The 288358-nt window shown below is 40.7% G+C and overlaps 5 protein-coding genes across 14 annotated transcripts in view; 3 read left to right on the forward strand and 2 right to left on the reverse strand.

Annotated features, from left to right (window-relative positions):
• The first annotated feature begins 446 nt into the window (after window positions 1–446).
• On the forward strand, window positions 447–52179 carry LOC125462437 (uncharacterized). The gene is made up of 19 exons (XM_048552489.2): window positions 447–610; window positions 748–1145; window positions 3544–3706; window positions 5115–5264; window positions 5996–6156; window positions 7030–7203; window positions 7920–8061; window positions 8218–8405; window positions 9018–9159; window positions 10234–10400; window positions 25950–26156; window positions 31339–31501; window positions 34546–34695; window positions 37347–37507; window positions 39812–39985; window positions 41433–41574; window positions 46806–46993; window positions 48161–48302; window positions 49372–52179. Exons 2-19 carry the CDS (start codon window positions 945–947, stop codon window positions 49545–49547), a joined length of 2991 nt encoding a protein of 996 aa, XP_048408446.2. The 5' UTR covers window positions 447–610; window positions 748–944; the 3' UTR covers window positions 49548–52179.
• On the reverse strand, window positions 50708–65899 carry tekt4 (tektin 4). The gene is made up of 6 exons (XM_048552111.2): window positions 65167–65899; window positions 60978–61048; window positions 57125–57268; window positions 53931–54153; window positions 52574–52728; window positions 50708–52441 (listed from the first exon to the last, which is right to left on the reverse strand). Exons 1-6 carry the CDS (start codon window positions 65698–65700, stop codon window positions 52225–52227), a joined length of 1344 nt encoding a protein of 447 aa, XP_048408068.1. The 5' UTR covers window positions 65701–65899; the 3' UTR covers window positions 50708–52224.
• A 17845-nt stretch (window positions 65900–83744) lies between these two features.
• On the forward strand, window positions 83745–201476 carry LOC125462269 (Na(+)/H(+) exchange regulatory cofactor NHE-RF2). Its single transcript, XM_048552109.2, has 6 exons — window positions 83745–84491; window positions 87512–87739; window positions 192553–192732; window positions 192865–193018; window positions 194198–194241; window positions 198755–201476. The coding sequence occupies exons 1-6, from the start codon at window positions 84282–84284 to the stop codon at window positions 198911–198913; spliced, it is 975 nt and encodes a 324-aa protein (XP_048408066.1). The 5' UTR covers window positions 83745–84281; the 3' UTR covers window positions 198914–201476.
• Window positions 201477–210030: 8554 nt separating this feature from the next.
• On the reverse strand, window positions 210031–222398 carry nthl1 (nth-like DNA glycosylase 1). Of its 2 annotated transcripts, XM_048552357.1 has the most exons (5): window positions 221905–222398; window positions 220841–221011; window positions 218565–218724; window positions 212248–212353; window positions 210031–210241 (listed from the first exon to the last, which is right to left on the reverse strand). In XM_048552357.1, the coding sequence occupies exons 1-5, from the start codon at window positions 222382–222384 to the stop codon at window positions 210055–210057; spliced, it is 1104 nt and encodes a 367-aa protein (XP_048408314.1). In that variant the 5' UTR covers window positions 222385–222398; the 3' UTR covers window positions 210031–210054. The 2 variants fall into 2 exon arrangements, with proteins under 2 accessions (XP_048408314.1, XP_048408315.1); XM_048552358.1 differs by lacking the exon at window positions 220841–221011.
• Window positions 222399–227013: 4615 nt separating this feature from the next.
• The window catches only part of tsc2 (TSC complex subunit 2), a 77477-nt gene continuing 16132 nt past the window's right edge, over window positions 227014–288358 (forward strand). For 2 of the 9 annotated variants that reach the window (XM_048551752.2, XM_048551760.2), the window contains exons 1-36: window positions 227014–227098; window positions 233593–233751; window positions 233862–233948; window positions 234439–234546; window positions 236468–236612; window positions 237832–237949; window positions 238699–238747; window positions 241330–241455; window positions 242663–242736; window positions 242909–243035; window positions 245610–245753; window positions 246893–247030; window positions 247741–247844; window positions 248202–248283; window positions 248765–248920; window positions 249214–249333; window positions 251335–251457; window positions 252488–252594; window positions 253146–253296; window positions 258097–258219; window positions 259135–259269; window positions 260475–260664; window positions 262983–263076; window positions 263338–263440; window positions 264483–264580; window positions 266874–266999; window positions 270157–270321; window positions 271103–271258; window positions 271564–271676; window positions 272097–272336; window positions 273167–273376; window positions 274593–274661; window positions 279196–279359; window positions 282330–282823; window positions 284940–285018; window positions 286780–286866. In XM_048551752.2, coding sequence (XP_048407709.1) covers window positions 233617–233751; window positions 233862–233948; window positions 234439–234546; window positions 236468–236612; window positions 237832–237949; window positions 238699–238747; window positions 241330–241455; window positions 242663–242736; window positions 242909–243035; window positions 245610–245753; window positions 246893–247030; window positions 247741–247844; window positions 248202–248283; window positions 248765–248920; window positions 249214–249333; window positions 251335–251457; window positions 252488–252594; window positions 253146–253296; window positions 258097–258219; window positions 259135–259269; window positions 260475–260664; window positions 262983–263076; window positions 263338–263440; window positions 264483–264580; window positions 266874–266999; window positions 270157–270321; window positions 271103–271258; window positions 271564–271676; window positions 272097–272336; window positions 273167–273376; window positions 274593–274661; window positions 279196–279359; window positions 282330–282823; window positions 284940–285018; window positions 286780–286866 — 4740 coding nt within the window. In that variant the 5' untranslated portion in view covers window positions 227014–227098; window positions 233593–233616. Of the gene's footprint in view, window positions 227099–233592; window positions 233752–233861; window positions 233949–234438; window positions 234547–236467; window positions 236613–237831; window positions 237950–238698; window positions 238748–241329; window positions 241456–242662; window positions 242737–242908; window positions 243036–245609; window positions 245754–246892; window positions 247031–247740; window positions 247845–248201; window positions 248284–248764; window positions 248921–249213; window positions 249334–251334; window positions 251458–252487; window positions 252595–253145; window positions 253297–258096; window positions 258220–259134; window positions 259270–260474; window positions 260665–262982; window positions 263077–263337; window positions 263441–264482; window positions 264581–266873; window positions 267000–270156; window positions 270322–271102; window positions 271259–271563; window positions 271677–272096; window positions 272337–273166; window positions 273377–274592; window positions 274662–279195; window positions 279360–282329; window positions 282824–284939; window positions 285019–286779; window positions 286867–288358 lie in introns of those variants that run through there. The other 7 variants (XM_048551753.2, XM_048551755.2, XM_059654075.1 and 4 more) reach the window with 7 other exon arrangements.

Below are 288358 nucleotides of genomic sequence, written 5' to 3' on the forward strand. Positions count from 1 at the left end.
ATTAGAACAGCTCAGAGTCTAGGCATACTGCTGGAAGTAACTCATCTCCTGACTCGCCGAAGCCTATCCACCTTTAGGAGGCACAAGTCAGGAGTGTGATGTAAGATACTTCACTTGTCTGGATGAATACAGCTCCAACGATGCTGAAGAAGCTTGACACTATTCTAGAAAAAGCAGCCTGCAATCTGCAATCAGCCAGTCTCTACACCACCAACGCTCAGCAGCAGCAGTGTGTCCCGTCTGCAGGATGCACTGCAGAAATTCACCAAAGATCCTCAAACAGCACCTTCCAAACCCACGGTTCCATTTAAGAGGACAAGGGCAGCTGGTACATGAGAACACCACCACCTGCCAGTTCCACTCCAAGCCAATCACTTGGAAATACGTCGCTGCTCCTTCACTGTGGCTGAGTTAAAATCCTGAATCTGTTTATCATTTATTCACAGGATGAGGCGTAACGAGCTAGGCAGCACTGAGCGTTTCTGGCAACTTCTGGCATACAGCAACTTCTGGATTTACAGCATCTGCAGTTCTTTCAGTTGTTAATTTTGTTTTTGCTGATTTTGCATCATTTTCCCAACAGATTCAGCAACGACAATATCATTTACAGGTGAGTAGATTCTATCCTTTAACTTTTTATGCTTTTTTACCCCATTTGTTTTGTAACTAGATGAAAGGTGAGTGTTGCATACAGTTGAGAAATCTGATATTGTAGGAGGGTCTAAAATTTTTTTTCCTGCCTTGTAGTTGGTTGAAAAGCCCTTGCCACCGACTGCAGTGAAGTACATGACAAAGCTTCGACAGGGGACACTTCAGATCATCAGAGAGCAACAATTTAACACCATCCCGACCAGTGTGAGATTTTCCTTTTTGCAGCTGTTCAGTGCAGGAGCTGAGTTTGAATAGAAACTGCAGCCTGTCTTGTTGCTAGTTTCGAATTCAGGATGTCGGTTGCAAATGTTTTCCCTGTCGATGCTGTCACCCTGGTGCTGCTGGGCGTTCTGACCATTATCATCCTGCTGTATTTCAACAACGGCTTAAAAACTCCCGGAGTCAGTAACTTCCCCCCAGGACCCCCTCCTCTCCCATTGATCGGGAACCTGCACATGTTGGATCTGAAGAGGCTGAACAAATCTTTGATGAAGGTAAGATGGAGTTAGACTCGAACAGTAAATCAGAGACCTCGTTTGCTCTTTGCCATTTCTGTTCAGCGCTTGGGGATGTGAATTTCTGCACTGAATGTGGAATATCAATGCATGTTATTGTCACTGTTCCGAACCAACCAGAATCCAACTGATATTACCTGGAAATTGACACCAGGTTGGGCAAATAAAGGAGTCCCGTCTCCCGCATTTCCCGCAACACATGCCTCACACCCCGCCCCCGCCACAACAGCCCAAAGAGGATCCCCCTCGTTCTCACACACCACCCCACCAACCTCCGGATACAACGCATCATCCTCCGACACTTCCGCCATTTACAATCCGACCCCACCACCCAAGACATTTTTCCATCCCCTCCCCTGTCTGCTTTCCGGAGAGACCACTCTCTCCGTGACTCCCTTGTTCGCTCCCTACTACCCTCCAACCCCACCACACCCGGCACCTTCCCCTGAAACCGCAGGAAGTACTACACTTGCCCCCACACCTCCTCCCTACCCCTATCCCAGGCCCCAAGATGACATTCCACATTAAGCAGAGGTTCACCTGCACATCTGCCAATGTGGTATACTGCATCCACTGTACCCGGTGCGGCTTCCTCTACATTGGGGAAACCAAGCGGAGGCTTGGGGACCGCTTTGCAGAACACCTCCGCTCAGTTCGCAACAAACAACTGCACCTCCCAGTCGCAAACCATTTCCACTCCCCCTCCCATTCCTCAGACGACATGTCCATCATGGGCCTCCTGCAGTGCCACAATGATGCCACCCGAAGGTTGCAGGAACTGCAACTCATATTTCGCCTGGGAACCCTGCAGCCTAATGGTATCAATGTGGACTTCACCAGTTTCAAAATCTCCCCTTCCCCAACTGCATCCCTAAACCAGCCCAGTTCGTCCCCTTCCCCCACTGCACCACACAACCAGCCCAGCTCTTCTCCTCCACCCACTGCATCCCAAAACCAGTCCAACCTGTCTCTGCCTCCCTAACCTGTTCTTCCTCTCACCCATCCCTTCCTCCCACCCCAAGCCGCACCTCCATCTCCTACCTACTAACCTCATCCCACCTCCTTGACCTGTCCGTCTTCCCTGGACTGACCTATCCCCTCCCTACCTCCCCACCTATACTCTCTCCACCTATCTTCTTTTCTCTCCATCTTCGGTCCGCCTCCCCCTCTCTCCCTATTTATTCCAGAACCCTCACCCCATCCCCCTCTCTGATGAAGGGTCTAGGCCCGAAACGTCAGCTTTTGTGCTCCTGAGATGCTGCTTGGCCTGCTGTGTTCATCCAGCCTCACATTTTATTATCTTGGAATTCTCCAGCATCTGCAGTTCCCATTATCTCTCACATTTTTTTATCCTGGGCAGATAAAGGAACTGGGTGTAATGTTGCCCTGGACCCTGACCACTGATATCAGTGGGTGTGTCTGAGTATTTAATATTAGGGAGGGCCGAAAAGGCTCCACAAATGAACTGGGACAAAAACGGAAGTAAGAAACAACTTCAATGAAAATGTGGAGCCAACACAGTGTGGAGCTGGAGGAACACAGTAGGCCAGAGGAGAAGGAAAGTTGATGTTTCCAGTTGAAAAATGCCCTTTGGAAGGAGGAGACCATATTCTTCTGCCTGTCTAGTATCCACCAGTTGCTGAATTCCCTAAGGTACCAGTAGGCGTGACATTTTCCATCTCCAGGGATAGTGGTGTGCAGCCTGGGTTTGTGGTCCATTGACAGTCTGAAAGGTCACTGGTGTGGTGAAACGGAGATTTCAGCTGAAGAAACTTTCGCTGCCATTAGAGCAGTAGACATCTTCCAGAACTGAAGCCAGGTCATATGCCAGACTGTAACCTCCTGCACTCTTACCCTTTAGATTTGCATCTCTCCCTCACAGTGAATTGATAAACTAAAAGGTAACAGATTTATTGGGATTCAATCTCAAAACATCCTTTCCATTACAGGGGTGCAAATGGTTTCTGAAACCAGTACCAGAAGCACAAGACTAATGTAGTCGGAGATGGTTCAGGTTGCTGGCCTAACTGATAGTGATTGAGTCAAGAGCTAGCATAAGGTATATAGATGGAGTAGTAGAGAGACGGAGCAGGATGTTAGTGAGAGTGTTACATTGTATTCGAGTGATGTACTGACAGAGCTGTAAACAGCTAAAGATATGCTGAAGTTGTGAGAAATGGATTTGAAGCTGATGCTTTTGGAAGTTGTATGAGGCTGAGCTGGAGCTGATGTGAATGCCAGCTGGATATGCTGCTGAATGAGAGATGAGTGTGTGGCTTCACTGAACAGTCTGAAAGGTCGCTGGTGTAATGAACAGCAAAAGGAACTGCCGTGCAAAAACTTGTAATAATTGATCATGTAAACCTTTTTCTTGAAGCTATCTGAGAAATATGGCAAAGTATTTAGCATCAAGCTAGGACCCACAACTACAGTGGTGCTGACTGGGTACGAAGCAGTGAACGATGCCCTTGTGAACAATGCAGATGCATTTGGAGAAAGAGCACACATCCCAATATTTGAGGCAGCTTTGAAAGGACGTGGTAATATGCATCTTTATCTACATTGTTGTAAAATTGATGTTAAAATCAGGCTGTATTGTGTCCCTGTATGAATAATGAATATTTTTCACTGTTTGGGAAAGGTTTGTTTTGAAGTATTATCTTTTAAAGAGCTTTGAAAGATTAAAAAAATCTACAAATATGGTTGTAACTAATTCCCTGTAATTTCTAAAACATACACAATAATTATAGCCATTATGTGACAGTTGGTAATGTTAGCATGAGGATGTTTAGCACCTTAATATTTAAAGTGATACTAATAACATATTTAGTAATACACAAGGGTTATACTGTTAGGGTTCAGAACATAACATATTCTTGCTCTGAGTGACACCTTGGCTCATGTGTGAAATAGCTCACTTTTACCTCAAGTTTCTGAATATCTTTGGTTAATAGAAGCCAAGTGAACTCCAATCTAAAATTAATATTTGACCATATAGTGGTGTTGTTAAATGAAACATTCTCCTGTTCAACCATTAATCCCATGTTGAGTGTAAGCGCCATGAAGTAGAGAGTCCACTGCCTTGTCATACAATCTACTCTCCGCTATGACGCAATCGATCGCAATCTTGTGTTTGAGTCAAATAGTGTGGACTCAAATTTTACCTCCGATTTGAACATATAATCCAGGTTAACAATCCGAGGCAGTAGAGGAATGCTGTATTGTCAGAGGTACATTTCTTGGAATTCCCATATTGTGTCTCCGTTGGAAATAAAATGTCTCATGATATTATTTAAAATAAGTTGGAAAACTCCATTTCCTGATGTTCCAGCTATTATTAAGTTATGAGGAGAGATCATATAAATTAGCTCTGTTTGCTCTTGAATTTAGAAGATTAAGTGATGATCTGCTTGAAGCCTTTTGAGGTTTAACAGGAAATTATAAACAAGAAAAGGAACAGGAAAAGAAACAGGCTATAAACAGGAAAACAATAGGTACAAATACACTGTTTCCATTGGCTGGGGATTCTAGAACGAGCGGCATAGTCTGACAAGTAGGGCCAGGATCTCATTGAAGAGTGGAATAGGCTTCAGGGGCTGATTGGCCTCCTCCCCTTCCTATATCACTATGTCCCTATTTGTCCCTCCATCAACACCTCCAAAATAAATAGTTTGTGGAAACACACTGTGTGTCAATCTGTTAGTCCATTTACTATAGTCTAACAGTGACAATGTCTGAAAAGTATCTTGGGGACTGAAGCATTTGGAATGCCCAGAGGCTGCCTCTAGAAGTATTCTGAGTAGAAATATTCCACTACAGAAATGCTCACTTCACTGTGTGCCATTTCTCTCATTTGTCATGCCCTCGATTCTACGAGGAAAGTTGTCAATTAAAATGAGGATTGCAAGTGTCACAATGTTTTCTTTTTTCTGATGGATTTAATTTAAGGTGTTATTTTTGGTCATGGGGAATCATGGAGGCAAATGCGAAGATTTGCTCTCACCACTTTACGAGATTTTGGAATGGGAAAAAAAACCATTGAAGACAAAATAATCGAGGAATCAGATTTTCTGGTAGAAGTGATTGATTCTCATAAAGGTGCGTTTGTGTAAGGTGAATGAACAGAATTACCATTGTTTCTTTTGTCTGTGTGTGTTATTTATGAATGCACATTTACATTAAAGAATCACAGAAATTCATAACACAGAAAGGGACCATTCAGGCCACAGCATTTCTGCTAGCTCTTTGTAAGAACAATCCAAAACTTATCACAATTTTTGTGGTATCGCAACCCCCACCCCACTGTGTATTTTCAAATAGATCACATCTGATTGAATAGACCAAATAGTTGATAGATTTCTAGTTCATCAACCTCTCAGTTCATGAACTGTTCTGCAGTTGCCTAGCTCAATTTGGAGATTGAAGGAGTCTTGAAAAATTCTGGTGAGAGTGTCTGCTATCCCCTGTCTACGTACCTTTAGCAGCCCAGGGAATAAGCTTCAGGGCCTTGTGTGAAGAGTAATACAATTATGATTTCATGTAAAGTGAAATAACTTCATAGAGATTGGTATTCTTTCACCAAGTCACCCTTTATATACATGTGCATTGTCCTTGACTCTTGTCCGGCTCCCTCAGAGCCAGGCCACGGCGTGTACAGAATTTCTGACACCCCTGTTTATATCTCTCAGCTAGGGCTCCCTGATTGGGCCAGGTTAACAGCCCAAATTAGGGAACTCATATTCTGTGAGGTCCACCTGGCAACCTCGTTACAATCACCACATAAGGGGTCAATACTCGACTGAGTGTGATCTTTAAAATTTCTTTTGCAGGCCAACCGTTTAATCCAACTGTCCAAATGAACTCTGCTGTGGCCAATATAATATGCTCTATAGTTTTTGGTGACAGATTTGATTATGAGGATGCAAAGTTTGTTAGTTTAATAAAGACAGTGAATGAAAACATTCAACTTGCTGGTTCACCCATGGTCCACGTAAGTCTCATCTTTCATTTGAATTACATATCAGAAGAAATCATTTCCACCTTGAGGTAATTGGAAGGGGTTTGTTCATGAAGTCTCAGTAAATCTGTGGTGCAATATAATTGGCCATTAATTGCCCAGTTAACGGCCTTAATTGAGGTGTGGGCAGGCAGGCTGCCCTAGGCCTGCCCTTCCAAAACATAATATGGTGAACGTGGTTTGGGACAGACAGGTGAATGGCAGGGTAATCCACAAAAGTTTACAGTCTTCTGTGACTGCAAACCTTCTCATGGAACTGTACCCTACAAGTCAGCTTTGAATAGATTCAATGTATGTTCTCTTCAGAGAACAAATCAGGACCCAAATCTGCCTATTTCAAACAAAGTCTTATTTTCAAATTTATAGTCTTGATTCTAAATACTTTGACAAAGTGAAAATAACCTCTCAACTGCCCAGTCAAGCTGCCTCAAAATCTTGAGTTTCTGGAAGATGCCGACTATTCATTGAAACTGGCCTATCTAACAGTGAAGGTGATCATTTGGTCCAGTGTTCCTACTCTAGCTCTTTTGAAGGAATTATGCAATGGTCTAAGACCCTTTCTCATTCCCATAAATTAGCAGATTGATTGTTTGAAATATTTATCCAATTCCCTTTTGAAAAGTATTGAATTTGTTTAAAAGCTCTTTCAGGCATTGCATTATAACTATAGTAAAAAAAACTATAATTGTTCACAATGTTTAAAAACCGCTGTATTTACCAAAGATTCACAATGTATAAAAGATTTATCTGTCACTTTTTCTGAAATTGCAATTACTTAGATGTGAGCAAATAATTGGCTTGGTTTGGTATATATCTTAATAACATGATGTTATTTTGATTCTGCAGCTGTACAATGCATTTCCAATCCTGAAATTCTTTCCAGGAGCTCACAATAAATTTTTTATTAATATTCAAGAGATAAACAACTTCCTCAAAGGCTTCATCATAGAAAATCATCAGACACTAAATGAAAATGACCTGAGGAGTTTTATTGATATATTCATGCTTAGACAACAGAAGGTAAAAGCTCCACTTCTTTAGAATTTTTCACCTTCTCAAAGTTACACTTAAGTATCTCAGAAACAGTAAGTCAACTTTGTTCCGTTTAGTATTGGCAATGATAAGCTGAATAGACTCCTATATGCTGCAAATGGAAATGATTTGAGGTAAAAGTTGTGACAAGAGTCATTCTTTTTATAAAGAACGAACTGGCATTTGCACAGTGACTTCCATAACCCCAAGCTGTCCCAAAGCACCTTACAGCTGATGAAGTAAATTTGAAGTATAGTCACTTTTCTGATATAGATTTGTCCAACATCAATAAAATCTGGCTAGAGCCACATTTCTGTTTGTGGGAGTTTGCTCTGCTAAAATTGGTTATGCACATCCAGCAATGTAATATTGGGGGCACTGCAAAGAACACTTGTTGACTTTAAGGTGCTTAGCAACATCTTAAGGTCTTGAAAGGCTCAGTGGATTAGATTCCTTTGCTATACATTGATGTGAAAGCCGGACAGTGCCTCAGAATAACATCTGATTGGGAAGACTACACTTCTGACAGTTCAACCTTCCTCAATACTGTGCATGATTAAACACATGGATTCCTTATGTCCCTAGCCCCTATCCTGTGCTGCAATACCCAGTACTCAACGTTTTAGGCTAATTATGCATCATGGATCCTACGGTACAGGTGCCAATCCAGTTCTGAGCTACCACACTCTTAATTTTGCTTTTAGGAATCAGATGACCCTAATTCATACTTCTGTCAAGACAACTTAATCTACACGACGTCTAACCTGTTTGCAGCAGGGATGGAGACCACCTCAACCACACTTCGTTGGGGAATGCTTCTGATGATGAAATATCCGGAGATCCAGAGTAAGAAGCACTCTTATTAATTCCACTCTGGACCTGACCTTGTTGTACGATTTTTGATGTCTCATATTCTCCATTTACCACTGTTGAGATTTTGAACTTGTTTGTACATATCATGACAATACTTACAATGACATTAAAAACATGTTTGGTTTGCAGAAAAGGTTCATGAGGAAATTACCAGAGTTATTGGATCGGAACGACCTCCCAGAGTTGAAGATCGGAAAGATTTGCCTTACACTGATGCAGTGATCCATGAAATCCAGAGGTTTGGTGACATTGTACCACTGGGCATAACACATGAAACAACAGTGGATGTAAACTTCAAAGGATTCTTCATTCCAAAGGTACCCTCTAGAAAGGACAGCTACATTCAGGGCTGAATATAGGGAGGAAGAAAGGGAACTTTGAAAACTGGTTGCACTGTGCAGCATTAGTACCTGAATGACTCAATCTCATCAACTTACACATACCAATGTCTGACTATATTTGGGTATATTATTAATGTTGCAATATCTGCAGGTAATCGAGGAAAAATAGGAGTGGAGAACTAAATTGAAAAGATGTCCTTGACCACAACATTTGTATTTGTGAAGCCCCTCTTAATGTAGTAAAGCATCTTAAGAACCTTCACAGGAGAGTTGTTGAAGAATAGTTAATACCAGAAGCCACAAACCGAGATACATGGACATATAGCCAAAAGCTTAGTTGAAAGGCAGGTTTTAAGAACTTGTTAAAGGAAGAGAAAGAGATAGTCGGTCAGGATTCTACTGCAGGCACTGTCATTAATCCTGGAGCAATTAAAATCAGGGATGCTCAATGAGCTACAGGTAGTATGTAAATACTATTTCTAAATTTCCAGTACATTTATCAATGAGCAACTGTGCAATTATTTTCAACAGTGCCTTGGATTATAATAATAAAAACACAATACAGAAATGATGTTTTAATATTTTTAGGGAACCCATGTAATTCCATTGCTGACCTCTGTGCTATACGATAAAACCCAATGGGAAAAACCAAATGAATTCAACCCATCTCACTTTCTGAATGCTGAGGGCAAGTTTGTGAAGAGAGATGCCTTCATGCCTTTCTCTGCAGGTAACAGAACTTATTAATTTTTGCATGATATGTGAGTGAAATATTCCCTCCCTGGCTGGGGAGAATAAGATGTAGGAGATGCATCATTGAGAGAATTTTAGTTCTGTTGGGATAGCACAACAGCTCACAGCCCCACTGACCCTCCCCGTGTGTGCATGGGTTTCCTCTGGGTGCGCTGGTTTCCATCCACCGTCCACAGATGTGCAGTTAGGCGGACTGGCCATGCTAAATTGCTCATAGTGTCCAGGCATGGGAACTAGCTATGGGAAATGAAAGGTTACAGGGACAGGGGAGGTGGGGGTTTTGGGAGTGGGTGGGATGCTCTCCAGAGGTGAGGAGTTGATGGCGGAATGGACTGCTTCCACACTGTAGAGATTCTATGATTCTGTGCTGGAGTTGGGGAGAAAGGCATTTGTGGTTACTGTCGAAGCAAAAACCATTTCAAAGTCTGTGCACATAGTTTTTAACTGGGAGATTGTGTAGTAATCAGGAATGGGAATCAGGGGTAATGTGTCTTTCCCATAAGCCTGAAAAAAACATATTTATCTCCAAAAAGGTGAGATAATTGTTGGCACAATGGAATTAATGAGCTTTACTTGACTAAAGATGCACCTTTCGCAACTGCAAGGCATTTTAAAGTTCTGCTCATCAGTATTCTAGAATATATGATCATTGTTGAAATGTAGGGAACCTCTGCAGCCATCAATACACAACAGCAGACACGGCTACAATTTGAAGTGTTAACCGGAAACTAGACCCTCTGACAATGCAGCTCTTGCTTAATACCGCAGTGAGAGCACCAGCCTCGGTTTAGTGTCCCAGGTTCTAGAGTGGGGCTTGAATTTACAGCCTTCAAGATGAGTGTGCCACTCACAGAGCTGTGGTTGGCAGCTTGTGTCATTGTTAAATTTCACCCAAACCTATAAACATTGGCAAGTAGGCGGTTAAGAGGTATTGTTAAAAAAAGGCAGTATAAAACAGCAAGATCCTGTTTATTATAAAGAAAGGTACTGTGAATAACATTGTGTGATAAAGAGTAGCTTTGTGATTTTATTTGTAATTGTGGTTTTGCAGGTCGAAGGATTTGTGCTGGTGAGTCCCTGGCTAAAGTGGAGCTGTTCTTGTTCTTTACCACTCTGATACAAAAATTTAAGTTTCAAGTTCCACCAGATGTCAGTGAACTGGAGCTCGAGTCTGGTGTGGGTTTTACTTCATTCCCAAAGTACCCATATGTATGTGCTGTGCGTCGCTGATGTAACCACCTCACTCATGATTTACCTGATTTTCATGCATCTAAACTTTTATTCATTTCAATATATGTGTTTTCTTGTTTCTTCACCCAATGTCTATTAGACCATCATAGTTGCCACTGGGCTGAGTTATCATTCTTTTGGTGTTTTTGATGCTATGTTCACGACACAAACTAGTTCGGTCACTTATACACAAAGGAGTCGGAAGGTTCAATGAGTTGAGAAGTATGCCATGTGATCTGAACTTCCTGACTGATTTTTGCTACCACCCCAAGAATCCCTATAACGTGGAAACAGGCCATTTGACCCACCTGGCCCTCACCAACCCTCTGAAGAGCATCCCCACCCTATCCCTGCGTTTTCCATGACTAGCCCTACCTCTGCTGCACATCCTCAAACACTACAGGCAATTTTCCATGGCCAATCCACGTAACCTGCACATCTTTGGACTGTGGGTGGACACCAGAACGCCCAGTGAAACCCATGCAGACACAGGGAGAATGTGCAAACTCTACACAGACAGATGGTGGATTCGAACTCAGGTCCCTGGCGCTGTTAGGCAGCAGTGCTAACTACTGGGCCAAAGTGCTGCCCAGTTAATCTTGCAGCTATTTTTAATACTTTGTTAGATTCCCTGATTAATTGGCAATCAAATATATGGCATAAAATATCTCTCTCACCCTCACCTAGATAGTGGTTTGTGTTGAAGAGCTGGGTATTTCACATTAAGTAATGGGAGGGGAATGAAATCTATTGCATTAATGTTGAGTGTCTAATGCGCAACGTCATTTCCTTGATCTTTATAAACATAGCTTTCATTACACTTGAACATTTTGCAGATATCATCCTTAAATTATATGTCTCAACTAGATGAGCAGCCTCCTCTGCCAATATTCCTGTTGGTTTAGTACACAACATTGAACAGATATTTGTACAGTCAATAAATTAACCTTGTGAGTGATCATTAAGGTTGCCAACTCCGGTCATGGTCCTGGAGGTTTAATTATTTGACCTCTAGCCTGTACCTTCCGTAACCTCCAGCTCTGCCAACCTCACTCAGGTGTCTTGCCCAGCCAATTATTAAACACACTCTTTGTTACACAATTGGATCATCTTTCACTGTCAGCCTTTTATTCCTCCATTATCTTTTTCTTACATAAGTAGTAATTGCGCAGAACAAAATTTGTGTCCCTATGAAATTTTAGTTGAGCCGCACCTGCCATTGTTCTGGAGATTAATCTTTTATTCCTGGAGACTCTGAGACAGTTGGAGGTTTGGCAACTGTACGCTGGCCAGCACAATTTTAAATTAATTTGCAAGGTTAGTCTCTGGCAGGGGAAATGGATGCTGAAGGTTCATGTAAGAGCTTAATCCATGTGGTTAGGCTGCACTTAGAGTATTGTGTTCAGTTCCGATCACCACACTACAAAGAGGACGTGAGGCTTTGGAGAAGGTGCAGAAGAGGTCTACCAGGATGCTGCCTGGATTAGAGTGTATGAGCTATAAGGAGAAGCAGGAAAGACATGGGTTGTTTTCTCTGGAGCGGCAGAGGCTGACAGGGGGCCCTGATAGATGTTTATAAAGCTGTGAGAGGTACAGAGACAGTTGACAGAATCTTTTTCCCAGAGTTGAAATTTCCAATACTAGAAGGCATGCATTTCGGGTAAGAGGGAGAGAGCTCAAAGGAGATGTGAGGGGTCAGGTTTTTACACAGAGGATGGTAGGTGCCTGGAATGTGCTGCTAGGGGTAGTGCTGGAAGCATAAATGATAGGGGTGTTTAAGGAGCTTTTTGTTAAATACATGACTAAGCGAGGAATGGAGAGATATGGACCATCGGCAAGCAGAAGGGATTAGTTTAATCGTGTCGTGTGTGGCACATCATCACGTGCTGAAGGATCTGTTCCGATGCTGTACTGTTCTGTGTTCTATAATTATGGACAGTATTTTTCACAAACTCCTTTTAGCAACTGCTTGGAAACTGGAATTTTGCTGTTCATTTTGAAACTTTTTCAGGAGCAAGGTAGAAATTCTCAAAAGCTTTTTACAGATGCCTGCAAAAATCACCAACCAATGTCAGCCAAGTGCTGGCTATTCCATCAGCTTTTTAAAGTAGAACATGTCACTGGATCTCAGGGAGCCAGAACAGAGCTTTGCAAAGACACTGTCATTGATGTATCTTTCCATGTGGACTAGCTTTGCATGCATTGTCAAAATGTAGCAGATCACTTTCATCTGTGTTGCTCTTCGCCATGTAAATATATATCAGGAATACATATCAGGACCTCAATCCTGTTCTCTCAATGCAGGCATATGTGATTTTCTTTTCTTGATTAAGGTGTGGAATATTTTGCTGTCCCTCTATGATTTCTCTGCAACATCTCTATGCACTTTTTAATGTTGCTTACGCATAATTGAACAGACTCGGCCAAATCTGATCTATATAGAGCCAGGGAAATGTGTTGCTGATTAAAAGTAAAGGCTATAAGTCTGCTTTTCAGATTTATCCTAGGGCAGGTTTAAGTCATTGAATGATAAAGTACAGAGGGAGGTCTATTGTGCTTTATGCTAATTCGTTGATACAGTTATCTATGTTCTTTGCACCATTATCCCTTGGAATTCTTCCCAATTGAGTATTTATACTTTTGAAAGTTCTGATTAAATCTGTTTCTACTACCTTTAAGGCAGCAAAATCCAAGTCTTAACAACTTGCTGTGTAATTTCTTTTCTCAGATGGCCTTGTACAATTTGTTAATTAAATTGATGAACGTTATGCCATTGGATGCAGACTTTCCTTATTTGTTATTATAATATTTCAAGGTTTTGTAACCTATCAAATCTCTTCCATACAAAGTAACTTTGTTGCCCCAAAATATGTTTAAACAATTGCTGAAATCTTACTGCAGTGCTCTTAATAAATTACATGTTAACTGTTCTTTGTGAATTATTAACTTTCTTTATCACCCAAGACTTGATTTACAGTTTAATCCTTGAATTCACTGTCACCTCCCAGAAAGTTCAGTGTTAGTGTTGAAATCTTTTGGCTATCTTAATTTGGTGCACAGAGGTTGGTTAATTTTAAAAATGAGCAAATGCTGAGAAACTGGAAATGCTGCATTATAGCTGAGGTCTACCATAAAACATTGGCTGGAGGCCTGCTTTAAACAAGGATATTTTTGCAGTGCTGTTGTGATACGGTTGACTCATGCAGTAGTGGTTACAATGCCATCATGGACCTTCACACCCATTTTGTAGTCTGTTGGACTATATGACTTTGTGGTGAAGGACAGTGGTGATAGAGATGTCAAAGCTTTCTCCATGACATACGTGACCAGAAATCTCTCAGAGTGGGAGACCAGCTGTCTGCATGTTGAAAAGATTTGCAGGCTGATGCTGAAACTATTTGGCCACATTATGAACAATTCTTCCTCACTCATTAAGTTGTGCCATCAGGACCTCAGATGCAAACATTCTTCTTAAGACAATCCCTTCATTTTCAGGAATCAGCCTAGTGAGCCTTCACTGAACTTTTTTCAATGCAAATGTACCTCTCCCAAAGCAAGATTTCAAAACAGAATATTCCATGTGTGTTCTAACCGGTGCCTGAACAGGTTTGAGTGGGTGTTGTGTTGCCAGCATCTACCTTGTTCAGTACAGCTGCTGGATGACCAATGACTGGAAGCTAAAGGCAGGTAGGGCTTGAGGAATCCCTGGAAAAGACTAACCATTGCCCAGTTAAGTGTTTGACTTAATACAGTTAAAAGAGACAACAGGTGACTCTTTAACCAGTGGCCAAGACTCACAACATCTCCCATACCATCTGATGGGTCTGCTGAGGCAGTCCTGTTCATGGATCTTGGCACAACAATACCACACAGTACAGTACCCTAGCAGCTTTTCTCAATTTTCTGTGAACTATGTGTTAATAGTCCTCAGAATGTATTTCTGCAGAGCTACATTCAAGATTCCACTGTGACTGAACAATAATTTCTATGAGATCACAATTTCTATTTGACTTCAAGTGAAATACCTTTGGTACTGTATTGCACTTTGTTCTTCATGACCTCAGTGACTCTTTTGCAAGTGGTAACTAATGAACATTAAATTTGTTTCTATAGAAATTCTCCCATTAAGGTTGTTAGGAAGGGAAGTTAGTGAGTTTTCAGTGGCTGAAGAATTACTAACAAGGGAGTGCGGATTTTAGATGATTGATAAAAGTAGCAGTGGCACTTTAAGGTAGAACCTTTGCCTAAGCAATGAATGATTATGATTTGAAATGCACTGCCTGATCAAGTGGTGGTTACGGGTTCCACAGTAAACACAAAAGAGAATCAAAGTGCAAAGATCTGGGGAAAAGGGCAGAGGAACTGAATAGATTTGGAAAGAGCTGAATCATAATGATCTCCTTCCAGCCATTCCCATGATTCAATGAACTGAAAGAATGAAAAAAAGATCCAACATCAACCTCGGCATCAGAACCAACAAAAGCACGGTCTGTCCTATTGCTGACATTTAGGACTTGAGCCAAATTTAGGAAAGAGCTATACCACAGACTTAGTCACCACGCTCCAAATCTTATACATAGCAGTCTATGTCCCAGGCTTTTCCATCACCTCTCTGGATATGTCCTGAACCATTAGCAGCATAAACATACTGGCATTGTCTTACAATCAGGAGGGAGTTGCTCTGAGGCATGGCATTCAGTCAAAAATGGACAAGGAAACCTCCTGCTGATTACTGCTATTGCATCCCAAAACCCTCGACTGATTAATCAGTCCCCTTCCATCTCATGGTAAGAGGATATAAAGAGAATCATAAAACCAGAAAATGTTACAACACAGAAAAAGGGCATTCAACCCATCATATTTGCACCAGCTGAATAAACCAGACACCTTTCTAATCCCATTTATCAGCATCTGGTTTGTAGTCTTACAGCTTAGAGAGCTTCAGGAACAGATACATGATCCTGTTAAGTTAGTTGAAGGTTTCTGCCTCAATTACCAAACTTGGCAGAGTTCCAGATGCTTCTGGGTGACAGTAAGGACTGCAGATGCTGGAAGTCCGAGTCAATAAATGTGGAACTAGAAAAGCACAGCCGATCAGACGGCATCAAGGAGCAGGAAAATCAACATTTCAGGTTGAAACATTGACTTGCCTGCTCCTCGGATACTGTCTGACAGGTTGTGCTTTTCCAGCTCCATATTTATTGCCTCTGAGTGAAAATGTTTTCCTCATGCCCACTCTAATGTTTCTACCAGTCATTTTAACTCTATGCCCCCGATAATTGATTTCTCCATGAGGGAAAACAGGTCTTCATTGACCACTCCATCCAAGCCTGTCATTATTTTGTCCCCTCAATTAAGTCACCTCTAAAGAAAATAAACTTCGACCTTCCAATCCAATCCAATCCAATTCAGCCCCGAAGTCTGTTCTGCCTCTTAATATGATCATGGCTGATCTGACATTTTCATATCCACTTTCCTGCCCTCTCCCTGTAACCCTTGATTCCCCTACTGATGAGGACTCTACCTCAGCCTTAAATATGCACAAGGACTCTGCCCCCACAGCTGTCTGTGGCGAGGTATTCCAAACCCTCTGAAAGAAGGATATCCCCCTCATCTCAGCATTAAATTGGTGCGCCCTTATTCTCAAATTGCCTTCTGATCCTAGACACTCCCATCACAGGAAACACTCCCATCATGGGAACCATGGGGAGGTGATGGCCATGTGACATTGTCAGTGGACTCTTAATCCACAGACTCTCATAATGTTCAAGGAACCAGGATTTGAATCCCACCAAGATAGCTGGTGGAATTTGAATTCAACAAAATATCTGGAATTAAGAATCTTATTAATGACTATGAATCCATTGTAAAAAAAAACTCATCTGGTTCACTAAGGTCATTTAGGGAGGAAACTGCCATCCTTAACTGGCCTGGCATACACATGACTCCAGACCCATGGTAATGTGGTTGACTTTTCTGGGCAATTAGGGAAGGGCAATAAATGCTGCCAACCAGCGATGCCCTCATCCCATCAATGAATTCTTTAAAAAACTTCTTCATAGCATTTGCCCAACTGAGCCCTATAAGAATCCTATACGTTTCAAAGAGGTCACCTCTCATTCTTCTAGGAGTCCCAACCTGCTTAGTCTTTGCTCATAACACAATCGTCCCATACCCGGGATCAACCTAGATAACATTCTCTGAACTGATATGAACTGAACTCCAATGAAATGATATCATTTCTTAAATAGGGGGACCAAAACAACTCACAATGCTCCAGATGTGGTCTCATCAGCACCTTGTACAGTTTGTATTAAGATTTCCCGACTCTTATATTCCAACACCTTTGAAATAAGAGCCAGTAATGCATGAGCCTTCCTGATTAACTGCTGCATCTGTGTGCTAGCTTTCTGTGTTTCACATACAAGTATCCTCAAGTCCCTTTCTGTTTCAGTTATCTGCTATTTTTCCCCATTAAAATAATATTCTGTTCTTTTGTTTTCCCTTTCAAAACAAATATCTTTGAATTTTCCTACATTATAGTCAATTTGCCAACTTTTTGTCAATTTACATAACCTATCAATATCTCTCTGTAAACTGTTTGTATCCCTCTTACAATCTTCCACTTGTGTCATCTTCAAACTTGGCTATAGTACATTCACTTCCTTCCTCCAGGTCTCACATGAGTCTCTGTGAAACCCCACTGACCATCGGTCACCAACCAGAAAAAAAAACCCCTTTATTCCCATTTGATGTTTCCTATCCATTTATGGGGTTGACTATTACATGGATACTACTTTTGAGGGGCTGAAATTCATATTACAGTCCAAAATGCTGTATCATTTGCAGAAGCTCAATAGATCTCTAAACGAATAAAAAAAACATGATTTATGGCAATTACTGGATAAAGACAATAAAAACAAAAATGAATTAGTAAGCTTTCATTTATACATGCAAAAAGTTAAGTAGAAATACAATATGACTTTAAATTACACGATACATCTTAAACTAAACATGACAAATACAAAAGGTCAATAAAAGCAAAATCACACTGTTCAACATCTTTAGCACCGCCATAAGTATGTTATTCAACCTAACATGCATTTCATACATGTTTCCAATGCATGATAGGTTGTAACCTTCCTCCGCCAATTTATGACTACATACTGGTGAAACTGTATCTTTCTGTCGAGTTCAGCAGGCAGTTTTTGTTCTCTGCCAAAGTACTGAGTACTGCTTTCTCATGAACCGTGTGCACCATCCACCACTGGCCTTAACATCTGAAATTCTATCCTTCTTTGAGACATTTCTTACATGGATTCAGATGGCTTCATGACGAACACATTTTCCAGTCTGACAATTTTCAAGTACCCACTCAGCAACTTTTTCCTTCACTTGCTAGGTTTACCTCTGTTGGCACACTTTCGTTTTGGCATTGTCTGAAGTTGGTTCAATATTGTTCTCCAGTCTCTCATAAGTTTCTCTGAAACTCAAAATTATCTTGCTGCTACACAGTTATTTGTCTTCTTTGCAACTTCAGTAATGTTCAGTTTAAACGCTGTTGTATATTTTTTGTTTTCTCTGGAGGGCATTTTTGTACAAAATGAAGAAATTTCAAAACCTCAACTAGGTAGTTGACTGTATTCCAGACTGCCTGACTCTGACCTGATGTGTCTTAAACTTTCAGACAAAATTCTTCCATTTCCTTTCATTTTCTCTCATCTACTGTTGTTTTAGTTTTTCAAACTAACATATTAAGCTTTTATTTCTGATTAATAATGTTATCAGATACATAATGTTATCAGACTCTCATACAGCCTCACCAACCATTTCAGCATTGTAACATTTATGCACAGGATGATACCTTGACTCAGAAATGTTGATCTGTTATCTGTGAAGGACTAGAGTTGACCCATACACAAGATACGTGGAAAACTCAAGATTTTTTGGCCAAAAATAGGGGATCAGCTTTTACATGAGATCGACTTTTACTCGAGTATATATGGTACATTGCACACCTAATCCAATTCTGACTGGAAAAAAACCTGCACAGCATAACACCATCGGGTGCAGCTGAGCAATGAAAATATTGTTGGACACTGAATTCTAGGAATTTGTAACTCTCATAAACTGATTATTTACTACCTCTGCAACTGCCAAAACCTTGCCATTTATAACTTTTCTCTCTCCTGCCCTGTCTTCCTTACTTTCCTGAATGCTTATTTTTTTTGTGGGGTCATGAAGCAATTCCCTTCCCTTTTAATGTTTTGTTAATATACCTTATATGTGCTTTACTTCTAAAGGATTTTGCCATGTGCTTTTTTCAGAAACAGGAATCTGAAAAACAAGCTTAGGAGTAACCTCAGATCTACCTCAGTAAGACACCTGGGTAAATGATAAAGGAGTGAATAAAAAAAATTGTTAACTCGGGCTTAAGATGGGAAGAAAATTCATAATTTAAATTCATTCCCATTCCTCCTTTGTCCATGATATTCATGATGGATACCACTTGGAAGAAGCAATGAGTGTAACAAGGGAATAGAATATACTTTGGTTGGGGAACTTCATTGTCAATTATCAAGGGAAGCATGGTAGCATCAATCCTGATCAAGCAGTTTGAAGCCAGGAGGGAATTTCTGCCACACTGGACCTGTGGTAATTGGTAACGGAACTAAAAGGAGAGAAAAGTTGACTTGACTTCATCTTCACTCTCACAGATAAATATGTCAGTGACAGTATTGATAGGTCTAACCATTACACAGGCTTAGCAGAGACAAAGTCATTATAAAACAACTTCTCTTTCACACTGAGAATACTCTTCATCATGGTCCTCCATCACCACGCTAAAGGGAATGGCTTCAGGCTAGAGCTGATAAATGGTAAGTAACATTCATGCTACACACATCAGGCGTTGGCACTCTTCAACAAATAAAAGTGTAACTTCTGTCCTTGACATTCAATCGCATCACCATCAGTGAATCCCGCCAACAACACTTGAGAGGTTGCAATGTCCTCAAAACTTATTTGGTACTGTAGCTTCAAGTATAAGTCAGGGGCTGGGGATTTGGTTGCAAGTAACTCACCTCCTGACTCCTCAAATCCTGTTCATCATCTATAAAGCACAAGTCAGGAATGTGACAGAATATGTTCTACTTCCCTGCATGGGATCAGGGTATGACAGAGTGAATGTAAATATCTCCCCTGGATGGTGAGTGTAAAAATTGGGGACGTAACCTCATAATAAGGGGAACTGAAATAAAGACGTATTTTCACTAGGCAGGTGGTGAATCTTTGAAATTTTCTATTCCAGATGTACATGGAAGTACAATCTTTGAGCATATTCAAGTCAGAATTGATATATTTCTGGAGACCAAAGACATCAAGGGATGTGATAGTGCAGGAAACTGTTATTGAATTAGATAATTAGTCATGATCTAATTGAATGGTGAAGTGGGCTGGACAGGCTGAATTATTTACTTCTATTCCTCTGCTCCAAAGTTTCAACAATTGAAGAAACTCAACATTATCCAGGTCAAATGAGCCTACTTGATCAAATGGCATGCTCCTGTGCAATTTTCATGGATCGGGACCAACACCTCCAATGTTTCAAGAACCATAGTCCGGCTGAGTTTGAAAGTTAAATTCCACATGTACTCCATGCCAAGCTATGCCCCTTCACCCACTCCCCATTATTCTTCATTTTTTCCATATCAAGCTATAGCACTTCCATGCCTATTCACCCACTATGCCATCCACATAAACCCAATGAAGTCTGTAGCAACAATAGGCTGTGTTAAGCTTTAAAATGGTCAAAGTTTATTAGATTCCCTATGGTGTGGAAACAGGCCCTTTGGCCCAACAAGTCCACACTGCCCGTTGGACCATCTCACCCACACCCATCCCCCTATAACCCATACACCCCTGAACACTACGGGCAATTTAGCATGGCTGACCCACCTAGCCTGCACATCTTTGGACTGCGGGAGGAAACCAGAGCACCCGGAGGAAATCCACGCAGATACGGGGAGAATGTGCAAACTCCACACAGGCTGTCACCCGAGGCTGGAATTGAACGCGGGTCCCTGGCGCTGTGACGCTGTAGTGCTAACCACTGGGCCACCGTGCTGCCCCCAAAGTTATTAATTCATAGAAATTGTTTTCAATAAAGTTGCCTCTCACCCAGGCCTTTTAAAATATCAATAGCTGAAACTGTAAACACTTTAAAACATTATATCTTGTGTGAGTAAACATTGTGAAATTGACTAAATATATCAGATAACCAGAACTATCAAGCAAGTGATGTTTTATCTGGGTTGCAGCTGTTTCAATATGCTAATAAATCTCCAGACTCTCAGCCAATGTGAGTTTGTGAATGGTTGAGGGCTACAGAGTCATACTGTTTTAATCAAAACAGATTCCAAATCATTGGGACATCCCTCTTAAGCATCCCTTCTGCAATGAGCTATCTCTGAACTCCTTCCAGAGTGGCAATCTTAACTCAAGCACAGACCCACCTCCACCACATGCCCAGAAATTTCCCCTCTCCCGCTGCCCACTTTAAGGATGAACATCCAGCACTACGTCACCATCCATTCAATGTTACTAGGTCAAAGTCCTTGATTTGCCTTCCTATCAACATTGTGGTTGTATCCACAGTGCATGGACTGCAGCAGTTCAAGAAACTGACTCAGCATCATGTTTTCAAAGACAATTGGATGGACAATAACCGTGGCAGTCTTGTTATAGCACTGATGTCACAGAAAATGATTTTAAAAATGCTATTCTAATAGTAGGAGCTGCAGATGCTGGACAATCTGAGATAACAAGGAGTAGAGCTGGATGAACACAGCAGGCCGGGTCTAGACCCGAAATGTCAGCCTTTCTGCTCCTCTGCTGCTGCTTGGCCTGCTGTGTTCATCCAGCTGTACACCGTGTTATCTCTATTCGAAACATCCCACTTTAACTCTTTCTCAAAGATATCCTATATATAATTATGAACAGCAAGAGATACCATTGTTCAAAATGGCATCTCTTAGAAGTAGTCTTAGTTAGTCTAATTAGTCTTAGTTAGCTCATCTCAGAAGCCATCTAAGATAATTCCCACTTTCCAGCGTAAGAAGGTATACCTCGATGATGATTTGGATTGATAAAACTAAAATATAGAAATGAGAAGTTATTTGGCCCCTTCTGTGCCATTCAGTAAAATCATGGAAAATTTTCACTATGGCTATGCATTCCTGCCGCATTCCTTGATTCCTTCATTGTTATTGTGATAGCCATTTATTTTAAGGCAAACCTACTGTGTCTTATGAATGGATGTACGAAGGTGAGTGCAAGATAGGCTTCCATAAGTGCAAGGCTTCCTTCATCAACCTTGGCTCCTGATACTTGTGTGGGAAGCTCATTTTAACTTTTATAACAGTATAGGTTTCCTCTTATTTCGGACAAAAACATGATCAACCATAAGTAAATAGCTTTCCCAAACTTTCAGCACTTTCACTGAAAATTGTCCAGGCAGTATGACTTACATTCAACGTTGGTTGCCGAGGAGATTAATACGTAATCTAAACACAATGGGTGGTGCCAATTAACTTTGACTTATTTTTCAATAATTGTGAATTATTGCCCCATACGTACTTAATACTTTTATTATGCTGCCAAGTGTTGGAAAATGTCTGGAAGGCAAATATTGACAGAGATTTGGAAGCACAATGAATTTAGTCATTTTCTTTCGTGGGGCTATAAATGAACTTTATTCCACATTTCTTTTTCATACCTTTTATTTTAGGCATAACTCTACCCCCATATACGAAACAAAATAGACAAGGATGAGAAAGACAATTCAACCCAAGTTAGTCCAACTATCTGAGAATTACAGATCATAAATTTATGCAGATGGGGTTTACATTTTTCCCAGGTTTTCATATGCACTGCTTATCAGGAAGGTATTGACGACATCTTGATTTCCATGTAATCCCCTTCCTGAGCAGTTTAGAATCATAGAATCCCAACAGTCCAGAAGCAGGTCATTCAGCCCATCGAGTTCACATCAACTCTCTGAACAGCATCCTATCCAGACCTACTGTCCTGTCCTATCCCCATAACCCTATATTCCCCATAACTAATCCACCTAGTCTGCACATCCTGCACACTATGGGATAATTTGGCATGGCCAAACCACCTAAAGCGCACATCTATGGACTGATTTGACAGAAGAAAAGATGATACATTACACCAAAGACAATTTTGCTCTGGCAGGCTAGGGGACCTAGAGCTGCACTTTGACAGCAACAACCCTCCAGTTATGTGTAGGGCCCCCTCAAGAGCTGTTGGCCAATCAGAGATCTGGCAGCTTAGCAGCACCACAATTAGTGTTGGTCATGGCTGGGGTAGCACTTGAAAGATGATGCTGCATTGATGCATCCTTAAAGTGAGTATAATCTGGGGATAGGCAGACAGGCCGTTGTGAATTGATCCCTGCGTGAGGAATGGAGTGACCAAAAAGGAGGACACATCTCTGCAGCTCACAAGAAAGCAGCCAGCAATAATCTGGTGTTTTGCCCATGTGACATTGATCCTCTGTCCACTCACAAATTACCAGTGAAGGTTATCGATTTAGGGGGTTCATAATCACAGTTATCTAATATAGGCCGTCAACAATTTTTCGCAATTTTCTGATAATTTATCGAGGAGCAGCAGCTTAGATATAGTACATTAGTTAATTAGGTAAAGTGAACATACCGCTGTGACATTTGGGGAGTGACTCACTGATAATAGGCTGGTGGTATAGAATGTTTTAGTCTCATTGAAACTCTGGGGACAGGATTCTGCTGTCTAGCCAAGATATTAGAGAACTCTTCCCTAGGCTGGATCTGATTATTCAGGAGCGTGTGATGTTTCAAAAGTGCAGGTACAAAGGAGGTTATGGGGTATTTTTGTTTTTATGAAACAGAAACAAACCAATCTTGAATTGATTCCAGTAAGAAATAACAAGGGGAAAAAGACCCTTCTGGGAGTGGTGTATAGGTCCCTAACAGTGGTACAGATAATAAATAGACCACGAGAAACTACAGAAACTTATATGCGCAGTCCAGACCATCACAAAAGCCAACCTCCCATCCATGGACTCCATTTACACATCTCATTGATGCAGATAGGCTGCCTACATCATCAAAAGACCTCCCCACCCCGGTAATGCTCTCCTACAACCTCTTTCATCAGGCAGAAGATACTGAAGTTTGAACACATGCAACAACTGGTTCAAGAACAACTTCTTCCCTGCTTTTATTAGACTGCTGAATGGATGTCTCTAATTTCAAATAATGTCAATTTTGCTAATGTGGATCTTGCTTTGTGCACCTCCTGTGCAGTCATAACGTTATACACCTCAGTTTGTCTAAGTGTCCTTTGATCTGCATGTACTGCTTGCCAAACAAAACTTTATACTGTACTTAGGTACGTGAGACAACAATAAATCAAATCAATGAGAGAATGCAAAAAAGGCAGCACATGAATCATTTATCATTTTAATCTTCATGGATGTTCAGAAAATCAACTTGACCAAGGTTACCATGAGGAAGAATTTATAACGAATTTGGAGTGGTATCCAGGAACAATATGTTGTAAATCAAACCAATGATTAGGTTATTTTAGATCTGATAATGTGCAATGAAGCAGGTTTAGTAATGATCTTATAGTAAAAGACCTTGTAGGGAACGATATTCATAATATGGTGGAATTTAGCATTCAGATTTACAGTGAGAAACCTGGGTCTGAAACAACTGTGCTAAACTTAAGTAAGAGCAACTACCAAAGGAATGTGAGCAGAATTGGCTGGATTTGATTGGGAAGACCTTAGCAGAAATTATGGTTGATGAACAATAGCAGGAATTTAAGAAAATAATTCATGAATCACATTAAAGGCATATTCCAGTAAGGAATAAGGATCGACGAAAAGGTATAAACTGATCATAGTTAACCAAGGCCATTAAAAATTGTAGTAAGTTAAAAGAAAAAAAGCATACAACATGGCAAAGATTAATGGTAACCCAGAGAATTAGGGAAATTTTAAAATCCAAGAAAAGATAACAAAAAGTAATAAAGAAACAGAAAATAAGCTATGAGGTCGAACTAGCAAAGTTATATAATAACATACAATGAGAACCTCTTTAAACATATGCAAAAATATATGTTTGGACCTGTGAACTGTGAGCTGATTGCTGAAGGTGACTTGAGATGTATATGGCACCTTCCATGTATATGGCACCTTCCATGTTTCTGGCACATTTCCATGTATAAGCAGCAGCTTAGACCTGAAGGCCATATGATTAAGGACAGAATTAGGCCATTCAGCCCATTGACTCTGTTACACCATTTAATCATGGCTGATATATTTCTCAATCCCATTCTCCTGCCTTCTTCATGTACTAATCAAAAACTTATATATCTCTGACTTAAACACGTTCAATGACTTGGCCTCCACAGGCTTTTATGCCAATGAGTTCCACAGACTAACCACCTTCTGGCTGAAGAAATTCCTCCTCATTTCAGTTCAAAAGGGCATCCCTTCATTCTGAGTCTGTGCCCTCAGGCCCTAGTCTCTCCTACTAGTGGAAACATTTCCTCCATGTTCACTTTATCCAGCCCTCTCGTTCTGTAAGTTTCAATCAGATACCCCCTCATCCTTCTAAACTCAATTGAGTACAGACTCCTGCTCCTAGGCTCACAATCCAGGCCTGCCCTCACTACTGCACTCCTACCTCTACTCTTGGCGCATGTCTGTATCCCATTGCAACTGGGGCCTTAGCCTCTGCCCTGCCTCTTTAACACCCCCAAGAGCAGCACGCGTGCTGACAATGATATCACCATGCATGGAATGCAGTCATGCTGCATTTTTCAAAAAGAAAATTCATTCCAATGTTTATGGCACCTTCCCATGTATATAATACTTTTCCATGTATGTGGCACCTTCCATGTTTGTGGCACATTTCCATGTATATGGCGCCTTCCATGTTTCTGGCACATTTCCAAGTATATGGCACCTTCCATGTTTCTGGCACATTTCCATGTATTTAGCACCTTCCCATATGTACAGCAGCTTGCATTGACCTCACAATATCCCAAACAGGTTGCAGCCAATGAAAGACTTTTTGAAGAGTAGCTAACTGTCGCAATGCAGCAAACACAACAGACAAATTGTGCACAGTCAGCTCCCACAAAAGATAATATTTCAATATAACCCATTGAAGGTGTTGGGAATAACCCCAGACTTTTGCATTCTATATAACTGGCATCAACAAAAAACAGTACAATACAAACAGCAAAACATCACTGGTGAATAAATGGAGAGTATCACTGATCTGCAAAACTGGTTTCCAAAGTTGAGAGTCAGTACTTTTGGACTGGCTGTTAAATATTTACTTAGATATATTAATATTTTATCTAAGTGTATTATTTTTAACTTTTGAAGATTCTTTACAGCCAAAGACCCTACTTGACTTTACTCATTTGTTTCTTGCTCTTGGAATGAATGTTTAGTACATCATGTCTTTCCTCAATGTGTTTGTTGGTGACACAATCACCTCAGTCCTTCTTTCGCTTTTGATTGGAATTGGTCTGTTATATTTATATAGAGGGTCCAAACCCTCAGCTGCTTTCCACCTTCCCCCATGTCCAACTCCTTTACCATTGATCGGGAACCTGTATATGCTGGATCTGAAAATGCTCTACAAAAGCCTGATGGAGGTCAGATTGTTAAATTCTATTGTGTCAATGTACTTCAGATGATTGTAGAGAAAAATAAGGCTGTAAAAGGAACACACCTGCTTGCTTATCCTGAATCGTGTCGTCTGGTTAGAGCTGTATACAATAGAATCACTATGATGATATTAAGGTTTATCATCCTCAATGTTTGGATTGAATTGTTGCGTATCTTGTTCAGGTAAAGCAGAGTTAGATCTGAATTCAGTTTATTTACATGATTTAAAATATCTTAGAAATTTGCAACACTTTCAATATACAAGTAATTACAGATAGGGGCAATACATCTAACTTTTCTTTCGAATTTTCTCCTTCAGTCTTGAGTCAGTCACTTGACTCACACCACCCAAACGCTAAAGTACTCAATCACTATACAAGGATCTGTGTTCAGACAAGCTAAATCAACCACTGCAGTGGGAATTAGAGGAGAATTATGGAGAATTTGTAGAGAAATCTGAATAAAGAAAAATCAGACTCTGTTACTAATACTTAATTATCTGTTAGTCAAAAGCATATTAAGTTTGGTAAAGTCTGTTAGTCAACTTGTAAATTCAATGAATACATGGAAATTGAGGATTGCTGGAGCAAAGTTCAGATTCTCTGATAGCATTCAGCACAAACATTGGAGAAGTCTCTGACTTGGGTGTCTTGGGAGGTTAGTACGTAAAAGCAAACTTTTGTAGATGACTTCTTACAGGAACAGGATTAAGGAATTCTGCCCCTTGAATCTGTCTTACTATAGGATCTTTTACATTTACCTGAAAAGACAGAAAGGCAGAGCTGTGATTTAAAAATACATCCTAATTATGGCACCTACAACACTGTAGCTCTTTCTTAGTACTGTACTGCTCATGATATGTGGTCATCTATTTTTCTTAGTGCTGTTAGAGGTCATTTTTTCGGCTGTCAACCAATGCCTTTCTGACTCTACCTTAATGAACCTTGTAAGAGAAGGCTGAGCAGGGGAGCTAATGAAAAGGTTTTAACAGAGTAGACACAGAGAGAATATTAAATAAAAATCAAAAGAAATGTGGATGCTGTAAACCAGAAATAAAGTCAGAAATTGCTGGAAAAGTTCAGCAGGTTTGGTAGCATCTGTGAAGAGAAATCAGAGATAACGTTTTGGGCCCAATGTCCTTTCCTCAAAACCAATGGTAGGTAGGAAATGTGGGTTTTTATGCAGAAGATAGGGTGGAGGGAGTGGGTAAGGAGTAAACAATATGTGGAGATAGAGCCTAAAGGCAGAGAAAATCAGTCGGACCGACAAAACAATGGATAATGATCTGGCTAGAAGGGTGAATAGTTGTTAATGGAGACTGTTAGTGGCTAACAATGGGCTGTGTGTAGTAGCAGACTATATGATTACAAGGCTTGGAGTGTGGCTGGGCTGCTGGGGGCTGGAGGGGACAGAGTTAGAACACAGTGGTGTACAAACTGTAAAGCTATTGAAATAGATGTTAATCCAGAGGGCTGCAGGGCACCCAAATGGAAAAAGAGGTGTTGTTCTTCCAGTTTACACTTTTGTAGTCTGGTGGACTGACCTCTACATTGATATCCCAATCCCACGCAGCTCACTTTTACTTCCTTCTGAAAATCCATGAATAGGACTGTGTAGGTAGACCTGTTGTTTCAGCCTGCACCTGCCCCACAGCGCTCATCTCTTCCTACCTTGACTTGGTCTTTTCTCCCCTGGTCTAGTCCCTGCCCATATGCATCCACAATTCCTTTGATGCTTTATGGCAGTTTCAGAATTTCCAGCCACCTCCTCTTCACCAGGGATGTGCAATCCCTCTACACCTCTATCCCCCATCTGTATGGTCTGAGCACTCTGCATTTCTTCCTGGAACAAAGGCCTAAACTGTCCCCACCCACCACCACCCTCCTCCGCTTGGCTGAGCTTGTCCTCATCCTCAACATCTCTTTTAACTCCTCTCATTTTCTTCTGGTCAGGGAGGTTATGCTGTCTCTTTGTGGGGCAGGTGGAACATTCCTTGTTTGAGTCTTATTCTGGCCACCAACCACAACTCTTTCTCCGATATATTGATGATTTTATCAGTGCTGCCTCCAGAATTGGAAAAGTTCATCAATTTCATGTTCAATTTCCACCCCACCCTCACTTTCACCTTGGCACATCTCTGGCTCTTCCCTTCCCTTCCTTGACATCTCTGTTTCTATTTCTGGGTATAGACTGGCCACTAAAATCCATTATAAATCCACCGACTCCAACAGTTACCTGGATTATATGTCCTGGCATCCTGCTTCCTGTAAAGAGTCTATGCCATTCTCCCAGTTCTTTTGTCTCCATCTGATGATGCCAGCTTCAAAAAAGGAGCCTCTGGAATATCTACCTTCTTCCTCAACCTAGGATTCCCCAGCATCATTGTTGAAAGGGCCCTCAACCATTTGACTTGTCTCCTGCACTTGCGCCCTCACTCCCTCTCTTCCCTCTGACAATAGCAATGGGATTCCCCTTGTCCTTACCTACAATCCCACCAACGTCCATATCCAAAACATCATTAGCTACCATTTCTGCCACCTCCCGGCGAGATGCCACCACTAGGCACACATTCCCCTCCTCTCCCTTGTTTGTCTTCCACTGACACCATTCTGTCTTGGATACCCTGGTCCGCTCTTTCTTCACTCCCAACACCTCACCACAGCAGCATGGCACCTTCTCCTGCAATCGCTAAAAGTGTTACACTTGCCCATTTACCTCATCCCTCCTCAGTTTCCAAGGGCCAAAACATACTTTCCAGGTGAAGTAGTGTTTTACTTGCACTTCACACAATCTAAAAACCGAAAGAACTGCGGACGCTGTAAATCAGGAACAAAAACAAAGTTGCTGGAAAAGCTCAGGAGGTCTGGCAGCATCTGTGGAGGAGAAAAACAGAGTTAACATTTCAGGTCTGGTGACCCTTCCTCAGAACCCTCTGAGGAAATGTCAGGTCTAATTTCTCTTCACAGGTGCTGCCGGACCAGCTTTTTCAGCAACTTCTGTTTGTGTTTCTTTACACAATCTAGTCTACTGCATTTGCTGCTCACAACATGGTCTCCTCTACATTGGGGAAACTAAGAGTAGACTGGGTAACCACTTCACAGAACACCTACATTCTGCCTGCACAAATGACCCTGATTTTCCAGTTGCCTGCCACTTCAATACATCACCCTCTTCCCTGGTCAGCATCTCTGTCTCAGGCTTGAAGCAGTCCTCCAGCAAAGCTCTGCGTAAGCTGGAAGAACAATATGTCATTTTCCACTTGGGGCGCCAGCAGCCTTCTGGGCATAATATTGATTTCAGTAACTTTGGATTTGAACTCTCCTATGTTCTAGCTTCGCCCCACCCCACACACCAGGCCTTGTAAAAATAGAAGTTGCTGGAAAAGCTCAGCAGGTCTGGCAGTATCTGTGAACAGAAATAGGAGTTAACACTTCAGGTTCAGTGACCCTTTCACAGAACTGTCTTAAAGAGCCGAAGGTTGACGTGGAACTGCAGAGTGGTGCAAGCCTGAGCCAGTGAGAAGTGGTATTGTTGGAGAGAGAAGTCGAGAGTGTGCATATGATGCTGTATGACACCGAGTGCGGATCTCAGGATGTGATGAGAAAAGATGACTGTGGAAGTTTGGACATTGCGAAGACACCTGTGATCCCAGGTTAATTCAAAGGACAAGGGATAAAACTTGAGTTGAAATCCGTGTGGGCGTTAGTCTAATCTGGAGGCAGTCATTGAGGGATGTGATGTGGCAGTGGAAACAAGTCTCAGCAAATATGTTGTTAAACAGCAGGAGTGGCAGTGAAATTAATGTTGGTGGAAAAGAAAAATGATTGGAATGGAAATCCCGTTGGAGAAAACAACAGAACATCTTCAAGGCAGGGATGCCTGGAAGGGTTGCGGTAGCAAGTTAAAACTAAATAAAAACTGAGAGAACTGCAGATGCGTTAAATCAGAAACACAAACAGAAGTTGCTGGAAAAGCTCAGCTTGTGTGGCAGCATCTGTGGAGAAAAATCAGAATTAATATTTCCTCAGAACTGTGTAATCACATACTCTGCTATTGCACACAACCCATGTTAGCCACTAAAGGTCTCCATTAACAGCTATTCACTCTCCTGGCCAGAACATTATCTGCTGCTTTGTCTGTCCAACTATTTTCCCCTCTCTTTCGGCTCTATCCCCACCTATCATTTACTCCTTACCCCCTCCACCCACCCTATCTTCTACATAAAATCCCACATTTTCCTAGCTACCATCAGTTCTGAGGAAGGGTCACTGGAACTAAAACGTTATCTCTGATTTCTGTTCAGAGATGCTGCCAGACCTGCTGAGACTTTCCAGCAATTTCTGTTTTTGTGTACAGGGAGAATATTTCCACTTGTGGGAAGCAGAGCAAATCCAAAGGCCATCAATATTAAGATGGCCACCAAGTAGTGTAAATAGACAATTCTGACAAACCTTCTTTGCCCAGAGAGTGGTGAGAATATGGAACTTACTACCACAGGGACCGGCTGCAGCAAACAGCATTTTTGCATTTAAGGAGAAGCTTGATAAACCTACAGAGTAGAAAGGAATAGGGGGTGTGCTGATAAAGAATTAGAGCAGAAAAATGCTTGAGTGAAGCATAAACACTGTTATGCATTACTTTGGGCTTAATTGCCTGTTTGTGCACTGAATATCCTATAAAGTCCTGTGTAATGTAAAATTAACTCAATTTACACAGTCACTGTATTGTTTGTTTTTGAGACTTAAACTAGTAATTGACAGCTATAATATATTTTACATGCACTCAATTCAGTAAAACATTTCTTCATGATGGAGCATGTAATGTTATCGCCTTCTGTTGGTAGATAACTCGTTGAAAAGTTCTTCATGACTTCAGTGTAACTGCCAGTCCTTTTAGAAATCTTACTAGCATATTGTGGGAAACTTTGAACCACCCAGAATTCTTGAGGCAAATCAGGCAGTAGTATTAGATACAAAACAAGAAATGTCATACTTACTGACTGGTATCTGAATCTACATTCACGTCTACTCAAATCAGACCTTAATGGGGGTAATTGATCCAATACCATTCTTTCAGTCCACACCTGAATCCACTTTCACCCCTTCCCCCCTCCTCCTCCACATTCACCTGCTTTATGATATTGATACGCTTATTTTGGTTTAATTTCAGTTATCGGAGAAATATGGATCTGTGTTTACCGTTCAGCTGGGACTGGAAAAGGTAGTGGTGCTCACAGGGTACAAAACAGTGAAAGAAGCTCTCGTGGATCATGCAGACACATTTGCAGAGAGAGCAAAAATCCCAGTACTGGAAATGCAGGCAAAAGGCTATGGTAATTGGCAACTCTTCCCTTTCCTACTGCAAGCCAACACATCCAAAAGTTCTGCGAGCCAATGTATTATTTGCTCCTGAATCTTATTTATCATTTTGAGTCATGTAACCATGCTTTAATTTCTTTCTTCTTAATGAATGTAAATTGGTTGGGGTGATGTACTGCTAGGTTTGCTTCATGATGATGGGCTGGGCAACAAGGAGAAAAATCAGTGCCTGGCTCATGAACTGCATAAAGGTTTGAGGTTAAGAAGGCAGGACAAGAAGATATCGGTCAAGGCAGATTTTTGCTAAAATTCTGAAACTGCATTGGAACTGTGAGCATATTGTGACGCACTGTCTCTGTGACCATAAAGATAAGGGAGTCAAGCTCCAGTCAACCCTTTCTCCCCACTCTCCTCCCCAGCCCTGTGCTTATTCAAAGATATCCTTGAAGAGACAGATAGAGACGAGAGGAAATATATTTGGCAAGGAACTTGAATAGAACAGTGATACAATTATAACCCAGCGACATGATCTGAAGCCAGATATTGCCTATTATGGCAAAGTCAGAACAAGAAGAGAGATATAAAGAAAAGGCTTTGTGAACAACTCATTACTGAAGTCGGGTACAGCAGTTTGGTCATGTGCTCCAGAGATGCTTCAGGAGCTCTGATCTGTTTATGGATTTGCCATGTGAAGCTGACCCAAATTCATAAGATCTCTAACAACCAGCATCACAGTGACAATGTACCACTGCTTAGTAGTTAAAAAAAGGTGCAGTGGAACCATACCCACATTGTTGTGTGCCATTGGTAGCTGATTGATAACATTTGACCCCAGTAATGGATCCTGCATTATGAATCATTGATACTACATATACATTTATTAACATAGCAAAAACAAAAAGATCACAGGTTCAGGAAACCATTTACAAAGGTGGATTTAGGTTCCATTGAAAAATGCTGGGTCAGTGAACTGGTTGTTGCATTCTTGGCAGCATTGTGAGAAGTCTTATTCATTGAAAGGGATATTTCCATTTGTGATGGAATCCAGAACATCTTAATATACAAACAAGAAGCATGAGCAGACCATTTTTACCTTGGTAACTGTTCTACACTCTTGAAGATCATGGGTGATCTGATTGTAATCTCAAATCCACATTCCTATTGCTTCCACATTTGATTAGCTTTCCCAATTCTTTGCTGCATCTGTAAACTAATGTTTTGCACTTTATGCATTTGGACACCCAGTTCCCTTCATATCTCAGAGCAATGCAATCTGACACAATTCGGATAATGCATTTTTTATGCATCCTGTTAAAATAGACAATTTGCATTTTCCCACATTAAATATCCATTAGCCAGACCTTCACCTACTCATTTAATATATCTATATCTTTTGGTAGCCTTCGCATGTCCTCTTCAAAACTTTGTGGTATTAGGAAACTTGGCAACATTATCTTTCGTGCCTTTTTCCAAAATTATTTACATTCATTTCCAAACAGTAGAGGTCCCATTGACTCATATGCGCCTACTGTTTGTTTCCTGATATCCAGCCAATGTCTTCTTGAATGCCTCAATTAAACCTCCCTCCACCACATTTCCTGAAAGCACATTCCATACTCCAGCCAATGTACTATCCATGCCAATATGCTACCTCTACATCTTGATCTTTTAGTTTTGCCAATAATCTTGGATGGTACATTTTTTTCGAATGCCATCTAGAATTAAGGATCATAAATGTGTAATAGTCACTGTTAAATCAATAGGGAATTCAGAGAAAATACCTGCCCAGAAATTAGTGAGGCTGTGAAAGTTGCGAGTGGTTCAGATGACTATAGACGCAGTTAGGAGTTAGCTGGATAAAACATAAAGAAGAAAGGATTAGAAAGATAATCTGATTGGTTTAGGCAAAAAATGACATTAGTACTGTACAGATTGGGTAGCTTATTGACTTGCTTTTGTGCTGTGCATTCTGTGTAATTCTGAGTAACTTACTACACTGGAGCAACTACAAATGTAGGGGTCAATTTAGCACAACGCTTGGTGATGGAAGATAATAAAATGTGAGGCTGGATGAACACAGCAGGCCAAGCAGCATCTCAGGAGCACAAAAGCTGACGTTTCGGGCCTAGACCCTTCATCAGAGAGCTTGGTGATGGAACTTGTCTTGTCAACAGTTTCAGTTGGTGCAGAACTGGTTGGAAAGTTAATCAGTACTGTGGAGCTTCCTGGAAAGTTTAAAGAAAGCTCAAGTTAGAACAGTGGAGGAACATTTACGAAACAGTGCTTCACATGTTCAGGATGGTGGTAGAGTATGGCATGCAACAATCCAAAGTAAGAAAACTGAATTGATGCAGAATTAACTTCAATGGGGCAAGAACTGAGTTCAGCAAGATTGACTGGAACATGGGATTGGTGGAAAAGACCAATGGGCTACTTTCAAAGAACAGATGGTTCGAGGTATATTGCCTCAAATGAGAAAGGGAGGACAAACAAATCTAGAGTTCCCTGGATGACAAAGGTGGTAGAAATTAATGTAAGAAAGAAAACATGCCTATGACAAGTAGAGGGCAGAAAATATATTGAGAACAAACAGGAATACCAAAGGCTAAGAGGGGATTTACACATGAAGGTAGGAGGTATGGCTGAGGGCTAAAGGAATAAGAAAGTGGGGGCATAGATTGAAAGCAATGTGCAAATAAAGAAAGGGTGCAGGGAGAAAACAACATTTTCACACAGTGTGCAGTTAGAGTATGGAATGCACCGCCAGGAAATGTAGTGGTGGCAAAATTAATTGGGGCATTCAAGCGGGCATTGGCTAAGTGTTTGGACAGAAATAGTGTATGGAGGTATGGGGAAAAAGAGGGAGATTGTGAGCAGGCAACAATGTGGGCTTGAAGAGCTGGTGCAGGCACATGGCCAGAATGGTTGCCTTCTGCACTGTAACAATTCTGTGATTCTATGATGGCATAAAATCCTGACATTTATTTCACTTTGATCCTGAATGTACTGGAAACAAAGTAAACAAAGTAAGTTATCTTCCATTTGATGTGCATTCCAGGTATTTCTTTTGGACATGGGGAGTCCTGGAAACAGATGCGGCGATTTGCTTTAATGACCCTACGTAATTTTGGAATGGGAAAGAAAACGATTGAAGATAAAGTTACAGAGGAAGCTAGGTTTCTAGTGCAAGAAATCCAATCTCACGAAGGTTAGAGTTTAGTTCCATAATTATATTTTAGCGATCTGCTGGTGTGCAATCTGCTTATATTACTCTTGAAGAAATATTCAATGTTACTTTACATTTCAATTTTACTTCAGGTTGTTAACATTCTGGCACACTGGAAGGTTTGCCTGGTGTATTACATGGTCAAACATTACTTGGCTATTGGACTGAAATATATCAATGGCTCATCACTGTGTCTGAACCTAATTCTCTTCACCTCATACCTATCAAAGCACACTTTCCAGTGAGAAGTCATATTAATTATAAAAAGCTGTTTCCAATCTCAGCAGGGACAAGAATTGGGACCAGAAATATTAGGTACTCACAAATAAATCCATTGGGAAATTCCGGTGAAGTCTTGACACAGTGATAGGTGAGAGTGTGAAATTTGCTAGCGTAAGGACTGGTTGATGTTAGAACACAGATGCTCAAGGGCTGGTTCACATGACTAACACAGCTGCCATTGAAAGGAAGGTACATGAATGCAAGAGGGAGAAATGAATTAGGTTATGCAAAAATCCAGAAGAACAAGGGCATCAACACGGCACAAATCAATTGGCTCAATATAGTTTCTGTGCTGTATGTGTTTTGTGCAGTTCAGGAAAGTGATCAGGAACAGGAACCCTGGCTGATTATTTACATAAATTGCAAACAATTTAAGTCCCAGAACCAATTGCCAAATCATTACCTACATTACATCTTACCAGGAAAAGAATGCCTACTCTGTTTCCTGAAAGCCAGACAATCTTCTAACTACGCCAATGCACTACCTGAGGAACTTTTATTTTTCGCAATAACGTTTGATGGGATACTTTATCAAATGCCATCTGGTATTAGGGTTCATAAATATAAAATAGTCACTGTTAAATCCAGCAGGGAATTCAGAAGAAAATACCTCCTCAGAAATTAGTGAGACTGTGAAAGTTGCAAGTAGTTAAGATGACTATAGATGCAGTTAGGAGTTAGCTAGATAAAAACATAAAGAAGAGAGGAATAGAAAGATAATCTGATATGTTTAGACAAATAAAAAGACATAATCACTGTACAGATCGTATGGCTGAATGGCTTGCTTTTGTGCTGTGCATTCTATGTAATTCTAACTACTGCATTAGGACAACTACAAATAATGGGTTCAATTAGTGTGCGCTCTGTTCAAAGCACACTTCATAGATGGAACTTGTCCTGTTAACAGTTTTAGTTGGTGCAGAACTGGTTGGAAAGTTATTCAGTACCGTGGAACTTCCAGGAGTGTTTAAAGAAAGCTCAGATTAAAACAGTAGGGGAGCATTTAGGAGACAGTGATCATTGTTTCATAAAGTGGTGGTGGAGAATGATATCCAACAATCCAGAGTAAGAAAATTCAATTGATGGAGAGCTGTCTTCAATGAGACAAAAATAGAGATCACCAAGATTGATTGGAGCAAGAAATTAGCAGGAAAGTCAGTATCAGAATAGTGGGTTACCTTCAAAGAACAGATGGTTCAAGGTATATTCCCTCAAATGGGAAAGGTAGAACTAACAAATCTAGTGTTCCTAGATGTCAAAGGAGGTAGAAATTAACTTCAGAAAGAAAAAGCATGCTTACGACAGTCATAAGGCAGACAATACATTAACAACGAAGAGGAATACTGAAGACTAAAGAGGGGATTTCCCCTGCCTTACTTAGGATTGCTGTCATGAAGTTTATCGCCTATAATTCTATATCAAGGAAGATTAGGGGAGCTTTTCCCAGTGTTGCTGTCTAATGTTAGAACAGATTCTGTGATGATGATTTCATGGCTGCTTTTAGATGATGAGAAATTTGTCAGACACGATTTCCCCTTCATGAAGACATAATGACTCTGCTTGGCTATATTTTGTAGCTATCAGTGCTCTGCTACTATATCCCTCATAGATTTTAACGCTTTCCAATAACAGATGTTAAATAAACAGCTCTACTCTTTTTTAACCTATTCTTTTTCAATCTCTGTCTTATTTTGAATAAGGGTGGTGATATGGCAATTTCCCAATCCTCTGGGACATTTCCAGAATCTAAGGATCCTTTGAAGACGACCACCAATGCATTCATTATCCAACATCCACTTCTGGACGCTGGCTGTTAAGAATTTAGCTGCAATGTTTCCTACAATACAACATGGCAGTCCAAAATGTGCAGGTGGTCCCTGAGTTATGAATGGGTTTGATTTTTGAGTCCATTCTCAAGTAAATTTGTATGCAAGTCAGAACACCATGCAGGATCAAGATAAAAGAGCCATTCATAAGTACAGAACGTGTTTGTATGTCAGATATATAAAATTAAACTTCTTTACAAACTTCCTGTAAACACAATCATTCATGAATTGGACGTCTTTAATAGGGACCTCCTGTACCTGCATTGCCGTAAAGTGCTCAGGAATGTGTTGAGTTGTGAAGGTTGTGATCTATATCCAGTTCTTCCCTTCATTTTTCACTCTGTTCTGGAAAATACCATCAAAACCCCGAGAAATGGGACCTTCCTGGCCCATGCGACTTAGAAACTGAGCCATCAGATGAATGGAATATGGGACAACTTTAAAGTATCAGAGGGAATTGAAAAAATCACATTTTTAATTTCTAATTAACCTTTAATTTCACGTTGATCTACTTTTTGCTGGCAGGCCGACCCTTTGATACATCTGTGCCTGTCACCTCTGCCATGGCCAACGTCATCTGCTCGATAGTTTTCGGTGAACGGTTTGATTACAAGGACAAAACATTTTGTACCATAACAAAGCTGATACGTGAAAATTTTAATCTACTTGGAACTCCTGGAGTCCAGGTACATGATCAACCTTACATAAATAGTGAAGTGATACATTTTAGTACGAAGAATGAGGAAAAGCAATATACAATAATGTATACAACTCTAAAGAGGGTTCAGGAGCAGAGACGTGAGATATGCAAGGGCAAATTGTCGCAGGTGTCAGGCAGAATGAAAAAAATAGTCAATGCGATATATAGAATCTCGGGCTTTAAAGATAAATGTGTAGAGTATAAAAGCAGAGAACTTATGGATTTTTTTTTGTTCAGCCTCAATTGTGTCTGATTTCTTGCATCACACATTAGGGAGGAACTGAAGGCCTGAGAGAGGATACAGAAAAAGTTTTATAAGAATAGTTCTGAGAGTGATGGCCCTTAGTTTTGAGGGTACATTTCTAAACTGAGGCTGTTCGCTTTAAAGAAATGAAGTTTTAGAAGAGATTTCAAATAAATCATAAAGGGCCTAAATAGAGGAGATAGGGTTAAAACTGTTTCCATTGATAGAAGAGACAAGCACAGCAAAAGCTCACCAAGACTCCTCAGAAAGCTCCTTCTAAATCTGTAAGCTCTACCACTTGAAGGACAAGGGCAATAGAGACATGGGAACATTACAATCACTATTGTCCCATTACAGGAAGGATGTGGAAGCATTGGAAAAGGTGCAGAGGAGATTTACCAGGATGTTGCCTGGTCTGGAGCGCAGGCCCTATGAAGAAAGGCTGAGGGACTTGGGTCTGTTGTCATTGGAGAAAAGGAGGCTAAGAGGGGATTTAATAGAGACATACAAGACGATAGGATTAGATAGGGTGGACAGTGATAGGCTTTCTCCGAGGATGATGACTTCAGCTTGTACAAGGGGGCATAGCTACAAATTGAGGGGTGATAGATTTAAGACAGATGTCAGAGGCAGGTTCTTTACTCAGAGAGTGGTAAGGGCATGGAACGCCCTGCCTGCCAATGTAGTTAACTCAGCCACATTAGGGGCATTTAAACAGTCCTTGGATAAGCATATGGATAATGATGGGATAGTGTAGGGGGATGGGCTTAGATTAGTTCACAGCTCGGTGCAACGCCAAAGGCCGAAGGGCCTGTGCTGCGCTGTATTGATCTATGTTCTATGTTCTAATTCCCTCTCCAAATTTTTCACCAACGTGACTTGGAAATCTATTGCTATTCCTTCTGTGTCTCTGGGTCAAAATCCCGAACAGTACTAAAACAGAAGTTGTTGGAAAAACTCAGTAGGTCTTGGCACATTTGTGAGGAAAAAATCAGAGTTAATGTTTTGGGTCTGGTGACCCTTCCTCAGAACTCCCTACCAAAACTGTGGGTTTACCTACAGTATGTGGCCCATAGCAGTTCAATAAATACAAGCCTAGCTGCGATGCCCACATCTGATGAACAAATAAAAAGAAATTCCAGGTGATTGGCCAAAGAACCAGTGGCAGCCAGAGGGAAAATCTTTTGCCACAGCAAATGCTTAGGATCTGGAATATTTGCTTGAGATTGTGGTGGAGGCTGCTTCAATTTTGACCTTCCAAAGGGAATTAGATAAATGGCTAAAGTGAAAGATGTCCATGATTATAGGGAAAAGACAGGGAGTGGGATCAGCAGAGTTGCTCTTGCAAAGACCTGGCATGGATACAATGGGCCAAATGGCCTCCTTCTATGCTGTGCCTGTTTCATGGTTCTATTTTATGATTCTACAATAGAATTTGGATTTGTATTTGGCTAAAACAATCCTTATACAGTTCTAATCTTTTGGGGCAGCCATTTCTTAAGTTTTTTCAGTTCATAAGCAAAGAATGAAATGGCATGTTGGAACTTCAAGTGTGAGCTCCAGTTTGCTGTTCTACAAGGATATCACAATTACTTTAATAAGACACCAAAATCAAATGCTACACTAGAATTCTACCAAGTCAGCATAGTTTTACTGGTTAGTTTAACCACCACACAAGTCATGTAGCAACATAATATTTAAACTCTTTTGTTTAGCTTTGAATTGACATTCAACACAAGCCTTCTACAGCTGTCATCTCCAGACACTGTCTCACCTCTGCTGTTGAAATACTGATACCCAACAAACCCTTTACGTTGTCTCACTCTTGTTGTTATCTCAGGGACCTCATTCTTCAACCTAAGCAGCATTTTATGATTCTCTGCCAGTTTTCCATATTAATTTGCTTTAAATGAACAGTTAATTTAAAACAATTATTGGGAAAACCTCCCGTTTTAAACAAAAATTGCCTGGACTGTTCAGTTTCTGTTGCATGAAAACCTTGGTTGGACGATTTGTGAAATGATAATCATCCTCTATATTCCCCAGATGTACAATGCTTTCCCTTTCCTGGGCTTTCTGCCTGGAACCCACAAGAAGATATTTGAAAACAGAACACAGATGGTTCAGCTCATCACGACTTTTTACAAAGAACATGAGAAAACATTGAATGAGAATGATATAGGGAGCCTGATTGATGCTTTCTTGGTAAAACGGAAAGAGGTATTTCAATGATTTTGCTTGTGTTATTTTTGAAAATCTATTCTTAATATAAGGTGTATGAGCAACTGAGTAATATACATCACATCACTATAACTAAACAACACCATTAGGCTAAGTATGAGAAATTGCACAGCAACTGCTGGATAGTCCAGATTTTGTAATAGGATGTGGACTGTGCTGACCAGATGGATCAACTGCATTAAAACAAGGAAGAGATGTTTTTCAAGCAGGAAATGGGTAGGTGATGTTGTACCTTTCCTGGGGTATACATCATGCCTTATGGTCAGACATAGTAGGGTTCAGACCCAAAATGTCAGCTTTCCTGCTCCTCTGATGGTGCCTGACCTGCTGTGTTCATCCAGCTCCACACTTTGTTATCTCTATGCCTTATGGTCAGTTCTATTGAACTGAACCGAGATGCAAAACCAAGAAGCCGTCTATCTTCTCCAGTGCATGCAAAGAATCACAAATCTCTATTTAAAGTAAGAACGTTGAAGTTCTGAATGTTACCCTGGCCAATGTTTAACCTTCAAGAAATACCTACAAACTGATGATTTGGACATTTAAGAAACATTCAGACAAGTACATGGATGGGATAAGTATGGAAGGATATGACTAAACGCAGGAACATGGGATTAGTTTAATTGTGAAAACTGGGCAGTATGGGCAAGTCGGGCTGACTCTGTAACTCTATGGTCACATTGCTACTTATGGGATCTGGCTGTGTACAAATTCTCTACTACACTTACTATTTGCAACAGTGACCATACTTCAAAAAAGTACTTTATTGACTGCAATGCACTTTGGCACGTACAGAAGTTACGAAAGCTACTGTATAAATGGCAAGACTTTCTTCTCTTCTAATGAAACTGGACACCAGATGAGATTCACAGCAGGGAGCAGATGTGAGCCTTTCATTGTGTCCAGGCCCAAACTGAATTTCTGTTTGAAGATAGTTGACATGCAGCCTATTAATGCCTGTGATAGAATGTCTGCCTCTTCTTCAATTCAAAAGCTGGGATTACGATTCTGGTAATGAATCAAATACTTGAGCCAAAAGTACAATTACAGCACTTACCGAGCAAATGCAGTCCAACTGATAGAGGTAAATTCACCTTCCAAATTGGTCCTAGTATAAAATTAAACCACCAGGAGATTTTGGACTATTTCTGCAAAAGGCCATTTGCATGCATCAAATGCTTGTCACAGTATTTTTACTTGATGAATGTTAATTGAACAAGACAAATATTTGTACATGTGTGGAACAGAAATTGTTTAGGACAATCAAAGAGTACATCGGGATATTTATACCAACCTCTTGTGTTACTTGCTGACTAATCTAAATGACTCTGATGACATTTCCTCATTCATGTTTTCCTTTACACAAGGCTGACTTCAATGATTCCAAAAGAATCTAATTTTAGTTTGCTTTATTTTTATCTTCAAGGAATTAAAGAACTCAGATTCCTATTTCCATGACAACAACTTGGTGACTTCGGTGACAAATTTATTTGCGGCTGGGACAGATACTTCCTCTTCCACGTTGCGCTGGGCCATTCTCCTGATGATAAAGTACCCAGAGATTCAAAGTATGAGTCTATTTTAATTTATTCATCAAAAACATTTGCTTGAGTAAAGCATAACATTGTCAACATCAACAGTTGTGGACTGTGCTGGCTGATGGGGACCCTACCCCTTTTCTACCTTCATCATGATTATTTTCCAGGCTGGAAGGTGTACAAATAATCTTCCCACCTTGTTGGGGAGGTGAAAGAAAGATTGGCCTCGCCTTTCCTGATACCAAATCCCTTAATCAGGTGCTTACTCTTTTATAGGTCAGGTCATGTCATGTCCTGTGTTATCTACACCCCACTGGGTTAATATCAGTGTTGGCCGCAAGAAGGCCTTAAATGAGCATTAATTGCACACTTAAAGGCTACAAGTGGGCCACCAATGTCAACTCTGTACTTTTTATTTGTGACACCCTCAGTTGATTGAATATTGTCCCAAAAGAATGAATATTCACATAGCATTCTATGACAATTTTTCTTTCCAGATTGTCTTTGGCAAGATTTACTTTAGAATATTTGACAAATACACCCCCAATCTATTCATTCTGCTGGTGCAATGATTTAGAGCCAAGGTGTTTTTAATGATTGTAATGATTAAGTGAGGAGAGCAAATTGACTCCCCTCTTTTAACCCCCTTGTTTTCTATAACAAAGATTTTAAATTATTTTAGCATGCAAACTATAGCACTTCAAATTAAAGTGTGGTTCACTGGTTCAAAGGTAAAGTCACCATTGTCCCAGAGGATCATGAGGCTGCTCTCTCATTAGAGAGAGAAAGGGATGGCTGGTTGTGATTAAGCTGAGAATCAGGCAAAGGGAGATGTTGAGAAGTCATAACATTCATGGTGACCTCAGCCAGTATAGGAATTGAAACATACTGTTACTGTCACTCTGCATTATAATCCAGTTGTCCAACCAACTGAGCCAACAAGACCTGCTTTTTCGAATAACAGATACTACTTATTGGGAAACAAGAAAAGTTGCATTAAGATTGTTGATCCAAGGTCACTCCCGAATTGCTGTGCTCGATATCTAATTGTAAATATTTAAATGCCTCTGAATTTCAAGGACCAGTCTGAAGTTCACTTTTATTTTATCTATGAAGCATTGCTTCAATCCTGCAGAACCTCCACTACAGCATCATCAATGTACATCATATGCTTGCCAGTTTGTCTTTGTGATGGCAAGAAAACATCACCGGGTTTACTTTTAACTGAATGTAATTCTCTTTTAACAGGATGGATCTAGTTGAAAAGTATCACATTGTTGGTATGCCATTCAACATATAAACACACATGTATTTAATTTCCCTTCTATATCATCAGGAGTAGTTTCAAGAATTTGAGAACTTTTCCTCTTGCAAAATCACAGCATTTATATCAATAGATTTACATTCCCAGGAGTACATTATTAAAAAATCTAAAAATCATCAAGCTCATTTTTCATGCTGTCGGGGAATTGAATCTAATACCTTGATCGCCAAGTCTCTCTTAGAAATCCCAAGCCACTGGTCTGGCTTATACATACCGTTAGGGAGCACCTTTTCTATGTATATCCATCTGTGTGATAAGGCTAGATCTCCCCATTTTGGAACCTTAGAGTATAACCAAATTCTTTTTAGCATTTCAAGATAACAAAGTATGAAGCTGGATGAACACAGCAGGCCAAGCAGCATCTTTGTGTTCCTGAGATGCTGCTTGGCCTGCTGTGTTCATCCAGCTTCACACTTTGTTATCTTGGGTTCTCCACAGCATCTGCAGTTCCCATTATCTCTTTTTAGCATTTCAACTGTTTTTGTTTTCCACCCTTATTCAACTTGCCGAATTTGTTACTAGCCACCAAAACACCTCAATCATAGGGACTTTGACATTCTATGGTATCTCTGACCTGTTTTATGGTTCTTATTCCCATTATCCAATGACTGCTACTTGCTGTCTTATCTTAAAAGATTTCTCTTCCTGTGATCAGAGTTCCTTTTGCTAGTCCATGTTCTCTTGCTATGGTCATGCTCATTTCCAGATTCAGATTTACAGAACTGACATTGTGTTTTTCCATCTTCCAAATCTTTACCTCATTTTGTCAATGTGTGCACCTTATCTCCTGTCCCCCATCTTGCACATTTAGCCAATGTTTGCATTTGCTGTTGGCTTTCTTTTATCCCCCTATAATGGCGGCATTTTCAATTCACCAGTCCCTTTTGACGTATATGTGACTCTAGGGCCAAGGTTTGGTAATTATCCTTGGGACAAATAGTCATACCCCATTCTTCAGTATCACCAGTTTCCAAGCAAACCTTTATCTGCCATCATCACTTCTTGTAATTTTCCAGCAGACGTAATGTAAAGTGCATGATGCCTCATCACTTTTTAAAATTTCAGATAAATGTTTAATCAGTGTCAATTAACCCTGAGGAATGTATTCTAACAGTTTAATTGCCATGTTGTAAAATTACGGTTTTTCCAACATTACTTATAAGTTTACATGGGTGTTTATACTTTGTCAACCTTCTCTTTTGCAATATACATGCCTCGGATTAAAACTAATCTCCAATAGTCACACAGAAAACTGCAATGCTTGAAATCTCTGAAACATCAGCCTTAACAAATGCTCTTCTTCCTGAATGTGCAGGACTCACATTGGATGAGTATTGGGCTAGGTTGGACAAAGTCAGAAGTCACACAACATCAGGATACAGTCCAACATGTCTATTTGGAATCACACAAGCTTTCGGTGCACCTGACGAAGGGGCTGTGTTCCGAAAGCTTGTGATTCCAAATAAACCTGTTGGACTATAACCTGGTGTCAAGTGACTTCTGACTTCTTCCTGAATGCAGGGAATTCAGGTGGTGTCAGAGAACCATTGAGCTAATTGCATTTCCTTTCTCGGCCAAAGGATGATCACTCATTATCGAAGGAATTTTTGGATTTCTCGTTTTAAAACCAATTGATACAGATTGCACTCCCAAGCCCTTTGCCATGAGCTCAGTGCATGGACACTGAAGTCAGGAGTTAATTTACAACTTTGTAGGTCTGCTAGGATTTCTTGAACATCTAATCTATTTGTGTGCTACTACCTCACTAGCTGCATTACTGAAAGGAACTTTCCACCGTGGAGTTCATTATGACACTGTTCATATCTCCCCTACTGTCCATTAGGAACTTAGCTGGTATCTTCATTTCAGTCTCTATTCATTTTTCCACTATGTTGTCCATAGTATTTTTTTCTTTATTATGTTTTATTGGCATTAGCTAAATCCAGTTGCCACATCTACAAAGAGCAAGATGAAAATTATTTGCTTTCTCCCCCTTCAAGTCCATTTCCACAATTGAAAGTCTACTGCTCATGGAACATGAATTAAGGGCCATGATTATATCCTTTTCTTCCTCCATGAATCACATTTGTCTTTGATCTCCTCCATACAGTTAGTGTACTCATTGTCCCTTACTCCTTCATCCTTCAGTTGCATTTATAAGATGGATAGGCAAACTGCTAATGCAAATTTAAAACAATCAGCCTGTTTTCCTTCATACTCGTATTCACTGATGCCATTATCACCTGCTTGATAGTTTGATTGGAGAAGTTAGATTTTGTTAAAGGTCTAATGTACAGACTACACAAACTGAACATTCTGTAACTTCCCAAAAGCAATTGTCTCATCTCTTTCAAATCTCGTTTCACTTGAACTTTTTTTCATAGACAGCATGCCTGACAGTAAGGTATTTCACTTGGAACTACAACTGTGCTGACAAAGTGGTTTATCTCAGTTATGTTATTTTATAGGGAGTCATCATTGTTTTTCATGATTTCAGCACTTTGTCAAACCTAAAGCCGAAGCAGATTCAATTCTCAAATTCTTTCACTATACTTTGGTTTGCATTATTTAGAGAACTTGGCCACATCTTAACCAATCCACATCATTAACTGTGGACATGCATTCAATTGTGCTGTGTTGGACAGTGATCCATCTGTGACGAGAACATTTGTTACTGACTGAAGCTTCTTCTTTCTTTTCTGAAAGATCTTTGCTGTCCATCATTTCAAAAACTTTGCTATTCCATTTAGGAAAATTAATTGATTAGAGTCACATCTGCTGACTAGTCCCTGGACATTCCTGGGGTTCACTCTTCCAATTTAGTGCCAAAATTCCTGTCATTTATTATAACTGCCAAAGGTGTCTCTTATCATTGCTAATGGCTGTGATCCCTCTTTCATATTGAAATGCTTGCATCCATATCTCGACAGCCTTGAAATGTCGCGACTACTGAAGCCCCCATTCTGTGTTATTGCTGAACACTCAATTTATGCCATGAAAGCAGCTGGAAATTATTGTTTCCCCAGGACTTTTATAGTCTTCCAATCTTTGTTCCAAAACTGTACATCCTTCTGCAAGTCTAACTCCGGCTAATGCTGGGTGGGTATCCATGATTGAAATCTTAACACCATCCATGAAAACAAAACACTGAACGAAGAAGATCTAAGTAAAATTTTTACAATACTGCAAATAGTCTGTTGAATTTCATTACACAAATCCTTCCAACGATTGTCCATTTTGCTTTCTAAATTATCAAACTCTAACCATGCCTCATATGCCTTAATAGTTATACCTAATACTTAATATCACACTTAATAGTTTCTTATAAATATAATCCATAAATTTCAATAAATTTTCCAAACCTTCCTCAATGTTCAATTGTTGAACCTCTGGCGTTGAGAATACTTTACACTTGATCTTGTTTCTATTAGAAAGTGACAGTACCAAAACCATATATTGCTTTTTTTCTCCTAGTGACAATGTAACCTGGTAATTTCATATTAATTTGCTTTTCCATTGATTCAACTTCACAAAACATCAATGGAGCATCATATTCTGGCACTTTGCTCTCTAAGGTAACTCCAATTATAATCTTCTATCTGAAGGAAATTTCAATTTCTACCTTTTGGTAACCATTCGCTGCTAATACTAATGAAAAAATCGAAGCCAGTTGGAGAGACTGAATTCAAGGTGCACACATCATTTCTTTTGTGGAGAGAGTTTATTGACCTTTTCAGCCTTTACCCATTCATTTCACACCCAATGTCACAAATGCTACCTTTTTAAATTCATATGCTCACTATATAGGTGCTCAGACTATTAACAGGCTATTATTTAAACCTCTCTTAACAGATTAGCCAATATACAAATGGTTTGAAATTGATTTATTCTTTCATGATTGGGAATATAACTGAAGTTGAACTGTTTCTCCATTAAGGAAGTGTTCAGGGAGAAATTGAAAGAGTTATTGGAACTGAGAGAGTGCCCAGGATGGAAGATCGGAAGAGAATGCCATATACTGATGCGGTCTTGCATGAGGTCCAAAGGTTTGCTAATATAATTCCAATGAATATTCCACATGCAACAACCAAGGATACACACTTCAGAGGATTTTTTATACCAAAGGTAAAACCTTTAAATAATACATTAAAGACATTAATGATATGAATCATTAGTTAAAAAGCATGGTATTAAAAAAGTGCATAATGCATGTAAGAAATAGATCAAACACACTTTTGCGTGACTGGAGTTTAACAGCTGACACATATTTTGCTTATTTGAGATGTTCAAATTTAGCCATTTTGAATCATCTCTGCAGGGCTGAGATATCAATGGAGTTGATAAAGTAGGGTCTTTAATAGATAAACATTGATAAACATGTTTGACAACTGCAATGATGAAATTCAGTGAAATATTTAATGAAAGCCAATAGAGTATAAGTTAAAGGAGTTCACGATTAACAGTTTTGGCTAGACCTTGACTACTACGTCTGTTTGCTAAGAAGCAAGAAGGTGGTATGCAGAGGCAAGTGTGCAGAGTCAACATGGGATACTAAACTCTGGTTTAACAGTTCAATGTTATGAGAAAGGCTGGAGAAAGTTGAACGTTAAGCATTGAAAGCAGATGCTCAGAAGGTGATGATACAAAGACACCAAAAATGGTTAAAGGACCAGAAATGACAAATCTTAAACAATATTAGTAGGCAGGGTATAGGTACACAGGTTCAACAAGTAAAATATTAAATTTAGGACTCTAGCCAATCAGTTATTCTCCACTGAAATGTGGAAGAGACTCCTAGATAAACAAACATGGGCAAAATGCTTATAATCATTTGAAGTATAGGAGGATTTGACCATTTAGGGTGTACTTTGATGAATGAAGTAAGATAGATAGAATGCTCTTCCTTCTCTTTAGTTAGCTTGTGAATCAAAAGACATTTCTATCGACTGGGTTCTGTCAGATATGTAAATATCTTTCTGCTAGACCAGACCATGAGGAAGAACACTTTCATCAATTAAGCGTCACCCTTGCAATCTTTGTGCAACTGTCTATGGTTTTCTACAACTCTTATGGCACCAATTCCCAGAAGGAAACAAAACAGTGAAACTGGCAATGAAATATACTAAGCTGACTCATCTTCTATACTTAACTCCAGTATGACCAGTTCATTCACTTCCCACAATTACTGATTTCTTTTTTACTGTTTTTCTTCCTCTCTGAATTGTTTTCAACAGAAATTAGCCTAAAAGTTGTGGATGAGATGTTTACATTTGGGAATATTTTGTTTTAAAGGGAATGCAGGTGATTCCATTGCTGTCCTCTGTGCTGTATGATAAAACACAGTGGGAAAAACCAAATGAGTTCAACCCATCTCACTTTCTGGATGCTGAGGGGAGATTTGTGAAGAAAGAAGCCTTCATGCCTTTCTCTGCAGGTATCAAATAATTGGCCTATTTTTAGTAAACCCCTTTATCATATAATCATTCTTTGTCTATATCTGGATACACTTTCATTTACATCTATTTCTAGATTACCTAGCATCTATTATTTTCTTAGGTTTGTATTCTTACATGAAAATAATTAAATAGAGAAAGATGATGTTTCAGAAGTCAAGTTTCATCAGCAATCTCTCAAAATAACTTTGAATCTACACATAATTTTAAAAAATTTTCTATGTGACTGTTTAAGTGTGTCAACACAGTCTTTCAACTTGCTTTCTGATTTGTTCTGAATTAAACATACAGTCCTAACAACTATGTGGTTAGTTAGCTGGAGACACATCTCACAAAAATCAGATGTGCAGATGTATTTTGGATAGACAGGTATATCATTATGCTTACCCATATTTTTTCTCAGCCTCCCACACAGACAAATTGCCAGCCTTCATTGCATTTCTCAGGCCTTCAGCCTACGTTTCCTATTTAACACTCAAGTAGAAGTTAAAGTTGAGAATAGCTAAACTTAATATTTGTAGCTGAAAATCTAACAAAACAAAAGGAACACCTTTCCTAATATTAACCTCAGTACTTCTGAGGTGCGGTCAGTATTATCATGCAGGAAACATGGTCGCCAGTTTGTATATAGCAAGATCACTCAGACATAAATGTAATCATGAACAAATGATCTGTAATTTTGTATGAAGAATAAATATTGACCGGACAACTTACTTTATCATATCAAAGAAAATAGCACCTTCAACAGTGTGGCATTTGCTTGGTGTTGCACTCTAAGTGTAAGCCTCCATTTAGGGGGTAATCTCTGAGGCAGGTCTTGGACACACAACCTTCTGCTTCATGAGGTAAAGCAACTGTTTTCAAGTTTTCATCAAACTTTTAAAGGCATGAGTTGATAGATCCTGAATAAACTCTCTGCGTAGCCCCTGTGTCAGTGGATTTTATTGATCACCAAATAAGGTAAAATGCTATTTTAAAAAGACTGTAGCAGTTTACTCACCATGGGTTTGGTACATTTTCTGAACATATTTTCTTCTCTGTGTTTCAAAGGGCGCCGGATTTGCTTAGGGGAAAGCCTCGCCAAAATGGAGCTTTTTCTCTTCTTTACAACTTTGATGCAGAGATTCTCCTTCCGTGCCCTGCCTACGGCCCCCTTGGATCTCACACCATGTGTTGGTCTCACTTTATGCCCAAAACCTCACCAAGTGTGCGCCATAGTCCACTAACAGATACAGCTCACGGCATTACCAATCCTTCAGGAAGACCCTAGGCTCTCCAGAAATTGAAAATTAATCCCTTTTCCGTACCTGCAAAATGCTGGAGGAATCTCACTGGGGACAGCATTAAAAAAATAATATTCTTTGAATGCATTGGTTTATGAAATGCAGAAATATAGGATACTGGGAAAAAAGAAACTCTCTATGACTGGGCAGGTCTTTTGGAGGCAGAAGATTATGTGATGAAACCTCAGATGATATTTCTAACCAAATTTGTCAATTTTGTAAGCAGTGTTGATGGGAAATGTTTGTCTCAAAAAAATCAGAAATAGCTGGAAAAACTTAGCAGGTCTTGCTGCATCTGTAGAGAGAAAATGGAGTTAATATTTCATGTTCAGTGACCCTTGTTCTGAAGATTCTGTTTCTGATTTCCAGCATCCATATTTCTTTGGGTTTTTTTGTTTAATAGATATTTCAATGTAATTACATCATCTCACCAGGGATGGCACTGTGATGCCTCAGTTTGGTATCCCATTTGAAGGTCACAGAGTTGGGGAATAGGGAATGCTATCAATAAAATCACATTAATCTCCTATATCTTCATATTTTCTTGTAGTTATTCTTTTTCTTCCAAAATCTCTGGGTGGATGTCCCCTCGTATAATATTCCATGAATTGTTGCTAAAAACCTCACAGGGATATTAGCAATGCACTGTCCAATTAAAGAAAATGTAAAGAAGTAATGTGAGGTTCTTTTTTGATTTTAACCCCTCATGCATCTTTTCTCTACTCTCCATATGACATAATAATAGAATTTACTTATTTGTCTCTCTGGATGTGAGTTTGCTCTCTGAGCTGGAAGGTTAGTTTTCAGACGTTTCGAAGCTTCGTCGGAGGCTCACTGATGATGTTACCTAGAATGGTGACGAAACGTCTGAAAACTAACCTTCCAGCTCAGTGAGCAAACTCACATCCTGAAACTCAACCTGAGCTACAAATCTTCTCAAAATTTGTCTCTCTTGTTTGCATACTGTCAATCCTGAAGTTAGGACTGCTTCAACGTCTCTGCTAGAAAGGAAAATACATAAATAAGAGACTAAAAAAATTGAGATTACATTCAGCAATCCTGCCTGAAAGTATGCTTTACAGAGGGATACTGTGGTAACTCCTTCCACAGCTTGATGATCTATTAATACTGACCAATCAATTTTACACAAACCTTGCAGTTGTGAAAGGCACCAGAAATTTGTAATTTAGTGTAAGTAATAGTTTAAAAAGAAGTTAACATTCTTTATTGAAACAAAACAAGAATCAAGAAAATCATGAATCCTAATCATTTGAATCAATACCAGATGAGACCCAAAGAGCCAAAAGATGGCAGTTTGACCTTTCAACTAAATTACCTTATAAAATCTAAATACTACACTAAACAAGGACAGAATTTATATCCTTAAAATTGGGGCCTGCATTATGTCTGCATGGCCTTGTCCAATTACCTACTGCTTTCTAATCCCATTTCATATAACACTTTGCTTGCACATATAATTAAAGGAGATTGACCAGTGTATTCGTATAGCCATTGGAATGTCCATTGATAAATCTTATGTTGACATCTCCCAATGGGTTTTATTCATTAAACATATCCATTTCCATCCATAATGTTTTTATGTAACCATTTTATCTGTGATGTGAGAACTTCTTGTGGAAACAGCTTTCCCAATGTTGATTGCAGCCATAAAATGTAACACTAAGACTTGACTTGGAGAAAAAAAACTTCAGCATGTACATTACATGGTGTTGCAATCAAATACTTGACCTTAGAAAGTGGCTGGGCTACATTTGTCTGAATATCACCTTAACTCCTGCTTTACCTGAAGACTACATTGGAATTTGACTCCAAGGGGGCACTGAATAATTGGGGGTTACAAGTGTAAAATGGTGTCTTGTTTAGTGTTTTAGGATGATGTATTTAAGCCTTAAATTAGTAATTCTTTAGTTTAGTTATGTTACACATGAACTATAATCTTTTCTATTCCTGTGGTTTAACATAGAAACATCAAAATTAGGAGCACAAGTAGGCCATTTGGACCTTTGAGCCTGCTCTATCATTCAATATGATCATCCAACCCAGCACCCTACTCCCACTTTCTCCCAAACCTTTTGATCCCATTAGTCCTAAGAACTATATCTAACTCATTCTAGAAAACAAGACCACTTTCTGTGGCAGAGAATTCTACTGGATCACCACTCTCTGAGTAAAGAAATTTCTCCACATTTCTGTCCTAAGTGGCTTTCCCCATATCCTGAGACAGTGAGCCCCAGTTCTGAACACCCTGCTCAGTGTTCCTGCATTTGTACTGGCTACTCCTGTTAGAATTTTATAGGTTTCTATGAGACTCCCTCTGCCATCTTCCAAACTCTGTTTATGAAAATAGGATTTGAAAAAATGCAAGGTAGATTGTGATAACATCAAAAAAATTCTGTTGCTGATAATTCATCTTGACAGTCAAGATATTGGATGTGGCCATCAAGTTCATGATAATTTAGTGATGATTTCACTTCATTTGTTCATATGGAATCAGATTGCTTTTACCTATATGTACAGCATCTTGGTGCAGCTTTCAGATTATAAATCCCTGGAAAATCAAAATATTATTGCTCATATGAAGTGTGTGGTTTTATATTGTTTATTGATAACCTGAAAGTCTAATGACAGTTGGGTATCGTTCACGGTGTTTCAGGCACTTTTCACTGTCAATGAATATGCTATTTACTTTTACTGCGATTTCCTTCTCGAGAGTCATTCGAGTGTTTTCTAAGTTCTCCAGGGATGCCTGGGCTTCTCGGAGTTTCTCTTGCAAGAGAGCGATGGACTCCTGGATTTCACCAACCTCACAGACCAAGCTGTCAATGATAGGAGACAAAATAGTCAGTGAGAACTGAGATAATAATTCATGATAGAATGGCAAGAGCAACCATTTGAATTAATATCACCAGAGCATAGATCTCCTTCTCCCAAACATTCTGCTGGCTTACTTAAATTGAGCGGGGTCTCTGGTGAGCTCCACATTCGGCCTGTAGGTCCTCTCATAAAGTCTAGTTTGAGCGACTTTCAATGGAGCCTCTTTGTCCTTTATGGCCTGTTTTAGATGGGCAATGTTTTTCTCCTGCTCTGCAATCTGTTCAAGTGTCTGTTCAGAGAGAAAAATAACATGAGGATGTCACTTACAGTCTCAAAAATGTCCACACCCACCTCAATCCATTTAGTTATTAAGAGAATGTAATTTTTCCTTTGGAGCAAACCGGAAGACTATTAAATTGACATTTCCCACCGATGCCCACCACGGATCTCATTTTAAGAGATAAGGCTCCCAAAGTGGAACGTTGTCACCATGAGCATGTGAAAGAGAGGATTTAAATGACAATAAAATGTGCGCCACTGCCAATGTATTTAATATTAACTGAATTGTTGCCAGTAACAATTTACACAGATGCAAGTGACTTATTATTTCTAAGTTGCTCTTATTGAGGTAAATCAACATTCCAAGGTGCTTCACAGAAATCTTAACAAACAACATTTGACACCAAGCCTCATAGGAAGATACCAGGGCAGGTCAGCACAATTCTTGACAAAAGGCTGGTTTTAAGGAGTATCATAAAGGAGGTGAGAGAGCTAAACAGGCAGAGAGATTTAGGAAGGGATTTCCAAAGCTTGATGGCAACCGAAGGCACACCCTTCAATACTGCAGCATTTAAAATAAATGTTCAAGACTCCAGAACTGAAGCAGAGAAAACACCATTGAACGGGAACAAAAACCCCCAGCACTCCAAGGCACCAACTATTGCATAAATGCCGCCCCTTCCACACCACGTCATCTCTGATGAGGAGTCACTGAGACCCGACACGTTAACTTGCTTTCTCTCCTAGGAAGCTGCCTGATCTGCTGTGACCTCCAGCACTTTTTGTTTTCAGTATTTATTCCGCATTTGCAGTAATTTGCTCCTTTATTCCTGGATCTAACTTGTGCAGTAGGAACATCAGTTGGGAACGTAACATAAACACCAGAAGTGTAATAAACATCTGTTAAATTTTTCAGTATTACATGACCCACATTTAGATCTAATGTTATGGGAGCCAACATATGTATTGCCTCATTAGGTGCCTCAGTATGTGCTTCCCATAGTGCTGGCAGATCAGAGTTATTTCTAATTCAAAATTTATCAATTCAATTAGTACATAATTCAGGTTAAAGCAGTTAAAAAAAAGCCTGTATGAATATCCTTCCACAGTAGCAATGAACATTTCTAATTAAGTTATCTCCACTTTTACGGTAAGATATTTGGTGCAGTTTGGGAGTAGAACTGAATCAGAATCAGGTGACCAGAAATTTACCCTTCTCAGATGATACTCCAACTTAGCTTTTGCATCACTGAGTTCTTCCAGACGCTGGTGAAAGGCAGCATTGACACGGTCATACTGGCAACGCAGATCTTGCGAGGTCTCACGTAGCACATTGTCAACCAGAGCGCGTAGGTTAATGGATGCCATTCGCTCCTGTTCAGCTTTATAAATGTTACAATGGGTGAATTCAGCCCAAGTCTGTGGAGTTGAAGAACTGCGAGGTCAAAAATAAAACAAAGAAGCATCAAGACTCAGTGGTTATTTTGTCCAGAGCCGCATTCTTTCCTCTTCAGAAAAATCAGCACACATTTAATGGGTTGAATGGCCTCAATCTACATTGTACAATTCCACAAATATCAAATGATACGCATTAATAACACAGGCTGTCATGTTAGTGGCCTGGCTCTGTGTTCATATTCTTCGATACAAGTCAGAAAGTTACTGGACTGAATGGACACTTTCAGTTCTTGTCAGGTCCATTTGGTTTAACAAATTCTTCAATACGCAAAAATTTATCTTTTTAAGCCTTGCCAGCTAAGTAGTGATCAATTGTATTTTTCCTCAATCATTGTTGCCTCTTGTTTACAACCATCCTTTGTTCCTCAGTGATCATTATTACAGTGATTGGGAGGGGTAAGGAAATGGATGGGTTTGGAACAAGGATGATAATTTTAATATTGAGGTGTTGCCTGCCTGCCTACAGTGGAGGTCAGTGAGCTTGGGAGTTCTTGATGTTTAGTGTCCAAATATGTCTGACAGATCAGTGCATTAGCAGGAGTGCTATACTTTTCCAGTAAGTTGTTAAACTGTTATTTTCTTGTTTCATCATACAGCATGTATTTTCATTATCTGTGTTAATACTACTTTGCTGGAATCACAAGAAGTCTTAACACACCCTCTAGTGGCCCAGTACCATTTTACACCATGTCAACATCCTACATGTTTAATTATACAACAAACAGTCTACAATATATTATGGTGTGTAGGATTAAATACCGCAAACATGAATCATTACAAAAAGTGGAGGGCAGGAAGAGCTGAAGTAATTGTACTACAGCTGGAAGAAGGGTCAAAGCTGTTCAATCTGACTCAAGAGCACAATGCTGGATAGACCAACCGTGCTGGGGATTATAAGTGTACCAGCCAAGTTGTAACGATCTTGTCTGGCAGAGTCTGCAGTCATGAAGGAGGCTCAGAAGCAGTCAAACTGGCTCCTGGACCTACAGTTCTCCTGAAATGACCATAGTATGTAGGAGCAGAAGTAGACCATTCAGCCCTTCAAGTCTACTCTGCCCGACCATGACATTGACTGTGAGTTATCAGCCAAATCCAAGCAATACTAGGGCTCAGAGATAAAGGCAACTAAGGATAACAACCAAATCCAGAGGGTTTGGGTTTTAAGTAAATAAGGTTTGGACAGAAATTCGAAATTTTGCTGGTTTTGTGATCAAAGTTTTTCCACGAATACGTTGTGGTGGGTTTGTGTGTTTTGGGATGGGCGCCAAGCTTAAATTGTGGAGAGATTTAAATTGTACAAACTGGTCAGGTGTTGAGTAATTTAGGACTTGTTTAGGACGTTAAGAGGTTTAATTTAAAAAAACAAGTTTGTGATTGAACCAAAGGACTGTGTCGGCATCATTTTGCTCCTTTATAAAATCCTAAAATCCAATAATCAGTCTAAGGAGGGAATGGGAACTGGACCTGCTTACCTGGTTTGGTCTCTCGGGTACTACAACATGTCGGGGGGGGGGTTAAGGACCCTTTGGTGGGATTTGCCAATTGCTTGTGGTTAGCAGTTAACAAGACTAAGAGCATATAGCCTGTGCTGAAGATAGACCATGCTGAAATCTCCATGATTCTTTAGGAAAATATTTTGCTAGCATCCCAAGAGGGAACATCACTCAACCATTAGGTAAAGTGTTTTATTTCATTTCTTTCAAACTCTTTGAAGAAACATTTTTGATTTGTTAAAAATTTGGGAAAAAAAAGACTAATATTCAAGGATCATCCAATCAGATGACGAAGAGCTTGACAACTCTCTAACTGGTGCAGAACAATGGTACACTGTGAGGATTGGCTTGTCCAACATCCAATGGCAGGATAGGAGGGGCAGCTAGGGACACAAGATCATGTGATGAAACTCCAGAATGATGTACACCATTGGCAAGTCTAGATCTGGGGGAAGGGTCACTGTGCTACTATCAAAGTGGTATTTGGCTTGATCCAGTTTGATGTAGTTTTGGCTTGCTGTAGGCTTATTTTACCAAAGACATCTTGCTCAAGAGGCACAACCAAGAGGTAGAAAAGCTTGTGACTCCAATGGTCTGTTGTTACCAAAGTATACCGGGCAGCAGATGATCGGTGCTCAGGAGTCCCCAAATTGCTGTGGAAAATTCATTCACAACGATAATCAATAGGTGAGAAGTCTCAGCTCCCCAACCCCAACACATAGAATGGAAAGAAATACAGAGAGGCTGCTCCACCATCCACAGGCTGCATCCTAACCATATTTGATTGGTTCACTAGCAAAAGCAGTTTGAGCACTAGCAAAAGCAAGGTCAGTGCAGTTGTAAGGGAGTCAGCAGAGGAATCCTATTTGCCAGTAGCTACAAAGTGAAGTTTAGGGAAACAAGCGGTAAGGCGATGTAGGGATGGGATAAGAGCTGGGATCAGGCGACTGAAAGCTGTTTGGATGGGGCAAGGTCTGGTGACAGTCAGGGTGGGGATGGTTATATTCACTCCCAGCCACCAGTGCCCAGGATGCAGGACCTGGAAGATCCATCTGCTGAGTTCACGGTGGGGCATCACAGTCAGAGTAGAGTAGAGTAGAGTCGGGCAGGATTTGGGAAGGGATTAAAGGATTCTACAAGTGTGGAGGGGAGGGTGGATGCAAATTGGTCCTGAAGGAACACGCGGTTGGAAAAGTATGACAGAGGCTGCAAGAAGTATAATGGGGTAAGAGGAAAGTACAAAAGATGTAAGAGTGGAGAAGGAGGCTGCAAGGATTTCATTAATTCCCATCAAATTGAATTTTGCCAGGACTTAAGCCTCTAGTTTGGTCATGTGATTCTACCTGTTATTAATCTGAGGTGATAACTATGCTGTCTGGATCAAATCTGACTTGTGAGCTACTACAAAATCTCAACATTGTCTGATTTCTGAACATGAATTAGGGTTTGCCTTACTTGTCCTCGAACTTAGCAGAGTTTGGATGGAATTGAATATTTGTGCTCTGGTTATTGAGGCCCCCGGCTTTGACATCAATTTTATATGCTTCGTATTTATCTGACCAATCCAGTTCCAGGACCTCCTTGGCATCTCTGTTCCTCCTGTAACAAATGGTTTATGGTGTACTATTAGTACTATGGAAGAATACCAGAGAAAAAGAAAATATTAATATTATTCAACTACAATTTGTTAAAGAAAATGTGCAGTGCCTTCCAAGATGACACTCTTAATAAGTTTCTGTTGGATTAATGACTGAACTCAATTTCTGAAAACGTTAATGTTGACTTTAAGCAGACACCAGGGATAAAATGAATGTAATGCACACAAGGAATTTAATTTGCTGCAAAAGCAGCTGTTTCTATTAGGTTGTTGAACATTAGGCATCAGCTATTTAGGTGGCCACGAATGGCATCATACCCATTCTCTTCTCGACCAATGAGTCTTCAGACATTTTCCAGCTCAGTTTACATGATAGTAATTAGAAATTTCCGTTCCTCTCCCTGCCTTCAGGAATAGAAGCCAATTCTGTTAGACTACTTGATGCACCTGACTGAGATCAGTCAAAGTAAACACAAGGGTTTGGATCCATACCTCACAACAAATAAACTCGTTGAAGCTTGATGAAGAGTGAGGTTTAGTGCAGCAGAGGTTTAAAGTGTTGTTTCAGATTGTAACCTCTGGACTCATTTTATTTGCCTTTGTTGGTGTTAATTTTTTTTCTTCTTCTCTGCTATTTTCTCTTTTATTTGGACAGCAGTTGTTCAGGCTTCTGCCATCACACCTCCTTCAGAAGGATCACTCGACCTGAAATGTTAACTCTGATTTCTCTCCACAGGTGCTGCGAGACCTGCTGAGCTTTTCCAGCAATTTATTTTGCTTTTCTTTCTGATTTAAAGCATCCGCAGTTCTTTCGATTTTTATTTACATCTTTGTGATCTTACCTGTTATTCCCTTTGTCCTTCCATCATGAACACTTTGTCCTCTAATTTCTCCTGCTGTGACCCCAGCTATTCACAATGTATATTAATGATTTGGTTGAGGGAGCAAAATGTAACATCTCCAGGCTTGCAGAAAATACCAAATTGGGTGGGAGGGTGAACCGTGATGAGGATAAAGAGATCCTCCAGCATGATCTCAACAGATTGGGTGAGTCTGCAAATCAATGGCAGATGCAGTATAATTTGGATAAATGTGAGATTATTCACTTTGGAAGCAAAAACAAGAAGGCAGATTATTACCTGAATGGCTGTAAGTCGGGAGAGGGGAGCGTGCAGTGGGACCTGGGTGTCCTTGTGCACCAATCGCTGAAGGTACAGCATGTAGGTGCAGCAGGCAGTAAAGAAGGCAAATGGTATGTTGGCCTTCATTGCAAGAGGTTTTGAGTACAGGAGCAGGGATGTGTTGGTGCAGTTATACAGGGCCTTGGTGAGATCACACCTAGAATATTGTGTGTAGTTTTGGTCTCCTTTTCTGAGGAAGGATGCTCTTGCTCTCGAGGGAGTGCAGCGAAGGTTTACCAGACTGATTCAGAGATAGTGGGACTCTCGTCTGAGGACAGATTGACTCGGTTGGAATCGTTTTGCTGGAGTTCAGATGAATGAGGGGAAATCTCATAGAGATTTATAAAATTCTCACAGGATCGAACAGGATAGAGGATGTTTCTGATGGTGGGTATGTCCAGAACCAGGGGTCACAGTCTGAGGATTCAGGGTAGGCCATTTAGGACAGAGATGAAGAGACATTTCTTCACCCAAAGTGTGGTGAGCTGTGGAATTCTTCACCGTAGGAAGTAGTTGATGCCAAAACATTGAATGTATTCAGTAGGCGACAGGTTTATAGCACTTGGGGCAAATGGGATTAAAGGTTATGGGAAGAAACTAGTATTAGCCTATTGAGTTGGATGATCAGCCATGATTGTGAAGAATGGTGGCGCAGGCTTGAGGGTCGAATGGCCTCCTCCTGCTCCTATCTTCTATATTTCTATGTTTCTCCCCATCATAGATTTTCCCTTGTGTTCTCCAATCCTGCCTCGGTGCCTTTCACATGCCTAAAGTCTATATCTGAAATTTTTCCCTGTTCTAATAAAAAAAGCCATTGACCTAAAACTTTAACTTTGGTCCTCCTTCAATAGAAGCTGCCAGAATTGCTCAGTATTTCCAGAATTTTCTGCTTCTTATGTGCAACTTTTTTAAAAAAATATGACACACTTCCAAGGCAGGTGTGAACTGAATCTGGGCCTTCTGACCCAGAGGTAGGACTATACCACTGTGTTCCTCAAAAGCAAAAGTGCTTGCCTTGAAACATAGTTGATTCTCTTATACACACAGGGGTTGAACCAATAGTTTTTGATTGCATGTTGATTTCTGAGTGAAAACAGTTAAGCCAGGCCAGAAAAAAACTGGAAATGCACAATCTGTTAGGCAGTGTCTGAAGGGGGTAAAGAATCACGAATGTTCCTGTCCTTGGGTGACTATTTGACTTGTTCTGCACATCATCATCTTTTGGTTTTACTTCTATTTATGCTTTTTGGGACTGGGAAAGTTGTATTTATATGGAAATCATCTGGCACAATTTTGTTGCAGTTTACATTTTGAAAGGTTGTACAAAAGTAAGATGCATTGCCCAAAATATGATGGAAGCATATTCAAGAGTTAAAACAGGACTGGCTAACAATTTTGGAGGAAGTAGGGTATCTCATTTCATCAACAGTTGCCCAGTGTTATGTGTTAGGCAATATTATTATGTGGGGAGAAAGCAAAGGAATTAGGTTAATTTTATAGTTCTTTCAAAGAGCAAACACAGGCATAATGGATAAGGTGATCTCCCAGTGTGCTGCATTATTCTATATGATCCTAACATTCCACTACAACTAACTATTTACTTAATTAGAAGGTGCAGGTTTATATTCCTTCAAGCATCAAATTCTTTGAATAGGGCCTGAGATAAGAGGGCTGACGTATGACTAGAAATCATGTAGAATGAGTCTGTTTTCCCAGAGATTAGAAACATGAGAGCTGATCTAATTCAGTCATTTAAAATTCCTACAGGGCTTGACAGAGTTGATGCTAAGAGGCTGTTACTTTGGTTGCAAGTCTACAGCTAGAGGCGATAGTCTCAGGATAAGTGGTTGGAAATGGAATTGAATCTTTGGAATGCTCCGCCCTTTGGAATAACTTACCCCAAAGACCTGCAGATGCTCAATTGTTGAGTATATCAAGACTGACATTAATGTATTATTGGATGCAAAAGAGAATCAAACAATATTGGTATTGGGATAGGGCAGGAGAGTTGAATGGATCTGAAAGCTTAGCCAGGATCTTCTGACCACAGAAACAACATGATCTACTCCAGCTCAAATTTCTTACATTCTTACCAAATCATTGGATGATTATGTAGTGAAAAATTCCTCCAGTTACTGCCATCTTGAATTTTGCAGTTTCTGACACTCTGCGTCTAAACTAGCAACTATTACAGTATAATCACTGAGCTCATTTGACTTTACTATTAATCTATCGCATTGGAAAAAGTACATGCATTACAAAAGTACCGACAAATTAAGATGAGTCATAATCATTTGTAATTGATTTTTTTAAAAAAAGGATTCTGATATTAGGTTTAAAACTTCAGACATAACGTTTCATAATCATTGAGCAAAAGTTTTGGTTGTAACCTTGAGATTTCGCTACAGGTTACTGTCCCCTTAATAGGTATGTAAATAACTTGAAATTTATAACATAACATAGGATGCACTGGAAGGGCAATCGATAAGTAATGAATCTGAAGACATTCTGTCCCTAATAATTACATTACCTTATCTGCTTGTTGACCTCATCCAAAGTTCGCTTCAAAACTCCTTGCACATTCTGAATCAAATCAACTTCCTGCATTAAAAAGAAAGGACATAACCAGATATTGCTTCAGAAATGGCCCAGTTCTAGTAGGTACTCCCGAGCGTGAACAATTGTAAATACTAAGTACGTGTTCATTGACATCAGCAATGCAATAAATTGGGCCAGCCTGCCTAAGTGGATAATATCCTTAAAGAATGAAATTCGTGGGCCCAAGTCCCATTCCAGTACTTGAGCACTACAATCAAGGCTGATACTCCAATCCTGTGTTTTTGGGGGTGCTGTCTTCAGAAGAAATGTTATTTAAAAGACTGGTCTGCTCTTTCTGGTGGATGTGAAATATCCCTAGCATTTTCCAAACAAAAGTAGCAGAATATCAAATTGAACTTTGGCATTTATTTCTAAAGAAATAGAGAATAAAAGCAGCGAAGCATTGCTGCAATTCTACAAGCCATTTGTGAGACCACACCTGGAGTATTGCATACAACGGGGTGGTCCACTTATTTGGGCAGGGTGTAGTTGTATTGGAGGCAGTTCGGAGGAAGTTGATTCCAGGGTTGAGGGTATCGGTTTAAGAAGAGAGACTGAGCTGTTTAGGCCTATAAACTCTCAAGTTTAGAAGAGTGAGAGGAGATCTATTTGATGTATATAAGATGCTAAAGGAATTCACAAAGTAGATGCAGTGAAGATGTTTCCTCATGTGGAGCAATCTAGAACAAGAGGTCTTTGTTTTAGAAGAAGGGATAGCAGATTTAAAACTGAGATGAAGGGAAATTACTTTTCTCAATAATGATTTTGTGGAATACTTTACCCAAATGTGCGATGGATACTCTACTCTGTTATATTCTACTCTAAATGTAAAGAGAGTATTTAAGGGTAAATCACGGCAGGACAGCTCGGCCACATGAAAGGCTCTCCTTGTGTGATGCGGGAATTCAGGGACACTTTCAGTGTCCAGAGTGACCTTTCGGGCAGGAATTGTCTCCAGCTACAGCTGTTCACAATCTACATTTCAGATTTGGAGCAGTGGCTGGAGTCACAATGGAGTACACACAAGATGGATATCCTCGTGGATATTTCATACAGAGAGATAGTCACACAGCACAAGCAGAAAGGGAATGAATCACCACCAGTCAGGGTAAAAGTACTAGGCAGCTAGTGCAGGAATGACTGCTGCTGATTTCTTTAACTGTTTTTCCACTTGGACTTTGTTAGAGGAAATGGTTTCTCAGGCGAATTCAGTGAGATCCAAATCCATGGCACCATGAATTGCTAAGCTCACTGGGGGTGGCAGAAAAAGGTGTGTGAGAGCAACAGTGATATTGATTCTATCATAATGGGAACTGAGAGGTTTCTGTGGCAGCAGGGTGGCATCAGAATAGTATGTTGTCTGAGGTCAAGGATGCCATGAACGACAATCTGAAGGGATTGGTAAACAGCCGGAGGTCTTGGTCCATGTTAATACCAATGATATAGGCAAAAAGTGGGATGAAGTCCTACAAGCAAAATATAAGGAAGTATGAAATAAATTAAAAAGCATGACCTCAAAGGTACTAATTTCAGGGTTATTCCCAATGCCATATGTTAGTGAAATTAGGAATAGGGGAATGGACTAGATGAACGCATGGCTGGAGAACTAGCGTAGATAGGAGGGGTTTAGATTCCTGGGAAATTGGGACTGATTCTAGGCAAGGTGGGACTGAGATAGGTTGCACCTCACCAAGTCCATGTCTGATATCTTCACAAAAGCATTTGCTTGCTCTGTGGGGAAAGTATCAGTCAGACAAGGACCTGAGCAGGGAGACACAAGAGACTAAAACAAAGATAAAAATTAATGAAAGAAGTGTAGAAGTCAAAAATGGAAGGCAGATAAAACAGGAATGGCAAAAAATAGGGTCAGCTTATAAAAATGTGTAAAATGTTGAAGAAACAAATTTAAAGGTATTGTATCCGAATTGTAATGCAGCACTAGTATCCCTAACTCCGGACCAGGAAACCCGAGTTCAAGTCCCACCTGGTCCAGAGGTGTGTAATAACATCTCTGAACAGGTTGATGAGAAAAAACAGATTAATAAAAGAAGGCTGTTTTTGCATTGGTCATTCTCAATATGCTGGATGAATTAACAGCACAAATAGCTGAAAATTGGTAAAATTACATAGCTGGCGGGTGACAACATTGGGAAATTAATATCCAATCTTTTGGAAGCAGAGTCAAAAAGAGAAAAGAAACAGGTGAGTTGGCATTCTAATGAAGGATGAAATCAGTGCAGTAGTGGAAAAGCACACTGGCACAGAAAATCTAGATGTCTGGGTGGAGCTATAAAGCAACAAGGAGCAGAAAACATTAACGGGAGTCATCAAACTGTAATGGTGAGGTAGTAGAGATAACAAGGTGTAGAGCTGGATGAACCCAGCAGGCCAAGAAGCATCAGAGGAGCAGGAAAGTTGACTTTTCAGGCCTAGACCCTTCTTCTAGGCCCAAAATGTCAGCCTTCCTGCTCCTCTGATGCTGCTTGGCCTGCTGGGTTCATCCAGCTCTACACATTGTTATCTCAGGTTCTCCAGCACCTGCAGTTCCTACTATCGCTGGTGAGGTAGTAGATAGCATTAAACAGGAAATTAGAGATACACATAAAATCGGTGCTACAGTAAATCATATTCGATTTTAATCTACACGTAGACTTGGCAAACTACCTTAGCTATAATAGGGCGGGGGATAAAATTCATGCCTCTCCATCCCAATCTCTGTCACTTCCTCTAAGATCTCTGTACACCTCCAATCCTGTCATTACACACATCCCTGACTTTTTAGCTCCACCATTTACAGCTGTAGTGCAGAAACAGCTGCTGGCATTATGTTGGCTCTGCTGGCTGCATATTCATATTCATGTAGTGAGTTTCTCAACACAACTAATCATGGGTTCAGAGCTTCCACGTTCTCAGATCATTTAAAAAAGAAACTCTGATGCATTGAGGAAGTGCTTTAGAGGATTAACTTGACCCCGGGCACTTTTTGTAAACGCAGCTTGACACTGCACAGGAACCAGTTGATTTCCCAAGAGCACATCACAGCCATGCAGACAGAAGTAGCAGATAGAACATTGGAACAAGAAATAAAGCTTTCAGGTCCTCAAATCTGCTTCAGCATTAAAATAAAAAGTTACTGTTAACATATGTTTGAACTCCACCCACCCAGCTTTTTGCCAAATCCCTTGGTATCCCTGCTTTACAAAAATAAATCAATGTCCACTTTGAAGTCTCAACAGTTTTTGGTGTCTGGGGGCAGGGGGGCGAAGTCAGGGAGGTGTTCCATCTCTCTGCTGCCCTTTCAGTAAGACAGTGCCCCCGTAACACAATCCGCGAATAGCCTAGCTCTAATTAGTAGATTATTTCCTGCTTCTGAGCTTCTGTCTATCAAATCTTTTAATCATCTTTAAATATTGCAGTTGGATCACCCTTCAACCTTCTATATCCAACTGAGTACAAGCCTCGGCCAGACGCTCTTGAGTCTCTGCGCCTGAGCCTGGCTTCAAATCCCAACTATGCCAGAGGAGTGTAATAACTTCACTGGTTGACTAGAAAATATCTCATAGGGTTGGCTTCTTGGCCATATTCCACTGTCAAAGAATTTACAGGCTCTTGTGCTGCAGTGGTAGCGCCCCCACCTATAGACTAGAAGGAATGGGTTCAAGTCCCACTTGCCTCAGACATGGATCATGACATGCCTGACATACTGCTCATAAGCATCTAAAGCATTACAATTGGCTCACTCCGCAGCCTTTTATATATTTAAAGGCATACAAGCCTGGTCCAGAGGGGCCTACGGTAATATCCCTAGCTTTCAGCCCGAAGGTTCAGGTTCAAGTCAGAGTTGTGTCATATCGTGTCTGGGTCAGATTGATTAAAATTAACAAACGCCTGTGCTATGTGACCTGGCCACAGCCTTCGAGCTTAAAGAATCACTTTCAGTCCACCCCCGTTTCTAATAAATCCATTGTGGCTAACCAGGAGCCTTGGAGACTGGGAGCCCCTCAGTATCTCTGCTCCCTTCCCCCATTAGCTTCTGTCAGTGGGGAGATGGCTCTGTGAAACCACAGCAATGCAGTTCGCTGCAAATACTGAAGCAACAACGGTGTTCACCCCTCTCTCACCCTCAACAGCTCGTCTTCCACCCTGTCTTTGACCAGATCGGGGCCTTGGCGCCTTTCCCTGTTTTGCAGATTATCGGTCGATATGAACATGGCTATCTCGGTCGCGTCCAGGGCAATCTCCAAACGCCTCTTCTGCTGAAGCAGGAGGTCAGTCTCGGCCAACAGGTCCTCGATTTCCCTCTTCAGCTCTGACTTCCAGAAGAAAATGTCCTGCAGCCTCTCGCCCAGCTTCTTGGTGGAGGTGGCTTGGGTTTCCTGAGTCAGCCTCTCCCTCTCGGCTATCAAGGTCTTGGACATGTTCTGTATGTTTTCCGCCGTGTCCCGGTCGGCGAAGGCCTGGTAATACTTGGCGTAGTTGTTCTGCAGCCATTCCTCATCCAGGTACTTGGCTGTCCTGAAGCCTGCAGTGGCCAGGCCAGCGGAAGAGTGCAGCCCTTCATTGCGGATTATGCATTCGGGTTTGCAAGGCAGTTCTTCCTCGGGAATGCAGCGAGAAACTTGCGGGTGGGTAATCAGAACTTCTGTAGCAGACATGGTTGCAATGGTTCCGTGTCACTCCAAAGCGTTTTATACTCTACTTTAAAAAAAAACAAAATGCACACAAATAAATACAATCTATATATGTGTCCTGAGTGGGGTTTGAACCCCTGTCTCCCCCAGCGAGCACGGCCCCTGTTGCACTCCTTGCCTGTATCACACTCTACTCGCTTCATTCAACTGTTGTTCCTCCAGTTTGTTGCGAGTGTCTGGTTGCTCGGTTACCTGCAGCGGTTGTTATGGTTACACTATTGTTGCCAGTAGAGCTTCTCTGCAAAGCCTATCGACTAGTCAGTCGCTGCTCGCTCCTTCCACTGCTTGGTCACGGCATGTTGCTCTGAGTCCAGCACAATATTGTGAGGTTACAGTTTGCAATCAGCCGGTAAAGGAGTCAGGACAGTATCTTTCCCCCTCCACGTGGTTCTAGGATTCTATAACGGATAGAGTAGCAGCTGAAATTGGTCACAGAATGGCGGCCTTAGAGTTTATACATGGAAAAAGGCTCTTCAGCCCTGGTGTCTGCACCAGTTAACAAACTTCTATTCTAAACCCATTTCCCAAAGCCCGGCCCTTGTATGCTGTGGCTTTTCAAGGACATATTTAAATATTGAGGGTTCATGCATATATGGCATGGTGGATCAGTGTCAGTGCTGTTGCCTCAAAATACCAGGGACCCAAGTTGGGCGACTCTCTGGATAGAGTTTGCATGCTCTTGCCACGTCTGCGTGGGTTTCCTCTGGGTGCTCCAGTTTCCTCCCACAGTCCAAAGATGTGCAGGTTAGGTGAATTGGCCATGCTAAATTGCCCGTAGTGTCCAGGAATGTGTAGGGTGGATGGATTAGCCAGGAGGAATGCAGGTTATAAGGTAGGGGGCTGAGTCTGGGTAGGATGCTCTTTAGACGGTCTATGTGGACTTGATGGGCTGACTGGTTTGCTTCCACTCTGTAGGGATTCTAAGATTCTACCACATTTTACATTAAAGCTATGCCCCAGGTTATTGATCTTTCTACTAAGAGTAAATGTTCCTCCCTATCCACCCTGTTTGAGCCCCTCATATTTTTGAATACCTTAGGTACTCCTTCAGTCTTCTCTTTTTCAAGGAAGACAACCCCAGCCTATCTTGTCCCTCTTCATTGTGAAATCACTCCCTTTGGCACTTGGTACCTGATGTTCTACGCAACGCTACCGTCCCATACTATCCACATATCTTTCATTAGAACCCAAAAATCTATCATAGGAATGTAAGAGCAGGCACCCCTTGAGCTTGTTCTTCCAGTTTAGATCATAGCTGATCATCTTCTTCAACACCATAGTCACATGCCATCCCCATTTTTCTTGATATCATTAGTAATTCATCAATCTTTCTCCTGAACTTAGATTAGATTCCCTACAGTGTGGAAACAGGCCCTTCAGCCCAACAAGTCCACACCGCCCCTTGGAGCATCCCACCCAGACCCATTCCCCTATAACCCACACACCCCTAAACACTATGGGCAATTTAGCATGGCCAGTTCACCTAACCTCCACATCTTCAGACTGTGGGAGGAAACCCACGCAGACATGTGGAGAATGTGCAAACTCTGCACAGACAGTTGTCCGAGGGTGGAATTGAACCCAGGTCCCTGGCACAGTGAGGCTGCAGTGCTAACCACTGAGCCACCTTGCTGCCCCAAAGTTAGTTAATGACTGTAGAATAAAAAATTCCAAAGATTCACCATTGTCTAAGCGAAGAGGTTCTTCTTCATCTCAGTCCTAAATGGCTTGCTTTTTACTCCGAGACTGAGAGGTCTGATGCTAGGCTCCACAGCTAGTGGAAACATCCTTCCTGCATCTAATCTATCCCTTTAAGAATGTCGCACATTTTGAAAAGATCACCTTTCGTTCTTCTAACCTCAGAAATATAGGTCCATTCTCTTCAATATGTCCTCATTGGACAATCCCACCATCCCAAGAATCAGTTTGATGAAACTCCCCTGCACTCCCTTGATGGAAACTATGTCTTTTATTGGGCAAGGAGAGCAGAACTTCATACAATACTCTGGGTGCAATCTAAACAGTGTTCTACAAAATTGAAGCAAGATTTCTTTGTTTCTTTGCTATAAACCTTTGCACTTAGATGTACTCAATAACTGAATGTTCACAGCTCCCTGTGGTAAAGAATTGCAAAGATTCATAACATTTTGAGACAGGGAGTTTCTCTTTGTCTCAATTCTAAATGGCTTTTCCCTTTTACAGAGAGTACTCCCTGACTTTCCTTACACTTTTTTTTCTGGTAACTTGTTATTAGAATTGAAATGCCAAGGTTTAGTATCTATCATCTTGCCTCCAGTGAAATTATGATCTTGTAGAGTTTTCAAGCCATCAAGATTCATATGGAATCTCCAAGGATCAAACATTAAATTCGAGGACACTGGTATTGAGAACCGAGGAGGAGGGAGATTAAAGAATTTGTGAAGTTTTCGTTGTCTTTGAATTTTTGCTTGTTATTGTAACATTGGAGACAAATGTAACAGTTGTTTGTCAAGCATCAATGAGTGGGTAATAAAGAAATGGGGGGTTTTTAACTGGAGTGTTAAGACAGCAAAGGAGGTCACGTTGGTGATTAGTGACCTGAGTCTGAGAGTGGGATGGTTTGGAGCAGGGCTTATGGCAAAAACTCAATCAGAATTGGCAACCCAATATCATAACCACAGACATTTTCTCAAACCTATCTCAAGTTGATTGTCCTTCTTGACTATAAATTTGAAGGGCCCTTAGTTTTCTGGTGAAAAATATAAGGTTTTTCGCCTATAACGGAGATGCAAACTTTTATTCTCTTGGTTGAGTCTTTAGAGCTCTCATTCCTAGAAAGCATAGGAAGCAAGGTCATTTTTTAAAGGTAGTTTTTAACTAACAAGGAAATCAATGGTTATCATGGGTAGTTGGACATGTAAGAGATAGGTCGCAGTCAGCTCATCCACAATCTTATTGAATGGTGGACTAGGTTAGGGAGACCCTCAGCACCTAATTTGTATGTTTGTGAAAAAATAATCTTGACCAAAGATTTTTGGACTGGATCACACCTCAAATGTAGAAGAGAGAGGCAGCCAAATGGAGAGGCTTGTGGAGGATTTCCAAGTTTTGGGCCTAGTCAGCTGAAGTAACAGCCATCAATGCTCCTGTTTTCTTCGTACAATGTTAGGAGTGACATGCATGCAGGAAGATTAGTGAACTGGACTATCAATGAGTAGGGTTTTAAAGGCAATCAGAATCAAGCTGCTAAAATAGAAGCTGATGAGCTGCCTGGTGTTAAATACATGTCTGTAGTTTCCCAATTGTGCCATGTGTCAGCTGTATCAGAATGTTAAATCACTGTATAAGGCATAATTGACTTTATCACCAGAGGAAGAGAATACAAAAGCAATCAAATTTTGTTAAATCATTATTAAACACTGATTTGGCCACGGTTGGGGAATTATGTTTAGTTCTGCATGCCACACTTTAGGAAGGCCTTATAGCATAAAAGAAACAGAGATTTATTAGAATGACTGCAAGGTTAGAGATTTCAGTTGTGTAGAGAGACTGAAGAAGCTGTGGCTGTTCTCCCTAGAGTGAAGAATGTTAAATGGAAATATGATTGAGGTGCTCAAAGCATTTTTGTAAGGTAGATGAGGAGAAAATGTTTCTTGTCACCATAAGGCCAGATGTCAGAGGATGCAGACTTAAGGTAGTTGTAAAGCCACATAATATTTCAACTCCAAACAGACCTTCCTTGAAAATTGAGCCAAAGAGCTCTAGGAAGTGGATTTTTAGCAAAAAAATAGAATTCACATTCAGCGAACTGCTTTAAAATGTAACAGGTACTTTGTCTTTGGTCTTCTACACAGAATTTAACTAACGTGAATGTTTTTGTTGCCTCAGAGGTAACCACCTAGAAAATACTGAAAGAGAGGAGTGATATTACAGTTCCTTCTGCAATCTATAGGGAAATGTGGTAAAATAAGGGAACATAATTCACATTCATAAAATTCTGGGATGATAGGTACCCCAAATCACCTCAATAGTTGTGCCTCTGCATTTCTACACTGGATTTCCTTTTACATTTGCATTAGAGAGAAATGTTCACACACATGAATGGACTAGCTTCTAAATCAAATTGGATTTTGGGCTTTGGGTTATTTTAAGAACTTAATTCCGTTACAGCAATTTTAAAAAATTATATGCAGCACAATGGGAAATAATTCATCATCTGGTAGCAATTAGCATATAATTAAAATGTTTCTTCAAAATAAGATAAAGTTGCAATAACTCTACTGGACTACAGGCTTCTTGCTGTTTTGAGATAGAGACAACCGTTGGTGGTTTAACCTGAAGGTCACCACACTTCAGGCGAGGGGAGAGGTTGAGAAAGAGGGCTCTTGATGGTATGTGGGAATTGAACTCATGCTGTTGGCATCACTGTGCATCACAAACCAGGCACTGAGACAGCTGAATTCAATACCACATGTCAAGTAAGAAATATACCTCAGAATTTCATAAAATACATTTTGGTCTTGTAGGCCAATTTATCCTAATGTAAAAGCCTGGCAATATTTTGAAAAGGGTAAGCGAAAAAGGTAGGATTTTTGTTAACAACATATTCATCATTTGGATGTTAATTCCCTAATAATCTGATTCAACTGAATACTTTTATCCCTTAATACAACCAAGACAGTTTCTAAAAAGTCACACAAGGCAAATCACTAAATTGTTAATTACAACAACAAAAGTAAGATAAATTAGACTACATTAAAATCTAATAGATCATTTTTTCAATACACTGGGTATAATAATCGTGTCTAACAGGATTAAATATTAATATGTCACAGCAGACATGAGGACTTCTATCATAAATAATATAGTGGCAGTATATTGCACCTTGAGGTTTATTAAAAAATCTTGGTGAAGCATAAACATTGGCATGAAGCAGTTGGGTCAAGTAGCCTGTTCTTGTGTTGCATATCATATACATTTAAACATCCCTTACCACAATACATCAATTTAACACAGCGCACTGCTATGAAATGCTTGAAGTAACTGGAATGTAGTCTTCACAACTACATTTTGGAACATTGATTGGTTAAGTAAATATTACTGATCATCTCACTTCCAAATAAAATGTTTTTTCATACAATTGTTAATAAGTCATTCACATTTAGGAGACAATTTTAAAGGTATGTTATCAGCTGTGAACTGGTCTGTGTTAACTGTTGATCAGTGCACTTTATAAGGGATTAGAACCGTAGACGCTTGCAGTACAAGGGGTGATTTAGCCCAACATGCCAATGCTGGATCTAGTTAGAGAAGTCCAAATGAAGCCCACTATTCCACTGTCTTCCAAAGCCCTGTATCTTCCTCCATAAATATTTGTTCATTATTCCTTGAAGAATAAAATGTAGTCTGCCTCAACCACTGGTCATGACAAAGCATCCAACAATGTACACAAAGCATTTTCTCTTGTTTTTTTCCTTACTCTCGTAGTGATAGTTTTGGATGATCCTTTATCACTGGTTTTGCATAAAGGGGAATTTTTTCTGTCAAAATTCTTTACAACCTTAAAAAATTTCATTTATTCTGATCTTGGCTTTCTCTACTCTCATGGAATTCTTCTAACATCTAAAGTCTTTGTTCGTAACTGTAATTATTCATGCTCAGCATTATTCTGGTAAAGCTAAGCCACATATCTTTAACATATACTATTAAGCCATTTTTATATTGGGAAACTCTAACTCATATAATCTTATATTTATTCATTCCTATTATAAAGTTATTAATTCTTAATATGACTACAAGAAATTAACTTTCTAAAATCCACTGTTCCTTTATTAAACCACATTTTTCAGCATCTTTCCACCGATAGCAAATTTAAATGACAAAATAGAAATTGCTGGAAAAGGTCTGGCAGCATCTGTAGAGAGAAATCAGAGTTAATGTTTTGGGTTGAGTGACCCTTCCACAGAACTGATGGTAGCTAGGGAAATGTTGGTTTATATGCAGAAGATGGGGTAGTGGGAGGAGGTAAGCAGGAAATGATAGGTGGAGATAGAGCCCAAAGACAGAGAAGAGCAGTTAGACAGAGAAAAGAGTGGTAGCTATCTGTCTAGCAAAGTGAATAACTGTTGATTAGGACTGTTAGTGGCTAACAATGAGTAGTATGTAAATACAGACTATATCCCAAGGCCAGATTGTGGGGGTTGGTGTAATGACCTGGGAGAGCTCAGACCCTCGATATCGAGTCCAGAAGGCTGTAGGGTTCCCAGGCGGAACATGATATACTGTTCTTGAGTCTGTGCTGAGCTTCACTGGAGCACTGCAGCAAGCCTGAGACAGAGATGTTGGCCAGGGAACAGGGTGGTGTGTTAAAGAGGCAGGCAACTGAAAGCTCAGGGTCTTTTTTGCAAGTGTTCTGCAAAGTGGTCACCCAATCTACACTTCGATTCCCCAATGTAGAGACCACATCTTCCATCCCACAAAAGCGACAGGGTCCCCCTTGTTCTCACCTACCATCCCACCAGTTTCCACATCCAGAGGATCATTAGCCATGATTTCTGCCACCTCTAGCCATGCCACCACCAGACATATAGTTCCCATTCCTCCCTTGTCAGCCTCCCACAGGGACTGTTCCCTTCAGGCACACTGATCCACTCTTCTTTCACTCCCAACTTCACTCTGCAGCCTCGTGGCACTTTCCGCTACAACTGCACAAGGTATACACCTGTCCATTTACTTTCTCCCTCCTCAGTATCCAAGGGTCAATACATGCCTTCCAGGTGAAGCAGTTCTTTACCTGCATTTCACACAATCTAGTCTATTGCTTTTGCTGTTCACCATGTAATTTGTTCTACATTGTAGAAACGAAGCATAGACTGGGTGACCACTTTGTAAAACACAAGCATTCTGTTTGCAGATAAGATCCTGAGTTTCCAGTTGCCTGCCACATTAACACACCACCCTGTTCCCTGGCCAACATCTCTGTCTCAGGCTTGCTGCAGTGCTCCAGCGAAGCTCAGTGCAAGCTGGAAGAACAGCACCTCATTTACCACCTGAGGACCTGCAGCCTTCTGGACTCGATATCGAATTCAATAATGTTAGGGCCCGAACTCTCCCATATCTTCACCCCAACACCTACAACCTGGCCTTGGTATCGCATGGTCTGCTATTACACACCACCCATTGTTAACCACTAACAGTCTCTATTTACAGTTATTCACCCTCCTAGCCAGACTGTTATCCACTCCTTTGTCTGTCTAACTGCTCTTCTCTCTTTGGGCTCTATCCCCAACTATCATTTACTCCTTTCCCCTACTCCCCGCCACCCTATCTTGTGCATATAACCCGACATTTTCCTAGCTACCATCAGTTCTGAGAAAGAGTCTCTGGACTCGAAACATTAACTCTGATTTCAGTCCACAGATGCTGCCAGGCCTGCTGACCTTTTCTAGCAATTTCTATTTTTGTCTCTGATTTATAGCATCCACAGGTCTTTCTGTTTTTATTTAGCAAATTTTAATTCCTTCTTTCCTTCAGAAATATTTCGCCTCAATATCATCCTATTAAACTGTCTCTACTACCTGCTGCAGTCCAAACAAGGTAAACTTGCAAGGACACTCCTGTGAAATATTCAACATTCTCACTATTCTGTTGTATCTCGCTACATCTACACTCAATTTTGTATCCCTAGGTCTCCCTGTATTCCAGGTGACCTAACTATATTATCATTAACTATTCATTACAGGAAAGGATTGTTGTCTTCCATGAGTAGATAATAAATGATGAGATGGATTGAGATCTGCAGACTGCACAGGACATTTGCTGTTTCATAGGATGTATGGCTGTGCATTATTAGTTTGAGTATTGGCTTGTTCATATTACACATCTTGTTTTTCTTTTCCACTTTGTTTTGCTGTCATTGCATTCCAAACTGCTGGGATTCTTCCCAGAGTCACTGCCCTCACCCGGTTTGGTCCAGATGATGATCTGTCAGGAGTTGACATCAGTAAAGGAATAGCTGCTAACATGGAGGAGAGAACTTACATCACAGGTCCATGCTATCAACCTACAGATTCTACAATGAAGATAGAGTCATGAATGCTCTCAAAGACATGATAATTGAAACATTCAACTATGGAAATTGCAAAGGCATCTCCCTGATCTCCACTGAATGAAGGATTATCACAACAATGGCCTCAGCATGATACAAGTACAATATCAAACTCATACATAGATCACAGACTGCACCTCATTTATCTTTACAATCAGTGATGGCTTCTGTCACAATTGTCATTTGAAAGCTTACATTTGAAAACCTTGATAATAAAATGCGAGGCTGGATGAACACAGCAGGCCGAGCAGCATCTCAGGAGCACAAAAGCTGACGTTTCGGGCCTAGACCCTTCATCAGAGAGGGGGATGGGGGGAGGGAACTGGAATAAATAGGGAGAGAGGGGGAGGCGGACCGAAGATGGAGAGTAATGAAGATAGGTGGAGAGAGTGTAGGTGGGGAGGTAGGGAGGGGATAGGTCAGTCCAGGGAAGACGGACAGGTCAAGGAGGTGGGATGAGGTTAGTAGGTAGCGGGGGGTGCGGCTTGGGGTGGGAGGAAGGGATGGGTGAGAGGAAGAACCGGTTAGGGAGGCAGAGACAGGTTGGACTGGTTTTGGGATGTAGTGGGTGGGGGGGAAGAGCTGGGCTGGTTGTGTGGTGCAGTGGGGGGAGGGGATGAACTGGGCTGGTTTAGGGATGCAGTAGGGGAAGGGGAGATTTTGAAACTGGTGAAGTCCACATTGATACCATATGGCTGCAGGGTTCCCAGGCGGAATATGAGTTGCTGTTCCTGCAACCTTCGGGTGGCATCATTGTGGCAGTGCAGGAGGCCCGTGATGGACATGTCATCAAGAGAATGGGAGGGGGAGTGGAAATGGTTTGCGACTGGGAGGTGCAGTTGTTTGTTGCGAACTGAGCGGAGGTGTTCTGCAAAGCGGTCCCCAAGCCTCCGCTTGGTTTCCCAATGTAGAGGAAGCCGCACCGGGTACAGTGGATGCAGTATACCACATTGGCAGATGTGCAGGTGAACCTCTGCTTGATGTGGAATGTCATCTTGGGGCCTGGGATGGGGGTGAGGGAGGAGGTGTGGGGACAAGTGTAGCATTTCCTGCGGTTGCAGGGGAAGGTGCCGGGTGTGGTGGGGTTGGAGGGCAGTGTGGAGCGAACAAGGGAGTCACGGAGTGAGTGGTCTCTCCGGAAAGCAGACAGGGGAGGGGATGGAAAAATGTCTTGGGTGGTGGGGTCGGATTGTAAATGGCAGAAGTGTCGGAGGATAATACGTTGTATCCGGAGGTTGGTAGGGTGGTGTGTGAGAACGAGGGGGATCCTCTTGGGGCGGTTGTGGCGGGGGCGGGGTGTGAGGGATGTGTCGCGGGAAATGCGGGAGACGCGGTCAAGGGCGTTCTCGATCACCGTGGGGGGAAAGTTGCGGTCCTTAAAGAACTTGGACATCTGGGATGTGCGGGAGTGGAATGTCTTATCGTGGGAGCAGATGCGGCGGAGGCGGAGGAATAGGGAATAGGGGATGGAATTTTTGCAGGAGGGTGGGTGGGAGGAGGTGTATTCTAGGTAGCTGTGGGAGTCGGTGGGCTTGAAATGGACATCAGTTACAAGCTGGTTGCCTGAGATGGAGACTGAGAGGTCCAGGAAGGTGAGGGATGTGCTGGAGATGGCCCAGGTGAACTGAAGGTTGGGGTGGAAGGTGTTGGTGAAGTGGATGAACTGTTCGAGCTCCTCTGGGGAGCAAGAGGCGGCGCCGATACAGTCATCAATGTATCAATACATCCCAAAACCAGTCCAACCTGTCTCTGCCTCCCTAACCGGTTCTTCCTCTCACCCATCCCTTCCTCCCACCCCAAGCCGCACCCCCCGCTACCTACTAACCTCATCCCACCTCCTTGACCTGTCCGTCTTCCCTGGACTGACCTATCCCCTCCCTACCTCCCCACCTACACTCTCTCCACCTATCTTCTTTACTCTCCATCTTCGGTCCGCCTCCCCCTCTCTCCCTATTTATTCCAGTTCCCTCCCCCCATCCCCCTCTCTGATGAAGGGTCTAGGCCCGAAACGTCAGCTTTTGTGCTCCTGAGATGCTGCTCGGCCTGCTGTGTTCATCCAGCCTCGCATTTTATTATCTTGGAATCTCCAGCATCTGCAGTTCCCATTATCTCTGATTTGAAAACCTTGTTCTGGTTAGTTTCTGAATCCATCCTTATTTTGCAAGTTCATATGATGTAGGAGCAGAAGAAGGCCATCTGATCTATTGTGTCTGTTCTGCCATTCAATTAGATCATGGTTGATCAGATAATCTTCAAACCGACTTTCCTGCTTTTTCCTGATAACCCTTAATTCCCTTACCTCCCTCAGCCTTGAATATACTTAATAACCCAGTCTCAATAGCAAAGGATTTTGGAGGTTTGCTGCCTACCAAAGGAAACCTTCTTCCTCGTCTGAGACCTAATTGGTCAACTATTTACTTTGAGATTATACCCTTTGTTCCTAGACTCTCCTACAGGAGGAACACCTTTTCTGTATCCACTCTAAGCCCCCTAAGAGTACTGCATATTTCAATAAGGTTGCCTCTCATTGCTAAATTCCAATGTGTACAAGTTCAACCTACTAAACCTCTCTCACAAGAAATTCCCTCCTTACCAAAGATCAACTTAATTAATATTCTCTGGACTGCTTCAAATGCTGATATATATCTTCTTAGGTTGGGACTAGAACTGGTATTCCAGTGGTCTAACAAGTGGCTTGTTTGTTTTAACAAGACTTGCTTATTTTAATTAAAAAAAAGTGCAGATGCTGAAAATCTGAAACAGAGGCAGAAAATGGTGGAGAAACTCAGCAGGTCTGGCAGCATCTGCAGAGAGATAAACAGAGCCAAAGTTTTGACTCCAGTCACCCTCCATCAGCGCTGAAAAACTGAAGGTTATGGCCCCTGCTCTTAATCTGTTTATAACCCAGAGCGGATTCTTTGTGCCATCCTCACTACTTGCCTTCCCAGCTTTCTTTTTATGTCATCCCTAAATTTAGTTAGAATACACTTACTTCCTTGAACCAAGACATTAATATTGGTGGCCCCAGCACTGATCCCTGTGGCAGTTCACTACTATTGGCCAGCAAACCCTGTATCTATACTAATATACTACCTGCAACACTTTGGGCTCTTGTCTTATTCAGTAACCTAATGTGCGGTACCTTATCAAACACTTTCTAGAAATCCAAAGATGTGACATCTATTGGTTTGCCTTTAACTAACCTACTTTTTATCTCAAAGAATTCTCATAAATTTGTCAGGTATGATCTTTTTTCATAAACCATGCTGACTCTTCTTGATTATGTTATGTATTTATAAATCCTTTGTACTCCCACATTTTCCAAATAATCAATGTTAAGCTAAACAATCTATGGCTAGGTGCTTATCATCTCTTTGCATTTTTGGACTGTCAGTTCTCAAATCCTTTGGGACATTCTCAGAATCTATGGATTCTTCAAAATTTGCTACCTGTGCATGCACTATCCTAGTAACTACTGCCTTTAATAACCCAATATCCTCAATCAGGATACATGTATTTCCTCTCCCCCTGTTGTTCCTTGATTATTTAACATTTTTGGAATGCTCTTACTGTCTTCTATCATGTATTTGGAATCTCGGAGGCTTTTGATAAGGTTCCCAAAAGGAGGTTGCTTAGAAAAATTAAATGATATAGAAGGTGATGGCATGAATTAAGGATTGACTGACAGACAGAAAACAGTGTAGAAATAAATAGGCCATTTCTCGCTTTGACAGACTGTACTTAGTGGTGTACCACAAGGAACAATATTTGGGCCCCAGTGTTCAGTGTGTGTATACTCTGTTAAAACATTGCTGCCCTGAATCTCTAGCTATCCACTTTTACTCCATAACTTTTAAAAGCCTTGCCACACACTAAGCCATTAATGATCAATCATGATAGACCATTAATTAAGTTATTAATAGTTTTCTATTCATGTGCACTGATATACACGCAGGTTTTGTTAGGATGATAAAGCTTGAAATATAGCAATATTCATCTTAGGGACACATAATTGGAAGCAAGCTTTTAAGTTCATGAAACTTATCTTAAAACCTCATGTCTTATGATGTAAAGAGCAGCTTTTTAAAAAAAACATATTATCAACTTTAATTAATTAATTCACCTAGTATGTCACATTAATGGTATTTCAAATGAATTATTTAAAGATAATTGTCAAAAATAGAAACAGGTAAAACACTTAGATTTAAATTTAGTGCAAGTCAAAACTATGAATAAAAAGAGAAAATTTGTAAATGTCAAGAGTCTTAAATAAAATAGAAGTGCTGAAAATATGGAATAATTCCATGGGGAAAAGGTAGAGCTCTGCTTAAGCTGCAGATCCTTCTTCAAACAGTTTGACTATAAGTGTATATATGAATTGTGCTTTGCTCTGCCTTCTCTCTTCACAGATTCTACGTGCTGTGCATCACCAGTATTTTCTTTGGTACCTGTGTGTATTAGTTTAAGGAAGAAAATTACCCCAACAATGGACCACCTGTTAAAGGAAAACTATGAATAAAGGTGCCAGTACGCTTCAGTATCACATGAACTCCGGTATGGCTGTCCTGCCTTTTGCTTCCTTATGTATAATGTATAATGTTTGTGTTACTAATTTATTTAATTGTCTGACAGGGAAGCAGTTGATGCTGGATCTGGTCTGGGGTAGCATTGCTGGAAGCATCAAATAGATGAACACTGTGCAAACATTTGAAGTGTATATGGATCAGTTTTTAGTTTGAGCAAGAGGAATGAAACAGATCACATGATAGTACAGCAGATAGACAAAACAATAATTATATTTCTTCAGCAGTTCTTAGGGGAAACTTGTGGTGATATGTTGTGATTGAATTAAAATATTTTATATGCAGATCTTCCTTGGTGCTTACTGAATATTATTTTTCTGGATGAGAGGCTAAACTTGAAAGATCTCACTGCACCATTTTGAAGAAGAGTATGGCAGTTCTCTTGGATGTCCTGGTCAATATCTATCCCTCAACCAACGTCACAAAAACAAGTTAGCTGGTACATTTATGTTATTGCTGTGTGTGGGAACTTGTTGTTCACAGGATGGCAACTGTAGTTACAACAGTAAATAAGTTCCTAAATTATTTCATTTCTCGATATCCTGGTATCATGAAAGGTACTGTTTAAGTTCAAGTCTTTTTTAAATTAGATATTAGAATTTCAAAGATTTTTTTTGCTCCCTTTCAACCCGGAAATAATGCCACTTACTACTGCCTAGTGCTCTTTCAACCAACATTTAGAATTTGGCTTTTTGTACAAGAAAACAATTGCTTACATAGAACAAAATATGCTAGAAACTCTCAGCATGTCCTACAAGGGATGTGATAACCCAGTGGTATTATTGCTGGACTATTAATCCAGAGATGCAAATAATGTTTTGGGGACCCAGATTCAAATCCCACACTGGCAGATGGTGGAATTTGAATTCAATAAGAATCTGGAATTAAGAATCTGATGATGACAATTGTTGGGGGAAAAACCCATCTGGTTCACTATCATTCTTTAGGGAAGGAATTGCTTTAAAACCAAATATTCTAGATGTTAAGTAGTCATTTTAAAATATGACACATCTTATCTTTCCACTTAAACAAAACTAATACTGTTCTACAAACCTACTAGTTACAATTATAAAGTTTGAATTGCACACTAGTGTAGTCATTTAATAAACATATCTGCTGCTGGAATTTGAAATTATATGCCGGTCTCCATGATTTTCTCAGACTTGTGTAAAAATGTTTAAAAAAAGACACTAGTAGTTATGACTTTTCTGTTGGTGCTCTTTTTTACATTAGATATTTTACACTTAACCATATATGGAGTCAAACCACATATTTTGCACATCCCACAGCCAGTTTTACAATAATTGCTGTGCTCTGCATGTACACAGCAGCAATACACAATACCAAAAATACATATATGTCTACACCCATTTTAGCTGAGGTCAGACATTATAAGCTTATTATAGCACAGCCACACTTCTCCTTTACTTTCAGAATTCAGAATAGTGCTTAGGAGCGACCACAAAATTACAACACAGGGTGGATAATTTGCCAAAACCAAAATCACTATCTTGGAACTTTTAATGATAGTCCAAAATCCTGACAACAAATAAAATTCAGAATTAATAAGATATAGGTTTGCATTGTAATAACCTTTTGTGAAGTTGGAATGGACAGACTTGTGAGCCAATGCTCTACTCCTGTGCGCAAATTGTCAAATGGCTGCTACTAATGATGATGGAAAGCTATTACCTTTACTGAACTTGATTGCAAATACAAGTAACATTAACACACATTTATATAGTGCCTTTAACATAAGCGACATTATGAAGCATTATAAGAAGTTGTATCACAAGTAGGCATGAATGGGCTATATTGGGAGGATAATGGCAGAGTCATGTCACTTGGCTATAATTCCAAGGTCCAGGTAAATGCTCTGGGAACTTGGGTTCAAATCTTGCTACAGCAGCTTGTGGAGCTTAAAATTAACTAATTAAAACTCTAAACTTGAAAGTTAGTCATAGTAATAGTGATCATAAAACAACTACTTAGCTTTTAAAAAATCCCATCAGATTCATTGGTGCCCATTTAGAAATATGCCATTCTTCCCTTCTCTGGTCAACATGTGATTTCATGTCCACATCCATGTGGTTGGCTCTTAATTGCCCAATGAAGCGGCTGAGAAAGTCATTCCATTGTACTAAACTGCCACAGATAAATCAGAATCCAATTGATCAAGAAGGAGCTCACCACCACTGTCTTGCTGGCAATTAGCATTGGCCTTGCTGGCCTCATCAGAAATGACCACATCCCCTGAAATAATTTCTTGAAAAGTTTGCTCTATTGTTAGCCATGTCTGATATTGTAACTCGTGACAGTGAGAGGAATCACAAAGGTTATAGTATGGTTATAATACGCTCATACAAGTTCATTGGATTGAAAGACTTCCATCTCCATAGCACCTTTCACGATGTCAAGTTGGCCCAAAGTCCTTTGCAGCTAACTACATTTTTTATGAACTGCAGTTTCTGTTGTAGTGTATAAACTTTATACATACCTTTGGAATTAATAATCCAGTCACAATGTTTGTGTTTTTTCAAACACACCGAGATATAGCGAAAGGCTAAACTTATGTAACAGATTTACCCCAAGGAGTACATTTCATTAACATCTGTCTACTACAGAAAGACTCCATCAGTAAAGTTTGCCTCTGAACTCTGACTGATCGGAAAGTTTGGCTTGGGTGTGAGCGTGGGAGCAGGCTGAGGACAGGAAGCACATTCCCATAGAGTTTTTAACCCCCCACCCTTCCGTTAATAAGGATGTTTACAAGTAGTTGGGACTTTCTGGCAGCCATCACGAGACCCCAGTCTTGGAAGCTGGACACAAAAGCCTAAGAATCTTGCAGCTGTACTTCCATTCCCTATTGCTTCCCTAAGAGCTGGCCTATGTTAAAGGTCTCGAATGGAAGAAACAGCATAATGCAGTCGCTTCAGTGGTAAGGCTGGATGAAACATTAACATTGGTCCTCACACATTCTACTTCTCTTCATTACTAATTAAGGTTACATTGGGTTGTCCCACTGTCATTAAACCCAATCAAGTTAATTTAATAAAAGAACCCCCTTTCCTAAAGGGGACAAACAGTAAAAATACTAATCACGTAAAAAAAAGAGAAAATCTTGCATTTGTATCACCTTGCATTTATGAAACACCTCTCATCATCATTGGACATCTCACGTCTACTGCAAATGACATACTTTGGAAATGAGACCACTGCTGTAATGCCAGAATCTTGCCAGCCATGTTGCATACAGCTCATTGGCTGAGCCACAGTTGGCATGGAGATGCAGCATAAGTAATTAACTGCCAATATTAATTCTCTGGAAAGTCAGGTATAGATACTTGCTGATAGCAAGAACTGCAGATGTTGGAGTCAGAGACAACACAGTGTGGTGCTGGAGGAACACAGCAGACCAGGAAGCATCAGAGAAGCATGAAAGTTGACATTTGTGAAGGTTTCTGAAGAAGGGTCCCGACCCGAAGCGTCAACTTCCCTGCCTCTCTGATGCTGCCTGGCCTGCTGTGTTCCTCCCACTCCACACTGTGTTGTCTCAGGCAAAGATATTCATTGGTCATGGCATTGCTGTGGCAACCCAGCAAAGATTTGCAATCTCCATTACCCTTTGGTCCCCAGTGAAGAAGGTTCATGGTTTGTAACTTTGTCTAAGTAAACAAGTTCCTTTAGATTAATATATGTAGATTCTAGCACATCTAAATGATCACACTGCGAGCCCAAATGATAATCTGGAATTGGGGCTGGGTGTAATTCTTAGCACAATCTGGGTTATTTAATATGTGTTGTCCCAGGGCAGAATCACAATTAGATCAGACATAGTGTTCTGAGGCTTACAAGCACAGGTTGGGTTGAGCATGATTGGCAATTATGACACCAGGGATATCCCCCAGTGCTATTGAGCCTTTCATTCCTACCTGAGAGAGCAGATGGGGCTTTGAGTAGAATCTCATCTGAAAGATAGTATGTCAGTCTAACAGGTCAGCACTCAATATTCTTTTAGAATGGCAAAAATGATTTTTGTGCTTAAATCCCAGATTATGATTCGAACTCAAAACCCCTGACATAGAAACAAAATAAATTAAATGAGAATATTATTTTTGGCATTGACTAGCCATTGGACTCAAAATGTTAACTCTGTTTCTCTCTCTTCAAAGATACTGCCAGACCCATCGTATTTTTCCAGCAGTTTCTGTTTATGTTTCAAATTTCCAGCATCAACAGTTTCTTGTTTTATTCTCCTTTTCGAGGGACACTGGGCACAAATAAGACTGCAGAAGTGAGGGAGGCACTTCTACTCACTGACCATGCACAACCTCTAACATAGTCCAGCTGCTGCATAAGCAACAATCTGTGTATGCTTAGCATTATATACACTGTACAGCACAAACCACAAGCACATATGCACCCCTAAACTTTATCAGCTTGCCCTTGCTCGGATTCATTGGTAGCTCAGTGGTTAGCACTACAGCCTCACAGCACCAGGAATTTGGATTTGCTTCCAGTCTCAGGTGACTGTATGTGAGGAGTTTATACATTCTCCCCATGTCTGTGTGGGTTTCCTCCCACAGTCCAAAGATGTGCAGCTTAGGTCGACTGGCGTGCTAAATTGTCCATAGTGTCCTGGGCTGTGTAGGATAGGTGGATTAGCTATGATTATAGGGTAGGGGTGGGTCTGGGATGCTCTTTGAAGGCTTGGTGTGGATTTGATGCGCTGAACAGTCTGCTTCCAGACTCTGGGGATCCTGTGACTTCTTATTTCTAAGCTTGTAATGGAGTTTTGTACAGAAGTTAAATGTCTTCCTGATGATTTCAGCTCATGACTTACCCTCAGGCCCAAATCATTAGCGAGCCAATCCAATTACCATTGCACAGAAAGCCAAAAAAAACTCCTTTATCAAATTGGATGATACCAGCCAAACAAACACTGTGCCATATTTTAAGCCGGCTAAAGCGAAACAATGAAAGAAAATTATTTTTAAAATATCATTATTAAACCTCCCTGAGAATTTCCTCTGGGGTTGTACACAACGCTGCTCTGGAGACTTCAGACCAATCCTGAAGTGTTGGCACATCAGTCTCCCTTTCCCCTCTAAATCGAATCTTAAAGCTCTGTCTAACTCAGCATTGGTCTGTCCCTCGGGTTGGCCCAATATAGTCGGGGAACACCAGAGTACCACAGCACGTTGTGAAAGATGGGGATGGGAAGCCTGGCTGAGCTAGGACACCCTGAATCAAACCTTGCTGTTCACGCCGGCTTTCAGTAGGTGGCAGTCAGTCTAAATGCAGGGACCCCGCTAAAGAACTTGAACTTTGGGAGAAAGAGAGACCCAATATTATTATTGTTTATAGCGTGTCATCGCCGCACTTGGTTGGTACGCCTTGCTGTCGTTTCCAGCGATTAGCATTTCTGACCCGCAGACTTCATTTAGAATGCGGTTTCGCTCGGCAACGCGGGGAACTTTTTGATGCAAACGACAGGAGAGAAACAAAAGCTCGTTTTATGTGGGTTGCGAACAGCCGGAGGTTTTGTTTTTGCGCGTTTCTGTGCAGGCTGGAAGTTTCCGAGGAGACTTTGAGGGGAGGTGCGCTGGCGCCGAGTCTCCTTCTCTTCCTTTGGCGTTCCTGGTGGAAATTGAACTCCAAGTTTGGCGAGTTATCACTGGAACTGAGCGGATACCCGGACTGGGAGCGTACAACAGCGGCGGCTCGTAGAGACAGAAGATCACAAGCACACGCTCCCGGGAGTAACCGCAACGGCAACGAATTAAAATAAAAGGAGAAAGTTTATTTCCACCGGAGTAACCAAGTGACCCTGAAATTGCAAGACGGGGACTGAAACGCCCAAGGGGGCCGCGAGGATGGCCAAAGACCACCTGAAACCCCGCTTGTGCCACATGATAAAAGCGGAAAATGGCTACGGTTTCCACTTGCACGGGGAGAAAGGCAAAAACGGCCAATACATCCGTAAAGTAGAGCCCGGTTCACCGGCGGAGGCGTCGGGTCTTTGCGCCGGGGACCGGGTGGTCGAAGTTAACGGCGAGAACGTGGAGAAGGAGACGCACCATCAGGTAAAAACAAAACAAATTTGGAAACGCGCATGGCTTGCAAAGTTTTTATTTAATTTTTTTAAAGCGTATGCAGCTCCCGTCTTGCGGGCACGCAGCGAGTAATCGGTAGGTCCCCGCAGTGTGTTGGTGAACCCACACGAAGGGGAAAGGGGTGCAGCAGGATGGAGTTGATCGTTGATACTCCACATTGATCAATCAGACATGTCCAGCCGCGGGGAAGGTACTGGCCAGAATGCCGGTCCCCAAAATGGTTCGAGGGTGCTGCATCTGGGACACGGTTTTACAAAGGATAACCTTTATTGATTCATAATTGGAAACATTTTAATACCGAATGAATTGCAAAATGCAGGAGCGATGCGTTTTTGTGCGCTTGCCCTTTGTGTTTTGCTTTAGTAAGTGAATACTATTTGAATATTTGAACGCAGGCAAAGCAACCCTGACCTTGAAGGATCAATAAAGATTGTTTTGACAGTCAGTGTGTTTCATATCCAAGCGACCGATGCCTCGACGGATTTTACACTGAGCCCTTATGGCTTCGGTTGAGAACCCCAGCCTAAACTTGAGGGATTTATCGGTGCAGTCTGCCCTCTGAAATGCTGGTGTAGCCTCACATCAATTGCACTCGTCGCATTATACTGCTGGAGAAACATTTGTTTTAAAAAGTCTGTAGGCAGCGGTAAAAAGTGACTTCTCATATGTTGCCACTCCCAAGTGATACAAACACTTCTTTTTTGCACGTTAGTGTCATGTTTCAATTTACAATGAAACCAAAGAGCGTACACATGAGAGTTCATTTCACCCGATTACCAATGTGACATTATCCAGATGCGTGAACTCTAGCCCAGCCAGATTATAACATGCTTGGGTTTATGGTCGATATAGTTCAGTGGATGGGGGTGGATTAGAAGTTCATTGTGTTTTTTTTTGAAAAGCACCGTTTAGTAATATTACAAAAGTTTACCTCATGTGAAGGAACTTTGGTGAATAGGGCGCTTGGACTTGAGACATGTGGTCACGTGATTCTTATTTTCAGGCTGCTTATTTAAAAGTTCAACCATTAGACTGTGTATTCCAGCGTAAAAATGCCGGGAAAGACCTGGTGTGTTCACAGACCTCCACTGCAGCAACTCGGTGATGCTGAATATGGTTATACCGAACAGTGTTAGAAGCAGGAGAAATTGTAAATGGGAAATAAGGGAGAACCATAACTTCTCTGTCCAGCTCACTGTTCCAGGAGCTGAGCACCTGGAATTTCCCAGTGTTCTGCCTTTCAGTTGCTCCTATTGGCATCATCCTCCAGATCAGCTTTTACAACAATACAGTAATATTCACTCAGAGCCAAAACTCCTGGAGTCCTTGAACTTTTAGTGGATGATTGAGTTTGGCTTTGAGACAATATTTTGTGTTATCATGTCTTTGATCTTATTCCTTCAACAAAGTCTCCTCAAGCCTCACTCTATAAAAATTGTCCTCTTGTTTTCATTACCTTCACCTCCAGCAACAAGTCCAAGGAGGTTGTGGTATTTTTTCTATCACTAAGATTGAGACTATCTGATCGGCAATGTCTGTTGGGTTCCTCCCTACCTGTACCATCCTAGGTCAAACCTCCTTGAAAGCTTATTCCTGCCCTAGTTTTACTCCTTGGGTTCTGTCCCTACCCCCTTTCACATTTTCCCTCACTACCCCTCTTCAAACTGACAGTCGACCACTTTGACCTTGTAAATGCTCCCCCATCCAACATTGTCTAATGAAGCAATTGAGCAATCTGGGACCTTTTCTCATTGGAGGTTAGAAATATTGATAGGGTAAATACTAAATACATTCTCATTGCATTGGGGATTGTAGAGATAAGGGACACAGGTTCAGAATGAAGCATCTCCAATCTAGGATGAGGGTGAATTCTTCCCTAATTTTGTGAATTTCCATAAAGGGCTGTAGAAACTTTAATCATTGAACGTATTTGGTACTGAGTTGTAGATATCCTAAACTATAAAGGTATCGAGCTTTATAGGGACTAGGTGATCAGTGGAATTGAGACCCGATCAGCTATGGTTTTATTAAGCAAGCTTGAGGGACTGTGTTGATTACTTTCCTGTTTCTTATTCTGGTGTTCTTTCTAGAATCGTTGAATGAGGTTACCATTTTCCAAATTCATATCCAAGTTTCCTAGAACACTACATCTCTCCACCTAGATCTCTGCCCACTAATGGTGTTGAGATAGCTGCTGTCTTTACAGAGTTGTGAGAGCATGGAATGTGTTGCCAGCAGCAGTTGTGGAAGCAAGGTCATTGGGGTCATTTAAGAGACTGCTGGACATGCATATGGTCACAGAAATTTGAGGGTGCGTACATGAGGATCAATGGTCGCTACAACATTGTGGGCTGAAGGGCCTGTTCTGTGCTGTACTGTTCTATGTTCTATGTTCTATAAGGAAATGCTAGAGACCTAAAGAGAAACTCATTTACTCAATGAGTTGTGAATCTCTGGGATTCTTCATGCCAGAGAGTTCCGAATGCTCAGGCATTGAGAGTCTTCAAGAAAGAGCATTTTAATCTTCTCTTTACAGAGAGAGGACTAGTGGTGCTTTAACCTGACAGTCACCATGCTTCACATTTGGGGAGAGGGATATGGGGCTAGTGTGGATAAAAAGAGTTAGAGCAGACCTGAGGTGCCATGTGGTTTGCTTCTGCGCTTCTTCCTCTTTAATGTATCTGATTGCAAGGTACATATTAGGAGGAGTTACTGAATTTCAGAGACAACATTGAAATTTGATCCCATTCTGCTTCAAATTAAACAATTCCTGCTCATGTAACTTCCCTAGAGCTTTCACAGTCAGTAAAGCTTTTTGGGATGATGCTTTGATATTAGCAGAAGCCTCAAGAATTGCACTCATTAGAATTGCTGACAAGCTTCTTGTTTTCTTCTAAAGGTTTTGATGTTGAAACTTGATGCTTAACACAGTGTTTATTGTAATCAGCATGCATTTATCGAAAGGTTGTGACCCTCTTTGTCTTCACCAGGTCGTGCACCGGATCAAGGCACTGGAGAATGAGACAAGACTACTAGTGGTGGACAAGGAGACTGATGAATACCTGCGTAATCAGCGGCTCGCTGGTACAGAGGATTACGGCCAGAACCTCCCAGCAGTTAAGACCAAGGACAATGGTGAAGTGTGGAAACCGCAAGTAGTTCTGAGCAGTGGTGAGCCTACAAGATTATCAAACAAGTCCATTGATAGCAATAACAAGGTAAGAGCCCTTTTGAAAAAATAAGGTGAGACATGGGAGTTAAGTTGCCCAGTTGCCCAACATTTTATGAAAAATTAACTTCCATTTTTCTCAATGATTTTTTTAGTGATGGACAATCTCCAATTGCGTTTGACAAACATTGGAAGGGATCATTCAATGTAGAAGCTGCCTCATATGACAAACAAGGGAGTCAAGGGGTTTTGGGGGCTAGGCAGGAAAACTATTAAATCAGTCGTGATCTTATTGAATGGCAGAGCATACACGAGGGGCCAAATAAATTACTATTGTTCCCAATTTATACGATTATATAACTTGCATGCCCAAATTACTTTTCTTGTTATCAAAATCTGAATATTAAAACACTTCTGAGGCAATAGCAACTTTCAAGGCAGCAATATAAGAACTTTACAATGTGTAATATAATTGTATAACAACTGTATACAGGACTGCAAATCAAAGGAATATGCCTAATTTTAGTGGCATTTTCAAACGGAGAGTTAGAAGTAGTGAGGAGAAGCCTTTATTGAATCTGTTACACTTTTTGGGGTGGTATGGTTGATTCTGGCATTTTATTTGGGGAAGGAAAGAAACAATGGCTCAGTGGTTAGCACTGGTGCCTCTCAGCACCAGGAACCTGGCTTCAATTGCACCCTCGAGCAACTATCTGTGTGGAGTTTGCACATTGTCCCTGTGTGTGCGTGGGTTTCTTTCGGGTGCTCTGGTTTCCTCCCACAGTCCAAAGATGTGCAGGTTAGGTGGACTGACCATGCTAAATTGCCCACAGAGGCCAGAGATGTGTAGGTTAGGTGGATTAGCCATAAGAAATGCAGGGATAGGGTTGGGGGTTCAGTCTGGGTTGGATACTCCCCAGAGAGTTGGTGTAGATTTGTTGGGCCGAAAGGCCTGTTTCCACACTGTAGGGATTCTATGACTGAAATATTTTGGTTTATAATTAACCTTTCCCTTCATAATTTAAAAGCTATATGATTTGCACAGCAGTATTTTGCTTTCGTGACAAGTATAAGAGTTTCTCGTTGTTTGAACCATTCCCATTTTAAGCAATGGGCAACCAGACTGCAAAAGTTTAATGTATTATGTGCAATTGGCAGATTTGTATGAAAATCGTAGTGGTGTGTGGAGGGGAATTTAAGATGGCAACTATCACATTCTCTATATGTACCACAGTATATGTGTAAACTCTGTGTAATATGAAAGAATGCAGGCTTGGGGCTACAGTTTTTTTAATGAGCGAATGATTCTTTGGAAGATGAAAAAAGTTGCAAGAAACTTTCTTTGGAAAAAAAGGAAAGGCAAAGCCAGAGAAGGATTAACATAAAGCTATTCTAGCAGATTTTCTGAAGCTGGGGAGCAACTCTCCTTCTGTCTTCTTCGCAACAAGATTATTAAACAGGAGAAACCTGAATGAAGGCAACAGGTTGGAAAACTTGTCACAGCAACCTCAAATCCTTCTAAACAGTATTGTTATTGAGAAAATGCGTTCTTACGTTACATTTTCATTAGGAGTTTTGGTTCTGTATTTGATTGACCTTTGACCTGTAATTATACCTATTAATATACTATACAAACGAAACAGCATTTTCACCCTCTTAAGCATAAAAGCTTGGGATTTAAAAAAAATCTCATCCTCCTTTTCAAATCCCACCATGGTTACATTTCTCCCGATCTCTAACTTTCTGCAGCTGCACAGCCCCCTGAAATCTTGTTTCTTCTCTGTGAGCACTCTGAATTTTAGTCATTCCATGATTGCTGGCTGTGCTTTTAATTGTCTAAACTCTGAAATTCTCTTTCCCCAGTTATTCTTCTCTTTATTCCTTGTTTCCTTTCAGCAACATTTCTTAGCGCCTGCCTATCTCGTCAAGTTCCAAGCTTGATATTTCCCCCTGTGCACCCAGAAGGGGCAACTTTCACCTAAATGATAGCTGTTGTTGATGGCCATCAACTGCAGATGATTCAACATTTTTTCTTATAATCAATCTTTTCATTAACATGTGCTAAGCATCAGTGTTGCTAATCTTGCTGGCTATGCCTGTGGCAAATCGCTTCATGACACTGCTTATCTGGGACAGTGCCATGCAATGCTACACACAGAACATTATTTGTGCATGCTGAGTTTGAGTTGGAATGAAGCCAGAGAAATTGTGCTGTCCCTGTTTCCAGGAGCGTATTTTGATTCACTTGTATTTCACATTATATTTCTTTTTGCTGTCAAAAAATGTTGTCAGATGTTTGTTTGAGCTTCTGTAAAACAATAAAACACGAGAAAGCACTTGCATATTATCTTTTGTAGTGCCATAGTTCCAGAAAGCATATTTATACAGTAGGCTTTCCTGTAATCTTTTCTATACTTAGGTCATCTACAGCACAGTGGTTTTTTACTTTTTATTGTTACCTAGTTGGTTTCTGCTGTGTTCCATAATTTTTCACCATCTTGCCTGTGTGTTGTATACTTTTCAGGATTTGTTCCTAGTTTGTTGGGCATTGTTTATTATTTTGACTGTTGGATATTTTTAAATATTTGGTCTTGATGTCTACAAAAGCCAGCCATTTCTAAATTTGAGTGTAGTGCAATGGTAACTGGTGGCTGCGCAACTGGAGATGTGCATCGAACATGACGTCTACCCAACGTTGTACGTAGCTTGTGAATAGTATAAAATGAAAGAAATGCATTTTTGTGTTCATTGTCTTAACTAAATAAAACTGGTACTGTTTTCCTATTTAGTGTTAGTTTTCAGATTGGGTGTTTGCCAATGAGTGCAAATGCAAGGACTCAGTGGGTGGTGCTCTCACCTTTCGTTCTGGGTTCAGGTCGCTCTCTTTGCTGACATTCTGTACAGTACTGAGGGTTGTGGCCCTCTTTAAGTAGTCATCTTGAGTAAGAAATTAAATTGAGGCCCGAGTGCTCTCGCTGACAGAAATAAAAGATTCTGTGGCACTGTTTTGAAGAACAACTGAGGAGTTCTCTCCAGTATACTGATCAATAATTACTGCTCAACTCTCTACCTAAAGCAATAATCTAGCAACTATCATGTTACTAAATCTGGGAGCTGGCTGCATGCAAATTCTGCCATCACATTTCCTCTATTACAACAGTGACTACATGTAGAAACAGAAAAAACCCTGGTTGGATATGCATTGCTTTACCACGCTGTGCCTATGAAAGGTATGTTTTTATCACTACTTGAATTCTGCCTTACATTTGCTCCATGCAGTCTTGTTACTGCATTGTCTTCAAGGGGATTGTAATACATGTGCATACAATTGATCCCATCTATTATTTTCTGGTCATTTTACATAGTTCCATTGATATCCAGACAAATTGGAGCTTGTTTCATAGGGTTTGAGACCAAGAAAGATTGAAATTAGGCAGGACAGTGAAGACTTAAGTATCATTAAAAGAAATAATAATGTATACCACGGAACAGGCTGGAGATGGTATCAATGCAAAGAAACTGAATGATTTAAATTTTCCTGACAATGTGAAGTGTCCGAAGCATAAGACAACAGCCAGGGAACTTAATCTCATGTTTCTAAAACAAAAAGTGAAGGAATTAGAAGTAAAATGGGAAAACTGAACAATTTAGAATGGTTTTCCTGTTTTCTGTTAACTTTCTTCTGCTTCTTTTGACAATATTGTCCCATTGGGGCGTAGACAGCTGTGGGTGTCAATTACACACCGAGATAGTGTTCATGATGGTGAGTATTGCCTTTCAGTTTTACCATGAGCCATTAACTAGGACCAGTTTGTGCTCGGGATATTTAACAAAATGGTGTCATTTAACTGGCATAGTCAGAGTGTGTTCTTCTCACCACTTCCCCTACACCTCCAATCACTGCACATGTATACAATCTTTACTTTGCTCTCGTCATTTTATGACACTTCTTAAAACTTAACCTTTTTCTTGACCAAACTTTTGGCTATTTGCCCTAAAATTTCCATGTGATTCAGTGTTAAATTATGCTTATAGTATTTCAATGAAATGTGTTGGGATGTTGAATTTCATTAAAAATACTGAAATTTTGTCATTGACTCCCTTATGAAATCCATAATTTTCCTTGTGTTCAGTTTGTTAGCATCATAACAGACTACTGCAATTAATCTAAAACCTAGACATTTGGCAAATCATTGATTTTTATATGGTTGCAAAATTTAACAGCATATTCAACATTCATCTTTTTACATTATCCACCATTGCTGAGTGACTGTAGGCCTCTGTGTTAGGCAGAAATAGGTTCTTGTTCGACAAGTGAATCGGATTATTGGGAATTGATGTGTGTGGAATTTGAGCAGGTCAGTAATAGACGATCGATAATAGACAATAGATGCAGGAGTAGGCCATTCGGCCCTTTGAGCCAGCACCACCATTCATTATGATCCTGGCTGATCATCCACAATCAGTATCCTGTTCCTGCCTTATCCCTATAACCCTTGATTCCACTATCTTTAAGAGCTCTGTACCTCTCTTTCTTGAAAGTATCCAGAGAGTTGGCTTTCACTGCCTTCTGGGGCAAAGCATTCCATATATCCACCACTCTCTGGGTGAAGAAGTTTTTCCTCAACTCTGTTCTAAATGGCCTATTATTTTTAAATTGTGTCCTCTGGTTCTGGACTCACCCATCAGCGGAAACATGCTTCCTGCCTCCAGAGTGTCCAATCCCTTAATGATCTTATATGTCTCAATCAGATCCCCTCTCATCCTTCTAAACTCAAGTGTATACAAGCCCAGTCGCTCCAATCTTTCAACATATGATAGTCCCACCATTCTAGGAATTGACCTCGTGAACCTACGCTGCACTCCCTCAATAGCAAAAATGTCCTTACTCAAATTTGGGACCAAAACTGCATACAATACTCCAGGTGTGGTCTCACCAGGGCCCTGTACAGCCGCAGAAGGACCTCTTTTCTCCTATACTCAATTCCTCTTGTTATGAAGGCCAGCATGCCATTAGCTTTCTTCACTACCTGCTGTACCTGCATGCTTGCTTTCATTGACTGATGTACAAGAACACCTCGATCTCGTTGTACTTCCCCTTTACCTAACTTGACTCCATTTAGATAGTAATCTGCCTTCCTGTTCTTGCCACCAAAGTGAATAACCACACATTTATCCTCATTAAACTGCATCCGTCCACTCACCTAGCCTGTCCAAGTCACCCAGCATTCTCATAACATCTTCCTCACATTTCACGCTGTCACCCAGCTTTGTGTCATCAACAAATTTGCTAATATTACTTTTAATGCCTTCATCTATATCATTAATATATATCGTAAACAGCTGCGGTTCCAGCACTGAACCTTGTGGTAACCCACTGGTCACCACCTGCTACTCCGAAAGGGACCCGTTTATCACTACTTTTTGCTTCCTGTCAGCCAGCCAATTTTCAATCCAACTCAGTATTTTGCCCCCAATACCATGAGCCCTAATTTTGTTCACCAATCTCCTATGTGGGACTTTATCAAAGGCTTTCTGAAAGTCCAGGTACGCTACATCCACTGGTTCTCCCTTGTCCATCTTCATAGATACATCCTCAAAAAATTCCAGAAGATTAGTCAAGCATGATTTCCTCTTCGTAAATCCATACTGACTGTGACCTATCCTGTTACTGCTATCTAAATGAGTCGTAATTTCATCTTTTATAATTGACTCCAGCATCTTTCCCACCACTGACATCAGGCTAACCGGTCTATAATTCCCTGTTTTCTCTCTCCCTCCTTTCTTGAAAAGTGAAACAACATTTGCCACCCTCCAATCTGCAGGAACTGATCCTGAATCTATAGAGCATTGGAAAATGATTACCAATGTGTCCACGATTTCTAGAGCCACCTCCTTAAGCACTCTGGGATGCAGGCTATCAGGTCCCAGGGACTTAACAGCCTTCAGACCTAACAGTCTATCCAACACCATTTCCTGCCTAATATAAGTTCCCTTCAGTTCATCTATTACCCTAGGTCCTTCAGCCACTACTGCATCTGGGAGATTGGATCTGTCTTCACTAGGGAAGACACAAGCAAAGTACCTATTCAACTCCTCTGCCATTTCCTTGTTCCGCAGAATAAATTCACCCGTTTCTGACTTCAAGGAAAACAATTTTAGTCTGAACCATTTTTTTGTTTTCCCATACCTAAAAAAGCTTTTACTATCCTCCTTTATATTTTTGGCCAGTTTTCCTTCATACCTCATTTTTTCTCTACGTATTGCCTTTTTAGTTATCTTCTGTTGCTCTTTAAAAGCTTCCAGTCCTCCAGCTTCCCGCTTATCTTTGCCATGTTATACTTCTCTTTTATCTTTATACAGTCCTTGACTTCCCTCGTCAGCCACGGCCGCCTCTGCCTCTCCTTAGGATCTTTCTTCCTCTTTGGAATGAACTGATCCTGCACCTTCTGCATTATATCCAGGAATACCTGCCATTGTTGTTCCACTGCCATCCCTGCTAGGGTATTGAACCATTGAACTTTGGCTAGCTCTATAGTTCCCTTTGTTCAACTGCAATACTGACATTTACGATTCTCCCTTCTCCCTCTCAAACTGCAGATTAAAACTTATCATATTATGATCACTACCTCCTAATGGTTCCTTTATTTTGAAGTCCCTGATCAAATCCGGTTCGTTGCACAACACCAGATCCAGGAATGCCTCCTCCCTGGTAGGCTCCAGTTCTAAGAATCCATCTCGGAGGCACTCCACAAACTCCCTTTCTTGGGGTCCAGTACCAGCCTGATTCTCCCAGTCTACCCGCATGTTGAAATCTCCCATAACAACTGTAGTGATCCCTTTGCGACAGACCAATTTCAACTCTTGATTCAACTTACACCCTATATCCTGACTACTGTTTGAGGCCTGTAGATAACTCCCATTAGTGTCTTTCTACCCTGAGAATTTCTCAGCTCTATCCATACTGACTCTATATCTCCTGATTCTATGTCCCCCCCCTCACAAGGGACTGAATATCATTCCTCACAAACAGGGCCACCCCACCCCCTCTGCCCATCAGTCTGTTCTTTCGATAGCATGTACAGCCTTGAATATTGATTTTCCCAGGCCCTGTCCACTTGAATCCATGTCTCAGTTATACTCACAACATCTTAGTGTAATAAGCTTATCGTAGAGCAAAGCAAGCTTGAGGAACAAAGTGATCTACTCTGTTCCGATTTCATGATTCTCACAACCCTTTGAAATAAAATGCCTGTTACTGTGTAGCAAAAGGTAGGCGTTGAAGAGGTTGATAAGCTATTATGCTTTGCATGAAAGACGTCTGCATTTACACGAAGTTTTTAATGACCTTTGGCTTTCCACCGTGTTTTACAACCATTGGAAATATCTTCAGAGATGTTGTACTACCAAAGACTGGCATTCAATTTGCATCCAGCAAGATCCCACAAACAATGATGTGGTAACGAAAGAATTTGCTTTATGTGAAGTTGGTCGAAGGATAACTGTTGGCCAGGACACCTGACAAACCTCACCTGGACAGAAAGTGCTATGATATCTTTTGTGCCCAACCTAAGTGACAAAACATGGTGTGAAGCTGGATGAACACAGAAGGCCGAGCAGGAAAGCTGACCAGCATCAGCAGTTCCTACTATCTCTAAGAAAGAAAACGTAGTTTTTTGTTTAAACTTTTTCTGAAAAAGGGTCGAGACCCAAAACGTCAACTTTCCTCCTCCTCTGATGGCCTGCTGTGTTCATCCAGCTCTACACCTTGTTATATCAGATTCTCCAGCATCAGTAGTTCCTACTTTCTCTAATAGATTTTTGTTTAATGTTTCACTTTGGGATCTGCATCACAGGCAATGTGCGGGGGAGTCGGGTTTGAACCTACAACTGTCAGATTCCGTAGAAAGAGTACTGCCCGTTAAGACAGAGTTGAGATAATCCCTTTTGGTTCAGGGGATAATATCCTCACGTTTGTGGAATTTGTTTTTTAGAAGACCAATGGAGAAAATTAGTCATTGGAAACCTGTTGTAAAATTGTAAATTTGTCTATTTAAATTATATTCAAAAATAATGAAGGTTATCAACTAGCAGTTGTTCTTTGTACTCTATTGAAGGAAGGAAGTAATTTGTGGAATTGAATCCATATTGTGTGCACAGTGTTTAGCTAACACGTAATGTAGGTAACCATATAATACAACTATGTTTTATTACATTTTAAGATCAAACAGCAACAAGATTGTAACTAATAAGTGTTGGAAATATTTGACAGGTCAGGCAGCATTTGTGGAGAAAACAGCATTAATGTTTCAGGCTGATGAGTAATTGTCCTTATGTTACAGTTAACGTTCACAGATCAAAAAGATGCTGATGCTAACAAATTTTGACGTGCTAGTTAAGAATGTACCAAACAAATCTGGTGATAGTTAAAGGCAGCTGTTTTCAAACTTCCACAGAGATCAAATCCAAACAGACAAACCAATAAACAGGAAATAAAAGCTCAAGTAGAATTATGTTGTAATTTCAAGGATCATGTTGTCAAAGTTACTCACTTGAATGAAGAGCAATTGTTATCAAGAGAACTAAAAACAAAGTTGCTAGAAAAGCTCAGCAGGTCTGGCAGCATCTGTGAAGGAAAAATCAGAGTTAATGTTTCCGTTTTAGTGACCCTTCCTCAGAATCATTCACTGGACCTGAAACATTAACTCTGCTTTATACTTCACAGATGCTGCCAGACCTCCTGAGCTTTTCCAGCAACTTCTTTTTTTGTGGGTTCCTGATTTACAATATCTACAGTTCTTTTGTTTGTTACCAAGAGAGGTTTGATGAACTTTGGTATTTGTCGAGAACTGAGATGGCTATGGACCCTCAAAATACTTTGAAGAGTATTAATGGTTATGGTGAGGCAAATAATTGTTTTTATTCTGCAAGATAGGGTCTTCACTTTTATGAATACTGCCAGGTTTCTAGTTTCCATATTAGAAAAATGATTTGGAGGCAATGGAAGTGCAAAAATGATCAAGGCTGACAGCAGAACCAAGCAGTTGAATCTGATGAGAAGAACTGAATGGACTGAGGGTATTTAAGACCGAGTGGGTGACCAAAAAGAGGCCTTTACAATTATAAAGGAGTTTGTTAGGAAGGATGTAAAGATGATGTTTCTACTTGTGGAAGAATATAAACTTGAAACCATAATCAAAGGAGTCGCCATGAACGTACCCAATCATAAAGTCAAGAGGAACTTCTTTACTCAGAAAGGAAAGACTACAGATTTCACTACCTCAAGGAGTAGTGGTGGTGAATAGTATGGATAGATTTTAAGGGGAAAATGGGCAAGTAGCTGAGGGAGAAAGAAGTAGAAGATAGCGTTGGGTGAAGTAGGGTAGGAAGCTCTAGGAGGATAAGTATAAATATGATAAATTTGGCCATAGGTCTTGTTTTTGTACTGTAAGTTTTATTTAATTTAAACAGTCTCAAAAATTTAAAGGAGTACTAGAGGAGCTTTCTTTAGAGGATGCTAAGAATTTGGAATTCCGTGGCACAAGATATTAATACAACATGCACATGTGGTTTTTAGAAGGCACTCAGTGTGTGCTCGAACAAGTGGAATATTATTAATCATAATGAATTTGCAAGAGAATGGAACTGTGCTAATGGATTTTTAAGAGAATAAAACAAAGATCATTAATAACTGGTCTCTTTCTATGACACTTTGAATTACTTTTAAAGTGTGTTATGTGTTCCTGTGTGAAAAGTGGACACAGTGTTTGCCAACAAAATGATCCTACAGTGGTGATGATGGATGACCAATTAATTACTGGATGTTTTGTCCAGATATCAGTGACTTCTTTATAAGACAGCAACATTGTAAATGTCCCAATGATGTGTTTGTTTTCCAACCTTCATGTAATTAAAGCACATTTTTGTATCTAAAGGCAATAGGTTCCATGAAACAACGAGTCAGAACTCCAAGTTGGGTACTTTGTGTCTATTTGATTTCAGAGAATCTTCTGTTGTTTCTAATTTGCTGTTTCTGTACTATAACCACTTCACTGTGCACCCGTTCTCTTCCTTTTAGCTTGGGTTGTGAACATGAAGTCATCCCAAATTTTGCCATGCTTTAACTTGCACCATGTCCCAAACACGCAATTGGTTCAGGGTTAAGCAATGCTTTGACTTGAAATTTTTTGTTCTGGTTATCAAACCCTTTCATGGTGTCATCTTTCTCCATCTCTGGAATCTACCCCAGGCTCTCCACCCACTTACATCATTGCGCACGTCCAATTCCAGCCATCCCAATTTTGATGACTACACCATTAGTAGCTGTACCTTCTTTTTTTTTGAATTCCCTTACTTTAACTTTCTTCTCTCCCGACCCCCCCCCCCCCCCCAAACTGTCTTGCCACTTTATTGCTATGTCTCCTTTTCTACCTTAAACAGCCAGGCTTTAAAACCAAATCAGCCCTAACACCACTGTGTGTTCGTGTGCCGGAGGGAAGAATTACCTGGAAGTACCTGGATCTGCACCTTAAGAGCTTAGGGCCTCTGCCCCCACCACCAACTCGCACAGCAAATTTCGTACCACCCTCTGCATGTCAAAGGGTCTTTTTCCTCCCATACCCCCTCCAATCCTTGTTCCTCTTAGCTTGAATGCTGAGTGCAGCTTTGCGAAACAAGAATGTCTTGGAGTTGGGTGAAAAGAGAGAGTTGGAACAGGTAAGTGATGATAATTAACCTGAATTTCAGACTAACTTCCAAACCGAATTAAAACTGAAAGAACTGCGGATGCTGTAAATCAGAAACAAAAACAGAAATAAACAGGAAAGCTCAACATATTTGGCAGAATCTGTGGAGAGAAATCAGAGTTAACGTTTTGGCTCAAGTGACCCTTTCTCAGGAAGCAGACCATTCTGAGGACCTGAAATGTTAAGAATCATAGAACCCTTAGAGTGTGGAAACAGGCCCTTCGGCCTAACAAGTCCACACCAACTATCTGGACAGCATCCCATCAAGACTCATTTCCCCCTGTCTCTTCCCTGTAACCCTGTATTTTCCATAGTTAACACACCTAACCTACACGTCCCTGAACACCATAGGCAATTTAGCATGGCCAATTCAACTAGCCTGCACATCCTTGGACTGTGGGAGGAAACCGGAGCACCCGGAGGAAACTTTCACAGACAGTCACCTAAGGGTGGAATTGAATGCGGGTCCCTGGTGCTGTGAGAAAGCAGTGCTAATCACTGTGCCACTGTTTAAATCTGATTTTTCCCCACAGATGCTGCCAGACTTGCAGAGCTTTTCCAGCAATTTCTGTTTTTTGCTTCAAGCTAAATTAGTTCTTTGATGCAGTAACTAAAAGCTACTGTGGTTGTAGTTTTAGTCACATTTCTGAAACAAGTCAGCTGTGCCACTGTTCACTGAAGCTGGCTAACTGAACCTGAGTTTATGCAGAAAGGAGTTCCTGTTATGCTACATTTTGATATGAATGAAGAAACTGGGCACCACAGTGGGACAGGACTGTGTAAAGCTAGTGATCCGCAAGTCACTTTTAAAAAAAAAAACAGGGATGCCTACTGAAGCTGGAGAAATGTGTTGCAGTCTGGAGCTCTTGCACTGTCTGCTATTCTATGCATAAGTTTGAGGGTTTCTGACTCCTGCCTTACCATAGTTGTTCAAACTATGTTCCAGCTCCAGCTTCTCTCTTTTCCCTGGGTACATGGTGTTCTAACTCAAAAGACTTCAGTCTCATCCCTGTTCCATTTTGCTGTAAAGATTCAGCCAGGCAGTTCTCCTATTTAACTCTCCATACCTACTGTTGAACCAATCTCTTCCCAATTCAGATTTGAAGGTTCAGTTGTGAGCTGCTATTTGAATGCTCCAGCTCTCTATAATCATTCCAGAGCTTTTTGCACAGAAAACGCTGATCAAAGTTGACTAAAGAAGGTTTCAAAAGAAACTAGACGTTTTGGAGATAATTAGCCTTGCAGTAACTTTCCTTGGAAGATAATTGGAAGGTTATGGTTTTTGGTGGTCAGTCAACTCCGCTCCAAAACAGTGCTGCACATGTTTTGCATGGGAGTGTCCTGGGCCCAACAATCCTTCAGCTGCTTCTTAATGCTTTTCTCTACATTAAAGTTAGAAGTGGGGATGTGTACTGATCAGCAAATAGTGTTCAGCACCATTTCATCCATGGTTAAATGCAGCAATATCCAACCTTGTATTATTTCTCCACACAAGTGCCAGGTGATGACCGTTTCCAACAAGAGAGATTCTAACCATCGCACCTGTGACATTCAATGGCACTGCCATCACTGCCCCGCTATCAACATCCTAGGGGTTACCATGACTAGAAACTGACCTAGACAAGCCAAATAAATTCAATGGCTGGAAGAGCACGTCAAGGATTAGGAATACTGCAGGAAGTAATTCAACTCCCAGACTCCTTTTTAAAGGTTGTCCTCCATCAGAAGGCACAAGTCAGGAGTGTGATGGACTACTCCCCACTTGCCAGGTGCAGCTCCAACAGCACTCTCGAATCTTGATGCTATCCAGGTCAAAGCAGCCTGCTTGATTGGTATTACATCTGTGTCCTCTACCACCAATATTCAGTAGCAGCATTGTGTATACCATCTACAAGATACACTGCATAAATTCACCAAGGCTGTTTGGCACCTTCAAAACCTACGACCACTTCCATCTAGAAGGACATAGGCAACGGCTACATGGGAATACCACCACCTGTAGATTTCAGTCCAAGCCACTCACCATGCTGACTTGGAAACATGTTGCTGTTCTTTCAGTGGTATTGGGTCGAAATTCTGGAAGTCTGTTTCGAACAGCATAGTGGTTCTAACTGCACCAAATGAGCTGCAATCATTCAAATAGGCACCGTGCCACCAGCTCCTCAAGGGCATTTAGAGATGGGCATTTATAAATACTGACCCAGCCAGCAATACCCATGTCCTAAGAAGAATCAATAAAATTATTGTTTAAAATTTAAGGTAAATAATAAGCTGTTGGAGCAATGACCGATATAGACTGAATGGCCGTTGTTCATTTTAGGCTTCTGTGGTTTTTCTTGTGTAAGTTTAACAATGTAATGAAGGATTATGCAATCTCTTGGTCAGTTTGTAACTGTTTTACACATCAGATCTTTAGTAGATATTACTTATCTCCATTTTGCTGGAATGTTTGAAGGAAGCCTTAATCGGTTTTTCTGTTGCAGCATTGGACACAAATCCTCTGTTGGGCTGAATGAGAAATGGAAAGGGTACTTTTGAAGAGAACATCTAGGGTTAATGTGTCTCCAGATTAAAAACACACATCATAATGCAGCAATGTGTTCAGCTTGGTTTTTGTGGTCTATCTTGTTTTGCATGTGATGTAAATCTTGGTGCTAGATAATCAACATTGATGGATCTGCTGAAGATTGTTTAACCATCTCGTGGAGCTAAGTGCAAAATCTTTATCCACCAGCTGACTTGCAGTACTTCATTTTTCAGAATTTGTTCATTTTTGATGTTTCAGATCTGAATTGGTTTACTCTACTGGCCTTTTTTTAAAAATTTCAGTGTGACTTATGTGGAGGATGGAAGAATGAGGAAAAAGTATCATGTTAGCAACAAATGTTAGAGTTGGTCCTTCACGGGCAAACTTTTTTTGATTTGATTTATGATTGTTACATGTACCTAGGTACAGTGTAAAGTTTTGTTTTGCGTGCAGTACAGGCAGCTCGTACTATACAAAGTGCATTAAGGTAATAGAAGAGCGTGAAGAATATAATGTAAAAACCAAAAGAACTGCAGATGCTGTAAATTAGGAACAAAAACACTGTTTGATGGAAAAGCTCAGCAGGCCTGGCAGCATCTGTGAAAGTAAAAAATAGAATTAACGTTTCGGGTCCGATGACCCTTCCTCAGAACGTAGTATTCAGAAGAATATTGTGTTATGGCTGCAGAGAAAGTGCACAAAGAACAATAAATTTAAAATTTGAGAGGTCTGTTCAGAAGTCTCATAACAATGGGGAAGATACTTTTCTTGAATCCATTCATACATGCATGCAAACGTTTTTGTATCTTCTGCCTAGTGAAAGAGAGTATGTTGTCCGATGGAGTTTAGTGCAGGGAAGTGTGAGGTTACGCATATTGGTCAGGAGAATCAAAAGGCAGCCAACTATTTAAATAGTGACTCAGAAACAGTGCTGCACCGAGGGATCTGGGTGTTCGTGTGCATGAAATACAGAGGTGATTGCAAGTGCAGCAAGTAATTTAAAGGCAAATAAAATTTTAAAGTTTAAAAGTAAGGAAGGCTTGATGCAACTGTCCAGACTGTTGGTGGGGCCACACCTGGAGTACTGTGTGTAATTTTGTTCCCTGTATTTTAGAAGTATGTATGTACTCAATGGAGACAGTTAAGAGAGATTCACTAGGCTGATTCATAGGATGAAGGGGTGGACTTCTGAACAAGAGCTAACATGGACTAGATCTTTATTTGATTCAACAAGAATGGTGTGTGATTTTATTGAAGCATAAGGTTTTTTTCTGTCAGGGTAGATGTTGAGAAGATGTTTCCACCAGTGGGGAAATGTTGAACTAGTCGATTTATATTTTAAAAAGAATGCCCTGTCATTCTCTAAGGTGCAAAGGAATCTCTCCTTAGAGGGGAGTGAATGTCTGGAATTTTCTATCCAGGAGAATTGTGGAGGTTAAGTCCATAAAGTATTTAAAGTGGGGGTAGGTATACTTTTTTTATCTTCTGAAATTTTGGAGAAATTGAGAGTTGAGGAGCTGGCACAAAAAAAGAGCTGAGGTCTGATGCACATCAGCATGATCTCCCTAATAGTGTGGAAGTTTAAAGGATCAAATTGTCTACTATTCCTGCTTCTTAAGTGATGTTCTTCTGTGGGAGGTTTCATCACATGACTCACCCCACCTCCCTCTCCAGCTGTTGGTTGTCTGACAGACCTTTTTATACCAATCTGACATCACATGGACCCCTTAATTTCTTGACCATCAGTCAAACTGCACTTTTAACCCATGCCCAATATTTTTATAACTAGTAAATTTGTAGGCAAATGGTAAGGAACTTGAGTCATTCAAATACTAAGCAACAGCCCTTTCAGTGAAGTGTTGCAGTCCCTGTGGAGCCTGTTAAATGTTTTAATAAGATATTTGAATTTGCAGGGCTGACTGGAAGGATTGTACAACAGGATTTCAAAATGTAACATTTTTGCCATAATAAACAAACAACATCAACACTGTCTAAACACTTAAGTAAGTAATTTGTGTTCTTAAAACTCTGGGAGAAAATGCCCATTTAATCTCTAAGATGATGGAACATACCTCCCCATGTTATACCTTATTCTTTCCCTTAAGTGAATGCATCTTTCTTCAGGAAAAGACTGTTCTTAAGTCCTACTGACTTGCTTCATGTCTCCTTTTCCTGGCAGATGACTTTCATGTTGAGAACAGCATTTGGCATTCTACCCTCTAGTGAAGCTAGCTGAAACTCAGTCCCTTAAATCTGAGTGAGCTTCCACCCGACTTCCACACTGGCCCAGAGATAACAAGGTGTAGAGCTGGATGACCACAGTAGGCCAAGCAGCATCAGATGAGCAGGAAGGCTGACGTTTCGGGCCTAAATCCTTCTTCAGACCCTTCAGTCTAGGCCTGAAACGTCAGCCTTCCTGCTTCTCTGCTGCTGTGTTCATCCAGCTCCATACCTTGTTATCTCAGATTCTCCAACATCTGCAGTTCCTACTATCTCTTTCATATTGGCCCTGTTGATCACTATATTTTCTCTGCTTATGATGCACTTGTATCTTACTGCTGTGTTTCTTTTTCCCTCCAGATTTTATGCAGGCTGACCTGCAGGGTGATATCCTAAAACAAACCTTGTAACTCGATACTACATGGCAGTGTGAATCACATGGGCTTTGTATACGGGTGGAAATGCTAATTAGTTATCCTGTCAATCCTCAAGGTCATTCTTTCCGGGAATGAAATGGATAGTTTAAAGTATGATCATTTACAGAAAAACAGATGTTCCTATAACCTCCCTATGACTGGAGACTTTTTTATTTGTTAATGGGATGTGGGCATCAATGGCTGGCCCAACATTTATTGTCTATCTCTAATTGTCCTGGATAAGGAGATGTCGATCTGGCGTCTTGAACTACTGTAGTCCTTGGGGTGTAGGGTCACCCAGGGCTAATTTCAATACAGTGTACCTCCAAGTCAGGATGATGTGTAGGTTGCATAGGAATTTGTGGGTGATACATTCCTATACATCTGTTTCCCTTATCCTTCAAGGTAGTAGATGTTGTGTGTTGGAAGGTGTCATTGGCGTCTTGGTGAACTATTGCAGAACATCTTGTAAATGTTACACCTTGCTGCTACAGTGTGTGTCAGCGGTAAAGGGAGTTGATGTTGAGAGTGGTCAGGGGCCAATGAAGTGGACTGCTTTGGCCTGGCTGGTGTCCAGCTACTTGAGTGTTGTTGAGACTGCGCTCTTCTCAATCTATCTACCGTCAATGCAACTGCTTAGCACCTTCTTCCCATTAAAACCATTCCCTGCACCTCTGCTGTAACTTTTTCACAGTGAAGTCGCTTGTGTGGCTTGTCTGCAGAATTCCAACCAGTCACGAGATCCCAATTCCATTTTTATTTTAAAAAAATCTCTAAATTAGGGACAGTCCTAAAACACCTTAGGTTTTGTAGCACGAGAGAGTATCTGACCATCTCTCCATGACATTCACTGACATTACAATGCTGAATTTTACCTCCATCAATATTCTGGGGGTTACCATTGAGTAGAAACTGAAAAGGGCCAGCCAAGTAAGTACTGTGGCTACAAGGGAAGGTCAGAAACTAGAAATCCTGCAGCAAATAACTCTGCTTCTGACTTTTTAAAACCTCTTCACCATCTATAATGTACAGGTTGGCAAAATGATGGATCCATTTTACCTGGCAAGTGCAGCCTCAGCAACACTGTAGAGCTTGATACCATCCAGGGAAAAGAGCTGCCTGCTTTATTGGCACTGTATTTAACACCTTCAACATTCACTCCCTCCATCATAGGTACAGAGAGGCTGCAGCAATTTGCCAAGGTTCCTTCAGCAACATTTTACGAAGCCATGCCCTCTACTCCACCACCTAAAAGATCAAGGGCAGCAGATGTGTGAGGACATCACCACTATCTGCAACGTGTCTTCTAAGTTGAACTCCATCCTCCATAAGCTCAGGTCATTTGAATAAATCTGCTGCCTCTGCTCATGTTGGCACTAACTCCTGCTCGTGCGTCACTCTTGCACTTGCTGATCTATGTTGGCTCCCAGTAAAGCAACACCTCGATTTTAAAATTCATGCTGTTTCCAAATTCCTCTTTGGTTTTGCTGTTAGATACCGCTATAAATTTTTCCTGCCCTACAACCCTCTGATTATTTCTTCACTCCTCTTTGAAACCCATTCTCTTGAAGATTACTAACTTTTGATTGTTGTGCCATTGGTGGCTGTTCTTCAAACTCTGGAATCTGAGTTGTTTAATTTTCTCAAATGTTTAATTTTTACTATAATCTTTATCCTACTTTTTATTATAAACCTTAAAAATCAGCCTATTTCACCAAGCTGTTGCCCATCTGACTTTTATATCTACCTGTTTGCCTCCAAATCTAATTTTGCTTTGTAACTCTCCTGTGAAGTATCCTAATTATAAAGCAATTTTAATGCAAGTGTTGTTAACTTTGGAGTAATTGCAGTTTTACATGTCTTCTGATCGCTGAAATGAACTGAAGAATAAATATTTCTATTCTTGAAGCCAATTAGTCATAAAAGTAAGACCTTTGTGCTCTATTCGCAGAATCAAGATGCTTCAAAGCAGTGTACAGTCAGTAAAATATTTTGTGAATTTTAATCACTATAAAGTGTCGCAGGTTTGGGAGGTGCTGTTGTAGAAGTTTGACAGCTGCTTTAGTGCACCTTGTAGACTGTGTGTGAGATATGGTGGTAATAATCTCTAATCTCAGTCAGCAGTTTGTGGGGTTGTATCCCACTCCAGAGTTTTGAACCACAAAATATCAAACTTTTTTAAAACCTCAAATTAGGCTTAAACGGATGACTGACTAGCATTTATGTAGCGCCTTCCACAACTTCAACCGAGCCAAGCGCTTTAAACCTGACAAAGCACTTTTTAAAGTGTGGTCACTGGTGTAAGGAACCAATTTGTGCACAGCAAGCTCCCCAAACAGTGATGTGATAATGACCAGGCCATCTATTTCTTTGATATATGTTGAGAAAGAAGTATTGGCTAGTGTACTGATGGAATTCCTCTGCTGTCCTCCACGTTATTGTTCTGGACGTTGCTTATTCACCTGAGAGGTCAGAGGGACCTTCGATTTTGTCTTGAGAGACAAAAGTACTTCACTTAAAAGGACTACGCGTCACTTTTCTATTTCAGAAGATGTAGCAGTTATGTAAATTTTTGGATGTTTATACAAATCTTTCTCTGAGAAACTGAGGTGAGTGGCATTATACAGGTTAATTAATGGTGAAATGATCTTGAACGCTGCATCTCTGCTGTTTGAACCCAACTACATATCTAGGCTGCCAATTTCACCTTTTTGTGACTGCCAGGTTTGGAGTAATTTGCAAAATTCACCAATACTTGAGATCTTTAGACAATGTACTGAAATAGATTGGATTAGCCATTGATACAGGAACAAGACAGAGAAAGATATGCTCCAGCAGTTAAGGTAGTGAAATGGAAACCTGGGTTTGCAGAATGTGAATAAAACTGTAGACTCTGCTGGAAACCCTTACTACCATCTGCACAGGAAATGGGAATGTATCTGAATGATTAATACCGAAATTGTTCCAGATTCTCCTGGGAGAGCTTGAAACATGCTAGATGTTTCTGTTGCCAAAAGCACTTCTGATCTCATAACGCTAAAATAGTTCGAGGTTTTATTGTAAATATATTTATAAAATGACCAATAGTGTGTTTTTGTTTCATGTTATCTTGCTATGAAACACATATAGGACCTTGGTTCCTGTTGATTTTTTTTTTCCCCCAGGGCCCATTTCTGGGACCAAATCTGTCACCTGCATTGTCTTAGCCCTGAAGTACTCAGTTTCAAAACTAGAGTTATTGCTTCAAGTGCACCAAAGAATATTAGTGAATTTTGCAGGTTATGGTATCGGTTTAAAAGGGTGATGTCCACTGTTGAAATATTTGCATTCAATCTCAAATGTTGAAGGTCAAAACCTTTCCTAGCTCCTCTCTACCCTCTTCTCCCTGTGACCAATGTGTTCTTTCCAGCGTAAGCTAGCCCTGGAAATGTACGTCTACTGAGAAGCCTTCTGCTGAACATGATTCAGTGAGATAAACTGAGGGACTTATTTTGCAAATGGTACTATCCTTTTGGGCCTTGATGGAATGCAGTCTTTTATATAAAGCTTGAGTGATTAGACTTCATGTTGGATGGATTGTATTCAGTCTGACAGCTGACAATCTTGGACAGTCTTTTGCCCAACAGATTTGTATTTCTATTTCATCTTTATTGTAGTAAAATGCTCCATGGTGGTGAATGGGTCTTGTTATCCAACCAGATTTGATACTGATCCTAATGTCTCTATTCCTGGGTCATGACCAAACTTGGACAAAGAAGTAGATGTAGAGGAGGAGAGAGGGAAAGAGCCCCAGGGATTGGATGTTGTGAGGGGGGAGGTGGGGGGCAGGATTGGTGGGGGGGGGGGGGGGGGAGTGGAGGGAGGAGGGAGGAGTGTCGGAATTTCCGATCAAGGGCTGACGCTACAGATGCCAGTGTTGAAGCTATTAAAAGTTGAGGATTATGAGGGGCAGCATTGGGGATTGTAGAGAATTTGCCTCCTTGTAGGGCTGGAGGAGGCTACAAAGTCAAGGGGGCAAGGCTGTGGAAGAAAATTAGGAAGAGGATTTCAATTCGTGTATTCAATTGATGTGGTGTTATGTCAGTAGAATGTTTAAAGTTGAATGTAGGAATGTTGATTCAACCAATAAATCCACATGTCTTGCAGCAGTTTGGTCCCCAAAGAAAGTTGCTGGGAAAACCGTCTAATCTCCATTCTATCTATGACTTTGTTGCCTTTTATTTTCTCATTTCAACTTTGGCAATGTGAGAACATGCTATTGAAACAGGTTGTTCAATAAACTTTTTTAAATTTTCAGTGTTCATTTGAGGTACATGACAATAAAGCTAACTTAGTTCAATGAACACAGTTGTCCTGCCTAAAAACCCTACACTCTGACCAAGAAAAAGTGGGTTACTTTAGGGAATCTGTAAATAGTTTATTGTAGTATTATTTTGACTTGTATAATATGAGGGGAGGGTCGGTGGTATGGGGAAAAATGTAACAAGGATAAACAAGGATAATGTGCAACTGTCAACTGTCAGAGGATTGCATTTTCACCTAAATGCAGGAAGCCAGTGTCCCTGTAACCTGTGGGGGGGGGTAGGCATAGAGGAAATGTGATTTACAGGAAAGACTTTTCTGTGTGTCAGATTGCTGCAGTCAAAAGTTAACAAACAGCATTGTGGATCAATGCATGAAAGGTGTCCTATTTTTGTTAGTGTAACTGGATTTAAAAGGTAAACTGGGATTTCTGCTATTTAGTTTTTGTTTTGGAGAAGTTGAGAAATTTAATTCTTCCCTTCTGATCTTGACCTTCTGGGTCGTTCAGGATTACCAGAACCTCTAAAAGTTTATTGTTTGAAATTGGGCAGAGGGGAGCTCATATACTGTGGAATGTGAGAGTAATGAAGTGTTTTGTGAATTAAATCTCTCGACTGAAAGTTTGCCAGGATGGACATATTGGCCTAACCAAGAGCAAGTTTTGTGCAGTTTGTGTGAGGTTTCTCCTCATGCTTAAACAAAGTGGAAGCAAGGACAATTTTCATTTAATGCTGTTGAAGTAATTGTACTACTCATGGGGTTGGCCATTTAAAGGGTTGAAGAGAGTCAGTCTTTTGCATAAAACCATTCAAATATTACTGTGAGTGCTGCCAGAATCAAAATTACACTTGGTGTCTGTGTGTATTTTTTTTTCTGTGTCCGATTCATGCCTAAGGCTCATCTACTCCGCTGCCCATCATTTCCTTCCCTGCAGGCATGTTGACGTGAGTTTAATTTCAATTAGACTAAGATGTTTTTTGGTCTGGCTTGAATGTTACTGAATAGTTCAAGGTTTTCCTATCGAGACTATCATCTTACACCCTGTACAACTTTGACTTCATCCCAAATCTGTTCTCTGTATCTTAGTTCCCTCCAAGTACCATTCATCGAAACACCCTTTGAGTTCGGTGATCGATGTTGGCTCCCAATCAAGCTACGTACCATGTTTATTGTTTAAATTCTCATCCTTGTTTCCAGTTCTCTCCATGCCCTGTCCACTCTCTATATCTGTATTCTCATGCAATTCTATGACTCTCCAAGATCTGTGCACTTATTGACTTCTGACTTTTTTTACCTTCTGGCCACTTGAATATCCCTGATATTAAGTGCCTCGCCATTACCCAATGTGCTTTCAGTTGCTTAGATCCCAAGCTGTGGAGTTCTGTTTCTCTACCTTTTTGTATGCGTGTGCCCCTCTCTCTCTTTCTCTCCTGAAGCTATTCCTTTTTAAAATCTACATTTTTAATGGAAAAAATTGGTAATTCCTTTATCTCTTCAATATCAAATTTGGCCTGCACCTGTACACCATATTCTGCACACAATCTGGCTGTATAGCACGCAAAACAACACATTTCACTGTATCTCAGTACATGTGACAACAATAAATCAATGAAGACGTGAATGCTATCAATGTTCTTTTGCAGAAAGCATGTACCTTAGGCAAATATTTGGGGTACTGACACAATTACTATTTATAATACCTCCCAGTTGGCAAATAACATCCCAGTGCCCATTGTCTAGGCTGATGTGGGTGAAGAATTGACTTGAGAGGAATCTCCCCAAAAGATTACTCGAGGCATCCATTTGAAGCATGCCTCAGCATGACTCATCATCTTAGGAGGTACAGAGTAGGGTGGGGAGCAGGGTAGCGACCTTGTCATTTTGTAGGTGATGGTTGACTTCTGATACGTCAAATATTTCTTAATGAAGGTAAAAGTCTTTCCAATAAATGTTTGTTGTGTCGGAAAAAGTGATTCTGCTCCAAGTAGCATTCTCATTGTTTGCCAGCATTGATCACCGAGCTCAGAGGGTGTTTCCGATGAACGGGACTTTTAGGGAACAAAGAGACAGAGAACAGATTTGGGATGAAGTCAAAGTTGCACAGGGTATAAGATGATAGTCTCAATAGGAAAATGTTCAAATATTCAGTAACGTTCAGACGAAAAAAATCTTATTTTTTAATTGAAATTATATTCACGTCAACATTCTTACTGATTGTTCAGTGCTGCCTTGCCTTGATAGCAACAGTAATTCAATCAGAAAGCCTGTTTTTCTACTCCCACCCTCTGCTCAGTCACTTTCAAACTCCATGTATCTGCCTTGGTTTGATAACCGTAAACACATTATGTCTGCCTTAAATAGTTGGCCTATGTTGTGCCTTTTCTCGAAGCAGGAGGGAGGCTTGAGATCCATTTGCAGTAAACCCAGAGCTTATGACAATGCTGAATGATGAATTGCCAAAGTTTATAGCTGGCTGCAAAAGTAATGATTTACTTAGAAAGATCTACCTCTTTGCCCGTGGTCCCAATGTGCATAAGTTTCCAACTGGGACTTTTCAAAGGATTAATGAAGCAACACTTCGAGTTTGATATTGTGCCATTATCTTTGTTTGCCATTATCTTTGTTTGCCATTATCTTTGTTTGCCATTATCTTTTTTTGCCATTATCTTTTTTTGCCATTTAACTTATTATATTGTCAACATGTGTTTCATTTTATATACAAAACATACGTAAGATTTAATTATTGCCACATTGATTTTCGATCAGAACTATTGGTCTTAAAAAAAATTCTCAAAACACTATCAGCTTCACAGTGAAGAGCACAGTGTTTAGTCTAATTCTTGTATCGGGACCGACATTACAAATTTAGTATGAGCTTAGAGGTGTTCTTGAGAGCACAGTTTTTTCCCACTGAACTAAATATTACATTGACTGCTGGTTTGCTTTAAAAATTGGTAGAAAACATTCTAGATGTTGCATCAACCATTCTAATTTCTGGAATTAGCCGCCTGCATTTTCACCTCTCTCCTCCCAAGTGATGCTCCTTAAAATTACCACTTTAACCAGGATTTTGGTCAACTGCTTTAAAATCCCCTTACATGCGTTAGTATCTAATTTTGGTTTGGTAAAGCTGTCATGATGCGACTTGCAATATTTTCTGATGCTATATAGTACCTGTAAATGGAAGGTATTGTCATTTCAGAGCAAAGTTATACGCTGTGGAAATTTGAAATTGAAAGCAGAAATTTCTGGAAATAATTGTATTGAAACCAAATAAAAATAGAGTTGTGAAACTCGAATATCTGCTGACACAGTTGAATTTTATTCTGTCTTGCTTCTCAAACACACTAGTTATAAAAGTTCTCTTGAACCCCATACTCTTCAAATCTTTGTGAACAGTGGTACATTCATCCAGTACATGTTTGAAAGGAACATGCCATTTAATGTAAAACCAATAGCTAAGCCGATGCTTTAAGAGTTTAGTGAATGCCTGCGATCATTCTTAGACACATCACCACATAGCATTTTCTTTTTGGGACATCTGGTTAGAATTCCTTACCCATCCATTCATTTGAGCCCATGGTCAAGTCTCCAGTAATAGTTTGTCTTGTCCTGCATCTTTCTAATAACAGCTTACAGCCTTTGTATAGTGCCTTTTACTGTAGTAAAACATGCCAAATGCTTCATAGGAACAATTTACTCTCTCAATTTGACACCTGACTGCATTGAATACTAGGACAGCTAACCAAAAGCTTTGTCAAAACCTAGATTTTTAAGGATCTACTAAATAAAGGTGGGGTAGAGGGATTTAGCAAGGGCTAGGACCTGGGTAACTGAAGGCACAACTGGCAAAAATGGAACAATTCAAATCAAGGCACTGAAGAGGCTGCAAAATGCATTTGAAAGAATTATGGGGGAACCTGAATAGACGGCAGGTTTTTTTCCCCCTGGAGCATTGGAGGCTGAGGGATGGCCTTGTAGAGGGGTATTGGATTAGAGTCAACGTCTGTTTCCTAGGGTAGGGGGCGTCCAAAGTTTTAGAGGGCATAAGTTTGAGGCGAGAGGAGAGAGATTTGAAAGGGTCCCAAGGGGCAACTTTTCCATCCAGAGGGTGGTGCATGTACAAATGAGCTGCCAGAGGAGGTGGTGGAAGCTGGTACAATTACAATATTTAAAAGGCGTCTGGATGGGCATATGAATAAAAGGATTAGAAGGATATGGACCAAATACTGTCAAATGAGACTAGATCTGTTTGGTGTGGTCAAGTTGGACAGAAGGGTCTGTTTCCATGCTGTATAACTCTATATAGCAGGTTATTAATAAGCAGAGAAGACTTAAACAAGCTGGGTACTCTTTCCACTTGAAGATGCTGAAGGGTGATCTGATCCTTTACATTTTAAGGATGGGATGAATTGGGTAGGTAGATATAAAAATGTTTCCACTTGTGAGATAAATCAAAGTTTGGGATTGTAATCACAATACAGCCACTAATAGCCCAATAAGGAGAAATTTAAGCAAAAATTGTGTGCTGGAAAAAAAATCAGCGGGTCCGGCAGCATCTTTAGAGAGGGAAGATGCCTTATAAACAACTTAACTTCTGGTAGCAAGTTGTATATTCTTACGCCTCTGAAAATAATACTGATAGCATTGATAAGTCAGACGCAAAAGTACTGTAATGGAGGAAGGGTCGCTTACCTCGCAACGTTAACTGCATTTCTCTTTCCAAAGATGCTGCCAGACTTGCTGCGTTTCTCCAGCAATAAAATAACATATTGATAGTGCCACACACATGATCAGTTGGGCATGTGAAGCATGAACACTGGCAAAAATGAATAGGGCTAGTGCTATAAATTCTTTGCCATCTTAGAATTCTTATATTGCTTATAATGATTTAGAACGTGAAAGCCAACGCTGGAAAATGGAACTAAGTTATTGATTGCACCCCTTATTACAACGCTTTGAGCCTATGTTTGACATTCTAACACACAGACCTGAAATACAAACTTAACAAGTCAGTCAGTATTAGATTTCATGCTTTGGAAACTGAAATAATATCCTTCATTAATCAGTGCGCTCATTTTACTTAATCTGCAAAACCAACAAACTGCACAAGTTTTTATTTTAAACCCTAAAGGAAGAATTTTGGATCTGCAGTAAAATTGAACTAACTTATACGGTGAAATTATTTTTGTGCCTTACTTGGCCAATTATGGAATTTTTTTATTGCTTGTCTCTTCTCTCTCCCTCTCTATTTATCTATAAGATTGTTCACTTGTATAATTACTTCCTAACCCCTCTTCTGACCAGCCTGGGGCAGTTTGCTTCTGCCTATTGACCTTTCTAGAGCAGGGTATATTTCAATTTTGGGTGATTTGGCATGTATTGAAATAAATCTGTTATTTTTACCTGATCCTTAACGTTTGCCTTGAACTGTCTAGTACATTGTCCTTTACATCAAGTTCTCGGATCTGCGACCCCACGCAGTTTAACATCGTTTTGAATCGTGAATTTTTTTTTGCACATTGAGAAATTTCACTGCTGCAACAAAATTGGTCACAGATGCTGCCAGATGTGCCAGTTGCTCCCCTTTCAGCCAATGCATTACATTCCCTCTGCTTCCCATTAACTGAGCCATTTTCATACTACATACGTGGGAAGACGCTCATGTGAGTTGTCATCTAGATTGTCAAAATATTACAGACTGGAATGATTGGAATTTTGGTTGATTTTAGTTAGTTCATATTGTAGGTCTTCACAAGTCGGCATTTATAATTGAGCTTGCAATTTCTTGTAATTTTTTTTAAAAAACCACTGTTCTGTTGACGCATCTTGTTTTTATGCAGTGCCTTTTAACATAGGAAGCTATTCCAAAGTGTGCAGAGAAACAATTATCAAATGAGCTAGATGTCGTGTGACCGAAAGAGAAATTGTGGAAGATGTCCAAAAAAGCTTGGTAAAACGTCAAGGTTTTTAAGGAACATTTCCAAATCATGATTACTTAATGTTTTGTATTCAGCTTGTGGATCAAATATTTTCTATTTTGTGTTTCATTTTTCTTAATACAGAGAAGCTGTTTCCTACATAATGAAAAGATACTTGGGTCTTTTAACTGTTGGCAAACATCTTGGCTGTTTTCCTGAAGAACTGGAAAGTTGATCCTTTGATCTGTTTTGTGTTCTTCATAACCTGTGATGTTAGGTTTTGCGCATCACCCCATGCTGTGTTCCTGATATGTAGTGAGATGTAAGTGGCAGACTGCTCAGTGGATCCAGTTGGGGCTTTTCTGTAATCAGCTGGGATAATTCTATTTCAATGGGCTGAGGAACAAAAACAGCTTTTAAACCTCAGGCGGTATCCTAGAATTGGGACATTAGTTACTCCTGTGAACTTCCACGTCACTGCAGTACTTTTGTAAACAAAGGAATAGTCATTTTGGCTGTGTTTCTGAAATGGTGTCTGTTTATTCTCCTTTGGTTTGATGCTTATGCAAATCGGGATGGTTTGTTATCTTTGTTTAGATGATTATGAAATAATGCAATAATGAAAGAAGCTTAAGATTTTGTTGTGTGTTAATGTTTTGCTGAGTACCATTGGGGCTATATTTTTCTATCAGGACTGAGTAAGAATTGCATTCAACTTTGGGATGCCATTGTTACTTGTTTCTTGCTCACCACATACTTTGATTAATTTGGAGCTTTACTGTGAGTTGGAATCTAAGAAGAGTGGCCTGTAGTATAACTCATGATCATGATAGATTTTGACTGCATTTGAAAATAAAAGTTTGAAACATTTAACCAAATTAATCTGAAAACTGAATGCTTTCCTCTAGTTTAAAAAAGCTCATTCAGTTGTTGTAAAATAGGAATATAGTTTAGTTGTCTGTGCATCAGTTAGACATCTGCATCAGAACTTCGTACTTATCTACAGCTGCCAATAAAAATAAATATGAATTTGATCAGCATTAGGGGTCAGTTGTGCTGTTGCCTAGAGTCATGATAGAAAGTGGTTGTAGTATTCAGCCGGTTTGGCAGCATTTGTGGAGAGAGAAAGTTAGAGTTTATATTGCAGGTGGTGATCGTTTCATTACAACTGATGTTAATACATCAGAGGTATCCAGTATTTGACTAGCAAGCCTTCTATAGCCCTTCTGTCATGGCCATTATTTTCTCACTTCCATATTCTTAGCACCAGTGCATTTACCAGTCTGGATGGCTACATCATGGCAAACATGATCGCAACCCAGTGCCAAAATCCTTCCTAGAAGTTCAGCAAAATGACGCATGTTGGTGAGTCTTGATGGGTGCAACCATGAGTGTTTGGATTGTTGTAGCCCAGTTTAAAGAGGCAATGAAGTAACAGGAGTGGTGACATCTCCATAGTATAAAGGCGGAATGCTGTACAGTTGAAGGCACCATCTTTTGGATAAGATATCAAATGGTGATCCCATCTCTACTCTTGAAAGATGGTATAATTTACGTTCAGTTTTGAAAAAGAACATGAGAGTTGTGTTCTGGCTACTATTTGTCCCTCTATCAATATCACATCATCTGGACATTAAGAATTTGCTGTTTGTGGGAGTTTGTTGAGCATGTGTTGGCAGCTTTTTGCTTCCCTGCATTTCAATAGTTAGTATTTTCAAAAGCATTTCATTGACTGCAAAGCACTTGAGGTGTCTAGTGATGGTGAAAAGTGCAATACAAATACAATATTTTATAAAGTATTGTGCACAGCTGCAATTCAGCACGCGACAAAGCAAAATACTGTAATCCTGAAGAAGGGTTACGACCCGAAACATTAACTTACCTGCTCCTCGGATGCTGTCTGACCTGCTGTGTTTTTCCAGCTCCACATTTTTTTGACTGTAACTTCCACATCTGCGTTTCTCTCTGTCTCCAAAGAAAAATATTATTTGGCCACACTAGAAGTTATGATTGTGGATTAATCTTTGGTAACACCATATTTTGAATGAGCAAATCTGTTGAGTTCACCAAGAATAATCCGTTTGAGCTGTGCTGAAGGCAAGTGGAGCAGTAACTTAGCAGTAATTTCTCAATATTGGTAGCTGTTGATTAATTTGTTCCACTGAGTTTAAAAGGGATGAAAGAGGGAATGATTTTACTGGGAAGAATGAATGAACAATATCCATTTGAGATGCAGATATTAGAACATGGGGAAGTACAAATGTATTTTTGGAAATGAAATGCACTCTTGTTGCAGCAACACAATCAAGACCTTTTAATACTTGGGATCATTCTCTAGGCACATGTCTGCATTGCCTCTGGTGCTCATCTTGTTGTTTTGATTGTACCATGTGATTTGATGGTGAATTTATTTCTTCTTTTCTCAGTGTCCACTCAAACCCTGATGTTGACTCCTGGCTGGGATTTGTTGTACGTAGCAAGTCTTCAAAGGTTCCTAAATCTATCTTTTGTTTTAATCTTTTGCAATTTCATTGTCATAGGATATATATGTTTTCTGTCTAATATACATCTGCATTAAATTATTTTCCCTCAGATTTCTTATGAAAATATTGTGTATTTTCGTACCATCTGATACATTATCTCACTTAAGCTGTTTCCTGCAATACAAATTAGTTTACATTAATCCATAAAGATCATCTCCTATATCAACCAGTGTATGATGTATAATCCCGAATGAATCTGGTGCATTGTTAAACATTATTTGCCCTGTCTCCTGTTTTGGATAGTCAAACTTCAGATAGTTTGCTCACTATATCTTCACCTTGCCAGTAATCTCATTTGATAAAATTATGTCCTTCTAGATTAGCCCATGAATAGTCTATTTAATATGTAGCATCTAACAGGTGCTTCTTGGTGGTTTTTTTTTAAAATAAAAGTTTATCGTTAATTTGAGCTGTTTTGCAACAAACAACCTCATTCTGTCACTCCTTACCTTAGTCACGGATTTATTTTTATAGCATCTTGTTGAAGCTTTGCTGAAAAATTGACTCCCTTTTAATTGGAATTGCCTCTCTGCCAGGCCATTTTTTAACAGCAACAAGAAACCCTCCCAGTGCCTAATTAAACGTGATCTCCTTTTCCTGAATCAGTGCAGGCTGCCTTTAGCTAAATATTGTCAAGCCATGTTTTCACGCATAAAGTCCCCAGTGATTATTTTTCTAAGTATTTCCCCTGCAGCAGATGTTAAACTTGTGTTTTAGCTTCTCTCCAGCACTAGGAATTATTGTTAAAGTTGACAAACTTATAACACATGTAAATTGAAGCTTCATTATTCATTCTACTTGTGAATCCTCTTCCTTTTAAGACCTGTGACTGCAATTTGCCTGTATCACATACCTTGTCTATTTTAAGAACATCTACTCTTTCTGTGAGCAAGAATTTTTTTTGTCTTACTCCTCTGTTGATAGAAATCTAATGTCTGACTTGGGCATCTTCCCTTCTTGGTGAGTTATAACAGATGTGCAGTAACCATTTAGTAACTGAGCCATTTCTTTGTTTTTGGATTAGTGTTTCCCACTTGGCTACATGCGCACATTTGGAACAGCTCACTGGGCTGGAGCAAGACTGTTTGATGAGTGTAAGGTAGACTGCAGCAAATTTTTACATCTTTCTTTGGGGGATGTAATGCCTCAGTGTATTATCGCTGAACACTCGATCCAGAGACCAGATAACATTCTGGGGACCGGGATTCGAATCCCACCCTGGCAAATGATGGAATTTGAATACAATAAATATCTGGAATCTATTGTTCGAAGAGCCTGTCTGGTTCACTACTGCCCTATTTAGGGAAGGAAACTTCCACCCTTACCTGGTCTGGTCTACATGCGACTCCAGACCCACAGCAATGTGTTTGACTCTTAAGTACCGTCTGGGCAATTAGGGAGGGGCAATAAATGCTACCTAGCCAGTGATGCCCTCAATGTGTGAATGAATAAAGAAAAAAAACTTAAATTGACGTGGAAGTACAAATTTTGAGGGACTTTAAACTGTAAACTAGATTGCCAACAGACAAAGTCACGATCTATTTAAGATGATCTGAGGAACCTCCTACTCAATAGTTCTCATTGCATTCTTTGCTAAAATCAATTGCCCAGTTCTCCATTTTAGTTTTAAAACTACCTGATAATCGGCCACTTAAATATGTTGTCTTCTATTGCTCTTAATTGACCAGAATGAACTACAGTCGTAATATTAGCAGTGTTTTCTGAAATGCTTTATGCACTCCGCCAGCTATGTTTCAGTTAATCTGTTGGATTCAGTTTGTATTCACTCAAGTTTCTTCTGAAGAATAACATGCTTGTGTCTGTATCCTCTTCAAAGACACTGCCGGTATAACTTGGCTAGTTTTGATTTTCCTTTAGATTTTACTGAGGTTCTGTGAAGCCATTTAAATAGTTTGCTGAGGTTCCAGCTAGTTAATATTGCCAAACTAATGCAAGCTGAGTGGAAAACTATTTCATTTATTAAAAATGTCCTGTACAGTCAGGGTATAAATACCCGGAAGGGAAATTGACAAACTATTTTTGGCACAGAATGGGTCAGAGGTACTTCTAATATTACATTTTCTCCCTAGACCTAATCCTCCAAAATGAACTTGTATTTCTTTGGCCTTTGTGACTTTTGGTTACTTTTTTTATTTATCATGTTGCACTGAGTTTAAAATCAACTCTCTGACTTTGTGCAGAAATCCTCAGTGCTCCATTTAACGGTGGCATTGACCACAAATCAGGCCTTTCAGTTCTTAACTGAAGCCTGTATAAATGAGCAAGAACTGACAGGGAAATGGATCTGGGATTTGTTTTGATTAAGGACCCTCCAGCGGAGTTTTTTTTTAGTGAGGTTAAATGTGCAGAGAGTAGAATCTAGCGGGGGGCCGGGAGTGTAGTGAACTCATTATGTTTGAGGTGGTAATGGTGAGGTTTTCACCAGTGGATGGGCTGAGACTGGGATTGCCAGGCGATGAAAAAGCTGGTTGAACCACACCCCTGCAATACACTAATTCTCCTGTCCTGGAATTTAATTTGTTTTATCCCCAAGGGAGGATTCATCTATACATTTTTGGTAAATTTGACAGGTCAACAAAGCTGTCCTCCCTTTGCACACACTGGCTGTGAAGAGCAGGGAGTGCGGTTGAGAGAATTAGCCAGTCAGCCCACCTCTCTGGACAAGTCTGACTGCAGTTTAAATCCAAGTCAGAAGGGGGCTTGTGTTGTTGATGTTGTGCTGTCGGCAACATTGGGTTCCATGCCCATCAAGCACCTTTTTTCTTCACCTTTTTTCTTCCCTAATTTTCATGTCACGAAGTCACTGGAATTTGAAAGAGCTTTGAGGAAGCATTTATATGAGACTTGGGAACGATTTTGCAAGAAAAATGCAGTGGTTACACTCTCGTAGTTTGAACAGGAAAATATTTGCATAGGCTCAGCACTATTCTCCACACAACTTGGCGTGTTTTTATTGCACAATTTTGACGCTAAATAATAGCTCCCTTTAACCTGGTGGGGCTGTGCAGGAATTGGGAGCTTACTGTGTAGGGAACAAACAGGTTGTTCAAAGGCAGTGCATGCTTTCGGATGCATGTATACGTGACTGAGCCAATTTTAAAGGGGCCACACATACCCAACTGAGAGGGAGCAGCAGGTCCCACCCATGAATATAGTTTCATTGATAAGATAAGTTTGAGTCAGGCAGGAGGGCTATATATGCCTGTTGGAATCTGATAAACCAGGTGTCTGAGGTTAGATTGTGGCTGGTAAATGCTGTTGCCTAGGAGGAGTTTGGGATACAGCAGACTGTTTGTTTTTAATAGCGGAGATAACAAAGTGTGGAGCTGGATGAACACAGCAGGCCATTTGAAAATGTTGGTGCATTTCAGCCATGAACACCCCCTCATGGTTTAACCTAGCCATATGGCTTTTGAGGGCTGTCTTAATATAATTATTTTCAAGACTTCAATGATTAAATAAAAGGATTCTCTTGATTATTTATTTTGACCTGTGAAATGGATGGTGAGGTCAGGTTAAAGCTTGAGCAAAGATACTTGAAGTTTTCTTGGAAGGAAAAAGTTGCAAGAAACATAGCATTAAAAAGGTGAAGGGTGGGTTTGGTGAAAAATGGGAAATTTAATTACCATCTGCAGTAGAAGGTGACCTTTAAGATACACCTCTGATCATTTTACATATAACAATTCCTGTGTACCTCTGCCATGTCCAGAAGGTATGTATTATTGAGCTGTTGAAAGAAGTCAGAAAGGAGAGGGTATGGGTATGAACCACATTTTTAAAAAAAAGTTTACTGTCTGGAAATGTAGGAGCAGTTGTATTGGTTGAGTAGAGATGCTCTGGATAGCTGTATTTTTAGTATTTAGGATTTGTTCTCATATTATAGAAATTTCAAAAGGATATGTCTAGCAAGACTGGAATTCTCTAGCTAATCATTCAGAAGTAAAGGTTAAAACACAAGGCACTGAAAGGATTGCAGCTGAATTGTAACGTCTTACAGTAGGAGGCAGTTTTTTCCTTTTTTCCGGTGCTGACTTCAAGTTCCCTTCCAAGTCCCACACCTTCCTGACGTGCAACTATATTCACTATTCCTTCCTGTTGCTGGGTCAAAATCCAGGAACTCCCATCTCGGATGGGCCTTGCCAGCAATGCATATTTAGGGAATGGTTTTCTTAAAATATGGCTTTCACCCATGTTATCACCTTTCTGACCTTTTTTCAGCAACTTGATGTACATGCCATTTGCCAGTAAATGTAAGGTATAGTGGAATTCTTCCTTGTAAAAGCCTGGTGGTCCATGTGATTTACTTCCTAACATTGTGGCAGTCTTATAACAATCGATAGTTCAATTACTAATAATAGTTTCCAACCTCCACGGAAAATCCTACAACAGACCAGACATGACGTGATGAAAGCCTCAATGTTGTGGAACTTTGGCAGTCGTAGATCTAAAGTTAAGAATTTCTAACACTGCAACTTAAAATGTTCCTCTCTGAAATAAATTGATTTAAGTTTTACATTTGATTGAATGAGCAGCAACTGTTTCCACTATCTGTCTTGGAAACCTGTTCCAGAAATTGTCCCCTATATAGTTAATTCTACAAAACCAACATCTTTTCTGCAATTATCTGTATCAGTTGCTCCTCTGGTACACTAATATTGCCCCGGCACTGCAGTTTGGGAAATTGATGCAAAATATCAACTACCTTCACCTTTTCTTCCAGCTCCAAAATTTACACACATTTGCTTCTTGATATGTCTATTCCCTTCAGCTTTCTAATCTTTGCCAGCTCCCTCCTTTTACTTCCTACATTGTTTAGAATTAACTTTAATGATAGCCCCAGCTTTATCACACTTTTTTTAAATCTTTTGGTTTTAATCTCCCTATTTATTCAAGACCATCCATATTGATCCCTCATTTAGTCACTTCATGGGACTAATATGACATTTGCAAGTAAAATGTTGAATATTTTTCATAACTGAAATTTAAACATGAATGTTAACTTTTCTAACTTATTGCTTTTAGCTGAACTTTGTTTCTACCCTCTCTTATTCCAACAGCTTTTATCTGTTCATTATTGTTATTCAGTTTTCTGGTCGAGATTCCAGTTATTGCCTTCATCTGTTTCACAATCGGTAATCCTTGAAAGTGTAAATGAAAATTTGTGTACAAAGAAAATTAATGTATAGACTGTGCAGCACAAAACACAGGAAAGCACAGCAGTGTGTTATCTCTGTCCCTGTGGTGACAAAAATAGCTTTCTATACGAGATTATCAAAAATGTTTACTTTAGGAATTAAAGGGTACAGCTATACCTTTTACAGCCTGCATTACAAATAGAAAGTGTAATGCCTAGCTATTATTAGGAAGTCCGATCCATTATGCCTGACGTAACCATTGCAAGTGCTTATTAGAAATCGAATCTACCCACCCACAGCAGTTCTGAGTAAGTTTTACCAACTGCCCATTTGGAAACTTTGTTTAACTTTCCAGTGATAGGCTAATGGACCCTAAAGCCCACGTCAGTGTTTATTTTCATAACAGCCTCCACCCAACCTTCTGATCTCATCTAACCAGGGAGGTCATAATGTAACAGTGATGTCATTTGGATTTGTAAACTGGAGACCCAGGCTGCTGTTCTGGAGTGTTGTGTTCAAAACCTGCTGCAGACTTGATATAATTAAATGAAGCCTTAAGTGAAACAAAGGCTAGAGATGAAAGCTCCAGCCTTTAGAATGATGACTGTGACATTATCAATGGGTTCACACATCACCTCACCTAGTCTAACATACCATAATACATAGAAACATAAGGAAGCCCACTCAGCCCATTGAAGCTATATTCCCATTCACTGAGATCATGGTTTATCTGTTAATCTTGACTCCATGTCATCAACTAAATTGCCCTTTGAGATGGTCTTGCAAGGTACTCATTTCATGGGCAATGAGGAACAGATGCCAGCCTCACCAGCAATGCCCACGTCGTGTAAAAGAGTTATACCTTTTAGATTCTGCCAGCATAACCTTCTGTTGTTTTCCTCCTCATGTTTATTTTGCTTCTGTTTTTATACAGTTCAACTAAACCACTCCATGAGGCAATAAGTTCCAATTTCTAACCACCTCTGGGTAAGGAAGACCAGTTGAGTTCAGTATTGAACTTACTGGTGACCGTTTTATGCCTCCTAGTTCTTCCCATGGATGTTTTCTTACTTATTATCCTTATCTAGAGTTTATATTTATTTCTGATTTTTGGCTTTCCTGCACTGAAGGGCCTCATGATCCCAAATGGTGTCTCGGGGAGAGAAAGTACAGATTTTTATCTATCTATTGTATAACATACAGTAGCTGTAGATGTTTACTGGTTTAGACAAAAAAAATTCAACTCCCCTGAAAAAGGCAGTGCTGAATTTTGCTTCCTGTATTCCAGGATTCTGGAGCCTGTTACTTCATATTAAGAGACTGGAGATCCGGAGCAGTGTCCTGGGACTTCAAGCAAACGCAGCAGTTGGGAAGCTGTTGCCAACTTTGGCATAATGCCAGTCTGTCCCAGCCCAAGCTAGGGTTGGATCGGTGCCTTCTCAGAACAGTTAGTTAAAATCCGCCCCCCCCCCCATCCTATTTGTTGAAGCGTTTGGATTGTTGAGTGACCTCAGGGTTAGTGATGAAAAGCAAACATCTGGTCACCTGAAGTTGTTTGTTCCCCTCCACTGACCTGTGGGTGACTTTGTGTCGCAAAGCGGCTTATAGCCAGTGGAGTACGTTTGGAAATGTAGTCACAGTCCTGGAAAGTGATTTGTCGTGAACAACAGTGTGATAAATGTCCAGTGTTATTCTTGCCCAGAGCACTGTGGAAATCTCCCTCTGCTCTGATGTCACTCCCCCTTGAAGTGCCTTTTGGAACACAGTTCAGTAACTCCTGTGATGAAGCAGATACCGTGGACAGTGTGGCACTCCCCTGATGTTGCATTGAAGTGCCTGCCTCCATTTTAAGCATAATCGTTTTGCCTCTGTCTTGAATTCACAAATGGGAGATGGTGTCAGAGTCTCTGGGCGAGTAGTCCAGAGGCTCAGCCAATACTCTGGAGCCACGTGGTAGCTGGAAGCTAAACTGAATTAATTATTAAAAATCTGGAATTGAAAGCATAATGCGATATAAACGCGTTGATGGCTTGAAGTTGGGATTCTTAATTTGCCTTCATGCTATTAAAGGTTTGGTGCCTGTGAAATAAAGGTGCAAAACAGCTTTAACAGGACTAAGCTTGCAGTTCACATCTGGGTGAATAAAGTGTCTCTGTGTGTGTCTCTGTTTCAAAGACACCCTTTTCTCCACTGAGAGTCTACTAACTGCTTGAGCTCCTTGCTCTTGGTCATCACCTCCTGTTGGAGGTCCCATTGCAAAAAAAAACTTGTCTTGACAATGATGCTCTTTACTAAATGGTCTTTAAGGGAGGAAATGTGCTCTTACTTGGTCTGGCTTACTTGTGTTTTCAGACTTTCAACTGCGTGTGACTCTTAACTGCCCAGTAAACCACTCAGATGTACCAAATTGTTACTGAAAGGTGGAAAAGAAATGAAACTGAATAGGTAAATGCAAAAGTTTTCATTGCCCCATAGAGCTGCTCTCTCATTAGAGGGAAACCGCTGTGGTGAGTTTAATGTGAGGGTCCATTTCCAGCACCCACAGTTCTTTGGTATTTTTGAGTTCGCCTAGCATTGATTAAAGCAGCCGAGATGATGAAAATGGCAAACCCAGCATAGGCATCTCTTTGAACTCCTTCTTACAGCACTCAGATGTTGGTGTAATATTAAAAGAATTGTTCCGTATGCTATCAAACGATGATCTGACATGGGTGTACTCACTGAATGAATGAAACATAGTCTATGCATTGATGTGTTTGGGGAGACAGACTGTAAATAGAGAATTTAAATCTAGAACACCATACATACTTACTTTCAATGAGTTGTTCATCTGGATCTCAACCCCATTGGCGCTGTGCACGTTGTTCCCTTGAAACTTCTGCTACTAGACCTTCAGGACTGTCCCCTCACTCCACCTGTGAAACTTCCCTTTTTTCTCCCCACCCCAACTCTGGATTAACCTGGAAGTAAGGATGTGGGGTGGGAGAGAGGGGCACTGAAGGCGTATGTTTACATTTTTTGTGTGTAATGCGGTTAAAAAGAGTACAGAAAATGAAGATGGTTTTAGAGCACAGATAGTGTATATGGGACTATTCCACTGTTGTGCTTCAATTTTTACAGTTGACCAAACTATTTAGTGAGGTTATTTAAAGGATTCTGCTAAAAGAGTCTCTGGGGAACTCACCATTAAAATGCTCATGGATTTAGCAGAGGCAGTTTTACAGGAGTTCACGACTTAGGTGGTGACTCTCTCCAGTGAATTGCTTTGGAGAGCCTGATATTCTAGCATTCAATGACAAAGAGAAAGTAGATTTATTAAGGGTTTGAAGAACTTTGTGTAGCAGCTAATTTAAAAACTCACTTACAATCTGCAAGTTGGAGATTTGCATTACTCAATCACCTAAGTCTGAATCATTGCTTGTGTACTTCGGACAACATCTCTATATTATCAACCCAGAAGTTTACATGATTACAGATCAGCAAGGTAATTGGTTAATCCTTGTTTTTTGGAAGATTTAGTAGGAATTAATCTGCAAGCAACAGGTGCTGGAAACTAATCGAGAAAGCTCCGAGAATAACTGCAATCCATTACCAATACTGCTGCCTTTATGTAAAAGAAATGCCTCTGGGAGAACACAAAAGCTACTGTGTTACTGTGCCTTGTCAGATTCTGTCACTATTTCAGGATAGTTGGATTGTACTTGTTGCTTTCTGCAATGTCCAGCACTGTTTTCTTTGACAAACAAGCCATTGTCTGCTTTCAATATGGAAACTGGAGGAAAGCCAGTGCAAAGTCATTGAAGACCTAAATGTGGTAATTGGTTTGGGCATTCTGTGCAATCTTTTGCTCCTTTCCATTATGATCTGTTATGGGCTTTGTGGTAAACAAGGCTGACCTATCCCCAGGCTTAGAAAACCTGATGCCCCTCGCATTGCGGTGTTTGTTTAGTAATATAGATTCACCCTCCTTTTGTTTCTGACTTTGTGCACCATTGTGGTTTTGAGCTAGCGATTTGAAAACAAAATATTCAGCATATCACAATCTGAAAATAAAAATTTCAAAAGCTGCGAGTAGTCAACAGGTCAAGCGGCAACTGTGTGTGTGTGTGTGTGTGTTTGGGTGGGGGGAGAGGGAGAGAGAGACAGACAGACAGACAAAGTTTCAGGTGTCAGTTCAATGACTCTTTATTAGAGCTGAGAAAAATGTAGATGTGGCAAATTTTAAGTAAGTGCAAAGGCTGGGACTGGTAATTGGAAGAGAGAAAGGGAAGGCTTTTTTAATTCATCAGCCTCTTTGGATATGAATCTATGGAGCAAGTGGGACTTAAACCCAGGTCTCTTGGCGAGGGACACTGCCACTGTGCCAGAAGATCAAAGGAAGATGGTTGTGGCTGCTGGAGGCCAAATGCCCAAATCCTAGGGCTTCCTACAGAATTTCTTTAGGGTAGATATGTTTAGACAACCTATTCAGACATAGTGACTTGTATACTGGCCTCTCAGCTCAGAGGCAGGAACACCACCACTGTGCCACAAGATCAAATGAAGGGAAGGTACCATGCGATAGATGGTAGAAGCGATTAAATGGCAAAAGGAATGATGGTACTGTTCCCATTTATTTGGATCTGGGAGGTACATTTTAAGTCCAAACCGAACCGGAGAACAGGTAATGATATGTTGTTGAAAGGATAAGTAGATGAGAACTTGACTAGGTGTTATTGGCGTTTCTGGTGCAGTGGTAGTGCTCCTACTTCTTGAGCAGCAGGTCCAGGTATTTGCCCCATGGATGTGTTAACGTGTCTGGGAAGGTTGATTTTTAAAAAATCTTTAAATACACAAATTTATAGTGTGTTTGGAGTTTGTGGAGATTGAGAAGAAATAAAACTCTGACTTGGAAAGTAAATGCCTGGATTTTGTCTAGCCAGTGTTTGGTTATTTTAATCAACCTGTCCTGAGATGCATTACACATCCCCTGGAGCAGGTGGTACTGGAACTCAAGCCTCCTGGCCCAGGGCAGGGACACTGCACCGACTCAAGATCCCTTTCCAGCTAGTACTTAACACCCGGCATTTAATAGATACCAGGTGAAAGGAAGTTGTCTCCTTACTTGTGACATTATAAGTTGAGCTTGGAGGTGGTGTGAGTGGTTTTAATTAACTTATTCAAACATGTTATGACACATGCTTAGGGTAGGTGGGGCTCAAACTTGGACTATCTGTCCCCCAGATAGGGACACTACTGCTGGATCATAATGGTCCAATCCGGAGCAGGTGTGAGATATTTGGTTAATCAACCTGCTCAGAGATGTTATTTCACACCTCCTGGAGCGGGTGGTACTTGAATCTGGTTCTCTGTTCAGGGGTAGGGACTCTACCACTGTACCACAGGAGGCCCCCTCAATGAGTTGTGAATGGGAACAGCAGAATCATTCACAACTGTTGGCTGATTAATGGGGCAAGAAACTGAACAAATTGCTAATCTCGATGAGAAGGCAAGCAGATTGTAAAGGGCCTAATAAAAAGGTGAGGTTCTGTATTTTTAAGTTTGTTGAGATTCATTGGGACACTGCGGGATGCTCAGGTCAGAGTGTGTGTGGGAGATATGTAGGGGGCAAGGGTGGGTTCTTTGCCTTTTCAGTGGTCACCTACTTGGACCCAACAATGACTCAGATTGTTCCCAATTGCTTTGGTCAAAGAACTAGGCATGGAACTGATGGTTTTTGAAAAAGAATTCTGCCTTGAGCTAAACTTGAAATTCTTTGTGGGGAGGATAGAAGAGGTGGAGGATAGAAGAGGTTGAGGCTGAGACTTTTTGCTGTAGACTGCTCATTCAAGGTTAGAGAGAGAAAGGTCAGAGTGGATCTTGAAACCAGTCAAGGTTGAAATTAGAGAGGGGAATGGGTTCAAAGGAAAGCGATATTAAGTGAAGATCTTGGAGAAGGGTTGGCATCCAAGAGTTAGTGAAGCGTGTGATCACAGAATCCCTACAGTGTGGAAGCAGGCCATTCAGCCCATCAAAGAGCAAACCTCCTGACCCACCCCTTTATCCTATCCCTGTATTTCCCAGGGCTAACCAACCTGGCTGGTACACTTTAGGCAATTTTACATGGGGCCACTGTATGGAAGTAGCACATTCTCCCACGTCAGCATGGGTTTCTTCGGGGTACTCTGGCTTCCTCCCACAATCCAAAAGTTGTGCACGTTAGGTGGAAATGCCCGAGGCTGGAAACAAACTCTGGTTCCTGGCATTGTGAGACGGCAGTGCTAGCAACTGACCTGCCATACCATCCCAAATAATTGACAACTGAAGGGAAGAGTTGTTTTTTTTTTGAAAGGCAGAGAATAAAAGGGAATGGAGTCCCAGAGCAGCACTAAGATAATGAGTCAGTGCCATGGAAAAGAGGTCAAGAGTGTGCACGTGGCAGCACTTGGCAATGAATGTAAATCTTGGGGTGTAGATGTGATGAATGCACTGGTTTAGGTAACGTTGAAAATTTCAGAGTTGTGGCTTTCAGACTGGGGGAATGGTTGTAGTGGAAATTCAGTTGGAATCCATCTGGAAAAAGGAAGCCTTATTTAACTATGTTTAATGGAGGCTCAGCCAACTCATATTCACCACAACAGTCCATCACGTGGCTGATCTTACTCTCTTATTAATTTCTTCCACTCACTTCCGTCAAATACAAGGTTTTGCAATAGGAACCAGTTTACATGGGCCACTTTGATCCAGCCTTGCTCAATCCTATCTCACCACTATATGACGGGTGTAAACCCGAAACGTTGACTTTCCTGCTCCTCTGCTGCCTGACCTGCTGTGTTTCTCCAGCTCCACAATGTATTGACTCTGATTCTAGAATCTGCAGTTCTTTCTGTCCCCATTTTACTTTACTCTGGTTTGTAGATGTTTGCATTAGTGTTGTTCTCTGCCCCTTTTGTATCTTCAAATCTTCTTTTCCTCGACTTTTTCTTCATTTAAGAACTTAGGCTATCAACTTGCATCCAATATACACCAACTGAATCTCTCAACCCACTTAGTGGCTTTTTAAAAACTTATCCAGTACCTTCTCAAAGGTATTCAATCTCAACAATGATAATCTGGGCAGCAGCTCTGAGGGTGGAGAAGCTAAGCACTCGTACTAATCCTTTAGCCCTGATGTCATAATCGGCTTTTAATATTTTATTCAAATTCACTACATCCTTACAAAATACTCATAACTTTAATCATCTGATTTATACCAAATCGAAATGACCTCTTTGTTCTGTTTTTGCATATCTAAGAAATCAAGTTTCGGATGTCTCATTCCATTTTTGACTTCTGGTGCCTTTGTGAGAATTTCATTTATAGTCTGGAAACCTTCGCTGAATGATACAGTAAATGGAACTGTATCATGTTAGTACTTGGATTTTGACTTCAGTTGACCTAGCAATACTTATTGCAGCCTGCTTTGTGTTTTTCCTCCTTTTGTAACTATCTGATGTTGTACGTGACTTTTTATTATCAGGACACTGACCGCTCCCAAATCCTGTCCATGCCCTGTTCCTTTTCAGAGTCAGGTCTGTGTGAACCTGACATGCTTTGATCACCCTGGCATGTGTGTTTAAGTCAGCCCTCCATGTTAAATTACATTTGCTTTTAAGTTTACTTAGTGGAGCCTGCTTCTTTGGGTAGTTTCTTTTACTTTTGTTCAAAGCAACAAATTAAACACACAACTGTAATACTGCTGCTGGTATGCTTTTTGCAAGCAGACTATGTTTGGTGAGAAAACAAACACTTGATTTGCAAAAAAGTGTTGCATCTCTTGACAGAAGAATGGCTCGTAATTGAGCCCCACTGCTCCATGGAACAGTATTGTTGGAGTAAATAGTTTGAGTTATTTAAGTCACCAAGATGATCAAATTGTTTGCCTTTAGTAAGGTTAACCAAAACATGGGAGACTCTGATCATGTTTCTTTAATAAAGTCAAAAGTACACAACTTAGTCTTTAAACAAGTAGCAAAACTGGTTATCAGCTAATGTATAATCCAAAATTAAATAATATATCCTAAACTCTGAACAAACAGGTTCATGTGACAAACTAGTTGATACAATCCTGAAGATTTGATATCCTTTTTTATAGAAGAAAGGACAAAAGAGAAAAACATGTGGGCTAAGGGCCTGAACTCAAAGGATAGTACCGACTTCACTCTGTTCCCAGGGTTTCCTGTCAATGAGATTGAAATTCTGATTGCTTTATAGTGATGGAACATCTTCAGACCAGACTTCATTTCAAATGGAATGACCATTAGACTTGGGTCTTTGAACAGAAGTAGCCATGTAACTTGTAGTGATCATAAAGTTGTCTGAGCCTGATATCGGAAACTTCCTCATATTCCCAAACATTCTTAGAGGGATCAGTGTAACCTATCCTGCTGAAAGGCTCTCCCTGCTTTTTCAGAAGAGACAGAGAGAATCTTGCTTACTACTAGCTTTGGTGCCCTTGCGCTTCCACTGAGACATCCAGGTATCCTAAAAAAAACATAATCCAACTTCAGAAGAGTTGCTAAGTATCCATGAACACGCAGGCCCCATTTCTTCCAAGCCATGTTTGCCCAGCAACTGAAGCAATAGCGTCATCTCTTTTCTCTCTTCAAAGCTTTGCCTGCCTCCTTTCCAAAGTTGTTTCATTTTTCAGTCATTACTAGGAGCGTCACAACTCATGTTACTGTCAGATAATTCCAAGAAGTTGCATACTACTTCTACATCTTTGTAAACTCCCTTTTAATCAAGAATATCCGAATAGTTAACAATATTTTCATCAAATCGTCCACTATTTAGTTTGGTACTTGAAATGCAAATAAATTAATAGAGGGTAACAAAGTGTGAAGCTGGATGAACACAGTAGGCCATTGTGCTCCTGAGATGCTGCTTGGCCTGCTGTGTTCATCCAGCTTCACACTTTGTTATCTTGGATTCTCCAGCATCTGCAGTTCCCATTATCTCTGATCACAAAATTAATAGAGGGATTGAGTTTAAGAGCCGTGAAGTTATGCTCCAGCTATACAAAAGCCTGGTTTGGCCACGTCTAGAGTATTGTGTCCAGTTCTGGTCACCTCATTACAGGAAAGATGTGGCAGCACTGGAAATGGTGCAGAGGAGATTTACCAGGATGTTGCCTGGAATGGAGGGAAGGCCTTACGAGGAAAGGTTGAGAGAGCTAGGGCTTTTCTCTTTCGAACGACAAAGGATGAGAAGTGACTTGACAGTTGTACAAAATGATCAGAGGTAAAAGATAGAGTGGACAGCCAGAGACTTTTTCTGAGGGTGGAGCTAGCTATTATGAGGGGCAATAGTTTTAAATTGAATGGAGGTAGATACAGGGGAGATGTCAGAGGTAGGTTCTTTACTCAGAGAATGGTCAGGGTGTGGAATGCATTGCCAGAGAAGGGGAGTCAGCCTCATTAGGGGCATTTAAGTGGTCATTAGGTAGGCATATGGATGATAGTATACGGTAGTGGTGGAGGTTAGGTAGACCTTAGGTTTAGGGTAAAGATTCGGCACAACATTGTGGACCGATGGGCCTGTACTGTACTGTTCTGTGTTCTCTATTCTGTTCTAAATGCAGCAGTGCACGGGCAAATTATTTTGAAGTCATCATTAGAATCCATCCATATGGCTTTCATAGTCTTGTTTGCATTGAAAATTAATTACCTGTCATCCCAATCTTTTACAGGATGACACATTAATCAGAACCAGTGACAATGACTGCAATAACTTTGTTTGCAAATTCCCATGTCAGCCAAGTTCATAGAGTCAGAGTCATAGTTACACAGCACAAAGACAGACCGTTTGGTCCAATGTGTCCACATCATCTAGACATCCTAATCTGAGCTAGTCCCAATTGCCAGCATTTGGCCCATATCCTTCTGAAGTCTTCCTATTCATATGCCCATCCGGATGCCTTTTTAAGTGTTGTCTTTTTTCCAGCTTCTACCACTTCCTGTGGCAGCTCATTTCATATACGCACCACGTCCTGTGTGGAAAATGTTACTGCACAGGTCCCTTTTAAATTCTTCCACTCTCACCTTAAACCTATGCCTTCTAGTTTTAAACTCCCCCCACCCTGGTTGGGGAAGGCATTGGCTATTCACCCCTACCTGTGCCCCTCATGACCTTATAAACCTCTATAAGGCCACTCCTCAGCCTCCAGGGAAAGTAGCCCAGGCCTATTCAGCCTCTCCCCACATCTCAAAACCTCCAACTCTGGCAACATTCCTCTCAATCTTTTTAGCGCCCTTAACAACATCTTTCCTGGGGCAGGGAGACCATCACTGAATGCAGGATTCTAAAAGCGGCTACACCAATGTCCTGTACAGCTGCAACATGACGTCCCGAGTTGAGATGTAATTTCTTTTCCCAATGGCACCATTGTACTTGTAAGGATCAGTGACTCTTGGGGGTTTCCCATCTTACTTATGGTACTGTCTTGCTTCAGATGGCTCAATCCATTTGACCTCTGAGGAAATTTGGCTTCATTCCACTGTGTCTGTGCTCTAGAATGGCGTGGCCAAATGATATCATAGTTTGTTGCTTGCAAATTTGGATGAATGCAAGTGCCGGTAGTTATACTTTGTACTATTATTTCTTAAGCATTGTTCTTGGGAATTGTGCCAAAACGAGAGCTTTGTAAATAATGTTTAGAAGACCTTATTTATTTCAAATTTAATATCTAGAATAAATTACTTATTTGCACTCCTCATCTAGAAGTGTGGGAAGAGCTAAGAGATAATTTGTATGTTTTATGCATTGCTCTTTTACAACCTCCCTGACATTTTGAAGCAGAAAAGAGATTACTTCTGAAGTGTGCTCACTGATTTGGTGCAGGAATGTGGCAGTTGAATTGCATGCAGCATGCTCCCACAAACCAGAATGTTGTGACAGAATGATCTTCTTTGTGATGTTGCTGTTGGGGTGAAAATTGGTCAAGACTCCCTGCTCTTATTGTCATGGGCTGTTGGACGTCCACCTGAGAAGGCTGACAGGATCCTGCTTTAAGTCACATCCAACACCTTCAGAACTGCAGTGCATACGTCAGATTGTAGGCTTGTATTATCTGCTGCAGTTGCTAGATTAGGACTCGTTCCCACAACCTTCTGACTAAAGAGGTGAGCCAAGCCTGACAGTTGGAGTGAAAAATGCACTGACAGGAATTTTTCTTTCCATTCCATCAAGTACTACACTGTTTGTGTGATTTGATTTTGGCCATAGAAATGTCAGCAGTGATAGTGCCATTGTGTGCATTCTTGGGGTTTGGAAAGGTTGCAGGAAATTCATGATTCCATGATCTACTTTTGTTACTTGTCCATTATTGCTTTTATTCATTGACATTTTAGTTTTAGCTCGCCTCAGTGAGAACTTCTGTGTTCCAAGGTTATAGCTTTAATTATCTCTGTTATAGCTTTAATTATCTTTGTCAAATTAGCGCGTATTAGATGTGTTAATGTGACTGTGTCATGCAATGGGAGGGACAATCTTTGTATGAGATGATAAACAAAAACTTCAGTTTGGTTGTGTGCATTATATACATTTTAAGAGTTCTATAGCACCAGCTACAGAGGTGGTATTTTGGCATAAACAAGCAATATTCTTCTCTCGGTCACAAATTCGTGGCCATTCATCTCATAGTTTTGTTCTTCAAATACTGAACATGGTTGATGGTCCTTGAAATTCTTTGCATGTGGAATATTTGGGCAATGCATCGAAGCTCTTTTTGTAAATGCAACTCTTGTTTCTATTTAAGTCATAATCTTCTGTTGTTCCATTCAGAAACAGTGCATGAACAACAATTGATAAACCTCTTTGAACCATTATGCATGGAAGGAGGCCATTCAGTGTGATGGCTGTGCCAGCCCTTTGGAAGAATGCTTCGATTGAGAATGACTCCTCTTCCCTTAGCCGTGTACTGTTTAAGTTAAAATTGACTGTTTGTTCACCAAAAGGGTACACACCAAGTTTCTTGCATTCCAAGCAGATGCCCTCTGATTGTGGCCAATATTCAATGCTCCATGAATTAAGTGTGGGGTTGGAGGTCTTTTGGGGATGAAGAACAGCCCACACCCATCAGTAACACACCTGAACAATCTCCAGTTGAGCGTCTTTGTAAATGAGCCTCAATGTTGATGTCCATTCCATCCAAATCACCCCCTCCCCTATCCCTGAAACTCTGCATTTCCCATGGCCAATCCACCTGATCTGCACATCTTTGGACTATGGGAAGAAACTGGAGCACAGAAAGAAAATCTACACAGACAAACGGAGAATGTTTTTGTGGCGTTTGCACAGTGCCTGAGAGTGGAATCGAACCTGGGTCCCTGGAGCTGTGAGGCAGCAGTGCTAACCACTGAGCTACCACGCTACCCAGAAGAAATTGGGGCTCATCTGGGATTTGAACTCGGGATCTCTTGCGTGTCTAGAACCTACAAGGCCCTAAGCGAGAATCACACCTCTCGGCCAAAGAGCCTTTGTCATCCTGTTTCCATTCTGTTTCCTTTCAAGCCAAAGCAAAGCAACTGTAATGCAAGAGATAATGGGAACTGGAGATGCTGGAGAATCCAAGATAACAAAGTGTGGGGCTGGATGAACATAGCAGGCCAAGCAGCATCTTAGGAGCACAAACAACTTAGAAATTTAACATGGCAAAATGAATGTAACATTTGTTTCTTCCACAAAATCCAAGGTTGCTGGAAAAGCTCAGCAGGTGTGGCAGCATCTGTGAGGAAAAAAAAAAATCAGAGTTAATGTTTCGGGTCTGGTGACCCTTCCTCAGAACGGGTGACAAGAGAGCCTGTTTTTGTGATATTGGTTAGGACGTTGGGAAAGACTACTTTGCTCTTCCAAATAATGTTGCCACATCTTAAGTGGCTACTTGAGAGGGCCTTGTTTTAAACTGATCTTGAAAGTTGTTATCTATAACTCTGTCAGTCCCAAAAGTGTCAGCCTGGTATTCAAATCCTCTTGAACCAATGTCCTTCCATCTCAAGAGTTGTAGTTAATACATAGCCAAGTTATTCTTTCAGTCAAGTCCTAATAAAGATGCCTGAAAGAACAATAGCCTTTAATTTCTTTGATAACAAGGTGTGGAGCTCGATGAATTCAGCAGGCCAGGCAACATCAGAGGAGCAGGAATGCTGATGTTTCGGGCCTAGACCCTTCTTCAAAAGGACCTTTTTTCTGAAGAAGAGTCTAGGCCCGAAACGTCAGCTTTCCTGCTCCTCTGAAGCTGCTTGGCCTGCTGTGTTCATCCAGCTCCACACCTTGTTATCTCGGATTCTCCAGCATCTGCAGCTCCTACTATCTCTGACTTTAATTTCTCTGCTGCCTTTCCTGAACTCAGGATGTCCCAATGTGCTGTCTGTGCAACGAAAGTACTTTTGATGAACAGTCATGTAGAAAATGCCACTGAGAAACATTATTTTTCAATTCTCATGGGCAGAGTTTGTAACCAAGCGTGACTAGTGCTAGGACAGAAAAATAGTCACACGATGAAGTAAAATAATTTTGAGGAAGGCTGTCTCATTCTGAATGTACATGATTGATACTGGTGCCTGTATCAGGAGACTGAGGCTCGAAAAGACAGTTCCATCAGCAGTCCTATTGTCGGTGTGCTCTAGTGAAGTGAATATCTACCTTTTGTGCACATTTGTACAGGACATTGGTGAGATTTTGTTTTAAACTTTGCTTAGAAATTGACCACGCTGTCAGCTCATCATGAATATTAAGGATGTTAAAGGTCAGACTGTCTAGGATCTTCAAAAGAATATGCAATGCACTTGTGCATTTGGTGTTGCCCCAGTGTACGAACAGATTGTCCAGAGTGTTTGGGTTACACGTTCAGGCTTTTTTTTGCGCTCTCAAAGCTTTCGTGCAAGTAAACTTGAAATTTATCCAATCTACATGGGGTTTTTTTGGTAACCCTTTGGCCTTGTAATCAATACTTGCAGATATGATGGTGCCTTCTTTTTCACAATGCAACAGAGCTCTCTTCTTTTGGTCAATGGCAGAATAAAAGATAGATCAAATGATGGTACCGTTTCTTTTCGAAACTGCTGTGTTTCACTGTGTAAATAGTCCAATGCGGTCTTCCTGGCACTGTTTCATTCCAGCGTTGATTTGTGGGTCTAGTCATTTTTAAAGCTGGGGCTAGTCTTTATAGATTGATTTCAGCCATAAATGTAGCAAGAAACAGAGAAACCTTCAAGTATGACTTGCAAGTAATGAACACCAGGTTTTATTAATTTACGAGTATCAGTGAGAAGCAGATAATTGTCCTGCATGAAAAGCAGGAAGCGGGGCCCAGTTTCCTGCTTGAAGAGCTATTGAAAGTTAATATATCAAAGCCACCACTCCCAAGTTCATTTGACTGAAGCTAATCCGGTTAAGGTATTTTAAACAGACCTTTTTGGTCCAACTTGTCTGCATTGGCCAGACGTTCCAATGTGACCCACCCCCATTTGCCAACATTTGGCTTGTACCCCTTTAAACCCTTCCCATTCACAAACCCATCCAGATGCCTTTTAAATATTGTAATTGTACCAGCCTTTACCACTTCCTCTGGCAACGCATTCCACACACACATCACCCCCTGTGTGTAAAGGTTACCCCTCAGGTCCTTTTTTAAATCTTTCACTTCTCACCTTTTAAACCTATGCCCTCTAGTTTTGGATATCCCTACCCTAGGAGGAAAGACCTTCCCTGTTCACCCTATCCATTTTCCTCATGCTTTTATAAACCTCTGTAAGGTTACCCCTCAGCTTCTACTCCAAGGAAAATAGCCCCAGCCCATTCAGCCTCCCCCTATAATTCAAACCCTCCAGCCCCAGCAATATTGTTGTAAATCTTTTCTGCATCCTTTCAATTTTACAACATCTTCCCTATAGCAGGGTGACTAAATTGTCCACAGTATTCTGACGTTGGTTTCAACAATGTCCTATACAGATGCGACATGATGGCCTGACTCCTGTGCTCGATGTTCTGACCAATAAAGGCAAATATACCAAAGCCGCCTTTGTCATCCTTCCTTTCTACCTTCAAACCCACTTTCAACAAACTATGCACTGGCACCCCTAAGTTTCTTTGTTCTGCAACACTCCCCAGGGCCCCATCATTCAGTTTATAAGTCCTGCCCTGGTTTGCCTTAACAAAATGCAATATCTCACTTTTATCTAAATTAATCTCCATCTACCACTCATTTGGCCCATCTGGTCACGGTCCTGTTGTACTCTAAGATTGTAGAGTCCTGGAGTTGTCGAGTATTATAGCATGGAAACAGGCTGTTTGACCCAAACTGGTCCATGCTGACCAATGTGCCCGCTGAGCTAGTTCCAATTGCCTGCATTTGGTTCATATCCCTCCTGAACTCTTCCCATCCATGTACCTATCCAAATGTTTTTTAAATGTTGCTATTATACCTGCCTTAACCACTTCCTCTGGCAGCCCATTCCATATACGCACAACTCTCTGCGTGAAGAAGTTGCCCCTCAGCTCTCCTTTAAATCTTTCCCTCCCCTCTTAAATTTGTGCCCTCTAGTTTTCAATTTCCCCTCCCAGGGAAAAAGACTGTATGCACTCATCCTATCTATGCCCCTGATAATCTTATACACCTTGATAAGATCACCCCTCATTTTCCTCTGTTCTGAGGAATGAAGTCCTGTCCGGTCAACCTCTCCCAATAATTCAGGCCTACTAGTCCTGGGCAACACCCTCGTAAATCTATTTTGCACACTCTCCAATTTAACTATGTCTTTCCTATAACAGGGTTACCAAAACTGTGCATGAGACTCCATGTGTGGCTTCACCATTGACTTGTGCAACTGTAACGTAATGTCCCAGCTCCTGTAATCCATGCATTGACCAATGAAGGCCAGCATGCTTAATACCTCCTTCACCATACTGTCTACCTGTGACAATACATACTTGTACCCTGGGTCCCTCTGTTCACAGCACTCCTCAGGACCTTACAATTTACTGTACAAGTCCGACCTTGATTTAACTTTCTAAAGTACAACACCTGTCACTTATCTATTGAATTGTACTTGCCAATCCTTAGCCCACTTCCCCATTTGATCAAGATCCCTCTAATTTTTGATAACCTTCCTTGCTATCAACAGTACTTCCTAATTTTGTATTGTCCACAAACTTGCTAATTGTGCCTTGTACATTCACATCCAGATCATTTATGCAAATGACAAATAACAAATGTCCCAACATCGACCCCTGTCGTCCCCACTGTCCACTACACCACCTATTTCGGTGTCATCAGCAAATTATTAACCATACCTCCTATATTCACAAACCAAATCATTTATATAAATAATAAAAAGCAGTGGACCCAGCACCAATCCTAGTGGCACATTGCTGGTCACACTCTTCCAGTCTGAAAAGCGGCCCTCTACCACCACCCTCCATCTCCAACCTTCAAGCTAATTTTATGTCCAATTGGCTAGCTCCCCTGGACCCCATGTGATCTGATGTTACTAACCAGTCTACTGTATGGAGCTTTAGTAAACACTTTGCTGAAGTCCATGTAGACAATGTCTAGCACTTTGCCTTCATCAATCGCCTTTGTCACTTCTTCAAAAGACTCAACTACGTTTGTGCATGGGAAATCATATCTTGCCAAGCCGTGTTGACTATCCCTAATCAATACTTACCTTTCCAAATGCATGTAAATGCTGTCCCTCCAACAATTTGTCCACCACTGACTTAAGGCTCACAGGTCTATACTTCCCTGTCTTTTCCTTAGAGTCTTTCTTAAATAATTGGGAAGAAACAGATCTTGGAAAGCAACTGGTTTCAAAAGAGGAGTTGGAGTGGGTTGTTCAAGCCCTTGGACTAGATGTACCATTCAATAAAAGTCTCCTCAGCCTCTGCCTCAACTCCAGTTTCTTGCATTATCCCCATGCCACTTGATTTCTTCAACAGGCAAGCTCGGGCTTCTGATGGTGTAGACTGTATCTGGACCGAGGGAGAAACCAATTTTAAGGAGAGTTAAATTACAAGGACAGGTTGCAAAGATCAGGCTTTTATTCCCTTTAATAGAGAAGATTAAGGAGTTACTAATTGATGTATCTATGATGGTGATTAACTGTTTTGATAGAGTGGATAGAGAAACTATTGCCTTGAGTGGGAGTGTCAAGTACAAGGGGATGTAAGTCCGGCCATTCAAGGATTATGTCAGGAAACCCTTCCTTTATAAGGAGGATAGAAGACTGGAAACATTTTACCCCAGGGCAGCTGTTGCAGCTTAGAATCAATTTGAAAATTTTGGAACAAAGATTATAAGCTTTCCTAAAACAAATCTATTAAAGGTAATGGAATCTACGTTAATAATTGAATTAAAGATAGATCAACCATGATTTATTTGAATGATGGACCAGGCTGGAAGGGCTGAATAGCCTCTTCCTGGATTCCCATGTGCCCATAAATCATTTCAGTCTTGCCACACAAATGATTTTGTGATTGTGTGTGTGTGAGAGAGATGGGGGGGGCGGGGGGGGGGTGGGTGCTGCTCTTGCTCTCGCTTTTTCTCTATCTCGCTATCTCTTGCTCTCTATTTCTCTCTCGCTCTGTCTTTAGCATCACCAAGTTACAATTTTGTGTCTAGACTTGTAAACATTGCAGTACCCAGAAGAAAAATGGGAAGTTTTAAGTCTCATTACTTCTAACTGGGAGGGGGAGGAAATGTGATGTTGCTAGGAATTCAATAAACGAGGCCATACGCTGGGGATAATCAAGCCACTTGTGGTCATTCTCCACAGGAAATGTGAATCCAATTCTACACAGTGAATTTTAAGCATTACATTTTCAACTCCCGGTAGGGATGAACACAAGAAAATGGTGACGAAGAAACAAAGAACAAACCCAACACTCCTCATAATATGAGGATGTGCCAAATCACTGTGCAGCACATGGAATTTAGATACTGGTAGAATGCAGGAAATGTAACAGCTGACGTGAGCGCAGTAAGCTGTAACAAACAGCAGTGAAGTCATAATATCTAAATTGTTTTAAGTAATGCTGATTGAGGGACAAATATTGGCCAGGCCACTGAAGGGAGCTCCTCTAATCATCTAATGGTATCGTGGCATATTTTGCATTCAGCAGAGATGGCAGACTCTGGAAATGGTGTAATGGTGTAAAAGACAATGCCTTTGAACAGTGCAGTATTTCTTTGGTGCTGCATTGGGTGCATCAGCCCTGTGTGCAAGCTCCTTAACTCATGATATCGATACAAAGGAGTAGTGGACTATCAACTAAATCACTATCCGCGTGGTAGGTTCTAACTGTTCTTGCTAGTCCTGTGTTTTTTTTGTTATTTATACCTTTACATTTCAGAACATCAATCTGTGGTGCAATGATTTATCCTTAACCTGGGAACAAATTAGTCCATTCTGGGGCACAGTTTCTAGACTGTTGTGGGACATGTCGTGTTCAATTTTTTTGTTATAATTGGGCCTTGCCAGTTCTGTTGGAATAAAAACACCCAGATGGCGCAGGAAGTGACCTTTTAATCTTTGAAAGTTTACACTCTCTTTCCTGTTCAAAGTAACAGCAGTGAGTTTACAAACGAGTGAGATCAAATGAGAAATCATATGTGTGGTGAAAACGGGGTGGTTGAATTAGAAGATAAATAAAGAAAAGCAGCAGGGTTAAACTGAACTCTCTTTAGGGAAAGAAAGGAAAGGTTAATTTTGTGCATTTTCTTTACCTTGCAGCTAATATCTTGTGGATTTAAGAATGGTTGTGTTCAAATTAGTTTACTTCAAGGGCAGATTTATTCAGCTGCCAAATTCCATAATTCCTTTCTCTTCTGCACCATCTGGAAATCTCTGCAAAATCTTGGTGTGAGAAAGAAAATGTAATCGCAGACACATAGAATCTAAGATGAATTCCTTTAAGTTTGTGTTCAAGCAGCTAATGAAACCTATGTAATTTGTAACAGTATATTTAGTCACAATGAATCATTTTGTTTTAATGAAAGGGTTTTGTCTCACATTGAGTTCTGTAATTAATATCATGCTCTTGAGCTATTTGCATATTGTTTCAGTGAGGTACAATTTGGATAATCCTGTTAGAAATGTGCACCAAATCACCATTTGATGATGAATGTTAACCTGAAATCCACAGTGTTTGCATGTACGCTTTACTGTATCTTCCTTTTCAATAAAACGTTCCAGTTCTTATAATTGCACTTAAGTGTAAAGATGTTGTGCAAGGGAATTAAAGTCTGTACATCATTTCAAGGTAAAGTATATGAAAGCAGTTTCTATTTTCTTTAGGGTCTTTATTTCTCAAGTTGAAAATAATGGTGAGCTAATGCGAATGAGACATAACTGCAGATGATTACAATGTGGGGGATAAAAAAACCCAGGAATTTTTTTGCAGGCTGTAATTCTACACTGTGCTACAATCTGCAGGTCAATTTCATGAAGCACTGACTGAGGTTTACTGCACTAGGTTACAAGGCTCATTTGCCTCCTGCACAGATTTCGTCTCCCTTGGAGACTTTTCCAGTGTTAGGCAGGCACTGTTCGGACCTTTTTTACTTTTTAAACAATATTAGCCAGGCTCTGCAGTAAGTTCACAAGGTGCCCAGAAGGTCCAAAGAAGGAGCTGCGTGGGTGCTTGGTTTTAAATCTGACTTCAACCTATCATTCCAAAAAGGCATTTTCATCACTTTTTGTCTTTTAGTTTAAGGAGTTGGATCTGGATCTGAGATCTTGTTAAAACAAAAATCTAATATGCTCAAACACAGAACTGGTCAAGCAGCATCTATGGTGAGAGAAACCAAGATAATGGGTGGGATTTTAAAAGGCTTGAGCACATTGACTGACAGAAATTAGAATTGGGCCTTAAGTTGATCACTGTGTAAAACTGTAAAGATAACTGCTTTTAATTAACTGAGATAATGGGAACTGCAGATGCTGGAGAATTCCAAGATAATAAAATGTGAGGCTGGATGAACACAGCAGGCCAAGCAGCATCTTAGGAGCACAAAAGCTGACGTTTCGGGCCTAGACCCTTCATCAGACCCTCTGATGAAGGGTCTAGGCCCGAAACGTCAGCTTTTGTGCTCCTGAGATGCTGCTTGGCCTGCTGTGTTCATCCAGCCTCACATTTTATTATCTTGCTTTTAATTAACTGCAGACTTTTATGGAATGAGGGGGTAGAAAATGAATTTCCATTCCTCTTTCCTTCACTTGCTGAAAACATATTGCAACTAATTTTTCCTGATTCTGACAAAATCAGAGAACTGATCAGATTAACAGCATATAGCCCTCTTCGGCTACTGTCAGACCTCCTGACTACTTCCAACATTTTCTGGTTTGATGTTGAAGGAAAAGGCAGACCAAGGTGGGGTAACTGAGCTTCATAAGGTGCTACATCTTTCTATAATCCCTTTCTTCAAACCCTGTTAAAATGATGGAAGGCACCTTGAAGGGAAAATAAATCCACATGAAACTCAGCATCTTCCTTTACTCTGTTGCCTGACTTACCCTCACAGAATCCCAGAGTTGTTACAATGCAGGAGGTGGCCATTCAGGCCAGTGTGTCTGTACCAGCTGTCTGAACATTTTGACTTAGCACCAATCTGCTGCCTTTTCCCTATAACCTTGCACATTTGAAGACTATTTAAATAGAAACATAGCCCTCTTGAATGCCTCAATTGAACCTGCCGCCTCTACATTTCTATACAGTCCATTCCAGACCCCAACTTCATGCTGTGTGGGGAAAATGTATCTTCTGTCATCATATTTTCTTCTCTTGCAAAACACTTTTTGCTGAAACACTCTCCCTCTGATTCTCAAACCCTTTTGATTAGTAACAGTTTATCCCTATTTGTGCAGACCCCCTCATAATTTTGAAAACTTCCGTCAAATCTCTTCCTGGCCTTCTGTCCAAGATGACATTCCCAGCTTCTCCAACCTATCCTCCTAACTGAAGTGTCTCATCCGTGGAATCATTTTTGCAAACCTGTTTTATACTGTGTCCAATGTACTCTCATCCTTTCTGTAGTGTAGCACCCACAACTATTCCCAGCTGAAGTTTAACCGGTGTCCTGTATAGGTTCGGCATAGACACTTGTACTCTTTTTGCTTTTATTAATAGAGCCACAAATACAGATTTTTTTTCAAACATAGGGTTCTCTCTGCTAATCCTGTCACCCTCTAATGACTCGTGCCACCTTATGTATGGTTTCTGTAAACTATTGAATTGGATTTGTCCATGGTATTCCATTGAGCAGTTTTCTGATATAGTTTAAAATGTTTGGTCATGACCATGGCATTACATGGAGAATTTTATAGCATCAGTGAGGACTGAAGCAAACAGGTGGAATTCCACTCTGCTTGGCTGACGTTTGGTGGCAGACACAAAATAATCAGCTGGATGCCTCGCTCACTTCTACACCACGATCAGGAAAGCCCACTCAGGGTGCCTGAGTGGCCAGTCAGTGGACTTTCTTCCAAGATCACCTCCCAAAACAGTGTTGTCTACACAGTCTGAGGCAAGCTGCCATTGTGCCAGAATTCCAGGGTCTTTGGGTGTGGATGGTGAAGTCTGTGTCTCAGAGTGGCAGCTGAGGGAGGTTGGCACCAATAGAGTGGCATTCAGTGGCTAACTCCCTGCCCCTTATCTACTGCCACTGCCAAGTATCGTCCTCTGGGGGAAAACTCCAGGGCACCTCACCATCCAGGTAAGCCTGTCTTCTTGTCTTACCATTCGAGAGGATTGCCAGTGGTGGTATCTGCCTGGAGCGAAGTTAGTGGGCCACCTGAGGGTGTCATTGGTGGCAGGACAGGAAGCCTATTGATTCCTGTGGTGACAGGAACGCTGTAGAGATTTTTCCAATACCATTCTGAACAGTTACCTGGTGCCGGTTCCCCTGCCACTTTTATTGACAGGGAATGTTCTGCCTGCCATCTTTTGGAAGAAACCAATCCATTCCAATGAAGGTTGCAGTTAGTAAATCTTCCACCAAAAGGCTGTAGAGCGGATGGCTGGGGATAAACATATTCATGTAACTAGTGGACAGTATCAGCTTTATAACTGCAGGGTGGGGATTGTTTACTAATTTAATGTTTCAGAAGGGAAAGCGCTCTCTCTTTTGGAGTCGTATGGCAACAGGTCCTAGAGGAAATTGTTGTTTGGGAAACTGAAACCTGATGAGAACTGTGAGGAGATAATGGGAACTGCAGATGCTGGAGATTCCAAGATAATAAAATGTGAGGCTGGATGAACACAGCAGGCCAAGCAGCATCTCAGGAGCGCACAAGCTGACGTTTCGGGCCTAGACCCTTCATCAGAGAGGGGGATGGGGGGAGGGAACTGGAATAAATAGGGAGAGAGGGGGAGGCGGACCGAAGATGGAGAGTAAAGAAGATAGGTGGAGAGGGTGTAGGTGGGGAGGTAGGGAGGGGATAGGTCAGTCCAGGGAAGACGGACAGGTCAAGGAGGTGGGATGAGGTTAGTAGGTAGCTGGGGGAGGCAGCCCCAACACCTCATATTCACCATGGACGTCCAGTCCCTGTACACCTGCATTCCGCATGGAGATGGCCTCAAGGCCCTCCGCTTCTTCCTGTCCCGCAGGCCCGACCAGGCCCCCTCCACCGACACTCTCATCCGCCTAGCGGAACTCGTCCTCACACTCAACAACTTCTCTTTTGACTCCTCCCACTTCCTACAGACTAAGGGGGTGGCCATGGGCACCCGCATGGGCCCCAGCTATGCCTGCCTCTTTGTAGGTTACGTGGAACAGTCCATCTTCCGCACCTACACAGGCCCCAAACCCCACCTCTTCCTCCGGTACATTGATGACTGTATCGGCGCCGCCTCTTGCTCCCCAGAGGAGCTCGAACAGTTCATCCACTTCACCAACACCTTCCACCCCAACCTTCAGTTCACCTGGGCCATCTCCAGCACATCCCTCACCTTCCTGGACCTCTCAGTCTCCATCTCAGGCAACCAGCTTGTAACTGATGTCCATTACAAGCCCACCGACTCCCACAGCTACCTAGAATACACCTCCTCCCACCCACCCTCCTGCAAAAATTCCATCCCCTATTCCCAATTCCTCCGCCTCCGCCGCATCTGCTCCCACGATAAGACATTCCACTCCCGCACATCCCAGATGTCCAAGTTCTTTAAGGACCGCAACTTCCCCCCCACGGTGATTGAGAACGCCCTTGACCGCGTCTCCCGCATTTCCCGCGACACATCCCTCACACCCCGCCCCCGCCACAACCGCCCCAAGAGGATCCCCCTCGTTCTCACACACCACCCTACCAACCTCCGGATACAACGCATTATCCTCCGACACTTCCGCCATTTACAATCCGACCCCACCACCCAAGACATTTTTCCATCCCCACCCCTGTCTGCTTTCCGGAGAGACCACTCTCTCCGTGACTCCCTTGTTCGCTCCACACTGCCCTCCAACCCCACCACACCTGGCACCTTCCCCTGCAACCGCAGGAAATGCTACACTTGTCCCCACACCTCCTCCCTCACCCCCATCCCAGGCCCCAAGATGACATTCCACATTAAGCAGAGGTTCACCTGCACATCTGCCAATGTGGTATACTGCATCCACTGTACCCGGTGCGGCTTTCTCTACATTGGGGAAACCAAGCGGAGGCTTGGGGACCGCTTTGCAGAACACCTCCGCTCAGTTCGCAACAAACAACTGCACCTCCCAGTCGCAAACCATTTCCACTCCCCCTCCCATTCTCTTGATGACATGTCCATCATGGGCCTCCTGCACTGCCACCATGATGCCACCCGAAGGTTGCAGGAACAGCAACTCATATTCCGCCTGGGAACCCTGCAGCCATATGGTATCAATGTGGACTTCACCAGTTTCAAAATCTCCCCTTCCCCCACTGCATCCCTCAACCAGCCCAGTTCATCCCCTCCCCCCACTGCACCACACAACCAGCCCAGCTCTTCCCCCCCACCCACTGCATCCCAAAACCAGTCCAACCTGTCTCTGCCTCCCTAACCGGTTCTTCCTCTCACCCATCCCTTCCTCCCACCCCAAGCCGCACCCCCAGCTACCTACTAACCTCATCCCACCTCCTTGACCTGTCCGTCTTCCCTGGACTGACCTATCCCCTCCCTACCTCCCCACCTACACCCTCTCCACCTATCTTCTTTACTCTCCATCTTCGGTCCGCCTCCCCCTCTCTCCCTATTTATTCCAGTTCCCTCCCCCCATCCCCCTCTCTGATGAAGGGTCTAGGCCCGAAACGTCAGCTTGTGCGCTCCTGAGATGCTGCTTGGCCTGCTGTGTTCATCCAGCCTCACATTTTATTATCTGAGAACTGTGAGGATTCAGGTATATTCTGTACGGTTGGGTTCATGGTTTGCTTTTATTCTGGCTGGAGTCCATGTCCTTTACGCATGAAACAGCTTAATCCAGTTTGTTAAATTTTACTTGACTTACCAGGTTTAACTTTTAATTAATTAATTAAAGCAGATAATTGGCAGTTATATCAGAGATAATGGGAACTGCAGATGCTGGAGAATCCGAGATAACAAAGTGTGAAGCTGGATGAACACAGCAGGCCAAGCAGCATCTCAGGAGCACAAAAGCTGATGTTTTGGCCCTAGACTCCCCTTCAGAGAGGGGGATGGGGTGAGGGTTCTGGAATAAATAGGGAGAGAGGGGGAGGCGGACCGAAGATGGAGAAAAGAAGATAGGTGGAGAGGAGAGTATAGGTGGGGAGGTAGGGAGGGGATAGGTCAGTCCAGGGAAGATGGATAGGTCAAGGAGGTGGGATGACGTAGTAGGTAGGAAATGGAGGTGCGGCTTGAGGTGGGAGGAAGGGATGGGTGAGAGGAAGAACAGGTTGGGGAGGCAGAGACAGGCTGGGCTGGTTTTGGGATGCAGTGGGAGGAGGGGAAGAACTGGGCTGGTTTTGGGATGCAGTAGGGGAAGGGGAGATTTTGAAGCTTGTGAAGTCCATGTTGATACCATTGGCTGCAGGGTTCCCAGGCGGAATGAGTTGCTGTTCCTGCAACCTTCGGGTGGCATCATTGTGGTACAGCAGGAGGCCCATGATGGACATGTCGTCTGAGGAATGGGAGGGGGAGTTGAAATGGTTCGCGACTGGGAGGTGCAGTTGTTTGTTGCGAACCGAGCGGAGGTGTTCTGCAAAGCGGTCCCCAAGCCTCCGCTTGGTTTCCCCAATGTAGAGGAAGCCGCACCGGGTGCAATGGATACAATATGCCACATTGGCAGATGTGCATGAGCATCTGTTTGATATGGAAGGTCATCCTGGGGCCTGGGATAGGGGTGAGGGAGGAGGTGTGGGGGCAAGTGTAGCATTTCCTGCGGTTGCAAGGGAAAGTGCCGGGTGTCTTGTTATCTTGGATTCTCCAGCATCTGCAGCTCCCATTATCACTAGCCTTGAAAAGATACCTGTGTGTGTGTGTGCGCGCGCGCGCGTGTGCGTGCATGCATGCATAATTCATAGTGTTGTGGAATTTAATCTGTCTTGGCCAATGCCAGTTTTTGTTGTTGAATGCACATCATGTACAAATGTGCTCTGAGCTGAGTGTTAACCAGTTAGTTACATGTCTTTTGGTTGTCTTGCAACGGGAACGGTGGGATTGCTTAAAGTGTAATTCGAATGGCTGTAACTAGTTTAATAGGAATTGGTCATTCTGCTTGTAATGGGTGAGTTTGCATAATATATCCTGTTTCAAGTTGCTACGTGATGCAGTGCAGTCCAGACACAGTTGACTTGTGTCTTTCTTCGAACTTTTCAGATAACTTATAACCAATTCCTGCCAGGTAAAAGCTCAACAGTTACACTCTCCTTAGCACCAATGCATTGTTTCCTTTCTTTGACCAAATTGCATTTTTATTGAAACTGAAACTTAATCTTAACTGGAACCATCTGATGATTTTGTTTTGTGCAACTCTCTCCCAGGCTCCAATGGCATGGTCAGCTCATAGTCTTCTGATGTGCTGCCAAAGGCCAAAGAATATATTCTATAACAAAGAATGTAGTAAATCTAGGTTAGCCCCAACTGGTTGAAGAGAATAGGTTTGTGTGTCTTTGCTGTGATTAAAGTGCTTGTTCTGTCAGTGAATCAGCTGTTCTGTTTATTTCACTGTGCTTAGTGAATAAAGCTTACAATCTGTTCTTGTCTTGATATATATTTTGTAATTAACTTTGAATGATATTAGTTCCTTGCTTGCCAAAACAAAGGTTGAATTTCTGCAATGCTTCTCATTTAACTCAAGATGTCCTAAGAAACTTTGCAGCTAATTGCATTGAAATGCAAGACAAAATCACCCATGTTTGATGGGTATCCCAGCCTGAAAAGCCATGAAGGGCCTCAGTTAGAGATTATGCATCATGAATCCTTCCACCCAGAACTTGATTCGGGAAGAGGTGGGAGGGTGTAAGGGACAAGATACACCCTCGCCTTGTCTAATAAAAAGCCATTCCTACCTCACCACCTCCTCCACTGAAAGATTCCACCCGTACGGGAGGCACTGGCCTAGTGGTATTATCACAATTCAGAGACCCAGATAACATTCTGCGGACCCGGGTTCGAATCCTCCACAGCAGATGGTAGAATTTTGAATTCAATAAATTTCTGGAATTAAGAGTCTAATGATGACCGTGAATCCATTGTAGATTGTTGGGAAAAAACCCATCTAGTTCATTGATGCCCAATAGGGAAGGAAACTGCCATTCTTACCTGGTCTGACTTACATGTGACTCCAGATCTACAATAATGTGGTTGACTCTGAACTGCCCTCTGGGCAATAAATGCTGCCTGGCCAGTGATGCCCTCATCTCATCAACAAATAAAGAAAAGTAAAATTTCCCTATAAAAGTCAAAAGTGTAGAAAATACGGCAGCCAATTGGCACATAGCAAGCTCCCATAGCCAACAATACAACTGTAAGCAAATATTTTAGTCCGGTAGAGTTGATTGAAGGATGAGTATTGGCCCAAGATCTCTTAAATAATGTTGTAGAATATTTTCATTTTACCTGGGCTGGGGGAAGGGCAGTGTGGTTGGTTAGATGCAACCTTGTAACAGTTGCTAAATACTGCTTAACTATCAGTTGACATGACCTGCTGTAATTTCTGAGGTGCTTCAAACCAGTAGCCTTTCATCTCGGGGGTAGAACTTGCTTGTCTTCTTTAAATGTGGATTTTATCCTAGATTCTTCAGATATTTAGCTGGAGAAAGGCACTGTTGTAGCCTCTGTACGATGATGAACCTATAATTTGCTACCAATACAATTGGTGGGCACTCAGATGCTGTTCACAATTTTAATGCCATAGGTAACTTTCACTGCTTGGTATTGGTGAATAAACAAGAGCAGGGTGTGATGTTTTGAAGTATCGTTTACTATAACTAGAAGGAAAAGTACCTAGCTAGACAAGCATTTTTTTGCCAATCCCTACTTGCCCTTAGGATGATAATGAGCCATTGCCGTGAACCACTGTAGTTCTACTGATGCCCATACATCCACACTGCTGTTAAGAGTAGTTTCAGGATGTTGACCCAGTGACAACGAAGGAATGGCAATACAGTTCCACATCGGGATGTTCTATGATTTGGAGGGGAATTTTTTATGTGTGTTTGTAGCAATGTACCTGCTGTCCTTGTGTTACTAGGTGATAAATATTGTGGATTTGGATCGTGTGATCTACGAAGCCAAAGTGAATTCCTGCTTGTACATGGCACATGTTGCTGTCACAGTGTCACTATTGGAAGGGATGTGAACTGAGCAGACTTCTGCTGTTGATAATTTTGAACATTACTGGAGTTACGTGTCAAGGCGAGTGGGGAGTATTCCACCACAGTCCTGACTTGTGACTTCAGGATGGTGGGCAGAATTTGGGCAGTGGGGAGATGACTTTCTCACCATTTCATGAGGAGAGAGAGGCAGTTCTAGTGCAAGGTTATCAATCTAAAACATTGCCTTTTGTTTCTCCACAGATCCTGACTGTCTGTCCCAAGTATTTCTAACATTTTTGCGCGTTTATTTCAAATTTCTGGCATTTGCAGTATTTTGTTCTCGTATTGGTTTAGAATTGGATCCATGTAAAGGCTGAAGTAATTTTACATGCAGTTAGTTAAGGAATAGTCTCTGCCACAGGGCACTTAGAATTCCATCTGAAGACATTGGTGACTTAGTCTTTGTAGCCTTCTCTCTTTGATCCTGGCTGCCATTTATCGAAAGTGACCCCTCTTAAAGATTTATTACACTAACTAATGGGTTTTGGATGATCAGTGATGCCCAGGATGAAATCTGAGTAAGAATGGAAAAAAATCTGTTTTGGTCCGTGCTTATTAAGTTGCACTTATGCAGAAAATGCGATGTTTGCTTATACTTAGTTGTTCAAGTGTTTTTATAGAGAAAGGTTTAGAGGAAAACAAAAGGTCAGAACCTCAGATTATTACCATGTAACCTCTATTTTAACGCAATTAAAGTGCTGGTTCTGTTATAATGGACTGTGTTTCACCCTTTTCAATCTACTAAACCCAGTTTGCTTGGAGCCATAAAGAATGGAGGAGAAGGACGTTCCTGCTTTGAGATTCCATTGTGATTCCTTGCTCACTATTCCCAGTTGTGCAGTAGTGTAGGGTGGAACGTTGTCTCTTGCGCATTTGACCCAACACTTGAATTCTTTGGTCTGCCTCATTAGAAAGGCCGAAAGAACAATAAGGTTGCTGATTAGAAGTGAAGAGGGCTGGGGGATCCAGACCATAGCACATGCTGAGACAGATCAAAGCAAGTTAACTAGTGCAATGTGACAGCGAATTAGCTCTGCCGATTTAACAGCAAAACACTTGTACCAACCTGAAAGTGAGGTAGAGAAAGTTTGGGTGAAAGATCTTTTGAGTATATTCGATCCAGTAGTGAGGCAACTGGAAATCCCATTGGAAAGTAATGATCTAATTTATGATTGCGTACAGTTCTCAAAGGCATTTTGTTTTAGCTAGCCAGCAATTTTTTTCTTACTTGATGACTTCATCCAATTAGTTAATAGGCTCTATCATTCTAATAAAAATGGCAAAATCTGGCATCAACTTACTTTCTAAAAGCTTTTTGTACATGTGTATTTGCGAATAAAGTAGGAGTCACTATAAAGTTTAATGTAGGCAATGGAATAGTATTAGAAAAGAATAATTGCAGCAAAGTTGAGTACAACTCAGGATCCATTGATTTCTATGTGAGCACGCAGCAGGCTAGGCCGTTTAGCTTCTCAAATCAGATACTTTAGAGACTTTTAAGTGACTCTTGGACAGGCACCTGGAAGACAGTAAAATGTAGGGTATGCAGGGTAGATTGATCTTTAGGATAATAGGTCGGCACAACATCGTGGGCAGAAGAGCCTGCACTGTGCTGTCCTTTTCTGTGTTCTAAATCAGCTGTGCCATTTAATCATATCAGAGCTGAACAATCTTGCAATTTATCCTCTAGAACATCTAGATTCCTCATATTATCAAAGCTGTCTAATTTTTCTCCATTTAGAAAATATGTTTGTTTTATTCTCCCTGTCAAAATGAGCAACTTCACACATTTTCCCACATGATACACAATTTGCCAGATTTTCGCCCACTCATTCAGTCTATCATCTCACAGCCTCCTTATGTCTCGATTAATTTACTTTCCTACCTGTCTTCATATCATAATCAGATTCAGCAACCATATCGTTTTCCTCACTTGTATAAAATGTAAGTAGTTAAGATCCTATAGCTGATCCCTGCGGCACATGACTTGTTACATCGTGCAAACCAGAAGAAGACCAATTTATATTTACCATTTTTGTACCTGGCCAATTTTCTATCCAGGCCAATATGCTATCCCTTGTACAATAACATTTTTATTTTCCACAATAGCATTTGTGACATTTATCAGATGCATTCTGCATTTCTAGGTACAGTGCATCCACCAGTTCCTCTTCACACTCAGTATATGTTTCATTCTTAAAGAAACTCCAATTTATCAGTTTAAAAATGAGTTTTGCGAAAATATCTTGATGCTGCTTGATTATCTTGAATTAACCCAGGTGTCCTCCTATACCCTCTTGAATAATAGCTTCTAATATTTTCCCCAAGGCAGGTGTTAAACTAACGGGCCTGTAGTTACCTTCTTTCTATCTTCCTCCCTCCATTATGATTTGCAATCTTCTGATATAACGGGATCTTCCCTGAATCTAAGGAGTTTTGTGTATTAAAACCAACTCATCAATTATCTCATGTAACTCCTTGTAAGATCTTGGGATGAAATCCATCAGGATCCAAGCACTTGTCAGTCTGTAGCTCTAATAGTTTACTCTAGGCACTTTTCTAGTTATTGTGGTGTTGGCTTATTTCCTCCCTCCCTTCTATTTCCTGATTTATCACTGCTTCTGGGATATTACTTATATTTTCTGTAGTGAAGATTTTTTGTGTGTTTATAAAAATGTACCTGTACGATTCATCTGACACTTTGTTTTCCATTATTTAATATTCAGACTTGCTTTCCGTGGGGCAAACACACTCTGTGTGAAATTGTCTTTAAGTGTATACAGAAATTCTTCCTATCTGTTTTTATATTTATGATTAGATACCTCTCATACTCCAATTCTTTACTTTCTACAGTCTGTCCTATCTTTGCACAATTATGTTGCTTTCTTTTAGTTTAACACTATCATTAATTTTTTTTTAGTTAACGTGGATGATGAGCCCATCCCTTGGAATTTTCTTATGAAGTAGACATGAGTATTCTGTGATATCTCCTTGTCCTCATCCATATTGACCTATCCTTTAACTGAATTTCCCAATATACTTGAGCCACCTCAGCCTATTTAGTTTAAAAACACAGATTTTGACCCATTTCCCTCTCTCCAAACTCTGTCATATTCGATCATTAGCTGTGGCACTCCACTTTGAGATCATTCATTTAATCCTATGTTGTTGCATATCAGCACATCCAGTATAACCTGCTCTCTCGCTCCAGAGCTTCTGACAAGTTATCACAAAGTCATTCTCTGTACTCCTAATCTGTGCTGCCTTTGCACTTCTGAATTCTTTTCAGTTTGTGTAGATTAAAATCTCATGATTATCGCCTTGGCTTTCTGACAAGTTACCATTATTTCTTCCATTATTCCTCACCCTATCATTGGGTTACTGTTACGGAGTCTGTGTGCAACACTGTCTCTCAAATGGCTTCTAGCCTTTATTGTTCTCATCTCGACCCAAACTCATTCCAAATCCTGACTTATGTAATTTTTTATCCCTTTGTATTGTGCTCATGTCATTACTAAATTAGCACAGCCGTCCCTTGACTATTTTTTAAAAGAAGAATAAGAAGCTGGGAAAATATCCTGTCTGCATCCTTTCAAATGCAATCACATCTTAGTATGAGACAGTACGTAGAGACGATCAGTAAATTTCTTTTTGCTCCCACTATCTGAATGGCTTCCTGTCCGACAGTGCCATGGTTAGTTTTCCTATCCAGTGTACAGCCCTTGCGCTCCCACCCATAAAAGAACCTCAGACACCCCCCACCCCGGTGAATTGCAAAAGGCTAAGTCTCTGATTTTATGGTTCCCTTACCTACCTCACTTGCATTCAAGATCTCTGACTCATCCTGAAGGCCTTACTCAGAGGAGTGACTATGTTCTGGTTAAAACGCTGCTTATAAAAAAAAACAATGCACGTGGGCGAGAGGATTCAAGAACTGTATCATGGATGTCTTGCTGCAACTAGAAACCTATCAAAGTTTGACAGTAGATGCTAGAAGGATTTTGTCAGGCTGGGGGACACAGTTTAAAGATAAAAGGGGTACGCCTTTTCGTATAGACATGAGAAGAAATTGCTTCACCTTCCCTAAGACTTTTGCAGTCTTTGTATTTCAGTCTCCAGCTCAAACTCTGTGCCAAAACTTCTCGAATTTCAAGCACTTACTGCAGAAGTGTTTGGCATCAAACCATCCTGCCATCCTTAATATTTTCTAATTAGTTAATTAATTAAATATTTACGTGGAAACACAAAATACAGGAGTAGGCCATTGGCCCTTCAAACATCCTCCACCATTCAATATGATCATGGTTGCTCGTTCGTAAAGTCCCCTCTTCCAGCTTTCTCCCCATGTGCTTTGATCCCTTTCGTCCTAGATCTATATCTGCATCATCTTGAAAGTCTTCATTGTTAGTCTTAACAGTTTCCTGTGGCAGAGAATTCTGCAGGTTCACCACTCTTTGGATGAAGAAATCTCTTTTCATCTCTTTCCTAAAAGGCCCTTTTATTCTGAGACTGTGAAATCGTGGTTCTGAACTCCCCAGTCCACAAACTTAGCTTGACCAAATCGCACTGAAGCTCCTCTACAGCCTTCTCCGTAGCGCATCCTCCCATCCAGCTATGTGTCATCTGTAAACGCTAAGATATGTCATGTAGTTTCCTCAGCTGAATCATTAATATGTATAGTGAACAGCTGGAGTCCAAGCACTGATCCCTGTAGTACCCAACTAGTCGCTGCCTGCTACTCACAAAGACCTGTTTATACCTACTCTGTTTCAAGTCTGCCAACCAGTTACCTATCCCTTAACTTTATTTGCTAATCCTTTTTAAGTGAGACCTTATTAAAAGCCTTTTGAAAATCCAAATAAACCATATCCACTTGCTCACCCTTATCCACTACACCCTTAAAAAAATTCCAGCAGATTTGTCAAACATAATTTCCCCATGATAAATCTATATCACATTCCGTGGCCTTCCAAGTGCTCTGCTATTATGTGCATCTTTTAAAATGGATTGTTGCATTTTTCCCCACAATTGATGTTCAGCTGATTGGTCTTATAATTCATTATTGTCTATCTGCCTCCCTTCTTAAATAGAGGGGTTACATTAGCTACAAATAGACAGACAGCAAGACTTTGTCTGCAGGGAATTCATATACAAGTTGATGCTAACCAGGTTGTGGATTCCAAAGAGCTGCCTTGTCACATCTTGAATGATGAAAAGTAAACAGCTGTTTGTTGGATGCAGTGGTGACCCCTATTTCCTTTGCTGTTGAAGTGATCCTGCAGCAGTTCCCCAAGTACCTGCCTTTTCCTTTATCTGAAACTACACAATCAGATCTGCCAACAGTCAAACAAGATATCTGGTGCCAGATTCAATGCCGAACAGACCAAGGTACCTGACCTGGATCCTTCTCAAATTATTATAATTGCTGCTTTTTGGTATTATTATTATTATTATTATTATTATTATTATTATTATTATTATTATTATTATTATTATTATTATTATTATTATTATTATTATTATTATTATTATTATTATTATTATTATTATTATTATTATTATTATTATTATTATTATTATTATGTCTCCTTGCCCTGATGAAATGCATCCCAGGGTACTAAAAGAGCTAATGGGGGAAATAGCAAATGTACTAGTTATTATTTACCAAAATTCACTGGGCTCTGGGGTGGTTCCTGCAGATTGGAAAACTGCCAATGTGACGCTGCTGTTTAAAAAAGGAAGTAGACAAAAAGCAGCTAACTATAGGCCAGTGAGCTTAACTTTGGTAGTGGGGAAAATGCTTGGATCTGTCATTAAAGAAGAAATAGCAAGACATCTGGATATAAATTGTCCCATTGGGAACATCCAGCATGGGTTCATGAAGGGTAGGTTATGTTTAACTAATTTGTTGGAATCCTTTGAGGATATTACTTGCATGGTGGACATTGGGGAACCTGTGGATGTGGTGTATCTGGATTTCCAGAAGGCATTTGACTAGATGCCACATAAGGCTGCTACATAAGATAAAGTTGTACGGTATTACAGGTAATGTATTGGCATGGATAGAGGATTGGTTGACCAGTAGAAAGCAGACAGTAGGGGTAAATGAGATAATGGGAACTGCAGATGCTGGAGATTCCAAGATAATAAAATGTGAGGCTGGATGAACACAGCAGGCCAAGCAGCATCCCAGGAGCACAAAAGCTGACGTTCCGGGCCTAGACCCTTCGTCTGATGAAGGGTCTAGGCCCGAAACGTCAGCTTTTGTGCTCCTGGGATGCTGCTTGGCCTGCTGTGTTCATCCAGCCTCACATTTTATTATCTTATAGTAGGGGTAAATGGGTGTTTTTCTGGTTGGTGGTCAGAGGCTAGTGGTGTGCCTCAGGGATCAGTGTTGGGACCGCAATTGTTTACAATTTACGTAGATGATTTGGAGTTGGGATCTAAGTGTAGTGTGTCAAAATTTGCAGATGACACTAAGGTGAGAGGTATAGCAAAGTGTACAGAAGACACAAGTCTGCAGAAGGATGTAAGATAGTCTAAGTTAGTGGGCAAAGGTCGGCAGATGGAGTACAATGTTGATAAGGTCATCTATTTTGGTAGGAATAACAGCAAAATGGACTACGTTTTAAATGGTAAAAAATTGCAGCCTGCTGCTGTGCGAAGGGACTTAGGTGTCCTTGTGCATGAATCGCTGAAGCTGGGATTGCAGGTGCAGCAGGTGATTAAAAAGGCAAATGGAATTTTGTCTGCCATTGCTTGAGGAATGGAGTCTAAAAACAGGGAGGCTACGCTACAGCTATATAGGGTCCTGGTGAAGCCACACCTGGAGTACTGTGTGCAGTTTTGGTCTCCTTGAGAAGAGATATACTGTCACTGGAGGGCATGCAGAGGAGATTCACTTGGTTGATTCCAGAGGTGAGAGGGTTGGATTATGAGGAGAGACGGCATAGACTGGGATTATACTCATTGGAATTCAGAAGAATGAGGGGCAATCTTATAGAAACATGTAAGATTATGAAGGAAATGGGATAAGGTGGTGGCCATGAGGTTGTTTCCGCTAGGTGAAACTAGGACTAGAGGGCATCGCCTCAAAATAAAGGGAAGCAAATGTAGGACTGAGGTCAGGAGGAACTTCTTCACCCAAACGGTTGTGAATCTGTGGAATTCCATGCCCATGAAGCAGTTGAGGCTACCTCGCTGAATGAATGAATGTTTTTGAGGCAAGGCCAGATAAATTGTTGAACAATAAAGGAATTAAGGGGTATAGTGAATGGGAGGGTAAGTGAAGCTGAGTCTCAAAAAGATCAGCCATGATCTTATTAAATGGCGGGGCAGGCTCGAGGGGCCAGTTGGCCTATTCCTGCTCCTAGTTCTTATGTTCTTATGCAAGTCCACACTTGTACATAATGAGTCAGCCATTTACCAAAGGCATCATTGAAAAGGTACAATACAGCTCTCCAACACATAACCAACACCTCCAATGCTAGTCCCTCGAGGGGTAATTATATTACCATATTCTGCTGGACAGCCTCACACATTCCCACCACTCTAAACATTCATTTATCCAAACTGTGATGCACACATCCTGATTCACAGCAAATCCCATTCACCAGTCAGCCCTGTGCTCACTGACCTATATCGGCTCCTGCTGCAGCAACTGGCCTGTGTAGAAGTTATCATCTTTCTTTCTTTCGAGATTCCCTGCATGATCATAAAATCTTTTCTGCCTCTGTACCTTTCTGCAGCCTTGCAATCCTCAAACTTTTAGTCTTGGATGGATTCCCAATTTTAATCTCACTACCTAATCAATAATCTTCAGGTCAGGCCTACACCTTGGAGCTCCCTCAATCTTGAGCTGTCTCAGTGCTCCTTAAAACCCACTTCTTTGTCAAAGTTTTCAGTCGTCTGGAGGGAGTATGATTAAGAGGTTTGTGGATGAAAGAAAATTGGCACGGTGATAAATAGCTTACATCTGTCCTCCTCACTATCAAAGGAGGACATTAATGGATTTGTCAGGTGGCTAAAACAGTGGCAAATGGAATTCAACTTGGAAAAGCATGAAGTAATGCACTTGGAGAGGGCTAATGCATCAAGGGCCTAACCTATGCATAGTAGGTCCCTGGAAAGTACCAAAGATCAGTTGGACTTTGGTTTACATATCCACAGATCCCTTAAGGTAGCAGGGTAGTTCTGAGGAAGGGTCACTTGACCTGAAACATTACCTTCAATTTCTGTCCACAGATGCTGCCAGATCTGCTGAGCTTTTCCAGTAATTTCTGTTTTTGTTGCTAGTTTGTAGCAGCCGCGGTTCTTTCAGTTTTTATTCAGGTAGGTCAGATAGTTAAGAAGGTAGATGGGAAGTTGGCCTTTATTAGGTGAGGTATAGAATGTAAGAGCGAGGAGGTTATGCTGGAACTGTATAAAGCACTGATTAGGCCCTAACTGGAGTACTGCCTGCAATTTTGATCATCACAGGATGCGATTTCACTCAAAAGAGTGCATAGGAGACTTAGTAGGTGCTGCTTGGGCTGGAGTGTCTACACTATGAGGAAATATTGGGTCAGCTAAGGTTGTTTTCCTTGAAGCACTGGAGGTTGAGGGAAGCCCTGGTAGACATGTATAAGATTATGATGGGCATAGTGTGGAAGGTGCTTTTTATCCATCAGTAGAAGTGTCCGTAACCAGGACGCATAGATTTAAGATAAGGGGTGGAAGGCTAAGAGGAGAGTTGAAGAGTTTTCACCTAGGTAGAAATCTGGAACTCTTGAAAGGCCTGTTGAGCGAGAAATACTTGCAAAGTAATATTTAGATCTTGTAACATTTAAGCAGTATCTACAACTTAACGGACTGCAGCAGCAGCGTACCACCATGACCTCCAAGGCAACTAGGGGCAGGTAATAAATTGAAATAAATGATTTATTGCCAGTTGTATTTAACAAAAAATAACAACTAGTGTAATAATTCACCACACTTCTCTGCCATTTTGAGTTACAGAAAATATTAAGATATAACTAAAGACAGGGTTCTTCCTCCTCTCCCGCCGCCGCCCCCCCCACTTCTTGTGGCCCACTCGATGTGGGAGTGGGGCTGGGCTGTCGCCACAGCAGGCCCCATGGCCGCCGATGCCCTGGCATCACAGTCCATTTCAGGAGTCCTACTCCTGGGCTACCATCACTGCTACTGCTCCACTGTCAGCAGTACCATGTCACCACATTGCCACTCCTGTGGCAACCACCACTCCCATTGACACTCACAGGAGTACCAATTCAGACCTACCACATCGTCAGTGGTGAAGGCCAACATACCAATGCAAACCACAGAAGCCAAAATGCTGTTACCCCCTGCTTGAAAGCCACTGCCTCGAGTCCCATGCTGGTAGGCCCACCCACCTCTCCGGTGCCATCTCTCGCCTCTCGGCTCATACTCTCTGTAGTCACAAGCCAGTGCCACTCACATCTCACAGATAAATGTTTTTTTTTGGAAAAAAGTCATTTGCATTGTCTTAGGTTCCAAGGCTATGGGTCAAAAGGTGGCAAATGAGAATTTTAAAAATTATTATTGACCTATTTTTCTAATCAGACTGTTCAGAGATGTCCTTACACAACTCTGGAGTAGGGAGGACTTGAACTCGGCCCTCCTGGTTCAGAGGTAGGGACCCCATTACCACTGTGCTGCATGGACCTATCGGTTAAGATTGAGCATTTTCAGACCAGTATGACCTTAGGCTAGAAACTGAGATTTATGTTGTCAGACTGTTGTTGACAGGTGTAAACTCGATGGGCCGATTGGCCTCCTGTGTGTTAAATATTAAAGTCTAATATCTCCTTTTGCAGTTTGGTGCCAAATTTTGTTTGTTAACATTCATGTGAATCATCTTGCTATGTTTTACTGCATTAAAATACCAAATAAATAGTATTGGCTGGTTTACTGTGAGAATGAAGTGACAAGTTAAGCTCAAATTTCAGAGGGTAACGGCACAAAAAATCCCAGAAAGAGAGAGCATTTCTGCTCACTAATTCTCATGTAACCATCCCTATGTGTTCATAAACTAATTACTCCAGCTAGAAAATCACTCCATTAAGATTTATCTCCACTTATTCATCCAGCTCCATTCAGATTTGATCATGCCTACTTACTATCTCGAACATGGTTAGCAGATGTCTCTACAAAGCCTTTAATAAAAGCTTTCTGGAAACCTAAGTACGCTGTAGTGTAGAAATTATCTCTGCCAAGTTGGGATGTCACTATCATGAAACAAAAAGGATTGGTAAACTGAGATCACTGCTTTCTGAGGCCATGTTGACTGCATTATATACTGTACGCGTAGTCTCGCTTGTTCCATGATTAATCCCATTGTTGCAGTAATTATTAGCAGATTTATGCTTGTGCACATCTTACTGTGTAATCACAGAAATGCCTACAGCTCCACCATCCTGATCAGAATTTTAATTCCTTCTCCAGCATGGATTAGAATCTTCAAAGATAACCTATCCATCTTGGGGATTTATTTTGTCGTCTGCCCCTTCTGGGGTTTCAGTAACATTTCACTCAAGACATGTATTCCAGAAAAATGCTAAATTGGGTAAAAGGTTGCTCATGTTCTTTGATATACAGTTCCAGGAAATAATCTTTTACCAGCATGACAGACTTCAGCTTCTCTTCATTTTAAGCTAATTATCAGCTTTAAGAATTGCCAATGACAGGCTGTTCTAGTTTTTGTAACAATGAAAGGACGTATGTTTATTATGGGCTTTAAAGGAAACTTCAGGGCCCAAGTATCCTCCCTCGTCATATCCTTCATGTTTTGCCTACAAAGGCTTCTTACAGTTTATATTTATTTGCTTCACTTTGTATCATCTTGTTCATTGCTTTGGGGATCTTAGGTTTGTTTAGTTTGCACTGTGTGCTTACAAAGCATTTAATTTGAGCATTCAGCCTTTAGCAACCTATTGTTGTCCTTCAACGACACCAACTGCCACTCCAGAAATTTTCTTCAATGTTACATTCATTCCTATCCAAGACTCATTTGAGTTGTCTTTTGAAAAAAAAATGCCTGACTTTTTAATCCAGATTAGATCAATTTTAAATTTCATGTATGTGCTGCCCAGAGATATCACAAGCCAACTCTGTGCTTCCCAAGTCAGAATGTGAGTTGTACCTCATGACAGCCATGATGCAATGGATCAAATAACAGGTATAAATTCTAGTTTGTTAACACCAGATTCTGAATCATTTGGGAAGTTCTATCTTACAAGAAGGTTTATGAGAGTTTCCCCATCAGTAACAAAAGTATTTGTTTTTCCAAAACTGTAGCAAATCCTTCATGAAGGTATGCTTTCATTTCTTGCAAAAAAAACTCAACACAATAAGTAGATTGCGCTCTACCTTTTCAAAATGAATTAGTGCGCTTATTGAATTGTTGCTTATCCCGATTTGAATGCATTTTACCAGCGAATTTTTGAACGATCAACTAGGAGATGAAAAAATATCTAACCTGAATTTGAAATAATAGGCATTAATTCAGGTTGTGTCCTCCTTTTTTAAGCAGTCCTCTTTTTTTATGGGTAGAAGGCAGGGCTAGGAGAGGTTGTGTGAGGCAGATAGCAACCCTTTGTTTCATATTCACTGCTGAAGTCCATTCAGACCCTTGAACATCCTAGCCAACCAAGTGCCTTCACTATCCTATCCCCACATTTCCCAGGCTAACCAACCTAGCCTACATGCCCCTGGACACTGCAAGCACTTTAGCTTGGCCAGTCCATCTACCCTACCAATCTTTGGACTATGGGAGAAAACCTGCGCAGACACCAGGAGAATTTACAAGCTCCACACAGACAGTTGCCCGAGGCTGGGATTGAACCTGGTTCCCCAGTGCTGTGTGGCAACAGTGCTAACCACTGTGCCACCCAAATGTAGTGGAGGGCTTATCTTATGAAGAGAGGTTGACTGAGCTTGGTCTCTTTTCATTGGAGAAAAGGAGGAGGAGAGGGGACCTAATTGAGGTATACAAGATAATGAGAGGCATAGATAGAGTTGATAGCCAGAGACTATTTCCCAGGGCAGAAATGGCCAGCACGAGGGGTCATAGTTTTAAGCTGGTTGGTGGAAAGTATAGAGGGGATGTCAGAGGCAGGTTCTTTACTTAGAGAGTTGTGAGAGCATGGAATGCGTTGCCAGCAGCAGTTGTGGAAGCAAGGTCATTGGGGTCATTTAAGAGACTGCTGGACATGTATTTGGTCACAGAAATTTGAGGGTGCATACATGAGGATCAATGGTCGGCACAACATTGTGGGCTGAAGGGCCTGTTCTGTGCTGTACTGTTCTATGTTCTATGTTCTAAATGGTTTCTGACAAATTGAGCTACCCATTGTGGTTGATAAGTGTATGATTGTAAAGACTTTAAATGGGCTTATGTAATCTGATATCCTCTAAACTGTAAAAGTCATTCATTTGTCCTTCCTAACTACTTGGCAGGTGAACTAGAAAGGCCACAGAAGCAATTCCCAGTTTGAGCCAGGTTAATAGATTTCAGTTGGATGGTGGAAGGGATGTTACAATGTTTGTCAATACCCCTGCTCCTGATCACAGCTCCTGCCAGGACATAATACTTGAGGATGTTATGGAGGGCAAAATGTTATTTGCCATTAAATAGCCTAAAAATGAGCATCCTAACTTGTACACAAGTAAAATTTAACTGAGTGAAGTACCAGAGTTAGTCCCGCATTAGAAAGCTGTGCACCGACAAGGAATGAAGGTGCTTTGGGGAGGGTATGGCAAGGCCACAGACTGACGGAGCCTTTTGAGTGCAATCTAATTTAAAAACAAACTACAGATTACTACTGATGCAGCAATCACTGCCATAAGATGCATTTTTAAAAGACACATGATTGGAGAAAAAAAGCACCCCTACTGATCTCTTGAAGATGGTATTAAACGCAAGGCATCAAAATGGATGGATTTTCTTCCTTATGTGGTCAGTGTATTGCATGTTGGAATTGTACAGCAAACACGTCAAGTTAGGAGATATAGCATTCTTAATATGCACATAATTGCTGGCCAAATTGATGGCAGGCAGTGTTAGTCTCCTACAGTGGATACAGCCTCAATCGCTAGATGTGGTCAGTCATTGCTTTATTCAATTAAGAAATGTGAAATGTCACTAAAAAAAACATGTATCATATTATCACCGATTATAGATTTGGGGGTTGGAAACCAAAATCCCTTTCATCTCACATTCTTCCCTTTTATGTTTAAGACGGACTACAGACTCTGCTGTTCCAAAGTGACACCTGTCTATTTCAGCATTCCCACAGTTACTTTTTCAGTTGGCAGCAGGTGAAGCCAAAGTATCAGTAGGGTTTGAGTCATTTTAGTTTTCCCCCACCCATGCAGAAAATTGAAAATAGACCGATCAGTCAGGGGTCAACGATAATATTGAATGTATTGCACTTTACAAACGGAAGTAACTGAAGGCTCCAGGCCTGAAATGTCAGCTTTCCTGCTCCTCTGATGCTGACTGACCTATGTTCATCCAGCTCTACACCTTGTAATGTCAGATCCTCTAGCATTTGCAGTTCCTGCGATTTCTGACTGAATTTGTGGCCATTTTCAAGTCATCAGCTTAAAACCGCCTAACACACGTGCTCTTCCCCACTCCATTAGTAAATGTGTAGTGGTTAAGTTGGACGGGCTCCTATGAACTTAATCCTTTGAACAAAGAGGAGCAAGATAAATCAGCCAGGATGCCACATTTATGTGAACTCCAGTTGACTGTCCCCTGGAGATGCAGGGGAATAGAATTGCGAATAAGAATCATATATCAACAGTGATGTAGCAAAGGTCGAAAACAAATAGCAACAGCCCAAGCAGAGTTTAATTTGCACACCACTCAGATTCAGACAAAAACTAAGTTTTTGAGGTACCAGAAACTACCAGCATAATCTTGTGGCGTCAGCAGAGGCGGGAGAAAACTGGGTCGAGCAGGAGAAACCTTCACTCCAAATTTCTCACTTCAAAAAGTGCGAAATGGACTTAAAGCAGCTATTAAACTGCAACGCCATTTAATGACAGTGAGATCTCCTTCAAAGGCTGTCATCATATGCAGCAACACAAACTTGTTAACAGCATCCAGCTACTTTACTTGAATCTGACCACAGTGTATTTTCTCTCAAAGACAAAGTGATAATGTCCATTGGCTCAAAGATATACTCAGGCGATGCTCGGAGCATCTATATTGCAAGACAGAAATACAACACAAAGTAGGAGCACAAGATCACTTGAGCTTACTTTGCTGTCCAATAAGATCATGGCTGATTGTGACCATAACTTCATTTGCATGCTGCTCCCCATCCCCCACATCACCACTGAACCCTTGATCAATCATAGATGTAACTCTGCCTTGAATATGTTCATTGGCCCAGCCTCAATGAGGTAGTCCAATCCTCGAAAACCCTCAGTTAAGACAAATACATCACCTCAAACACTATAAGAAGTAGGTTGCTTCTATCCAAAGACACCAACTTACATTTAAAATGTTGCAGTCGGTCAACTCATGAATGATCTACTATTTCCTGCAGCAGGGCAGCATTGGATGTATTTGATCCAATATTAGAGCCGTTATTGAACTGAATATATTCCTTTTGGAAAGAATAGAGTAATTGAAAATTTTCATAAGCTTCTAACAATTTTAGGGATGCAGTCAGATGTTGTTATTGAGGTATATAGTTTGAATTTGAAAATTTCCTGATTTAATAGGCTCACCTCAGCAAAAAGCGTTCCAAATTAAGTTTCCCTTTGAGGGCATGATGAGAGTTGAGCACTCTGCCTGCAAAACGAACTATAGGTGGCCACAGGTAGACGAGAGGCACAAGCCAGGCTGGTTAGAAGGTTCATCTCAGTTCTCCTGGGCCATCATCCAGTTGTTTTAAAGGCTGTTGGCCCTTGAGCTGTTTCTCCTTACACCCCCCCTCCCTAAAGCTCTGATTAAAATACTCAGAGACCTTAAGTCATCTTTCAAATGCGTTTATGCTAACTCAAAGTTTGTGACTTCCACACCACAGATTAAGTCCTTTGCAACAGTCATAATGGGGTACGGTAAACTCAACACCATTTTTTTTGTGTTTATATATTTTGTTAACCTTGCCACCAGTTGTTGTATTATTTTGAATTTTAGGAATAGAATAAACTTTAGCCACTTAAAAGATATTCAGTGAATAATGAGCTCTTCCTCCTGTAGCAGTGATTTTTAAACAAAAATTCCTGAAGGCTGAAGTGGTTAGGAAAGCAATGACAAACGAACATTTTGTTCCTTCCCCCATTCAAGTTGCTCCTAATAAAAAAGGCCAAGCTGACCCAGTTACAGAGGGACCAGTTTTGGCTGCTTTAATTAACTAAGTTCAACTGCCCTTCCAGTGGACAACTTATTCACAAACCTGCTTGAGGTTTGGAGCTTTTGAAATTCAGCTGTAGATTTCCCTGAAATACAGCAACATAGGCATGACTAGGAAAGACGACCTGTTTAGGGATTATCGGGAACGAGGAGCCAAATTAAAGAAAAGGCCCTCGGGTTATAATCTCTCAATTACTAGAGCCACATGAAAATTGGCATGGGGATGCGAGAATAAGGGAAGTAAACACTTGGCTATGAGTGGTGCAGGAATAGAAGGGCTCCAGGAGGGATGTGTACCAATGGGACAGTCTCCACCTGAACAAAGCTCAGTGTTCTAGTGACTTTTAAACTAGAAAGTGAGGGGTAGGGACAGGGGCGGGGGCGTAAAACTCCAAGAAGTACAATGGCCAACTGGAAACAAAGCAGCAGATTAACACCTGAGAGGATGGATTCAACTGCATGGAAACACATAAGAAAGGAGAGCTCGGGAGCGGTTGCTAAATTCTACAGAGCGCTCAATAGGACAGACTGCTCGGAAAGGGTTAGGAACCAAACTTCAAACACACTGGATAAACGAATGACAGTAAAAGGGAAGATAAATACAGGACCGAAGGTGTGTATCTGAACGCTTGCAGCGTATGAAATAAGATAAGAGTTTGTGGCACTGATCAAAATTGGCAGGTATGATGTAGTGGGCATCACTGAGACGTGGCTGCCAGGAGGTTGGGGCTGGGACCTAGATATCCAAGAATGTGCACCCTATCACAAAGACAGGCTGGTGTGGAGATGGAGTGGGGTTGCCTTATTAGTAAGAAATGAAATTAAATAATAGCAAGAAATGATGTAGGGTTATATGTTGTAGAATCTGTTTGGATAGAATTGAGGAATCACAAGTTTTTAAAAAAAAAACCATAATGGGAGTTACGTACAGGCCTCCAAACAGTAGTCAGGATGTGGGGCTCAATATACACCAGGAGATAGAAAATGTGTGTAAGAAAGGCCAAGTCACAGTGACTATGGGGGATTTGCTGGTGGACTGGGAAAATCAGGTTGGTAGTGGATCGCAAGAAATTTTATGGAGTGTCTATCAGGTGGCGTTTTGGAGCAGCTTGTGGTGGAGCCCACTAGGGAACAGGTAATTCTGGGTTTAGTGATGTGCAATGGGACAAACTTCATAAGGGAGTTTAAGGTGAAGGAACCCTTAGGAGGCATTTATCGTGTTACGATAGAATTTACTCAGCAGTTTGGCAGGGAGAACATAGAATCAGGTGTAAGGGTATTACAATTGAATAAAGACAGCTACAGAAGCTTGAGGGAGGAACTGACCAGAACTAACTGGGAGAGGACCCCAGCCGGAAAGACAGTGGAACAGCAATGGCAAGAATTTCTAGGAGTAATTCTGGAGACACAACAAAAATTCATCCCTGGCGACAAAAAGCATACTAAAGGGAGGATGAGACAACTATCCCTGACAAGGGAAGTTAGGGGCATCAAAAAAGCAGAAGAGAAAGCATATAATGTGGTGAAGGGCAATGCAAAGCCTACAGAGACCACAGAGGACAATGAGAAAAGAAATAGAGTGAGAAGATTAAATATGAGGACAAGTTAGCCAGTAATATAAAAGAAGATTGCAAGAGGTTTGCTTAGATATAAGAAGGGCAAAAGATAGATAAAAGTGGACATTAGGCTGCTAGAAAATGACGCTGGAGAAGTAGTAGTTGGGAACAGAGAAATGGCAGAGGAACTGAACAAGTACTTTGTGCCAATCTTCACGGTGGGAGACACGAGTAACATCCCAAAAAATCAGTAGAGTCGAGGGCAGAGGTGAGTAGGTGCCCAATATGAAGGAGAAGGTGCTGGAAAAACTGAAAGGTCTGAAGGTGGATAAATCACCTGGGCCAGATGGCTTATACCCCAGGGCACTGAAGGAGATAGTGGAGATGGTGATGGTGATCTTCCAGGAATCACTGGAGTCAGGGAAGGTCCCAGAGGACTGGAAAATTGCTAATGTAACACCCTCCCTTTGAAAAGGGAGTGAGGCAAAAGATGCGAAATTACAGGCTGGTTAGCCTGATCTCAGTCATTGATAAGATATTGGAGTCCATTGTGAAGGCTGAGATTTCTGGCAGCTGGAATCTAGTGATATTACACAAGGGTCAGTGCTGGGAATACAACTTTTCACTTTATATGTCAATGATCTAGATGAAGGAACTGGGGGCATTCTGGCTAAGTTTGCAGATGATACAAAGATAGGTGGAGGGACAGGTAGTATTGAGGAGATGGGGAGGCTGCAGAAGGATTTAGACACATTAGGAGAGTGGACAAAAAAAGGCAGATGAAATACAATGTGGGAAACTGTGAGGTCATGCACTTTAGTCAGAAGAATAAAGTCATAGATTATTTTCTAAATGGGGAGAAAATTCAGGAACCTGAAGTGCAAATGGACATGAGAGTCTTAGTCTAAGATTCTCTTAAGGTAAATTTGCATGTTGAGTCAGTAGTTAGGAAGGCAAATACAAAATTGGCATTTATTTTGAGAGGACTGGAATGTAAAAGCAGGGATGTACTTCTGTGGCTTTATAAGGCTTTGTTCAGATCACATTTAGAGTATTGTGAGCAATTTTGGGCCCCATAGCTTAGGAAAGATTTACTGGTCCTGAAGTGGTCCAGAGCACATTCATGAGAATGATCCCAGGAATAGAAGGCTTAACTGATGAGGAACGTTTGAGAACTCTGGGTCTATACTCAATGGAGTTTAGAAGGATGAGGGGGATCTAATTTAAACTTACAGAATGCTGAGTGGATGTTGGGAAGATTTCCCCATTAGTAGGAAACACTAGGAACTGAGGGCACAGCTTTGGAGTAAAGGGAAGACTCTTCAGAAATTAGGCGGAGAAACTCCTTCAGCCGGAGAGTTGTTAATCTTTGGAATTCGTTGCTCCAGAGGGCCGTGGAAACCAGGTCATTGACTATATTTAATACAGAAATAGAAAGGCTCTTGATTTCAAGGGGATCAAAGATTGCAAGGAGAAAGCAGGAGAATGGGGTTGAGAAACTTACCAACCATAATTGAATGGCAGAGCAGACTTGATGGGCCAAATGGCCAAATTTCTGCTGGTATGTCTAATGGTCTAATACAAATAAAATCAGAAGACGTGGTGACCACCAGTGGGACTGCACTGGCCGGGAAAGGTTGCAGTGGGCCAGTGGCTCCATCACAACTGAATAAGTGGGCCCAAGGCTACCAAGGCCAACTATTTCTTTTAAGTTTTACGAACTAATAGATTAAAATACTCTGTGATAGCACTGCAGTTGCTTAAGTAATCTATTGTTTGAAACAGTCTAATTTTTGTACTTTGGTGGTACCTGAATGTCCCATAAAGCAATATGCAGCATGGTACTGGCTAGCACATGAGCAGAATAAATTGCAGTTTAGACAGGGGAGTGAGTTTTGCCTGATGGATTACAAGCTAAACTGCTTACGTTGGCGTAGAGTTGTTCAGCAGAGCTTCTAATCTTTTGGACTCTCTGGTACCAGTTATATTTGCACAATGAGGTAACAATGATTGATGTAAGAAGCATAACAGGATGGGGCCTGATGGGGTCCAGTAACATTCATTTCAATCCAAACCAAAAAATGATTTTGATGTGATGAGGTGGTATCTGAATGGCATTATTAATATTGATGATATTGAGAGATGCTGCAACGTGCTCTTCAGTAGAGCTAATATAGTATCGCAATCCCAGAATGATATTGTTAATTAAAAGCTCTTGACCATGACAGCACTGTACGTTATGCCACAAACTCTTTGCTTTTAAAACCAACTGTCATTTTTCAACAACCATCATTAATGTATCTGCATTCACGTTAGCCTGAATCCCCAGCCTTTTAAAGTAGTTGATTTGCATGTTGATCTTTTTTTTTTCTTGATGTAACAATGTTTTTATTCGAAGCTATAATATGGATTTGTAAATCCCAGTAGAATCGTCTCTTATTTTCTGGCTCCCTGTGTTTACAGCCATTTTGGTTCATCTGTTTGCTCATTCAGAATCCTATTTATGTCAGCATATGGTGTCAGCTGTGGAATGATATTTCATTGTTGCTGGAGCTATGTACCACAGTCCCCTCCAGAGCACTGACCTTTTTGGGCTGGAATTCCCTGGAACGTGTCCTGCGTCTCGACCAAACAAGATGAATGGCTGGAAAGACAACAACAGTCTTTGACTATAACATTTAACTCTGAGAGTGATCAGATTGCTTCCGTTCTGCCATTTTCTCAAGCAGTGTCTTTATCAGCACTTCATTTTCCTCCCTGCCTTGCCTTTTTGCCTTAATTGCTTTGTGCTTTTGCCAAGTTTAATCTTTAAAAGTATAGTTGGTAAATGAGTTGTGATTCATTCTGCCGATTTTGGCTTTGCACTGCCACCTAAGTACCAAATGAGATATAGTACTACATTGAACCTTTCTGTATTGTTGCCAAATTCTTCACTTTAACTTGGTAAAACACAATGTCCATTCCCTTTGGACAGATCTTTTGTTTCTGTTGAGTGCTGAGGGCAAGGTTACAGTAATGGCCTTTGAACACATGCTGTTGGTATTTCTTGCCCTTCCTGAAGGTGTGCATTAAATATCTTTGGAACAACACAACAGCTTTCTTCGAGAGGCTTCCAGATTTAACTCCTTGCATATCCAAAAAAATTTGGCATTCAGCCAGAGAGATAAAGGATATACTTCAGCAAAACCTGTTAAATGTACTTTATAGTTAACCAGTTCATCATAATGATTTTTTTTTTCAATTTGATACAGGGTGACTTGTATTATTTAATATTTTAAATGCACTGCTACTTCCTCACTGTCTCAAGACCTGGCTGATTGCAGTATAATATTTGGACATATTTCTCTGCATGTTATTTTTGTTGGCAGGCCCAATCGGAGTCTCAAATGTATGCGAACGTATTAGAGGTTTAAGTATTTTCCTTGTGGTTCACCTGTTCAGGGGGTTTTGGAAGTATTGCTTCCAACCAATATTTTCTTTATTAAATGCTATTTTCTTCTACCAGCCCTACTGTTCTCCTAGATGGCTGGACACTCGTGCATATGAGCTATTCAAAGACTGGTGTGATATAAAGACTGTGTGCATGCAGAACAGATGAGAGTAACTCATTACCAGTTAGGGTTAGGGTTCGCGACTGAGAGGTGCAGTTGTTGATTGCGAACTTCTTTTCTCTCCATCTTCGGTCCGCCTCCCCCTCTCTCCCTATTTATTCCAGAACCCTCACCCCATCCCCCTCTCTGATGAAGGGTCTAGGCCCGAAACGTCAGCTTTTGTGCTCCTGAGATGCTGCTTGGCCTGCTGTGTTCATCCAGCCTCACATTTTATTATCTTGGATTGTCCAGCATCTGCAGTTCCCATTATCTCTGACCAATGCCAGAACTGTTGTGTGTGTATTGGGTAACTTGGCCAACCCATCGTGTAAATGGTAATGAATGCAATTTTCTTTTTATATAAAGAAAAAGGGGATCTTTTGGGATAAAATGCAATATTGTACAAATGGGCCTTCGGGCTAGCTATAGTCACGTGACCTCTGTGAGCCACTAGCTGGGGCCATTCATCTTGCCGGTTTCAGTAAGTTGCAGTGCAAGCAGACTGTTGTTTTGAGAGCTCAAAAGTATTCAGAATCTTCTGCGGTGAATTCTGCCTCCTATTCTGTTAGCGGTGCTGAACTGAGCCTGTTGGAAGTTAGTTTTAAAAAAAAAGACTGACCTGACCTCCTCATTTTAAAAAAAAGGCCTGTCAGCTTTTAAGTGTTACAGGTTAAAACAGGAGAGCTTTTCTGAGATTGTAAGTTGCTATTAATCATTGTTGCCTTAATGATGGTCTAACTTTGTATAGTTCTTCTCCCCCCCCCCCCCCCCCCACCCCAAGAAATAGGATAGTAATGTTACCATATATATTTGGGAGTTTTTGCAAAAGCAGTGAAAAATAATTTATTATGTAACTCCTTCACAATCTGATGTAAATCATGTGCTGATTTGAACTCTCAACTTATTGCTTATGTTGAGTTTCAAGAGGAAAATTTGTCTGGTATGTAAATATTTTAGTTGGGTAATTTTTTTTAAATCCGTGTGCAACCTGTGCATGTTATTGATATGTGGGGTGTGTACGTGAGATCACAGGCAGTAGATTAAACATAAATGAAATTAATGTCAGTGGGGAGAGAAATCTCAGTGTGAGCTATATGCTATCTAGCTTTGTACTAAGACATTCTGTTTCTGTAGAATGTCTGTGTGCTTGTGAACATAAAGTTCTATTCTTTCGAAACATAAATCTATACATTCCAGTAACACACCAGTGCTTTGTATGTGTTTGGACATACAGCAGATTGCAATATGTCTTTTGTAAAGGATCTGAACACTAATGTATACCACGAGCCTCCGTAAGGAATTGAGCTGAATGTATAAACATGAAATGTGCAGTAACATTGAGATTGTGGTTATAGTAGGCTATGTCCATCAAAGAAGTTGGGTCAAAATAGTGACCAGAAGTTCTAATATTGCACTTGTACAGTAGAGAAAGTTTCCTGTCAAGTGTACCAGTTTATAAGGAGTTAATTTCCTCATCAGGATATTGAGGCACGTAACCAGTGTCAGAAGTACTTTACTAAACGTGCTCTGACCATTATTTAGAATACAGTCATTGCTTGATCCAAGAAGAATTTTGCTAAAATTCTAGTTATGAAGAGTGAAGATCCAGCTCTGCCAGAGCTGCTCAAGGACAGCAGAATAGTGCGTCATCACTGTGGTATTTGACCCTAGAATTGATCCAAGAACTCTGTGTTCCTTCAGTTCTTGCCTCTTGCACATCCCACACTGACGCGCTAAACCTTTGGCAGCCATTGTTTTGATCTGTCAAGGTTCTGGCATTCCCTTCTACCACCTCCACTTCTCTACATTTCCTCCTTTTTAGCCACTTCTTAAAACCTACCTCTTCCACTAAGCTTTTGGCCATCTGTCTCCATGGCCTGGATATTAGGAGGAGTGGCAGTCACAGTTGTATTGCCACATCGCCACTCTTTCTTTTTAATATTAATGCTGTGGGAGAAATTTCTATCTGGAAATTCCCATCCTGTCTCCTTCAGAAGTGTGAATCATATTGGAAATTGACACTTTATTTTCCCCAGTAGGGCATGATTGTTGAAGGAAGTCAAACCATGCCACTTTTTTTTGTAGCAGTAATTTCCAACATCACGGCTAGTCACTTTGACAGCTACATACAGGACAGTAAGTCTGTAAGGTAATGTGCAGTTAGGGTGTTGAATCAGTAGTGGAGTGCTTCAGATAAGATATGCGTTGGGAGATGACATTTGACATTTTGGTTTGTTCAGTGGGGAAGAAGATTATCAATTTACAAGGGTCCAGACTGGTAGTGGATGAGAGGCCTATGGTTGCTGAGTGTGTTACCAGGGCCAGTGGGGGATGTCGGGCCTACTATTGAGTGGCAGTGCTGTCTGAGAGTTGGTGCTGACAGTGGGGTGGGGCTTGGTTGCCAGCAGTCCTGGGGTTTATGAGGTCAGAGAGCATGAGTTGTAAGTTTGGGGGTGGGTAGTTTCAGCTTAATAGTTCCTTAGGAGTTAATTGTCTAACGTTTCTCTAAATAATTGTTAATGGAACTGGAACCTTTCAAAATATTAATTAAGGATTCTTTTTCCAGAGGGTTCAGGGAAAAGGAAATTTAGACCTTTTGTAATCTTCAATTTTCTAGACAATTCCCAGGGAATCGGCTACGTTTGGCATTCTGCAGGGTCAACTCCAGTAAGTGCTGTTACAACAACTGTCTGGCCATTGGAATATCCAGACCAACGCCTCTACACAAAGGCAACCGTGAATAGTGAAATAAAGTCAAAATTGCTCAGCAGGTCTGGCAGGATTTGTGAAGAGTGAAACGTGGAGAACATTCTGATCTTTGACCCATCACCAGCCTGGGTCAGAACGTCTCTGATGAGTGATCACGAACACAAAATGTTAACATTATTTCTCACTGCGGATACTGCCGTGCTTTGAGTATTTTGAACATTTTCTGTTTAAATCAAACAGCTCTTCCATTGCTTTATTAGAGTTAAGTGATTGTACTTCAGCTAGAGGCCTTGAGCGCAGACTAAACTATGAATTTTCCGTAATCAAAAAAGCAAAGAATTCAGAAAGAAGGATTTGTAAAGACAAGTAAAATTATGAGCGATTAGGAAAAGTGAAAGAGGGACAGAGAGGCAATTCCTAGAAATGGAAAAGTGGTAAACAAAGTCTGACAGAAACAGGAAAGTAGATGGAAGGGAGTAATGAATATTTTAAATTTGAAATATTTCCATTGAGAACTAAAGTAGGTGTGAGAAGGTGGTCTTGCTGTGGACAAGTGCTCATGTTACTTGTTTAATTGATGAGAAAGTCAAAAGCAAAGTGCAATGAAAAGAAATATGGTCCTATTTTTCTAAATAAACAAAGTCTAGCTTGATCCTCCTGGGACTGTAATTGAAGGATCCTACTCCTGTTCTATTTGACCCCAGTCCTTCTGGCACTGTGTATGTAGTGTATTTACTCAGCTACATCTGGCCTGCATCTGACCTTCTAGGAGCAACTGGGGACTGGCAATTTGAAGCCATGCTACTCAAATTTGTTTTCCTAAGACTGAAAAACCTTCCTGGAGGTAACTAAGGGGCCTGTAATGAAACAAAGGTTACTTATGTGCAGTGATACTGTGTGGCTACAAATGATCAAGACTCTAATGAATGCCAGAGACCTGAGGGTGTTGTAGCCTAACAGTTAATTTACTGGGACTGGTAATCCAGAGGCCTTGATTAATGGTCTGGACAGACATGAATTCAGTTGCGCCCACAGCAAGTGGGGAATTGAAACTAAATTAATTAAATAAAATCTGTAATGAAAAACTTATTTCCAGTGATTACTGAGAATGAAATCACTGTGTTGTTGTCAATTCCCCATCTAGTTCACTAATGTCTTTTGAAGGAAGGACGTTGCTGTGGGTCTGGTGTCACCATATAGGCCAAACCAGGTAAGTATGGCAATGTGATTGACCCTGAACCATCTTCTATCATTACCTAGCCGTATTTAAGAAGGTGGCTCACCATCATCTTTTATGGCAATTAGGGATTGGCATCGGTGCCGAAGCAATTGTTTATTGCTCATGTCCCTCGAATGTATTAATAGTAAATCTGTATGATTTACTATCCAGCACTGTATAGCTGAGCTGTACAGGCTAAAGGCTATAGGAATGAACCCAAGTGAGCTGAAATATTTTAATATCAGAGCTCCTGTTCCAACTGGATGCTGCAATTGCTAGTTGATTAAGGGAAACTTGGGTGAGGGTTGTTATTTTACAGAGCTATGGTGATTTGACAGCTGGACAGAGTTGTGGCAACCATTTAATTGGGCTGTGTAAGGTTAAGTATTTAAAACCTTAAACAAAAAAGGAATGTTTTATCAGGAGGCGTATGGGAAAGACTAAACAGCCTTGAGGCTCCCTACTCAAGATAAGGGAAAGTTGAAAGATAACCTGAAAGGGACTTTTGAAGTAATGAAGGGCTTTGACACATTAAATGCAGAGAATATTTATGGTAACTTGGGTTTCCAAGATTGCATCTGGTCCTCATCAATATAGAGAGGTCACTAATATATTTAGGATACAGTAAAGTGTTAATCCTGGAATGTAAATAGTCATCTTACAGAAGTGATGGAAAAGATCAAAAGACTACAGTCCCTAGAGAGAGATGATCCTGTGGATAACCCTAACAGTGTAAGTAGTTTGTAGAATATTAAATATAGAAGGAATCTAGCCAGCTGTCTACACAGCCCAGATCCTTACCCAAGATGACTTCTTCCACCATGAAACAGACAAGAGAAACTCCTTCACTTAAAGAGTGCTTGGGATTTGTATCTCTGAGTAGTTGAGATATATGCGAGAGATGCATTCAAAAGGAAGCCAGATAAGCAAATTGGAGTATGGAGGTAGTGAAGGGGAGGACAGAGAGGAGGAAATTGAGTGACGTGCTGGTGGTGTTAGAGTAGGATGGATGGGAAAGGTTTCATGTGGAGCATAAACGCTAGCATAGATCAATGGAATCTGTTGTAAATTTTATGCAATGTATTACTGTCAGCTCCATAGATATATAAAAATTAATTCTGATGAAAGTTACTACATGTCACCTGGGGATGCTAATATACATTTATTCCTGTTGTAATTAAGCCAGATAAACTAGAAGGGAAGAATTATGTGTGAGAGAGAGATGAGGTTCAAATTATTCCCTAGTTCTTTTCCCAAAATCCTCATGGGTTTTTCAGACACATTGAAGTCTGTTCATTTCATCATGTGCTGGGAAGTTTGTTTGAAAGTAAATGCCAGTTGCAGTTGGGGTTATTGGATTACGATTCAATGAAATACACAATTCGAAGAAAGCAACATTCTTCAAACCTTTTTGTTTTTGAAACAGTTACAGAATAGAATAGTTTTATGCACATGTGCTTTTTACAAGCTTATACAACCATAGGAATGAGTTAAAAACCTTTTTGGCTGTAACATCAACAATAGACCAAAACAGGCTAGCTGCAATTTACATCTCGTGTTGGAAAGAGGATAGTGAAGGGTAGACTCAAGTCATCTCTTCGCAATTATATCAAAATCAGTACATACGTATGTATATAGCACCTTTTTAAATGTGAGTTAAAAAAAACAATAGTGCTTAACAGGAAAATAAGTGGACTAAATCTTCCCCGAGCTGTGTTCAGATAGTAGGGTAGGTAACAAAAGCTTGATTTGATTTAGGAGGTCATTTTAAGGAGTGTATTTAAAAAGGGATGGGATCGGTGGGGAAAGAGTTTTGGAAATAGACAGCTCCAGAGCTTGGCATCCAAGTAGCTGAATCCCAGATTCCCTGCAGTTTGGAAGCAGGCCATTTGACACATTTGAGTCCATGTAGACCCGAGGGGCATCCCACCCAAACCCATTCCCTTGCCCTATCCCTGTAACCCTGCATTGCCCTTGGCTAATCCAGCTAGCCTGCACATCCCTGGGCACTATGGACAATTTAGCATGGCCAATCCACCTAACTAGCACATCTTTGGACAATGGGAGGAAACTGGAGCGCCCAGCAGTAACCCTCCTAGACACAAGGAGAATGTACAAACTCTACTTAGACAGTCACCCGAGGGTGGAATCGTATCCCAATCTCTGGTGCTGTGAGGCAGCAGGCCTAACCACTGAGCCACCATGCTGCCCTGAAGGCAGATGAAGTGTTGGACACCCATCATTTGGTCAGAATTAGTAGGGTACAGAGATTGGAGACCTGTGGGAGTGAAGGAGGTTATTGAGACAAGATGTAGTGAGGCCATGGAAGAGTTTGAAAACAATATTGCCAGCTGAATTAAAATTACAAAAGAAATTGCTGAAGCAAAGCAAAATATGTTTTATCAGGCCTAATCTTCCCCCTCTTATCATGCTTGAAGACGTTGGGATCCAGTATAATGAGAAATAGGCCCAGCAGCTATTGAAGTTGGCAGATGCTTTGGCATATTTTCAAATTGTCCAGTGTTTGAGTTGAATAATGAGCAGTTATGCAAAGCCAATGTTTTCGTAACAATTCCTATTTTAGCAGCTTCAGATTCCAGTGAGAGGCACAATAGTCCTGTCAAAAGCACAAGGCTAATTATGTGTGGGGTGTGAATAAATAGAAAGTTGCCTACAGCCTAGTCAGTGACCTTGAGGAAAAATAATTTAATCGTTTTATTAAAAAGGCCTCTGAATCCAGTGGATGCATTTTCCTATGCAGTTCACAAGTGTAAAGTCAATATTTAGTTTGCCTCATTGATAATGCATCACGTCCGCAGCTGTTTTGTGCTCATGTGCTGGATGAGTGTGCGTGTGTACCCATGCTTAGTAAAATCTCTAATTTTCTAATCAGTCTGTTCAGAGATGTTATTACATATCTCTGGCACAAGTGGTTCTTGATCCCAGGTCTTCTAGCCCAGAGGTGTAGGGGACATGCTCACTCAGCCACAAGAGCTTTTTTCTCCTTTCCCTTTTATTCCCTTTCTAAAATATTCTTTCTGTGATCGAGGTGATCATGGTTGAGTGTGCCCATTTGTCTAACTTGAGTTCACTGATCCAAAGGGATTCTAATGTCCCCCTGTTTCATCAGGCAGTTTGTCTCCAGTAATTGAAATGTTTAAGGTTAACGATGTTTTAAATTACTAGTAAAAAATCTATTAATGGTTAAAAATGATTATTATAGTTAATAGAGTAGGTAGAAGCTCTCACTGCGGTGATGGGGAAGGTTAGTTTTTGAAACCGGGATTGAACCTCAGCATTAGTGCTGGGCAATGGAGGGGTACTGTATGGAAGCACTTTACACAAAGGCTGAACTCTACTGTTTTATTCCCAGGAAGTTGTTGCAAAACTGAAGATTGGAAGATTTTTGTTAAGCCAGGATGATAAGTATTACAGAACTAAGGCAGATAGGACTAGGCCTTTTGAGCCTGCCCAATTTTCAATGTGATCATGGCCGATCAACCAACTCTGTCTCCTGATGGAGATTAGATAGCAATCAGCTGTGATCCAGTTTAATGATGAAATAGGCAGGAAATGCTGAATGGTCTCCTTCAGTTTCTACATTCGTTGTACTACCTGGAAGTCTATTCCATGCAATGTTCGTTCCTTGTAAACCAAGAATTAAAGGTTGGAATTTAATTGATATAAAGCTAGCCATGCTCCAGTTAGCCCTTTGGGAGCCCCTAAAGGATTGAGAGCCCGTCAGACTCATTCCTTCACATTTGTTAGTCCCCTGGCTCCTTTTTTAAGGGATATTTTCCCCCATATGGGATAGTTAGTTATCCCTGGGCACTGCTGGTCAATAAGAGGCTGACAGTCTTTCAGTGACCCCAGGAATGGTGACCACTGCCAAAAAACATAGGAGGCCCAGGCATAGAATCGGATAAGTGGGAATTAGTTCACAGAGCCAGGTGGGGTCCTGACATGGGGATGGGTGTTAACAATTTGGGTTGACAGTGGTCTTCACCTGAGTGACTCATAGAATCCTTACAGTGTGGAAAAAGCCCTTCAGCCCAACGAGTCCACACCAACCCCCAGAGCATCCCACCCAAACCTATTCACCTATAACCCACGTAATCTGCACACCCCGAACACTGTGGGGAAATTTTAGTTTGACCTATCTACCTAGTCTGCACATCTTCAGTGGATCTCTCCATTGGGTGTGAGCTTCCCAAGTGGAAAGGACCTCGTCAAATAAATCAGGAACCTCCCCTTCAGAGTTGACCTAGCTGGTTTCCCACAGTCCCTGTCCACCTTGTAAAATTTAAGATTCCAAACTTAGACCTCAAGTTAATAATGGGAAGGTCATCCTTGTGTTCTCCCACCCTGAACTAAATCAGACAGAGTTGGAAGAGTGTGTTATGGACTTCCAAACCCAGCTTCAAGACCCCAGCATCTGTTACTGAAAAACTAAAACCTAAAATCCTGTTTTTTTTTAAGATTAGATTATCTACAGTGTGGAAACAGGCCCAACAAGTCCACACCGCCCCTTGAAGCATCCCACCCAGACCCATTCCCCATTAACCCACACACCCCTGAACACTACGGCCAATTTAGCATCGCCAATCCATCTAGCCTGCACATCTTTGGACTGTGGGAGGAAACCCACGCAGACACGGGGAGAATGTGCAAACTTCACACAGTCACCCGAGGCTGGAATCAAACCCGGGCCCCTGGCACTATGAGGCTGCAGTGCTAACCACTGAGCCACTGTACTGCCCCTAAAAGATTCTAGGGTTGCTTGACCCCACCCATTCAAGTTGCTTCTATTATTCCAAGTTGTTTTTTTAAAAAAATGCTGAAATCTTGCAAGCTGTCTGTTTTATTGGATTCAAATAGACAGCTCAGCATCTCTGTCTTAAAACCTCTCTTCAAAAAAAACAGGTCAAAATACACCTCTTTAAAGCCATAGTATGGTCACAGTGGCAGGAAGCCCACCTGAGACTTTGCTACTCAGTCAACAGGGGCATTAAATCTTTGCCCATAGGGGTATTCTCCCCAGTGGGAGGTTATTTGGCCTATGATATTTGAGAAGGCGTACTTGAGAGACTTGCAACACAGATGACAGTCCAAAAATATAAAACAGCTTCATTTACAGGTTGGCTAAAATTTTAAGTTTATTCCTGACTTTTATGGGGAGAACATATTAGAATGTTTTACTTGCTGACCATGCATTACCCTTGTAAAAGAGGATTGATGTGTGTTATTTCCCTGCTCTGTACTAATGCATTGATTTTTGGATTCCAGTTTATCACCAGAAAATTTGTTGTCCAGTGTATGCTTGACCATGTATTGAACTATTTCCTGGTCTCGTTCCAGCCAAAAACCAGACTAACAATGAATTGCCAAACATCACTATGTGTTGTAAATAGAAACAAAAGTTATACATGATGCACCCTGAAGGGCAAAAAAAAAGATGCTTTTCTCTTGAGGACAGAAAGACAAAGGAAATTGGGTCAGTCTACTTAGCTCAGTGATCTTTTTGTATTTGAGTAGGATGGCACCATTAATCAACGTCATTAAAAACTAAAGGTTCTCGTCCTGAATCTACATAGTGTGCTGAACAGGCGTCAGCATAATGACAGTACACACCCTGCCTGCCTCCCAGTTCCAACACAAAGTAGTCATTAATAATAATTTGCACATATTTATTTTTTAACCACTGAAGGGGGTCTTGTTTAAAGCACTCTGGACTCTGAGTTATCTGTGTCTGATTTTACTTTTAAATATGGCTGTCCCATGACAAAGGGAGTGGCCATGGGCACCCGCATGGGCCCCAGCTATACCTGCCTCTTTGTAGGTTACGTGGAACAGTCCATCTTCCGCACCTACACAGGCCCCAAATCCCACCTCTTCCTTCGGTACATTGATGACTGTATCGGCGCCGCCTCTTGCTCCCCAGAGGAGCTCGAACAGTTCATCCACTTCACCAACACCTTCCACCCCAACCTTCAGTTCACCTGGGCCATCTCCAGCACGTCCCTCACCTTCCTGGACACCTCGGTCTCTATCTCGGGCAACCAGCTTGTAACTGATGTCCATTTCAAGCCCACCGACTCCCACAGCTACCTAGAATACACCTCCTCCCACCCACCCTCCTGCAAAAATTCCATCCCCTATTCCCAATTCCTCCGCCTCCGCCGCACCTGCTCCCATGATGAGGCATTCCAAGTTCTTCAAGGACCGCAACTTTCCCCCCACAGTGGTTGAGAACACCCTTGACCGTGTCTCCCGCATTTCCCGCAACACATCCCTCACACCCCGCCCCCGCCACAACCGCCCAAAGAGGATCCCCTTCGTTCTCTCACACCACCCCACCAACCTCCGGATACAACGTATCATCCTCCGACACTTCCACCATCTACAATCCGACCCCACCACCCAAGACATTTTTCCATCCCCACGCTTGTCTGCTTTCTGAAGGGACCACTCTCTCCGTGACTCCCTTGTTCGCTCCACACTGCCCTCCAACCCCATATTAAGCAGAGGTTCACCTGCACATCTGCCAATGTGGAATACTGTGTCCATTGTACCCGGTGTGGCTTCCTCAACATTGGGGAAACCAAGTGGAGGCTTGGAGACCGCTTTGCAGAACACCTCCGCTCGGTTCGCAATCAACAACTGCACCTCTCAGTCGCGAACCATTTCAACTCCCCCTCCCGTTCCTCAGACAACATGTCCATCATGGGCCTCCTGCAGTGCCACAATGATGCCACCCGAAGGTTGCAGGAACAGCGACTCATATTCCGCTTGGGAACCCTGCAGCCCAATGGTATCAACATGGACTTCACCAGCTTCAACATCTCCCCTTCCCCCACTGCATCCCAAAACCAGCCCAGCTCATCCCCTCCCCCCACTGCATCCCAAAACCAGCCCAGCCTGTCTCTGCCTCCCTAACCTGTTCTTCCTCTCACCCATCCCTTCCTCCCACCCCAAGCCGCACCTCCATCTCCGACCTACTAACCTCATCCCACCTCCTTGACCTGTCTGTCTTCCCTGGACTGACCTATCCCCTCCTTACCTCTCCACCTATCTTCTTTTCTCTCCATCTTTGGTCCGCCTCCCCCTCTCTCCCTATTTATTCCAGAACCCTCACCACATCCCCCTCTCTGATGAAGGTTCTATGTCCGAAACATCAGCTTTTGTGCTCCTGAGATGCTGCTTAGCCTGCTGTGTTCATCCAGCTTCACACTTTATTATCCACATTCTGTCTGCCCTTTTGGGTTGATGCAAAAGCAACTGTGACACTGTTACCAGGAAAAAAGCCGAAGCGTTGTCACCAGTGACCAAGTCAATAATTACCCCAATGTCAATATCAAGAAAACAAATTTTCTATTCAATGTCACATTGTTCTGTGGGTGGTTGTTCTGCAGAAATGGACTGCCGCATTTCCTACACTGGAATGGTGATGAGGCGTGAGGCCATCCAACTGCTAAGGAGTCCACACTGTTCAGTTGTGTTAGCTTCTGGTTCTGGATGTGGCTGTTCTGCACTGACCTCTGAGATCCCCACAACATTAGGAAGTATGAGAAACAACAAAGACAAGGATCACATTTCTTTGACTTGAAAAATAGACACCATTAGCTATAGATTGCTTCCGACATCCTAAAATTATAAAAGGGGATATACAGTGGCCTGGTACAGAACAGTTTCTGTGCTGTAAAATGTCTATGATTCCAATTAATTATCATCAAAGTCTGATGTGACTGTGAGATTTTCCTAGTTTCCAGGTTTTCAGTTCTTCAGGATTGTTCTGGTGGCTCATTATTACCACCTTTATTTATGTCTCTGAACCAGTAGGAACTCTCCTTAAAATAATACGTAGTGAAAATCCATGATAATGCCATCGCCAAGGCCTGGCAAGTCAAATTGAATTATTAGTGGTGGAAGGTTAATCCCAAAGAGAGAAATCAGAAAAACTCATGAGTGGCACATACTGGCCTGACACAAGTTAGGTCAACTTCAGTTTGGAAGATAGATTGAAGAAGTTGGGACTGTTATCCTTGGAGACAGGTTTTCAAAATCACAGGCCGTGAAGCTGTTCATAAAAGAAAACAGAATGAGAGGGCATAGATTTAAAGTGATGTGCAAACAAAACAATGACAGTTTTGAGGGAAAATTTCTTTCGTACAGGGAGTAGCTAGGGTTTAGAATGTGCTACGAGGAAATGTGATGGAGGCAGGTTCTGGTAATGTTGCAGTGCAGAAAGTGTGCCAATTGGTAAACAAAGTAATTATTTATGGACTGCAGCAGTTCAAGGGGCCAGCTCACGGCTATCTTCTCGAGGGCAGCTAGGGATAGTCAATGAACTTAGCTGATTAGCCTGCTGTATGACTAATGTTTCTGTATTATTGGTGTCCGTTTCACTAATGTACTTGAGTTTTGGCTGTCTGCTTAATTTTATTGAAACAAAGAACTGTGCTGAATTCAAACCTATGAGTTGCATGTCCTAAAAACAACTGAAACAAGATTTGCCGGTTTAAAACAACAATGGAAATGAGGCATAAGAGGATTGCTTGAAATTGTAATATTTGTACCTGAGGCTCAGAAGAAGATGGCATTTTGGAGTAAATTTTTGCAATATAGATGAGTGAGCTGTTAAACTGTGGACCCATCTGACTATTATACTAATTAGTTACATTGGATTTGCTGCTTAGAAAAAAACCAAGGTCCATTTAGTTTGTCTTCCATCACCTTGGCCATTTCCTAACACATGGGGTTGTTAATCCCAGCAGTCGGTTTATAACAGACCAAGGCACGAGGCAGAGTAAGCCTCATTGGTGGAGAACTTCAGGAATTATGAGTCCAAAACTCAATTATTCCACCCATATATATCAAACTTATTAGGCATGTCTCAAATTAATCCAAATTTTTTAAGTCACTTTTTTTTAAAGCAGGTGAATGTCAAATAACCAAATCGTAGAATCCCCACAGTGTGGCAACAGCCCCCTCGGCCCAACAAGTCCACAGAGAGCATCCCACCCAGACCCGTCCCCCAACTAATCAACACATCCCTGAAAACTCCAGTAAAGAGTAGGAAGTTTGTCTGCTCTCCAACAAATTGGTTTTTGGAATTTAGCTGCAGAAGTCTATGACTTGGTATAGTGGAGGCTCATGGTATCTGAATATTTTGAGATTAAAAGCAAAATGCTATTTTTAATTTTGGAATGTGCTGAAACCATAAATATCTCATGAAATCTGATAATTACATCAAGTAAGAGAGAGTTGTCAAAAATAGGCACCAGTGATTAATGTGCTTTACATAAAAAAAAAATTATTATGTGAGCTGTTATAATGGAGAATAATTTGGAACATGGGACTTGTAAAGAAGTATCTGGCTGAGCCAATACTATATCTCTGGCTGCAGGCTGTATATAAATACTGGGAGCAATTTGCTTGTAAGGTAATGTTCAGTTATGAATTACATCTAACGCCCAGAGATCAAACAGACTTTGATTCTCGTGTGACTGATTTGCTAATTGCTCCCACTTAGAAATGTGTACAGCAGAATTTTTCTTGTTTTTTGTTGCTGGAAAATTACTTATTTCCTAGCAAGTGCTTCACAGTAAATGTTCCGATAGAATAAAACACAAAATCAGAGATGAATGTGACAGTGATGGAAAACTAGTCTTAAGAACACTGTAATTGGGGTAGGCCATTCATCCATTGAGCCCCTTCCATGATTTAATACAATCATTGCTGATTGAATACTTCAGTGCCTCCTATCATATTATCCTCCTAACCCTGTATACAGTTGATACCTAAAAATTTAACAGCCACCTTTCTAAATATACTCAAACTCACACCCCTCTGGTTTAAAGAATTCCAAAGATTTACTAATTTCTGAGTAAAGAAAATTCTCCTAATCTTGGTCCTAAATAGCATCCCCTAATTTTTAAATTGTATCCCATAGTTCTAGCCTCCTCAATTAGGATAAATGCAGATGATTTTCTTATTTATCCTGAAAGTATGTTGTAAATTTCTTTGAGATCACCTCATTCCTCAAAACTGCAGAGAATGTAGACTCAGTTTGCCCAATTTCTCGCCACAGGCTAGTCCTGCCATTCTGGGATTGGTGAACCTTTGCATTCCATCTGTTGCAATAATATCGTTCCTGAGATGAGACCAAAGCTGGACACGATACTCCAGGAGTCTGAGTTCTGTGCTGTTTGTCCTACATCCATCTAACCAGATTACCAGCTCATCTAACATCCTGTAATCCCACAGTGGTATAAAGAGTCTGTGCTCCATTCTTCATTGGAACGCTCCTAGTCATTACCAGTAAATCCCTCAGCAGCTCTTGGTCGTGATGGCTTTATTTACTTGCTAAAATGACTGCCATCAAGTTGATAGTTTAAGAATGTAGATGAGGAACATGTCTGGCCACAAATCTCGTGGGGGTATTCTTATTCGCTGCCCTTCTGATGGACGGTGCAAACCTATGGCAAATTTGTGCACTTTTTTTTAAACTTGGGTTTAAATACAGTGGAGTCGAATATCTCCATACTTTCCAGGGTTACAGCAGTTGAGTTAAGGGGGAAAGATACTGTTCCCAACTGATGGGAAGATCTGCTAATCTAACTTGTAGGTGGGTGAGTGAGTGAGGTTGGGACACCATCCAATGAATGCGACCAGCATCTGCAACTTGCCAGATTCTGTGACTGTTGCCTCATACCATGATCAGTTTCCAATAATTTCAACCTATTTTTAGCCTGGAGCAGATTCAAGGTGCTATAATTTGTATGTGCTTGTCTGTTATTTGAGAGGAAGTAAGTGGTGCTTTTTCTCTTTCTGTTGTTTGGTCTATTATATTCATTATATCTGATTATGCCAGCCTGTGGATCAAAGGTGCCTTTCCACTGTGCCATCACTGTGTGGCATTGCACAACACAAGACTATGAATTTAAAATGAAAGCAGTGGATAGGACTGAAAGTCTATAGAGTCATAGTGAATGGGAACAGACTCTTTGGTCCAATTTGTCTGTGCTGATCAGACATCCTAATCTGATCTAGTTCCATTTGGCACATATCCCTCTAACCCCTTCCTTTTCATGGCACCCATCCAGGTGCCTTTTAAATGTTGTAAGTTGATGTGATGTAAATGGACTTGGAAAACAAATGTGATAAAGTTCCAGATAACAGGCCTGTTGATTAAAGTTGAAACCTATGGAATGACAAAAAGTAACAGAATGGGCACAAAGCTGGCTTGAATGACAAGAAAGAGAATACTGTGGTGGCGACAGTGCTTTTTGGACTTGAGGAAGATGGGCAATTGGGTTCTCTGGTTAGTATTGTGGAAGGGTCTGAAAAGGTTAGTATGAGTTGTCAGCTAACCTCATCCCACCTCCTTGACCTGTCCATCTTCCCTGGACTGACCTATCCCCTCCCTACCTCCCCACCTATACTCTCTCCACCTATCTTCTTTACTCTCCATCTTCGGTCCGCCTCCCCCTCTCTCCCTATTTATTCCAGTTCCCTCCCCCCATCCCCCTCTCTGATGAAGGGTCTAGGCCCGAAACGTCAGCTTTTGTGCTCCTGAGATGCTGCTTGGCCTGCTGTGTTCATCCAGCCTCACATTTTATTATCTCAGTTCATGAGTATCTTAGTTGTCGATGGATTTAATTCAGCCATATTTTATTGTGACCGTACCTCCAACAGCATATGGCATCAGTTGGCTGAACTCAGAACAAAACCAACTTTAAATAGTGTTAAAGAACATGAAAGCTCTATCTATTTTCAATTTGGAGATCATTTTTGACTGTCTTTTAAAGAATGGTTCCTCTTGTGAAATTGCGGGGCTGTGCCATTTCATGAGCACTAATGTCATTGAGTGACCTACCATCGAGTAAGTCTTTGAAAAATGCATTTCGACACGGAAAACAACAAAACATTTGTGTTCAGTAAATCTGTAAACTTATAATTCAAGGTTCAGGGCATGTTCTATTCTGTTCTGTTGAGGAAACTTGGAGTTTCTTTTCGAGAGGTTCAAGAGATGTAATTGACCATAGTAAATAGGAGTCTGGCTGATCAGGAGATTATTTGGAAACTGCGAAAACAACTATGCTCACTCGGATCACGTAGCAATGTGATTTTTGAAAAGTATTGAAATATTGAAAGACATCACTGCACCTGATTGTGTTTCTTTAGCCTGAAGCAGTAGCCATGGACCAGAAGATATGGATAAAGACTGGAATATCTATCATATATTTTCAATGTGGCAACTGATTTTAGCATATTCACAATTTTCAACAATAAGGACAGTCAGGCTGTAGTGGGCAAAGCTATGGAAAAGTGGGGCTTTGCTATACGCCTTAGATTACCCACCACATGCTTAATGGGAATAATGGAGGTGACTTTGCAAATGACAAATTTTTAAATGTTCAAGATTTGGGATAAGACGTTTGAACCATTGATTGGTAGCCAGGTCAAGAAGTAAGGCCTATTGATTGACAGTATGGGCTATGAATGTGGAGAACTAGAACACACAGTTCCAACACTGATTCGGGAAATACATTTTCAGAGGAAACATTCACATACAGTAAGAGGATTTTGTGCATTTATCCTGATGAAAATATTCCAACAACATCTCAGCATGAGAAAAGACTCCAAGCCAGCCGAGGCGACTGGGGAGCAGGGGTAATGGAGAGCATTTTTGGTCAAAGGATTTAAAGTTGATGATCCTATGATTAGGACGTGTTTGTGGTTATCAGTGAAATGGAAGAAAGAGTAATGAAAGAGACAAAATGCAGAATTATAGAATTGGGAAGAACTGAATGTATTCAGAGGCTGATGATTTGAGATAGAAAGATAACAAGGTGTAGAGCTGGATGAGCACAGCAGGTCAAGCAGCATCAGAGGAGCATGAAGGCTGACGTTCCGGGTCATGACCCTTCTTCAGAATAAAGACATTTTCCACAAACAAATTTTCTGAAGAGGGGGCTCAACCCGAAAAGTCAGCTTACTTCTCTGATGCTGCTTGGCCTGCTGTGTTCATCGACTCTATACTTTGTTGTCTCAGATTTTCCAGCATTAGCAGTTCCTACTATCTCATCGAGATCAATCTTCTTTGTCTCACAGATGGAATTATATGGAAGAGATAATGGGAACTGCAGATGCTGGAGAATCCAGCTCCATACTTTGTTATCTGGAATTATATGGAAAATGTCCTACTAGATGGAACCTATAAGGCTAAGGCTGGGTCAGTAACTAAAGCTTTGATGAATGTTGGGGGGGTGGGGGGGGGGGGGGGGGGGGTGAACAGATTTCAGGTGGACACTACCACAGTTGAAGTAGTTTTGAAAACCTTTTCTTGACCACCTTTCCTATGAAGTATAATTCTACAAGTACCAAAGTGGCTTTCCTTCAGGGTAACCTGCTCAAGTTGGAAGCATTCTTTCAACCCCCAAAGGAAACTTAGGAATAGATCAGGTGGCTCTGGAAATTGCACAAATTTGTTTAAGGGTTAAATAATGTTCCATGAGTCTGATACTTCTCAGCAAGGGCAGAGCAGTTAATGCTGAGGTGTTTGTGACTGAAGGTGGACATGGCAATGTTCTAGTGGCTTTATCCTTGAAAGCTTTCAGGCATCTTTGTGGTGTGTGAGAATGATTTTCTGTCAGAGAAGTGGGCCCCAATGACTCGGAAGAAAGGGTTAGCAATTGAATTCAGAAAGGATCCAAAATTGGCTGTCAAGCTTTGGAGGTTCAAATATATGGGATTGAAAATTAAGCAGGGTGAGTCAAATGTCATTCCACACTAAGAATTTTACGTGCAAAATGTAAATGCTATTGCAATTGGTCGTGCTAGATTTCATTTGAAAGATGAGGCTGCTACTTAAAATGAGATGGGACAGCTAAATGAGTGAGGCACATAGTCCAGACTAGACAAGATGCGAGTTTTGATTTTGGAACTTAAGCTGGCTTTGCGGGGGCGGGGGGGTGGGGGTGGCCGGCGGAGGGGTGGGGGGGGGAACAAAGATGGAAGATATCTTGAGAGTGATTAAAACCATTTTAAGCTCTTGAAATTAGAGAAGGTTGTACTGAATTTCTCACTTTGTATGATCCCAATATTATGAAGTTATTGATGCCTAAAACGCAAATATTGGTGGTGGATTTTTTAGTTCAGGAGGATTTGTGATATTTCTTGTGGGAGAAAATTGAAGAAGTTTCCCCTTGATATGGGGGGTTAAGAAAATAAGAATGGTGAAGAGCATGTTAGCTTCTGAATCTCTCTGGCTTTAAATGATGCTGATATGGCATTCTATTTGTCTAAGATTTTAGAATGAATGTAATAAGTAAAAAGGGACCGAAAGAACAATCGCAATAGAATCTTACATAGTTAAGATTGTCTAAGTGAAAGTAGAGCCATTTTAAAGAAAATATCTCTAACTTTAGGTGCATAGATGCTGGTATCAACTTAGAGAAGTGCCTTGGCAGAAATGTTGTTGAAAGGTCTATTAGAAAGATATTTCATTCTGTATAACAGCAGGAAGATATAATTGTTTTTAAATCTGTGTATCATTGTATATACACTCTTTTTGTTACTTGGGAGTGAGTCTAACAATGAGAAAATAAAGTCCCTCTGAGCCTCAAACAGGCCAGCTCCAGAGCTAATTTAGTACAGGTGATGTTCATTGGACTTCTGTATTTAAGAGCAGTGTTTGGATCCAAGTCCTACCGAGCCCAGAGGTGTGTAATAACATCACTGAACAGATTGTTGATTAGAAAAATGTTTTTTTTTAAATTTAAGAGCAGTGTTTATGCATAAGCTCTTGTAACACAGTGGTAGTATCTCTACCTCTGGACCATGTGACTTGGGTTATCCCACCCTCTCCAGAGGTGTCCTATACATCTTTGATTAGGAAAAAATATAAGATTGGAGTTCTCTTGGTAAACAACACTTGCAGTTGGCTGTTTGACTAATTTGATGGTGGGTCCTTTTTAAAGGGAAAAAAAGCTGAGCTCTTGAGGGTCTTGCAGCATAGTGGTAACATCCATACCGCTAGGCCAGAAAATCTGGGCTCAAATTTGACCTATCCTGGAGGTGTGTCACAATGTGTTGATTTAAAAGTAACCCCAGCACCTAGTTGTAATCACACTTGGGTCAGCAATGCTTGAGGAAAAGGAAAGCGGAGTTCTTTGCCAGTCGGGTGATTGGTTTCTGGACAAATGAAAGGAATCGGAGAATCGTAGAATCCGTACGGTATAGAAACAGGCCATTCAGCCCATTGAGTCCATGCCGAGCCTCCGAAGATCATAACCGTCCCCTAAACCTATCCCTGTAAACCTGCATTTCCCATGGCTGGTCCACCTAGCTTGCACATCCCAATATAGCATAGCAATCCACCTAACCTGCACATCTTTGTATGTGGGAAAGGTGAAAACATTTATATTTGTGCTATACTATAGATTTACAATAAAACCTTTTTTCTAACTTCCTTTAAAAGGTCTTTTGCTGCTTAATTTGACAATTGGATATCGCTATATAAAATGGTCAATGTAGAGTTGAATTTCTTTTCCCAGCTGCAACTCCTGTTGATGAAAAGTCTTTTATTCCTCCTGGCAGGCAACAGTTTGTGTCAAGGACAACCTTTTGGAAAAAATTATCTTTGTATATTGGCCTGAAGACAAACTGATAATAGCAAAGGAAACTGTTTGATGAAGTTGTGTAGTGCGTTTTCCGTCCCATATAGGGCACAGTTCCAATTAAGCCAATTAGTTTTTCTTAACCAAAAGTTGAACTATTGGGTGACTGAAGTGCAATGTGTACTGAAACACTTGACGTTTCCTGGTTGATGTGTTTGTGTTATTCATTTTATGCTGATGTCTCACTCATTGCCAAAAGAGAAGGCTAGACTTACACTCTGGGAGATGGGTGAAAAGACAATGAGACATTTAATTATAAAGTGCCATTCACAAACACTGGACATTCCCAAGTACTTCACAGCCTAAGGAGTAATTTTTAAAGTAGAGTCACTGCTATGCTGTAAGAAATGTCATATTGTAGGTGCTTTCAGTTAGAAAGATAAAGAATTCATTTATATTTAGCTTGGCGGAGTACCCAGCTTAAATTGATTTTAGTTTCAGTTGAAATTATATTAAATAGAGGTATACATGGAGGTTACAAACCAGTCTTATTATCCAGAGCTGGATTTAAAAAAATGACCTGGTAAATGGAAAAATACAAAACAAAATGCTGGAAAAACTCAACAGATCTGGCAATATCTTTGAGAAAGGAAGTGTGAGATGATAGATGGGGAAGTTGTCTCCCTCTGCAGAATTTTTACCTCCTTGACAATTGGGTTTTCTGCACCTATGTTAGCGTAGATGTTAAAATTAGCTACTGTTCATTAGAATTAAAATTGTTTAAAAAACGAGTATCCTGTTATCAGCGCTCTCATATTACATTCTAACAACTTCCCCTACAATGGATGTTGGGCTCCTTTCAGTTTTTCCTTCCTATTTTGAATAAGGGCATTACATCGACCCTTTACAATCCATCAGGACCCTTCCAAATCTAACAAATTTTGGAAGATTGTAACAAATGCCTTTACTTTCTCTGTAGCTACATCTTTTAAGGCTCAGTGATACAAACCATCTGATCCTGGAGACTTGTTAGCTTTTTGGTCTAATAGTTTTCCCAACAACTTCTCCTTGCCTTGTTTTAAGCTCCCCTTTCTCAATCATGCATTGATTTTCAAGTGTCTTTGGAAAGTTTTATTTTAAGTCCCCTGCAATGTAGACAGATGCAAAATACATTCTCGGCACCACTGTTATTTCCTTTTTCTCCATTACAGACTCCTCAAAACTCCAGTCCAAAGAGAAACAACACTAGTTTGTTTTTTATTTGCTTGTAAATGCTTGTTAAAACTCCTCTTACCTACTTTTGAAAGACTAGTTGAATTTCTTTCATTCTCTACCTCTCTGTCCCTTGTCAGCCTTTTTTGTGGTTCTTAAAATCTGCCCAATCTTCTGACCTGTCATTAATATTTATAGCTTTATTCAATATTTCTTTCAGTTTGATACTATCCTTCACTTTATTTAATCATGGGTGATGCATCCTTCTCACATTCTTTCTTTCTCACTGGGATCAATTTTTGCTGAGTTATTAAGCGTTTTTTTCTTAAGTACACCAATGTGTTTCTAATGTACTACCTTTTAACTCAATTTTCCATTTCACTTTAGCTGGCGTGGCCTTAAAATTCCTTTTATAGTTACTGTCATTCAGTAAAAATACTATCCCTAGACCCACATTTGTCCCCTTCAAACTGAATGTGAAATTTTATGATTGCTTTCGAGTGGAGACTTCTTTATCATGAGATTACTAATTAATTCCATCCCTGTGCAAGTTACTATGTCAAGAATAGCACATCACCTGGGTGGGTTTAGAATGTACAGCTCTAAGAAATTGTTTCAATACAACTTATGAACTAATTTTCCAGGCTACCTTTGCCATTTTGATTCGCCCATTCTACATGTCGATTAAAGTCACCCATGATTATTGCAGTCCCTTACTTTATGTGTCGTTTTTTTAATATTTCTTGTGTACTCTGTCCTATGGTGTAACTATTAGGGGGCCTGTAAACTACTGTCACAACGGGAATTTTACTTCTATATCGTATCCCTTACCCAAACAGATGCCCCATTTTGCTCTTTCTAGCTAAAATCATCTCTTGCTGCTGTACCATCATCCTTGATTAACAAAGCTACCTCGTCACCTTTTTTTTTTCTATCTTCCTGTCTTTTTGAAATGTCAAGTACCTTTTTCAACATTCAGGTCTCAGACTTGGTCACCTTGCACTTGTGTCTCTGCAACAACAGTCATGTCACACACATTTATGTCTACCTTTGCTGACAATTCATCTGTTTTGACAAAAATGTATGCATTGAGATGCAGAACTTTTAACTTGTTTTAAACCATTTTTGTAGTCTTTGGCATTATCTCCTGGAGCTTTCTTACATTTATACACCATGTCCCTTCCTGCCATTGTTGTCAAAATTATTATGCTGCTCTCTGACCTTGTAGTTTCCCTTTGATTTTCCACATCTCCTCTCACGTGATTCCTTCTCCCTGCTATTTTGTTCAAAGCCTGTTTCTACTGCCTTAGTTATTCCACTCCATTGATACAGCTGCCATTATTTCCAGTGCTGGTATCCATGAATCTAAGCTGATTTCTCCCATACCACTCTTTGCATCATACATTCATTTCTCTATTTACAGCAATTGGCTTGTGCCTTATGTAAAAATCAGAGATTCTTGAGCATCTGCTTTTTAATTTTAAGCCCACGGCTGCACGTATTCCTCACGTAGGACCTTCCTCCCAATCTTGCCTATCTCGTTGGTGCCCACATAGACTGCAGTAACTGGATCGTCCACCTCCCATATGTCTCAAACCTGGGCACCAGACAGTCAAAACAACCATCTAGACGCAGGCCCAGCTGTTTAGAATTGTGTTTGTCCACTTAACTGTACTGTCCCCTGCTACCATCACATTCTGACTGGACAGTTGGATAGCTTCCTGTAGCGTGGGGCTATGATTGGTCACTATTACAGGCCCCCTACTCTAATCTATAAACGTTCCAGGAACTTTGGAGAGTTGCAAAGGCAGAACTTTTTGCCCTGTTCAACTTTTGTTTTAAAAGTGGTCCTGAGGTTTGTTGTTGCAGTGAGGTACCGGAGAGTCCCCATGCTTTCAAAAAACATCTTGTTTTCTCATTATGTTGCAGGCACTGAATGGACAGACCAAAGAACTGTGCCCTCGGCTGTGCTGCATGCAGAAGTGCCAAAATGGCTATGGCTTTAACCTTCACAGTGAGAAAGCGAAACCAGGGCAGTATATCCGATCTGTTGATCCTGATTCCTGTGCTGCTAAAGCTGGCCTGCGGCCTCAGGACAGAGTTGTGGAGGTAACAAAACCGTTTCCAAACTCTCTATAACTTGGCATTGTTTATTATTGACCCCACTGCCTTTTTTTAAGACAGTTGGGATCTGATAGATGCTTTGTAAGAATCATGCATTTGCTGGTTGCCTCTTTGCAGGTGAATGGTGTGAACATTGAAGGGAAGAAACATAGTGAAGTTGTAGCTCATATCAAGGCCTGTGAGGAAGAGGCCAGGCTGTTGGTGGTGGATCCAGAAACAGATCAGTACTTCAAGAAACTTGGAATAACTCCAACTGAATCACACCTGAAAGGTGGGAATCACCATTAAACTTCATTCAGTCCTGTAAAAAGAAAATCAAGTACTTAATTCCATGCAATCCCTGCTTCATTATTTGAAGGGGCTGCTCTTCAGCTTCTGGTTCCGGCTATCATAGAAACAAACAGCACCAACATGAGGCCGTTCGGTCCAATAAACCTGTGCTGGTTCTTTGAAAGAACAATTGTACTTTGCCCAATACCATGCTCTTTTTCTTTTTGTATCCCTATATGTTCCACATCCCCAAGTACCTTGTGAAATTTCCTTATAAACTTGTTTATTGAAATCAGACCTGATTTGGTTCTGAAGAACAGTCACTACACCCAAAATGTTATCTCTGCTTTCTCTCCACAGATGCTGCCTGAGCTACTGAGTTTTTCCAACAGTTTGAGTTTGTTTTTGAAAAGCAGTAAGTTGCTGAGTAAAGCCTCTGGTGTCCTTCTCAGTGTGAATTTCTTAATAGCTAATTCAGCCCTGACTCTGACCTGGCAGTTACACAACCACTGCTATCACTGAACACGACGAGAGATTTTCTGTTCAATTGCATTAAATTAAATACATTAAATACATTACTAATGTATGTAGGTTTTTGTTTCACCCCTTTTGAGGGAACTGCACTAAACAATAAGGGAAAGTTTTGGAGGAAGTGAATGACTGACATTTCTAGGAGGCTTAACTGAATTCACCATCTTATAACATATGGATCTGGAATTTATACATGTAAATTCATAAATGGTACAAGTTGCCAAGAATGGAGATGAGAATGACCAAGGTTGCATCATTTTGGTGCTTCCAGCCTGAAGGTAAAATAGATGTGCCCCATACAGGATTGGAACTGAAATCCCAGAGATAGAAATGGTCACTGGCTTCCGCCCTTGGCACGCTGCTTTACAATAAAATTGTTGAAAAAATTAAGATTGCTGTACACTTGTCTTTAACAAGTCATCACTTCAAACCAAATGTTGGTGGGCCACAGCACATCAGAGAGAATTCAATTTCACAACTTGTTTTGGTGAGTTTTGAATTTGCAGAGTTGACTTTTGCTGGCGTTATCAACTTCCCAGAAATGCTCTGAAAGTTGTCATGACCTCTGTCATTTACTATAAGGAGTACTTTGGAAGATAAATTGAGATTTGTTGTTCCGTTCCAACTTACCACCTCCTTCTCATTTCAGGCCCTTTGCCACAACCACTGGCAAATGGATCTCCACGAACACAGGTGAGTAATGATTCAGGGATGTCTGGGATGTTTGATGCCGGAAGCAAATGTAATTCTAATTCTACACGTGCATATTGAATGTTGTGGATTAAAAATTTTTCTGTGGTTCTGTTGGGCTCATTTCAAAGCCCCGAAGAGACTCGTAGGTAGGGACTGCGCAGAATTAGGCCATTCAGCCCAACCAGACTGTGTCAGCATTTATGCTTAAACTCTTCCCAGTCTTATTGACATAATTCTCAGTTCTCATCTTCCAGTACAATTGCCTAGCTTGCCCTTAAATATATGCCTGTGCTAGTGAGTTCCATATTGTCACCCCACACTGGGTAAGAGAGAAGCCCCGTGATCTGGCCAGACTATAAATGAGTTTACCTTCAAGTAATGTAAATAAGCGCTAAACCAGACAAAGTCAGTGATCTTGTAGTAATGTAAGTGGTTAGTAATATTATGCTTCAAGGCATCTGTCTCACCAGGAACACAGTCTTTATGATAATATGATGAGAGCTAACATTTGGGTTAACACTCAGATCACATTATACAGGCTGAGAAGCATGATTCTTGAACCCAAGACAACCTGACAGCAAATAGGCTCTAAAAGCTAATAGTGGCAGCTAGTTGCTGCCTAAGAAGTGATGATAACAGTGGAAGTTTGAAGAGGACTTTTTCCTAACAATAATTCCTCATCCTCCATTTACATTCAGAAATGAAATTACAACTGCAAACAAGACAAAAGTGCTAAAACCTGCGCTGAAGTTCAGTACCTCATAGATGAAAAAACGTTAGTGAATACTCTCTGAGATAGTAAGAACTACCAATGCTGGAGTCAGAGATAAGAGCATGGTGCTGTTAACAGTGTGGAGCTGGAGGAATATAGCAGGTCAGGCAGCATCAAAAAAATTTTTCTGAAAAAGTGTCCCGACCAAAATGTCAGTTTTCCTGCTCCTCTAATGCTTCCTGGACTGCTGCGTTCCTCCAGCTCCACACTGTTATTAGTGAATACTCTAGCTCTTTTTAAAAGCAAGAATGGGAGGTCAGAACCAATCTGATTTTTTTTTTAAGAAAGGGAGTTTTGCAGTTGCTGAAGGACAACTCAAGAAGCAAGCCTAGAACAAAGTACGCAAGGAAAGACAAAGTTTTCTATATTAATAAGACCTTATCTGTGTCCAAATGTTGGTCAGTCACATGAATATGCTTTTTAGTGCAAGAACAAGGCGTGCATGACAATTTTTTTTTATTTAACACATGTGCTGCCTCCACGCATTCTAAAGCAACCACCAATAAAAGAAAAGAGAAACTAACAATAAACTACAAAAATCCAAGAAAAAAAATGCAATTTTTTTTATGCTAGTATTTTAAAGAGCATAAAGTGGAGAGCAAATATCCAAGAATGGTTTATCATCCTGTTGATATGATCACAATTCTGGTCATTTAATGAAAGACTCAATCTTCACTTCCTGGAAAAACAAATAACTGATAAAGAAGGATAGGTGACAATACCCCATCTTGCTTTAGGAGTTGAGGGATTTAGAGGATTACCTTTTTAGAATTTCTAATGATGGTCACACAGGTCCCGACTAAATTTTCCACACTTCGCAAATTAAATTTGAGTCAGCCACAGGATGTAGAGGCTTGGGTTCGTGCTGTATCGACAACACTTTGTGGACTGGTGTCAAGGTATAGGTACTGAATGTGATTTCACTGAAGTAACTTGCTTGAGAGTCTTATGGAACTGCTCATTGGCTCTACACATGTCAGATACATCAGAAGAACACATTTGGTCAAACCCAAAAATCTCGCACACTATTGGATGAAGGATGTGAATTCAAAGCAATAGTTGCAAGCCCAAAATATCCACAGCTGTTTCAGCTGTGACTACCATCAATCAGTTCAAGAAAACATTGAAAACCTGTATGAAATGTGGTTTTTGTCTCGCCCACCAAAGCAGTATCCAGCATTTTGTTACATGCAGAGTATAGCTTGTGGAAGAGGATGTTGGATTTCTTCACGTTTTAACCCCAATTTTCTAAGAACACCTTAAGTGCAATACATGCTCCATGGCAGCACATGAAGGGGAGTTACCAAGGAACAACAGCAAAGACATTTCCAAAATTCAATCCATTGTATGCAATCATGCCAATGAAGTCCAAGAACTACACACAATGACATAGTGTACAGACACCAGTCAGTACAGGAGGAGTTGTACGCTCATCTCCCCTTAAATTCCTCCCACATTTGTTTTATTCTCCACTCTTCTTGACAGCGTTCTATGGGGCACTAATTCAACCTCAGTCAGTTCTCTATATTGAATAATTACAGTGCAGATAATTATTGATTTTATTTTGTAAATTTCTAATCCATGTTAATATGGGAATTTGCTTCTCTTGCCTGAGGCAGCAACATGTACAGTTACATGTGATGAGAAACCGTTTCAGTCCTACAGTATGCTTCTTTGTGCGTTCAGAATAATCTTTACTATGGAAGTCCTCAGCCACTGATAGTACGCTAGTTCTTAAATTGTGGGGGTTATATGAGTTCCTTATGTCGTAATTAGAATTTATAAACTCCTTGGGGCATTTTACTACATTGTAGGTACTATACAACAGCAAAATTTTTGATCTACTGAAGCAGTGACTATCTCCAACCAGAGGTTACCTTTTCCATAAATACATTTTAATGATCTTTTAACTTACCAACTAATTGGATCAAGTGGATCACATTGTACTTTTGTTATATTAAGTATCACGGTCTGTTAAATGACACCAGTGACATTGTAAATAGCCATCCAGATTATTTTGCTTCTAATTATCTACTTATTTAGTTTCTGTGAGAAGTGGCGTGTCCAGTTTTGTGTAGAAAGATGTTTAGTGACATGAAGCTTGCACAGATGATAACTATTGTCAAACTCCAAATCAGGCCAACTTAATTGTGACTGAATATATTTCACTGCTCTTCTTGCTAAATGTTTATCACATGAATGAATTTTGACAATGAAGAGTGCATGCACTGCGCTAGCAGATTCTAGCAGATCAGAAAGTGTCTTGCCTCAAGATGCGCATCCCTGAAGCAAACACACTCTTACACTGCCTGACAGCAGCCCCATCAATTCTCCAAGTGTAAAATGATCTAATTGAAAACAATTTCATTCCATGAGGCAGGCAGGGACAGAATATTGCCCTGTGAAAGGATTTTAGTTTTGCAAAAGGACTAATGAGTTGTGCTGTGCACTGCCATAATCTGCATCAGACTATCTGCAGTCTCTCTGAGCATTCATAAATAACCGATGCAGGTCACCAGTAATGGCATGTATATCGCTTTCAGAACTTAAAGTATATCAGTTACAGATCATATCATTGCTTTGAAGTTTAAACCTGTTGCATGGAATGTTCTGATTTTAATTTAATCTCTTCCTCCAAAGATTAATGGAGAATCCCATACACTGTAACGAGTTAAAACATACCAGTTTTTGACATTATTTACCTGATTTAGCAGTTAGTCAAAATGCATTATTTTGAACTTTCTGGCATAGTAAGATACAATGATGGTATGTATTTCCTGAAACAAGACTATAATTAAAAGCCTAGTTCCTTGCAAATTAGAGCAAACTTAATTGCAGACCTTGGTATTCTTCAGCTCTTCGAGGGTGCTTCATATTGTATAAAGAGCAGTGATTATTTCTAAGAGTATCTTGCACTTTCTTCACGTGTCTGCATTAAAAAAAGGTCTAATCAGACAGTTAAGTGAAATTTGTTTCGTTAAATTATAGGAATTATGATCTAAGACAACACTAATAATATGAATTGGATTGCAGAAACACCCAACGTAAGAACATCATGCTGTTGAGATACGAAGATGATTGGAGCAATGCACTAGATTAAAGTTGCAAAGCCAGGTTGTGTTTAGGAAATTGTGAATAGCATCACAATTATCAATCTGTACCTTTTGAGCATTGTGAAAACCTAATCTGAAATTAAGTTTTTCGGCTGAATAATACAGTTGATTGTGATATAGACAATTTGTATGCTGAAAATTGAAACTGTACAGTTTGGGTCTTTATTCTATAGATGAGATTCCTTCAACACCTCTCACCCGATCAATGCATCCTTCTAATTTTTATTTCTCCAACCCCTTGGATATATCTGTGCTACACAATTGAAATTCTTCCTGTGGTAGTGAGTTCTACATGCAAGCAAGTGTCTGAGGAGAAATGTACCTCTTGAATTTCCAATTGTGTATACTATGAGCAACGCCTGGTTTTGGAAACTTTGCAAGTGAGGGACTCTGTTAGAGTGGACATGTTGTTTATACCTACCCAATAGATCCCCAACATGGATTAATGACCTGTATTGGGCTTGTGCCCCACATCAAAGCCCATACCTGCCGCCCCTTGCATGCATTCTTAATTCCCACAGCCTTACCTGCTTGTGCCCACTCTGTCCTTCCTTTCCCAGTCATTTGAGCTAGTTAAAGATCTTTCTCTTGTATATTCACTTTTTCTTCCCTTTTCAAACCTGTACAGGTGAAAGGAGAGCTGGACAATGACCCATTTGTAGAGAGCGGATTGAATCTAAGTCCCACAGCAGCTGAAACCAGAGAGAAAGTGCAGGCTAAACGCAAGAACAAGAGGGCACCTCCAATGGACTGGAACAAGAAGCATGAAATTTTCAGCAACTTTTAAACTGGATGGACTGTCCCATTGGACGTTTCAGTTCCCTTGACCTTCAGACAGAGTTAACATCATTCAACTGATTTTTCTTTTCGCCCCTCTGCATCAATTTGCTGGCATGGTAGAAGAAGAAAAATGCCTGTTAATATGATCATTAAAGGACTGTGACCAAAGCTTATTTTTATGCCAGCTGCTTATTTGCTTTGTGCTTGAGGTATATGTTGCCCAAGATTTGTTGTAGCGCGGTTTTAATCATACTAGATGACTGTTTTCCATCAGGTTTTTTGTTTGCTTAATTTTTTTTATAAGGGCTGGGCTCTGATTACTGCAAACAGCCCTCATTACAGCACAGAATAACTGGATTATTAGGCTTACTTTCTGAAGTAGAATGTCTTTTGTGACAGCTTGAGTATGACTTGTCTCATCGAATCGCCTCCAGTCTACCAATCCTTACACTCCAGCAACATGTTGGGCTTTCTGTTAAGTGTTTCCAGAGCTGCCTGGCTAAAAGTGTCTTTGTTTACCTGGTCCTGTCTTTTTACACTCACTGGTTATAGTTTCACCAGATGGCGCTTGAAATGCAGTCTTATTAGTTTTAATGGAAATTTATAAAATGTGAGGCAGGTAAGAGGGGGGATACAAGCCAGATACTTTATTCCTGAGCATTACAACCTTGATGTAATACACTAGATAGAGGAACCATTTACTGCACATAAGAAATGTCTTAATTCTTATTTTTGTATACTAACTGCTGTTTTAGGCAGCACTGAAAATATTTTTTACATATTTTCCCCTGCAACATTTTCACTAGATTCATATTGATTGTAATCAGTTGTTACTAAGTGAACTGAGTTATTTCAAGCAATGACAATTGAGTGCTAATAATGGAGATTAAATATTGGCTGACCATACACTGAAACATCATCATTGGTTTGAATTGGGAGAGGGAGACACATTTAATGCCATCACTGGTTATCTATTAAGCACGTGCTTCACAATAGATTTAGACTGATTTAGTTCAGAAGTAAGGTTTCATTTGTGGGTTTTATCACAAAATATAATCGTTGGCATGAACCAAATTACTTTCAGTATTCACATTGATCCTTATTAAATGCAGTAATAAAATCTATTTGAAACATATGTTCAAAGGATTCCTGCAGGCTGGTGCTCTAATGAGGTGAAAGTAGTTGGAAGAGAGAGGTTTAAGATTGTCAAGGATGTATTTCCTGCAACGACTGAGAATTATAAAGGCTACCAGGTCAGTCTGTTTCGATGTTCTAGCTTCTGACCAGCTCCTTCGGTTTAGACATCTTTTTTTCCCTGCGTTCCCTCTTTTAATGCTTTCCAGACCTGAATTCTGAGAATAAAATAACTCTCTTTCTTGTGTGCCTGTGTGCTCTAGTTGTAAGCAAGACCCTTTCTGCAGCTGGCTGCAATTCTTGGATAATTTTTTTTTGTTGCAATGCTCAGCTTTTAACTTTGACCTCTTGTGACACACACCATGGCTGTTTATTTCCAACCTTGTATATTTTAATGATCCTTATTCACACAAGGCCAAAATCTATGTGCCACATTTTGAATAGTATCTACATATTCAAGGTATAAAATGATTAGAAATATTGCATAACACTGCTAACAGAGGAGTCTGTAACACTGTTTGGGATTTGCGTGGATCTTGTAACTTGTAGACTGAAGCAAGCATGAACTTTCAACAAATCTTTGTGTGAAACATGGAATTACTGGAAACACTCAGCAAATCAGGAAGCATCTTTGGAGAGACAAAGCAGTGTTAATATTTCAGAAATACAAACAAAGGCTTGAAGAAACCCAGCAAGACTGGGAGCATCTGTAGAGAGAGAAATAGTTAAATTGAACTTGAAGCATTAGGTTTGTTTTTGTCCACAGATGCTGCCAGAACAGCTGATTTGATCCAGTTCTCTCTCTCTCTCTCTCTCTCTCTCTCTGTCAATTTCTGAATATCCAGCATCTGCAATATTTTGCTTCTGTTTTAGGGTTAACAGTTCAAGTTGATTACTGCCACTAGAACATATCACTAAAATCTCATAGTAGATCATTTTGACCTGAAATGTTTAACACTTTGTATTTCTCTCCACAAATGCTAAATGATCGAGGTTTTGTTTTTGTTTCTGATTTCTAGCATTCACAGGATTTTTAGTTTGTTGTAATTTCAGTTTAAAATGCTGGAAACAAAATGGGCTGGAAAAAGTTAAATGCTGATAAGGAACATTAGGTGGTACGTGGACTGTCGTCAGCCCTGAGAGGTGGAATGTATTAATCAGCATGAAAGCCATTTGTAATAGGAACTGAATAATCTTTGCTTTCTAGCTGAATATGTGGCAGTCGATAATGCAAGATAAATTGCTACTTGAAGGAAAGCACGCAAACATTTATATAACCAGGCAAATTTCTGACACCAGTGATTTGTGTAGTCATTATGTCTTGTACTTCTGGGAATCTAGTTTGAAACCCCTCGTAAGCACACTTCAGTAACTTGTATAATATGGTCTTCTGTGTATACTGTATATTGTCAATAAATGTATCTCAGCATGACAAAGCTGGTTGCTTTCAGTTTATTCAGTTAGATTTTGGATAGCATTGCAATGCACATCCCTTTTAAACTGTCACAAATAGGTGTAATCCAGACCAGACTTTTCACTGATATTGAATTAAAACTTTCCCAGGCGTTGCACACGTGACTAACAGATGGAATCTGTCTCTCAACCCCAAGAGGAGATGCTGGGATGGGTGAGCTTAAAAGGTCCAACAGGTAGATTTTAGGAAATACTTTGAAGGCAGAAGGCGTTCTAGAGAGGTAGAGCTTGGTGGGGGTGAGGCAGCTGAAGACAGGGTTATCAATAATGGATTAATTTAGGGATTTCTGAGCAGCCAGAATGGCAGGAGCATAAAGATCTGTGGGTTGGGGACTGGGGAAGATTGGAGATTGGTTGAGTGCAGACCACATTGACTTTTCATTAGTACTTTATTTTTACACTTCCTTCGGTAACCCAGCAAGAACTGTGGTATTGAATGGGAGCTGCATAATTGGGGTTGAATGGGTCAGAAAATACTTTTCTTCCTCTAAAAGGAAACAGTTACTTACTTCTGTGTTCTCAGCCTGATACTTGCAAGAATTTTCCAATCTGTTCATTGATGGAAGAAATCATTTCAGCGTTTCCTTTAGGAACATTACTGGAGTGAAGAGAATCTGTTCTCCATCCTGCATCTGCCTGAAGCATCTGTTACTTTTTCTCTACCCATTGCTGGCCCCCTGTCTTGATAACTGGCACACCAAGCAATTACTATTTCTGGTATTTTCTGAAAAATTTGTAAATTGCTGCAATATTATTGTGAATTAATTTTCCTTTGACATATGCGGATCGAATATCTCTTTCCATTTAATATTACAACATAGAAGCCATTCAGCCCATTGTGTCTGTGAGTCCCACTCCTTTTCACACAGCTTTGCCAATATTCCTTCATTCTTGATTCACATATTGTGCATTGCAGTTGTTCTGTGACTGTAACTTCAAGCAATGCTAAACAAAACTCCTAGAAATACACTTTAGGGAAAATACTCAATTGTTAAATGGCAAGTTTATTTGATTTTGTTTGTATCCAACAAACGTCAAAGCACCTAGATACACAGCTCTATTGGCATTCTGCCAACCTCAATGTTACCAGTCACTCACCAGTGCCAATGTCTTTATGTTGTGGTTCAGGAATGTTGGTGGTCTGCCAATTTGCCAGAGACATTTAGTTTGGAATACAATTAAGGGTATTTTTGCAGTCTTTTGCTTTGATGCTGCCCTCCTTAACTCAATGTTATATTTTCCTCTTGACATCTGGTTGGGTATATGAATGGGAGGGGCTTAGAGGGTGAATGCTGGCAAATGGCACTAGATTAATTTAGAATATCTGGTCTGTGTTGTACATCTCGAAGACTCTTCCCAGGTACTCTGTGGTGCCCTTGTGTGTAAAAGCACTTGAAGTCATATTCTCTAGGTACATGGTCATCCCTGCACTGATTACTCCAAACGCTTAGTCAATGCTGAAGAAGTCGTCATATTGGGCTAAATGTTTCCATCGATGCTACTAGGTGTGCTGTGTTTCTCCAGTGCTTCGTTTTCATAAGCTTCATTTTAAAAAGTAAAAGAAAATGGGCAAAGCAAGGTCGAAAATACAGATGGAAGATTTCTGTTTTCAAATTTGAGGCAAAGTTTGTCTGCTTTGTTTGCTCCTTTCTGAAATCTTGTTCAGTTTCTTAAATAGTTAGCATAAACCCAAACGGGAGGAAATCCTTTTGTCAACTCTGACTGATCTCAGAAACGTAGGTGATGAGCAAAGAGCAACAATTGGCAAATTCAACCTCGGTTACAGGAATTCTAGTCGACTGTGTTTACATTTTCCCCTTAATGAGCGTTTTGAGCATGTCTTGTGACTGCTCTAACACTGACATGTCGTGACCTGGAAGTGAACCAGCATTGCAGACCCACTAATTGATGCTCGGCATTTTGAGAGTTTTCTCCCTATAAAGAATGCAGGTTTGAATAACCAAATATAAGTAAAAGTCGGGCTCAAACTCTGAGATTACTCTGTGTATCATATTACTTGTTCTCTTTGAAAACCCCAGTTTTTATTTTGGTGATATAATTGAAGAATCATGATGGTTTCAAGCTCTGCACAGGAGCTAACACCTCGTGGAATTTAAATCTAAACTTCAGTGCCCTGTTGGTTCTGGCACTGTGGTTGTGAACTGGGAGGTTATAATTATCATGAAAGATCCACCAGACTGCAACTCTTTCCTCACAAAATCTGAGGGGTGAACTACCAGATTTTTTTTAATCAATATCCATCAACCGGAACCCCTTCATAGATAAGATATTGCAGCTATGATGGGAGGGACCATTATATTTGGCTATAATATGGAATGCGCTATCACATTGGTTGAGGTGTATAGGAGACAGATGTTTGAGGGGGAAGTTACATAATTACATGACAGAGAAAGGAATCAAACGAAAGCTGAACCAGGTGGGAAGAATAAACATCAGGGTAGACCAGACAGGCTCCTCTTTTTGTGCTTTAAAGTTGTTAGGCCACTTCTGGAATATTGCATTCGATTCTGGTCTCCCTGCTATCAGAAATATGTTGTGAAACTTAAAAGGGTTCAGAGTAGTTTTAAAAGGATGTCAACAGGCTTGGAGGGTTTGAGCTATAGGGAGAAGCTGAATAGGCTGGCTATTTTCCTTGAAGTGTCGGAGGCTGAGGCAGTGACCTTTTATAGAGGTTTATCAAATCATGAGGGGTATGGATAGGGTGAATAGCCAAGGTCTTGTCCCCAGGATAGGGCAGTCCAAAACTAAAGGCCATAGGTTTAAGGGGAGAAGTAAAAGATTTAAAAGGGACCTAAGGAGCTACTTCGTCACATAGAGGGTGGTGTGTTTATGAAACAAGCTGCCAGAGGAAGTGGTGGAGTCTGGTAAAACTACAAGATTTAAAAGCATCTGGATGGATATGTGAATAGGAAGGGTTTAGAGAGAATATGTGCCAAATGATAGCAAGTCAGGCTAGATTCATTTAGGGTAACTGGTTGGCATGGACTGAAGGGTCTATTTCCATGCTGTACATATCTATGACTCTAATTCAAATAGACAATGGGGTTTCATAATCATTTCCCTGGTCATCTGAACTACGACCTTCTTGTTTTGCTTATTCCACAACCCAAAGTTGAAACCAAGCAAGTACAACTACTTGACTTAAGCAGATTTTTTTTTTCTCATTCAGTTTTATGATTTGACGATGAGAATGTTCACTGTGCTTTGGCTTTACACAGCTTCTCGGCGATACTTTGAACAGTACAAGTCAAATTGAAGAATTATTAGAATGAAAAAGGTCACAGTGAGAAAACATTTATCAATTGCAACACACTGTGAACCTATTTTTTTAAAACAAACTTACTGTGTCAAACTATATAAAGAAAGACAATAGCAAAACTGAACCTATTCATAAAATTCAGTCCATAAATCTTGTTTTAGACTTTTTGGGAAAATGACTTTTACGACCATTCGTGTTGATTTTATACAAGTTTTATGAGCATGAAAAAGGTGGAATTTTTGTGTTTACATAGTATCTCCTAGTTGACTCTAAATAACAGAGCAAGCAGACCTTTTCCCCACCACAGCCAAGCACCCACACTCCAGGAGAAGAGTTAAGGTACTGAACAGTATTGCCAACTGCACACATCCCATCATCTCAGTATTTGGGCTTCCAGGCATTTTCCCAGCATCATCTGCTTTTTATTTTCCTGAGTTTACCTTGAAAGGCATGTGTTCGACAGCTGAACAATCTTGCCCATTCCGTTATAGCTATCCCAGTATGCTTTAGTAGACAAGGCACACTCCAATTTGGGTACACAATCTATACCTTTAGATTTTTTTTTTGTTTTTCCTGATAATTTCTATGTATTTAAAACAGTTTTCCAAAATACTTTTTGAATCTGTAAAATAACAGGTTCTACATTTGCCCACAAGAGATAGTTAAAGTGCGTGAAGAGAGAAGAGTTGGTTAATATATCTCAATACCCACTGTTTGCAGCGCTGTGTATACTGCTGCTTAATATACAAGGAAAGATACAAATTAGAGAAGGAAAAACACTACAAGTACAAAATCAGAATTAGAATGTTTTCTATTTGTACAATAGAGTTGAACAATACAATGCATCTATTTTACAAGGCAGTGCATCTGTCCTGAGTTAGTACCGATCAGAAGCTTTTACTTCCATGGTGAAGTAATTGGCCCTGCTCTAAAATTTAGACAGCATCTGCCAGATACATGGACATACTGGGATTTGTGTTTGAAGTCAGGTATGATACTAGGGTTAGTTTAACAAATCTGCACTGAATTAAACATGACAAGTGACCGACTACACTATCCAACCAGTTATCGAAATAATGGCCCAGATAGCTCTGGTGAGACTACTGAAAGCACATTTCATTTTAAGAAGTTCCATTCTTATGTTTTAATGAATTATTGTGTTGAAATAACAAGCAAAGGAATTAAGAGGATGGGCAGAGAAAGCATCACTTTGCTATAACCTTTGGCATTATAAGTTGATTTGTTTCCTCATTGCTTCCAAACCTCGTAATCAGCTTCTGGCCATTGGTCTTGCTATACTTACCTGCCGTAAGGAACACATCCTTGATGTTTCTTTGCCGGAAACAGTGAGGTAAGTGATAAGGTCACAGGGCTCAAAGGAAAGGGTGAACAAATTACAGGGTTCAGCTGGTGCTGAATGGAAAAGGGTGCATTGAGAGAGAGCAGTGACATTCCAAAAGCAATACTGTGCAGAGTGAGGTCAAAAATTACACGACACCAGGTTATAATCCAATAAGTTTATATGAAGACACTAGCTTTCGGAGTCTCTCTCCTCCTTCAGGTGTAAGTGAGAGAGGTGGCATCAGACTCAATTTATAAGCAAAAGATCAAAAGGGTCATAGAACTGATGCGAATGTATTGAACGAACCTAAGAAGGCTGTTAAATCTTTAATCAGTTAGAAAGGATTAACATGCAAATCCCAGAATTTCTTTCAAGTCACTGCCCTGCAACAAAAGGTTTTATTAGTATGCCAGAGGTGATGTCTCAGGTCAGGCAATGCATTTTAGGTCTGAGGCCTTGTTTAGAATCTGGCTGTGTATTAACTTGGAGTCAGGGTGGTTTTATTTCCAGGGTAGGAATTGATAAAATGTCACTGTCTACAAATTTGTATGCTTTTTGAAGAAAATAATATGTATCTGCAATTACAAATTCACCCCATAGGTTTATATTATGTACGTGCATGGGGGGTTGGGGGGAGAGGAACACTCACTCACATCTATGGGGTAAATTTCCATTTGCAGATTTGGAATTGCAGATACATTGTATTTTGTTCAAGAAGCACACAATTTATAGACAGTCAATGTGGCATTTTATAAATTCCTACCATGGAAATAAAACCAGTCGGACTCCAAGTTAATACACAGCAAGCTTCTAAATAAGGCCTCATAGCTCAAATGCATTGTCTGATCTGAGATGTCACCTCTGGTACACTGATAACTAAGAGTTTTTTATCTTGGGGTAGTGACTTGAGAAACTCTGGATTTGCATGTTTAATGCTTACTAATTGATTAAAGATTTAACAGCCATCTGAGAACTGTTGCGAAAGTACTGAACAAACCCAACAGCCTTTGATCTTTACTTATAAATTCTGTGTCTTATGCCACCTCTCTCACTGATATGTGATGAAGGAGCAAGACTCAGAAAGCTTATAACTTCAAATAAACCTGGTATCGTGTGATTGTTGACCTTGTTCAACAACAGCATCTCTTTCCCGTTTACCAGAAATACTCAGCCAATCATTAATACATGAGAATATTAATCCTAGACAACAAAATGTGAGGCTGGATGAATACAGCAGGCCCAGCAGCAGCTCAGGAGCACAAAAGCTGACGTTTCGGGCCTAGACCCTTCATCAGAGAGGGGGATGGGGTGAGGGTTCTGGAATAAATAGGGAGAGAGGGGGAGGCGGACCGAAGAGGGAGAGAAAAGAAGATAGGTGGAGAGAGTATAGGTGGGGAGGTAGGGAGGGGATAGGTCAGTCCAGGGAAGACGAACAGGTCAAGGAGGTGGGATGAGGTTAGTAGGTAGATGGGGGTGCGGCTTGGGGTGGGAGGATGGGATGGGTGAGAGGAAGAACAGGTTAGGGAGGCGGAGACAGGTTGGACTGGTTTTGGGATGCAGTGGGTGGAGGGGAAGAGCTGGGCTGGTTGTGTGGTGCAGTGGGGGGAGGGGACGAACTAGGCTGGTTTAGGGATGCAGTTGGGGAAGGGGAGATTTTGAAACTGGTGAAGTCCACATTGATACCATTAGGCTGCAGGGTTCCCAGGCAGAATATGAGTTGCTGTTCCTGCAACCTTCGGGTGGCATCATTGTGGCACTGCAGGAGGCCCATGATGGACATGTCATCTAAAGAATGGGAAGGGGAGTGGAAATGGTTTGCGACTGGGAGGTGCAGTAGTTTGTTGCGAACTGAGCGGAGGTGTTCTGCAAAGCGGTCTCCAAGCCTCCACTTGGTTTCCCCAATGTAGAGGTAGCCAAACCGGGTACAGTGGATGCAGTATACCACATTGGCAGATGTGCAGGTGAACCTCTGCTTAATGTGGAATGTCATCTTGGGGCCTGGGATAGGGGTGAGGGGGGAGGTGTGGGGGCAAGTGTAGCATCTCCTGCGGTTGCAGGGGAAGGTGCCCGGTGTGGTGGGGTTGGAGGGCAGTGTGGAGCGAACAAGGGAGTCACGGAGAGAGTGGTCTCTCCGGAAAGCTGACAGGGGTGGGGATGGAAAAATGTCTTGGGTGGTGGGGTCGGATTGTAGATGGCGGAAGTGTCGGAGGATGATGCGTTGTATCCGGAGGTTGGTGGGGTGGTGTGTGAGAACAAGGAGGATCCTCTTTGGGTGGTTGTGGTGGGGGCGGGGTGTGAGGGACGTGTTGCGGGAAATACGGGAGACGTGGTCGAGGGCGTTCTTGATCACTGTGGGGGGAAAGTTGCAGTCCTTGAAGAATTTGGACATCTGGGATGTGCGGGAGTGGAATGTCTTGTCGTGGGAGCAGATGCGGCGGAGGCGGAGGAATTGGGAATAGGGGATGGAATTTTTGCAGAAGGGTGGGTGGGAGGAGGTGTATTCTAGGTAGCTGTGGGAGTCGGTGGGCTTGAAATGGACATCAGTTACAAGCTGGTTGCCTGAGATGGAGACTGAGAGGTCCAGGAAGGTGAGGGATGTGCTGGAGATGGCCCAGGTGAACTTAAGGTTGGGGTGGAAGGTGTTGGTGAAGTGGATGAACTGTTCGAGCTCCTCTGGGGAACAAGAGGCGGCGCCGATACAGTCATCAATGTACATCTCCACATCATGTCTGTTTTGTTTCTCTAGTAACTGATGCTATCTGATTAAAGTTGAGTATTTCCATGATTGTTCTTCTTTTATTGAGATTTGCATCTCTGTGTGAAATATTTATCCACTCACATTTAAGGCATTTTAAATAAAACAGTCCGATCAACTTTCAGACTTAAATGCTCCTAACTTCCATGGACGTGAAACTCTAAAGTAATCTTAACCCAGAAACAGGCTGGCTAGAAAATGAAAGATGTGAGAATAAGTCACCTGTTCTGCGGATCTAGGTGACTGGTGGGAGGAATACAAGGAAAATGCTTTTATGTTTTTCAAAAAAATACATTGACCAAAAATAGATATGCCAAATAAGGATACCACCACACTTCTATTTACTTACACAAAAATATACACCAAACCACAGGTTAATAAGGGATGCTAAGTGATCATTTAAATTCTATTTTCAAAGCATTGCTTGGCAAGCTGAAGCAAAATGTATTGCCCACTGGTTCATGTTGTTTACTCAAAGAAGCCGGGGGGAAATCAGAACTTAAAGCAAGCAACTTAATCAGTGGGCTAGAATCATGGAATCTTTTCTGTGTGGAAACAGGCCATTCAGCCCATTGACTCCACACCTACCCCCCACAGAACAGCATCCCACCCAGACCCATCCACTCTTACCCTTTCACTGTAACCCTGCATTTCCCACGCTCAGTTCACCTAACCTGCATATCTTTAGACAGTGGGAGGAAAGCCATGCAGACATGGGAAGAATATGCAAACTCCACGCACATGCGGTCGTCTGAGGGTAGCATCAAACCCAAGTCCCTGATGCTGTGAAGCAGCAGTGCTAACCACTGAGCCGCTGTCACCCGAAGTAGCACTCAATGGAATTTCAACCATTTGGTTTACTGGTGATGCATCGAAATTCGGTGTAAAACTGCACATTAGCATGGGAGACATGCCTGGGTCTCTTAAGTATAAGGCACTTGCCACCAGGCTGCAATACCCAGTCTTGCTAATGATACATCTTTACGAAGTGCATGATGTTCTCACTGGGAACACCATTATTTAATTGAGTTCAGTATTCCACCAGCAACTGGAATCCATTGACAAGATCACATCGAGTTCTGTTTTAGTTCACTTTGGGACAAACATCTCCCCATCCTTTGAATAATTTATACCACAATCTAACATCTAAACACAAGGATTTAATTATTGTTGCTGTTGGCAAGGCTGAACTGGAGAGCTGGGAGGAAGCCTGGGATTTGTTTTCCGAAGATTGTTCTTGGCTGTGGGACAGATATCTCTGTTGAGACATACAGCACAGCGAGGATTCACTGGCAGGCACATCTGCTGACCAAAGCCTACCAGCAGCCAATTGGTCTCGCTCCAGAGCTCCCTGAAAGAGAAAGGAAGCAGGGGGAATTCATTAAAATAGAATACTTTGTGGGATTTCCATTGGCTGATTCCACAAAAACCAACTATGTGAATTGTGGACATAAAGTGAGATGGAGCTAGGGAATCAAGTTGAGGAAGGGTTTGCTGTATTAGGAAAGAGATTGGGGGGGGGGAGTTTATGGTCATATATGGATTTAGACAGGCAACAAGAGGAGAGTTTGAGCTGCTTGTGCAACAGGATGATGGAAGGATGCTACTGGATGCTGTTACATCCATAAATTAGACAGCCTAGGGAAGAAGAATAACGTATATTTAATATCATCAGCGATTTTAAAAAAATCACTATAGGCAATTTGGTGGGGGGGGGGGGGAGAGATAAAACAAACATTCAATATTTCTGGATATAAAATAAAAGAAAACAAAACATCAGCTTGCTGTACAGCAAGGCTTAAGGCAATCTGTGGAAATATTTACTCTCTACAAAAGGATTAAATCAGGTCCCTAAATTAGAGATTATAGATTTGCAAGCCACTGTGGAGACCTGAACCCATAAACTGGAACCACTCACTGTAATACTGTGGCAGCATTGCCTCATTTGAGGTGCCATCTTCCAGGTATGACATTAGTCTGAGTCCCTGTTTGCTCTCACAGACGGATGTAAAAATATGTGGCATAAACTGAAGAGTAATTAAGGTGTTCTGCTTGGTAACCTGCCCAATACTTATCCCTCAAACATTGTTTTAGTTTATCAAGTTAATTTGACATTATTCTGAATGTTCTTTATGGAACCTTGCGGCGTGTAAATTGGCTGTCCCATTTTCTAAATTACAACAGTGACTGTACAGACTGAGCCACCAGCTTCTCGAGTCCAAATATGGAAGGGTAATACATGCTGGCCTTGACACAGAGGTCCATATCCTGAGACAAAATTAAACAAAAACAGACCCAAACAGTCATCCATAAAGCTGGACTGATGAAGGCACCTCCAGTTATATATCTGCAGTAGGCTGCGACTTCAGGCGCTCAGCTGTAACATTATGGTTGTGCAACCATTCCTGGAATTATCATGCTATTCCCCATTTCCTTTGGGCCAGCAGAACAGAAGAAACTGAAGCTGGGGTGTTTTGGAAGGCCCTTCGAGCACGTTCTGTTAGGCAATAAAAATCATAGCTGCTCTTCTACCTCTACACCACTTTCTCCATATTCCTAATTCCCTCCATACCAAAAAAATTCATCAGATCTTGACCTTGAATACACTCAAAAGACTGTAAATCCACAGCTCTCTAGGGCACGGAACTCCCAAGATTAATGATTCTTTGAGTGAAGAAATTTCTGCTCATCTGTATTCATAGAATCAAATAGTGTGGAAAAAGACCCTTTGCCCCAACAAGCCCACACCGAACCTCAAAACATCCTACCCAGACCTATCCCCCCATAACCCACCTAATCTACACATCCATGAACACTTGGGCAATTTAGCATAGCCAATCCACCTAGCCTGCACATCTTTGGTTCTGTGGGAGGAAACAGGAGCACCCGGAGGAAACACACGCAGACACGGGGAGAATGTGCAAACTCCACACTAAAGATGGTGGAATTGAACCTGAGTTCCTGACGCTGTAAGGCAGCAGTGTTAACAACTGAGCCACTGTGCTGCCCCAGATCTCAGTCCAAGATAGCTGACCCAGCCTTATTCTGACTCTGTGATCCCACATTCTAGATCCCCCATTTTTCCTACCATCTACCATGTTGGGTTCTTTTTATATTTTCGATATTTCAATTAGATCACCTCTTCTAAATTCCAGTGAATCCTCTCCCTTTCCCAATCCTAACAAAATGTTATTCCCTTCATTATGATAACCTACTTACGAACATCTACTAATTGTGATACTAAGTCAGCTTCACTCCCTGCAAGATGACAAGCCATCTTCAATTATTGTTTCTTTGTCTGCACTATAAGCACCATCACTTGGTTACACGTAGCGGTCTCCTCCCAGCCTGCGTTACCGTGGCATCCACTCTTCCAACGCCAATCTGCTCTCTTCTGGGTTTTTGGTCTCTTTTTTGAGCCACTTTAGTCGATTTGCAATTCTGTGCACATGGGTGTCAACACCTGGAAATAAAAATTAAAACAGGCAAAATAAATTAGTTGGGTGCTGAGGTGAATTTAAGTACTTGTGAAATGTGTTTATCAAACCAAGTCAAAACACCATGTTGCAAATATTGGATTGCATTATATAACTTCTAGGATTTTCTAGTCCTCACCACACTCATAAATGTGACAGTATCTTCTGGACAGGAACGGACATGAGCTGCGTAAATCTATCATCCAACAGCAACCAAATCTACCATCCAACAGAGCAACTTTGGTTAGAACAAGAGAAGTTTGATTGTAATATTAAAGGAGGCAACTTAAAACTAATACACGGTTGGGAAGTTGCATCCAAAAAGTGAAGTTGCAGTCCAGGTAAAATTTAAGTCTATTATCACAAATGCAGAGTCTGCCATGAATCAATGCAATGACATAACTGCTTATTTGTTTCTTTTTCCATATATTTAAGACGACGAGCCGGGATTATCTTAGTTATACAGCTAAAAATGGGTTTATTACCAAAAAAAGCATTTTTAATCAGGGTATCTATTTGTGAATGACCCAATTAAAAATCAGAGAAAATGCATTTTAGAATGTATACTGAGCCATTTACAACCTTCACTGCCGTGCAGTTGTTTCTTAGTAAATTACTTTTTGAAATGAACATTCTTTTAAAAAATGTGTGTATTAATGTGCCTATGAAAATAAATGCAATTTAAAGAGCCTTCCTTAATTAGCACAATTGGTGGAAATATGCAACGGTCACCTGGGAACAAGGCCAGTTTTGACTGGAACAAACGTGAACCTCGAACTAAGGAAAATTGAATTTTGAACCAGTGGAAACTCAAGTGCAAGTGATTTTGGGTCAAACTCACATATACTTAAAATCCCTATCAACTTTATCTGCCAACTCTGCCCAAACTGTATTGATATTACTAATGATATTGACTCACAGATAAATTAAATTTGTCTGACTGTTCACTGGAAGGGGAACAAAATTGAAGACCAGCAGGTTAAACACTTTCATTTTGGGAGATGAACAGGAGGCTGGTAGAACACAGCAGGCCAGGCAGCAGCTGGAGGAAAGGAGCAGTTAACTTTTTGTGGGTAGTGGAATGGTGGACATTGGTAGTAGGTAGGACCTGGTTGGTCAATGGGAGGGATGAATCCTGGCTAGAAGGGAGGTTCAGAAAGTATAATAGAAGGGAGGAGGTGGGGTTGGAAGAGAGCTGACAAAGGCAGGCCAGTGGTAAGTTTGGAGGATGGACCTCAATGTTGCAGAGGCCGAACACCATCTCTCTGACCCCATGCCCTGCCTCCTCCTTCACCATGACCCCACTGCGGCCCATCAAGCCACCATCTCTGTGACCTCATAACTTCCGGTGACCCCCCCTCTCTGCTGCCTCCAGCCTTACAGTCCCCCAGCCCCGCACTACCGTTCTACCTGCTCCCCAATATCCGCAAGCCCAACCACTCTAGCCAACCCATCGTCTCCACATGCACCTGCCCCACAAAACTCATCTCTTCCTACTTCCACTCCATTCTCTCCTCCTTGGTCCAGGCATTCCCCACCTATATCCGGGACAAAAACCATGCCCTCCACCTCTGAAAACTTCCAGTTCCCCGGTCCCCAGCGCTTCATCTTTACATCAGTTCATTCATACATGTCCATACCCAAAAGGATGGTCTACATGTGCTCAGTGTTTCCATCTCCAACAGATCCATTCAGTACCCACCCCTCCCCCCAAACCCCCACCAATACCTCCTCTGTCTCACCAAACTAGTCCACACCCTCAATAACTTTTTCTTCGATTCTTCCCACTTTCTCTAAATCCGGGGGTTTGCCATGGGCATTCGCATGGGCGCCAGCTACGCCTGCCTGTTTGTGGGTTGTGTCGAACTGTCCCTCTTCAGTACATACGCCGGTACTGTTCCCCAACTCTTCCGACCTTACATCAGTGACTGCATCAGTGCTGCATCCCGCACCCAGGCTGAACTGGAGCAGTTCATCGACTTCGCTAACAACTTCCATCCCACCCTCAAGTTCACTTGGTTTGTCTCAGACACCTCCCTCCCCTTTCTTGACGTCTCCATTTCCATTTCTGGTGACAGTATACGGACTGACATTTACTAAAAACCCACAGACTCCCATAGCTACCTGGACTATATCTCCTCCCACCCTGTATCCTGCAAAAACTCCACCCCATTTTCCTAATTCCTCCATCTTTGTCGCATCTGCTCTGATGAGGAGACATTCCATTCTCAAGCATCCCGGATGTTGACTTTTTCAAACAACGTTCTTTCTTCCCCCTCTGTCATCCCGACAACTCTCCACCATACTTCCTCCATTCCCTGCTCCACAGCTCTAAACAACCTCCCCCTCACCAATATAAAGATAGGGTCCCCCTTGTCCTCACTTTCCACCCCACCAGCCTCTGCATCCAACGCATCATCCTCAGACACTTCCGCCAATTCCAGCTAGATCCCACCAACTGGATCATGTTCCACTCCCCAGCCCTCTCTGCCTTCTGCAAAATCCATTCCCTCCCCACCAACCACTCCAACTCGTTAGTTACCTTCTCCTGTAACTACAGAAGATGCAACACCTGCCACAAAGCACCTCTCTCATCTCCATCCAGGCCTTAAACAGTCCTTCCAAGTGAGACAGAATTTCACGGGCATCTCCTTCAACTTAGTCTAGTACATCTGGTGCTCCTGACATTGTTTTCTCTACTTCAGTGAGACCAAACATAGACTAGATGATAGTTCTGCCAAGCATCTTCGCCTGGCCCAAAACACCCAGCCTAACCTCTTGCAACTGCCTATTTCAGGTTCCCCACCACCCTGGTCCAACCCCACCCCAACCCGAAATGCCCGTCCTTGGCCTCCTCCAGTGTCACAGTGATTCAGATCGCCAATTTGAAGAACAACGCCTTATCTTCCGCCTGGGCACCCTACAGCCCGGAGGACTCAACACGGAGTCCTCCAATTTCAAATAACCTTCCCAGCTATCCCCCCGGCTCCCTTTCCAGCACCATCATCTGTCTGCCATTCCACGTTCTGAAACTCCTTCCAGCCACAAACCAGATTCATCCCTCCCATCGACTAACCAGGTCGTATCTACTACCATTGCCCACTTATCACCACCATTCCACTATCCCCTTCCTCTTTATCTGCAGCTCTTCGTTACCCAACATCCAGTCCTAAAGCACGGTAATATCTTAAATGTTGTCTTGTCCTTTCCTCCAGATGCTGCCTGGCTTGTGTGTTCTTCCAGCCTCCTGTTTGTTTACCTCGAATTCTGCCGTTTTTTTTGTCTCTAACCAACTTCATTTTGGGACTCTGGATCTAAGCAGATAAGCTGTTTATAGGACGGTAAAAGAATCTCATAAGAACATAGGAAATGGGAACTGGAATGGATCATTGGGCTAGGTGAATTTGTATTTTAAAATATCTGGCCTTCATTGAAAGCTCCTCTCATGTTCCATTCATCTTTTTCATTTTGGGGATCTCTCTCATGAAGGCTACACAGTGCAGAACCTGCCTTGAAATGACACGATAAGCTTATGACCTTAAGCATCAATTTTAGAATTCTCAAATTTGTCTCCAAAACCTTCCATTGCTTTCCCCTTCCTTTCATTAAAATCTCTTCCAGCGCTACCACCCTCCAAAACATCTTCACTCCAATTCTGGACTCTTGATCATTCTGATTTTAATGGCTGCGATGTTCTCAATTGTACATTCAGTTTGTTTAACCCTTAAACCACTCCATGTCTCTCTCTTCCATCAACATGGTCCCTTACAATCAACCTCTTTGCACCAAAGTTTTGGTCAAAGTGCCTTAATACTTCCTCGAGTAGCTTGCTGCCAAATTCTGCTTTCTATTACACAAAATATTGGGATATTCAATTATATTAAGAACACTGTGTATAGTTAAGTTGACCTTCTGTGGTATTACAAAAGCTCTCATCATCCTTCAATCTCTGGACAAAACCAACGAGGGAGAGAGAAAGAGGAGAAAGAGAGACAGGGGAAGAAGTCTATTCTAGCTGGTTATACAGTCCTACTAAATGGAAAAGCAAGTTTACTGGTCACTTTCCAGTGGCCTATGTGATCTGGAATGCTTCCATGGAGGACAATGATTTGTTCTGTCAACAACTGCTTATTTTCTGCTGGCAAAACAGTTTGTTCAGAGCCAGTTTTGTCTCTTTAGTGCAAATATGCACTGTCCTCTGTTTATCTGCAGTGCGGAGAATTCTTGGAATGATACAATTGGAACAGTCTGTCGTTACTGTTGCTGTAAATATGGCTAACACTTCAAAAGTAATTCATTGGCTATGAGGTACTTTCGAATGAACAGAGGTCACAGAAGGTGCTACATTAATTCAAGTTCACTATCTCTCCTTTTTCCATCAGTCATAGTTTTGCTGCACAGTGCTTGATGGGGGAATTTTGTATGTGTTTCAGCATGTCAGAATTCAATATCATCATCGTGAACTTCCCCCCAATTTTCCTGTCTGTTCCCCATATCACTTGACTTCCTCAGAGTCCAAACACCACTCCATCCCACTCTTAAATATATCCAACAATTAAGATTCCATAACGTTTATGGGGATTAAAGAATTTCACAGGTTGAATAATTTCCCTTCAGCTCAGTCCGAAATGGTTGTCCTCTTATTTTGGGACTGTGCACCGATGTTTTAGATTTGACAACCAGCAGAAACTCTCAGCGCCTTCCTCAAGAATTCTAGCAGTCAATCTCACATAGAAGGCAGAGAACTCTTCATGCACGTTTTAATGTCAAACAGCTAATAAACAGAGCAGTGTAAATATTTGGAAGGGCAAGCACTAGGAATGAAACTACTGAAAATGAAAAAAAAACTTTTAGTGTGTTGTGCTCTCACTTCTTAGTCAGAAGGTAGTGCATTCAAATAGCCACTCCAGACACACAAAATCTAGGCTGACAGAATTAATGCAGCATTAAGGATGTGTTGCATTGATCCAAGGTGCTTTTGAATTAAATGTTACACCAAAGTCCTGGTTGGCCTCTCAGGTGCATGTAAAAAGATTATTCTAAAGGACCAGGAAGCTTTCCCCAAGTCCTGACCAACTTCAGGTAATTTCACTACGCTCCAACAGGTAACCTGTTGGCTATCACACTGTTATTTGTGGCAGTTTGTTCTGTGCAAATTTGTTGTGGGGTTTCCTACCTTACAACAGTGGCTACACTTTGAAAGAAGGGCTGAACTAGCTGTAATCAGGATTTAGGATCTCCTGTGTTTGTGTGAAAGTTGCCATACAAACCCAAGCCTTTTTGTTTTCATTGCCACACATTAAAGTTATATAGATTGTCATAAACTTTCAGTCCTCAAGGTCAGAGCTTCGTACTGCACTGTACAAGTCTGGGAGATCAATCGGACAGAAACTAAGCCCACATGGTCTGAGGTCATCTTTTGACATGAAATACAAAGCCAACTGCTCAAAGACGTGCAAAGAAAGCAAATGCATTTATCTAAGCACCTTTCACAGCCTCAAGACATCCCAACACCTTTCCAGCATTCATCAGTTCCGCATTGGAAGTATGCTCAAGTCACTGATTATACCTGCTGGTCCCCCAACTGGCCCAGTAGCTGTTTTAACTTTCAAGAGCCACCAGAGTTTTTAAAAAATAATTTGACGTATTGAATTTCAACTACTAAAAGGGTCCACTTCCTGATCTGAGTTCACACCAGTGCATGTTTTAAGGACTGGCATAGAATTCCTAATGAATTGCCTCTCTTCCACCTAGCATCCAGAAAAGTATCAATTTGGACCTCTGCTGTGTAAGCAGTTTGATGCATTACATATATTTCAGAGACTTCTCATGAAGAGAACTACTAGATTTCAAAGAGTGTGGAGAGAATGCACAAAGCTTTTGCTTCAAATTTGTCCTACACGCTCCTTGAAAACGAGCTCCCTGACTACTTGACCCATTACTGCAGGTAGATACGGGAGGTAGTTTGTATCAGGAGTCCACCAAATCAATACTAAAACACAAGAGTTCATTCTGCACTGCAGCACCATCCAGTGGCATGGATGGTACACATGCTGCTGCCAGAATGATTCTTCTGGAATGGGAAGCTCTGTATTTTCCTACAATGCCACTGCTGTAATGCCCATAAAATGGTAGGTAGCTGATCTCCCTGAGTTGACTCCTCAATTTCATTCTGTTACTGGTGTCTGTGCTACTCACTGATGCCAGACACTTTGTTCCAGGCTATCTTCATGATGAGATGAGCCATCTTTGGTCCCACTCCTGGAAGTTTCACAAGCTCGTTGACACTGCTGGGAATGTCACCGTTGTACTGCTCCTTCAGGATTGCTGTGGTCTGTTTGATGTATTTCACTTTATTCTGCATGGGTAAATCACATAATGAATAGGACGTAAAGGCAACAACAATCTATCAATTCTGTCTCAGTTGCAGGAGCTGTAATCTCATCATTATGCCACTGCACAGGAGCCTGGATTATAATGATCCAGAAATTGGTGTTCATATCCAACCCTACCCTCCTTATCAGCTAAATGATTTAATTTCAGTTAGTTACATAAATCAGTCATGGTAATTATTGTAATTGGATTATTGTAAAATATAAAACAACTCACTGAGTCCTTTAGGGAAGAAAATCTGGCATCCTTACTCAGTGAATGAATTTGTTGTTGATTTTTAATTGCCCTTAAGAAGGTACTGAGCCATCTTTTTGAACTGCTGCAGTCCCCCTGAAGTATGTAGTCCCACAGTGTTGTTACTAAAGGAAACTCATGATTTTGATTCAGAGGCAGTGAAGCTATGGCAATATTGTTCCAAGTCAGGATGGTGGCTGCTTTAGAGGGGAACTGTTTCAGTGTCTGCTGCCCTTGTTCTTCTAGGTGGTGATGGTTGCAGGTTTGGAATCTGCTGTTGAAAGACATTTGGCAAACTGCCACAGTACAAATCTGACGATACACATAGCTGCCAATGTGTTTCAGTGGAGGAGAGCTGGTAATGCTTACGAGGTGGACTGCTATGGTTTGGAATGTTTTGAGCTCCTTAAGTGTTGTTACAGCCATAGAGAATGCATATAGCTGGACTAAATCTCTGGATGACGATAACTTCCAAAATGTGTTTGTGGGGTTTCAGCAAAATTAATGATTGTGAATGTCAAGAGGAGATAGTTAGATTCCCTCTAGCTGGAGGTAGTCATTGTCTGGCACTCGTGCCGTGTGAATGTTATTTGCCACTTAACAGCTCAGACCTCAATGTTGTCCATGTCTTGGTATATGTGGGAATGGAGTCTTGAATGGCATTGAACACTATGCAATCAGCAACTAATATCTCCATTTCTGACCTCATGGTGGAGGGAGGATCATTGATGAAGCAGGTGAAGATGGTTGGACCTAAGACAATACTTGGGAGGAACTCATGCAGTTATGTCCGCAGACTAGGACGATTGATCTCCATCAACTACAATCATCTTTTGTGCTATGATTAACTTCAACAGGTAAAAGACTTGCCCCTCATTCCTAACATTTTTAGGGCTCCTTGAGCCACACACTGTCAAACGCTATCCTGATATCCAGGACAGTCAACTCAACTCTGGAGTTTAGCTTCATTGTCCGTGTTTGAAGCGAGGCTGCAGTGAGATTAGGAACGAAGAGCGATAACTGCCCTTTGACATGACTTAACAAGGCAGTTGGCACAAAGACAACAAATGCTAGTCTTGCAAGCAGTAAATGAATTTCAAAACAATACCAAAAAAGTGGTGCAGCATGTTAGAAAGGAAATGAGTGGAGGAGAAGGGTTCGGATTGATATTGCCAGGTTACTGAAATTATCATCATTCTCAGAATCATTTGGAACATAGGAACAGGAGTGTGTCATTCAAGCCTAAAGCCTCTTCCACAATTCAATGAGATCATGGCTGATCTGTGGTCTAACTCCATATACCTGCTTTTGGCCCATATCCCTTAAAACCTTTGCTTAACAAAAAATTATCTATCTCAGATTTAAAATTAACAACTGATTTAGCATTCACTATGTTTATGGAAGTTCCAAACATCTACCACCCTTTGTGTGTAGAAGTGCTTCCTAACATCTCTCTCTTGAATGGTCTGACCCTAATGTCAATAGGAAACCATAAAGCCCAACAGAACTCACGCAGGATGGTCAACACTAAAATGATCAAAACTCAAATTCAAACAAGATTTATGATCTTCCCTTTCATGAATAAAAGTTTTGAGTTGTTTCATAGTAGAAAACAAATTTCAACAACTACACCTTAGGGCAGATGACCAAAACTTTGGACAAAGCGGTAAGTTTGATGGACCTATGTAAAGGGGCAGGAAGTTAGAGAGGTTAAGGGAGGGAACAGCAGAACTGAGGGCCCCAAGCAGCTGAATTCCATTATCAATGGTAGAACAATGAGCTTTAGGGCAGTGCGTATTGGGGAGATGCTCAGTTGTAAGATAGCTATTCAATAATTGTGCACTAACCCTCCAGAATCCAACTGGATAGATGAGCTCTCCGAGTGTCTTATCATCCATCTTGAGGATGTTCTCAACAGTCAAGCCATGTTCCCTCAGTTGCTTCATTGCTGCAAATGTCACCTGATCTCTGGTTTGGCTGGACAGCATGAGTGACAAAAGCACCTGATACCTCATGACCTACAGAATTCCATAAAGACACAGCAAAATAGTCAGCGGCAATATTCAGCCAAGGCGGATCCATTCCTATTTTTACTGCTATCTTAACTTCAAGCATGTCTTTAAGTATCAAGAATGAAGGAGGCTTGTGGCACATTTTTTCCTGCTCTTCTTTCCTTCCAACAGCTGCTATTTTATCATTATCCAAATGGCAAGTGTGCAAGGAACACAGACAAGGGATAACCGTGTGAAGCTGGATGAACACAGCAGGCCAAGCAGCATCTCAGAAGCACAAAAGCTGACGTTTTGGGCCTAGACCCTTCATCCTTGGCCTGCTGTGTTCATCCAGCTTCACACATTGTTATCTTGGATTCTCCAGCATCTGCAGTTCCCATGACCTCTGAGGACAGACAAGGGATGTCAGTTTTGAAGCACTCTCATCTCCTCTTCAGGAGGCTGTGTGTTCCAGGCTCTGCTGGCTTTTTCCTTAGGTGAGCCAGTTAGATCAATTGGCTACATGGTTGGTTAATGATGCAGAGTGATGCACGGGTTTAGTTCCCATGCTCACTAATAGAGGTCCTGCTTCCTTGCTCCTCACTTGAGGTGTGGTAAACCTCAAGTTAAATTCATCACTAGTAGTCTCTCTAATGAGAGAAAAACTCTGTTGATTATGGAGACACTATTATGAGATCACAAAATAGGGTATAATTTCTTTCAATCTGTATACTTCAACCAACAAATGATTATTTATTTCATTGATGTTTGAGAAAGATTCTTAAGTACAAACTGGTTACCATCGCCAGATACCACGCATATTTGACTCTGAAGCACCGTGTAGAGTCTTGGAAGTCAAAAGTCGCTAAAAGAAGTGCATGTTTAAATTTAGCTACAGGATCTGGGTTCTACTGAAATACCTTGGGGGCTGCAGTTTTGTCGAAGCATTGTTCGGCGCCCATGTGGTCCACGGGCGCATCCCTGCCCTTCCTCATCTCCCTAATGTTATCCAACTGCTCCCTCCAGTTCTCGGGCTCCCATTTAGAGGGTGTGTCCTCTACTGAGGAAGCAGACTGCGGCCGGCCGAGCATTTGGCCTGAAACTCCAGCAGTCTGCAAGGGCTCGCTTTTCTGCCTCGGCGCATTTCCAGGTTGAATCGGCGAAGCAGCTCTGACCGTGTCCTCCTGAATCTGGAGGCCGGGTTGGCCCGCTGCATGCCTGCGGGCAGGTCTCCCTTTCCCTGCCGCCAACCTACCAACGGCAGGGCTCTGTGCTAAGTCGGAGCCAGGTTGAGGATCCCGCTCCAGCTTCCTGGGCACGGACACCCGTCGGCGCATGTTCCGAGTCAGTACGCCCGGTGTAAAATAAGGCGAAGTAGACGCCATAATGCCCACACGCATTTTGTGAGCTGAGAGTCGCGGCCCCTTTAAATCTCGCGCACCTAAAATGTATCAATCCGGAAAAATGTCACAACATTCGATTCAGGGGCGGGGCTTCCCCTTGGCGCTGTCTGACCAGGTTTAACCCCATGTCCTGTTTTCTACTACTCAGTCAAGGTTGGGAATGAGTTTCTAGGGGCTGAATGGTCCTTTCCCCGGCCCCTATCTTCCCTGATTTCCACTGGAATACTATCCCTGATACTCTGGGCCCAACATGCTGTTTCGTCTTCGCTCTCGCTGCTGTGCTATCCTTGTACATGCTGCGGGATAATTAGTCTTCTGTACATTGCATAGAATGGCATTGACGCCGATGCCTTTCAGGATGCCTGACATCAGTATTGGAAAATTTATTACAATCTATTGTAGAGAATGTGATAAGTGTATATTTGGATAATAATGATCTGATCGGGTAAAGGTAGCACGGATTTGTGAATGACAAATCGTCGTGTTTGACGAACTTGGCGTTTTTTGAGGTTTCTTAGAAAAAGTACACCATCGGTGCACATAAGTTAATAAACGGATTATCAGAAGTCTTTTGATAAAGGCCCCCAGGGGAAGTTGCTTAGCAAAGTTAAAAGACAATAGACAGGAGGTAATGTACTAGCATGTATTAGTGATTGACTATCGGACAGAAAACAGACAGTAGGAGTAAACAGAGATAATGGGAACTGCAGATGCTGGAGAATCCAAGATAATAAAATGTGAGGCTGGATGAACACAGCAGGCCAAGCAGCATCTCAGGAGCACTTCTAGGGTCTAGGCCCGAAACGTCAGCTTTTGTGGAAGGGTCTAGGCCCGAAACGTCAGCTTTTGTGCTCCTGAGATGCTGCTTGGCCTGCTGTGTTCATCCAGCCTCACATTTTATTATCTTAAGTAGGAGTAAACAGGTCATTCCCTGCTTGGCAGACTGCAACTCATGGGGTGTTCCAAGTAACAGTTTTGGAGCCCAAAGTACTCACAGTATATAACAATGATTTGTACGTGGGAACAGGGGCCATGTTGTGGTGCATTGGTAGTGTCGCTATCCCCTGGACCAGGAGGCCCAGGTTCAAGCCCCACCTGCTCCTGAGATGTGTCATAACTTCTCTGAACAGGTTGATCAACAAAAGGTTAAATAAAAACAAATTAAAAATACATGTGAGAGGACAAGGACTCTTGTAGCATAGTGGTTGTGTCCCTCCCCCTGAACCAGTCGGCCTGGGTTTAAGTCGCACCTGCTCCAGAGGTGTGTTATAATTTCTCTGAGCGAGTTGATTAGGAAAATACCTGAATGACATAGGTAGTGAGGTGTGGTGCATGAGGAATTGAAGAAGCTCTGTGACTAGTGAAGAACATAAAGTCATAGAACTATCCATCACTGAAACAGACTCTTGGTCCAACTTATCCATGCTGACCAGACATCCCAAGCTGACCTAGTCCCATTTGCCAGCATATCCCTCTAAATCCTTCCTAAGCATAATCACATCCACATACATTTCAACTGTTGTAATTGTACCCAAATCCACCACTTCCTCTGACAGCTCATTCCATACACACGCCATATTTTGTATGAAAAAGTTTCTCCTTAGGCCCTTTTTAAGCCTTTCCCCTCTCACCTTAAATGTAAGTCCTCTTGTTTTGGACTGCCCTACCCTAGGAAAAAGACCTTGGCTGTTCACTCTGTCCATGCTGCTCATGATTTTATAAACATGGCAAACTGAGAATACAGAAAGGAACCTGAAGATTAACATGCAGGGAATTAGGAAGGCAAAAGGCATATTAGCCTTTCTCACAAGAGGATTTGAGTACAGGATTAATGAATTTTTGCTTTAATTGTATGGAATTTTGGTTAGCCTACACCTGGAATGCTCTGTGCTTACCAAGGTTATATGGACGGAGTGCAGCAAAGGTTCACCACCTGCTTCCTGGGATGCTGGGGCAGTCCTATGAAGAAAGATTTGGAAAACTGGGCCAGTATTCTCCAATATCTTAAAGACTAAGCGTTGATTTTTTTAAATTGAAACCTACAAAATACTTGACAGGGTAAATGCAGGCAAGATGTTACCTCTGCTTGTGCCCCCAACTCCACTGTACAGCATTGTCAGTGTGGATTTTGTGCTCAAGGCGCTGGAGTGGGATTTAAACTCACAAGCTCCTAACACAAAGCAAAGCTGATAGTATTAAAGTTACAATATTTCCCATTATCTGAGCTGTATAGCTGGGCATTGGAGTAAAAGGGAGTTAGGGAGACATATTTGATTGAGTAGGTATTAAGGATTCTTCTAGGTGGGAAGAGAAGTAGCGAGGGAAGTTTTTGTGGAGAGATTCCATCAGTGTATCCACGAAACTGATAAAGGTCTTATTATCAGTGATAGAATCAAGGGAGTGGACAATGAAGAAGAAGCTAGTGTTGTGGACCAGATGGTACAATTGGGCACATAACATCAGAAGATGTTGCAGAGTTAGGGTACAATGAGCCCCTGGAAGATGTGGATCAGCCTAAGAACTCTGAAATTCAAATGGTGATCCAGTGGAAGTCAATGAGTAAAATGGATGATAAATAAGTGGATCTTAAAATGAAACAAACTGAAGGAAGCAGACTGTGTGAAACAGGAACCCTTACTCAGTGATAATTTTATTTAATTATGGAGCGGATTTGAAGGAATGAAAGGGATATTTTTGCTTATGTTTCCTATGGAAGTCATAGTGGAGTTCAAAAGTACAACTTATGAGGGCAGTGGAGAAGCCAGATTTAGAGCTGAGGAAGAGATGATTATTTCAGCAGTAGCTGGGGTGAGGTAGAAAAAGAAATAATGACACTTTCTGTGTAATCTTGAAGAGCTGAGTTTGAAGAGCCGAGTGGCTCTTTTTGTACTCATTTAACATTCACATTTTTCTCATGATCTATTTGGTCTATTATTGCTTTACAAAAAAAACCTCTCCAGGGTCAGTCTTCTGATGTACTGTCTGAATACTGTCAGCACACATCTGGCAATGGAACATACGGTTCACATCATCTTCCATCTACTAATTTAAATGCACTGAACATCATGTGAAGTAAGAATCAACATTTCTATTTCACTTCAATGACAATCCAATGCATTTTAACACCAACAAAATTCTTTTGAAGTCTGACCATTTTTGTAACATAGCAGAACACAATTTCTTTATGTACGCTCATAGTTGAGGAGGCTGCACAAATTTCACATTCATGCAGTGCAGTCGTTTGGTTCTGCCGATCATACAAATGTTATTCTTCACACTTCCCTCAACAGAGATGTCTTTATATTTGAAAGGACATCTTCTTACCTCATTGGAGTAGTTTATACAATTAAAATCACATCCTGATAGCCATAAGTGACTTACATTGAAACCCTGGAAGGCTGATCAATCGGAACAGTTTGTATTTTAGAACGTGCGCCCTGTACTGTTCCTTGAAAATACTTTCAATAGTTTAGATTTAATGAAACCTCACCCAAAATGTTCCTTACTAATCAATGATTCAGTATATCATGGCTGATTTGTACGTTCTACTCATGCTTGTTGTTACATTTTAATTCTGAAAAATGATGTTCTTTTATTAATCAGCAAACAACATATGCTCTTACAAGGATGAATCCTTCATTCAATTTTATATGTACTCAACCGAAAGGACTGATATCACTGCTTTATAAATCAAACTTCCACTCAGCTAGAGCTAATATTTCAGTTTTATGGACTACTTTAATTTCCTACTTCTATGCATGAATTGTCCATGTGTTTGCATTCTTGTTCAGTTCTATACAATCCAGTGGGGAAGCAGGCCATTCGGCCCATCGACTCTTACCGTCCGAGGAGCATCCGATTCAGAACTACACCCCTATCCCTGCAACATTTAACACGGCTAATCCACTGAGCCTGCACATCCCTGGACACTATGGGCAATTTAGAACGGCCAATCTACCTAACCTGCACGGTTTTGGACTGTGGGAGGAAACCGGAGCACCTGGAGGAAATTCACGCAGAAATAACGAGAATGTGTAAACTCCACACAGTCGACCGGGGGGACGAATCGAACCCTCTCTGTCAGGCAGCAATGCTAACTATTGAGCCATCAGGATACCAGGGGAGCTGAATCAACACAGCTGGCCAAGTAGCATCAGAGGAGCAGGAAAACTGACGTTTCGGGTCTATTGGAGATAATGGGAACTGCAGATGCTGGAGAATCCAAGATAACAAAATGTGAGGCTGGATGAACACAGCAGGCCAAGCAGCATCTCAGGAGCACAAAAGCTGACGTTCGGGCCTAGACCCTTCATCAGAGCGGCCTATTGCTGTGTTCATCCAGCTCTACACCTTGTTATGGCAGATTCTCCAGCATCTGCAGCTCCTACTATTATTGAGCCACCGTGCCGCCCAGGAACAATTCATTGCCATTTATGAAAGCTCAGAACTTATTAAGGATGGTCGGAGAGCTGGGAGCAATAAATGCTAGTCTTAGGGAGAACATTAACCATACAGCAATGAATGGGAATAACGTCTGTGCCAAAACTACAACGGGCCTACAATCCCTGACAGGCACCGCGCTGAGACGCACGCCAACGACGGAAGTACATATACGTGTGACGTCAGTTCCTGGAAGGCTGGGCCTGTAGCGGGAGCCAGGAGCTGGTGGGAATGGGTGACTGAGGTGGCCGAGCACGGATTAGGCGGCAGGGTGAGTGGCAACCGGCGCTGAGGGTCAGGGGGAGGGGGACTGCATTCGGGCAGTGAGGCCGAGTCTGGACCTGCCAAAAGGGGGAGGCCACTGCAGCAAGCAGCTCCTGACCGCTGTGGGGGAGGGGCAGTGGAAGGTGAGGGAGGGGGCGTGAAGCCCTGGGGAGGAAGGTATAATCCGAGGAGAGGGGAAGGAGGAGGAGAGGAGAGGAGGAGGGGGAGAAGGTCAGCGGCGCCCTTGAGAGGAGAGTGAAGGGAGGGCCTCCATGGCAGAGGAGAATTCCCCATAGAGGAAGGGGGGGATGGAGGAGGGAGGGAAATTGGGAGGGGAGAACGCACATGAACCCATGGAATTGGGGAGAGGGATGCAACGTGTGAATCCATGCAAGAGGAAGGAAGGATGTATGTATGTGGGTTGAGGCGAGAGATATGTATGAACCTTTGGGGAATTTCATGCTGGGGCAGAGGTGCTTAAACCTGGAAGGATTTGTTCAAGAAATTGAACTTTCCTCTGGGAAATACTTCTACTTTGAAGCTCCGACGTCTCCAGTTTAAATGGAGACGTTAGCAGGGTTCTCATGAAATTAAGTAATATGCTGATGAAAAATTGAACTGTTAACTGCATAGTGTAATTCCTGAGTATTTAACAGACTCCATACATACATCTCACACTTAGAGCTATACCCCTCTCTAGATGTTAACCTGATGCTTCCCATTCCATACATGACAACCCTCTCCATGAACTGCGGAACTCACATTGATCCCAATCCCACTGGAACTGACCCAACCTACTCTCATGCTGCCAGGACCCAATAACCACCATTCTCTGCCTCCACCCTCCACTGGACTCAAACTATGTAGAATCAATGCTACACTCCCTGACACCTGTCCAACTCGTTCTTCCACTGACCCTGACTAACCCTGCAGGCTGTATTGTTACCTTGCCGCCTAGCACCTTATCTCCTTCACATTTGTCATCCTACTCTGGATCCATACCCCCCTTCCTAGCTGGCACAAATCTGAGAGATTGCCCCTTCACAGAAAACCTGGCCCATTGTGTTGGTTGATATAGTTTACAAATAATCATTGTTCTGCAATCATCCTTGCTCTTTTTACCGCACATCAGACAGTTGTCAGTTTGTGTGTTTGACAGATGGGAAAACAGATGTGGCAGCACTTACTTTTTAGACCTTGAATTGAACTTTTATTTGGTGCTAAGGTGAGTATCTTTTATGTGCTGTATATCAGTTTGTTATTGAAAAATGTGACAGATTTAGACTCACAAGTAACAAGTTTTCACATGGCATTCAGTGAATTTTCGCTTTACTGTAACTTTTTCCTGCTGTCCAGTGTCCTGATGTGTTCATGAAACAGTACTTTTCACATGAACAGATTGCTGCTGTTAATATGTATGCTTTTCAGCCATTATTTCATGATCTCCTTTTGCATTGAGATCTGGTGTTTTTGCATCGCTGAAATGCCTTGGATATTTCATTACATTTAAAAGCTTTAGAATCAACACAACATATTGTCTTGTTTTTAAGTCTGCTGTTATTCTGTGGAAGTTGATATTGCAGTTATTCTGGTCAAGTTGCTATAACGTTTGTGTTGATTGTCACTGAGGTTCTGAGAATGGATTTAAGGGAGAGCAACCCTAACTGGTATCTTCAACAGCTATTTCAGTTGACTGCTGCTGGCTTAAATCAATACTTTTGTCGGAGAACTTGGCAGAGCCTTGGCGTGGTTGCTAGTTTGTTGATTGAGTCCCTGTATTTATCAAAATCTGGATGTGATATTGAAATATCACCTCATCCCAATTGAATAAGTCCGACTGATGGAAACTTGCCTTTTGAACTTGAGTGGAGTTGTCTTTGGTGTACTGTTGAAATGGTGCCTCTGTTGAACTGTTAGCATTGCTGCCTCAGAGTGCCAGGGACCCGGGTTTGGTTCCAGCCTTGGGCGACTGTCTGTGTGGAGTTTGCACATTCTCCCCGTGTCTACGTGGGCTTTCTCCCACAGACCAAAGATGTGCAGGTTAGGTGGATTGGCCTTGCTAAATTGCCCATAGTGTTTAGGGAGGTGTAGCTTCAGGTGGGTTATAGGGGGATGGGTCTGGGTGGGATGCTCTAAGGTTCAGTGTGGACTTGTTGGGCTGAAGGGCCTGTTTCCATACTGTAGGGATTCTTTGATTGCAAGTACCAGTGCACGAATTAGTCGCAAGTGCGACCTGCATCTAAAATTATTCTACCTTTTGATCTACTTGATTTGTCTGTGTAAGATGTCACGTAAGCACTTTGGATTGAAGCATTATGGCATTTTTAAAATTAGTTTGTGAGATCTGCACGCCACTGGCATTTACTGCTGTTCTCTAATTGCCCAGCCAGCAGTTAAGATTTAACCACGTTGCTATGGGTCCAGAGTCACGCGTAGACCAGACGAGGTAAAGAAGGCCAATTTCCTTTCCTAAAGGATGTTAGTGTGCAAAATGTGTTTTTGCAACAATCAGTACATTACACGGTCACCATTAGTCTACCTTTGTTATGATGTTCTAGATCTTTGTTGAATTCAGATTTATTCATCAGCCATGGTGGGATTTGATCTCATGTTGTCAGTACATTAACCTGAGGTTGTGGATTACTAACCTAGAGATATTACCATGATCCCACTATCTCCCTAATTTATTTACAGCAAGTACAAATTGTCATCTAAGTCTAGACTGCAAATTGCATCCAGCTGTCCAACTGGGAGAATTATATGGGATAATGGCTGATGATTTTCCAATTATGATAGTGCATATCATATTGGCCAATATTTCAGTGTGATTTCTGTTTTCTTTAGCATTTTGGCAAAATGTTTGCAAATTAAATTTTGTGCCAACACTCACTACTTCGTATACTGTCTGGGAGCAGAGCTGTCAAAGGAAAGCCAGAAACTGGAAGAACAACTGGCATGTTACTGGAGATGAATGTTGCTTATTTTTGGACTGTAGCAGTGAGGGAGCTTACATTCACAGCCAGAATCACTACTTACTCTGTATGCCCTGACCAAGGTCATTTGTGGGAGCAGTGGCTGTAGTCTCTCAGACTCAAGTGACTAATGGGAGCCATAAGTGCTGAATGTTTCTGACATGTCTGACTGAATCTGGGGTTGCTTGTGTCCAAGAGTGTTGTGTTGACAGTTCTATTAGCAGGCTTGTTGACAGAGTCTTCTGTTGCCGTTCTTCAATATACAGTATGTTGTGGCTTATGTGAAACTTCAGAGCAGGACAGTACGTGGTTATTTTTGTATGAAACTGACCAAATAATTGATTGGCTGTACTCCATGTCAAACATCCTTGTTAGCTGAAGAAAAAAACCAATTTAGTGACAGATACCTTGTCGTTGCTGATTTGAGCAGGAGACAGCCATTCAGCCTTAGTCTTTTCCCCGTTAATTTCCGATTTATATCTTAACTCCATTTACCCACTTTGCTCAATCTGCGGTGTTATTTGGAAGTAATTTTTACATTGTTATGGAGCGAAAAGTGAAATCAAGACCACACCACCCCCAGCTCTCTGATGGGTCTATGTCCGAAACGTCAGCTTTTGTGCTCCTGAGATGCTGCTGGGCCTGCTGTGTTCATCCAGCCTCACATTTTATTATCTTGGATTCTCCAGCATCTGCAGTTCCCATTATCACTACACCACAAGAGCCCTGCTCCGTGTTCCATGATATCTTTCCTAACAAGAATCCATTGCCTTCAAGTCTTGCAAGCTTCAATTGTCTCAGCATCTACCATCTTTATGAGGGTATTTCAGATTTCCATTGCTAGAGTTCTTTTTCTGATTTTGTTCTTGAATGGCATAATGCTAATTTAAAGATTATGTCCCCTTGTTCTTGAATACCCCAAAGAGAATGTTATTCCTCTGTCTTTGCCCTATAACATATTGTGTTATGTAGCTGATGATAGACTATTTTTTGTCTTTGGCATGTGCGTCCTGGAACTTTGAGGCTAAACAAGTCTGACTTGAATTTTGCTTCTGTCCATATTGCTTTGCCATAGGTACATTGAGTGTTTGACTTTATTTTCATGCCAAAGAGAGAATTTTTAAATCTGCGAAAGCTGAGCTGACTGAGGAAAGAGTTGTGCTGATGTTGTATTCATGTCACAGATGGAAGTACATGGTTCTTTGCGTGAAGGTGATGTTGGTTTGTGACCTCGTCTTCGTGTTTGATAATTGCAAACAGATTTGAACGCTGTGTGAGATGTCAGTGAAGGGTGATGGATTGAGATGCCAAGAATATGGAGTTTGTTGTTATTCTTGTTTAACTGATTTAAATTCTGGCTCAACCTGTACTCAAATGTTTTATGTTCCTGCAGTTTGGTCCCTTAGCTCATGCCAAGATATGCCTCCAGAATTAGAACATAGAACATAGAACAGGCCCTTCAGCCCATGATGTTGTGCCGACCATTGATCCTCATGTATGCACCCTCAAATTTCTGTGACCATATGCATGTCCAGCAGTCTCTTAAATGTCCCCAATGACCTTGCTTCCACAACTGCTACTGGCAACTCATTCCATGCTCTCTCAACTCTCTGTGTAAAGAACCCGCCTCTGACATCCCCTCTATACTTTCCTCCAACCAGCTTAAAACTATGACCCCTCGTGTTAGCCATTTCTGCTCTGGGAAATACTCTCTGGCTATCAACTCTATCTATGCCTCTCATTATCTTGTATACCTCAATTAGGTCCCCTCTCCTCCTCCTATTCTCCAATGAAAAAAGGTCCGAGCTCAGTCAACCTCTCTTCATAAGATAAGCCCTCCAGTCCAGGCAGCATCCTGGTAAACCTCCTCTGAACCCTCTCCAAAGCATCCACATCTTTCCTATAATAGGGTGACCAGAACTGGATGCAGTATTCCAAGTGCGTTCTAACCAAAGTTTTATAGAGCTGCAAGAAGATCTCACGACTCTTAAACTCAATCCCCCCGCTGATGAAAGCCAAAACACCATATGCTTTCTTAACAACCCTGTCCACTTGGGTGGCCGTTTTAAGGGATCTATGTATCTGCACACCAAGATCCCTCTGTTCCAACACACTGCCAAGAATCCTATCCTTAATCCTGTACTCAGCTTTCAAATTCGACCTTCCAAAATGCATCCCCTCGCATTTATCCAGGCTGAACTCCATCTGCTACCTCCCAGCCCATCTCTGCATCCTGTCAATGTCCCGCTGCAGCCTACAACAGCCTTCTATACTGTCAACGACACCTCCAACCTTTGTGTCGTCTGCAAACTTGCTGACCCATCCTTCAATCCCCTCATCCAAGTCATTAATAAAAATTACAAACAGTAGAGGCCCAAGGACAGAGCCCTGTGGAACACCACTCACCACTGACTTCCAGGCAGAATATTTTCCTTCTACTACCACTCGCTGTCTTCTGTTGGCCAGCCAATTCTGTATCCAGACAGCTAAGTTCCCCTGTATCCCATTCCTCCTGACCTTCTGAATGAGCCTACCATGGGGAACCTTATCAAATGCCTTGCTGAAGTCCATATACACCACATCCACAGCTCGACCCTCATCAACTTTTCTAGTCACATCCTCAAAGAACTCGATAAGGTTTGTGAGGCATGACCTGCCCCTCTCAAAGCCGTGTTGACTGCATTTAATCAAGCCATGCTCTTATGGTCATAAATCCTATCCCTCAGAATCCTTTCTAACACCTTGCAGACGACAGATGTGAGACTTACTGGTCTGTAATTGCTGGGGATTTCCCTATTTCCTTTCTTGAAGAGAGGAATTACATTTGCCTCTCTCCAGTCCTCAAGTACGACTCCAGTGGAGAGCGAGGATGCAAAGCTTTTTGCAAGTGGCGAAGCAATTGCGTTTCTCGTTTCCCAAAGCAGCCGAGGACAAATCTGGTCTGGGCCTGGCGACTTGTCAATCTTAATGTTTGACAAAATTTTTAGCACATCAGCTTCCTCTGTCTCTATCCATTCCATTGTTGCTTTGCACCAGCTCATCTGTGGACATATACAGAAAATGTTCCATAAGCATTTACTTTATTACAAACCAAGCCATATTCAACCTTCATGCAATCCATGTACAAGATGGATAAATGATGCACATCAGCCATGATCTAATTGAAAAGGCGTAGCAGGCTTGAGGGACTGAATGGCCTCTCATGAGTAACCAGGTTTGGAATTCTGACCAAAATGCACTCCCTGGCCTAAGAGGCCAGTAATAGCACTTGTGTTCCTATTCAAGACCAGATTTGACGCACACTGGGGGACCTGCCTTGTGGATCAGTTTTGCACTGTTCATTCATAGGAGCTATTTTGTTTCTTGATTGAGCTGAAGGAAAACTGTCCAACGTTCTATCCAAGTGCTTCTAGATAGACCGACTTTGCTTTGTGAATGCAGTAACACTCTTACTGATGGATGTACAGATTCATGTGCAGGTCTGCAGAACTGGTCCTTGGTTTAATCATTAGTATTTACTTCACTTTAGGGAAGGTTGAATGCCCCCACGAACATGTCCAAACCCACAAGCAAAGATCCGTCCCTCCGTGAACGATTCAAAAGCCTTCTGGGAATAGGACCCCGTATTAACACCAAGCAAACGGAATGTAAGCCTGCAGAATTCATAATAACTGGTGAAATTCTAAAGGTACAGTGCTCAACATTTAATGAAAAATGTATTCTCCTTACGTTTGGAAATCTGTTTTGCCTGCTTTGTGTAGAATGTCATCACTGAGAATAAATGTTTTGTTGTTTCAGGATCTGAATATAGAGTGTGGACTTTACAACAGAATAAAAACCATTGGCCATGTTTGTGACCTAGCCAGGACCAGGAAATTTGAAGAAGTAATAAATATTTTTAGCATCTTTTAGTAATGTTTTCCTCCGGTTATAGTAATTATGGTTCTTACAATTTAGACAACGGCAGCACAACTTAGACAATCAGTTGTTATTGACGTAATTTGGTCCTTCCAGTGTCAAAGATGAGATGAAATGTTTTGTTTCTACATAGTGAATTGTAATCCAGAATGTGCTGCCTTAAAAAGGGGTGGAAACATACAATGGTAAAGCTTAGAGGAGTTGATGTATTCCTAAAAAAGAAGAAAAAAAAACACTGGGTTACAGGAAAGAGCAAGGGAAGTGCACTGAATAACTTTTTCAATGAGCCAGCATAGGTGCAACAGGCTAAATATCTTTCTTCGATGCTGCATTTACAACATCAAGCTCCTTCTGTGCTTTCTAAGTTTAGATTTCTGCAACTCCTTTCATTCTTGGAATGAGAATTTCTATTCTGTTGAATGTAAATTTTCTCTTTTTGCTCTTTGTGTGATTAAAGCATGCGGTCGAAGCTGTGTGGCAGGCTGTGGATGATTTGATTTCTGATGATCACTCAGAGGCTAGACATGCAGTATTGCAACTGATGAAGGCGATTATTCAGGGGCAGGTGAGCAAAATCCTAGTTTTATCCCGGTTCCAACTGTACTACTTATGATCCTTTCATTTCTTCTGTTATTGCAATATCAGTCTTATGAATTGAGTTTATTCCCTTTAAAAATATTATTGATTTAATTCCACAGTATTCACTGTTTGATAACATTGCCTGACATCGGACTGTTAGCTCATCTGCTAAAATTCTCGCCCATACCTTTATAGCCTGTACACTTGGTTATTCTAGTAGTTTCTGGACTTGCCTATTGTCCACCTTGCATCAGCTTGAGTTATTGCAACTCTGGCTGTATCCTAATTTTCTCCAAGTCCCATTCACCCTTGGTTCCTGGCCTAACAAAGACTCCATTTTAAAATTCTTGTCTTTTTCTTTAAATCTCACTGTGGTCTCACCTTTTTTTTTGGCAAACTGTAATAAAGTAATCTTTAGGAATGAACACCCACAAAATCATAGAATTTTATAAAACTTTTATAAAACTTGGTCTTAGCTTCAGATATGGCTGGGCACAAAGCTCTCAAATTCTCTGTAAACTTGCAAACCATAAACCATCCTGACTTGGAAATCTATTGCTATTTCTTCACCATTGCCTTGAACTCCATTCTTAAGTTGTGCGTGTCTACCTACAGCTATGACTAGACCCCAGATGAGCCCAAATTATTATGGTTCCAAACAGGCACCCTACATTTCTTAGCTCCTGATGAAGACAGATGAACTGGTTCCCTTTTTTATTCACCCTCCCCGCAGTTGGCTGCAATGAGATTAATTTAGAAACGTTCCCTCCTTTGTGGATACCTTTCTCCCAGATGAAATGAATTTATGTTTTAAAATGAGCCAACCCAACCAGGTTTTCTTGAGTTAAAAAGATGTGAACTTATTTGCTACCAAATGCAGAAATAATTAACATCACAATGCAAATATGCACAGATTAGGAATAAGACAGGAGTCCAAAAATAAAAAGTTTAAAGATATGCAGGTCGGTCTTTGAGTTGCTGATGAAGAGAAATAATGGAACATTGCTAGTTGAACACTTCATTTAATGTTTGTATTCTGCAGGTTTGCTAACAGTAGTTATTCTTCTTGATCTGTTCCTGTCTGACTGGCTTGCTGGATTGTTATGGCTCAGCACTCAGACGAGAGTACTTATACCTACAAAACAAGGAGTGACCGTTTGTGGTTCTTTGACTGTGAAGTTCACAGTCAATCAGCACCTGAACTCAGAATAGGACACATGAAAACTTATGTTCACAAGCGCATCTCCTTCTGCCAGCTCTCTTTCCACTAAACCACAGGATCCAGAGTTGCAGTCTGTCTTTGCCCTTTTTGTATATTCCTGGAAAAGTAAAACAGAAAAAAAATGTTTGAAACAAGTGGGTCTTTGCTGAAAACCTGGGGTTGAGAGGAGAGGCATTCAGCCCCTTCGTTATCTTTGCTTGTCATAGCTCTCTCTCTCTCCCTGTTTGGAGTTTCCCTGATAGTCTTCAGGTGTGATATTCCATGTGCCCCATGCAGGACTTTGCCAGACAGCCCAAAATGTACATCTGTAGTCCTTTTTTTTGTCTGTAGCAGTTCTCTTTATAAATAGATTTTGGAATTTAAAAGTTGAAAAATGTCCGTACCAATTCGGGATTTTGATCCGTTGCCATGGTACTACCCTATACTGTTTGTTCCTTCAGTGAGACTAACCATTTGCAGGAGCAAGTCACTGGTTTGAGATATAATTACAAATTGTTATGAAGCTCTCTTTATCATAGCGATGTCTTGGAAAGGCAGAAAAATTGAGCATTCCAATAACGTTGAATGATTAAGGCGAGTTTGGATATTTTACTGTTGTAGTTGCACTTGCGTAAAGGCACATTGTACTATGAAATCCCCTCTCCAGTGTATTTACCAAACTGTCTCCGTACGCTTGTTTAATTAGGGTGAAAGACTCGGGCCAATCCGTGCGCACTTCTTCCTCATCATCAAGGATTACCCAGTAAATGGTGACCTGCTTGAGAGACTTGAGGTCTTCAAAGCACTAACAGAAAATGGAAAAGACATCACCTATTTGGAGGAAGACTTGTGTATGTGTCTGATGTATTTAGGAAGATCTTTGGCTAAGTTGATGCTGAAATTGTTGAGATTCAAACTTAATTTTTGTAGATCTGGTTTTGAGATCATACTGCTAGTAATCAAATTATGCTGACTGCAGTAATGATGTTAAAATTATTAAGAATAGAGATGCATGCACACACTTCCCTCAAAATTCAGCACCGTTGTATGTGCCACACATGTAAGTGAACCATCCTTTAGAATTGTCTTTAGAATAGATTTTGAACATTTTACATTTTTTTCAAACATTTCTGTGCCATTTGACATATTGCTTTATCATGAATAACAACAAGTGATCTTGCAGATAGCTAAGTGGTGAATTTGTAATTCTTATAATTATAAGAGTAATAAGTAATTGCAGTTTTCTTGAGACACCATTATTCTCAGTCAGAATGAGTGCCAAATTGCTAATTTCTTCCTAACAATCACATTGGAGACATCACTACTGAAAACAACCGGAACTTTTTTGTGCAGATAATTTACCAGTTTGGCTATCCTCCACTGATTTTAATTTTGCTGGAAAGATTATCCTGTGTTATCAGGAGACTACTGTTGTCCTGTTTACTGTACTTTGCTGAGGTTTTTTAAATAGTCTCTGTAAATTTGTTTAATGTGTGCCCGACCCAAGTCCAATCCCAACCCAACAGTAGAAATGGTGCAGTCAGTATTCACTTTGTACCGTGGAGTGCATAGACATGGGGAATCTTTTTTCCACGTAATATGCTGTTTTCTTTCGAGAATACCCCAACATCCTTCTATCTGTCCCCCTTTTTGGATATTTCTGTATCCTGGAGCCTCTCCAGCCAGTAAGTTATTAGACCACTTCCCAGACCTTTTTCTTAAGGCTGACAATGACTATTTGGAGAGCAATCAAGAGTAAAGCAGAGTGACTGCTTCCCTACTTTTTTATGGATGTAATTAAATTGCGGTTCAGCTCGTAGGATTTGCTTAGCGGAAGAGTAGGATGTGTGCCTGCATCTCCCGATGTTGATATTTTGTCGTCCCTGACATGCTGTGCTGCATTTTGAGAGTAGTGAATTATTGGCTGTTCAAGACTTAGAATACCAATGGTTGGTTTTATTTTATTATTTGGTAATTAATTTAATGCTATCTAAGAATGAAACAGTTGCATTGTAGGCAATATATGATCTTGCCTGTGTGTCTGTGTGTTTTTCTTTTTTTGTGTTAAAGCCTCTTTTGTCCTCAAGTGGTTGGATATTGGTCTCACTGTGGAGTTTCTGGAGGTGCTAGTCAATCTCGTCAAATTCAACAGCTGCTACCTGGATCTAATTGTGGCTCAGATAGTCCAGTGAGTATGTGCGGGTGTTTCATTAAATTTGTTAGAGTATGGTTGATGGTCAGAATCATCTAAACTGTTTATCAACACAAATCCTCTGAGCCGTGTGAAGCTAAAGCCTGTGGTAGCCTGATGTATGAGCTTCTCAATTTTTATTGTCATATGCAAGGCCTGAGTTGACTTTTGTAGACCTAATGAACGGCAATTGTCATAAACCAAAGGTAAAATTTTGGCTTCAGTTCTCCCTGTATGTTCCCTGTGCCTTCCATCCTAGGTCCAATTTTTCTATCTTGGAGAACTCAATATAGCTTGCTGCTACTGTCTAAAACCAATACTTACGATCAAGCTAAGTGACCCATTGTAACTGGTTTAGGCTGTAGCTTGATTTACATGCAGCACAGTTTGTTATACAAGAACTTGACGGACTGTCTGTTACTTTTGATTGAATCCATTAAAATATTTAATGTACAGCACGTCTGTATTGGCAGGCATACTGTAGCACCAATTCTTCTGCACTTCATTCTGATATTACCCATTTGGTGCCTTTTTTCATATTATTAAAAGAGTTGTGTGTAGAATTGTCTAAAACCTTTTTAAATACAAAATCATAGCTGTAAAATAGTAGCAAAACAGCTGGGAGTAATTTTGAACTTTACTATTTTATTGTAAGGTTTGTATGTAATTAATTTGCTTATTTCAAGTTCCAAGTGTTTTTTACTGTCTGTAGTGATACAGTAATATATTGCTTTGTTCTTTTACAGTAAAATTTGTGTTCTTTGTAACCTGACCACAGTGCCAACTGATATAGAGGTTAGTGTCTGATATTCAGCATGTACACTTAATCTTGTGTTACTGTGGAGATTTTCAGTACTTATCAGTTTTCAGGAGAGTGTTTTAAAGTACTTAGGAAGTTGCGTATAGCCGCAAACATAAATCTGTATAGTATGCTATGTATTGTTTTCATGTAAAACCTTTTGGGTAAATGCAGTGTACCTGTGCCTGTAAGTGTTTTTGTTGGCAACTGAATCAAACTCCTAAATTAGACGAGCCCTTACGTTTTTGTGACTTCTTCATATAGGTATCATGAATTAATGAGTTGATGTGATCTGGATATTCATTCCTGAAGATTGATACTTTTAGAGTAGTTAGCTTGTGTGATGAAGATGTGACTGTCACGCTTGTAGAAAATGTAAGCGCAGGCTGCCAAGTGAGAATGTATAATAGATCTTGTATCACACTCAAACCAAAATGTTCATCTGCTTTCAGAACTCTTACAAGTAAAACTGCTGTTCTTTTATAAATGTCAGACTTGAGTGCATGAAAATTTGTTAAGATGTTACGATGTTTAACTAAACATGCATTAAAACTAATGCAAATTAAGCATGAATTGACATGCAGATGATGCTTCAAATAAAACATCTCAAACTAGCAGTCACTTTTCAAACGTGGGGTTACCAATTTAAAACGGATGAGATGAAACTTTTTCTGAGGGTTGAGAGTCTTTGGAATGCCCTTCCTGAAAAGGAAGTAAAGCCCTTGAGTGTGTCATGACCCACTGGGGAAGTGCACTGGAAATCAAGCCCACTATTCCTAGTATCATGACAAATGTTAGGATTTAATTAAACTACCCCATATCCCATTTTGCCTCTGACTTGCCATTAATGAGAATAGATATAATCTGCACCAAGTTACTTCAGTAACAATTTAAAAAAAACTGTTGCAAGACTCTTTTAAATGTAAAAAGAGCAGTTTAAAAGGTGTGACTTCTAGTTTGTTTCTTAGACTTTACCTGTCTTAACTAACATGCACACAAGACAGTCACATGCATAGACAAACACACATGAGTGTAGGACCAAATAAGGAACACTTCTGTATTGTCAGTGCAAAATTACAAAGCTAGACGTGTTGGTTCCATTGCCGTTTTTCTTTCTTCAATGACACCTTGAAGTTTTTGGCCCAGCGATGATCAGTCTTTAGTTCACTGGTTGCTAGATTTGACCCAGGGTCTTTCTGGTTGTCTTTGTGTTTTTAAAAAGTATTTCTTTCAGCATTTCTAGATATTTGCTTTCCTGCTGTTTTGATAGAAAATTGGAGAGAGCAATTTTGCTGAGTAAGGGGAGAGAATGAAATTGATGCGGTTAACTATGGAGGTCTCCTTGCATCTCTCCATTTCAGCCTCCTCACTGAATCTGTGCTAAATTACAGCTCGAGCATTCAGCGGTTTGTTGAGCTGAGCTCTCCTGAACCCATGACAACTGGTACCACTTGAAAATCAAAACCCTATCTATGGGTAGATGTGGCCTGATCACGTAGCTAATCTTGCTTTGACTGGGCACTGCCTCTCAAAAGTAACATAGTTGCATAAACATCAGTTAGCTTCACTTTTTCCAAAGCTGCAAATAACTCTTTGCAATGTCCTTTCTTATTTTCAGATGTAGTCCAATCAAACAAAGTGCTGTGGTCTCTAAGACAACAAAGTGTGGAGCTGGATGAACACAGCAGGCCAACCAGCCTTTTAGGAGCACAAAAGCTGACGTTTCGGGCCTAGACCCGTCATCAGAAAAATTTTTCTGATGAAGGGTCTTGGCCTGAAACGTCAGCTTTTGTGCTCCTAAGATGCTGCTTGGCCTGCTGTGTTCATCCAGCTCCACACTTTGTTATCTCAGATTCTCCAGCATCTGCAATTCCAATTATCTCTGTTGTGGTCTGTCAACTTTTCACCGTTAAAAATATTTGTTATCAGGGTGTATGGGAATGTGTATTTGAGATTGCAATCAAATAAACCATGATCTCGAGGTTAATCAATGGTAGAGCAAGCTCAAGAGGCTGATTTGGTCCACTCCTAATGTATGTTTGTAGTATCCTAGGAGCCACACTGGTGTGATCTCCACGTGCCATATGTGTATTTATTTTTGACAGTGGTTTGCTGTTTTACTTGGATCTATCATGGCTGCCCAGACCACCATTCATTTGATAATTCATTGGCTAAATGATGTTCCGCAGTTGAGACTATGATGTTTGGCTGAAAATAAGTAAAAGCAATTTCAAGATTTTCTGATTTTTGCATATTATCAGAGACATGTTAAGTTTTGCCTGTGCTCAAGATTCATATTCTAAAAATTTGGTTGTATTGTTTTTGGCAAGTTTGAAAGTATAGCAAAGTATAAATTGTGCCTAAGCAGTGATTGTCAACATTTATTAGCTGTGCAAGAACTGTTCCCAAATTTTCTTCTTGCTTTCCCTTTCATTCCTTTTCTCTAACTTCATTTTGTGTGAGTCTGTGTGTATTTAAATCTTTATATATCCATCTAAATGTAAATATAGCACAGCATAATTTGTACTGTCACAGTGATATTTAACAAATTTTAGTGTAGAAAAATCTTTTCTTTCAGATTTCCTTGCAAGTCCTTGATGCTATTGTTTGCTATAATTCTTTGCCTTCTGAGTCTCTTCCGGGATTTATCATTACGCTTTGCCGCACAGTTAATGTCAAGGAATTCTGTGAGTCCTGTTGGAAGGTATGATTTTGTACTTGTATAACTGTGCAAATGTAAATATTGGCAATCACTTTTAAAAAGTTAGATCAGCTTCCCTCGGACATTCTTCCAGAGACCGCTTTTACAAAGGTGTTGTCAACAACTTTGCCATTATTTGAGTGATGTAACCAAGGTTCATATGTAAAAGTACTGCTCGCACTTAATGCAAACGTTTAAAGTTTTGAACTATTTAGCTATTTAGTTAGAGTAAGATAGTGAACAAAATATTTAAAAATAATTATCCCCATTTAGTTCAGAATTATCTATGGTCATTATTAAAATGGAAGAGTTTAACTTGTTAACTTTGCAGTAGTTATTTCTGCTGAGTATGCAATGGGTTTTCTTGTCTCCAGAATTGGATGATGCATTTTTGTTTAAGACAACAGATAACTTGAGAGATCAGCACATATCTGTTGATCAGATTGGCTTGTTAGTTCCCCAAATTTTTATTTATTGAGGGACATCTTGGAAGTTAGTATGAAATTGCAAATTGCTTTGTAGAGCACCTGTGCTCTGCTTGTGACAAACAACAGCACCCTCTGGTCGTGAACTAATTCTACTACACCCCCCAACCCCCCACATATGTATTTTCTCCCTCCCTCCCTCCCACTCGCTCACTCTCGCACAAACACACTCTTGCGCACTCTCTCGCTCACACTCACACAAACACACCCCTATTGCACTCCCTGGGTGACGTACAACCTGGGCCTCTCCAGTGTCACAGTGACACCACTCTCAAACTGGAGGAGGAGGACCTCATATTTCGCCTTGGCAGCCAGTAGCCCAATGGCCTAAATGTAGATTTTACTAGTTTCAAAATTTCCCCACCCCTGGCCTCATTCCATGATCAACCCTCCCTCTCATCCCCACCACCTTGACCTGACACAACCTGTCCATCATCTCTTCCACCTATTGCTCCTCCCATCTCACTAACCAAAGTCCCCTGCACTCACCTATCACCATCCCAACTACCTTCCCTGGCCCCACTCCTCTTTTTATTTCTGACCTCCCTTCCCCTTCCCCATTTCTGAAGAAGGGTCCCGCCTCATAGCGTCAACTTTGCTGCTGCTCCACTACCTAGCCTGCTGAGTTCCTCCAGCTCCATGCTCTATTACCGGTGAAATCTGAATCTCATTGCAAGGGCTTTGAGCTCGACATAAATGCTTAATAGGTTTTTTTCCTTTTCCAGCTGATGCGCAAAGTCTTGGGAACACATCTGGGCCACAGTGCAATTTATACAATGTGTCGCATTATGGAGGATAAGTATGGTTATGTTTTTATTCTATACTTTTTATCAAAAGTACTTCAAGTATTTAAGTGTCTTGTCACTTTTTCAAGTTGTTTGATATATATGTGGTAAAATGTTTATATAATTTTTGATCCTCTTAAATATCGTGTAAATGATTTTTTTTTAACTTTGTTGTCCTGGTGTTAGAGTGCACACAGATGATGCGGCTTTATTGAGAGGTGCAGTATTCTTTGTTGGAATGGCTCTCTGGGGTGCACATCGTCTCTTTACCCTGAAGAGCACCCCAACGTCTGTTTTACCCTCTTTTTATAAGGTAAAACTGGGTTGTATTTTTAACCAGAAGTTAGTTTATTGTTCTAAACTGGGACTTTGTAGTCACACTTTTGACAAAAGCTCTTTATGTTGCAGACTTTATGCCTTGATCTTATGAAGCCATTCCAATAATTGATATGATTTATTTTAGGGATTAATTTAGGGATCCATGTTTAGTTTGCCTTTCAAATGTAAGGCAATAAATACTGCTAAGACTAAGAAAAAGCAAACTTATGATTGTCACATGTTTGTCTTATTCAGTTGCCACGTTGGTTATAAAAGGTTAGAATGGAGGAGCAGGAGAAGGTCATTGACCCTTCAAGCTTTCTGTCATTGAATCTGATCATCCAACTCAGTACCCTGTTCCTGCTTTCTTCCCATGTCCTTTTGCTCCCATTAGCCTTTCAAATGTTTTTAAGAAGGTGATAGACATAGTTTTATGTTTTGGCCTTTGACTGCTTTCTGTGACATTCTACAGACTCACCACTGTCTGAGTGAAGCCTGTTTTCACCCCCCCACCCCTGGTTACTTTGGATTTCCCAGACACAGAACATCTTTGCTGCACCCACCCTGTATAATCCTGTTAGAATTTTATAGATTTCTGAGACACCCCTTCATTGTTCTAGACTCAAGTGCAGGTCGTCCTAACTGATGCAGTCTGTCCCCATACATCAGTCTCGCCATTCCAGGTGGCTGTCTGCTAAATTTTCTTTGCATTCCCTCAATAACCAGTACAGGCTTCCTCAGATAAGCAGATCAAAACTGCACACAGTGGTCCCGGTGTGGTCTTACCAATGCACTGTAAAACTGCAGCAAGGCATTTCTGCTGCTGTACTCAAGCCCTGTCACACTGAAGGCCAGCATACCATTTGTTGTCTGCACCTGCCTGCGTACTTTCAGAGACTGGTGCATGAGGATATGGGGGCTCATTGCACCTCCCCTTTCTCAATGTATTGCCATTCAGATAATAACCCGTCTTCCTTTTTTTTGGTTGCTAGCAAAGTGGATAACTGCATGTTTGTCCACATTGTTCTGCATCTGCCATGTATTTTCCTACCCCATAACTTGTCTAAACCACACTAAAGTGTCTCTGCGTGCTCCTCTCGGCTTGCTCCCTTCGCCCAGCTGTGTGTCATCTGGAAGCTTAAAGGTTTTACACATAGTTTCCTTATTTAAATCATTTAGTGTGCATTGTGGATGCTGATCCCTGCAGTACCCCCCTAATCACTGTCTGCCACTAATGGGGCAAGAGACCCGATTATTCCTACCATTCCTTGTCTGCCAACCAATCCCATTTGCTTTAATTTTTCACATCTCTCTCTTATGTGGAGTCATATGGAAGCCTTCTTAAAAATCCAAGCAAGCCACATCCACTGGTTGCCCTTGTCCATTCTACTAGTTACATCCTCAAAAAGAGTCCATTGGATTTGTTGAACACGACTTGGCCTTCATAAATCTACATTGACTGTCCTAAGTTCCAGGTTCTCTGTTATAACTTCTTAAAAAAGTAATGAATTCTAGCATTTTACCCACTATAAATGTTGAGCTAGCCAGTCTGTCATTCGCTCTTTCCTCTCTGCTTCCCCACTTAAACAATGTGGTTGTGTTAGCTGCCCTCCAAATCGTAGAAACTGTTCTAGAGTTCATAGAATTTTGGAAGATGGCAAAAAACATCTGCTATTTTTGCTCCTGAGATGCTGCTTGGCCTGCTGTGTTCATCCAGCCTCACATTTTATTATCTTGGAATTCTCCAGCATCTGCAGTTCCCATTATTTCTGATGCTATTTCCATTGAGTATTCTGGGATGAAGGTTTTCAGACCCTGGGGATTTATCTGCCTTTAATCCTGTTAGTTTCTTCAACACCACTTCCCTACTAATACTAATTTCTTTGAATTCCTCCTTCTCATTAGGTCCCTTTATTTGTCTCCTTCTTTGTGAAGTCAGAACTAAAGTATATATTGGTCTGCCCTTTCTTTGACATAGCCAGTTTTGTTGTCTTCTGAAGTACATCTCATTGACTCTAGGTGGAAGTGTTGCTTTAAAAAAAAGTATTTTCTTCCACTTATCCAAAATTACCATATGTAGTAACTCAGTCTATGCTCAACATTGATTAAATGTTGGATAAGAAATGTGGTTAAAATTCATAATGTATAGACTTGCTATCAATATTAACTACTGCCACTGATGACCAAAATCAGCAATTTAATTCAATCTGTATAGCTATAGTCCTTATTGAACAATCAGTAACTTACTCATTCCCTAATTCGTTCAGTATTAAAAACTAGGCTAATATTGCAAATGAATTTAGTCAGTATTGGGCACTTTGTAACTCAGTTAATACTAAACACTAATACTGACTATATTGATCATTTACTAACTTGTTCAAAATTATTGCCAATTTTGCTTAACACTAGCTACTATAGATCTTCTAACTTTGCCAATATTGGGCAATTGGTTATATTAGACACCCTGTATTTCAAGCATTATTAATCTCTGTAACTGGATCGTTATTAGAAAATTGGAATTTATATAAAAATAAATCCAGCAAAACTGCAGCTGTTGATTTTCTTTCAGGCTATGACAAGTGCCAATGCAGTAGTATCCTATGAGATTGTCCTGTCTATCACTCGATTGATCAAAAAGTATGGAAAAGAGTTGCAGGTGGTTACCTGGGAACAACTTTTAAATATTATCGAAAGATTACTTCAGCAAGTCCAGGTGAGTTTGTAATTTGGTGTGTTTGAGTGTTAACATTTTCTTTGAAGCTGAGCTTCTAGTTGCCTGCACCCTATCCAATGTATACACTTAATTGCATTGGATGCAATTAAAATTCTTTGGAGAGAAGAAAAATAGTTCACTCAACATAGAGTTGATTTCAGTGTCAACTGGTAGTCAGTCAATGACTGTCAGCTGCTGTGCACTGTTCAATTTTATTCCGTTGTAACGGCTCCTAAACTGTCAATAATTTCAAACATATTTGTGATGCCAACAGGCATTTTGGGTTTGAGGTCCCATTTTACAATGAAATTGAGATTAATTTATTTAAAATATCACAAAATAGGAAGAGACTAGTCTGTTCATCATGTTTGTGTCAACAGTTTGAAAGAGGTTATTCCTGTCTCTCTGCATAGCCCTGCAAATGTTTCCTTTTGAAGCCTACCCCCAATTAGTTTACAAAGTTACTGTTGAATCCTATTGCCCTTTTAGCCTGGATCACTTTAGACTGAGATCATTTTAAAAAAAAATTCTCCCATTGTCATTCCTTTTGTTATTTGTGCTTCCATAGCTAACGCTGTAAAGCTCAAATTTCTATGCATTAAACTTGTTTAAGCGTAGACACTACAGTTTAATGGTTATGTTACTGGATTTCTAGTCAGTGAAGATGAATTCAAACCCATGGCATTTTGAGAATTTGAAATTCAGTAAAAGAAATAACATGAAAATCTTGAAATCAAGTTCATGAAAATGGTAGCTTATTGGAATAAATCCATTGGCTCAGTAATGTCCAATCAATAAAGAAACTCTCTTTGCATGGTTTCAACATAATTGACTCTTAGCTGTCATCTGAGGTAGCCCAGCAAGGCTCCTCTTCCTCAGGCAACTAATACACACCTGTGTAACTATGAATTTAAGAGAAAAAAAACTCCTATCCCGTGTTTATTTGATATTAGAACTTCACTTTGGTACATCCAAATCCTTTTGTGAAAAATATTTCCAACTACTGAAAGTCTTGTTATAAGTACCACTCATTGGAATGAACTCAGATAACTTGCCTTTGACTCTTGCATCCTGATGTTGTGATTAGATGTCTCATTAATGTACCAATCTCCTTTTTTTTTGTCTTCATTGTATTTTAGACACTGGGCAGCCATGAGCTTTTGGTTATTGTACACGAACTGCTAACAACTGTAGAGGAGTTGTATGAGCAGAATGATTATCATGGCCCGCAGGAACGATTATTCACACTGATTGAGAAGTGCTCTGATAAGAGACCGGTAAGACTTGAAAATTACTTCAGTCACCTTTGGTGAAATTACAGTTCATCAGGGTGGAAAATGTTCAAGCTAACAAATTCCAATAAATGGCAAGCAGTTGCAAATATAATATAATCTGTGCATGTAACAAAGTATAGAATCTGGAGTCAGCTCAGTATCCCTGGAATCTGCACTCCTATTTGGTAATATGGTCAGTCTTGGCCTTTGCAACTAATGCATCTCGAATGTAAACTGTCAAATCCAAGGAAATGTCAGCTCTGAGTTCTGTTCGGACAGCAGTTTATCCCTACTGATATTAATTACTTAATGTCCTCATTTGTTTCTTGGTAACCATTATATTTAGTATATTTTTGCCTTCTGCTGTGAAGACAGCTGCAAAATATTTGTTTATAGACCTCTATTATGTCCTTTATTCTTTTTAATTTCTTCTACCTCAGCCTGTTTAGAGGTTATCTGTCATTGTTATTGTAGGAGTAAACATGCATTGCATATGTATCTAAAGTGCAAGATCAAACCAAGCTGACAAGTCATCATTGTGGTCCTAAGCTTCAGTTGCCGATTGATAAATGACAATGACTTTGTTCTAAATTAATTCAATCTTGCAAGGTCGGGGATTGAATGTATTGCATACTAGAATCAACTGCTTATTTTTCTTGTGACAAAGAGTAAGTATTGGTGCATATTAACATTCTGCATTTTTCTGGCTTAAGGAGGTCTCTGTCTTAACACTTGTGTCCTACCGGGCTCAGTCTATTCACCCTGCAAAACACTACTGGATTCAAAATCTGCAGGAACTGTTGGAGAAATTCTTCAGGTAAGTAGCCACCTGCATGACCTCAACTAGCCATGCCCAGTATTTATTCCTAGTAATAGTTTCTGTTGGACTGTTTTAGGTAAATTCTATGGGGTGGGAGGGTGTTGAAAATTGATGATGTCCAAACCAGACCACTTAATGCATAAGATGCAACTCCGTGCCAATGCAAAGCGTGTTGAATGAAATGGTGATATTATGATGTAATATATAAGCTTCTGTTTGAGTTTTGTTTTTCTCCTTTTGATGTAGCTTTTGGGTGAAATGCACTTCTATCAATATAGAAAAATAACTGCATTTTATTTTTGTGTGAAATATTTTAGTGATTAAACATTTTCTTGGCCCAATATCATCCCTCAGGAATGAGAATCGGAGCACCATTCGCAAGAAAACTCTAGATGTTTTGTCATTTGTTTTGAGCATCAATCGGCAATTGTACGAGGTAAGTGCAAAAGTAGAAGAGTGCATGTTAAAAAGTAGGCTAGGAATTTTTTATACAGTGTGTTACGATCACACAATGGTATGCCATAAAGTGGTAGGCTGCAGGTCGGTATTGCTGAACTTTGCATTTAAAATCTTAGTTTAGGTGTATTTATAGTTTGGGCATTCTAAGTGGAAGTTAAGTACTTCCATGCAGTTAGGTCAGAGCACGACAGCAATCAAAACTCTGCATCTCTGCCCCCAGCAGTGGTGCAGCCCCTTCTCTGTGTGCACCTCATAAATTTTCAAATTAAGTTTGCTTTTCTTTAATCAGCTGAAATATTCAGATTTGCGAAAGGGAACTTTGAGTTACAAGCGTCATATATTGAGTTTGAATTTGGATATTTTCCAAAGGAATGTTTGTATCATATTGCAAATACAGAAAATTCTGGTGGTGGTGCTTGTTACTCCAAGGCAAATACTGTCTTTTTTTTATAAAACAGGAGGAGCTGATTGAAGCTATAGTCATCCCCCAACTAGGGCATATTGCGGATGATAAAGATCACATGGTACGAAGGTTGGCCTCTCAGCTGTTAGTGGACTTGGCAGAAGATTGCAACACCCCTCAATTTAATAATCTCTTGGATATTATAGAAAAGGTATTTTTATGAGCAGATACAGCATTAATGGTTGGATTGTACAAGCTGGTTATGTGGTGTTCAATTTATTTTCCAGTTTAACTTGGCATATATTGCAAGAATTTATTTCTGTTGTGATTGCATGATATTATATTTGACAACCTAGCTTTGATCAGTTAGACTGAAACCAAAACATGTTGATAAATCTAGGGACAAGTTGTTACCTTTTAGGGTTTTTAACTTTGTTTATAATTTTGTGTAACGTATTTATGTATCTGTAAGTTGCAAAGAGCTTTTCCTTTTTTTCTTTCAAGGTTGTCAATCGACCCCTCATTGATCCACCTGTTGTAGAAGCTGTGGAAAGTGATTTTTTATGTGAATCTCCACTGGAGGATGTGAAGACTGCTGTCCTTGGGCTTCTAGAGATTCTGCAGGTTGAACATAAATCTTGTGCCTAATTCCATTGAAGCTTATTTTGTTGAAATTGTAGTTTATCATCAGCCATCTTCTGAGTAAAGTTGATGCGCAAATGTATTGGGTGGATCATAATATTAAAATTACATTATACTCTCAGCAGAACTATACATCATGGAAAGTATTTTATTTTTGTCACCCAGTCATTGTCATCAATTGCTGCATTTAAATTGTTAACAAGCTTGTCTTATGCTTCGATGTTTTATCTCTGGGGTTTCTATCTGTTTCTCTACTGATTAATCTAATGGTGCTGGGTTACGCAAATTCTATTGAGAACTTTTATAGGAATGCAACCATGGCCTCTGATGAAGTAGGAAATTGATAGGGAAGTGATTTTACTTCATTGCTCCTGGCACACGTTAGAAATGTGCATCACAAGGTTGCACATTTTCAACCCAAGTTGAATAATTTCTTGATGAGTTTGAACCTTTTTATCCATATACTAATATTTCTGATATCTTAAATAGCCTTCACTATGCTGTTCCATTTAATTTAACTTTATAACTTGGTAAATAATGTTTTAAGCTTCAAATAAGAATGCTGTTAGTAGGCCTTTCACACCAGCAGGTGGCACTTCCCCTCATTTCGAAGTGAACCGACTTCTATACTTCTGTCTTTAAAACTATGGTCATTATCTATTCAGAGATAGTCAATACAGCAAATGTTTGTGGAGTCGGTGTGTGATGATGCATCCTGTTTATCTTGATGAATTTTGAAAGAAATTCAAAGTGCGGGTCCCTGTTCCTTTATTCAATAAAATGGCCATTGGACTCTTCTTTAACGTGTTATTGAGCTCAGCTACTTTTGTAGATAGGAAATGGATGTTTACATATAAACCCACCATCTGCCCTTGAAGCATATTTTACTGTTCAAAATAAAAAGTGTAGATGGGGAAGAATTGAGTGGGCTAATAATTTGGTGTTGAACTGAGACAGAATACTAACTTTTTGCTGAATTCATTCTGCAGTTAATCAATCTTACATACAATCAGGTAGCAAAAATTTTAGATAATATCCTGCAGAACAAATAACTCCAATGACTTGCTTGAAGGAGGAGTCAGTTTTGAATTATATTAATGGATGACTAGTCAGATTTAAGACAGATGAGGAGAAACTTCATGTAAGGGTAGGTAATCTGTGGAATTCTTTACCACAGAAGGTTGTTAAGTATATTCAAAGCTGAGATAAGATTCCTAATCATTAGAGGAATCAAGGGTTATAAGGATAAGGCAGTTAAGTGGAGTTGAGGATTATCAGAACAGCCATGATCCCATTAAATGGCAGAGTGGACGAAATGGGTCAAGTGATCCTTTTCTGCAATATCTTATGATCCATAGATACAATCCATAGAATCCCTACGGTGTGGAAATAGGCCACAATGAGCACCCCACCCAAGGCTACCCCCACCACCCCATTCCTGCATTTCCCATGACTAATGCACATAACCTGTACATCCCTGAACACTAATTTAACATGGCCAGACCACCTAACCTGCACATCTTTGGACTATGGGAAGAAACTGGAACACCTGGCAGAAACCCACACAGACATGGAGAATGTGCAAACTCCGCACAGGTGGTTGCCGGAGGTGGAATTGAACCCGGGTCCCCTAGCACTGTGAAGCAACAGTGCTAATCACTGAGCTGCTGCGCCACTGCTCGTATGGTCTTATGTAGGAATCATAGCCAAGTTGTATCCGGAAAGGATTGTCAATAACAATAAAACATATGGCAAATCATTTGCTTCAGTTGTTAATTAGGTGATAAATGATTGTTAGAACAGTTGGGAACAGACCCCTCTACCTGTTCCAACGGTGCTGTGGGATCTGTTGTCTCTCTCTGGCAGTACAGGCATTTAACCTCATATCTGACAGTGCCACACACCTGCAGTATTGTATGTCTACAACTTAAATTGATTCAGACATTTTATGTCAAAAGTATTAACGTGTTTTTTTTTTCCCAGACCAAATTGTATAGTTTACCAGCCAGTCATGCAAGCCGAGTATATGAGCTTCTGATTAGTCACATTCAGTCGCACTACCAGCAAATGTACACTTCTTCCATCGCAAGCAGTATACGCTTAAAGGTAGGTAGGACAAGGGAGTTTATCTCACTGTAGTTTTAGAACCAACGTGCAGTTCCATTCATGACCTGTTGTGTACTGGACTTTATTTAATAGTTAAATTAACAAATTATCTTTGTCTGATTGAAATCCACCAATTAACCGAAGAAATATTTGTCAGTTCTGTAAACCTGCTCAGTGTTTCAACATACTGTGGTTCTCCAAGATTCATGGTTGCAATATAATAATATGGTGGTTTAAGACTGTAGTGTCTCCAATGAGTTGCATTTATACAATGACTTCTACCATATTAATCTCCCAGTGGTTGGCAAGACTGCTTAGTCTCAAGTAACTTGCTAAATGTTGTCTATCAACCAACCTGTCTCATTGTATTTTCTGAAGAGGAGTGACCTATAGACCAAGCTGCAAAGAACTAATCAGATGTAGAAATATCCCCAATTTAATCTTTGTCTTTCAGCTGATCTTCCTGTATACTATGCACGAACATGACACAACTAGCCTATGGGTCTATATACCTTTTGCTCAGTCCTAAAATTGGTCAATGCAGTTGGTGTGTTGCTTTGAGGAGCTTGTTTCTAATTTTTGATTTCTGTCCCTGAATATTGTAGTAGCCTTTTTTCCCCTCAATTCTTAGGAAGTCAAAGTCAGGTCACTGATGGAATGTAGCTGAGTACAGTGACTATTCAATTTACAACTTTTTATAAAACATGTTCCACGATGTCATTATGTAGGATTGAAACCCTGAATTTGAATATCTCAAAGTAAATTCATTAGTTGTGTTGAATTCTTTTTGTGGACTATAGATCTTTGACATCTGAAGTAGGAATTGAAAAACAATGCACTTTCTAAAATGCACCTACATCTTCTAATCATAGCTCTGCACCAAGAAAATAGTTTTTACTGTAAAATTTGATAATTTAAGCAAAATCTGTCAAAGGTGTTACATTTTTCAATGTCTTGAATTACCAGAAACACAATATCAATGAAAACAGAGCATTAAATGTTTCAATAACTAACAAAGTTCTTTCCATAGGTATTCACTTTCTTTCTGGATCTTCGAGTTGACTCTCTCTTTCGCATTGGCGTGCCAAATAAGGATAGGATAGTGAGATTCAGCCCATATTGTCTCTGTGGAAGCAGGTAGGCAATTTTTGGCTTCAGTTTTATTCTTCATTCAGTCCATACTTTCAGAGTCTGTAGTACTGATAATAAAGCATAGCAATACAGGTGGACCATTCAGGCTCAAGAGTGTTGCATTGTTCTTTTAGATGGTGGCTAATTTTACTTCAAAGCCATGTGCTGCATGCCCTAGATACTTCCAGCTAACAAAAATTCCACAATATTGATCTTGAAAATTTCAATTCATTCAGCATCTACAGCTTTTTGAGAAAAGAGTTCTAGATTCTATGTAGACTCAGGTCACATGACACAGCAGGACATTTGCATTGATTTGATTGTACAGTCTTTGCATGAATGAGACACTTGCGGCATGTATCTTAACTGCGTAACCTTGGTACTTAAGATGTGAAATGAGAGATGACATGAATGTAAGTTTCTAGATACAGTATTAGCTTGAAAACTTGTGATCGACCATGACCCCTCAGCTTGATTAAGCAGCCTTCTGGCACATGGGAACAATACTTTATTTCCCTTAAAATCTCCAATGTTCACTTAATTATATTTTGTTGTAGTGAATCTGAGAAGAGAGGCTCTGAGAAAAAAGGCCAAGGTACAGTTTCTCCACCAGCAGGAAGCCCTGCAGCAGCTCAGAGTACCACCATTCGCATGGGCTATTTACCGTTCTCATTGGCTTTTAATGCTCTTCTCCAGTGCCTCGAGCATGTAAGTAAAATGGTTTCATATCAAAACATGAATATGTGAAATGAATAAAATGTTCTTTTGAATTCTGTATTGGGCTGTTTCTCCTGCAGACCATGTACATTTGCTGTGGTTAATGACTGAACCTAATTCTTTGTGAGGAAGCATTTTCTAAACTTCTTCTCATCTTCCTGTTGTACTCCTCTTGCAACTCGAGTGAAATCTACACAATGCTCATCCGATGCTTTTGTTCCATGCATCAGCATTTTCATACTGCTTATAATCTTTGTTTTTCAGTGTATATAATTTTTTTTAAAACTTGCTCTTACTTGTCAATCCCATCCTTAACCAGAGAATTATTTGCCTATTATTCAAAGCTGTGAATTTAGAGGTGAGCTGTTTCAGCTGGGATGGTTTTTGATTTTTCAGGCAACATTTAAAGTAATACAAAGTACAAGGTGCCTTGGAGAATTATAAAACAGTGTGACCTGAACCACAGCATTGCGATTAGTCAGTTGACCAAAATCTTGTTCAAAAATGTAGGTTTTAAGGAGTATTTTTAATGAAGGAGGTGAGGTAGAGGCATAGTGATGGTGTAAGAAAGATGTTCCATAACTCGTGGACTAGGCAATTGAAAGCCCCATCTTCAATGATGGACCAATTATGATGGGGAATGCATACCAGACCAGTATTAATGAATCTTGGATGTCAGAGAGTTCTACAATTGGAGGAAATTACAAAGAAAAGGAGGGATGAGAATTGAAAATGAAGGTGAGAACTTTAAAATCAAAATGTTGCTTGACCAGGTGCCGTTGTAAGTCAGTGAACAAAGGCGCAGTAGGGAAACAGGTTTTGTCGTGAATCAAGTTGCAGGTGGCACAGTTGTGGACAATCTTCAGTTTACAGTAGGTAGAATGAAGAAGATCAGCTAGCAGTGCATTGAAATAGTTGAGCTGAGAGGTAATGGAGAGTTGAATGAGGATTTCAGCAGCTGCTGAACTGAGATGAAAGGGTGGGCAATATTCCAAATGTGGAAATAGTTGCTCTTAGTGATGGCATGAGTATGAAGTTGAAATCTTACCAAATGTGACACAAAAGCAGTGACCAGTTTGGCATAATCTCTGACCATTCTCAAGGAAAAGGGTGGCATCACTGGCTAAGAAATTGAGTTTTGAGCATGGACTGACACACTTGTTTTGGTTTTTCCTATACTTAATTAAAGGAAATTTCTGCTGATCCAGTATTTTATGTTGAATAAACTGTCGGATAATTTATTAACAGTGAGTTAGAGTCGGATGTCCGTTCGACTATAAGAAGTACGAGCAGAAGTAGGCTTTTTAGCCTGTCAAGTCTTTTCCACCATTTATTGAGATCATGGCTGATCTGATAACCTTCAACTTCACTTTCCTGCCTCATCCCCAGGACTTTGATTCCATACTAATTTAAAATCTGCCTGTCTGTGCCAAAGAATTCCACAAATGTGCTACCCTCTGAGAGAAACACGAAATCCTGCTCATTTCCACCTTAAATGGTGACTCCATAATCTGAGATGATTCCCTGTGGTCCTAGATGCTTGCTGGAACGGAAACAACATCTTTCCGTTTATCCTGTCAAATCCCCTAGGAATCTAAGTTTCAATGAGGGCTCTTGTTATTTTTATAAACTCCAACACATAAATGCCCAACTTACTGAACCTCTGCTCCATAAGAAAATTCTTCTATACCCGGAATCAATCTCGTGAGTCTTCTCTGGTCTGCCTGTAATGCCGGTACATCTTTCCTTAGATAAGAAACCAAAGTTTTTGCACTATTCTAGGTGTGATCTGACCAGTGCTTTGTATAGTTTTTGCAAGACTTCAATATTTTCATACTCCATTCCCTTTGAAATAAAGGCATTCCCTCCCCCACTAACAGTTTATTTGCCTTCCTGATTATCCACTGAACTTGGATGTTAGCTTTTTGTGATTCATGCATGATTGCCCCCAAATCCTTCTGCTGCAGCTTTCTGTGATTTGTGTCAATTTTAAGTAATATCTGCTCCTCTGTTCTTCCTGCCAAAGTACATACTCTCACATTGTCCTCCATTATATTCCAACTGTCAAGCTTTTGCCCACTAACAACCCTTCTATATCCACCTTTAGACACTTGGTGTCATCCTCATACTCTCCTTCCCATTTGGGGCAGCACAGTGGCTCAGTGGTTAGCACTGCAGCCACACAGCACCAGGGACCCAGATTCGATTCCCACCTCGGGCGACCGTCTGTGCGGAGTTTGCACATTCTCCCCGTGTCTGCGTGGGTTTCCTCCAGGTGCTCCGGTTTCCTCCCACAGTCCAAAGATGTGCAGGTTAGGTGGAATGGCCATGCTAAATTGCCCGTAGTGTTCCGGGGTGTGTGGGTTATGGGGGATGGGTCTGGGTGGGATGCTTCAAGGGGCGGTGTAGACTTGTTGCCCAAAGGGTCTGTTTCCACACTGTAGGGAATCTAATCTAATCTGTTTTATGTCATCTATAAACCTGATGATACTACACTCATTTCTGTTATCCAACTGTTAATACATATCGCAAATAATTGTGGTCCCTGCACTGATCCCATTGGCACTCCACTAGCTACGTAGGTTGCCATCCTGAAAGTGCTCCTTCTGTCTGAACTCTTGGTCTTCCTTTGTTAATCCTTAGTGCATGCTAATGTACTGCCATTAACATCATGGGCTGTTCTCAGGTAGCCTTATGTGTGGTTCCTTAACAAACACCCTCTGGAAATCCAAATATATTACAATCTATTATTTCATCTTATTCTGCATGTTTTCTCCTCAAAGAATCCTAATAAATTCATCAGGCATGATTTCCCCTTTGTGAAGCCATGCTAACACAGCTTGACTATATTCTATATTTCTAAATGCTCTACCATTATATCCTTTGTAATGGATTCTAACATTTTCCCAATGGTGGATGTTAAGCTGCCAGGCCTGTGGTTACGCTTGTTTCTTGTCTTCCTCCCTTTTTGAATAAGGGTGATACATTGGCAGTTGTCCTCAGAGTACATGTAAAAACTAAGGTGCCAATCTGTTGCAAATTTATTCATTCTGTACTTATGCTGTGCAGTTCTTTATTCATAATTGCTGCCAAACCTGATGACATTTGCTTCGTGTGCTCCTCTGAGTGAAATAGTTTCCATTGAAGGTGAATTATTGGCAACCAGATTTATACTGGCTCTTTTAGTTTATAGTTGCATTTCTAGCATTTTGTAATAAAAATCTTATCTATTTTAGTGGGGTATGTTTTATACATATACTTTTGTGGATGAAGTTGGGTATTGTCTGTTAAGTGCTTCAGGTGGAGGATGCCGTTGTCAGTTCTGGAGGTCTGTATTGATGGTAGGAAGATGCAGTTCTTGAATTCAAATAACAAGGAAAATTACAGTACAGGAACAGGCCTTTTGGCCCTCCAAGCCTGCACCAACACAGTTCAGTGCCTCTTGAAGTGCTTCACCTCATGTGCTCCCATCTTGCATGTTTAAACTCTCTGGATCTTGAACATTCATTTGATAACGTTGTTCTTAAAATGATTTTAGAATTCCTTGGATTCCAATGCAGAAGTTTCTTTTTCTTTGAAAGTTTAAGACCAATTGGAAACATTTTATCTTGTGTTGCTTCATCAATTCAACCAACTTGGTGTGTTTTTTTTTTGAATGTGCATATCCAAATAGTAAATCAGGAACTTGTGTTCATCTTTCAAAGGCCATGTTCTCCTTATCGCTTGCCTTTGATATTCGATGCATTTCATTCCTCCATTGCCTTACCCCACCGTACTACTTCAATTTCTTCCACTCTTTGGTCTTGTTACAAATTCTTTGTTAATCTGACTTCCTGTACATTCCTATCTTCCCAGCAATTTTTATTTCTATATTTCATTAATGAAATAAAAAAAGCATAAGGTGCTTCCCGAGGTGTTATAAAACATATGATGAACCATGAGAAGTTAGCTTGGATGGCCAAAGCTTTCGCAAAGTAAAGTTTAAGGAGTATTTTAAATGAGGAAAGCAAAGAAATGGTTGAAAGAATTCCAGAGCTTTGGGTCCTTGGCAGCTTAAGGCACAGTAGCAGCCTCTGTTTCCAAAATCCCTTCCACATTGCTTTGTTTCTCCCTGCTCAAAACCCACTTACTGAACTACGCTTTTTTAAGTCAGTGTTCCTGTTGTCTTCACTGTTTCTTCTCCTCTGCTTTTATCCAGGAAAACAACTACATTTTTTTATTTGCAATTTAAACAGCTTTATTTTTTGTTCAGAAGTCATAGAATTGTAGAGAGGCCATACTACTTGTCATGACTAGGTGATCTCTTTCCAAAAGCAGCCTAATATTCTCTGGCTTTTCTATTCTTTCTCCAAAGTAGTGATAATTTTCCCCTGTGGGTACTTTATAAATTATTCTTTTGAAAGCTACTGACAAATATAATTCCACTCGTCTTTTCAGGCAGTGCGTTTTCAATTGCTGTAGCTTGCTACATTTTTAAGTGTTTCCTCCATCTCCCTGTGGATATCTTTGTCAATTACCTTAAACCTGTGTTCCCTGGTTTTTAAATTGTGTCAGTGGAAATCATTACTAGTTATCCACCCCATTAAAATTCCTAATTTTAAGCAGCACTTAAAAAACCATTCAATTCCGTAAAGTTGCATTCCATTGGACTTTGTTTTTCCAGCATCTTCAATAGAGATTGCTAAAGAAATATTTAGGATGATTGAGTATCTTTGTGACATTTGCAGCTCAAAAGGTGTTTACTTCTACCTGTTCCATCCTTTTGTTTATGTGCACTTTTACCATTTAAAGGAGACAGACTGGAAGGTGCTGAAACTTGTACTGGATAAACTACCTGAATTACTGAAGTATAAGGGACTCATTCTGACCTCTCCATGCAGCATTGATCAACTCTGTTCTGCTCTCTGTACCATGGTAAAGTAAAGTTAATTCAATCATCTGTTCTCCATGTTTTTCCTTATCTTTGCAATGGAATTGTGCTTGACTTGGGCTTTGACAATGCAAGCAATTCTTTGGTATCTTCTCCAGGCAGTGCAATCTAAAGTAGTTGTTTGTAAGTATGAAGAAACTTTCGTAATTAAAATGAATATTAATACATCCTTGTATGGGAACACATTGGTAAGTTGGATGTTTGTAAATTAGGGGATCCCCCAGTACAACATCATCAGCACCAGCTGCTAATCGAAATGCTTCCATGTTTAGAGCTGACTGTAACCCTGTTCAATACACGACCATCTGGGGAAATTATTCCTTTCCCTGCTGTGTTGATTAGGGAAAGAAATTAATAAGTTCAGTATTAATTGGGAGATTACTCTTGATCTGACCTCTTAAGATCTCAATTGTTGCTTATTTCTGACATGAAGACGTTGCTTTATTACAATTGTAAATGTTATATTAAGCGTTTTCAGATTCAATGTGCTGTGTCTCCCTAGAAAAGATAAAGTCTGGAGTTTATTAAATATGTAGAGATGAATGATCTGTGCTACTGAAATATAGGGAAGTATCTGTCTCTGTCCTGTGGCAAAGTTGCTTTAAAAAATGTGGTCATTTCTGTTTTGTCAGGCTTGTATTTCCTCCCTCTGGTTAGAGCTCCACCAATAAAGGTAGTACAGATTATTTGCCCCACAGCGTACCTTAGCATATCTTAGTGGATGCCTGAGGATGAGGTTTTCTCTTCAGTTTTGGCCGCATTATACCTCCTGTTTACTTGATCTACGTGAACCTTCTAGGATTGAATTCACTGAGAGAAATCGGTGCACTCAGTGAAAGCATACTTTGAATAGACTGTGTAATATCAAGCTGGTAGTCATTTCAGACTTTATTTTCTAGGTCACAGACCGCCAGCTAGCAGAGAGGTTGAGGAACACACCTGATGGTTTCTCTCGCACTGATGTCCAGTTGGCAGTTGTCCCAGTGCTGACAGTCATCACCTCATACCATATTTACTTGGACCAGTCTAAACAGGTAAATTAAATGGTAGCTAAAGGTGTTTTTGTTAGGCTGTGCTTTGGCCTTTGAACGAAGGGTAGGGACAACAAACAAAGGAATTTATTTAATCACTCACGGGATGTGGGCATTGCTGCCTGGTCAACATCTATTGCCTATCCCTAGTTGCCCTTGAGAAGGTGGCCATGAGCTAACTGCCTCCTTGAACCACTGCAATCCATGCGCTGTAGTTTGACCCACAATGGCCATTGGAAGGGAACTCTAGGATTTTGACCCAGGAACAGCGATATATTTTCACGTCTGGATAGAGAGTGGCTTGGAGGGGAACTTACAGAGGTGGTGGTGTTCCTATACATTTGCTGCCTTTGTCCTTCTAGACAAGAAGGGATTATGTGTTTGGAAGGTGCTATCTAAGGATCTTTCAATTTCTGCAGTGCATCTTTGAAGATAGTTCATGCAGCTGCTACTGACAACAGTGGTGGACGGAGTGGAAGTGGTGCCTGTGAAGTGGCTGCATTGTCCCAGATGGTGTCAAACTTCTTGTGTTGTTGGAGCTACAGCCATCTAGGCAAGTAGGGAGTATTCCATCACACTCCTGACTTGCACCTTGTAGATGGTAGACAGGCTTTGCACAGTCAGGAGGTGGGTTACTTGCCACAGTCTTCCTCACCTCAGACTTACCCTTGTCACCACTGTATATGGCAAGTCCAGTTGAGTTTCCAGTTAGCGATAACTCTCCAGGACGTTGATAGTGGCCGATTCAATGACAGTGACACCATTGAATATGAAGCGGGTGGTGGTTAGATTGCACAGAAGTGATTAGATGTGTGTTGGGAATGGATGATCAGCCAGGTGAGTTGATACTCAAGGTGTTGTAATTTGTAGTCCAAGCATTGAAAATACAAACTTGCTATTTCGTGCATCAGCAAATAATCTACTACTTTGTTTGATCTAACTGGAGATTTATTTTTAAGTCGGGTTGTTATTTGTTCTTGACACTCTTAACTCAGACTACCCTAGTTAAAAAACTATTTAAGGCAGATGCAGAATTTGTAATTGTCCTTGAGTCAGCTGAAAATTCAGTTTTAACTGCAGTAGTTTACTGTGATGAGCATTAATAAAATTATAAAGTTATTATATACGTGAATTTATTTCTGGTAAAGATCCCTGAATAACCAAAATGAATTAACTTAATATGATCCATTGTTCTTTGTTTTGAGCAGCGTGAATTTGTACATTGCCTTGATACTGGCCTGATCTACCGTTGTGCCAAACAGTGTGTAGTAACACTGACCATGTGTATCATCGAGATGCCCGACATAATGGTTAAACTGCTTCCTGGCATTATTCTCAAACTGACTCATATCTCTGCAACCCTCACCATGGCTATCCCTATGCTGGAATTTTTATCAAGTAAGATTACTTGGTTGCATTAGTGGCTCTTGTAACTAGTGATGAATGGGAGGTGTAATGTTTTATAACGCAGATCTGCTAAATTGCAGTAGCTACCATTTCTAACAGTAGGCAGTTGTTATGACAGGAACCAAATTTGTTTTTGATCCTGAGTGAACAGAGGGGCCCTGGCTTTGATTGTTTGTTTATTCCATTCTACCTACACCTCATTGGATGCAGCAAGGTTAACTTAAAACTAAGATTCCTTCCTCCATGGATCCCTTTTCCTAATGCCAGTATGTTTATGCTTTAAAAGGAACAACATTAACCAGACTTTATTGACTTGAAGGATGATTATGTTTATTAGTTACTAAAACACAAACAAATAAAATGTGACTCTCTCAGACACCCGCATGCCCACACATTAGAAATGAAAAGCGAGTTAAAAAGCTACAATTAGAGAGGATGTACTCATTGATCTTTGGTTTGTCCATGTGGAGAAGTAAGTTGGGTAATTCTAGTGGCATTGACTCTGGCTGTCGAGCAGTTTGTTTGGAGAGCCTGTGTTTTGCAGATTGGCTCAAGAGAATTATTTAGTTTCCTTTTCAGCTGTAGCTTTTGACTGGCAACGTGCTTTCAACAATCAGAGAGAGAGAGGGACAGTGTGACTGCCATTTCCTTTAACCTCCAAGCACAGGGTATCCAGTAGATGTTCCCAGCAGTAACCATCATGGCACACTGCTGCGCACTAGCACTAGAACACGAGGTTGGTGTGCACAAACTAGAGCTATAATTTGTTTTTAATCCTTTCTCCTGTGGAGTACACCAGGAACACGCCAACATGTCTTTCATGCAGATTGATTTCATTTATCTCAAAAATGTGGAGAACACATCTCCTGAAAAATAGGGATGTAACTCTTAGGAGATGGTTCAGTTTTTTGCATTGTAGCTCTTCCTTTGAAGTGTTTTACTGAAGTTCCTCAACACCCTTCCAGGAATGACTTTCCATTCAAATGTATAGAATTGGAGACACTGGTCAATGTAAAGTCAGCAGAACTCTGGAGAGAGTAGGCCATGGCATTTTCCGTGTGTTAAGGTCTTGCATCGTGGGTACATTGGAAGTTGTAGTTTCATTGGTGCTTGGGTAAATTGTATTCCTGAACTATGGAATTGGAAGTTGGGTCAACAACACACGCAAATGATCTCTTGTATACTTTAGGGGAGTAGAGATAGATAACACATGATATATCTTGAAGTTCTCGGTTTAAGTATGCAGGAAAACAGTAGAAAGTACATTTTACCTCCACGGTCAGAGTTGAAGGGCTGATGACATGTGAATCCCTTTGGCTGAAGTCTTGATGGCTTTTGAGATTTGCGTTTGGATATCCACAGGCATATTTATAACAAAGGATAAGCCCGGAAAAGACATGGAAATTAAGAGGCAATGAGCAACGGCCTCGTGCGAAACTTCCATCCTCCTGCAAACATTAGGCACTTGCCTGCTGGGACGGATGCCAGCAGCAGAGGTTCTTTGCCTTGTGAAACCTGAACTAGGGAGGGCACAGTTCCAGAATAAGGGGCTTCCTCTTTAAGATGGAGATGAAAAATTTATTAAAAACCAGGAGAACTGCGAATGATGTAAATCAGGAACAAAAACAAAGTTGCTGGAAAAGCTCTGCAGGTCTGGCAGCATCTGTGAAGGAGAAAACAGAGTTAACGTTTTGGGTCCGGTGACCCTTCCTCAGAACTGATGACCCTTCCTCAGAACTGAGTTCTGAGGAAGGGTCACCAGACCTGAAATGTTAACTGTTTTTTCCTTCACAGATGCTGCCAGACATGAAGAATTTATTCCCTGACAGCTGTCAGTCCTGGAATTACCTACCTTAGAGAAGTAATGTTCTGGATCAACGAAGAGTAAGATTGACAGATTGCTGATCTGTAAGGGTGTCAGTGGTTATGAGGGGCAGACAGGAAAGAGGAATTGAGGTGCTGATCAGATCAGCATGCACTACTGTTTAGTGCAGTAGGCCTGGTGGGGGTGGGGGCGAATGAGCTTACTCCTGTCTCTTATGATTTTTATGTTGCAATTTTACTTCCATTGGGCAAGCTGGTAACTTTTCTCAGAGTAAAAATCAACCTGTAACTTCCTCCTCACTACTGGGCAGTGCATCAAGCGATCCTCTTCGCTAAGGATACCTAGCTTTGTGATTTATTTGGTAGCTGCCCACCAAATCACACTCTTGATTCAGACAGAGAGGTCAATTGACAACATATAGCTGTGGTCTTGTGATGCAAAACGTTTGAGGTATAAGAGATTTAAAATATGTGTTCCCTTACAGCTTTGGTGAGACTTCCTCCTCTGTATGCCAATTTTGTAGCAGAACAGTATGTCAGTGTGTTTGCTATCTCCTTACCCTACACTAATCCTTTCAAGTAAGTGTTTAATTTTCTCAATCTTTTTTAAAAGAAATTTCAGACTCTTTTTAAATAATTGCTCATATACTTTGATGTAGCTTTTAATTTAGTGTTATAATTCATATATCTAAGTTACAATAGTATAAACTCATGTAAACCTGGCTTTAGTTCTTGACATTTCAAAGTGGTATGAAAGTGGCTCTCAAATAATACGGCTTAAGAAGATTTCAAATTTGCAGTTATATTTAAGAAGCATTGCTTTTGTTCTGTCATCCCTAGGTTCAACCAATATATCGTGTCTCTAGCACACCATGTAATAGCCATGTGGTTCATTCGTTGTCGGCTTGTATTTCGAAAAGATTTTGTCCGGTATATTACAAAAGTAAGAATCTTGCACTTTACAAGTTGATTCTTCAGTTAGTATGTTGATTATTCATTACTGGCTTCTATTTTCAAAGAACCTATGTGCTTTGTAATTAATGCACTGCGACATGTAATTTGAGTCATATATTTGTGAAAATATTTTGGTTTGTTTTATACATTAATGTAGAAGATTTTAGGCAACCTTACTAGTCAGAAATCCTACTGACTGTATTGAAGTGTTTTGAGAAGGTACTTTGATAGTTGAGAATTTTACTCACAGAATTTAGGTTTGAAAGCAAACCACATGCAACTTCAAGATAACAAAGTGTGGAGCTGGATGAACACAGCAGGCCAAGCAGCATCTTAGGAGCACAAAAGCTGACGTTTCGGGCCTAGACCCTTCATCAGAGAGGGTCTAGGCCCAAAACGTCAGCTTTTGTGCTCCTGAGATGCTGCTTGGCCTGCTGTGTTCATCCAGCTCCACACTTTGTTATCTTGGATTCTCCAGCATCTGCAGTTCCCATTATCACATGCAACTTCAGTTTGTGGTGTTGGCAAAGAAATTTAAATTTGTGGGAAGCATTAATTGTTGCTCCATCTAAAATGCTCTGAGGATCTTGCAGATTCTTTAAAGAAAGAACATATATTTGTGTAACATCACTTTATAATCTCAGCCTCCTGAAATATTTTATAGCCAATTTGTTAGTTTTGAAATATGTAGTCTTTATTTTGTGGAACAAGTACTCAGCAATGTCTTATAAGCAGCTGGGAAAGAAATGATCAATTTGTTCTGATTTTTTGTATTGCTTTCCTAGGCACCAGGAGAATGTTCCTGCCACCTGGCTATCTGTGCTGCATACCCATAGTTTTAGACCTTTTTGCTCGTTATCTGCTTAGAATGGCTTTTGTCTTGTCTTTTATTATAGAATGAGTAAAATTCTATGGCTGCACCATCTGAGTACAGAGACTATAAAATTAGCTGTTCTGATTCAATACAGGATAGGGGTCTGAACTGCAATTATATGTTATATTATTAATGTTTCTTTATTTTAATAATCAAGGGCCTACGGTCAAATGCCTTATTACCATTTGAGGACACACATGAACCCAGCAGTTTTCGAGCCCGTAGCACAAGTTTGAATGAAAGACCCCTCAAAAGGTAGGCTAATTTCCAAAATTGGGAGCAAACATTTATTATAATGCATGTGTGATCTGAAGGTAAACTCTAACTTTATGATTGAAATATATAATGGCAATTGGAAGATGACTAGTGAAATTTCACATGGTAGCAGACTATATCAGTGTGAAAGCTGATGTTTGGTACATAATGTCTCTTGGGCTAAAAAGTTGATTCACCATTATGGTCACTAATAGTAATTTATTTCAACTTTGCAAGAAAGTTCACTAACCCTTCTAATGTTTGGGAATTCTAATGACATCCAGGTAGAGTTGGAAAGTGCTAAAATGTTGGAGAATTGAGCAGTTGATGACAACACTGGACATTCATTTGTTCTGTTGAATACAGCTAGCCAAGTGTGGGTCAAATGCAGTGTTCAACAGGAAATCTCCAATTAAAGCAGAAAATGTTAGAAATATCTAGCAAGTCTGGTGTAACTGATGTTGCAACCTGAATTATTAACTATCAACTGAACTGGGAAAAGTTAGAAATGTAATGCATTTCAGATTGGTCAAATTGGGGAGAGTAGAAAAAGAACAAAGGGAAGGTTTCTGATGGAAGTGAAAATGTGAGATGCTAAATGAAGTGTGGAGACCTGTTGGGTAAGATTGCACATTCAAATTTTCATTCTGGCAGATGTTGTATTCTTTGCGCAGCAGGTCTGGGTTTGGGTAGCAGAGTCTTTGAGCAGAAAGGTCTTCAATCCCATAGGTCCTGGTGGGATTTATCTGTTACGTAAACTCCTTCCGATTAAACTGTTAATTACAGAATAATTTCTAATGCAGTGCTTCCCAAATATTTTCTCTACTGGTGATCCCTTTTTAAGGCCTGGGTATTGTCATGACCCCTCAGTAAGAACTGGAGAACTGTGATAGTGAATAGAAAAGATCTGAGAGTGTAGAAGGGAACTTGGCGTTCATGACTGTAATGTTTCAACGTGTGACCCTACTGGGATGCTAACACCCCATGCCCCCCACTCTGTGAAGACCTATGCTAACATATACCACTAAGGACTTAGAAAAACATGCTCTTGAGAGGTTTCAAAGAATTTGGGACTAAGTGGCTGAATTTAGAATATTCTATCTGTGAATCCATTAATTTTGCTGAATTATGCAGTAGTAAAGCCAGCCTTACTTCACTGCTGATCTGTTCTGAATGTGGTCTTCTATTATCTTGCTTCAGTGTCTAGTATTTATGCATTTTTAGTCAAATTAAAATTGTGCTTTGCCTTGTTTCTTTGATTTTTGTATAATGTATTGTTGGACTGTGCATAGTTTGATTTCTTTTTTGTGTTCAACTGTACACAGATTGTGGAAGGTTGGAATATGAGCATCTGAAAGGAAGTGACTTTAAAAAAAGTGTTTTTATGCGATAATTCAAGGCAGTGATCCAGTCTTGCATTCCCACCAAATTGCTGCTTACTGGAAATCCACCTAAGTTAATGGGATGCTAGAGTACAATTTCCATTTGTCATTGTTGAGCTGACAGTAAGGTACTCAATGCATTCAGGTGGAAATCTGCTCGTTTTTTTTAAGCCTATATTCATTGTTTTAAACAGCTTAAACACATACATTCTGTGCAGTTTTCCTTCAATTATGTACAGAATTTGACTTTGCACAAATACATTAAGGGTTTGACCCCTTGTATCTCATGCAGTAACTTAAAGGCGATAGTTCCATAATTTATGTGGAGCAACTGGCACTTCACTCACTTTCCTTTCCAATAATTATGTAACTCAAGGCTTTAAATGGGCCATATCTTGTTTATAGAGCGTATGACTCAAATTTTCCAACTAAAGTTGTTAGCGATGCATGCTGAGATTTTTGGCCATTTACTGTTCGTTTGTTAAACACTGCAGAGTTCCCAGTTAGCCGTGAAACAAGCCCACATTAATTAGGTTAGTTCTCAGTGTATTAGCAATTTATCTGTCCCCGTGTACAGTTGTGTTGTCATGACCTAGAATGCCATTCCAACCTTAATTTTCTGTATTGCTTGTTCTACCAGTTATAATCAATATTGTGATAGGAATTTGTATATTCCTTTGTTGTGTAGCATATATACTGTTTGATCTAATTTGCTATTTTGTCATGTTTCAGATTTTGTTTAATGCTTTCAAGTTTTTATTTCTCCCCCTTTTGTTCTTCTATCTCTGCTGGTGTTTGCTTCCCTCACTTCACTTATCTGGGAACCCCATTCCTGGCCTGTGACCTCTGACCATCAACTCCTCCCAATGGCTCCTCTGCCACCTGCGGTGTCTTTGGGTTGGTGCTTGTAGCTTGCGAGCCGCAAAGCCCCTAAAGCCAGGCTTGAATAGTTCCCAAATAAAAGATATGAAAGACCTCTCAGCAGTCGAGGCCTTCCGATCCCGCAGCATCAGTGTTTCAGAACATGCAGTCCGCAGGTAGAGGCATTACAAGAACCTATGGTCAACAGACTTTCATTCTGGGGTTTCTGCATGCTGGGAGGCTTGCATGAAGTAGTAGTAGATTTTTAAAGAGAATTTTTTTTTTTGCTATTTCAATGAAATGTGAATTTTGATCTGGGTTGATATTGATTTCAGGAATGTAGATTATGTTTAGGTCAATGGTTGTCACTCAGGACTTTAAATTTAGTTTCCACTTCTTGACATCCTATGACAATGTAAATACAACTGTAAACTCGATAGACAAAATGCCTTTGCTTTATTAAAAAACTTCCATTTATTTAGAATTTTCACAATTTCAGGAAATCCCAAGGCACTTTACAACCAATTACCTTTGAAAGTGTAATGTAGAAAAATAACATGACAGTAACTAGAGAGGAACAGTACTTGATTGTGTATATTCTTAATCATCCTTGAGTCAGATGTACTTTTGTGATAAATAGGGTAATGCCAGCTGCCTGACCTGTGAGAATTTTTTCCAGATGGATGCTGTGTTCACTATGATTTTATCCATCCCAATGTCTTTTCAGTGTCTTGTGTGTGACTATTTGGTGCTACCGTTTCAGATGCACAAAAGTAAGGGAAAGGAAAAAGAATTATAACAAAGATGAAAGAATAAAAATTTTGGTGCAGTTGGTTTGCCTGATTCACAAGCTGAATAGAGGAAATGCATTTGGTCGATCTCTCGTAAAACCTTTGTTTATACAAATGAAGAGCACAAGAATTAATCTAAAGAACAGCAAGAGGTTTTGATACTAAACTCACATTTGGAGTTAAGCTGATGCAATGGGACAGCAACCAAATCTCATTCAGCAGATGAACTGCTGGGTGAACCACTGACATGTGCCTGAAAACCGGAAGGCCTGGAATTATTTTGCCACTTTTACTGGTGTATTCGTTTTGAGATGACCTCAAAATGTAAAATTTGTACCATCTCCTATCCTCAAAATGAAGTTATATTTTACTCATGGCCCCTAATTTCTGAATCAATTCCTGTGCATATCTCAAAACTGGTTAAATTAATATAATAATTGAACATTGTGGAAATCAAAACAGGTTTAATTAAATGTTAATTGTTAGTTTGCTTCTGAGGCATGATTTTTTAGAACTCCTGATGGGTAGTCTTGTTATGAATACAAATAAGAGAGCTGAACTAAAGACAACCTGTTAACACATTTATTTTAGTCCCTGATGAGAAACGTGCTATTGGTGATCATTTTTATTGCGTCACTGCTGAATTCTGTTCTTTGCCCTCTGATTCTGCCTGTGATGAATGATTTCCTACATTCCATGTGTTGTAGAAGCTCCGAATAGCTTTTAAAATATTATGCTTGTGTTTCTTATAATGTATTTATTTTTAATCTTCAGCAGTCTTTCCTTTGCCCCTGCGCAATTACTTCTGCAATTTTGAAAACTGACATCCATCAAAATTTTAAAAACTCGCAGCATCCTTATCCACTGTGTAAATGTGTCACTGAATTACCAATAGACATTGATTTGCAAGATTCTCACGAATAGTGTTGAATTCCCGATCGAATATGTTTAAAGTATGTAGTTATCCATTACCGTAGCCTTTATGTTTTGACACTCCATACTAATCATCTCACTGTCAAGAAACCAAGTTGCTCTAGGCAGATTGAATATAACGGGAAGAAACGAAAAGCCCTTTGAACCTGCAATGCTTTTCAATATTATCATGATTAATCTCCTAAGTTAGCTGCCTTTTCTCCATATACCTCAAATCTCTTAAGTCCAAAGGTCTGTTGATCTTAACATCAACAAAGAATTCCAAAGGCTTGCATTCCCAGAGGGAAGGAATGTCGCCATGGTTTTACTGAGATTGTCTGGTATGTCAGACTCCCTTGTTTTAAACCCCGAGCTGCTGCATAATGTGGAGCTGCCCTTGATAATATCACACAACAGTAACAATTTATTTAAAGCATTAGTGGAACTAAGAAATGGTCTTGTTTTGAAACATCTTTTTTGTATATCACATTGTCTGCCTGCTGAACATGGAGTATATCTGTTTCAACTACTGACTGAATGCTCATCTTTCAGGTAGGTATGGTGCACAACATGTGCCATGTTCAAAGCAATTCTTGTTTGATGACTTGTTGTTTCCACACTGCTTGATCGGTGTTAGCTGTGTAACTCAATTAGAATCTAGATTGATGCTTGCCCATGAAAGCCAATAGGTAGAAACATTCACTTCCCTTATGGCAAATTCAATTATTTATTAAACAATTTGAACCAGTGAACAAAAAGTATAAATAAATATCACAGAGGTAATAGGAACTGCTGATGCTGGAGCCTGACATAACAAGGTGTGGAGCTGGATGAACACAGCAGGCCAGGCAGCATCAGAGGAGCAGGAAAGCTGACATTTCAGGTCTGGTCCCTGCTGTGTTCATCCAGCACCACACCTTGTTATGTTAAATAGATATCACAGTTGTTTTTTGCATGTACTGAGAGACAACCACTGACTGAAGCTCTGAATACAGTCTAGTCCTGATACATTGAATTTCTTCCTTTGAAGACTTAATGCCTTTTTAAATGAAGAAGATTAGACTGTACTTAGAACCCTTTCATGATATGTAATTAACTCTGGGATAGTCATACTATTTTATTAATAATACATCAAAATTACGTTTAATTCTATATTTCAACCAGATCATTCGTTTGGCCGCTTGCTGTATTTGTGACAACCATTTTTTTTTCTGGTGAGCTTTAGCTAATGATAAATGAACATAAAAGAACATGGAGTGCATCAGTTTTACGAATCTAAATAATCAAATTTTTGAACTAAGTTCAATGAATCTGGCATCATTATATGGAGATACTTTTTTAAAAAAAATGTCAAAGGTTATAATCAGCTCTGAAATGCTAATTGATGGTAAATTTGCAAGATAGGCAAGTGGCAAATACTTATTTGAAACAAGTACGTTGTTTTATGTTTGGTGCAAAGGCCAAATTTCCATAATGATAATATCATTAAAAAATCCAAACAAACTCATTCTTGATGCTTACTTGAAACGGTATGTAAAGATTAATAATACTGAGAGAAGGATCTAATTGTTGTCATTGCACTAGGGTGTAATTTATGCTCTTATTTTTACTTGATCCCTTCCAATTCCAGTAGAATGCAGACTTCTGTCACAAGTTCAAGTTTGGGATCAGCAGATGAGAATTCAATGGCAGAGGCTGAAGACAGTCTTAAAACTGTGCACCTTGAGTTAACTGAAACTTGCTTGGATATGATGGCACGATACGTCTTCTCCAACTTCTCTGCTCTGCCCAAGAGGTTTGTATCGCATTTTCAGAAATGTTCGTTCATTTTCCTATTGTTTTTAGAAAGTCATTTTTTAAGGAGAATTGCATGGTACATGAAACATAAATGATCAGTTGACCCAATGTTCTCATGAGCTTGTGATCACTTCTCATCATCTGAACCCTTCAAGATCACCTTCCATTTCTTTATATCACTTGCTTATGTAGCTTTTCCATTAATGCTATTTCCCTCACTTACATATGTAGTGAGATTCACAATCTAACTAATCTTTAGATAAGTAAGTTTTACTTGAATTTTTTTATTGGATTTATTAGTGACCAACTTATGGCTTCTAGTCTTGGTCTCCTCCAGAAGTGGAAGTATTTTCTGCTATCCACCTTGTCAATGTCTTTCATAATCTTTTAAGCCAAATCAGATCACTTTCTCGGTCATCATTTTATGACAAAAAAATCCCAATTTTTCTTGTTATCTGTGATGCCTCCATTCATATGAGGAAAGGTTTTCTTGTTCCTTCTTATCACAATATTAATATTACAATATAAATGGAATTCAAGGAAAAACTACAGATGTACGAGAACACCACAGGATTTAATTGGAATCTACCTCACTCTTCTATATATAGTTGATGCGTTATATATGCCCAATTTTGCTTAAAAATGAAATGCACTAATTTGTAAAATATTGTGAATTGCTCACCTCAGATTTTGGAAACTGACCTCATTCTTCCATTTTTACACTCAAGTCGATATCATGCCTTCCTTTTGGTCTCATCCACATTCATCTGATTTTTAAGGTCACCTGTGGCAGAGTTTCTTCTTGGTGCAGGAAGAAGTAATACGTGGCTGGTTGGAAACAAGCTTGTCACAGTAACCACCAGCAGTGGCGTCGGAACGAGAGCGCTGTTGGGTTTAGATTCCTTGGATCAAAAGAGGACTGAAGAAGTATCCAGGTGTGGACTGCAGATGTACTGCAACATCATATGTAATAAAATGTTTGCTTGCTATGCTTTTGTTGATCTTCAGTATTTGATGTAAAAACAGCTGGTGTTTCATCATCAGTGAGTAATGGTCCCAAATTATGTTTTGTCAAAACAAAATAGATGCATTTTTCAAATGTAATTTGCTGACGTACTTCTAATAACAAAGGCAATGATCAGCTATATTGTTAGCTAATTATGCAAAGGTTTTTTGTGCATTTTGGATTTGAATGAATTTCAAATAAGTGATTTCTGCCCTGACTCTCTCTCTCTTTAAGGCTGGATTTATCTCAACAAGTGAAAACGACTCAAGAAGCACCTGCCAAGCTGGAGTCTCAGACCAGTCAGCAGATTGGAAAAGCCGCACGTCTGCGAGTGAGATCCATATCGGGTGAGTGTTGGAAGGATTAGGTTTTTCTTTGAAGATGAATAATATTTAACATTGGGCAATGAATGTTAAATATTATTCTCCTTTCCCTTTTAGTGCCATGTTTCCTGCTTATAATCACAATGGCAATATTCATAAACCTAATAAAATCTTGTTGCTGGCTAATTGCATCTGTCATTTGTGCTCACCGTCTAAGTACCTAACATATTGAACACTGTTTAAAATCCAGTGCTTTGAAGCAAAAAATTTTGGAACTATACATATCTGCAGAATTAGAGCAGAGCTATACCTAATGCACATTTTGTTATTTGCCACGAATTGGAGCAACATGTCCTTGCCCTAATAACAAGGAGGACATATATTATTGTTGCTCCATTTCAGTCTGAATTGCTTTTCTTTAATCTTGTTTTTCTGGTTTTCTAGGTGGCCACGCTCTTCACAGTGATTCAGTTCAGAGCTTAAGTCCCCTGGTGTCCCCCTCGGATAGCGAGTTCTGCACTCCTGTAACATCAAATTTGAAAGGATTGGAAACCAAGAAAGCACTGCGTCAGGTTGGCCCTTCAACTGGCCAGCTGCTGTACCAGAAGGAAAAAGCCAATCTGGCTGAATATGCGCCTGTACTTACTCAAGGCTGGGCAGAAGTATACATTCGTCGACCCTCTGGTATAAACACTAGATTGGGTGCCTCTCTTAAAGCTTTAGAGTGATTGTGGCTTTAATAAACTTTCCCCAATTTCAAATCAAATAAATGTTACAAAATGCAAACTTCAGGAACAGGAAAAGGCCCTATTTGCACAACAGGTTCTCTATCCTACCTTTCTGTTTTCTCACCATTTGCCTGTTTAGCATCTTATTCAAGAAACAACTTTATTTGTTAAACTCCTTGTAGCTACTTCAGTGCTGTTCGTAATTAATTAGCTGGGAATAATTTTAATCTAACCAGCTTGCCAGAAAACTGACAAGATAAGTTATGGAAATGGTTTAATCCTTGCTTGATGTACAGTGTATTGACGTTAACAGACTTAGTATCGTGAAGGAAGCGTGTAAAACCAACACTTACCCTGATCCCGTAAGTTCTATATATCTGTTACAATTAAGCCTATAAAGCCCTATTTGCCTGTTACCTATTGTGTGAAATAGTTACATAGTATTTTACATGGCACACATTCAGGGCATTTGACCCAAATGGTCCATGTCAGTGTGCGTGCTCCATGTAAGTTTCCTCCCACACTACTTCACCTTATCCCATCGGCAGCTCATACTTGGGTCTTAAACACATCTCATACCTACCTGTAAAGTTGTGATTTTATTCTTAATTTCCTGCTGGTTGTCTTACGTGAATTAAATATTTCTCATTTAAAACTGTGAAATTTTTTTCCTGTTCCTGAAAAACAACTTTGTTTTTACACATTCTGACTCTTAAATGAAATCTGTAATAAGTTACTTTTCTGGTCTTAACATGTTTTAGAAGTGTTAAATTTGGTTCCTTGCAGGTAATGCAAGTTGGCTTCTGTGTCTGGAGAATCCACCAAGTCCATTCTCATCCGAGATAAATAACATGCCCCTACAAGAGCTGTCCACAATGCTGATGGCTGTAGAGAGAGTGACCGATCCACGTCAGCATGGTCCTAGCCGATCAGAATCCATGCCATGCCCGACTTCTGGGGCAGCCAAACCCACCTTGCTTCAGCGCTTCAACACGGGTTAGTGAAAGTTTCACCTAACCATCAGTTTCACAGTCCACACTTTCAAGCCTATGTATTATTTTATATTCTGTACCTGAAATTCATTGAATATTGCTGAATTTTAGTGACTATAATCTTAATACTTTTAAGAAGTGATAGATAATCTTAACCTACTTGCTGCATTGAGCTTTCACGTGGTTCTTTATGCTAAGATGTTAAATTAGAATGCTTTTTAAAATTTTAAATCTTTGTTAAATCTAGAAGTTGTACATTATCCATGTGCAATGTTTCTTGGCTTGACTATTATTTTGAGGATTTTTAGTCTTTGTAAATGCAGTCTGGTGTTTTGCATGCTAGTAGGGGAAATTTTCCTTTGGTAGTTGCCCAACAAGCAAAATGATAAATGACAAAGCAGATGCTCTTGTTTGTCCTGTCCTTTGGCAGTTCTCCATTTGGGGCAGGCCTATTTGTGTAGGCAAGGTGCCAACTGTGCAGTAGTAAACAACTCTACAACTGCACTGGGTGATTGGGACTTGGGGCTACTGGCTGTGGGAAATCGAGACTGAGGCACTTCATATTAATTGTGCTGCCTACCAACATGTTCTTCAGCTTTTTCTGAGATACATGGTTTAACAAGAAGTGGAGGATTTGGGACTAGCATCTGTTTTCAACATTTGCCGAAGCATTAAACGGCCAGGTAAATGATCTACTGGAGAATGAGGCATGAAATATCAGTCTCTGCCTCCCATTGACTTTCCCACCCAATGCCTTAGAGTAGAAATGTTGGTGTTGCAGTAACTGCAGGCCCCCTTGCATCATTACAGAGTGGCAGTAGAAGTACAGGGCTAGCACAGCTTGGCGCATCAGTCTTTATCCCTCTTACTGGTTCTCCCAGCAAAAAGTAGAAGGCAATGTTTTCCTGGAGAAAAGCAAGGTCCCTAATTATTCTCAACATTTGCATGAATAGGTGCCCTTTTTCTTGCTCAAGTTCAATTCCTAATTATTTCCAAAGTTTTTGATGACCTTAATAATCCTGTAAAATTAATCTGAGATTCAGATGGCTTGTGTTTTTAAATGTGCCTCATACTAAAACTTGTGTAGATTTTGCTTCAAACATTATCTGCAGCAGGTTTTTTTTTTAGTATTTGTTTCTAACTCAAATCAATTGTTCGGATTTTTGTTAAAGTTTGTGTCCTGTCCTTCACACAGCCACTGATTTCATTTCCCTTTGCAGTCGATTCTTTCTCTTCTATGTACCAGACAAGCTGTCAAGAAAAGTTGCACAGGAGCATTTCCTGGGCAGGTACACAGTAGCACACTTTAAGACTCCCATGAATCATTAGTGCCCATGCATTGCGTGCTGTTTCATAGCTGTGTGTGTCTTATGTGAGAAAAAAAATGATCCTGATAATTAGCTGGAAGAGCATGGAATTCCCCCACCTTGATGTTACAAAGCGGCAGCCTTGCCTTAAATCATTTACTTTCAATGAGTGAATATTTATTTGAACAATTTGCTTATTAACAAAAGGCTCAGTTGTCTCATTAGGTGGAGTTGAAACTAATCAAGCATGCACTGCTAATTGAAACCAGCTTATTTGAAAATCATTATCTGGTGCAGGGTATAGCACTATTAGTTTCATACATGTAAGAAGATAATTTTCTCATAACACCTTTTAATATAAATGCATTCATTCGTTAAATAATGTGGCTTTGAATAGATAAGATTATTTTTGTTGTTTGGTATTGCTATTAAATAAGTATTATTTGTCTCCCTCACTTTGAACCTGGACCCCACATCCCTTCACCATCAAATTTGCTGCTGAACTCTAAACACGGTCGCCATGTGATATGGAATTTTTATTTTAATTTGCTAATTTGTAAAACCTAATTAATTAGCAGCTTTGACTATTGTAATTGGATGGTGCCATTTTTAACACCTGATTGCCAGGGCGACTGAAATAAAGACCAGGTGAATAGGGATGGGATCCTGAATCAAAACCCAGGCAAGTAATAATCCTAGTCATGCTGCAAGTAAACTTGGCTCAGGTTTACTCTCATGACAAGATATAACTGCATGAAATGAGAAAGTGGCGGGGATGTGGATATATGCGAGCATAAAGCTATCTCCAGTTCTAGTAAGTTCCAACATCACAGCAAAAAATGCGGTGTAATGGGGTGCAAAATCAAATGTGCAGTTTGAGTTCAATAAAACTGCGGACTGAATTTCTGAAAACTAGTGCTGCTTTTGTGAATTGCACGAATCTGGCTTGCAGATTGTGTTTTACACAAACATGTAGGAAGTGCAGCCATTCCAGTTTATATTAAGTATGTTGCCGTACTGAATCTACAAGTTAAGACATAAAAGTAATGCTAACGTTTCTTAGTCCAATTAACCAGAGTACTCTAAATAGGCTTTTAGCCAGGTTATCAAGAAGAATTAGTCTTTTTAGCATAATGCACTTGCCAAATTCCAAATAAAATCTATGCTGGAGCAAACAAAGAGGAACAAGAAACTGAGGGTCATTTCCTGTCTCATAATATGCCATGGCTGAAAAATCTACTGTTATCTTATTCCTAGCTATAGCAAGGAACAAAGTTGGTGCACAAGTTTAGCAAAATTTAGTTATGAAAAGCCCTATGTAGTTTTCTGACATTTGGTGATTGACATATTTGTTTGCTTGAGTTTACTTGGCTTAGCAAAAACAATTAACTGTATGTTAGTTGCAAAACAGAGATTGGTACACTGCAGAAATAAAGTAAGGAAAAGCTGAATTAAGAATTGAGGGCAAGGGAAGTAGATAACTTAATGTGCTGCATGTGGTATTAGCTTCTGTGTGAGCAAAATGCCAAACCAGAGGAACTTTGCTAATTGGCTTATTTTTGTTTTTCCAAAAAAATCTTCTAGCCTTGGTTTTGACTTTGAATGTGGCAAGTTTCCTTAACACCTTGTTTCTAATCAAGAATGAGTCCAAGTGTGTGAATGTGTCATAGTGTTATTCAAATTAAAAAGTAGCATTGATTTTGTAGTCTCTTGGGGTCAATGAATATAGCATAGCTTGCATTTTAAAAATAAATCCATCAAAACATGTCACATCTGACATCTTCTGTTTAAGTGAACAAAGGAAAAACGTAAAGACTCCACTATTCTCTTTAATCCATATGTCGTATAAGCATTACATTTAAAAGTTTAAATAGTCAAGCCACTGGAAGTTACTGTATTTGGCGAACCAGTACCTTAGGATGCTTTCCTTCATTTTAAAGAAACTATACAAATTATTGTAAGGCATGATCAGAAAGTTAAGTGCAAATATTGAATTATCTGAGTCACTTTCTGACTTGTATTGTTCAGTTTCCTTTTCATAAAATACGAGAACAAAGAAAGCTAAGTGAAAGCTGTTGTGCTGCCCTAAGCATGTGCCTTACTTCTGCTATGAAGAAGTGTGATCCAAATATTAATTTGTAGTAAGGTTGACTGGACCCTTTGAACTTTTAACAATTAGGGCACTCTGCAAAGAAACAAAGGCAGTAATACAAAAGCAACAGCAGTGCATGTGCAGGACGTAGGGGTCAAGATGAAAATTTACAATCTGCAGGATTTAGAAGTCACATGGTGCAATTTGGGGGTGGAAGAAAGTACATTTAGAACCCAGAAAGATTTTGAGATACATTCCCTGAAGAGGAACAACTCTGTGCTCCCTCTGTCTTTTTTTTGCAATTTCTCTCAAAATGTGAGAGCTGAACACCTATTAGAAGTCATCTTTACCAGTCCTGAAGATGTTTTTAAAGTCTACCTCACACTGTCTCCAATGAAGTGATTTCAGCCACTTAACTCTGTTCTAAAAAGACACCCCTTTCCCTTGTGTGTGCAAAATAACTTTATTATTCCACCATTTTGGCAATCCGTGATTTATCCTTTTCTCCTGAGTTTAATTGTCACTTGCCAAAGTACTTTTAAGTTAACTCTTTGCAAAGTTTTCATTTCTCCTTGCTTTTCTTCTAATGTGTATGTTAACTTTTTGAAGGGTTCATATATGTTCTTTTTAAAAAAAAAAGCCAAACTATCAATAATCACTTTACTTTTGAGTAAGTTTTGTTCATAATAAACTAGGCATTCTTTGATTTAAAGAAACCTGGATGACTTTTTCCAAATACTAACCCTTTACAGTCTGATAATTATAATTGGCTACGTCACCTTGTTAGGAAGGGGAGGTAAAACCCCTGTAATTAAAATCGAAGCACAAGGCCCCAGTCTTTTACAGCGGGAGTAGAGGTCCCTTTCTAACAATTAAACCCGAAACACTCAGAAAAGCTTGCCTCACCTTTTAAAAAGGAGTGGTTAAATGAAAGAAAATCCAAATATATTCACTTTATAAGCAACGAGTAACAATTTATTTATTTTAACCCTGACAGTAAAAAAATTAACAAAACTACTAACATGCCAAACAATTCCCCCCAACTATTAACTATTCCCTATCTGAACAAAATTCTACTGATATGCTGTTCCAATAAACATAAGTCCCACGTATGAATCCAAGTAATAAAAAACAATATTAAGGCTTAGATTCTCGAAGTCCATACAAGGTGTCTCTTCTGGAATATTCTTTGCCTTATTCGCTGATCCTTCTGTCAAGAATGCTTTCTCTGTGAATTCTTCTGTCAGGAATCTTAGCTGGGGGGGTGCGTGATACCTTTATGAATAGATGGTGCTTTTTCAGAGAGCTTAGAGATTTCTGAGAACCAGATATTTACTCTTCAGATGGAAGTTCGCTGTCACACCAGTTTTCAAAAACCGTCTTCTTATATACCCCTGATGATTGTCAATTTTCTTATAATAGGATTGGTTTAAGGTTGTCAAAACTATCAGATTTAAATTCAGTTCGTTTTCAATCTCTGTGTACTTGGTTTAAATTAATCGGCTGATCTTCAAGCTAGTTACCAAAACATCAAAACAAGCCTAAGGTTTCCAATCTCAGAGCCAATTGATACAAGTTTCAATTTCAGCACTATCTGTACCTTTTCATCTGCTTACATACACATTTTGCTTAAATCTCCAAGCTTAGAAAAACACATCATCTCTTAAAGGGACTAGGCACGCTTCCTCCCCCCCCCCCCCATTTTTATTTTTACAAACAAATTCTAACTTGCTGCCTTCCAATTCACGAATACTCTAACCAGATTTTTGCAGAGTTATGTAATGGAAAATATTATGACCAATACTGAAGTTGGACTAGGAAAAGAATTGGCCACCTTCCAGCCTTGAATGTAACACTTAAAGACAATTATTTTTAAGTTAAGCTACGTTGACTTGTCATTGATAAAACACTGACTTGTTTGGCATATTGCTTTTATTAGAGATAATAGTTGAAAAAAAAGAGTCAGATAGTACATTTTGGTGTGTGTACTTTTATATTCGTTATTTCTATGCATTAGTGTTCCAAATTACTTTGAACAGAGAATGTAGTTTTGTTGTCAGTCAGAGTAATGTTTATGAATCTGCTAATTTATTCCATGTTGGGAAATTACTCAGTATTAAAACTTGTGCTAAGTTGCTAAATAGATGGCTTCAGTACATCTCAAAGTATTGTTATCATTTGATGTAGGTAGAAGAGAGAGAGGATGGTGGTAGGTTTCATAGTTCATGCTGCAGTCTTCCATGTTACTGGTAATGCTTCACATGGAATTTTGAAAGAATAAAACGTTGACCTCCCCGACTCAACTTCACGTAACTTGAACAAATTCTCATCTGTTCCAATGTTTTGCAGTTAGAAAAAAGGGAATAGTGTGTTAAACAATGAATGAGACCGTGAATGTGTACTGATCGTGACTTGAATTTCTAGATTCAGTTGCAGTGGTAGAGGAAGGTGATGGGCCTGGAATGCACTTGAAGGTGTGCGACTCTCCTGTGGAGTCTCAAGAGTTTGAAGACTTCGAGGCGATGGTATCAGAGCCAATCTTCATGCCCACAGAGAGCTATGATAAAAGTCCAGTGCACTGCAGTAGAGTAAGTGAATGCAGTTTTGTCTTGGGAAGGCCATTATCTATTGTTCATTAAATTTGTTATTTTCTTTTCAATCCTTGCTGTAATACAATGGTTTAATTCACTGCTGCAAATTAAATAAAACTTGCCTTTATATCATCTTTGCCCCACTATCTTTGACCCAGATTTGACGTTGCAATTGATAGATGTATCATTCAGCTGTGTTCATGGTTCACCTTTTTATATTGAGACCCAGTGCAGATTGGCTGTTCAGCTAGCTATAAGTTATCTCTGGCACACAAACACAGCCCCAACCTCCCTGTGCATTTCTAATCCTTCACTTGTGTTGGCATGCTACACTCCTAGATCCAAAATCAGTGTAAAGTGGTTGAAAATCCGTATACCAGCATTTTCTCAGAAACTTTGCAGCAGTCTGGCACTGACATTTGGCTTCAGGTCGTAGCTGCCTGCCTCCATTTTTCGCATAAATATTTTTTCCATTTGCTTACCTCTTTACACGATATTGGAGTTTTATTACTCATTTTATTTTTCTGAATCCTCTCACAGCTGGACTGAGCTGAGACTTGTATGTCATCCAGCACTTTTAAATTCTGCCCAGCTGTGATTATATTGAAGAAAAAGTCTCATTAAGTAGCAGATGTCAGTTTTGGCTCAGTATGTAGTACTAATGTTTGAGTTTGAACGTTGTGGCTTTAGCCTCATACCAGGGGCTTGAGCACCTAACCTGATAACACAGTACAGTGCTACACTGTCTAAGTCATGTAAGATATTACACAGTGACCACATCTGCCCCATAAGATATATTAAAGATCGTGATGGCATGATTTTGAAAAGAACTGGCGAGTTCTCCCATCCAATATTTTTCCCTTAGCATTGTGAAAACAAATTACCTAGTCATATACAAAAACTTCGCAGAAAGTTCAAGGAAAGGTCACCAGACCCGAAACATTAACTCTGCTTTTCTTCTTCACAGATGCTGTCAGACCTGCTGAGCTTTTGCAGCATCTCCTGTTTTTGTTTCTGATTTACAACATCTGCAGTTCTTTTGGTTTTTACCTAGTCATATATTTCATGGCTGTTTGTGGATTTCATTTGCTGGTGTGTGCAATTTGGTTGCCACATTTTGTGTATTGCAGCAGTGAATACACTTCAAAGCTTTGAAGTGGAGTCAGTTAACTCAAATTGCTTGACGGCTGGTTTGCAATGCAGAGTTTGAACCACAGCTTTAATTTCTGCATCGGCTGAAGTTACCACGAAGGTCTCCCTTTCTCATCTTTTCCCATTGCTTGATGAATAGTGACCCCTAGGTTCAACCATCGCCTGTTGTCTATCTCTCCCTGGAGAGCAGCCCTCTAGTTCTCTGAAACTGTGATGACATTTTAAAGTTCAAAGATGCTTCATTGGCTGTTAAGTCAATGGGACATCAGGAAGTTCTGAGAAGTCAAAATTGTAAAGAAACAAAAGTAAACTGATATTAGGCAAATTTAAATTCCTCTGCTCTCTTCACACTGCCATTTTCTGCAAATATACAACCGAGGATCAAGAGTTGTCCATTCATACCCTCAAGACTGCTCAACCGTTCAAAAAGATCATGACTGATCTGATTAAAGATCAAGTCCACATTTCAGTTTACCCTGAGATTTTCTAAGCAAGGGTGTGAAAAGTTATCTGTCTCTGCCTTTTAAAATATTCAGCAATTAGACTTGTACCACCTTTTTCTCGCAGCAAAGAGACTCAGCGGTCAGAGGGGAATAATATTTCAACTCAATTCTCTTCATAAGTGGGTTGTCTTGATTTTTAAACTGTGACTCTTAGTTCTGGATTCTCCTATATGAGGAAATATTACTTCCATGTCAATCCTATCAAGACCTTCCAGGATTTTGTTTCCACCAAGTTGCTTCTTACTCTTCTAAATTCCAGCTGACACATGCCTAGATTTTTCCAATCTTTGTTCATAAGTCAACTGTCTTACTCCATGTGTTACTGGTATACATTTTCTGAATGCCTCCAAGGCAGTAGCACCTTTCTTTAAATAAGGTGATCACTGCAGTGCTCAACTCTAGATGCAGTATCACCAGCAGCTGTATAACAGAAGCATAACCTCCCCACTTCTGTATTCAATTCCCATCACACTAAATAATGACATTCTATTAGCTTTCCTAATTACTTGCTGTACCTGCGTACCAACATTTTGCAATCTGTTGTAGAAGGACGTCCAGATCCTTTTGTCTCTCTGGGCTGTCACCATTAAGATAATATACTTTGCTAAAATTTGTTTTGTCAAAATGGAAAGTTTTCAATTTCACTTGTTCCCACATTATACTTCATTTTCCCAATCCTTGCACACTCGATTAACCATTGCGTACTTTTATTTTGTCTCCAAGCCTTCTTCACAAATTAGTGTCCTATCAATCTTTGAACCACAAGCAAACCTAGCAATGCTGTTCCTTCTTCATTTATATCAGCTCTAAATAGAAGAGATCCCAGCTCTGATCCTTGTGATGTACTACTTATTACATTCTGCCAATTTGAAAATGACTTATTTGTACCTACTCTCTGCTTCCTCTTAGCTATTCCATTATCTATCCATGTCAATTTGCTACACCCTTGACTCTGCTTGATTACTTAAACTTATCCAAGTGCTCTGACAGTTTCTTTAATTAGCTAGTCCTTTATGGTATTTCCTTGTACATTTGTCATTTAAAATTTGCATCTTGCAAACATGTTTTTTGGCAACTATGGGGACAAGGCAACACGTCACCACTCCCTGTAATAGACAGCCCACATATCTATATCATACGGTAAATGCTTTGATAAAGCTGGACAATGTGAAAACTGAATATTTAACAATTTGTCAAATTCATATAGACTATAATGAACTTGTTGCAGTTGCCAAAACTTTGTTACAGTTTCATTAATGTTGAATGAAGAACAGTTGGCTTTAATCAGTAATTTTGCTCCTTCCACCCCCAGTCGTCATCAACTTCCAGTCAAGAGGAAGACAAAATCCTTCCATTGGAGGACAGTGGGATTATGGGAATTGCAACTGAAAAGGTTGTGCCATCTTCATTAGCTGTGGATCCCTCGGATGAAGAATTTAATATTGAGCATGCTCAAATTCTCAGTAAGTCCAGCTCCTCCCCAGAGCTTCAGAACTTGCAAGAAGCAACAGAACTAAATGGAAAAGAGGGACTCCCTGGGAAACCTGTGGCTGAAGGGAAGCCCCGAAGCCGCACTGAAAGCATTGAAGAGGAATGCTCTTCAAATGACAAACTTGAAACCAACGAAACCACCCCGCAGCCAACAGAAAGTCAGGAACCCCCTCAGTCACCAAACCGGTACAGACCCAGGGGCCACACTATCTCTGATTCTGCTCCATCAAGGAGGGAGAGAAGGTCACAACGTGATGGAGTTCAGAACAGATCCACAGCTTCAAATGCAGAAAAAGTTAGTGGGATTAGCCCAAGGTATGTTTGGCCTTACTTTGTGTGTAGAAAGACTGATGAAAAAAGTTTTATATAGTCCTTTAAACAAACACGGGCCATCACAAAGCATTTTGTAGCCAACAAAGCTGTTTTGAAGTGTGGTCTCTATTATCTTACACAGTAAGATCCAAAAATCAGTAATTCTATTGGATAAAAAAATTAGTCCTAATTATATATGTTGGCATATTGTTCTATTTCATGCACTTGATGTCAATACAGTACAAGAATGCAAAAGTTCCTGAAGATCTTCATGGGATAATTCCCATGTTGAATAATGAATACTTTGGATCACTGTAATCCATTTTTTAAAAAATGATAAATGTAAAAGTTTAGTGATACCGTGAATGAATTATGGGAAGGATATTATTAAAGTGCAGAGGGTTCAGAAAAGATTTACCAGGATATTGCCGGGAATGGAGGGATCGAGTTATAGAAATCGGCTAGGACTTTTTGCGATGGAGCACAGAAGATTGAGCGATGACCTTATGATTCCATAAACCACTGTGAGGGACATGGATAAGGTGAATAGCAGAGGTTTTTTTCCTAAGTTGGGGGAGGTCAAAACTAAGGGGCATGTTTTCGAAGTGAGAGGAGAAAGATTTAAACAGGACGTGAAGGGCAACCTTTTTACACAGTGATAGTGTGTGGAATGAACTTCCAGTGCCAGTGGTAGATGCGGGCACAGTTATAACATTTAAAAGACATTTGGATAAGCACATGAATTGACAAAGTTTGGAGAGATATGGACCAAATGCAGGCAGATGGGACTAGTTTAGAATGGGAACCTGGTTAGCATGGACTAGTTGGACTGAAATCTGTTTCCATGCTGTTACTTTAAGCTTGTAAATAAGAGCAAATGCCTGACACACCTGTGAGACAGTAGAATATGAAGATCTTTTATTGACCTCATTCCTGTTTCACATCTCTGCAATATTATTTGAAAATATGGTACCAGATTTCACATGATGACAACAGGCTCCACCACACCACCAGCTGTCTCAATCCTCCCAATGCCACTGCCTGTTCATGTGGCACACAGTCATAATAAATTATGATTTGCTCCAAGTAAGCATTGGGTATTCCAAAATCAATGATTTTGCCAACTGTCACCCCACAAACTTTGTTCTCTCACTACAGATTTGTATGCTGGCCATATTTGTATTGATCGAGATTGATTTTTAAACTTGTAGCCCCATTTGACCTTTGGCTAAACTTCCAGTCTCATGTCTTCTACATCAGTGATCTGACCCCATGCTTTCACCTGTCTGCTGCTTCAGCCCGTCTGCTGCTAAGACCCTGTGTGTGTGTTTGTTGGCACCAGGCTGAGCCGTACCAGTGTTCTCCTGGCTTGCCTGCCATCTTCAATCCACTATGAACTGAAGCTTATCTAAGATTTACTGTTTGACTGTTAGCTGCTAAGACACTCATTCACCCTCACCCCTGTCTTCACCACTAACTTAGTTTTGGGCACCTGTCCCTCTGGCCTGCTTGTCATGGTGTTGGGTGTTTTCACCCAAAATCCTGTTCATTGCTATAATTTCACCAAGATGTAATACAGTGATCCTGTCACTGTCACAAGCTGCAGATTTTGATAATTTCTGCACTTGCCCCCCAAGTGCCTGTATATTTAAAAGCGTCATAGAACCCTGAATTTGATCAATAAAAGAAAAGAGGAAGCTGTGGAAAGGTTGGAGTTGTTTTATTTGAAACAGATGGCTGAGAGGAGCTTTAGTGAGGTTGCATAAAATTTATGAATGGCTCAGCTAGAGCAGATTAGTTCAATCTTTTCCTTTAACAGTAACAGGCATAAGTTTAGAGAAATTAACGAATTTTAGAGGGAAGTTGAGGCAAGTTTCTTTTCCTAGTCACTGGAGATGGGTCTGGAACTCTGTGCCTGAACAAATGTTAAAGGCAGGAATTCTTATTGTATCTGAACAATATGTGAGTTTAAAACCTGAAACGCTATAATGTACAGGACTGCAGACTGAAATGAAAAATGGGGTTTGACTGTACGGCTTGAGCTGGCAGGGAAAGGTTGGGCAGAATGGCTGTCACCTGTGCTACAAGTATTTTGTTTGTGTTTTTTATTCCTTCGCAGTTTTGTATTCCTACAATTGTATCATTCTCCATTCTTTGGCAGCGAGGCCAACAAACCCCTCCTTGTACCCAAGACTGAGGTGAGTGAAGATTAAATTTCAGGTCACCACTCCAGAGCATGATGTTCCTTTTTGCAATGAAGTGAGTGTGCAGTGTTTTTTCGAAATGTATTTAGGAAGTGGGCAGAAATATTGTTGACAGTGAGCTTGCAATAAGTTTCAACCTCTCTTTGCTGAATCATAGCACAGTTTCCATGCTTTCAAAAAAAAACTTCATGCACCTGCCTCTGTCACTTGAAAAGAAATGGTTGAGAAAGTTTGCTTTGAGCTGTCTTAACATGATCCATGTCCATAAAGAGAAGTTGTGCGCCTCAGGGGAGAGTATTATTTGGAGAGTGAAGTAAAATTGGGAATTGATGAGAGCAGTTGTAGGGCACTTAAACCCTGAAATTTTGTCTGAAGAAGAGTAAGTATTTTTAATTTTCTATGGGGAGTTGCGGATCAAGAATTTACTATCTGACAAGTTTGTAGAAACAGCTTCAGTGGTAACTTTCAAAACAAATAAATAAATAAAAATTTGAAAAAAAATGAAGAGAGTTGCACGGCTACAAGGCGTATGTGGATTGGTTGAGCACCATTCACAAAGAGCTAACATAATGCAACAGGATGGATGTGCAGGTTGCAGGGAGACTTGGATAAACTGCAGAATTGGGCCGAAAGGTGGCAAATGGAGTTTAATACGGATAAATGTGAGGTGATTCACTTTGGGAAGAATAATAGGAAGGCAGAATACCGGGTCACTGGAAAGATTCTTGGTAGTGTGGATGTGCAGAGGGATCTTGGTGTCCATGTACATAGATCCCTGAAAGTTGCCACCCAGGTTGATAGTGCTGTTAAGAGGGCTTACGGTGTGTTAGGTTTTATTGGTTGAGGGATTGAGTTCTGGAGCCGTGATGTCATGCTGCAACTGTACAAAACGCTAGTGTGGCCTCATTTGGAATATTGCGTGCAGTTCTGATTGCCCCATTACAGGAAGGATGTGGAAGCATTGGAAAAGTTGCAGAGGAGATTTACCAGGATGTTGCCTGGTCTGGAGTGCAGGCCCTATGAAGAAAGACTGAGTGACTTGGGTCTGTTCTCATTGGAGAGAAGGAGGCTAAGAGGTGATTTAATAGAGACATACAAGATGATCAGAGGATTAGATAGGGTGGACTGTGAGAGTCTTTTTCCGAGGATGATGACCTCATCTTGTACAAGGGTAGCTACAAATTGAGGTATGATAGATTTGAGACAGATGTCAGAGGCAGATTCTTTACTAAGGGAGTGGAATGCCCTGTCTGCCAATGTAGTTAACTCAGCCACATTAGGGGCATTTAAACAGTCCTTGCATAAGCATATGGATAATGATGGGATAGTGTCGGGGGATGGGCTTAGATTAGTTCACAGGTCGGCGCAACATCGAGGGCTGAAGGGCCTGTTCTGCGCTGTATTGTTCTATGCTGTGATTCTCTTTGTTGATAACATGCAGACTGTGCTGACTAAGACACTTGTTGCTTACACCAGTTGCTTGAGAAGGTAATGATGAGTCGTTTTCCTTGAATTGTTGGTGTCATCATGACCACAGTGGTGTTGGGTAGAACATACATTGGTGGTGAAGAACGTGCAGTGAAACATGTTCATATGCAGCCTTGAGTTATGAAAATGTATGCTGGGACCCCTTTGCAAACAAAAAACTGGAAGTACTTCTAATATTTGTACATTGTATAAATCTGTTCGCATATGTATGCGGCATATGTTGATAGCTACAGGTAACTAATGTACAGTTTTTAAAAAAAAATTTAGATCACAGAACGAGCCATTAAAGTTCTGGACCAGATGCCACCTTATGACACACACAAGATTGGAGTTGTCTATGTGGGAGAAGGACAGGTAAGGGCCTTTCCCAGCTCAATGAGCCGTTATTTTGACCCATGATACTCAATTCCACAGTATTTAACGTCATGTCTATGTGCAAGAATCTGCTACTCACTTATACTTCCTCTAGATCTGTCTTTTATTTCTTGTTTCATTGCTTATAGCTCTTTGTCTTGCATATCATCCTCTGTCTCAATTAATTTTCCACTGCTTTCCACCCATCTGAAACCATTTCTGTTGGTGTTATTCCCTCGATTTCTGTACCTCTGCATTTGCTTAACACCTGTCACATTGCTAGCTCTTTTCTGGTTCTAAAGAGAGGCCACCAGCCTGAGCATTAATTCTGTATCTTTGCACAAATGTTACCTGTCTTGCTAAGTATTTCCAACAATTTCTGTTTTCACTTCAACCAAAGAGTTCACTTCCCACTCCTTCCTCTTTTGGTGACCTGTTTGTACCTCTGCTTTGAAATTTCCAGTTTTAGCACCATTGGATGTGATCAAATGGAAATGAGAAGATAATGGACCAAATTTCTGATGCTGACAATGATGAATGTAAAGACATCTGCCAGTCTTGCCCTTCAGTACCCCCATGAAATCCTGATGTGCAAATAAGTGCTATAAGGATCCAGGGAGTTTAAACTTCTGATGGGCTTAGTTGTACTGCCCTGGGCACTTCCTGAGTGTCTCTTACATTTATCTCCATGTCGGAGACTTGGGCTGCGTACGCAATCCTCAATCAGGCACTGGACTTTGTTACACTTTAGTCTTTACAACCCAGTGAGTAACAGCATCAGCCAAGCCACCACACTGACCAAAACCTAACCAAATTCCTACTCGACCTGACTGCCCACTTGACTCGAATGTCGCAAACAATGAGCCAATTGCACCCTTATACAGTTCAACAGACGTTCAGTGAAAAGTTAACTGTGGAGAGAGTAGGGCCTATTTAAGGACCATGGTGGTAATTAATGCAGGGAGCTGGAGAACATAGGTGGAGCTCTGAATGAATATATTGTGTTGGCATTAACTAGTGAGAGGGGCGATGTGGATTTCGAGATCTGGGAGAAGATCTGTGATAAATTTATTCAAACAGACTGAGTGGTCTAGCCAGCTAAAAGTTGATTAAATCTCCAGGACTGGATGAAATGAATCACAGGCTGTTGAGTAGGCAAGAGAGGAAATAGTGGGCTGCTGGCAACAATTTTTAATTCCCCTGTGGCCACAGGAGAGATGGTGGAGGACTGGGGGGTAGCCAACGTGGTACCATTAGTCAAGAAGAGAGATAGAGGTAAACCAAGTAATGACAGGCCAGTTAGTCTTAACTTCAGTGGTGGGCACCCATTCTGGAAGCAATTCTGAGGGAGAGACATGATCCACACTTGGAGAGTCAAGGATGAATCAAGAACAGTCAGCATGGCTTGTTAAGGGGAGGTCATGTTTATCCAACTTGATTCAGTTTTCAGAGCTGACTAGGTGTTGATGAGGGCAATGCAATTAACATTGTG

The sequence above is a fragment of the Stegostoma tigrinum genome, chromosome 23, assembly GCF_030684315.1.
Source record: "Stegostoma tigrinum isolate sSteTig4 chromosome 23, sSteTig4.hap1, whole genome shotgun sequence".
NCBI classification, from domain to species: Eukaryota; Metazoa; Chordata; class Chondrichthyes; order Orectolobiformes; family Stegostomatidae; genus Stegostoma; species Stegostoma tigrinum.

Excerpts from the sequence above, each read along its gene's own strand:
- LOC125462437 (XM_048552489.2), top strand. The coding sequence starts at position 945 with ATGTCGGTTGCAAATGTTTTCCCTGTCGATGCTGTCACCCTGGTGCTG. Across the intron at positions 3,707-5,114 it reads GGCAGCTTTGAAAGGACGTG|GTGTTATTTTTGGTCATGGG; the intron begins GTAATATGCATC and ends ATTTAATTTAAG. Across the intron at positions 6,157-7,029 it reads CTGGTTCACCCATGGTCCAC|CTGTACAATGCATTTCCAAT; the intron begins GTAAGTCTCATC and ends TTGATTCTGCAG.
- nthl1 (XM_048552357.1), bottom strand. The coding sequence starts at position 222,384 with ATGCGTGTGGGCATTATGGCGTCTACTTCGCCTTATTTTACACCGGGC. Across the intron at positions 221,012-221,904 it reads ACAAAACTGCAGCCCCCAAG|GTCATGAGGTATCAGGTGCT; the intron begins GTATTTCAGTAG and ends GGAATTCTGTAG. Across the intron at positions 210,242-212,247 it reads TTGGAAGAGTGGATGCCACG|GGAGCTCTGGAGCGAGACCA; the intron begins GTAACGCAGGCT and ends TTTCTCTTTCAG.
- tekt4 (XM_048552111.2), bottom strand. The coding sequence starts at position 65,700 with ATGTCTGCTACAGAAGTTCTGATTACCCACCCGCAAGTTTCTCGCTGC. Across the intron at positions 52,729-53,930 it reads TGGAGTATCATCTGAGAAGG|ACACTTGAACAGATTGCAGA; the intron begins GTAAATTTCTGG and ends CTCTCTGAACAG. Across the intron at positions 52,442-52,573 it reads AGAGACCCCGCTCAATTTAA|CTTGGTCTGTGAGGTTGGTG; the intron begins GTAAGCCAGCAG and ends TATCATTGACAG.
- LOC125462269 (XM_048552109.2), top strand. The coding sequence starts at position 84,282 with ATGGCCAAAGACCACCTGAAACCCCGCTTGTGCCACATGATAAAAGCG. Across the intron at positions 192,733-192,864 it reads CTCAGGACAGAGTTGTGGAG|GTGAATGGTGTGAACATTGA; the intron begins GTAACAAAACCG and ends GCCTCTTTGCAG. Across the intron at positions 194,242-198,754 it reads ATGGATCTCCACGAACACAG|GTGAAAGGAGAGCTGGACAA; the intron begins GTGAGTAATGAT and ends AAACCTGTACAG.